Source organism: Musca vetustissima, unplaced genomic scaffold (genome assembly GCF_032173495.1).
Source record: "Musca vetustissima isolate MV318-11 ecotype Yass unplaced genomic scaffold, APGP_CSIRO_Mvet_v1 utg23951, whole genome shotgun sequence".
Classification (NCBI taxonomy): domain Eukaryota; kingdom Metazoa; phylum Arthropoda; class Insecta; order Diptera; family Muscidae; genus Musca; species Musca vetustissima.
Genome location: NW_026882199.1, coordinates 46,099 through 334,456, shown reverse-complemented (window position 1 = coordinate 334,456; position 288,358 = coordinate 46,099). Strand labels below are relative to the sequence as shown.

Below are 288,358 nucleotides of genomic sequence, written 5' to 3'. Positions count from 1 at the left end.
TTTCCTCTAGCCAAATTGTACTATTCAGCTGGTCCATGCTCCTTTCCAACATCTGATCACCAGTCTTGAATAGTTCGGCTTGTAAGTCATCGGCACCTGCTTCTTTATTATTCTTCAGCCGATTGATTGCTATTCTGATTTCATCTTGGCTAGGTGGTATATACTCTATACCGCCATCTATTATTGGTTCTGGGGTATCTTCTTCACCGTTACCATTTGATACCAGAAGTTTTTCAAAATGCTCCTTCCAGATCCTCAGCACGCTGTCTGTATCTGTCACCACGCTTCCTTCTTTACCTCTACAGGAGGATGCGCCTGCATCAAGGTCTTCGGTTTGGTGTTTTACCCTTTGGTAGAATTTTCGAACTTCATTCTGACTCCTGTATTTGTTCTTTCTCCTTTTTTCTGAAAATACGTTTCTCCTCTCTCCTTTTCACCCGATAGTTTTCCATCGCATTACGTGTTACTATTGCCTGCTGGGTTGCCCTATACGCTGCGTTTTTTTATATCAGTAGCATTACGACACTCCTGATTGTACCACGGATTTCTTGATGCTGATGATTGATGCAGGTTTCCGACGTCAAATTTCCGTGTTACATTAGATCGCACCTTTGTTGCTACATTAAGACGGGTGCGAACCTTGGCTGCTACAAGGTAATGGTCCGAATCGATATACGCTCCCCGGATCGATCGGACGTCTAAAACACTGGATGAATGCCTTCCGTCTATCACAACATGATTGATTCGATTTCTCGTTGCTCGATCGGGAGAAATCCAAATGGCCTTGTGTATATCGATATGTTTGAATGTGGTGCTGCTAACTACCATGTTGTTTGCTGTCGCGTAGTCAATCAACCTCATGCCGTTGTCTGGAGGCTGAATTTTCCGACGGTGGGGCCAAAAATATTTTCCCTTCCGATTTTTGCATAAAAATCTCCTAGCAGAATTTTAATGTCATGGCCAGGGCAACGATCATATGCTGTTACTAGGCGCTCGTAAAATATGTTTTTGGTCTGTTTATCTTTATCTTCGGTCGGAGCATGGGCGCCAATGAGACTGATGTTGAAGAACTTCACTTATATACGAATTATAGGAATTCGCTCATCTACTTCAGTGAATCTGGAGACGAGGTCTTTTATTCTCCCGTTAACCATAAATCCGCAGCCAAATTCATGTCTCGTTTCATCGTAGCTATAATACAGGGCGTAATCATCTGATTTACTTACGCCAGTCCCTTTCCATCGCATCTCCTGTAAGGCAATAATATCGGCTTTGTACTTCTTGAGTACATCTACCAAAGCGAACACTGTGCCTGTCCTGTACTACGTGCGCACATTTAAAGTGCAGATTCGCTGATCGTGGTCCTTTATACGTTTGCGGGGGTCGTCAACATTAGGGGGCGTCCTTTTTCTTTGCTTTTTCATGGGTTAGTTGCCCACTCTCGGAAAACCCAAGAAAACCGAGAGTGGCCAACTAACCTAATGTCTCAACCCAATTTTTTTATAGTTCTTATGAGTGAACTCGCGGCATATATTAGAGCACTATTTCATCGGATAATGAAAATAGCTCCCCAGGGTACCGCGGGGAGGTCAATGTCCACAATTGAAATGAAAGAGGGACCAAAATAAGCCTGGGCTTCACCATGTTAAAGCCAATCAGAGCTGTTGCTTGGTATCTAACATCCCCTACGACACCCATGTTGTCAGGGTATTATAGCTTTGTGTTGTCCCATGAGTTTGTAACGCCGCGAAATATTGGTCATAGATCCACCTTCAAGTATACCGTTCGTCATATCTCGACAAGCTGAGTCGATCTAGACATGTGTGTCCGTTCGTCCGTCTGGCGATTATAATTTGTAAACACGATACACAGGCCACAGTTATGGACCAATCTTCACGAAATTTTGCATGTAGGATGGGTTCTGGCCAATGAAGTCCCCTATTGTTTGTGGTAAAGATCGGTTAATATTTAGGAGATGAAATTGACCAAAAACTTTATTTTTTTCTGATTTTCTGGTCGCTCCAGAGTCCTTCAAGGCGTTGATATAAAAAAATTAGGCGTGGATTTTTTTTAAATGTTTCGTCATTGTAATATTCCATTGCTAAATTTAAATTTTTTTCTTCCACAAAATGTCACAAAAAATGGAATTCAAACAATGACAACAAGTGCAATTGCCAGGAAAAGTTTTTTTTTGCATATTTTCTAGAAGACATCATAGTGTTGAGTGTATGTACTGTTGAAAAATACATGCTTTGCATCTTCCATTTACAATTTGCATACTAGCAGGATTCGTTTGCTTGGCTTGTGTGTGTGTCTTTGAAAGCTAAGAAACGGAAGTCATCATGAACTTGTCAAATGGTGAGGTGAACAAACATTTTGAAAAAAAAAAATGAAAGACTTCATATCCCTTAGACGGAACTTCAGTCCTGAGAAAAGAAAAAATAACAAAGGAACCCAGAGGGATTTTCTTCCTATATTGAAATGGTTTTTTCAAATTTTTAGGCAATATATATTTTTGACTCCACCCTAATAAACAGTTTTTTGCGAATACCTTGTTTGATCCCACTCATAAGAAAGCAATCTTGCAATGCATCTTATTTTTTTCTAAAAACAAAAAAATCAAATCATTTTATTCCTTTTCTTGGAAAACCATATCAACAATATATGCGATTTTTTCGGTTCCTTCGCCTCTCTCTCTGTCTGCTTTTGTATATAGAAAACATTTTTTTTAATAAAAGTGTGAAAAACAAATTTTCCAGATTCCCATTTTTATTTGAAACGTGATTTTCTGTCACTGAGTCTGTCTCTCTACTTTATCTTCAGATTGTTAGCTCTGGGGTTCTACGGTTTGTTGTCATTTTAACACAGAGAGAGAGAGAGCGGGCGGGCGAGCGAGAATATTTAAAATATTTAATTTTAAATCTCAACGCCAAAACCAAAAAAAAAAAATAAATTAAAATAACAAAGCATCATCCGTGTGATGTGAAGAAAAGTTACGTGTCTTCTTTCCTGTTATTTGCTGTCACTTTTTTTTTTTTGTTGGTTTGACGACAACAAAAACTAATACCAGTTGCATACTTTTGGGAGTTTAATTTGAATTTTGAAAGTTGTGCATAGTTTGTGGTTGCCGGGGGAAAAATAAATACAGGAGCAAACAAAAATGAAGCATACTTTGGGGGGAGGGTTTGGGTGGGAGGGTAAATTGGATACTTTTTATTTTTTTTCAGGGAGCAACAAAATGTGGATTAAAAAAATAAATGACCACTACTAATATGATGTTTTTATAGGAATCGTTTTTAAAGAACTTCAAACAGGCGTGGTTTTTTTAAAGGATTTTCCAAGGGCATCAAATAGGCGTGGATTTTTAAAAAGTATTTTTCAAATACATCAAATAAGCGTGGATTTTTTTAAACAAATACTTTTAAGCACTTCATATAGGCCGGGATTTTTTAAAAATATTTTTTTCAAGGACTCATACCAGGCTTCAAGAACATCGAATAAGCAAGGATTTTTTTAAAAATATATTTTTAAGGACTTCATATAGGTCGGGATCTTATACAAATATTTTTTCAAGGACTCATACCAGGCCTGGATCCTTAAAGATATATAATTTTTAAAGCCACGCCTTGTGTGGATCCTTGAAAAATCATTCCATAAAAAATCCACGTCTTGTGTAGATCCTTGAAAAAACTTACTTACTTAGCTGGCTTGCTACAGAACGGTTGTTCCATAAGCCGAGCTTAAAAAAAAAATTCAAAGCGCGTCGGTCTTGTGCGCAAATCCACCAATTTCAAAGACCACGTTCCAAGATGTTGTTTTCTACTTGGTCTTTCCATATAATTCGTGGCCTTCCCCTTCTACGGGAACCATCAGTAGGCTCGTTTTTATATGCCTTTTGATCTGGGGCATCCGCACAACATGGCCTAGCCACCGTTGTCGCTGCAGCTCAATACGACTGACTATGTCGATGTCCGCGTATAAATCGTAAAGCTCGTGGTTCATTCGACGCCGATATTCACCGTCAACGCAAATCGGCCCGTAGATCTTTCGGAGAATTTTTCTCTCAAACACTCAAAGAGCTGCCTCATCTGCTTTCGCAAGTACCCATGCTTCTGATCCATATAATAGCAAGGGTAGTATCAGCGTCTTGTAGAGTGTGAGTTTGGTCTGGCGGGAGGTGGCCTTGTTTCTACACTGCTTACTTAGACCATAGTAGAATCTGTTGACCATCACAATCCTTCTCCGAATTTCAAAACTAATGTCATTCGTTTTATTTATGGCGGTACCAATGTATATAAAGTCTTTAACTACCTCGAAGCTGTAGTTCTCAAGTTCCACAGTTGGTCCTAGTCTACTGGACGTCTTGTGCGTTAATACCATCAGCTTTGTCTTCTCGCCGTTTACTGTCAGACCCACTTTGGCAGACTCCTTCGCAATTTGTTCAAAGATGGCAGTTACCGCTCGCATTGTTCGACCCATTATATCGATGTCATCGGCGTAGGCGGGTAACATGTGTTGTTTGGTGTACAGAGTGCCATTTCTCTTCACCTTTGCGTCTCGTATGATCTTTTCCAGCAGGATGTTAAAAAGATCACACGACAAACTATCACCTTGTCTGAATCCTTGTTCGGTATTGAAGGGCTCCGATAGGTCCATGTCTACGTTCGGTAGGAATGCCGAACGTAGACATGGCTTTAAACACCTCTAAACGGATAGGGCTGTCGAATGCGGCTTTATAGTCGCATTGGTATGGTCCTATGATGTCATTGAGACTTCTTGAAAAAACATTCCTTAAAATAGCCACGCCTTGTGTGGATCCTTGAAAAAACATTCCTTAAAATAGCCACGCCTTGTATGGATCCATGAAAAAAATTCCTTAAAAAATCCACGCCTTGTGTGGGTCCTTGAAAAAAATTCCTTAAAAAAATCCACGCCTTGTGTGGATCCATGAAAAAAATTCCTTAAAAAATCCACGCCTTGTGTGGGTCCTTGAAAAAAATTCTTTAAAAAAATCCACGCCTTGTGTGGATCCATGAAAAACATTCTTTAAAAAATCCACGCCTTGTGTGGATCCATGAAAAACATTCCTTAAAAAAGCCACGCCTTGTGCGGATCCTTGAAAAAATATTCTTTAAAAAATCTACGCCTTGTGTGGGTCCTTAAAAAAATATTTTTTAAAAAAATCTTTGCCTTGTGTGAATCTCCTTAAAAATATTCTTTAAAAATTCTACGCCTTGTGTGGATCTCCTTAAAAAAATTCTTTAAAAAATCTACGCCTTGTGTGAATCTCCTTAAAAAAATTCTTTAAAAAATCTACGCCTTGTGTGGGTCCTTGAAAAAATATTCTTTAAAAAATCTACGCCTTGAAAACATATTCTTTAAAAAATCTACGCCTTGTGTGGGTCCTTGAAAAAATATTCTTTAAAAAATCTACGCCTTGTGTGGGTCCTTGAAAAAATATTCTTTAAAAAATCTACGCCTTGTGTGGGTCCTTGAAAAAATATTCTTTAAAAAATCTACGCCTTGTGTGGATCTCCTTAAAAATATTCTTTAAAAAATCTACACCTTGTGTGAATCTCCTTAAAAACATTCTTTAAAAAATCTACACCTTGTGTGAATCTCCTTAAAAACATTCTTTAAAAAATCTACGCCTTGTGTGAATCTCCTTAAAAATATTATTTAAAAAATCTACGCCTTGTGTGGGTCCTTGAAAAAATATTCTTTAAAAAATCTACGCCTTGTGTGGGTCCTTGAAAAAATATTCTTTAAAAAAACCTACGCCTTGTGGGGATCCCTAAAAAATATTTTTTAAAAATATCCCTGAAAATCATATTTACAAAATCCTGACTATATTCGATATATATTTTTTGGACTCCATTGTCCTATATTTCTATAATTGGCTCTTTAGCAATGAATAATGCCGAACGTCATTTATCTCAGAAATTATTTTTGTCGATTTTTTTTGTTTTGTTTGTTTTTGTTTTCGGTTTTCCATTCGAAAACCAAAAATAAAAACCTATTTCATTTTTAATATCTTAAATCATTCCAAATAGGACTTGTGTTGTGTTGTTAAAGCCCCACCACTGCTGCAAAGGACATTCGAAACAAAACGAAACAAATCTACAACAGCTGTTTGTGGACCACTCCGCAACAGACTTAAGAAATGAATTAAATTAGTTGGAAATCCCCTCCCCCGAAAACCAGGGATACCAAGAATTCTCACTGGCTGCCAGCTGTGTCAAAGCAAAGATTTTCCATTCCACCCACTTGAACAGCCATTCGGTTCGGCTCCGTCCAATCCATTGCTCGAAACAAAACTAATGTTGAAAAACCAAGCAAAAAAAAAAATTGTTCCGACTTGGCAGATTTTCTCAATTTTTCTGGATATTGTTGTTGTTTTTTTCTTTCTTTATTTTGTGGCTGTTGTTGGTTTATTTAAAATGGACGGGGTATTGTTTTATTTTTACGAGGATATGACAGACGAAGAAGACGAAGAACTATCAGGAGGTGGTTTTTCGGTCAGAAAACAAATAAACAACAATAACAACAACAACGAAGAGAAAGCCACAATACGGTGTTATGTTGAAATAATGCTGTTATTTCCAGCCATTAGAACAAGCAAAATGCATTTGGCTTAGTGCCCATAGAGAACCCAACGTAACAACAACAGCAGCAGCAAGAGGAGCCTTTGAATCCTGCCATACGTACCCTACTTTATAAACTACTTCAAAATACACAAACAACAACGAAGCCAACTCCACAAAACTAAAAAAGCCAACAAAAGTAAAAACACGAAATAAATAAAAGTGGCAAAGCCGGTGTCCGGCATAGCCAGAAAGTTCGGCTCTTTGGGTGCCACTCCACACACCGACGGAGTGGGTCCCAGGCCGGGAGAAACAAATGGGAAATGCGTCAATAATGGTGCAAAAGCAAAACACAAAAGGCAGCAGTAAAAACAACAACAAATCCAGTACTGTGCAAAAAAAATTGGGCCAGAAGAACAGAACTTTGTTGCCAAGATAGGTTTATGGTTGCCGCAATTGTTGACCAGGTTTTTGTTGTTGTTGCACTACTTTTCTTTGTAAAATGGCGTTACAAAGTAAAAACTAACAGCCACTTATATAAAAACAAATATACTCACATGAACATAGACACACTCACCCATACATATGTATATGGCTTATCCCCAAAGAAAAAAAAAACAAAAAAATAAAAATAAACAAAAACACCAAAGCTAATAACTATCTGCGATATGTCATAATAAATGGCCATTGAAGCCTTAAAGTATACACCAGAATTGTTTTGTTTTCCTCTCTTCCAAAATATCCATTATTTGATTACAAAAGTAAATTGTGGGGAAGGCCATGCCGGGGACTAAAGTAAAAAGCTTATCGTTAAGCTTATTATAACAAAGAACAATAAAAATAAAACAATACTGATATTTTAAAAGCATTTGTATAATATGTATATGTTGCCTACTTTAGGGGGTGCTCTATTTAATATTTTGCTGTAGAATATTTCTTGGCAGAGTAATACATATAACTAATTTGGCATAATTATAAAATATAGTTTAACAATCCACGCCTTGGATCGACCCCTAAAAATATAGTTCAAAAAATCCACGCCTTGGATAGACCCCTAAAAATATAGTTTAAAAAATCCACGCCTTGGATAGACCCCTAAAAATATAGTTTAAAAAATCCACGCCTTGGATAGACCCCTAAAAATATAGTTTAAAAAATCCACGCCTTGGATAGACCCCTAAAAATATAGTTTAAAAAATCCACGCCTTGGATAGACCCCTAAAAATATAGTTTAAAAAATCCACGCCTTGGATAGACCCCTAAAAATATAGTTTAAAAAATCCACGCCTTGGATAGACCCCTAAAAATATAGTTTAAAAAATCCACGCCTTGGATAGACCCCTAAAAATATAGTTTAAAAAATCCACGCCTTGGATAGACCCCTAAAAATATAGTTTAAAAAATCCACGCCTTGGATAGACCCCTAAAAATATAGTTTAAAAAATCCACGCCTTGGATAGACCCCTAAAAATATAGTTCAAAAAATCCACGCCTTGGATAGACCCCTAAAAATATAGTTTAAAAAATCCACGCCTTGGATAGACCCCTAAAAATATAGTTTAAAAAATTCACGCCTTGGATAGACCCTTAAAAACATAGTTTAAAAAATCCACGCCTTGGATAGACCCTTAAAAACATAGTTTAAAAAATCCACGCCTTGGATAGACCCTTAAAAACATAGTTTAAAAAATCCACGCCTTGGATAGACCCTTAAAAACATAGTTTAAAAAATCCACGCCTTGGATAGACCCTTAAAAACATAGTTTAAAAAATCCACGCCTTGGATAGACCCTTAAAAACATAGTTTAAAAAATCCACGCCTTGGATAGACCCTTAAAAACATAGTTTAAAAAATCCACGCCTTGGATAGACCCCTAAAAACATAGTTTAAAAAATCCACGCCTTGGATAGACCCCTAAAAACATAGTTTAAAAAATCCACGCCTTGGATAGACCCCTAAAAACATAGTTTAAAAAATCCACGCCTTGGATAGACCCCTAAAAATATAGTTTAAAAAAATCCACGCCTTGGATAGACCCCTAAAAACATAGTTTAAAAAATCCACGCCTTGGATAGACCCCTAAAAACATAGTTTAAAAAATCCACGCCTTGGATAGACCCCTAAAAATACAGTTTAAAAAATCCACGCCTTGGATAGACCCCTAAAAATATAGTTTAAAAAATCCACGCCTTGGATAGATCCCTAAAAATATAGTTTAAAAAATCCACGCCTTGGATAGACCCCTAAAAACATAGTTTAAAAAATCCACGCCTTGGATAGACCCCTAAAAATACAGTTTAAAAAATCCACGCCTTGGATAGACCCCTAAAAACATAGTTTAAAAAATCCACGCCTTGGATAGACCCCTAAAAACATAGTTTAAAAAATCCACGCCTTGGATAGACCCCTAAAAACATAGTTTAAAAAATCCACGCCTTGGATAGACCCCTAAAAACATAGTTTAAAAAATCCACGCCTTGGATAGACCCCTAAAAACATAGTTTAAAAAATCCACGCCTTGGATAGACCCCTAAAAACATAGTTTAAAAAATCCACGCCTTGGATAGACCCCTAAAAACATAGTTTAAAAAATCCACGCCTTGGATAGACCCCTAAAAACATAGTTTAAAAAATCCACGCCTTGGATAGACCCCTAAAAACATAGTTTAAAAAATCCACGCCTTGGATAGACCCCTAAAAACATAGTTTAAAAAATCCACGCCTTGGATAGACCCCTAAAAACATAGTTTAAAAAATCCACGCCTTGGATAGACCCCTAAAAACATAGTTTAAAAAATCCACGCCTTGGATAGACCCCTAAAAACTAGTCTTTAAAAAATCCACGCCTTGGATAGACCCCTAAAAACATAGTTTAAAAAATCCACGCCTTGGATAGACCCCTAAAAACATAGTTTAAAAAATCCACGCCTTGGATAGACCCCTAAAAACATAGTTTAAAAAATCCACGCCTTATTTAAATAATACACGCCTCTAACAGACCTCTAAAAATATTCTTTAAATAATCCACGCCTCTAACAGACCTCTAAAAATATTCTTTAAATAATCCACGCCTCTAACAGACCTCTAAAAATAGTCTTTAAATAATCCACGCCTCTAACAGACCTCTAAAAATAGTCTTTAAATAATCCACGCCTCTAATAGACCTCTAAAAATATTCTTTAAATAATCCACGCCTCTAACAGACCTCTAAAAATATTCTTTAAATAATCCACGCCTCTAACAGACCTCTAAAAATAGTCTTTAAATAATCCACGCCTCTAATAGACCTCTAAAAATATTCTTTAAATAATCCACGCCTCTAACAGACCTCTAAAAATATTCTTTAAATAATCCACGCCTCTAACAGACCTCTAAAAATATTCTTTAAATAATCCACGCCTCTAACAGACCTCTAAAAATATTCTTTAAATAATCCACGCCTCTAACAGACCTCTAAAAATATTCTTTAAATAATCCACGCCTCTAATAGACCTCTAAAAATATTCTTTAAATAATCCACGCCTCTAACAGACCTCTAAAAATATTCTTTAAATAATCCACGCCTCTAACAGACCTCTAAAAATATTCTTTAAATAATCCACGCCTCTTACAGACTTATAAAAATATTATTTAAATAATCCACGCCTCTAACAGACCTCTAAAAATATTCTTTAAATAATCCACGCCTCTAACAGACCTCTAAAAATATTCTTTAAATAATCCACGCCTCTAACAGACCTCTAAAAATATTCTTTAAATAATCCACGCCTCTAACAGACCTCTAAAAATATTCTTTAAATAATCCACGCCTCTAACAGACCTCTAAAAATATTCTTTAAATAATCCACGCCTCTAACAGACCTCTAAAAATATTCTTTAAATAATCCACGCCTCTAACAGACCTCTAAAAATATTCTTTAAATAATCCACGCCTCTAACAGACCTCTAAAAATATTCTTTAAATAAATTATCTATATCCTGCTGTTTTATATTCTTCTGTCACCCCTGGAAATCCTATGCCCAGTTTCATATATAAATTCGAATTTGAATGTTTGTCTTCTCGTGTTCAGTTTCTACTTCATCGTCTTGTTTAAACCTGTTTTCATGTGAAATGTCAAGTTGTGGAAAACAATTTCAATTTCCCAACTTTGATTCGAAAGGAAAAAGACACTTAAAATATCGTTTTTTGTTTTTTTGTCCTTCGACTCTCTACAGAAGTTATGTCAGAAATCATATTTAAAATGGAGTTTCTCTCAACTTCTGCTCCTGCTGATTTTATGGACTATGGGAAGACAGAGTGCATTTGTGTAGTTGCAGTTATTGCAGTTTTTGTTTGTATTTTGCGCAAATCGTATGCAAAGTTTTATGGAAAGAAAAGCAATTCATGATGTCGTAATTCTATTTTTCTTAGTGATATGTTGAGAAGGGCAGGGTCGGAGGGAAGGGGAATTCGTTTAGGAAAAATAAAAAAAAATTCTTTGAAATAAGTCTTCTATTGAATTAAATGATTTCAAGATGTTTTTTGCAGTTAGGAAAAACATTCAGATGTCTTCTAGAGATAGAGGTGTCATTATATGAGAATACCCTAAGAAGTGCTCATATAGGAGAATACCCTTCAATTGTCCTTAATAGAGGGAAAATTATTCTGAGTTCATAGTTTATAAAATTCATGACCTACTATACCTATCCATGACCTACAATACCTGAAGAAGAACTTACAGATGTCTTCAAGAGATAGAGGTGTCATTATAGAAGAATACCCTTGGAAGTGCTGTTATAGGAGAATACCCTTCACATGTCTTCAATAGAGAGAACATCATTCATAAGACGTAATAAACTTAGAGGTGCTGTTATGGGAGAATACCCTTCAATTGTCTTCAATAGAAAGAAAATTATTATGAGTTCATATCTTAAAATTCCATGACCTACTATAGCTATCCATGACCTACAATACCTGAAGAAGAACGTCCAGATGTCTTCTAGAGATAGAGGTGCCACTATAGAATAATACCCTTGGAAGTGCTGTTATAGGAGAATATCCTTCACATGTCTTCAATAGAGAGAACATCATTCATAAGATAAGATCTTCTAGATATAAAGGTGCCATTATAGGAGCATACCCTTAAAGGGCCTTTATGTGAGAATAAACTTCACGTGTCTGTAGGTTATTCACCATCCCCTCGAAACTAAGACCATGTTGATATTTTAAAAGGCTCTACAATTCCTGATTTATTTCTAAAAAAGAAAAAAACAAATAAAGATTCCAAAACTTATTTTCTCTCCTAAATTCTCAAGTGGATTCCAGAGAACACCACCAAATAGCAAAGTTTTAGTTTTTCCATTTTCCCTTGTTTGTTTAACTTATATATTTTCAACAACAACACAAAGATCTGCACAATAGTATTGAAAACTGTTAAGTTGTTGTCTTTAATGCTGTTATTTGATATGTGATATCAACATCATTATTATATCCAGACTGGCAGACAAACAAGCAGAGTTCGATCTGGGCCCACATTGTTTTGTCACTGGAGAGAGAGGGGGCCGCAGGCTGGCAAACAACATTCAATCATCATTGAAGATGAAAACTTTTAGTGAAGTTTCTATTTCATTGTTAAATTAATTTCTTGTTGTCTAGATTTTCGGATGGAAAATTTTCAATAATTATTCGAATACACAGAAAGTAGATATTAAAGAATATTTTTCAAGGGCCAACAATAGGTGGTCTAGGAACGAGGATTTTTAAGAGAATATTTTTGTCGGGGCTATCAGAGGATATGGATTTTTTTATGAAAATTTTTCCACGGTGTATCAGAGGCGCGGGTTTTTAAAAGAATATTTTTTTCAGGTTCTATCAGCGGCTAGGATTTTAAAGAATATTTCTTTAGGTTCTATCAGAGGCGAGGATTATAAAAAGAATATTTTTCAGGGTATATGCAAGGCGTGGATTTTATAAATAATATTTTTTCAGGGTATATGCAAGGCGTGGATTTTATAAAGAATATTTTTTCAGGGTATATGCAGGCATGGATTTTATAAAGAATATTTTTTCAGGGTATATGCAAGGCGTGCATTTTATAAAGAATATTTTTTTAGGGTATATGCAAGGCGTGGATTTTAGAAAGAATATTTTTTCAGGGTATATGCAAGGCGTGGATTTTATAAAGAATATTTTTTCAGGGTATATGCAAGTCGTGGATTTTATAAAGAATATTTTTTCAGGGTACATGCAAGGCGTGGATTTTATAAAGAATATTTTTTTCAGGGTATATGCAAGGTGTGGATTTTATAAAGAATATTTTTTCAGGGTATATGCAAGGTGTGGATTTTATAAAGAATATTTTTTCAGGATCTGTGCAAGGCGTGGATTTTATAAAGAATATTTTTTCAGGGTATATGCAAGGCGTGGATTTTATAAAGAATATTTTTTCAGGGTATATGCAAGGCGTGGATTTTATAAAGAATATTTCTTCAGGATCTGTGCAAGGCGTGGATTTTATAAAGATTTTTTTTTCAGGATCTGTGCAAGGCGTGGATTTTATAAAGAATATTTTTTCAGGATCTGTGCAAGGCGTGGATTTTATAAAGAATATTTTTTCAGGATCTGTGCAAGGCGTGGATTTTATAAAGAATATTTTTTCAGGATCTGTGCAAGGCGTGGATTTTATAAAGAATATTTTTTCAGGATCTGTGCAAGGCGTGGATTTTATAAAGAATATTTTTTCAGGATCTGTGCAAGGCGTGGATTTTATAAAGAATATTTTTTCAGGATCTGTGCAAGGCGTGGATTTTATAAAGAATATTTTTTTAGGGTATATGCAAGGTGTGGATTTTATAAAGAATATTTTTTCAGGATCTGTGCAAGGCGTGGATTTTATAAAGAATATTTTTTCAGGGTATATGCAAGGCGTGGATTTTATAAAGAATATTTTTTCAGGGTATATGCAAGGTGTGGATTTTATAAAGAATATTTTTCAGGATATATGCAAGGCGTGGATTTTATAAAGAATATTTTTTCAGGATCTGTGCAAGGCGTGGATTTTATAAAGAATATTTTTTCAGGATCTGTGCAAGGCGTGGATTTTATAAAGAATATTTTTTCAGGTTATATGCAAGGCGTGGATTTTATAAAGAATATTTTTTCAGGGTATATGCAAGGCGTGGATTTTATAAAGAATATTTTTTCAGGGTATATGCAAGGCGTGGATTTTATAAAGAATATTTTTTCAAGGTATATAAAATGTTTTTCTCCCAGTGCATACATTTCTATTTTGAAAATCTCCATACATACATATTTGCAAACATTATACATTTTTTGACAACCAAACAAGAGTAGAACTTTCGATTGTAGTAAAAGTTTTGTATTTGTTTTGTGAATTTTGCTATTGGTAGTAGATGTTGATAGGGTGTCGTCTAAAGGTTAAAAACTTCTATCAATGTTTTCCAATTGATATGTAAATTTTTAAGACTACATATATATGCACAAATAACACGACTATTGCCTGTCATAGCAATACATATAAACACAGGATATCATTGCTTAAATGAATGACTTTATAAACAATATGTACAAATATTTTCTATTGCATACTTTTTGGGGTATGCAAAAATTTAAAAAAATGTACTAAATATATGTAATAGAAATTTAACAAGGCTTGGAAAAAATATTCTTTAAAAAATCTACTCCTCATTTAGGCATGAAAAATATTCTTTAAAAAATCCACTTCTTGTGTGGATTCTTGAATAAAAGGCTTGAAAAAATATTCTTTAAAAAAATCCACGGCTTGTATACCCATTGAATTTTTTCGGTAAAGAAGCCACACTCCTCATTTTTAAGATTTTTTTTCAAATCTCCAACCCCTCCCTTTTGCCCTCCCAATACTAATAAAAGAGTTACTGGAAAAGTTGTTACCCAATATAAACACTAATAGACCAAAAAATATATATTCTTTTGCATACATTTTTATTTGAGGACAACGACAATATATCGACATGTTAGCATACTCTTGTCCTCATTGGCAGGCACACAGACGTATACACTCACACATTCTCGTGGGAGCACTCAACCCATTTCATCATCAACCTCAGCTACTTTTGCGGTTGGTGGTGTTTCGTTTTCTGGAACACGCTAAAAATGCATTTTGCAACTAATCTGCATAGTTCAACAACATGTTTTACTTTTCGTTCGGGCGTTTTTTTTCTTTTGGCAACAAAAAGTCCAACAGCAACAAAATGGAAGAAGGAGCACCACGACTCATTTGAATGTGTTGGCGCATCCTGTCATTGCCAGTGTCGTTGAGGAACTTTTTTTTTGCCCTGCCTTAGTCTTAATGTATGCAACGGCACAGTATTCAGCCAGAGTGCCAAGACGAAGAAAAACAACAACATTGAGCATCTGTAAGCATGGCCTTATCTTGGTCTTGCTGTTGCACAGCAACAACTCAACAGGACCTACTACCATGGAGAGGAGCGTAGAAGGACATTTTTGGTGAATACGCAATTTGTGTGAGAGATACAATTTGTTGTGCGAATATTTTTGATGTTACTTAAAGTTGTTGCAATTGTTGTTGCTGCTGTTCTTCTTCTTCTCCTTATTATTATTATTGTTGCTGATAATGTTGTTGTTGCACAGTTTTCATATTACTTTCGCCTTTGGTTCTTGATTTAAGGATGCAAGTTTGTATGTGAACATCCTTGTTGTGCTGCTGCTGCTGTTTATGGCATACATACAAATTGGTTTCACTCAACAACAACACCAACAAGCGCTGTGCATACTTGTAATGCTCGTTATGATGTTGCATACTTTTAGGCGTAGACAAACATACTCCCACCACGAACAAGAAAGGCTCCCCATCTCCAGAAATGAAGAAGAAAAATATGAAGAAAAAACACAATGTTTACAAATTTCAAGGCTTTTGCTAGTAATTTTTTTTCGACACACACACACACACACGTACACACTCAAGAAGCTAAGTCATAGCTTAAATATTTACTTTAGACTTGGATGCTTAATGTAGGCCAACTAAGCAGTGAAGGCATACATGGAGATCATTGTAATAATTAAGAAACTAAAACGGTTATATATTAAAATTTTGTAAGGACCACACAAAAACTAGGCGAATATTTTTTAATAGAGGCTGGTATTTTTTACAGGTTTTATTTTAAGAGACCCAAACAAGGTTTGGATTTTTTAAAGAATATTTTTTCAACACTGGATTTTTTAAAGAATATTTTTTTAACACTTAAAAGAGGCGTGGATTTTTTAAAGAATTTTTTTTTCAATACCTAAAAGAGGCGTGGATTTTTTTACCTACTTACTTAGCTGGCTTGTGACAGAACTTTCGTTCCATAAGCCGAGCTTAGAAATGATTTCCACTCGAATCGGTATTTTACGCAGTTTTTCCAATTTGAAAGACCATTTTCGGCGATGTTGTCTTCGGCTTGAACTTTCCAACGCGTTCTTGGCCTTCCCCTTCTGCGTGAACCATCAGCTGGTTCACTTTTATATGCCTTCTGGGCTCACAACATGACCTAACCAACGTAGTCACTGCAGCTCAATACATCTAACAATGTCAATGTCCAAGAATAGCTGCTACAACTCATGGTTCATTCGACGGCAATATTCACCGTCAACGCAGATCGGCCCATAGATCTTCCGGAGAATTTTTCTCTCAAACACTCCAAGTGCTGCATCATCTGCTTGCGCAAGTACCCATGCTTCAGATCCATATAACAGCACGGGTAGTATCAGCGTCTTGTAAAGTGTGAGTTTGGTCTGGCGGGAAGTGGGGCCTTGCTTTTGAGTTGTTTGCTCAGACCATAGTAACACCGGTTGGCCATCACTATCCTTCTCCGAATTTCAAAACTGATGTCATTCGTTTTATTTATGGCGGTACCAAGGTATATAAAATCTTTGACTACCTCGAAGCTGTAGTTCTCAAGTCACAGTTGGTCCGAGTCACAGTTGGTCCGAGTCTACTGGACGCGTCTTGCGCGTTGATATCATCAGCTTGGTCTTCTCGCCGTTCACTGCCAGACCCACTTTGGCAGACTCCTTCTCAATTTGTTCAAAGGTGGCTGTTACCGCTTGCAATGTTCGACCCATTATGTCGATGTCATCGGCGTAGGGGAGTAGCATATGTTGTTTGGTGTACAGAGTGCAATATCTGTTCACTTTTGCCTTTCGTATGACCTTTTCCAGCAGGATGTTAAAAAGGTCACACGACAAACTATTACCTTGTCTGAATCCTCGTTCGGTATTAAAGGGCTACGAGAGGTCCTTTCCGACTTTAACTGCTAATTTTGTGCCTGTCAAAGTTATCCTGCATATCCGAATTAATTTTGCAGAAATGCCAAACGCAGACATGGCTTTATACACCTCTGAACGGATAGGGCTGTCGAATGTGGATTTATAGTCGACGAATAGGTGGAATGTGTCGTTATGTTTTTCGTGGGTTTTTTCCAGGATTTGGCGCAGAGTGAAAATCTGGTCAATGGTGGATTTGCCAGGTCTGAAGCCACATTGGTCCAATGGTCCAATAATGTCATTAACCATTGGCTTCAGTCGTTCACACAGTACGCTGGATAGCACTTTATATGCGATGGGAAGGATGCTTATTCCTCTATAGTTGGCACATATCGTCTAGTCTCCTTTATTGTGCACGGGATACAGGATGCTGAAGTTCCAATCATTGGGCATGCATTTCTCTAGCCAAATTGTACTAGTCAGCTGGTGCATGCTCCTTACCAGTATCTGACCACCAGTCTTGAATAGTTCGGCTTGTAACCCATTGGCACCTGCTGCTCTATTATTCTTCAACCGATTGATTGATATTCTGACCTCATCTTGGCTAGATGGTATACACTTGATATGCGTGGATTTTTTAAGAATATTTTTTCAACACCTAAAAGAGGCGTGGACTTTTTATACCCTACACAACTATGTTGTCAGGGTATTATAGCTTTGTGCAGTCCCAAGAGTTTGTAACGCCCAACAGCTTTGTGCAGCCCCAAGAGATTGTAACGCCGCGAAATATTGGTCCTAGACCACCTTTAAGTATACCGATCGTCATATCTCGACTAGCTGAGTCGATCTAGACATGTGTGTCCGACCGTCCGTCTGTCCATTATAATTTGTAAACACGATGCAGGCCACAGTTATGGACCAACCTTCACGAAATTTTGCATGTAGAACCGGTTCTGGCCAATGAAGACCCCTATTGTTTTTGGTAAAGATCGGTTAAGATTTAGGGGATGAAATGGAGCAAATACTTAATTCTGGTCGCTCCAGATGGTCCGCAATTATGGCCCAAACATCTCCCTTACATTGAGAAGGGGATCGGACCAAAGAATAACCATACTTGTTTTGATTAAGATCGGTCAATATTTAGCGGGTCAACTTGACCCCGAATTTTGTGTGAAAAATGACAAAATTTGTATTCTATAGAACATAGACCCGGGAAGTTGACAGTATATCCAAGAGGAGTGGTTGATCCTTAAATTGATACCAATTATATTGTCGTATGTACTCGGATGTGGGAGTTACACTCAAATATTTACTGGTACTTACGTATTCAGATATTATTTAGTAACCCATTACCACAGCAGAGGGCGGAAATATAGCACTGATCGCTTTGAAATTTTCCCTGAGGTTCCAGTTATGGTAAAGGACAACGGTGATGTTCAGATAATAATTTATGCGACGCGTTTCGCCGTTGGTTAAGCGGCTCATCAGGCAAATTGGACAATGTGGCTTACAAATGTCTTTACTAGATAAGTTGTATTTATGTCTAATATTGTTGCAAAATTGCATCTACGAATTAAATTCAAACGTGTCAAAGTTCGGACATTTGGCATCACACCAGAACATTCCTTTTCAGAGCAGATTTTTCATGTAGTGGCGGACTTTTTTTCCAATACAGACTACAATATTTTTCTCCAGTGGTATACAACTGCATATTGTGCAACCTTAGGAAGATAAGGATGTGGCTTTGAACGCTAAGGCGCAACAACAACAATCAACAGATGCCATGGGAACCAGTGTTTTTTTTGTTTTTTTTTTTTTCATTTCGAGTCGATCTATAGGCCACAATTATAAAGCCGAACATCACAACGCAACCCACGGTGAAGGGAATATGGATAAGCAATTGGAAGGACTGTACTGAATATTAGTAATATTCGGATGATATGTCAGTGTAAGGAAGAGGAGCTGTTTACCTCTTATCGGACAAGACGGTGCAACTATCATGAAATATATTACCCAGGCTCAGAATAAGAATCTGCAGAAAGTTCAGAGTTCAATGGTAGTTGTGTAGGTATCGTATGGTCGGTCCCGTCCGACTATACTGCTCCGCCCACGCCAATAGGCGTGGATTTTTTAAACATATTTTTTCAGTGAACCCTTGTTCCTTTTTTCAATTTCTTATTGTTGTCAGTCTATGAAGGGTCCAACTTTCCCCCTAACTTTCATTTAGTTCCAAATTAAGTTCCATTTGTGGTTACATTGAGCTTATAATAATGATAAACATAAATCCAAATACACACGTACGCACTCACACTCTTATACACCCACGCACACACACACACACCCTCATAAATCAATTCAACAACGTAACATCACGTACGTTGTAAGTCTAGTTAGGTTCGTTAACATCTATATGTGGCATATTTACAATGATGTTGGTGGCTGGCTGGCTGGCATACTTTCAGGCGCTAACATTAATTTGATTTTTCATTTCTGTTGACTTCTTCATTAACCAAACATCAGCAGCAGCTACCCTGCAACCAACTTAATTATTATTTTTTTTAATTGTTGATATAGTTGGTAGTTTAATTCATTCATTTATTTCATTGTTGTTGGTTTTTTTGTTTTTGTTGTTATTGTATTTTTTAACTGTTTTCAGTTATTTTAATTGTTTTGTTGCTTATTTACAGTTTATTTGCAATTTGTATTTTTTATTATGATTATTTTTTATCATATCTACTGATGATGGTCCATGAATTGGCTGGGTGTCTGTCTGCCACCTTCCAACTGATGTTAATTATTGTTTATGCGTTGCCTTAAAAAACAACTACAATAACTGCTATAATAATAATGTTTAATTTACATTTGTACAATTTTTTATATGCATTCCATTTTTGAAATGCAGCAATAATTGAATAGCGAACATTTTTAATTTGAGGGTAATAAAGGTATAGACGCGTGTATGTTGGTTAAAAGTGTTGCATACTTTTAGGCAGGGATTTTTGAAACATAGTTTTTCATGGAGCTATCATAGGCGTGGATATTTTAAAGAACATTTTTTCAAGGGTCAACACAAGGCGTGGATTTTTTAAAGAATATTTTTTCAAGGGTCAATACAAGGCGTGGATTTTTTAAAGAATATTTTTTCAAGGCTTGGATTTTTTAAAGAATATTTTTTCAAGGGTCATCACACAAGGCGTGGATTTTTTAACGAATATTTTTTCAAGGATCAACACAAGGCGTGGATTTTTTAAAGAATATTTTTTCAAGGATCAACACAAGGCGTGAATTTATTAAAGAATATTTTTTTCAAGGATCAACACAAGTCGTGGATTTTTTAAAGAATATTTTTTCATGGATCAACACAAGGCGTGGATTTTTTAAAGAATATTTTTTCAAGGATCAACAAAAGGCATGGATTTTTTAAATAATATTTTTCAGGGTCCATCCAAGGCGTGGATTTTTTAAAAAATATTTTTCGGGGTCCATCCAAGGCGTGGATTTTTTAAAGAATATTTTTTCAAGGGTCAACACAAGGCGTGGATTTTTTAAAAATAATTTTTTCAGGGTCTATCCAAGGCTTGGATTTTGTTAAAGAATATTTTTTCAAGGGTCTATCCAAGACGTGGATTTTTTAAAGATAATTTTTTCAGGGTCTATCCAAGGCGTGGATTTTTTAAAAAATATTTTTTCAAGGGTCAACACAAGGTGTGGATTTTGTTAAAGAATATTTTTTCAAGGGTCTATCCAAGGCGTGGATTTTTTAAAGATAATTTTTCAGGGGTCAATCCAAGGCGTGTAGTCTTATACCCTTTCACCACACTTTGGTACAGGGTATTATGTCTTTGAGCATATATTAGTAATAGGCAAAAATAATCGATGTAGACCCATGGTTCCTTTTGAGAATATGCATAGAATCACTTTCTGAGTCGATTTATGCATGTCCGTCCGTCTGTCCGTCCATGTATTTTTGTGAAAAAAGTACAGGTTGCATTTATGTTCCGATGAAATTTGGCATAGGTCACTTATTTGGCCCAAGGACGAACCCTATTGAAATTGGGAAAATTGGTTCAGATTTAGATATAGCTCCCATATATATTTTCGTCCGATTTAAGGGAACCCCCCCCCCCATTCTCGATTTTTTATTTTTAAGATTTTAAATGGGCTGGTAAATGAATACCAATGCTTGTTAAGGTTTGTAACTTGGCACATATATATTTGAAGATTTAAAAAGGAAGAAAAATAATTTACCAAAATTTGTTGTTGTTGTTTTGTTGTTGTTTTTGGAGTTCAAAGAAAAGTCCATATTTTCGATGGCGGGCATGATAACTCCTCACTGGAACATCGGAATCCGAAAATTCCAACTGTGTTAGAAAGAGGACATGTCTGGCTCTCGTATGAACTAGGATTATTGACTTCGCACAACAATTAACAAAATGGCGGAACTTTGAAATTTTTTTTATGGAAAATCGCCTATTTTTTACCACAAACTAAGTTAAAAAATAAGGAAGATCTTCACCGATTGGCTTTATCCTAGTTCATACGAGAGCTACACACTCCCAGAGAAACGTGTCAAAATTTGAAACCGATTGGATTATTAGTTTTTGAGTTATCGTGCCCGCCATTCGTTTTGAGAAAAACGCGTTTAAAGTTTGAGAAGTCCTTTAGCCGTCACTTGATGCTGCACAATAAATCGGCTATATCTTCAAGAGTTCTTGAGATTTTCACTTGAAATTTTGTAGGAACATTCTAGAATTAGAGTAGATTCGAATTAAATCAAAAATAAATTTGACACCGAGAATGGGGGGGGTCCCCTTAATGAAAATGGTGCACCAATGTCCCTATATATCTTTCGATTTGCACGAAATTTGGCATAGCGTACTAAATTAAGTCTAGAATGATGTGTGGAAAGTTTCGTGGCAATCGGTTCAGATTTAGATATAGCTCCCATATATATTTGCATCCGATTTAAGGTAATTGATGAACCAACGATCCTATATATCTTTCGATTTACACGAAATTTGGCACAGCGTACTAAATTCCGTCTATAATAATGTGTGCTAAGTTTCATGAAAATCGGTTCAGATTTAGATATAGCTCCCATATATAGATTCGCCCGATTTTAGCTAAATAGTCCACTAAAGTCCCTGGAAATGTTTTGATTGGCTCGAATTTTGGCATAGCGTACTGAATTAAGGCTAGAATGATGTGTGCTAAGTTTCGTTAAAATCGGTTCAGATTTAGATACAGCTCCCATATATATTTTCGTCTTCGTTAAAAGATTCATTGCTAGGCCGATTGACACAATGTACTGAAGTAATATAAATTAGTCTCTGGCAAGTTTCCCTGAAATCGGTACAGATATAGATATATAACAAATAAGCGTCGTCTGTTAGGATACATATGTAGAATATACCCAAAGTGGTGGGAGGGTATCATATAGTCGGCGCAGTCCGATTTTATACTTTCCTTACTGGTTTAAAAAATATTTTTAAGCACTCAAAATTTTATTTATATCTTCTGCCTGTCATTTTTTTTTAATTTGCTGTACTGCAGAATTGTATCACAACTCTACAAGTGATTAAATAATTATGTGTCTACTTATGTTGTTATATTAGCAAAATCTTCTCTATTTTTTTTTCAATTTTTATAGTTTTCATCTTTCCTTTCGTTTTCCTTCCTTTCTCCCCCCCAAATAATAATCTCTTTTCTTGTTCTTAGTTATTTTTCCACTCATTTTTTTTTCAAACTTTAGTTATTAATATTCTTCTTCCGCCTTATGTTTAAAGTTGCTATAACTTTTATTATAGCAACATCAACAAGAAAAAACTATGTTTCCTTCTTCCGAGAGAGAGAGAAAAAAATCTACCACCACCACTTCGACTTGGTTTGAGCAAAAAGTCTTAAATATCCTTAACTTGTTTTCGAAACTATTCCAACACTAAACTGAGTCAACATACCATTCTGTTTCTTTTTCTTGTTATGTGTTTGGTTCTTTTTTCGTTCTTTTCTGGCCGATCATCTACAAATGTAGCCAACCGACCAACTACTGTTACAACAACAGTAACAACTAGGGGGCATAACAAAAAAAGATGTATCCGCCAGTTAGTCGGTTAGGTAAAGCGTAACAACTTCTGTTTTAACGATTTCAAGTGATGTTAATGATAACTTAGTTTAGGTTAGAGAGAAAAAACAACAACAACAAGGATGATTTTTGTAGTTCCTCGTATATATGTATCTTCTCTTATGACCCTAGAAAAGTTTTTGAGAAAAACTACAACCAGTAACAGAATGTAGCTACGAAATAGGCGGCATTACTCTAAGTCGAATCGGCAATTGGTAGCGTGGTGGAGGATTTTTTTCTATAGAAAAAAGAGTCCTCAGGTAGGCCTGAGAAATTTTTTTCTATATAGAAAAAGGAGTCCTCAGGGTGGCCTGAGGATTTTTTTTTCTATAGAAAATAGAGTCCTCAGGGTGGCCTGAGGATTTTTTTTTTATAGAAAAAAGAGTCCTCAGGGAGGCCTGAGGAATTTTTTTCTATAGAAAAAAGAGTCCTCAGGTAGGCCTGAGGAATTTTTTTCTATAGAAAAAAGAGTCCTCAGGGAGGCCGAAGGAATTTTTTTCTATAGAAAAAAGAGTCCTCAGGGAGGCCTGAGGAATTTTTTTCTATAGAAAAAAGAGTCCTCAGGGAGGCCTGAGGAATTTTTTTCTATAGAAAAAAGAGTCCTCAGGGAGGCCTGAGGAATTTTTTTCTATAGAAAAAAGAGTCCTCAGGGAGGCCTGAGGAATTTTTTTCTATAGAAAAAAGAGTCCTCAGGGAGGCCTGAGGAATTTTTTTCTATAGAAAAAAGAGTCCTCAGGGAGGCCTGAGGAATTTTTTTCTATAGAAAAAAGAGTCCTCAGGGAGGCCTGAGGAATTTTTTTCTATAGAAAAAAGAGTCCTCAGGGAGGCCTGAGGAATTTTTTTCTATAGAAAAAAGAGTCCTCAGGGAGGCCTGAGGAATTTTTTTCTATAGAAAAAAGAGTCCTCAGGGAGGCCTGAGGCATTTTTTTCTATAGAAAAAAGAGTCCTCAGGGAGGCCTGAGGAATTTTTTTCTATAGAAAAAAAGGATCCTCAGCGTACTGAGGAATTATTTTCTATAGAAAAAAGAGTCCTCAGCGTACTGAGGAATTTTTTTCGATAGAAAAAAGAGTCCTCAGCGTACTGAGGATTTTTTTCTATAGAAAAAAGAGTCCTCAGCGTACTGAGGAATTTTTTTCTATAGAAAAAAGAGTCCTCAGCGTACTGAGGAATTTTTTTCTATAGAAAAAAGAGTCCTCAGCGTACTGAGGAATTTGTTTCTATAGAAAAAAGAGTCCTCAGCGTACTGAGGAATTTTTTTCTATAGAAAAAAGAGTCCTCAGCGTACTGAGGAATTTTTTTCTATAGAAAAAAGAGTCCTCAGCGTACTGAGGAATTTTTTTCTATAGAAAAGAAGAGTTCCCATGGACGCCTGAGGATTTTTTCTATAGAAAAAAGAGTCCTCAGGGAGGCCTGAGGAATTTTTTTCAATAGAAAAAAGATTCCTCATGGAGGCTTAAAGAATTTTTTTCTATAGAAAAAAAGAGTCCTCAGGGAGGCTTGAGGAATTTTTTTCTATACAAAAAAGAGTCCTCAGGGACGCCTGAGGAATTTTTTTCTATAGAAAAACGAGTCCTCAGGGAGACCTGAGGAATTTTTTTCTATAGAAAAAAGAGTCCTCAGGGAGGAATTTTTTTTCTATAGAAAAAAGAGTCCTCAGGGAGGAATTTTTTTTCTATAGAAAAAAGAGTTCTCAGGGAAGCCTGAGGATTTTTTTTCTATAGAAAAAAGAGTCCTCAGGGTGGCCTGAGGAATTTTTTCTATAGAAAAAAAGAGTCCTCAGGGAGGCCTAAGGAACTTTTTTCAATAAAAAAGAAACGAGTCCTAAGGAAAGGCTGAGGATTTTTTTCTGTAGAAAGAAAAGAGACTCTGGTTGGATCTCCTTTTCCTATATTAAAATGTCACCACCCTTTTGTTGTTGTCTATTGCATCATAACACCCTACAAATCCATTAATATCTATCTACCAATTCACGGTTATTCCTGTCAGATTCCAATTACATTAACAGCCTTCAACTAACTAAACCTCTTGTGTTACGCATTCGATAAAAAAAAAACTTTTTGCATGCTTTACCGTCTTCAGGTCTTCTTCTTTCGTTTGGGAAGGAGCTAACGCAGGCACGCACGTTCGCTTGCTGGTCTGTGTGCCTTGGAACAGAACTTCTAACGAACAAGACTTTAATAATTAATTTTTACAAAGTGTTTCTGGAATGTTACATTGCGTACTTCCTTAACTTAGAAATGAAGGAACGAACACCGTTCATATCTGCTTGGCGCGCACACACACACAGGAAACGGAAGTTATGAAAGAAGCAATTTTTTCTGCACATCACGAGAAAAACAAACTTCAAGGAGGAGGGCAGGGTTGCCAGGAAAATTTGCTTCTAAGGCAATTTTTTCAATAAAAAATACTCTATCCTAGGAAATAGATTTCGATACCCGGGGCTAAAAAAATGCCCAGATCCGCTCTTTCTTTGAGGACTTATTTTTTCCATAGAAAGGAAATCCGGAGACCCATGAAGGAGTCTAGTTTCATTATCCGACCAATTTTTAATTTTGTTTTTTGACATCAGGCAACCCCTCTAAAGCATGTCGAGAGGAAAAAATCTCCTAGTAATGAAACTATAATGCAACATCATCAGAGTTTGTAGAATGAACGAATTGAACACAGAAAAAAAACGACCGGCAATAGATAAAGTTTTTCATGCCTTGGCTTCATTACTGGTCGGGGGGTTTTTTTAGTTGTTGTCTGTTTTGCCTGCGTTTTTTAATCCTCCCCCGAAGTTTGTGTTGATATTTTGGAATTTAGTTGCGCACTTGTTGTCTTCCTTTTTCTTTACTCTACTTTCTTTTATATTTCAAGTACAAATATTCCTTAAGGACGTGAAGAGGAAGACGGAGAGTGGTTATTAAATGACTTTAGTAGTAAAGTAAATAATTATTGGAAAAAGTGTGTTCAGAAAAAAAAATAAAATCCTAGAAATTGAAAGTTTCGAAAATTTGGCGAAAATATATTCCACTGAAATGTAGTAGCTGTTGATGCCTAAAAGTATAACTATGTAATATTTGTTTATCAAAGTTGTTCAAGGATTAGGTAGTTAGCTGGGAATTATGATTGGTGGAAACAAAATTTTAGATTCATTTTGGCAATTGTTACAAAAATATTCTTTAAAAAATCCACGCCTTGTTTGGGTATCTAAAAGAAAATTTAAAAACCCACGCCTAGTTTAGGTCCTTAACACTAGAACGCCGAAGGCAGTCATTTTGACCGCTTTCCAATTTCAAGTACAAAAGCAACTGTGCATTTAATGACACTTTTTTTAAAATATGGTGACTTTTTGTACCTCATACAATTACGTTTATTATAAAAAATTCACTAAATTAAAAAAAAGTGTCATTAAATGCACAGTTGCTTTTGTACTTGAAATTGGAAAGCGGTCAAAATGACTGCCTTAGGCGTTCTAGTGTTAAAAAATATTAATTAACCAGTGAGCGAAGCAGTATAGTCGAACGTATCCGACCATACGATACCCTACACAACTACCACTCAACTCTGACTTTCTGCTGAGTAATATTTCATGATTGTTTCACCCTCTTGTCCGATTAGAGGTCAACAGCTCCTCTTCCTTACACTGACATATTTTCCGAATATTATTAATATTCAGTACAGTCCTTCTAATTACTTATCCATATTCCCTTGCGTTGTGATGTTCGGCTTTATAATTGTGGCCTATAGATCGACTCGAAATGAAAAAAAAAAAACAAAAACCCTGGTTCCCATGGCATCTGTTGATTGTTGTCCTGCACCTTAGCGTTCAAAACCACATCCTTAGCTTCCTAGGGTTGTACAATATGCAGTTGTATACCATTAAAGAAAAAAATATTATAGTATGTATGGAATAAAAATCCGTCACTACAAGAAAAATCTACTCTGAAAAGAAATGTTCTGGTGTGATGCCATATGTCCGAACCTTGACACGTTTGAATTTAATTCGTAGATGCAATTTCGCAACAATATTTGACATAAATACAACATATCAAGTACCGACATTTGTATGCCCAATTTGCCTGACGAGCCACTTAACCAACGGGGAAACGCATCGCATAAATTATTATCTGATTATCGCCGTTGTCCTTGACCATAACTGGAACCTCATGGACATTTTCAAAGCGATCAGCCCTATATTTCCCCCCTCCAGTGTGGTAATGGGTTACTAAATAATATCTGAATACTTAAGAATTTGTAAATATTTGAGTGTAACTCCCACATCCGAGTACATGCGACAATGTAATTGGTATCAATTTAAAGGTGAGCCCCTCCTCTACGATATATTATCAACTTCTCGAATCTATGACCTTCAGGGGCAAATATATACCCCATAGAATAAACATTTTCTAATTTTTCACACAAAAGTCAGGGTCCATTTGACCAGCTAAATATTGACCGAGCTTTATAAAAAAAAGTATGCTTATTCTTTGGTCCGATCCCTCTCTCTATGTAAAAATTCGAGATGTTTGGGCCATAATTGCGGCCTCTGGAGCGCAATTAAGTATTTGGTCCATTTCATCACCTAAATATTAATCGATCTTTACCAAAGACAATAGGGATCTTCATTGGCCAGAACCCATCCTACATGCAACATTTCGTGAACATTGGTCCATAACTGTGGCCTGTAGCGGGTTTACAAATTATAATTGACAGACGGACAGACGGACGGACACACATGTCTAAATCGACTCAGCTAGTTGAGATATGACGATCGGTATACTTGAAGGTGGCTCTAGGACTAATATTTCGCGGCGTAACAAACTCTTGGGACTGCACAAAGCTATTATACGCTGACAACATAGTTGTGTAGGATATAAAAATCTACTCTTCAACAGACCTTAAAAAATAATCTTTGTGGAATCGTTAAAGAACCTTAAACAGACCCTAAAAAATGTTTTTTTTAATCTACTCCTTAAAGACCTCTTAAGAAATTCTCATACTAATATCGATATTTATTGTATAATTTTATTCTCATTAAAAAATTACCATTAAAAACTAATTACCATTTTATTTCTTCTTCTTATCTTTCCAGGTATGTACTTACATGCTCAAGCCGTTGGCCAATTGTTATTTTTCCTCGAACTGTTTGCATTGGTATTTGATGGTATTGTAGATTTTTTGTATCTGTCTGTCTAGTTTGGCAGTGGAAGAAGCTACAGGTTGTCCAGCAATCAGCAGCAATTAATCCCAAAAAAATATGTAATTGTCTACAAAAAAGGATGAGTTATATGAAACCTGACTGACTAACTTAAATAATATTACTCAGAAAATATAACTACCTCCTTCATAATATCCTTGGTTCTTTTTGAGGAGGAACTCTATACCCAGTTTACAACTAATTCTTTTAATATTTAACCCCACATCAATATTAACATTACATTTACATATGTTTTGTTTCCTTATTATCATGTACTCGACAAGAATCTGAAATGATATTCTCGCTTTCTTCTTCATCTTCTTCTTGTTCGTCATCTTGTTAAGAATGATAATCTAAATATTCGTTTAGCAGGCAAACAAACATCAGAATGCGCTAAGCATTCTAAACACTTTTTTTGGGTTTTGTAGGCCAGAAAAAAAAACAAAGGAAACACAGACACACATATGTAAAACTAACAAGGTGACTTGGTATACACAAATACATATGTATATAAATAAAGATACCCAGCAAACCAAAATATAGGAGCGATTAAAAATATCTGAAAAATATTCTTTAAAAAATCCACGCATTTTGGAAGGCCTCGGAAAATATTCTTCAAGAAATCCACGCCTTGGATAGGCCTTGAAAAATATTCTTTAAAATATCCACTCCTTTGGCCTCTGAAAAATATTCTTTAATAAATCCACGCCTCAGTTGGCCCTTGAAAAATATTCTTTAATAAATCCACGCCTCAGTTGGCCCTTGAAAAATATTCTTTAATAAATCCACGCCTCAGTTGGCCCTTGAAAAATATTCTTTAATAAATCCACGCCTCAGTTGGCCCTTGAAAAATATTCTTTAATAAATCCACGCCTCAGTTGGCCCTTGAAAAATATTCTTTAATAAATCCACGCCTCAGTTGGCCCTTGAAAAATATTCTTTAATAAATCCACGCCTCATATGGCCCTTGAAAAATATTCTTTAATAAATCCACGCCTCAGTTGGCCCTTGAAAAATATTCTTTAATAAATCCACGCCTTGAAAAATATTGTTTAATAAATCCACGCCTCAGTTGGCCCTTGAAAAATATTCTTTAATAAATCCACGCCTCAGTTGGCCCTTGAAAAATATTCTTTAATAAATCCACGCCTCAGTTGGCCTCAGTTGGCCCTTGAAAAATATTCTTTAATAAATCCACGCCTCAGTTGGCCCTTGAAAAATATTCTTTAATAAATCCACGCCTCAGTTGGCCCTTGAAAAATATTCTTTAATAAATCCCCGCCTCAGTTGGCCCTTGAAAAATATTTTAATAAATCCACGCCTCAGTTGGCCCTTGAAAAATATTCTTTAATAAATCCACGCCTCAGTTGGCCCTTGAAAAATATTCTTTAATAAATCCACGCCTCAGTTGGCCCTTGAAAAATATTCTTTAATAAATCCACGCCTCAGTTGGCCCTTGAAAAATATTCTTTAATAAATCCACGCCTCAGTTGGCCCTTGAAAAATATTCTTTAATAAATCCACGCCTCAGTTGGCCCTTGAAAAATATTCTTTAATAAATCCACGCCTCAGTTCCACGGCCCTTGAAAAATATTTTTAATAAATCCACGCCTCAGTTGGCCCTTGAAAAATATTCTTTAATAAATCCACGCCTCAGTTGGCCCTTGAAAAATATTCTTTAATAAATCCACGCCTCAGTTGGCCCTTGAAAAATATTCTTTAATAAATCCACGCCTCAGTTGGCCCTTGAAAAATATTCTTTAATAAATCCACGCCTCAGTTGGCCCTTGAAAAATATTCTTTAATAAATCCACGCCTCAGTTGGCCCTTGAAAAATATTCTTTAATAAATCCACGCCTCAGTTGGCCCTTGAAAAATATTCTTTAATAAATCCACGCCTCAGTTGGCCCTTGAAAAATATTCTTTAATAAATCCACGCCTCAGTTGGCCCTTGAAAAATATTCTTTAATAAATCCACGCCTCAGTTGGCCCTTGAAAAATATTTCTTTAATAAATCCACGGGCCCTTGAAAAATATTCTTAAATGCAATAACAATAAAACTATAACCAAATCCTTTCATGAGAAAACAAAACATGAATATGTCTGTTCAATATAAAACAAGGATATTCCAATTCCAATATTAAAAAAAGTTTTGATTATCAAAAAGAAAAGGACATGTATTTTATGTATGTTAGGGCTATATAGAAGAAAATCAAGCAGGTCGATATGGCTTAGATTTAGAAGACGGAGGAATTTTTTACTATAGGAAAAATAATCTTCAGAGAGGTCTGAGGATTTTTGTTCCATAGAAATGAAGATGTCTTCCATAAGGCATTCTAGTGGAAAAAGGGCCCACTATCTATCAATAGATGACTACTGAAAGTCCTTCATCTAAAAATCTCCCATCAATAGAAGACTATCAATAGAAGTAAGTCACAAATATTTTCCCTAATGCTAATATTTGTCCGATATATTTTATAACGTATCTATAGCTGTGCGTCTTCTGAGTATTTTTAAGTGATTCAATAAATTTTGATGAACAGGATGGCTACTTCTAAATCCCTTGGTGGGTGTCTACATATGTTTCCAACATTATGTGTTTTAGTCACGCTATCCTGTCCTTAGCAAGAACTTTCGAAACAGGAAAAACTATCCAATTATTATCGCTATTCTAAACTCCACTCCGTGAATCAGACTCGTCGAAAGAAACATAGACATTCTATGTCTAGTCAATAGGTTACAACAATCAATCCAATCATGTTTTACTAATTTCAATTATATGAACAATCCTAGTTTGCCAACTATATCCGGGCGACTTTGTAATTGTGAAAGAGGGAGAAGAAGAGGGGTTGCTATAAACCTGTCATCAACTCCATGAAAAATGAATGGTTGCTTTTATGGAAAATACACGACACATCTATTAGTAGCAAAGTAGTCAGTGACCTGAGAAATTTTTTTCTATAAACAAATTATTCTCAACGAAAAAAGAGTCCTCAGCGGCCTTAGGATTGTTTCTATAGAGAAAAGAGTCCTCAGCGGACTGAGGAATTTTTTCTGTAGAAAAAAAGATTCCCCAGGAATCTGACCAAATCTCGTTACCTCTGAGAACTTTTTTTTCTATAAAAAAACCGCAGGTCCCTCTGAAGATTCTTTTTTTTTTTTCTATGAAAAAAATCCTCAGCAAACAGCAGTCAAGACCAGTCATTCTTATTTTTAATTTGACTCGTTAAATGATCTGGTAAAATAGTGCGTATACGTGGCGACAATAGTCATACGCCACAAAGTCCCAAGATAAATTAAACAGAAATATTTAACTATCCATACTCTACAGGGTCCCAAGAGAACTGGAACAGAAATAGATTACTATCCAAGTACGTTTTTATGCCAATGGATTTTTTAAGAAAATTTCTATTCTACATTCCTCAGGTTCCTCTGAAGATTTTCTATACAGAAAAAAATCATCAGGTCCCTCTGAGGGTTCACTTTTCTAAAGAAAAAGTTCTCATGTCTCTTGAGGATTAATTTTTTCTACTTCTATAAAACAATAACATTCAAGACCCATTCTTCCCTTTTTTCATTTGACTCATTAAATGATCTGATAATACAGTGCGTATACGTGGCGACAATAGTCATACGCCACAGGGTACCAAGAGAAATTAAACAGAAATAGATTACTATCCAAGTACGTGTTTATGTCAGTGGATTTTTTTTAAAGAATATTTTTGTGAAGGACCCAAACAAGAGGAGGATTTTCTAAACATTTTACATTCCTTAGGTTCCTCTGAAGACTTTTCTATATAGAAAAAAATCATCAGCTAACTCTATGGGTTCTCTTTTCTATATAAAAAGTCCTCTTGTCTCTTAAGGATTTATTTTTTTCTTCTTCTAGAAAACAGCATTCAAATCCCAGTCTTTCCTTTTTGTTATTTGACTTGTTAAGTGATCTGCCTATATAGTGCGTATACGTGGCGACAATAGTCATACGCCACAGGGTCCCAAGAGAAATTAAACAGAAACAGATTAATATTCAATTACGTGTTTATGTCAGTGGATTTTTTAAGAATATTTTTTCAAGGGCCCATACAAGACGTGGGTTTTCTCTGAAGGTTCCTCTGAAGTTTTTTTCTATATAGAAAAAATCATCAGGTCCCTCTGAGGATTCTCTTTTCTGTAGAAAAAAACAACATTCAAAATCCAGTCATTCCTTTTTGTCATTTGATCTGGTAATACAATGCGTATACGTGGCGACAATAGTTATACGTCACATGATACCAAGAGAAATTAAACAGATTACTATCCAAGTACGTGTTTATGTCAGTGGATTTTTTTAAGAATATTTTTTCAAAGGCCCAAACAAGGCTTGGTTTTTTTAAATATTCTTAATTCCTCCGGTCCCTTTTTTCTATAGAAAAAAATCCCCAGGTCCATCTGAGGATACTTTTTTTCTGTAGAAAACCTCTCTGATGATTCTCTTTTCTATAAAAAATCCTCAGGTCCCTCTGGATTTTTTCATTTAGAAAAAAAAAACCTCAGATCAATCTAAAGATTCTTTTTTTATAGAAAAAAAATTCTCAGTCCTCACTTAGGATTCCTTGAAAGTTATTGAAGTCTATTTTCACTACTCATTTCTTAAAGTATTTTCAAAATTAATTGCAACATATTGTAGCAAAATTCAGAGTAGTTTCTTTCCATTGTCGTCTGATTGTTGTTTGTTTCGTTTAAGAATTTTTGATTCCTTTGAAACACATCAATGGTTTTTTTTTGGCAATATATACATCGTTACGCCAATTCAACACGTTCTTGACAAAGGGCAAAGAGTTAGAAGAAAAACGAGGGAAAAGAAAAAACAACAGCAGCCACAAACTATCTTTTGTATCAAAGGAAAGTAGAGCTAGACTTTGACGAAATGAAAGCATCCATAGCAGTTCTTTGATTTGAAGGATTCCATGAAGTCGATTCCACTATATTGTAGTGAGAAGGCGGAGGATATTTGACGTTGTTTTGTCTTCAGAAGAAATCACATATTAATTTCAAAGAATCCTCGAAGCGAAAAAAAATCATAAACCGAACATTACATCAAAGATTATTTTTCTTTAAAAAATAATAATTCTGCGACATGTGTAGCTTGCGAAGTCTTCTTGGAGTTGCAAAAAATGTTGAGAGACATTAAAAAAAGGTACACACTTATTGTTTACAATATGACATATATTAATAATCTGAATAAACAATGTGTGGTGCATACTTTTAGGTGCAAATTTGTCTATACTGTTATATGGGGTTATACAAATATGCAGGATATGATCTGTATTCATATCAGAGGCATTTTTCCCAAGAGACACTTAAAAAATTGCTTCATATATAAAATATATGATTAACCAAAGAGTGATGCATACCTTTAGGCACCAATTGAGTTCGACATTTTAAATTATCTTCTCTATATCTTCATAAAAAACAAATCCCGAAAATATAGGTTAAGTACAAAATTCTGTTTGTTTAAATTTTATTTTTTATCGCTTTAATCGCTATTACTGGTCGGCCTGGAAAAAAAATTATCGCTCCCACTTCTATCATTCCTTAGGCTATTTATCTTCGTAGTCTTCATCTTCCTCAACTTGCATTTTGTTATTAGCTCATAAATTTTAATTATCCTTTAGTAAACTAAACATTTTTCGGCATAATTTGTGGGTTTTGTTTTATAGACATGGTTTTACAGCTGAAATGCTACGCTCGCTGACCTGGTGGTTTTGTGGTAGCTATACGGTCAGCAAGCCAGCCAGTCAGACGGCCACTCCTTAATAGATATTGATGAACTTCGTGTAATACTAATGGCCTAACATGGCGGCTGAGTGGTATTACAAAAGCCATGCATCATTTCCATTGTCCATGGTGGTGCCTCGGCGTCATATCACCACTATGCCATTATCATCACAGCAGGCAACAATTGCCGGAAAAGGATAATGGACTTATTTCGCGAACACCTTTAAAAGAATACATATTTTCTTTAGAGAATAGTTGTGATTTCTATCTTTACTCCATTGTTCAAACTCTATTACCAAAATTGTAAATCCTGCATTATTAAATTTAATAGTTTGTAGTTCGACGGGAGGGAACATAAACACCCCATAAAATATTGCACCGCAAATAGTTTTGTCTCATACTACACCCCACTCCCACTTTTTCCCCATTGGAATAGAGTTAAATGTCGTTTCCCCACCATTTGCAATGGAAATTATAAATCATTGAGCATTAGACGTTCTTGTGGTGGTCACAGAAAACATGGGAACCCACTGCCGCCTATTATTACCAATCGAGCGGGCGTAATTTATATACTTTGAACTATTGATTTATAGGTGCATAGATATGCCATGCTATAAATTTGTTAATTCCCATTTAAGACCCATCTTCGGTATATAATAAAAGACGCCACTTCTAAAATAATAGCAGTCAAGACCATTCAGCCATTTCAATTTAACTCTTTAAATAATTTGGTAATACAGTGCGTATACGTGGCGACAGTAGTCATACGTCACAGGGTCCCAAGAGAAAATAAACACAAAATAGGTTATTATCCAAGGACTTGTTTATGTCAGTGGATTTTTTAACGAATATTTTTCTAGGTCTATCCAAGGCGTGGATTTTTTAAAGAATATTTTTTCAGGGTCTATCCAAGGCGTGGATTTTTTAAAGAATATTTTTTTAGGGTCTATCAAAGGCGTGGATTTTTTAAAGAATATTTTTCTAGGTCTATCCAAGGCGTGGATTTTTTAAAGAATATTTTTTTAGGGTCTATCAAAGGCGTGGATTTTTTAAAAAATCTTTTTCTAGGTCTATCCAAGACGTGGATTTTCTAAAGAATATTTTTTCAGGGTCTATCCAAGGCGTGGATTTTTTTAAAAGAATATTTTTTCAAGGTCTATCCAAGGCGTGGATTTTTTAAAGAATATTTTTTCAGGGTCTATCCAAGGCGTGGATTTATTAAAGAATATTTTTTCAGGGTCTATCCAAGGCGTGGATTTATTAAAGAATATTTTTTCAGGGTCTATCCAAGGCGTGGATTTTTTAAAGAATATTTTTTCAGGGTCTATCCAAAGCGTGGATTTTTTGTAGAAACATTTTCAGGGTCTATCCAAGGCGTGGATTTTTTAAAAAATATTTTTTCAGGGTCTATTCAAGGCGTGGATTTTTTGAAGAAACATTTTCAGGGTCTATCCAAGGCGTGGATGTTTTAAAGAAACATTTTCAGGGTCTATCCAAGGCGTGGATTTTTTAAAGAAACATTTTCAGGGTCTATCCAAGGCGTGGATTTTTTAAAGAATATTTTTTCAGGGTTTATCCATGGCGTGGATTTTTTAAAGAATATTTTTTCAGGGTCTATCCAAGGCGTGGATTTATTAAAGAATATTTTTTCAGGGTCTATCCAAGGCGTGGATTTATTAAAGAATATTTTTTCAGGGTCTATCCAAGGCGTGGATTTATTAAAGAATATTTTTTCAGGGTCTATCCAAGGCGTGGATTTATTAAAGAATATTTTTTCAGGGTCTATCCAAGGCGTGGATTTATTAAAGAATATTTTTTCAGGGTCTATCCAAGGCGTGGATTTTTTAAAGAATATTTTTTCAGGGTCTATCCAAGGCGTGGATTTTTTAAAGAATGTTTTTTCAGGGTCTATCCAAGGCGTGGATTTTTTAAAGAATGTTTTTTCAGGGTCTATCCAAGGCGTGGATTTTTTAAAGAATATTTTTTCAGGGTCTATTCAAGGCGTATTTTTCAGGACCTTCAGGGCTTGGATTTTTAAAAGAATATTTTTTCAGGGTCTATTCAAGGCGTATTTTTCAGGACCTTCAGGGCTTGGATTTTTTAAAGAATATCTTTTTAAGGATCCACACGAAATGTGTATTTGTTAAATGATATTTTTTCTGTTATTATTTTAAATTACCTCTCAAAGCCAAATAAGAGAAAGTAAACCAGCTTCAAACGCTGTCAGAGATCACCTTATCACTCGCCTGGGCCCCTGAGGACAATTATTTTAAAAGGACACTTGAACATAAAGAAAAACATTTTCCTTTGATCTTCATGATTGCAATGACATTATTATTTCTGGCCGTGTAATATTTAACCTTAATGTAAACAATAATACAAAAACACACAACAGCAACAACAACACAAGACTAATAATTAAGGCACAAATTTAAATGTCCTGCTTCTTTTAGATGTAACAGAGACAAGGACAACAACAAGTATTTCTAATCAAAGAAAAGAAAAATAGCCTCAGGTAGGTTATTTATTTTTTTCCTCTCTGTTGGTCGGTTAACAAGTTGTGTGGTGGCTTGGGCCTTTGATGATAGAAAAACGGAGAATCGTATAAGTTCTTGGAATTGAATGTGTGTGTGTGCCTTCAGTGTGAATGTGTGTGTGAGGTCATTAACATTTAATTTTGTTTACATTTCCCCAAAGGGGAATTGAATGTGAATGGAGGTAAGGAAGGAAGAAAATAATCGGAAGAATATTTAGGAAAAGAAAAGATATACCCCTACTCCTTCCATTAGACTTTAAGGGACATCGTAAGGAGCCAATTTATTCCTTGGACCTGTTGTGTCTTAAATGTAATCATTTCCGATGAATATGCTTTATGCTAAAGACATGTACTCAGCCTAGCCAGCCTAACCAAATAGTTCCCTCCCATTCCCCACTCCGTGGACTTGAAAATGTTGAAACTTCATTTCGAGTTAAACATTTAAAGCAACTTCGAGTAGAAAATGCCCAAACTCTATTCCCAAACCCCCCCCCCCAACGATGATGGAGGGCAACGACAACAACTCGAATTACCATTGCCCACTTCAGAGACGATGTAGACAAATTCATAGGCGATATGGGAGGAGGTTATACATGGTCCATAGGCAACCATCGAGGCAGACAGCCAGGCGGAGGGCTTTAAATTTTCTCAAAACTCCAAGTGGAAAATTTTTCCAACAACATCCTACACATCTACATAATTCATGCCCAAAAGGGGTTCGTGTGTGTGTGAGTGTGTTTGAAATTTATGCAGGTTCAGATGTCGTAAAAGTTTTGAACATTCTCACAGCCTTTTAATGGCGCAATGAGGACGACGACAATTCATTTGTATAGTTCCACCAGTGCATGGTTGGTTAAGTGTCTGAGGCCCACACGTGTGAGTGTATTTGTGTGTGGGAGTCCAGTATAAACTACGGTTTCCTACCCTGACAATCCACCTCCATTTCTCCAATTTATAATTCCCGCCTAAGGTGCAAATTTGAAAAGCCTTAACAGGTCATATTGAGGTATTTACAGTTTTCTAATAAACAGTTAAATGAAAATCTCCACATGTGTGAGGGAAATGTGTGTGCGTGTATCTGAGTGTGTGTGTGTGCATGTCTGTGTTTGGAGACAATCTACACCATAAATTCGGTTCAATAAATTGCATTTTTGGTCTTGGGTGGTTATTTGTCAATTTAGCAGACGGTACTGGAAATGACCGCGGATGAGTATGTAAGGGAAGCAGCAGGACAAAACTGGAAGAAGGTGGCGATTTTTTAAAGATTATTTTTCAAGTCCCTAATAAGGCGTGGATTTTTTAAATGATTTTTTCTATGACCTCTAAAAGGCGTGGATTTTTATACCATTCACCACACTGTGGTACAGGGTATTATGTCTTTGTGCATATGTTTGTAACAGGCAAAAGGAATCGAGATAGACCCTTGGTTCCTTTTGAGAATATGCATAGAATTACTTTCTAAGTCGATTTATGCATGTCCGTCCGTCTGTCCGTCCATGTTAAATTGTAAACAAAGTACTGGTCGCATTTATAATCCGAATTGGATGAAATTTGGCACAGCTCAATTATTTGGCCCAAGGACCAACCCTATTAAAATCGGTTCAGATTTAGATATAGCTCCCATATATATTTTCGTCCGATATAATCACAAAAGTCCCTATATATCTTTCGATTTGCACGAAATTTTGCATAACGTACTCAATTGAGCCTACAATGATGCCTGCCAAGTTTCATGAAAATCGGTCCAGTTTTATATATAGCTCCCATAGATAGTTTCGCCCGATTTTAGGTAAATGGTGCACCAATGTCCCTGAAAATCATTAGATTTCCACGAATTTTGGCACAGCGTACTGAATTAAGTGTAGAATAATTGTGTTAAGTTTCGTGAAAATCGGTTCAGATTTAGATATAGCTCCCATATAGTTTCGCCCGATTTTAGGTAAATGGTGCACCAATGTCCCTGAAAATCATTAGATTTGCACGAATTTTGGCATAGCGTACTGAATCAAGTTGACAGTGATGTGTGCTAAATTTCGGGAAAATCGGTTCAGATTTACATATCGCTCCCATATATAGTTTCGCCCGATTTTAGGTAAATGGTGCACCAAAGTCCCTGAAAATCATTAGATTTGCACGAATTTTGACATAACGTACTGAATTAAGTGTAGAATAACGTGTGCTAATTTTCGAGAAAATCGGTTCAGATTTAGATATAGCTCCCTTATATAGTTTCGCCCGATTTTAGGTAACTGGTGTACCAATGTCCCTGAAAATCATTAGATTTCCACGAATTTTGGCATAGCGTACTGAATCATGTTTTGCACGAATTTTGGCATAGCGTACTGAATTAAGTGTAGAATAATTGTGTTAAGTTTCGTGAAAATCGGTTCAGATTTAGATATAGCTTCCATATAGTTTCGCCTGATTTTAGGTAAATGGTGCACCAATGTCCCTGAAAATCATTAGATTTCCACGAATTTTGGCATAGCGTACTGAATCATGTTGACAATGATGTGTGCTAAATTTCGGGAAAATCGGTTCAGATTTACATATCGCTCCCATATATAGTTTCGCCCGATTTTAGGTAAATGGTGCACCAAAGTCCCTGAAAATCATTAGATTTGCACGAATTTTGACATAACGTACTGAATTAAGTGTAGAATAACGTGTGCTAATTTTCGAGAAAATCCGTTCAGATTTAGATATAGCTCTCATATATAGTTTCGTCCGATTCTAAGTAAAAGGGTGCACCAAAGTCCCTCCAAATCTTTTGATTTGAACGAATTTTGGCATAGCGTACTAAATAAGTCTAGAATGATATATGCAAAGTTTCGTGAAATTCGGTTCAGATTTAGATATAGCTTCCATATATATTTTCGTCCCATTTTATGTAAATGCTGCACCAAAGCCCCCTATATCTATCGATTTTGGTATAGCGAACTGAATTACGTCTAGAATGTTGTGTGTAAAGTTTCGTTAAAATCGGATCAGATTTACATGTGTGTGTCAATATACCCAAAGTGGTGAAGGGTATCATATAGTCGGCCCAGTCCGACTTTACTACTCTCCTTATTGGTTTTAAATTTTTTATTATTCAAGTACTACAAGAGGCGTCGATTTTTTTTAATATTTTTTTTCCAAGGACTAATCGAAACACTCTTTTAAAATAGTATATTTTTTAAGGCCTCTAAAAGACGAGGGTTTTTTAAAGATTCCTTTTCAAGACATCTACAAGTCGAGGATTTTTTAAAGATTCTTTTCCAAGGCCTATAAAAGACGAAGGTTTTTTAAAAATTATTTTTCAAGGCCTCTACAAGGCATCATTTAATTTTAAATATTTTTTCAAGTCCTTCACAAGGCGTGGATTTTTTAAGAAGTATGTTTTAAGGATTAAATATTTTAGTTTCAGTACAAAAGTGTTTGGTTAATTAGTTCATATACAAATTCGTTTCCCCCTTAGCTTTATAATTATTACAATAATAACAATAATTATTATTATTATTATTGACTTCTTGTTACACGACTCATTACTGCTGGACCACTGCCACTATTCATTATTGTTTCATTGATTCTCTCGGCCGCTTATTGTTGACGGTGGGCAATTTAATTAAAATAATTTCCATTCTTTAAATGAATAAAAAAAACAGCGAATCCATCCGACCTCTATATATAGAGTTGATAATCTACTTTTATGATTAAATTATTTTAATTAATACTAATTGCAGTCGGATAGTTGCCTTTTTGTTGTGATGATTAAAACATTTTTAGCTGCGGTTGGTCGGACTATCGTTCAGTTGATTTATTGTTGTTTTTTTTTTTATTATTATTGATATTCTGTTTGCAATTGTTGTTGTTATATCGTTTGTGGGAAAAGTGACAAAATTATGAAAAAAAAAATATTTCACACAGATATTCTTAATCCCTGTTGGTGACTGTAACAAAAGTTTTACTTTTATTAAAACTGTTTATTGTTATATTTTTTTTATAAAAAAAAAAAAATAATTTTTTAACAATAAAATAATTTACCCTTTTAATAATTTCAAATTTAATAATATCTACAAAACGGATTAATAATAGTTTCTGTATTAAAAATTCTCGGAAGTTTTTTTTTCAACGGCATTTAGTAGATTAAAATATACATAAGCTGTGTAACAGCTAATTGGATAAAAAATTATCACAGATGACATTCATATTAAATTTATAAAAATATAGCAGTGTAAATGGACAACAAATTAATCCGCAATGGTTAACCACGGGAATGGAAGATAATAGAATTGGAAACAAATTATTTAAAAAATCCGCACTTCTTGTAGTCCTTTGAAACAATATTTCAAAAAAATCCACACCTTTGAAAAAAAATATTAAAAAAATCCACACCTTTGAAAAAATATTAAAACATCCACACCACACCGCAATGGTTAACCACGGGAATGGAAGATAATCGAATTGGAAACAAATTATTTAAAAAATCCACACTTCTTGTAGTCCTTTGAAACAATATTTCAAAAAAATCCACACCTTTAAAACAAATATTAAAAAAAAAATCCCCCACTTCGAAAAAATATTAAAAAAAATCCACGCCTTTGAAAAAATATTTAAAAAGAATCCACGCCTCTTGGAATCCTTTGAAAAAAAAAAAATATTTAAAAAATCCTCGCCTCTTGTAATCCTTTGACAAAAATGTTTAAAAAAATTCACGAGCATTTGTTGCTGAAGAACATTCTTTTGAAAAACTCAAAAAAAAAAAAAACAAATGTTCGCGAATTCTCGGGAGCACTATTAAAAACAACAACAACAAACAAAAATATCATAAACCAGTGAGCGGAGCAGTATAGGCGGACGGGGCCGACCATACGATACCCTACACAACTACCACGAAATCAAACTTTCTGCGGATGTTTTATCCGAGCCTGGGCAATATTTCGTGATATTTGCACCCTCTTGCCCGATTAGAGGTAAACAGCACATCTTCCTTATACTGACATATTTCCGAATATTACGAGTATTCAGTACAGCTATTGTCCAGATTCCTTTCACCGTGGGTTGTGTTGTGATGTTCGGCTTTCATTTGTGGCTTTCATTAAGTTTTCGGTCCACTTCATTCCAAAATTATTATCTGATCATCACCGAAAATTATAGGTGTTGTCCTTGGCCATAACTGGAACCACATGGAAAATTTCAAAGCGATCAGTGCTATATTTCCGCCCTCTAGTGTGGTAATGGGTTACTAAATAATATCTGAATACGTAAGCACCTGTAAATATTAAAGTGTAACTCCCACATCTGAGGACATACGACCTTGAACATACTATCAACTTATCGGGTTTACGTCCTTCAGGGGCAAATATATACGCCATAGAATACAAATTGTGCCATTTTTCACACAAAAGTCAGGGTCCATTTGACCCGCTAAATATTGACCGATCTTTATCAAAACCGGCATGCTTATTCTTTGGCCCAATCCCTTTCTCCATACAAAAATTCGCGGTGTTTGGGCTATAATTGCGGCCTCTGGAGCGAATAGAAAATCCGATAAAAAATTAATATTTGGTCCATTTCATCCCCTAAATATTAACCGATCTTTACCAAAAACAATAGGGGTCTTCATTGGCCAGAACCCAACCTACATGCAAAATTTCGTGAAGATTGGTCCATAACTGTGGTCTGTATTGTGTTTACAAATTGTAATGGACAGACGGACGGACATGTCTAGATCGACTCAGCTAGTCGAGATATGACGATCGGTATACTTAAATGTGGGTCTAGGACCAATATTTCGCGGCGTTACAAACTCTTTTTGGGGCTGCACAAAGCTATAATACCCTGACCACATAGTTGTGTAGGGTATAAAAACAAAAAGGAATCAAAGAAATCATTTAAATTGTTCATGAAAAAATTATTTTAAAAATCCGCGTCTCATGTAGAGCCTTGAAAATAAGTTCTTTAAAACATCCATGTTTTTGTAGCAGCTTTAAGTACTCTTTAAAAAAATCTACGCTTCATGTAGTCCCCCAATTAATTTTTCTCGAAATATGCGTCCTCCGAAAAAAAAATAGTATTTGCATTCATTTACAGTCCATCCTTTTGCAAATATTCCAAGAATTTTGGTCAACTCGGTACTTACATACGAATCAAGTTAACCACAATCTGTCAAATTCTTCGGTAAAAGGTTCATTGCATTTTATTCTCATCAAATTTCATTTAAGAGGAGGGACGGCAGCACACTTTTTCATATCGCTCTGTTCTTGACTCCTGTTTTCTTTTTACAAAATACAAATAAGGAACATGTTTTCGCAAAAAAAGAAAAAAAATACACGCTATCAGATTATTTTTTATGGCAAAGGCGATGGTATGCATGAAGTCAAGAAGTACAAACAAAACGGAATATTCCTGCAAAACCCCCTTCGCAGCACACACACGAAGTAAATGGTTATTTCATGTCCCTTCATGTAGTAATGGAATGTTGTCATCAGCAGCTGAAGATGTGCTGCAATGTTATTCTGAAATTTTTTGGAGTTCCATTTTCACTGAAAATTGGCCAAAAAGAATTTAGAATATATATATGCGTCTCATATATATATTACTTTCATAAAATCAATATCGTCAAATTCTAGAAAATATATTATAATTGGTCCTTCGGCTAAAATGGTACAATTAAATCATGTGTGATGCATACTTTTAGGCGCTGTCCTTGTGTTAGTTTCCATTTTAGAAAATAAGTCTTCAATATCATACGATTACTATTGTAGTTCCTTACTACTATCGCTTAGCAAATGACAAAATTTTAAATTATTCCCAAAAAAAAAAAAATAAAAAAATCGCACTGGCAACCCTTTGCCCGAGATTGCCTATTTGTTCCTGAATGTGACATTATGATGAAAATGATGACGACGACGTAGATTGTGATGATGGTGAGGATGCTTGGAGATTCTGTGATATACAACTACCGCTGCTGTTCCTGACAACCACTGACTCAATTCACTGATGGACTCTCTTGACTCCTCCACATACACACCCTTTGTAGATACTCATCACGAACCCTATGTGTCATATCTTGTTTTTCTCCCCTGTACAAAACAAGTTCATGTGAAGGAGTCACAAAATAGTGTTGATTTTTGTTTTCGTTTTTATCCTTTCCATGTGAGCAAGCCCTTATCTTTGATATTGTGTTTTGACAAATGATATGTCAGAAATTGTGATCCTTTTGACTTTGTTGTTTTTCTTTTTTTCTTCTTCAGTGTATTTTTTTGTATATGAATTTTCGTTGATGACATTTGGCTATTATATATAGATAGGTGATATATAAGGGAGAATATATTTCCTACATACAGAGCTCATTCCGAATGAAAGAGAGGGAACTGAAGACAATATCAATCACAAATTTGTCACAAGAAAAAATGTAATGAAAGTTCACTTCGATTCGATTCGAATCAAAACAAATTGTGACAACAATTTTGTAAATAAGAATCAGCAACTTTGATTTATTATTTTATATATGAGATATTTTTGTAAATATGGGTCATTGGATAATATAAATATATGTTTAATATAGTGAATTCCATTATCACACAATTTTCGGAGAAATTTTGTTCTGGATGAACTATTTTTTCCATGCAACCTACAAAGAAATTCTTCCGTAGTATACACCGCTTTTTGAACTAATTACGGATGTTCAGGGCAATATTTAAAAACTAATAATATTGTTTTGATGTTTTCCTATAAGTATCCTACTAATACCCGAGTTTATTTTTGGACTATATTTTTGTCTTTAATTTTATGAAATAAATTCCACTTCGGAAAAAATTGTTCTTCTTTGCAAACCACCTACATACATTTCTTCTCTAGTACATACACAGGGAAGATGCAACCTTCTAATATAATGGTTTATTTTGATGATCTCCCACAATTACCCTACTCGGCTTTCATTTTATAAAACCAATCAATTTTTAAAGTATATTTTTTGTTATCGAAGCATTTTTTCATACAACCTGCCCTATTTTTTTCTCAGTACACACTTGTCTTTGAGAAAATTCCGAACGTTAAGGACAATATTTGATTACTAATTTAATGAGTCTCCCATACTTACCCTACTCAAAGCAAAATACATTTCTTTACTTTATTTTTGTCTTTCATTTTATAAAAACAATTCATTTACAAATATGTCTTCCCTAGCAAATATCTATTTTTGAAAAGCCTTCTCATATAATAATTTATTTTGATCATATCCCATAATTAACCTACTTATACCTGAGGAGATTTTTTAACTTTATATTTGTATTTACTTTATGAAACCAATCCTTTTCCATTTCTATGCTTCCCTTTTTCTATCTATGAAGCTTACAAACACTTCTTCTCTAATACTCAACTGTTTTCGAGGAACCTTCGAACTTTGTTTTCTAATCTAATGGGTGTGTTTTTGATGATCTCCCATAATTACCCTATTCATACCTCATTTTATTTTTGTCTTTCATTTTAAAATGAAATATTCTTCTTTTTGGAGAAGAATTTTCTGTTAGAGACTTATTTTTTACATAAAACCTACAAAAATACCTTCTCTTAGGACTTTGACCTTCTCTTAAAATTTAATGGGCTTGTTTTGATGATCTCCCATAATTACCCTACTCATACCAGGGGACATTTCCACTCTTTATTTATGCCTTAGAGTTTACAAATCAAACCACAATAAATAATAATAACAAACGTATACCGTACATATAATAGACGATAAAATCAAAAAGAAAATTTAAATAAATGTTTGCTGATATCCCATAACTACCCTATTCATACCTGATGAGATTTCCTAACTTAGTGTTTATCTTTCCTTTATAAAACCTATCCCTTTTCAGAACATATTTTTACTTGTAGCCACAGACTTTTCTATACAACTTGCAAACATTTCTTCCCTAATATACAAATGTTTTTGAAGAAACTTTCGAACTATGATTTCTAATTTGATGGGTTTCTATTGATAATCTCCCTTAAATTACCCTGCTTATATCTGAGAACATTTTCTCATATATTTCTCTCTTGCATTTTATAAAACCAATTCCTTTTCGGAGAACAAATTTTCCACACAACCTACAAAAATACCTTCTCTTCGGATTTTGATTTCTAATTTAATGCGTTTATTTTGATGATCTCCCATAATTACCCTACTCATACCTAGGGGCATTTCCCATTCTTTTTTGTATTTTTTTTTCTTGTATGTGTTTAAGGAAATAATGCATGTATTTCTTACTTCAAATTAGAAGGTTACAAATATAGAATCAGTTTTAAAGATCTAAATAAAACCTTTTAAATTTTGATGGTTGACAATTTCCCATATTTTCCCTACTTAAAGCTGAAATAATTTTTAGTAAAAAAGTTAGTTTGTCGTAAGCAAAAGCTGGCTTAAGAATGTAAGCTTTTTTTGTTAAATGTTCCTTTTTTAGGACCATCCTAATTATCATAATGTCGACAAACTCCAACATATATATTTTTAAGCATTACATGATATATTAAAACGATATATAAAAAAATTAAATTTTCTTCTCCATATTATCTCTTAATGTCATATGTTTAATTTTAACATAATTTAGGCGCCGCCTATATTTTGTCCTATAAACTAATTTTTCTAAATGAATTTTGTCATTTTTTGGGTTATATGTCTTTGCTTATTTACACATCGAAGTGTTAGGTAACTTTACTATTGTGAATTAACAAAACAAATCCACAGGGTAGTTCAACATATAAACAATTTTTATCTGCAAAATATTACTCCGTAAAATATGAAAGGTATATTTGTAGTTGTTGACTTAGCTAAGCTTCTAAAAAAATCGTAAAGTGTTGCCAACACTTACAACATACAGTTCTAAAGTTTACAAGTCTAAAGCTCTTTAGTTCCACAAAGCTTTCATATAGTTATTGGTTAGTAACACCATCTGTTGGAAAGTTCTATAACAAATGCTTTCCCATTGAAGATGTGTTTTGTGGTTTATTTAAATTGTCATTTTTACAACCCCTTCGGTGTGAACATAGCAAAGCTCACATCCAAATATAATAAATATATGGTTCCTTGTTATCGAAGTTTCTGACCCCTTTCGCCATTGGTTATGCGGCTCATCAATTATATTGAACAATATGGTTTTACAAGGGTCGTATATTTTGATAAGTTGAATTTATACCGAAGTTATTGCGAAGTCGCCTCAACGGAATTAAATTCAAATTTGTTAATCTCCAGAAGCAGTCCTAATTTTGTTTTAGCTAATTTTTGTTGTGGCGATGGATTTTTAATTTTTTTTGGATGTGTGTTAATTGTTCAATATGCTAAGTGGTCTTGGCAACATTTGTGTTGCTTTGGGAATCTGGGTTCGAATCCTATCCATGTCGAGCTTGCAAAATTTGTATTTGATGGAGTTTAATTTAAAAACACATTATTTTGTAAAAATTAAAAAATGTCATTTTAGGGTTAATCATTTTTTCATCGAACAGCTTCAGGAAGCTTTGCATTTAAAGCTTATTGTATTTTGTTCAAAAATTCTCTTGTGAGCACATAAAGCTTTTAATTTAATCTCTAAAACTTTTAATCTCTATTTTGTAAAAATTAAAAAATGTCATTTTAGGGTTAATCATTTTTGCATCGAACAGCTTCAGGAAGCTTTGAATTTAAAGCTTATTGTATTTTGTTCAAAAATTCTCTTGTGAGTACATAAAGCTTTTAATTTAATCTCTAAAACAAAACAAATAAAACTTTCAGTGTTGTGCTCCAAATGTTTGTAAAGTTTAAAGCTTTTACCCGAAGTGTTGCCACCTTTGCTGGGTGTCACTTCAATTAGGGAACTTGACTGACATATTATAGGCATGGATAGAAAGGATTTTTTAATTTATTTTGAGTTCTTTTTAGTTTATTCTCAGTTATATCATTGAATGGACGAGAAAATATATAATGAACTATTGGATAAAACGGAACTAGATCAAATAGCAACGACTGTGGAGCAATATGAAAGAAAGAACCCGACCTAGTTTCATCGTTCCTTTTGCAGAGTAGTTCCTTTGAAGTAGTTCGTGTCGCAAACGTCGGTTTTACGTTTTGATATTAAGATCTGGAGTTAAGAAATATTTAACAATAAAATATGTGAATTACAACCACGAATGATTTACGCGGCTTTCTGCAGTTTTTTAATTGTTGGTCCTTCGAAAAACCTTTCCCGTGGTACGATACTCAGTGGAATAAGCAAAGAAATAATTGGAATCAATTGGCTTAGAATACCAAAAACATGCAATAGCAATTTTTAGTAAGAGAGCTCAAGAATGGTTACATGCTCAGATTTTTCCATAGAGTCCTGGGAAAAAAGTCTTGAACAGCAGGAGATTTAATCGAAATGCCCAGGAGTTAAGCGCTATATATACACATTTAACAAGGAGAATACCCTTTCGGGTAGTAGTTCCAATAAGCAATGGGTAAATATTATTAAAGACGAGTAGGAAGAACTGAATCAATTTGCATCCGAGATTAAGGATGAAAACATAAACTCGGGACTGACGCAGATTACTCGAATGTGTGAATCCATGGCATCGAGCGGGATTACCAGGAATTCTATTTTCGAATATTCGAATGCAGGAAAGAAAGTACAGACGATTTTATCAAGACGCCCGGGATTTAAACGCAATATGTACATATTTAACGAAGTGAATATCCTTCCGGACAGTAAATCTACTAAAGGAATGCGTAAATATTATTAAAGACAACTTGGAAGAACTGAAACTACTTGCATCCGAGATTAAGGATGACAAAATAAATTCGGAACTGAATCAGATGACTCGAATATGTGAAACTATTATGAAGGATGTGGACGGCATCAAGCTGGATTATCTGGAATTCTATTTTTAATCTTCGCCAAGAGCTTTAGAATGCCGGAGAGAAAGTACAGACGATTTAATCAAGTCGACCAGGATTAAAACGCCATATGTACATATTTAACGAAGAGGATATCCTTCCGGATAGTAGGTCTACTGAAGGAATGGATAAATATTATTAAAGACAAGTTGGAAGATCTGAAACAACTTGCATCCGAGATTAAGGATGACAAAATAAATTCGAAACTGAATCAGGTTTTTCGAATGTGTGAAACCATTATAAATAAAGTGGAGGGCATGAAGCGGGATCATCTGCAATTCTATTTTCCCATATTCACCAAGAACTCCAGTACGGAATAACTGAAACAACTTGCATCAGAGATTAAGGGCGACAAAATAAATTTGGAACTGAATCAGGTTACTCAAATGTGTGAAACCATTATAAAGGTAGAGGGATAATCTGGACTTATATTTTCTAGTCTTTGCCAAGAACTCCGGAATGTATGATTTTGCATTGGAGGATGTCTACAATGAAGCCGACTATGTAATTAGAAGACACAAGTAATGGTTTGTTTAGCATGTCAATGTAATTAGCCGATGTATCGACTTGAGACATGATTTGTCTAAAAACACATCGTTAATTGTAATGGGGTCTTTGAAGGCATCATATATGGAGCTTAGAATGTTGTTTCCAGAAAATGCAGATATATTCTACAAATTATAATGAAGGTGCTGTCTACTAGGCTAAAATCTTTCATTGAAATTATGGTGCCCCGGCAAGTCCTCGCTTTGAAGGGAATATATTTGCAAGAAGTAAAGATGGAGCTGGAGTTCAATGGTGCTGGTGGATAAAATTTCAGTGATAGAAATACCATGGAAGAATGTGCTCGAAAACGCGTAATTTAGAACTTGAGGGTTATGAAAAACAGGATCACGAAGTAGATCTCCTGAATGAAGAAGAAAATGGTGATGTGTTCCCCATGGAAGCCGGGGATGAAGATTGGTTGGGGTAAAGCAAGGCGATAAATCAATTCCTGTGATGGCGTCAAAAAGTTGTATAATTCCAGAAAGCCTGAGGAGTTAACTAGAAGCGGACAAATGCCTAGAATAACGGCATATCATGGACAAGAGAAGACAGTCGTACATGAAGCGGAAGCAATTGAAGCTGATCTAAAGTATGAAACATAGATTGAACCGAAAGGGAGACAGCATACCTAAAAATGTAGCTAATATTAAGGAAATAAAAGGTATAATGAAAGCCTTAGATTAAGGTGGAGGAGTATTCCTGGAGGCTGTAAAAAATTGGCTGCGAGCAAATAGATATAGAAAAAATTTGGCTTTGAACGCACGCGGACATCAACAGATGCCATGGGAACCAGGGTTCAAATCTCAGACGGGCTCAAGCTGAATTTTTTTAGGTTTGGTTTTATGCCTTATTAAGGCGAAGGATCATTAATGTAAATGTTTGTTTTTTATTAATTCTTTCGAGATGAGCTACATGATCGGAGTTGCAATGAAAAGGAAAGCCAGAGAGATACTACATTCCCACCACGCGTTTCGACGTTGGTTAAGGGGCTCATCAGGCATAATGGGCAGTGTGGCTTACAAATGTCTTTACTTGATAAGTTGTATTTATGTCGACTATTGTTGCGGAATTGCATCTACTAAAGTTCCTATTGCTTAATAGTTCCTATGAATTACTACGTTTCGGAACGTGTGGTGAGACGGGGAGTTGTACCATCATATTTTTTTTAATTTTAAAAGTATGGCAACGTTGTGATTTGCTTAGCACTCCAACTCTTCCTTTCTCTCTCTCTCTCTCTCTCTCTCTCGAAAAAGAAACTTTCTACTTCATTTGCACAATAAATCACTCTTCCAAGGACTTTACTGAGCCAGCACAGCAAAAAGCAATCTTCAATAAAAGCTCAAAGCAAATATTTGTGTTTCAACAAAAAGCTTTTTATTGCTGTGGCATTTTGTTGTGAAAGTCAAGGGAAAGTATGACGATTGCAGCATCCTGTCACACACAAAGACATTCCCATACATTCATGGGCCCTAAAGGACTTGCGTGTTCATTATTTGGCTTCTCTTTTTCACGCTCTCTCTCTCTCTCACTCTCCAATTAAAAAGAAAATATGTCTCATTTGTGTGCATAGATGGCGACCATAATAAAGTTTTACGTAAATTAACGCCGTGTTTGGCATGTTTTTGGTGTCAGTTCCAATTTTTCGTGTCAACTAAAAGGTCGTTGTGTTCGGCTAACTTTAAACGGTTTTCGATTGCACTTTGACTAGGCTCCGCATAGCATCAGTTAGTCAGCGTGGTCGCGGATATTTTTTGTATATCGACAGTGATTTTTGTGTGTGATTGTGTCAAATCAAAAAATATACAACAACAACAAAATCATTGCTCACACACACACAAATGCAGTTATATCTGAAAAGTATCTCGTCATTGTAAACAAGTTTGTGAAAAGGACTTCTTCTAAGGACTTTTCTAAACAAGAAAAAATTCATATATTTATGTTTATGTGTGTGCTATCACCTTTAAGCAATAAAGGTCGGCAGCGGGTGTTTTGAGTGTATTGTGTGTGGCTCTTTCCGTCTGAGAAATCGAAGAGTGAAATCATTTGAAAAAAAGAAGAAAATAAAAACAACAACAACAGTACTTTATATCAGTTTCTTGTGAACCTAAATAAAAGTTAGGTCCATAGAAGATATTCCTTGTGATGATTATATAGATAAAGGATATTTGTGTGAGAATAAGTTACTGCAGTAGTTTTTTATCTTTGGTTAGGTAATTGCTTCTTTAATTATTATTCCGGGAGAAAGGATAATTGGTTGGGCCAACTTAATTAAAATTAAAAAACTAATTATCATTTTTTTTAAAATTATAACATCAACCCCTCTTCTTGCTACTTAAAAAAAAATTATCCCAAAAGTATGCTATATTATTATTGTTGTTATCTCTGTTATGGCTTCCAGCCGCCATTTGTGTTAGTGGTTGCGCTCCTGCTACGGCATTTTACGCACCACCACACACACCCTTAAAGTAAATAATAAAAGGAAATATATTTTATTTTTCATTTCACGTTTCTGTTCTATTTTTCTAGTTTCTGCTTCACAGCCATTATTTCATATTTTGTTTCCCTACTCCACTCTCTCCCCTGTGCCCCCACCCGCCGCACAATGTTGTATGTTTATATATCTATACAGCAGGACCATAGCGGCTTATATATAACAACAACAGCATCATCATCATTGTCGTCCTCGTCGTCGTCATCATCATCCTTATCCTCCTACCATTCATTCAGTAGCAGCTGCTACTGTAACAACAACAAGGACGACAACAACAACAGCACAGTGTTGATCCAAATAGCCAAGTTTCAATTGAGCACGTTGTTCTAGTTTTCATTCCATTTGAAATGCCCTTTGGCCATGTTTTGGGATCTCGTCTCTATGTGTGTGTGCGTGTGTGTCACACACACACAAATATACTAGCTACGTATGGATGGCTATACAGTGCCTATAATTATGCTTCTGTTTTTGTAATCTATCTATGCACAAATCTACCATTCATTCACAAAACAATTAAATTCGCCGGAAAACATTTCAATAACAGCAGCAACAACAACAGCGGATCTGCCTTCAAACATCCGCCGCCTTTCTATGATTGTCAAATTAAATCATATCTATGTGTTTTTTTATATGGCAAAACTAAAAGTGAAAACTAGAGCATTTCACTAGCAATAAATTGTTAGAGAATTATAGAAAAAAACTATTGCATACTTCGTGAGTGAAAAGTAGACCCTTAAAAAATATACTTTAAAAAAATCCACGCCTCATGTAGACTCTCAAAAAATATACTTTAAAAAATCCACGCCTCATGTAGACCCTCAAAAAATATACTTTAAAAAATCCACGCCTCATATAGACCCTCTAAAAACATTCTTTAAAAAATCCACGCCTCATATAGACCCTCTAAAAATATTCTTTAAAAAATCCACGCCTCATATAGACCCTCTAAATCTTTAAAAAATCCACGCCTCATATAGACCCTCTAAATCTTTAAAAAATCCACGCCTCATATAGACCCTCTAAAAATATTCTTTAAAAAATCCACGCCTCATATAGACCCTCTAAAAAAATTCTTTAAAAAATCCACGCCTCATATAGACCCTCTAAAAATATTCTTTAAAAAATCCACGCCTCATATAGACCCTCTAAAAATATTCTTTAAAAAATCCACGCCTCATATAGACCCTCTAAAAATATTCTTTAAAAAATCCACGCCTCATATAGACCCTCTAAAAATATTCTTTAAAAAATCCACGCCTCATATAGACCCTCTAAAAATATTCTTTAAAAAATCCACGCCTCATATAGACCCTCTAAAAATATTCTTTAAAAAATCCACGCCTCATATAGACCCTCTAAAAATATTCTTTAAAAAATCCACGCCTCATATAGACCCTCTAAAAATATTCTTTAAAAAATCCACGCCTCATATAGACCCTCTAAAAATATTCTTTAAAAAATCCACGCCTCATATAGACCCTCTAAAAATATTCTTTAAAAAATCCACGCCTCATATAGACCCTCTAAAAATATTCTTTAAAAAATCCACGCCTCATATAGACCCTCTAAAAATATTCTTTAAAAAATCCACGCCTCATATAGACCCTCTAAAAATATTCTTTAAAAAATCCACGCCTCATATAGACCCTCTAAAAATATTCTTTAAAAAATCCACGCCTCATATAGACCCTCTAAAAATATTCTTTAAAAAATCCACGCCTCATATAGACCCTCTAAAAATATTCTTTAAAAAATCCACGCCTCATATAGACCCTCTAAAAATATTCTTTAAAAAATCCACGCCTCATATAGACCCTCTAAAAATATTCTTTAAAAAATCCACGCCTCATATAGACCCTCTAAAAATATTCTTTAAAAAATCCACGCCTCATATAGACCCTCTAAAAATATTCTTTAAAAAATCCACGCCTCATATAGACCCTCTAAAAATATTCTTTAAAAAATCCACGCCTCATATAGACCCTCTAAAAATATTCTTTAAAAAATCCACGCCTCATATAGACCCTCTAACAATATTCTTTAAAAAATCCACGCTTCATATAGACCCTCTAAAAATATCCTTTAAAAAATCCACCCCTCATATAGACCATCTAAAAATATTCTTAACAAAATCCACGTCTCATATAGACCCTCTAACAATATCCTTTAAAGTATCCACGCCTTTTGTGGACCCCTAAAAATATCCTTTAAAGTATCCACGCCTTTGTGGACCCCTAAAAATATTCTTTGAAGTATCCACGCCTTTTGTGGACCCCTAAAAATATTCTTTAAAGTATCCAAAAAAAAATCCACGCCTTTTGTGGACTCCTGGAATATTCTTTAAAAAATTCACGCCTTTTGTGGACTCCTAAAAATGTTTTTTTTTTTTAAATCCACGCCTTTTGTAGGCTCTTAAAAATATTCTTTAATAAATTCACGCCTTTTGTAGGCTCTTAAAAATAGTCTTTAAAAAATCCACGCCTTTTGTAGGCTTGGGAAAAAATTATTTAAAAAATCCACGCCTTTTGTAGGCTCTCAAAAATAGTCCTTAAAAAATCCACGCCTTTCGTAGGCTCTTAAAAATAGTTTTTAAAAAGTCCACGCCTTTTGTAGGATCTTAAGAAAATTCTTTAAAAAAATCCATGTCTCATGTTGACCCTTAAAAATATTTTTTAAAAATTCTACGTTTCTTTTAGGTCCATAAAAATATTTTTTTGAAAAAATCTTATTCAAAAGCATAATGAACAATTGTAAACCACTGTGCGTATGATTACTGTCAATACTCGTACGCTCTATGGCTATATGGCTTTGCACTGAAGGAATAGTTGAAAATTTCTTATTAATTTGTATATATTCGATTTGAAAATAAAATTCCTAGTAAACCATAAATAGATGGCTACCTTACATGCTCCTTTTGAATAAGTCGAGCAACAAATACCAACTCAAAATAATTCATATTTATTTGCATTAAGGATAGAAATTTTATTTCTTTTTTTTTTGTGCTCTCTTTCAAGGCTTTGCTTTGAATGTTTGCAATTACCATAGTTCTTTTGCATTCGTCCTTTCTTCTGCTGTTATGGAGATGCTCACGCTGACGATGATGACAAATGCGTCATATGTTTCATTTAAGTTTTATACTTTTCCATGGAATAAATAAAGAATTATTAGTATTTTCTTCTTCGTCCTGTATTCATGTTCATCTTCTTTAACTATTTCACTTTTTCGCCTCCTTCTCGTCCTTACCCATAAGTAGAATCCACAAGCAGCAGAATATGCAAATGTAGAAATATCCATGAAATATGCATTCAATTGAAGTTGTTTCTTTGTGTTGCATACTTCTGGGCGGCATTGCATTTTGCCTCCCTTTTCGGTATTTGCAGTTAGTATTATAGTATTTGTTTCTCTTTTTAATTTGTTTGGGTTTCCACAAAATTTGCACAAAGCCTTAAAGTATTTGACAAGAATATATATTCTGAAGAGATTCTGTTTTATTTTTTGTTTTTATATTTTATATGAAAATTGTGTTTAATTCAATGGTAAAGGGAGAAAAGTATGCTCGGAATAATTATCACAATTGGTTATTATGAAAATATGCTGCACTATTTATGCAGCAATAAAAATATTGTACAAAATATTTTATGATATTTATTTGCCGGAAATTGACGATTTCAAGAAGAATTTTTCTTAGGAGTCCCCTTTAAATACTTAAATTAGATATTTTTGCAATTTGTGGCGTATACGTATTGTCAAAACGTATATTTAATGGGGGAAAAAAGTCGATTGAAAATTGTAATAAAAATGTTTGTGTTCCCAGATGATGGGCATTCTTCTGTGTCTGAACCTTATCCCTGTCTTAAAATATGATGATTGTACGTGATGTTAAAAATATTCCGATTTTTTTTACGATTTTACCAAAAATGGACTGATCAGAAGAACTGAAAAGTTTCGTAGGCATTACATTTGATATTTTCCGGGTTTCAATAGACAGAAGTCCTTATTCCCTTATCCTATAACTCATTCTTTCTCAGAATACAATTTTTGAAATTTTAGGTTGTATACGTGTTAATACTCATACGTCCCAATGATCTTTAGATTGTAATGAACATAGATGATGATAAAAAATAATTATTAACATTATTTATGCAAAAAAGTGGTCTCTCATCACTTTGTTATTCTTGTCCATAGGGGTCCATAGATAGAATGCCCTCTTCGTGCCTTCAATATAACAAAGGCTTTATTAAGACGCTTGTCTACAAAGTGAAGGCTCATTTCAGGTTTTATATGATCAGAATATAAGTCTATAATAATAATAGTATTAATAAAAAATAAACCTTCAGGTCTTTCTAACACACAACATCTTCTCCGAATCTTCTAAAGATAAAACATTCTCCTACAAATCGAATACATGTAACAGGACCTACCATAGACCGAAAACCTTTTTAGAACTTTTGTAGATCGACTATTTTCAAAGATCCTCTACAGACCAACAATCTTTGGCGTGCTTTTTATAGACAGAAAATCATTTCTTCTTTTGGAGAAGATTTTTTTCAGGTCTAGTTTGGAAGCTTTAAATTCTTGCACAAATAGAATAACATTCACCTAATTTACAGACCTGCTTCAGGACTTCTTCTATAACTTTTATTTGTATCCTTAAGAAATATTCTTTACAACATCCACGCCTTGTTTTGATCCATGAAATCTCTGATCCCTGAAAAAATATTCTTTGAAATTCCAAGCCTTGTTTTGATCCATGAAATCTCTGATCCCTGAAAAAATATTCTTTGAAATTCCAAGCCTTGTTTTGATCCTTGAAAAAGTATTCTTTACAACATCCACGCCTTGTTTTGACCCCTGAAAAAATATTCTTTGAAATTCCAAGCCTTGTTTTGATCCTTGAAAAAGTATTCTTTACAACATCCACGCCTTGTTTTGGTCCATGAAACACCTGATCCCTTAAAAAAATATATTCTTTGAAGCCTAGTTTTTATCCATGAAAAAGTATTCTTTGAAAATCCACGCCTTGTTTTAATCCTTGAAAAATCGTTTTTTAAAACAATCCCCACCTTAAAAGACTACGAGAAATTTTTCTTTAAAAAATATACGCTCTGATTGTCCCTGAAAAAGAATCGTAAACAAATCGCAACCACTATGCTTATGATTACTGTCAATAGTCATACGCTCTATAGCTTTGAAAAGAAGAATTCGATCATTTTTATATATTTTTATATGTTCCGAATAATCTTTAATTCTATAAGAAATATTCCATTTATTTTTTAGATTTTTAGTTAAAGGACTTTTATAGATCAAAGATTTTCTACTTTACAGACCAACGATCATTGACGTGCCTTTTATAGACAGAACATCATTTCATCTTTTGGAGAAGATATTTTTCAGGTCTCGTTTGGACAGAAGACTTTAAATTCGTTCACAAATAGAAAACCGTATTCACCTAATTTACAGACCTTCCTCAGATATCCTTCTACAACCTTTACAGGTCTTCTATAGATATTCTTTAGAACCTACCTAAGGGTCTTGAGTCCTTGGCATTATGAAAAATTTATCGAAAATCCACTTTATGAAAGTATTCCAAAATGAAACTAAGCGTATAGACAAACATGGATTGTACTATCGATTCAATATGAATAACTTTCTTCAAGTTCTCCATAAGCAGAGGACATACTTGAGGATATCACTAAAGCGACGAATCTCTGCAGATCTTATAAACAGAAAACGTTTACAAGATCTTCTACATATCCCTTTCGGAGTATCTATAACGAAAACGCTAACTAAATGCCCTTATTAATCTGATGAATATTTTTAGTTTGTGTCGTATACGTGTTGTCAATATGTATACGTCCCAATAAACTGAACTTTTATTGGACTTAAATATTGATTGAAATTTGTGTTATAGATGATGTTTCTTAGAGGACGTTTATAAACAGCAGTTTTTTCTTCATGTTCTCCATAGGCCGAATACCTTTTTAGGACTTCTTTAAACATACGAATATCCGCAGATGTTAAAAACAGAACATTTTACCAGATCTTCTATAGATCCCTTTCGGATTTTCTATAGCCAAAACGTCTAGTCAAGGGCCTTATTAATCTGATGCATATTTCTAGTTTGTGTCGTATACGTGTTGTCAATACGTATACGTCCCAATAAACTGTAATCATAATGAACTTTAATATTGTTTGAAAATTCGTGTTATATACGACGTTTGTTAAAATCTACAGTTAATTTGGACTAACGATTTTCTTTGATCTATAGTAGACAAAGAAATAATAAAATAAAAAAATGCATGCGTTTATAAGGACTAAACGTCCTGAAAGGCAGATTTTCTTCTTCAAGTTATTCATAAGGACTTCTTTAAACAGGCGAACCTCCGCAGATCTTATAAGAAGGAAACTTTCAGCAGATCTTCTACAGATACCTCTCGCAGTATCTATAACGAAAATGCCTACAAGGGTCTTATTAATAATCTGATGGATATTTTTAGTATGTGTCGTATACGTGTTGTCAATACATATACGTCCCAATGAACTGCAATCATAATGAATTTAAAACTTGATTGAAAATTTGTGTTATATAAGACGATTGTACAAATCTACAGTTAATTTGAACAAACGTATTTTCTTCGATATATAGTGTTTAAGGAGTCTATAAACTGCAGATTTTTCTTCAAGTTTTCTATAGGCGATATACCTTCTTAAGGACTTCATTAAACATACGAATATACACCGATCATATTAACAAAATTTTTTTACGAGATCTACTACAGATCAACTACAGTTTCAATAGCTAAACGCCTACTCCAGGGCTTCATTAAACGGATGGATATTTTTAGATTGTGTCGCATACGTGTTGTCAATACGTATACGTCCCAGTGAAATGAACTTAAATGTTGTTTGAAAATTCGTGCTATATACGACGTTTGTTAAAATCTACAGTTAATTTGGACACACGTATCTTCTTCGATCTATAGTGGACTAAGACAAATTAAATAAAGATTCCCTGCGTTTTATAAGGAAGTCCATAAATAATAGATGTTTCTAGAAGTTTTCCATAGGCACAATACTTTGTTGAGGACTTCTTTAAACAGATGAAATTACGCCGATCTAATAGACAGACAACTTTTAGCAGATATTCTCTAGATCCCTTTTGGGGTTTCTGGTAGTCAAAATGTCTACTCAAAAGCCTTTTTAATCTGATGGATATTTTAGTATGTGTCGTATACATGTTGTCAATACGTATACGTCCCAATGAACAGCAATCAAAATTAACTTAAAAATCAATTGAAAATTTGTGTTATATATAAGACAATTGTAAAAATCTACAGTTAATTTGGACAAACATATTTTCTTCGATATATATTGGATTAAGACAGATAAAATAAAGATTTCATGCGTTTCACAAGGACGTCTATAAATATCAGGTTTTGTAGACCATGATGACTTCTTTAAACATACGAACGCCGAAAATTTTTAGCATATCTTCTACTGATCTCTTTGAAAATTTCTATAACCAAAACGCCTTCTCAAGGACTTCAATAATCTGATGGATATTTTTAGTATGTGTCGTATACGTGTTGTCAAACATCATATGAACTTAAATATTGTTTGAATAAATTGGAAATACAGATTTGACCATATTCGACGGACCCATGTTAAAAAAAAATCAAAGAAAAAAATAAAACTCTGGCGGTTGGCAATGTTAATCATTTAATTTGTTCCAAGAAGATTTGTTTACATCAATTTTTGAATATGATATCTCTGCAATGGCCGCCTCTGGCGTTGATGACGTATTGTGCCTTTTTTGCTGCATTTTCCATAGTATTTGCCAACATTTCGGCCGTAATAGCGTCTATTTATTCACGAATGTTGTCCTTGAGCTCTTCTACGGTCCTTGGCTTGTTAACGTAAACCTTTGACTTCAAATATCCCCACAAGAAGAAGTTAGGCGGCGTCAAATCGGGCGAACGCGGTGGCCAGTCCAAATCACCACTTTTCGACATCAAACGGCCCGGAAACAAATTCTTCAGAAAATCGATTGTTATGCGACTTGTGTGCGGTGGAGCGCCGTCTTGTTGAAACCAGAACTGCCACATACGCTTTCGACAAATAATTGGCATCACAATATTGGTCATCATGTCGCGATAACGCTCCTGATTGATGGTAACAGCATGGCCATTTTCATTTTGGAAGAAAAACGGCCCAATGACCGTTTTCGCATTAATGCCGTACCAAACTGTGACTTTTTCGTCATAAAGAGGCACTTCTTGAATCTCCTGAGGATTTTCAGTGGCGTAAAAACGGCAATTTTGCTTATTTACGGTCCCATTCAATGTGAAATGGTCTTCATCGGACATGATAATTTTGTTCCAAAATTGCTCGTCATCTTTGGCCATTTCGATGACTCTTTGGGCCCAGACGAGGCTTGACCACAGGCGTCAATTGAATTTTGTACGGGAACAAAGGCAAATCAATGCGAATAATCCGTTGTAAAGTAGACCGAGCCATGCCCAACTGCTTATAACGGCGTTTTTGGGATGTTCCTGGGGGCCTCTCAACACTGGCTCATACGGCAGCGATATTCTAGGCCAATCGCCTTCGTCGACTTTTATATGGCCTCTTCGGATTAGAAAGAGCCTTACCAGGGGACCTGATCAATACGGATCAATTTCTGAAGAAAAAAAGTAATGCTCACCTGGTAATTTTTATACCCTACACAACTATGTTGTCAGGGTATTATAGCTTTGTGCAGCCCCAAAAGTTTGTTTAATATAAATTTCAACTATTTCGCGTGGCGTGTATTGGTTCATGGTAAAAATCTGCTTGGATTTGTCATTAAGCGATGTGACATCTCTGTCAAAAGTTATGGCGTTGCCAGATGGGTCCGTCGAATATGGGCAACCCTGTATTAGGCCACATCCTATTTATATTGGAAATTTGTATTTAATATATTTTTATTCCTTTCATTTCTCATTTCAGGTAAGAAGAAAAAAAATCCTAATTCCTATTCTTTATACATTTTTTGTAAGTATGACCAGGAATTTAGCAAAGTTTCTACATAATACCATAATAATTTCATTTGCCACAAAAAATGACAATTTCAATGTTTATAATCCCATTTTATTTTAGAGATTTATTTCACAATTGTCCTCTCAATCCTCTTATAATGCAATAAAAACAATATTCAAATGACTTTTTAATAGCAATGACCTAAAATGGCAAACCCAAGAGCTTAAAAATCTATTCATAAGTATTGGGTTTTAATTTTGTGTTTGCCTGTCTGTCGGTTTTTGTTATTTTTAATTTGCCTACAAAATTTCAATGGTCCATTATTCTGAAATTAAAATTGTTTTATTTGCTGCCTGGTTTTTCCAAAAAAGTGTTAATTGCATTTTTTCCGGTCTTATTGTTATTGGGTTATCACCAGGTTATTCCAACCACATCAGCATTAAATTAGATTTATTTTATTGTATTTATTTTTACGGTTATGACCAAAATTGAAAAAAAAACAACAAAACAAACGCCTAAATGTATGCCAATGCTATTTTAATTTCGTTATCACAATGTAAACTAATTGAAAAATTATTTTTTCATTCGCCAAACAAATTGCCATGGTAATAACATCATGGACAAAAACAACAACTACAATTAGAATACAACAACACATTTTATGGCTTTCATTTCAATAATACTCTAATCTGTTAAAATGTTTTAAAATAATACCCCTAAACAAAAAATTTAAATATTATTTATTGGATTTTATCAAATAATCTCATTTAATTACCCTGAAAGTATGCAGCACAAAAGTGTGTGAGCCTAGACAAATACCAACAACAACACGAATAATTTGAAATTTTAATGATAATCAAATTTGCTGTATTATTATTTATATGTATAGACAAAGACATTTTCTTTATCGTAATTTTGGCCATTTAAGAGCCTTAAAGTATGCAATAAAAAATTCGTGTTCGTTTTGGACAAACATATTTCCTTCGATCTATAGTGGACTAAGGTAGTTTAAATAAAGATTTCATGCATTTTATAAGGACGTCCATAAACAATAGATTTATAAAATCATGGACACACGATTTTCTTCGATCAATAGTGGACTAAGGCAATTTAAACAATGATTTCATGCATTTTATAAGGACATCCATCAATAACAGATTTTTCTTCAAGTTTTTCATAGGCAGAATACTTTGAGGACTTCATAAAACAGACGAACCCCTGACGATCTTATAAACAGGAAACTCCTAGCAGATCTTCTACAAATCGCTTTCTATAGGTAAAACACCTACTTAAGGGCTTCATAAATCGAATGGATATTTCTAGTTTGTATCGTATACGTGTTGTCAATACGTATACAAACTGCAATCTCCTTAGGCATAATATCTCCTTGAAGATTTCTTTAAACATACCAAGCAACGCCAATCTTTTACCAGATCTCCTGCGTATTCTACAAATCGCTTTCTATAGGTAAAACACCTACTTAAGGGCTTCATTCAGATCTCCTGCGTATTCTACAAATCGCTTTCTATAGGTAAAACACCTACTTAAGGGCTTCATTAATCTAATGGATATTTCTAGTTTGTATCGTATACGTGTTGTCAATACGTATACGGCCCAATAAACTGTAATCATAGGACTATATAACAGCAGCTATTCTTCAAGTTCTCCTTAGGCATAATACCATCTTGAGGATTTCTTTAAACATAAACAAACAACGCCAATCTTTTACCAGATCTCCTGCATATCCCTTCCGAAGTATCTATCATGGAAATGCCTACTCACGAGCCTAATTAATCTGATGACTATTTTTAGTATGTGTCGTATACGTGTTGTCAGTACGCATACGGCCCAATAAACAACAATCATAATGAGCTTAAATATTTATAGAAACTTTGTATTGTACACCATGTTTGTTAAAATCTACAGTTATTTTTGACGCACATATTTTCTTCGACCTATAGTGAACTAAGACATATTGAATAATGACTTCATAAGGACGTCTATAAACAGTCGATTTTTTCATTTTGTCCATCGGCAGAATATTTTCATAGGGACTTCTTTAAACAGGTGAAATTATGCCGATCGGAGTTTCAATAGCTAAAACGCCTGCTTAAGGGCTTTAATAATCTGAGGGATAATTCTAGTTGGTGTCGTATACGTGTTGTCAATACGTATACGGCCCAATAAACGGCAATCATAATGAACTTAAAGTGATTGATAGAAAAGTAAAGTATGCAATAAAAATTTTGAAAATTATGTGAAAGGTCGTCTGGAAAGTTATTTTACGGAATATTTTGTCCACAGAAGAGAGTTTTATTTATAGAGAATTTTCCAAAAAAAAAAAAAAAAAAAAAAAAAAAAATATTATAAAATATGTAACTTTTCACCGCAGGGGAACTGATTGCCCCATTAGGTAATCAGTTCAGGAGACACCATCACAATTTTTTCTATAGAAAAAAGTAATCCTCAGGGGACCAGAACACAATTTTTCCCATGGAGAAAAGACATCCTCAGGGGACCTGATCAATACGGATCAATTTCTGAAGAAAAAAAGTAATGTCACCTGGAAATGTTTTTATATATACAAAAAGTCATCCTCAGGGGACCTGATTATATTTTGTTATAGTCATTCTCAGGAAAGCTGATCACATTTTTCCTATAGGAAAAAGTCATTCTCAGGGGACCAGATCACAATTGTTTTCCATAGAAAAGAAATCTCCTCAGTATGACTCACAACATTTTTTTCTATAGAAAAAATTTATCGTCAGGGTACCTGATCAGAATTTTTTTAAGAAAAAAATATCATCGTTATCAAAATTTAGCAAAAATTTATCATTCACAATTACTAATTATTTATAATGTGATACCTAAGGATATGCTATAAATTTGAGGGATACAGGAACTTCAAAAACAAAAATAAATAAATCTATTACTAATATGTAGACTATTACTAATATGTAGACTTGGCTATCAGGCTCCTAAAAATAGGCACAAAATTCTCAACTTTTTATAGTTTTAAAGATTTTTAGTATCCCCTGAAAATATGCTACAAATTGCCTGATATATTCATATATTTTGGCTCCTAAGAATATGCAAACCTTTGATAATATTTTGTTGCATATTTTTAGGAGCTGGTAGCAACCACAGCAGCTGACACTCGAAATCAAGTATTATCGAAATTTACTTCAAGTATTTATTTATTTAGTTTTAATTTCTTTTTTGGAAGTCATCGTCAGGGGATCTGATCATAATTTTTTTTATATAGAAAAAAAGACGTTCGCAGGTGACCAGATGATTTTCTGTTATACAAAAAAGTCTCCTCAACCAAACAATTGATGGAAAATAAAAATCCTCTTTGACAGCCTTTGGAAAATAATAGTGCATACTTTAAGCTGTATTTTGTACAAATGTATTGCATACTTTATGGCATTAGTTATCATAGAGACATATTTGAAAATGAGTTTCTTAACATCAAAAATGTAGGCAATAGTTTATTAAATAAATTAAACAATTTAAGCCTAAACATATGCAATGCAATTAACACATGTTCAAGCAGAAGATTTACCAAATAACCATTTGGATTAAATTGGATAAATTTTTAAAATTCCCAAAAAATAATTATATATTTTAGTAATGCTTATCACCTGGTCATTGGGAATCCATGTTTAATTATTAACCATAAAATCGGCTTGTATATCGTTTTTTTTTTCAAAAAATATTTCCATATTCAAATTATTGTGCAGTTGGGCAAATCCCCTATCTCCAGTCAGCCATCCAGCTACCAAGTTAATCTTAATTTAAACAAATGAACAGACACAAATGATGTGTAATAAATGTAATGCCCAAAAGTATACAACATAAAAACCGAATATAAAATGTTCATTGGGAATGTTGTCTTGTCCGGATCATGGTGGATGGTTTACGAAGGACACAACACAATGTGTGTGTATGATTTCCATATATACTACATGAAAAAAAAAACATTTACAACAACAAAAATACAATAAAATGTAAATTATAAATAACAACAAGAGAGAGAAAAAGACCTGCAACATGCTAAATGTTTATTACTCATAGGACTTACAAATTATTTACAATTGAGGATTTCTTTTTTTGGAAAATGAACGGCTATCCCGCCAGTCACCTCTCTCTCTCTTTCTCTCAGTGAATAAATAAATGCCCGAAAAATTTAGTATTTCATAATTTTCTTTGGCAACTGAGTTGAGGATTTGTTGGTTTTGGCAGCAAATGGAATACCGTGGCTCAAAGAAATGTAATTTTGAAAACCAAAAACTTAGAAAAACATTTAATAAACATTTATTATTTACAGTTGCTATGCATTTCTAGTTCGATGCCTAAAAATAGGCTAAAAATTTGGGAGATACATGAGATCCAAAAATGTATATTTAAAAAAATAAAATAAAAAAGCTAGAAGTCAATTAAAAAAGTATTTTTAATCATGTGTCTCATTTTTATTCTCTAGCAATTTTTTGATATCAGACTCCTAAAAATAGGCAACAATTTTGTTTACATTTTTTTTAATACTTTTAAGATTTATTGTAACCCCCGCAAATTTCGGAACTATTGTTACCCCTACAAATATACATCGTTTTTGCTATGTATTTTTTATTTCGATGCCTAAAAATATGCTTCAAGTTTGGGAAATACGCGATATGCAAAAATGAATATATGAAAAAGCAAAAAATGGAATCTAGAAGAAAATTAAAGAAAATATTTGGAATTGAAGGTCTCATTTTTAATTTCTAGCAATTTTTTGTTATCTAACTCCTAAAAGTAGGCAACAAATTATTCATAAGTTATTGCATATATTTAAAATACGCTGTAACCCCCCTGAAAATATGCCACAAATTTCGGAACTATTGTTACCCCTACAAATATGCAAAAAAAAATTAAATATTTCGTTGCATATTTTTGGGAGCCAAATAACAACAAACTATTAGCAGAAAAAAACTCGAAATCTATTATTTTCAAAATTTACTTCAAGTATTAAAAATCAAAATCTTAGAAAGAAATTTAGTAAAAATCTCTCAATCCCAGTTGAGTTCGGTGCCTAAGAATATGCTATTAATTCGAGGGATAAAGGAAATTCAAAAAATAAAAACAAAATAAATCCTAAAATTAAATTTTGAAAATAATTCAATTCAATAGTCTTATTGCCAAGCTATCAGGCTTCTAAAAATAGGCAACAAATTATTCACAAGTTATTGCATATATTTAAGATTCGCTGTAACCCTCCTGAAAATATGCTACAAATATTGGAACTATTGTTACCCCTACAAATATGCAAAAAAATTTTTTTTTTAATATTTTGTTCAATATTTTTGAGAGCCAAATAACAACAGAATATTAGCATAAAAAACTCTAAATCTATTATATTCAAAATTTATACCAAGGATTAAAAATCAAAATCTTAGAAGGAAATATAGTAAAAAATCTATCATTCACAGTTGTTATTTATTACTTATTCGATGCCTAAAAATATTCTATAAATTTGAGGGATAAAGGAAATTCAAAAATATTAAGAAAAAAAACTTTAAAAGAATATTTCGAAAATAATTCAATTCCATAGTCTTATTACCAAGCTGTCGCATTTTCTTTGCTAGCAGGCTGCAAAAAATATGCAACAGATTATTTACAATTGTCTGCATGTTTATTTAAGATGCATAATATCCTGCTATGAATTAAGAAAATACTGTTACTCCTAAAAATACGCAAGACCTTTGTGAATATTTTGTTGCATATTTTTAGGAGCCCGATAGCAAAAATAGCTACATATGGCACTCGCAATCAATTATTTTCAAAGATTGAAACCCAAAATCTTAGAAAGAAATTTAGCAAACATCTATCAATCACAGTTACTATTTATTTCTAATTCGATACCTAAAAATATGCTACAAATTTAAGGGATAAAGGAAATCGAAAATAATTCAATTCCATAGTCTTAATACCAAGCTGTCGCATTTTCTTTGCTATCAGCTCCTAAAAGTATGCCAAAAATTATTTACAATTTGCTGCATACTTATTTAAGATGTATAGTATCCCCTGGAAATATGCTACAAATTGCTTGAAAATATGCTACGTATTAAGGAAATATTGTTACTCCTAAAAATATGCAAGACCTTTGTGAATATTTTGTTGCATATTTTTAGGAGCCCGATAGAAAAAAATAACTACAGATTGCACTCACAATCAATTTTTTTTCGAAATTAATTTCCAGTTTGATGCCTAAAAACATGCTACAAATTTGAGGGATAAAGGAAATTCAAAAATATATGCTTAAAAAATCCTAAAAGTAAATTTTGAAAGTATTTCAATTCAATAACGTTATTGCTATCAGAATTTTCTTTGCTATTAGGCTCCTAAAAATATGCAACAAATTCACAATTTTTCATAATTTTAAAATTCATAATATCCCCTGAAAATATGCTACAAATTGCTTGAAAGTATGCTACAAATTACCTAAAGTATTAAGGTTACTCCTAAAAATATACAAGACCTTTGTTGAAAATTTGTTGCATAATTTTAGGATCCTGTTAGCTACTATAGTTACAGATGACACTCGAAATCAATTATTTTCGAAATCCACTTCTAGAATTCATTTTGGGAATTTTTATTTCCTTTCTTTGTAGTCACCATCTCTCCCAAAATGTGTAGCATATTTTCAGGCATAGCATAACAAATAAATAGCAGCTGATTAATCACAATGCTCTGAAGACAAAATTTAATCGTTAAAAAAATGTTATATATATTTCAGTTTTCTTGTCTGGCTATTAATGGCAAGCTATTTTTTGTGCCACCAGACGCCTAAAAATATGCAATTGCCCAGGAATATTCATTCTACTGCCAAAAGTTATGTTTAACTAAATGCGATTTTATTTATTTATTTTTTTTTTTGTGAATTTTGTTTTTTCATACTAACAAAAATATTTACATATTTAAATGATAGATGAGCCGAATGACCAACGACCATAGAGGCCGCTGATAAAACCCAAAATGATTCAGACGGGGGGTAGCATAATGTACTGCACTGAATTTTTGCTGCAGCATAGTATCTTTGACTGTGACTAATTTGATTGGTTGTGAGGCATAGCAGCTCCTCAGCTATGCGGCGGTTAGCATATTGCGATGATATAAGAAATTGAATTTCCGTTAAATTTATGGTTACGTCAGCTCAAAGGCGCCACTGCCGATGCAGTGTATGCAGTAAAAGGCGTTGGTTATGGCAAATAAACCCAGACAACCAGCCATGATAGTAGTAGTATCGTTAAGAAATTTTGTGGTTAGGTTTTGTTGTGTAAAAACCGGGATGGGAGAGAAAAGGAGAGGGGTAATACAAGAAGATACGAGAATGATGAGGAAAAATTAGTTGGTTTTACATCATTAGATGTGTGACGATGATATGCATGAATATACTCCTTAAAGTATGCAATATTTTCTATTAAGATTTTAATTAGATATCCTCAATTTGATATATCATTGATAGAAATCGTATATATATATATATATATATATATATATCGATTTTATATAAATAAATACAGTTTAAACATTTAATCGATAATGAGGAAAATCATTGATATTTATAGGAAGATTCTTTTTTTATGGAAAAATTGTCATGTCCCCTGAGGTGAACCTTTTTTTCTGTAAACAAATTCGTCATTCTGTAAAAATTTGCCTGAGAAAGATTCTTTTTTTTTATAAAAAAAATCGTCAGGACCTACTTTTTTCTATAAAACAATCTTCAGGTCCGCTGAGGAAGCCTTTTTTTCTATAGTCAGGCAGACTTTTTTTCTACATGTATTAAAATATCTTTTTTATAGAAACATTTCGTCATGACAGCCTAAAGAAGATTATTTTTTCTAAAGAGAAAAATCGTCAGGACCGTCTGAGGAAGATTCTTTTTTCTGTAGAAAAAATTCTTCAGAGCCGAAAGATTTTTTTTATAGAAAAAAATTAGCCATGACTTGAGAAATACTTTTTTATAGAAAAACCGCAAGTGTTTTTTTTCTGAACTTTGTTTCTATAGAATAAAGGAAGATTTTCTTCTATAGAAAAAATCCGTCAGGTCGCCTTTGGAAAGCTTTTATAGAAAAAATTTGTTAAGTCCCCTGAAGAAGATTCTTCTTTCTATATAGAACAAAAATCGTCAGGTTCCCTTCGGAAGGCTTTTTTTATAGAAGGAAAAAGAATAAGGATCCCAAAGAAGATTACACAGGTCCTGAGGAATATTCTTTTTTTCTAAACAACAATATTCGTTAATACCTCAGGAAGTCCTTTTTTCTATAGAAAAAATCGTCAGAAACTGAGAAAGGTTTCTTCCCTTGGATTTTTTATTTTTGTACAGAAATACGCTGAAAAATTGTCAGGAAGGTTTTTTTATAGAAGAAAGAAAAAAGAATAAGGATCCTGAAGAAGATTAAATCGGTCCTGATGACCGATCGTCATATCTCGACTATCTGAGTCGATCTAGACATGTGTGTCCATTATAATTTGTAAACTCGATACAGGCCACAGTTATGGACCAGTCTTCACGAAATTTCGCATGTTGGGCGGGTTCTGGCCAATGAAGACACCCCTATTGTTTTTGGTAAATATCGGTTAATATTTAGGGGATGAAATGGATCCAAAACTTAATTTTTCTATGATTTTCTTGTCGCTCCAGAAGCCGCAATTATCTCCCAAACATCGCGAATTTTTACACGGATAAGGAGATCGGGCCAAAGAAAAAACATGCCTGTTTTGATAAAAATCAGTCAATATTTAGCGGGTCAAATAGACCCTGACTTTTGTGTGAAAATTTTCAAAATTTTTATTCTGGGGCGTATATACATGCTCTTGAAGGACATATACCCGAGAAGTATATTGTATAGCCAAGAGGAGTTGTTGACCTTCAAATTGATACTAATACCAAAATACCACATCTGGATGTGGGAGTTACTCTCAAGTATTTACAGGTACTTACGTATTCAGATATTATTTAGTAACCCCCTTACCACACTAGAGGGCGGAAATATAGCGCTGATCGCTTTGAAATTTTCCATGAGGTTCGAGTTATGGTTAAGGGCAACGGTGATGATCAGATAATTTATGCGACGCGTTTCGCCGTAGGTTAAGTGGCTCATCAGGCATATTGGACTATGTGGCTTACAATTGTCGGTACTTGATATGTTGTATTTATGTCGAATGTTGTTGCGAAATTGGATCTAAGAATTAATTTCAACCGTGTCAAGGTTCGGACATTTGGCATCACACCAGAACATTCCCTTTCAGAGCAGATTTTTCTTGTGGTGACGGATTTTTTTTTTCCATACAGACTACAATATTTTTTTCTTCAATGGTATACAACTGCATATTGTACAACCCTAGGAAGCTAAAGAGGTGGCTAGGGCGCAGGACAACAATCAATAGATGACATGGGAACCAGTGTTTTTTTTATTTCTAGTCGATCTATAGGCCGCAATTATAAAGCCGAACATCACAACACAACCCACGGTTAAGGGAATATGGATAAGTAATTAGAAGGACTGTACAGAATATGAATGAAGAGAAGCTGTTGACCTCTAATCGGACAAGAGGGTGCAACTATCATGAAATATTACCCAGGCTCGGAATAAAAATCTGCTGAAAATTAGAGTTCAGTGGTAGTTGTGTAGGGTATCGTATGGTCGGCCCCGTCTGACTATACTGCTCCGCTCACTGGTTTTAAAAATACTGTTTCAAGCCTAAAAATAGGCCTCGATTTTTTTAAATATAGCTTCAAGCCTAAAAATAGGCCTCGATTTTTTTAAAAATATTGTTTCAAGCCTAAAAATAGGCCTTGATATTTTGTTTAAATATTTTTCCAAGCCTAAAAAGAAGCTGATTTTTTAATATTCTGTTTTTTATGAAATATAGAGTATAGGGCAACTGAACCGCACAATCAAGATCCAATCTCCTTTCTGCTAAAAAATACGTATAAGAAATAGTATTTTCTTTTCGCTTATATTTTTTTTTTATAAATTTATGTAAATGACATAAAAAATATATTGCCTATAACTAGGCAACACAATAAATTTTCAATTTTCTTCTACAAAAAAATTGACACAAAATACCCATTCCTCAAACAACCTTTTCACAAACTTAATTGTAGATCAACATGGCTTAAATGGAAATATTTTATGAGTCCAACCTTTTTAAAATAACAAAAAAAAAAAAACAAAAACTCGAAACTTAGGTATCATCATCAAAAAAGACAAAGTATTTACAAAGGGCAAAAACAACAAAACAGCACAAAAAATTGATACAAAGTCAAATAGTCCTGAATGACAAAGAATAACTACAAAAATAATTTTATATATCCTTCCGGGCTTAACGAGAGACGGAGAGAGAGAGAGATAGCGACTTCGGCAACTGAGGATAAAACTAGGTAATACAAATTACTGCAGTTGTCGTTTTATCGCTTTCCGCTTGCCAATGATGATGAGGACGATGGCGATGACAACGCTGATGATAGCTGACATCGCTTGGCGTGCCGTGCCGTGGCATCACAAGCCAAGCATCAAAGTATGGCGTGAATTGTTCTTTGTTTCGTTTGAAATGTGAGAAAAAAAAACGAAAGTATCACATAAAAAGCACGAATAGAAAAACTTTATAAGAAATTTATGTGTTTGCCTTCAAAAAGAAAAAAAATAAAAAGTAGGTCGTAAAAATCTCTCCCTTTCGATGTGCCAAAAACTTATCCCCTAAAGTAGGCAACAAAAATATGTAAATTTCTACAACAACAAAAACGAAAGTGACAAACATTTTGGTAACATTTGTTGATTTTACCGTATATCCTCCTAACACACTTACATTCACACATGTACACATCCCTGCTATGGATTTGTAAAGGTGTATTTGTCGTAACCTAAAAATGTAGGCAAAAATCTATGAATATTCTATAGTTAAGTCATAAAATAGAAAATATGCTTTTGAACACACATAGGCACACACACAACACCACACATTTTCACAAAAGATATGGGTCAAATGGGAACTAAACAGTTCGGTGAACAAGCAGCTTTCAGGAAAATAAAATGAAAAAGTAATTTTCTAAAAATTTACAAAGTAACAGCTCCTTAAAATATGCTATAAATTTGGTATTTTTATGGGTAGTCCGTCCGGCCATCAACAACAGGAAAAATTTGAATTGACAAAGAAATGATTTAAATATGAAAGGAAAATTGTGTGCATTCTATCAGCAGAAGAGACTCCGGAGGTCATCTATGTATGGTAGACTGTCAGGAGAACCTTAGAAAATTCCTGACAATTTGTACTTCCGTAGAGACTCGAGGATTTTCTAATATAATTTTTAAAAACTCCAAGCCCTTAAAAAATAACTTTCAAAATATCCACGCCTAAAGTTAGGCCTCACAAAAAATATCCACGCCTAAAATTAGGCCTCATAAAAATATCCACGCCTAAAATTAGGCCTCATAAAAATATCCACGCCTAAAATTAGGCCTCATAAAAATATTTAAAAAAATATATATCCACGCCTAAAATTAAGCCTCATAAAATTATGTAAAAAAATATCCACGCCCTTTAACTAGGCTTGAAAAAATATTTTTAAAATATCCACGACCCAAACTAGGATTGAAAAACTATTTAAAAAGCAATGCGCGGAGCAGTATAGTCGGACGGGGCCGACTATATGAAACCCCACACAACTTCCACGACGATCTAACTTTGTATGGTTCTATATTCTGATCTTAGGTAATATTTGCACTCTCTTGACCTTCACCGTGGACTGTGGTGTTATGTTCGGCTTTCAATTGTGGCCTATAGATCGACTCGAAAAACAAAAAATCAAAAAATTAGGTTTTCGGTCCACTTAATCCCAATATTATTATCTGATCATCACCGAAAATTACAGGCGTTGTCCTTGGCCATTACTGGATCCCCATGGACAATTTCAAAGCGAACAGCGCTATATTTTCGACCTCTAGGGTGGTGATTGGTTACTAAATAATATTTGAATACGTAAGCACCTGCAAATATTTAAGTGTAACTCCCACATCCGAGTACATACGACAATGTAATTGGTATCAAATTGAAGGCCAACCACTCCTCTTGGATATATTTTCAACTTCTTGGGTCTATGTCCTCCAGGGTTAAATATATACGCTATAGAGTAAAAATTTTTAAATTTTTGACACAAAAGTCGTATCAATTTGAAGGCCAACCACTCTTCTTGGATATATTTTCAACTTCTCGGCTCCATGTCCTTCAGGAGTAAATATATACGCTAAAGAATACAAATTTTGTAATATTTCACACAAAAGTCGGGGTCCATTTGACCCGCTAAATATTGACCGATCTTAATCAAAACAGGCATGCTCATTCTTTGGCCCGATCTCCTACTCCATGTAAAATTTCACGATGTTCGGGCCATACTTGCGGCCTCTAGAGCAACCAGAAAATCCGATAAAAATTAAGTATTTGGGTCCATTTCATCCCCTAGATATTAACCGATATTTACCAATAACAATAGAGGTTGGCCAGAACCCATCCTACAGGCAAAATTTCGTGAAGATTGGTCCATAACTGTGGCCTTTATCGTGTTTACAAATTATAATAGACAGACGGACGGACGGACACAGATGTCTAGATCGACTCAGCTAGTCGAGGTATGACGATCGGTTGGTCTAGGACCAATATTTCCCAGCGTTACAAACTCTTGGGGCTGCACAAAGCTATAATACCCTGACAACATAGTTGTGTAGGGTATAAAAATCCACGCCTAAAATTAGTTCTCATAAAAATAGTTAAAGCAAAACCATGCCTGTAACTAGGCTTGAAAAAAAATATTTTAAATAATGTCCACGCCTAATATTAGGCCTCATAAAAATAATTTTTAAAAAATATCCACGCCTGAAATTAGGCCTCATAAAAATAATTTTTAAAAAATATCCACGTCTGAAATTCGACCTCAAAAAAATAATTTTTTAAAAAATATCCACGCCTGAAATTAGGCCTCATAAAAATAATTTTTAAAAAATATCCACGCCTAAAATTAGGCCTCATAAAAATAATTTTTAAAAAATATCCACTCCTGAAGTTAGGCCTCATAAAAATAATTTTTTAAAAATATCCACGTCTGAAATTAGGCCTCATAAAAATAATTTTTAAAAAATATCCACGCCTAAAATTAGGCCTCATAAGAATATTTTTTTAAAAATATCCACGCCTAATATTAGGCCTCATAAAAATAATTTTTAAAAAATATCCACGCTTTATGTTAGGTTTGAAAAAATCTTTTTAAAAATCCACGCCTATAACTAGACTTGAAAAAGTCTTTTTAAAAATCCACGCCTATAACTAGACTTGAAAAAGTCTTTTTAAAAATCCACGCCTATAACTAGGCTTTAAGAAATCTTTTTAAAGAAGCCACGCCTATGACTAGGCTTGAAAAAATATGTTTAAAACCCTACCCCTAGAATACGGCTTGAAAACTTATTTTTAAACAAACCCAACCTATAAAGAGTCATGAGCAAATCTATTTTCAAAAAATGCAACGCCTATATATAGATTTCACATAATTTAAGAAAAGTCTACGCCCATAATTAGGCAATAATATACTCTTATAAACCCGAGCCTATAAATATGCTCGATAAAATATTTGTATAAAAATCCACGCCAATAATTGTGTCTGAAAATTATTTTCATAGAAATCCGGACCTTTGAAAAATATTTTTGTGTAAGTATAGATACACACAGACACTTGCAAATAAATCCACGACTTTAAGTATGCTTTACATTTTTGAAAAATATGTGTATTGTAATAAATTTAATAATCTACGTGCAATACCGTGGCTGGTATCTACTGTAACAGAATTTCATATGTTCCCTAAGAAGTTCTGCAACTAGTTCTCAAAATAATCATAACCCAAACTCGAAAGTGTTCATCCATAACAACATATGTGAACGATGTTGTCGTACGAACTAAAATTGCAAAAAAGGAATATCTTTTTGATGGTGCGAAGAAGGAAGAGTTGAAGAGTTGAGTCGATATTGCGACATAGTCGCAATATTCATGTAAACACCATAATGCTGCTACTGATGATGATAAGGACAATGATGGTGGTGTTTGGGGGAGAAGAGCGGCGGGGGTATTCTTGTAAGTCAAATATAATTTGCGTAAGCACGTTGCTCTTCTTCTTGTTCGTCATCATCATCATCTGCACTTAAGTATGTTTACATACTTTACACCCGCTTAGAGGAACACAAGGGTGGCATAATATGCCAATATGTGTGTATAAATGAGCTATCTATATGTGAGTGAGTGTGTGTGTGAGTATTTTTTCGAGAGATATGTATTTATGATAATAATGTCACGACCTGTGTTTGTCTTTAGATCATCGTTCACCTGTCTTCGAATTCATATTCGGCTAAAAATTTACATTTGTCTGATGGAGGGAGCGCAGCTAGTTTCTTATCAAAACTACCTTGGAATCCTGTACCATTGATGAGACGCTGATGATGATGAGGTTGATAAGAAAAGTTTGTGGCAATGGGCACGAACGCAAACAACTTGAAAATATCACTACGACTGTTGTTGTCAGGTTTTGCCAATATTATTTTTTTATTTTTTTTTGTGTATTATTTTTTGTGGGGGTGTACAAAAAAGTTTTATTGGAAAAATTCCTCTTGCGAAACTTTGCATAATGAGAAAATGTGTTACACGACAACCAAAGCGTTAAACAAGTGTTTTCTTCCTCATAAGTTGCTTCTTTTCTTGAGGTTTTTCGGAGGGGTTCCTTTAGTTATTAGAGAACTTTTTGAGAAAGTTACACAGTAGCAATATTGGGGAACGAAAACATATTTTCCTCAAGTGTTGAATGAAATAATGAAAAAAACTAAATGAAATGAAAAATAAATTAGTAAAATTGTTTGTTTGGGAACAATATTATTAGGCACCTAATATGATTAATATATTGGGCAGGATCTTTTAATAAAGAAACAAAAATCCTTTGTAACTCAGGATGATGATTTTCACACCTAGTTATAGACGTGGATTTATAAAAAAATAATAGTTTTGACGTTTTTATACCCTCCACCATAGTATGGAGGGTATATTAGTTTTGTTTTTTCTTTTGTAACGCATCGAAATACTCATTTCCGGCCCTATTCTATGACGATTTAAGCATGCCTGTCTGTACGTCTGTCTGTTGTAATCACTCTAGCGTCTAAAGGAATTAAGATAGCTCGCCGCACAGAGTCGTCTTTTGTCTGCAGGCAGGTCAAGTTCGATGATGGGCTACATGGTCCACGTTTAGGCATAGCTCCCATATAAGGGTACCTCCCAATTTTCGGTATTTTGAAGTTCTTCAGCGCGTTTTCAACTGAATTCGCTGCAATTGCCTTATGTTGAGGGGTTTTGATCGTATTTTTCTACCGACTTCGCTGAAATTTGGTACTTTGAGTTCTTATTGGGTAGCAAATCTCTCTACTAAAAATTATAAATATAGGTCCATATTTTCGGATAGCCCCCACATAAGGGTACCCCCAATTTTCGGTATTTTGGGGTTCTTGGGCGCGTTTTATACCTGAATTCGCTGAAATTTTTACGTTGGGTTCTTATTGGGTACCAAATTGCTCCACTAAAAATTATAAATATGGGTCCATATTTTCGGATAGCCCTCATATAAGGGTACCCCCAATTTTGCGGTATGTTTAGGGGTTTTGATCGCATTTTTCTACCGAATTCGCTAAAATTTGGTACTTCGAGTTCTTATTGGGTAGCAAATCTCTCTACTAAAAATTATAAATATAGGCCCATTTTTTCGGATAGCCCCCCACATAAGGCTACCCCCAATTTTCGGTATTTTGGGGTTCTTGGGCGCGTTTTATACCTGAATTCGCTGAAACATTTTACGTTGGGTTCTTATTGGGTACCAAATTGCTCCACTAAAAATTATAAATATAGGTCCATTTTTTCGGATAGCCCCCACATAAGGGTACCCCCAATTTTTGGTATCTTGGGGTTCCTGGGCACGTTTTATACCTGAATTCGCTGAAATTTTGTACATTGGATTCTTATTGGGTACCAAATTACTCCATTAAAAATTATAAATATAAGTCCACTTTTTCTGGTAGACCCCATATAACGGTACCCCCAAATTTTCGGTATTTTGGGGATTCTGATCGTATTTCTCGACCGAATTGACTGTAATTTAGTACTTCGAGTTCTTATTGGGTAGCAAATCTCCACTTAAAATTATAAATATAGGTTCATTTTTTCGCGTAGCTCCCATATAAGGGTACTCCCCAATTTTCAGTATTTTGGGTTTGTTTAACGCATTTTTCAACCAAATTCTTTGTAATTTGTTTTTTTTTGTGTAGTCGCATATGGTAGCAAACCTCCCTCCCAAAATTTAGTCCCCATATAACCCCCTTTTTTATATTAAAATACTTATCGATTTTTTGTTCCGCATTTTGTGTTGGGTTCTAAGACTCTCTTGTAATCATTTCATCTGCGGAAGATACGAAAAAAAAACTAGAACATAAAGTTCGATAATTTACCTTATATATATATTCATGTATATAAACTGTAACCCGCATTTAGCCCTACCCCTATGTGGAAGGTACCAGAAGGATTGGACCAATATTCCCCATGTTAGGTACACTTTGTGATATGTTCCCTATATTTTTATTTCAGGTACCTGTCAGTATATATGTGGTGGAGGGTATCCAAAGTTCGGCCCGGCCGAACTTAACGTTTTTTGACTTGTTTACTTTATTTTTGGGCGTGTATTTTTTCAAAAATATTTTATCAGACGTAAATATAGGCGTGGATTTTTTAAAAAAATATTTTATCAGACCTAAATATAGGCGTGGATTTTTTAAAAAATATATATTTTCAGGCCTACATAATTTTACGGCATATTTTTTTTTATTTTTTATATCTCAAACATGTTCCCTAGCTTACTTTACAATAACAAATCCCTTAAAATGAAATCAAAAATGGGAATCATACCAACACCCCAACGCCAATGTTATGTTTCACGCTTATTAGATTACCCTTAACGAGCAAATAAAACAACGAACGAAATTTTTATTATCTATGTGTGTATGTCGTAAAAATTTCAAAAATCCTTACAAAAAACAATGGAGCTGTAAAAGAAACCCAAAAGTAAAAGTAAAAAATGTTTTACAAGGTAATAAAAAGAAAAACGAAAAAAAAACATACAAATCAAATGAATATAACAAACGAGAAAACCAATATTGTACCTAAAAATTTCATTAAATGACTCCTCGTCCTTCTCCTCATCCTGTCCCCTGGTACGTGCCATCAAAAAAAATTCTAATAAAATGTTTATTTTTTTTAACAAATTTGTAATTCAGGGAATTTTTTCCATCGTGTTAACCATAATAATAAATTATAGAATTTTATGGGTGTTCTCTTGTTTTTATTTTGTATTTATTTCCAACATAATAAGTGTTAATTTGTATTTACATAACTGTTTGTTTTTGTATTTTTAATAATAAATTTGATGTTCGTGGAAAGAAAATCCAATATTTTATTTTTTAAAATTATTTTTTAAGGCATATTTATAGGCGTGGATTTTTAATGTTAATTTAAGGCATATTTTTAGGCGTGGATTTTTAAAATAACTTTTTTGAGGCATATTTATAGGCGTGGATTTTTTAAATTAACTTTTTTGAGGCATATTTATAGGCGTGGATTCTTTAAATAACTTTTTGAGGCATATTTATAGGCGTGGATTTTTTAAATAACTGTTTTGAGGCATATTTATAGGCGTGGATTTTTTAAATAACTTTTTTGAGACATATTTATAGGCGTGGATTTTTTAAATAACTTTTTTGGATTTTTTAAAACGAATTTCTGAGGCATAAATATAGGCGTGGATTTTTTAAAACGAATTTCTGAGGCATAAATATAGGCGTGGATTTTTTAAAACGAATTTCTGAGGCATAAATATAGGCGTGGATTTTTTAAAACGAATTTCTGAGGCATAAATATAGGCGTGGATTTTTTAAAACGAATTTCTGAGGCATAAATATAGGCGTGGATTTTTTAAAACGAATTTCTGAGGCATAAATATAGGCGTGGATTTTTTAAAACGATTTTCTGAGGCATAAATATAGGCGTGGATTTTTTAAAACGAATTTCTGAGGCATAAATATAGGCGTGGATTTTTTAAAACGAATTTCTGAGGCATAAATATAGGCGTGGATTTTTTAAAACGAATTTCTGAGGCGTGGATTTTTTAAAATGAATTTCTGAGGCGTGGATTTTTTAAAACGAATTTCTGAGGCGTGGATTTTTTAAAACGAATTTCTGAGGCGTGGATTTTTTAAAACGAATTTCTGAGGCGTGGATTTTTTAAAACGAATTTCTGAGGCGTGGATTTTTTAAAACGAATTTCTGAGGCGTGGATTTTTTACACAAATTTTGGAGGCATATTTATAGGCGTGGATTTTTTAACACAAATTTTTGAAGCATATTTATAGGCGTGGATTTTTAAATAACTTTTTTGAGGCATATTTATAGGCGTGGATTTTTTAAATAACTTTTCTGGGGCATATTTATAGGTGTGGATATTTTAAATAACTTTGCTGGGGTATATTTATAGGCGTGAAGCGTACTTATAGTCGAAATTTGTTTAATTATTTTTTGAAGCGTGCTTATAGTCACCGATTTTTATAGAATATATCTTCGGACCTAACTATAGTTAAATTGCTGTTATCACCCCCTATCCACCCTCCTCATTATAAATCTGCACTTATTTATATATGTGTGTGTGTTCATGTAAATATTTGACATGGCTGCCAACACAGTTTTAACATTTCTACTATTATGTATGCCATGACTTTGATTGTTATTGATGTTCTAGTCATGCTCAATAGTAGTTGCACAAGTATCGTAACCTCCCTCCCATTTGATGAATATTCCTACTAGCTATAATAAGTATACATATGTATGTGTTTGTGTACATTTTACTTCCGCATTGATAAATGTTTGAATCTTCGGTGCCTACGTATTAGTTAACATGGTGTATTATCATTGCATTTTCATGCACAAATACATATGTGTGTGTGTGAGCGTTTAGCAGCCTCATATTTTACTGCCAAACATACCTCCCCCTTCGGAAAACATGTGCAAAAGACTTTGAAAATGAGAACAGCATGGCATTGCTTTGCATTCATCCGTAGCATTTACTCTTACACACACATGCAGCTAGGCATACATTAATTTAAATGTGGCCTAGAAAACTTCCTCTCCCCATTTGCACCCAAACAGACACACACACACACAGAATTTTACTCTATTTCATCTGGATGTGGCGAACGCCCCCTTATGTTCTTCTCAAATCACATTTCATTCCCGTATACAAAGTTTTATGCACATTTTACCTTTTCGAGTTCCTTGAAATGCTTTGCAACGATATGTCATCATTATATGTCAGGATGCTGCAGATGCATATTCCACATTCAAGATGAAATATCCAAATAAATGGTCGTCGTCGTTGTTGTTCTTGTGGGTGGCATGCCTTTATGAAATTCTAATGGGAATATTATTATACAAGTCTGGCAGGAAAAGTGATGCTTCACATATGTTCTGTGGAAATAAGAGCAACTTCTATAACCGATCACAACCTTATGGTGGCCATACCCATTATTTGTTCCCAATACGTTCGTATTTGAACATCTACAACTGCAGAGCAACGCAATATCTTATTATAAATTCTGAAATTCTTCCAATATTTATTATTTTCTTTCGTTCCGATCCTTTAACCCTTTTTTGCAGTTCAATACATTGTGTCTTTGCACGACCACCCATATTCCGTCGGGTATGTATAAATCTCATCGCATTAAAATACAGACCTTTGAATAACAAATGAAGGTTGACGAATTTAATGGATTTTCCGATGACATTATGTACCTGGAGAATACTTACATGCTTGCATATACATAACACAGCATGTCATTTCATGACATTTACACACATGCCTGAAATCTTAAAATTTATGAATGGCGAAACATAATAAAAATTCATGATTTAAAAAGAATAGATAGAAAACATTCAAGAGAACCTAAATATATTGAAGATCTTGAACATTAGGGTTAAAAAATACACACCTATAAGTATACATGAAAAATATATTTAAAAAGAAATCTAAGTTAAAAATTCACGCCTATAGATAGGCTCCAAGGATCTTCTTAGAAAAATCCCTGTCTATAAATTGGCTCAAAAAATGATTTGAAAAATCTACGCCTAAAAGTAGGCTCAAAAATGTGCTTTGAAAAATCCACGCCTTTAAGTAGGCTCCAAGGATCTTCTTAGAAAAATTCCTGTCTATAGATAGACTCCAAGTATCTTCTTAGAAAAATCCCTGTCTATAAATTGGCTCAAAAAATGATTTGAAAAATCTACGCCTAAAAATAGGCCTTTAAGTAGGCTCAAAGAATGTGCTTTGAAAAACCCCACGCCTTTAAGTAGGCTCAAAGAATGTGCTTTGAAAAATCTACGCCTAAAAGTAGCCTCAAAATGTCCTTTGAAAACCGCCACGCCTTTAAGTAGTCTCAAAGAATGTGCTTTGAAAAAACCACGCCTAAATGTAGGCTCAAAAAAATACGCTTTGATAAATCCACGCCTATAAAAAGGCTCCACAAATAGTCATTAACAGGCTCCAAAATTTTTCTTTTAAAAATTCACGGCTCCCAAAATAATCTATGGAAAATCCTGGCCTATATATATGTCTCCCATGCCTATAAATCAGCTCCAAAAATATTCTTTGAAAACTCCACGCCTATAAGTAGGCAACAAAAATATGCTTCGAAAAAACCACGTCTACAAATAGGCTCAAAAAAAATGCTGTGGAAAATCTATGCCTACAAATAAACTAAACGAATATTATTTAAAAAATCCCGCCAAGCCTCTAAATAGGGTCCAAAAATATTCTTTGAAAAATCCGCGCCTATAAATAGACTCAAAAAATAATCTATGGAAAATCCTGGCCTATAAATGTCTCCCAAGCCTATAATCGGCTCCAAAAATATTCTTTGAAAAATCCACGCTTATAAGTAGACAACAAAAATGTGCTTCCTAAAAACCACGCCTACAAATAGGCTCCAAAAATATTCTGTGAAAAATCGATGCCTAAAAAAATAGACTAAACGAATATTAGTTAAAAAATCCCGCCACGCCTCTAAATAGGGTCCAAAAATATTCTTTGAAAAATCCGCGCCTATAAATAGACTCAAAAAATATTTGTTTACAAATCCCATGATGTTAAATAGGCCCCAAAAATATTCTTTGAAAAATGTAAGCAAATAAGCTCCAAAAATGTTTTTTAAAAGGCCACGCTCATAAATAGGCCCCAAAAATGTTCTTTGAAAAATTGAAGCCTTTAAGTAGATTCTAAAATTATTCTTTGAAAAATCCACGCCTATAAATAGACTCCAAAAATATTCTTTGAAAAATCTACGCATATAAGCAGGCTGCAAAAGTTTTCATTGAAAAATACTTGCCTATAAATAGACTCAAAAAAAGCTGTTATAAAAAAAAATGCATGCCTACAAATAAGCTAGAAAAATGTGCTTTATAAAAGCCAAGCTTATATTTTTTGAAAATCTACGCCTACAAATATGCTCCAAAATCTTTTTTTTTTTGAAAAATCCACGGCTATAAGTAAGCTCAAAAAAAATCTATGAAAACTCTGAGCCTATAAGTAGGCTCCTAAAATATTCTTTGAAAAATCCATGCCTAAAAATAGGCTTCAAAAGTTTTTCTTTTAAAAATCCCTGCCTATATGTAAACTCCACAAATATGCTTTTAAACATCCATGACTAAAAATAGGCTCCAAGAAATTAGGCTTTTTTTCAAACCTGTGCCGATAAGTAGGTTCCAAAAATATGTTTTGAAAAATCGTCGCCTATAAATATTCTTCACAGATATTCGTTGAAAGTTCATGCCGATAAATAGGATAAAAAATGTTAGTTGAATCCACGGCTATAAATAGGCTACAAAAATATTTTTATATAAACACAACGCCTACAAATATGCTTCAAAATATTTTTATATTTTCACGACCATAAATAATTAAAAACAAAATTATGTTCGAAACATATTTTTCAAAATCCACGACTATTATATTGAAAAATATTTATTTAAAACAAAACACGCCTATAATTATGCTTAAAAAATATTTTTTATTGAAATCTACCCCCATAAGCAGGCTTGGAAATTATTTTATTTAAGTCCAGTCTATAAATATGTTTGAAAAATATATAAGTAGACTTGAAAATTATTTAAAGTTAATCGACGCCTATAAGTAGACTTGCAAAATATTAAAAAAATAATTCACGCCTATAAGTAGACTTGAAAAATATTAAAAAAAAATAATTCAGGCCTATAAGTATGCTTGAAAATTATTTTGAAATTAATCCACTCGTATAAGTAGACATGAAAAATATTTTTGAAATAATTCATGTCTATAAGTAGGCTTGAAAATTATTTTTAAATTCATCCACGCCAATAAGCAGCCTTGAAGATTATTCTTAAATTAATCCACACCAATAAGCAGACTTGAAAATTATTTTTTTTAATTTATTCACGCCTATAAGTAGGCTTGAATATTATTTTTAAGCCTATAAGTAAACTTGACAATTATTTTTTTTTTAAATCCATGCCTACAAGTGTACTTGAAAAAATTACACCTGAAGAATATTTAAAAAAAAAACCAAGCCTATATAAATGCTTCAAAAATATTTAATAAAAAAACTTTTTCAAGGACCACAGATCCCTTAGACCACTTCACACCTCTATCACTTGTTATGTAATCTTCTATAACTGAAGTCTGAAAATTAAATTATAATTACATTTTGCCCTTCTGGCGTTGTTTGTCTGATTCAAAGGTTAAAAGCCTACAAAAAAATATTCGAGAAAAAAAATCTACGAAAATCTGCCCTAAAAGTTTATTAACATTACCAAACCATATTTGCCTCAAAGAAACAACTGAAGAAAAACTACGACTACGAAGAAAAAAGAAAAACAACTAAAGAAGACATTGGTTTTCTCTACGAAATGATGACTGGCAGGATTGCGGTTATGTTGCCGTTCTTTTATCGTACCGTTGTTGTTGTTGCTGCTGTTGTTTGATGTCTTCCATTTCAATCCTTTTGTCATGTCAACTGCTGGCACCCAGCTCAGCTCAAAGAAAACATAACAGCAGACAGTCGAACAAAAAAGTACTGCAATGGCATAACAACAGCAAGAAGAAGAAAGCAAGTAAATGGAATGAAAAACAATATTCAGGTGTAATGTGGTCATGTATGTCTGCTTGTCTGCGAGTGTATGTGTGAGGTCCTGTTTGTTAGTTAGATTCTATGAAAAGCTAACGGTTATTCACACCTTAAAGTTATTTTCGTTGTGTGTAAATTGTGTCTTTTTTTTCTATCTTTCTATGCGAATCCTTTATACCCATTTGGCTTTTGTAATGGTTTAAGTGTTGTTGCTGTTCTTCTTCTTCGTTTTCAGTGTTCAAATAGCAGAATTTTTGAAACGTCTTTTTTACTGAAGGTGTATTCTCTGCTTCAGTTTTTTTAATCTACCTACCAAGTACACAAAGAAAAATATACTTTATGGTTATTACAGGTTGGCATGAGAGGATCGGAATAGAAGTACTCGACACGAGGTGAATGTAAAACAGTTCGGGGAAAATTCTCCGAGCAGGTCTTAAATAGGTGTGGAATTTAAAAAAAAAAATTAAAACAAATTTTTTTAAGCATCCAACTAAGGCGTGGATTTTTAAAAATATTTTTCAAGGCCTATATAAGGCGTGGATTTTTTTTAAAAATATTTTTCAAGGCCTATATAAGGCGTGGATTTTTCAAAAATATTATTTCCCCGCCTTCTTAAACCACACTCAACAAAAAAAAAAAGATACACACTTCAACAGCCACCACAATAAACCTGCCACATTTCCTAAACTCTATACTGCATTATGTCTTCAGTGATGGTGTTTGTCGTTGTTGTCAGTCAGTCAGTTTGTCGGTGCAAAGAATCCAACGTTACAGTTCATTTCCATGTCTAGCAAAATTATGTTAACTTTGGCTGCTGCTCCAGCTCCGCATAATGCCACAACTACAAATGTTTGAGCAAACAAACACAGTACTTACACTAACACACACCGACACACACACTGACACACAGCAAATATACAAAAGTTTAGAAAAATTTACTTTAATACGGTTTGGTGTCATGAATGACAGAAGTTTGCATACAAGGCTACCAGCCAACCAGGCAACCATTCTAACGTAATCCTCTGCCTCAGGTCCCCCGCTCTCGAACATTCTTGTGCTCAACATTCGAACATGTACGTGAACAATCAACAACTGCAACAACAACAAAAAAGTAACATCATTTGTTGCCTAGCCTCTTCAAGGTTCTTAAAAAATATTATTTAAAAAATCCACACCTTTTGAAGCTCTTTCGAAATTCAATTCGAAAATTCACTCCTTTTGAAGGTCCTTAGACAATATCCTTTAAAAAATCCATTCCTTTTGAAGGTCCTACGAAAATATTCCTAAAAAAATCCACTACTTTTGAAGGTCCTTAGACAATATCCTTTAAAAAATCCACTACTTTTGAAGGTCCTATAGCTTTGAAGGTCCTTGAAAAATATTATTTAAAAAAATCCACGCCTTGGATAGGCCTTGAAAAATATTCTTTAAACAATCCACGCCTTTGATAGGCCTTGAAAAATATTCTTTAATAAATCCACGCCTCAGATGGCCCTTGAAAAATATTCTTTAAGAAATCCACGCCTTTGATAGGCCTCTGAAAAATATTCTTTAAGAAATCCACGCCTTTGATAGGCCTCTGAAAAATATTCTTTAAGAAATCCACGCCTTTGATAGGCCTCTGAAAAATATTCTTTAAGAAATCCACGCCTTTGATAGGCCTCTGAAAAATATTCTTTAAGAAATCCACGCCTTAGATTCTTTAAGAAATCCACGCCTTAGATGGAAGTGCTCTGAAAAATATTCTTTAAGAAATCCACGCCTTTGATAGGCCTCTGAAAAATATTCTTTAAGAAATCCACGCCTTTGATAGGCCTCTGAAAAATATTCTTTAATAAATCCACGCCTTTGATAGGCCTCTGAAAAATATTCGACCTTGAAAAATATTCTTTAATAAATCCACGCCTCAGATGGACCTTGAAAAATATTCTTTAAGAAATCCACGCCTCAGTTGGACCTTGAAAAATATTCTTTAAACAATCCACGCCTTGGATAGATCTTGAAAAATATTCTTTAGACAACCTACGCCTTGGCTAGACCTTGAAAAATATTCTTTAAAGAATTCACGCCCATGAAAGGCCTTGAAAAATATTCTTTAAAGAATGGCATTTGAAAGATATAACAAAAACTTTCGGCTATTCATGTTCCTTCTCGTGTGTAAAAATTTCTAAAGATAATGTTGTTTGTGTTATCAGTCTGCCAGTCAGTCAGACAGCTTGCCATCCTGCTTGACTGTCTATCTTATTTGTTGATGTTAGTTGTACCGAATCGGCTTCATGTGGAGAATGCTATTTTAGAAAATGTTGTTACCACCATTGCCTACGCTTAGGCTGGTTTCGTTCGTATCCCCTTTGATAAAATGCCAAAAAACGTGGCAGTATTTTTTGGCAGCCACGATGTTGTAATGCGGTTTTTCTTCTTTTCATTCATGTTCTGTCATGTTTACAAAATAGAAATGACCAAAAGAAGAAAAAACAATAACATTTATATACTTACTATAGGTTAATTTACAAGGCAAATTGTGTGCCTAAAAGTATGCTCTTAAATTATGCAGAATAATTGAAAATCATCCGTAAAGTAGGCAATGCAAATGTTAAATTATTTTTATTGGTTTGGTGGCTGGATAGTAGGTGATATATGGGACTGCGGGGAAATTTAATTGTTTTAGACCGGTATTGCGATTTTTTTTTATTTTTATAAATATCTACATTAATTTTAAATATTGTTTGGACTTATATAGCCTATTTCGAGTCGGATATTGACGATAGCAAAATAGTAGGTGATTTATGGAACTGTAGTAAAAATTAATGATTAATTCATTTTTTATTATTTTTAAAAATGTATGACTTGCCGGTTATAGCATAAATCTGATATGAAATTTCAGTACCACCCATTTGAACTGCCATTTGTATATTGATTTCATTTCTGGGCAGAAAAAACAATTTGTCACAAAAACTTTTCACCCAATGACCCTCTCTCTCTCCCTCTTTCCGTTGATAACAACTCTATCTGCATTTTATAGCCGCAGTCCCTCTTCAATGGATTTCATCGCAGTCCATTATGCTGATAAAAACTAAGTATTTTTATTTATGGCCACTTATTTATTTCATATCCATTAAGAATATTAAAAAAAATCTACAAGAATGCTCAGGATAGTAAATAAGAAGAAGATGGAACAAAAATACACCAACAACTAATACTAAATATATAGTCATTGAGAAGAGAGAACAGGTAACAACGTCTTTGACATAAACAATTTAATACTCCAATGAGATACGATTGCCAGGCAGGATAAAATACGACAATAAATGAACGTGATGGAGGTATTGGAACTAATGATGATGATTACCCACCGGATTCGCCAACAACAAACTTATGGTACCGGCAAACCGAAAGAAATATTTGGTTGTTTGCTATTCGTCTTAAAAAGTCATTTGTATGACAGTGAACATTAATAAATTACGAAAATCGGCCTCGCAAACGTGATTGGCATGTTCTCGTTAACCTTAATATATAATTTAAATGTAAGGGTCACACAATGACTAAAGGTGTTACAAAATATAACTTTTTTTTCGGGCACCATTACATGCTTGGATATTTAAAGAATGTTTTGTAAGGAGCTGCAAAAATGGGTGGATTTTTTAAGAATATTTTTCCAGGACCTATAAAAGGCATGGATTTATTAAGGAATATTTTTCCAGGTCCTATGCAAGAAGTGGATTTATTATTTTTCAGGTCTATACAAGGCGTGGATTTATTAACGAAGATTTTTCCAGGTCCCATACAAGGTGTGAATTTCATAGCGAATATTTTTCAAGGTTCCATACAAGGCGTGGATTCATTAACGAAGATTTTTCAAGGTTCCATACAAGGCGTGGATTTAATAGCGAAGGCTTTCCAGGGCCAACAGAAGCGTGAATTATTTTTTATATGGTTTCAACATTAGCACAGACGTAGATTTTCCAACGAAGATAGTTCAAGTTTTGTATGGAATATTTATTTCAAGGATCTTTACATTCGCGTCTCCTTTAAAAACCTGAAAAGCTATCCTTAATTAACACTATTTTTTATCTTGGTAATGCAGTGCGTATACATAGTGACAATAGTTATACGCCACATGGTACCAAATAAAAATAACAAAGAGAAATACTGTTATTAAATAAAGCATAGATTTGTTAAAGATAATTTTTTCACAGAACAAAACTAAAGTGCATTTTTAGGAAAAAATTGCATGGTCTATCAGAGGAGGATATTTTTAAAGAAAAATTTTTCATGGTCTATCAGAGGAGGGTTTTATTTAAAGAGCATGGTCTATCAGATGCGTGAAATAAAGAATGAAGAATATTTTGCAAGGGTCTACAAAAGGAGAGTATTTTTTAAAGAATAATTTTTCAGGGTATATCAGAGGCGTGGTCATCTATCACAGGTGTAGAGATTTTAAATATATTTTGTCAAGGGTCGACAAGGGGTGTGAATTTTTAAAGAATATTTTTCAGGCAACATTAGGGGCATGTATTTATACCCTACATAACTATGTTGTCAGGGTATTATAGCATTGTGCAGCCCCAAGAGTTTGTAACGCCGCGAAATATTGGTCCTAGACCCTCCTTTAAGTATACCGGTCGTCATATCTCGACTAGCTGAGTCGATCTATACATGTGTGTCCATCCGTCTGTCCATTATAATCTGTAAACACGATACAGGCCACAGTTATGGACCAGTCTTCACGAAATTGTGCATGTATAACGGATTCTGGCCAATGAAGACTCCTATTGATTTTGGTAAATATCGGTTAATATTTAGGGATGAAATGAATCAGAAACTTTATTTTTGTATGATTTTCTGGTCGCTCCAGAGGCCGCAATTATGTCCCATACATCCCGAATTTTTACATGGAGAAGGAGATCGGGCCAAAGAATAAAAATGCCTGTTTTGATAAAGATCGGTCAATTATTGCGTGAAAATTTTTAAAAATTTTATTCTGGGGCGTATATACTTGCTGTTTCCAATGAAGACCCCTATTGTTTTTGGTAAATATCGGTTAATATTTAGTAGATGATATGGATCAAAAACTTTATTTTTGTATGATTTTCTGGTCGCTCCAGATGCCGCAATTATGTCCCAAACATTGCGATTTTTTACATGGAGAAGGAGATCGGGCCAAAAAATAAACATGCATGTCTTGATAAAGATCGATCAATATATTGCGTGAAAATTTTCAAAAATTTTATTCTGGGTCGTATTTACTTGCTCCTGAAGGACATACACCCGAGAAGTTGAAGTTGTTGACCTTCAAATTGATACCAAGTATATTGTCGTATGTACTCGAATGTGGGAGTTACACTCAAATATTTACAGGGGCTTACGTATTCAGATATTATTTAGTAACCCATTACCACACACTAGAGGGCGGAAATATAGCGCTGATCGCTTTGAAATTGTCCATGAGGTTTCAGTTATGGTCAAGGACAACGTTGATGATCAGATAATAATTTATGCGACGCGTTTCGGCGTTGATTAAGCGGCTCATCAGGCATATTGGGCAATGTGGCTTACAAATGTCGGTACTTGATAAGTTGTATTTATGTCGACTATTTTTCCTAAATTGCATCTACAAATTAAATTCAACCATGTCAAGGTTCGGACATTTGGCATCACACCAGAACATTCCTTTTCAGAGCAGATTTTTCTTGTAGTGACGGACTTTTTTTCCCATACAGACTACAATATTTTTTTCTTCGATGGTATACAACTGCATATTGTGCAACCTTAGGAAGATAAGGAGGTGGCTTTGAACGATAAGGCGCCGGACAACAATCAACAGATGCCATGGTCACAATTATAAAGCCGAACATCACAACACAACCCACCGTTAAGGAAATATGGATAAGTAATTAGAAGCACTGTATTGAATATGAAGGAAGGAGGAGCTGTTGACCTCTAATCGGACATGAGGGTGCAACAATCATGAAATATTACCCAGGCTCGGAATAAACATCTGCTGAAAGTTAGAGTTCAGGGGTTGTTGTGTAGGGTATCGTATGGTCGGCCCCGTCCAACTATTCTGCTCCGCTCACTGGTTTAGAATATGTATTTTAAAGGAATATTTTTTCAAGGGTCTATGAGAAGAGTGGACTTTTTAAATAATATTTTTTATGGACCTTAACAAGGCGTATATTATTTTTAAAGAATATTTTACAAGCACCTAAACCAAAAGTAGATTTTTGAAGAATATTTTTTCAATGGCTATCAGATGGGTGGGGATTTAAAGAATATTTTTCTTTATGGTCTGAGTGGGGGATTAATGAATATTTTTTAGGAGTGGACTTAAAAAAAATGTTTTACAATAGTAGTCGATTTTTGAAGAATATTTTTTCAAGGGTCTACAAGAGTAGGGTATTTTTTAAAGAATATTTTTAATACTTCTTCAGGGTCTATCAGAGTCGTAGGGAATTTTTAAAGAATATGTTTCAGAATCTATCAGCGGCGTGGGAATTTTAAGAATATTTTTTTAAGGGTCCATCATAAGAGTGGGATTTTAAGTATATTTTGAATATTTTTCTGTCTGTATCAAAGGCATAGATTTTTTAAATAATATTTTTAAGCAACCACATAAGACCTGGATATCTGAAAGATAATTTTTTAAAGTCTAAAAGAGGTCTAGATTTTCTAAAGAATATTTTTTCAAGGTCTTAGATAGTCATAGATGTTTTTAAGAATATATTTTTAAAGAATAGATTTTTAAAGAATATAGATAGATTATTTAAAAAATATTTTTAAGCAACCACACAAGGCCTGGATTTCTGAAGGATAATTTTTTAAAGTCTAAAAGAGATCTAGATTTTCTAAAGAATATTATTTCAAAGTCTTATATAGTCATAGATTTTTTAAGGATAGATTTAAATGGCTGAAAGAGGTCGGGTTTTTTTATAGAATATTTTCAAGGACCCATCGAAAGCCTGGATTTTCTAACTATTATGGTTTTAAGGTCTATAAAAGTCCTGGATAAAAACCTAGATTATTTAAAGGATATTTTTCAATGTCTAAAATAGCCGTAAAATTTTAGAGAATATTTTTTCAGTGACCAATTAAGGCGTAGATTTTTTAAATATTATTTTTTCAGGGGCCAGTTTAGGCGTAAATTTGTTAAAGAATATTTTTTCAAGGACCAGTTTAGGAATAGAATATTTTTTCAAGGCCTTAATGAGGCCTAGATTTTTTGGAGATTTTTTTTTTTTTTTTTGCTAGGCATGAAATAAAATGTGTACCCTTTCAAAAAGGCTTGAATTTTTTAAATAATTTTTTTTTTCACAAACTATCTCAAGCTTTATTATTTTGTATATTTAAAATTCCCTTCCTTCTTGAAAAGTATTTGTTTTTTATTATAAATGGTTTTCCACATTTTGTGACATAAAAAAAATTATTGCTGGCTTATGTTAAGGCCCATAAAAATTGTTTTGAATTTATATTGACTAGGTTTATGTGTCATTATCACAACGACGACAACAACAACAAAAACACTAATTACACTTCAAAAACATCCAACGACTTTTACGACAAAGCAAATTTCAATATCATGAACATAAAAAAAGTTTTTTTTTTTCTCTGCTTTCCGCTCTCCTCTTATTGGTCTATAAAAATTTTCAGCAGCCAACAATCTACTACTTAAATTCATAAAAGCATTGCCGCATTTTAGGCGTTCGTTTAGTTGTTGTTTTTATTGTTTTTGTAGATGCTATGTTTTTCTCCAACAATTACTGTTTGATTTTTGTGTGTGTGGTTGTGTGTAAGGATGCTAATTTAAATCTGTGAACATTGTCAGTGTAGGAATGAAGGAAAATGTAACCAAAAAATGTATGGCATTTTACGATACAGTAAGCTCCAGATATAGGAAATTTCAATAGAAAAAAAATGTTCGGTAATGTGGAATTGATTGCTGGAAATTGTAGTTTTTTAATTTTTTTTTCGAAAATTCATTTACTTGGAAATAACCGTTCTTTCGTTGTGGAGCATCCTGTCAATCTCATTATTCACAATTTCAGTATTGTCATCATCGTCATCATCAATGGCAATATTTAGCAGCACACACACACGCTACTACATTTTCATAGTCATATGTGTTATTCATACACTAGCATATACATATGTATGTAAATGGCATATGTACATACATATGTATGTACTCGTATGTGGAGGAACATATTTTAACATACCCATGTCTATTTGAGCATTTATTTGTAATTTGTGCCATTGGTTTCAGTAAAGAATTCCCCAGTGAATATATAGATATGCATGTATGTGTGTTTGTATTTACATATACATATGTAAATGGGTTTTTGCGTGTGAAAATAATTGTGTAATTTTTAGCTCGTTATAGGCTCAATCTTTTTTCCTTTAAACTATCATCATACCCTTTTGCAAATACTGGCATTCGAAATATGAGACATTTCACACAAGGCGTGGCTTTTTTAAAGAATATTTTTTCAAGGCCTACCACAAGGCGTGGATTTTTTAAGGAATATTTTTTTCAAGGCCTACCACAAGTCGTGGATTTTTTAAAGAATATTTTTTCAAGGCCTACCACAAGGCGTGGATTTTTTAAAGAATATTTTTTCAGGGCCTACCACAAGGCGTGGATATTTTAAAGAATATTTTTTCAAGGCCTACCACAAGGCGTGGATTTTTTAAAGAATATTTTTTCAAGGCCTACCACAAGGCGTGGATTTTTTAAAGAATATTTTTTCAAGTATCTTAGGAGCCTATCCGAGGCAAGGATTTTTTAAAAAAATATTTTTTCAAGGATCTTCAGAGTCTATCCAAGGCGTGGATTTTTAAAAAATAATTTTTTCAAGGATCTTCAGAATCTATCCAAGGCGTGGATTTTTTTAAAAATATTTTTTCAAGGATCTTTAAAGTCTATCCAAGGCGTGGATTTTTTAAAAAATATTTTTGTCAAGGCCTACCACAAGGCGTGGATTTTTAAAGAATATTCTTTCAAGCTCAAATAGAGGCGGGGATTTTCAGAATCGATCCGAGGCGTGGATTTTCAGAATTGATCCGAGGCGTGGATTTTCAGAATCTATCCAAGGCGTGGATTTAAAAAAATATTTTTTCAAGGATTTTCAGAATCTATCCAAGGCGTGGATTAAAAAAATATATATTTTTCAATGATTTTCAGAATCTATCCAAGGCGTGGATTTAAAAAAAAATATTTTTTCTAGGATCTTCAGATTCTAACACAGGCGTGGATTTCTTCAAGTATCTTCAGAGTCTATCCAAGGCGTGGATTTTTTAAAGAATATTTTTTCAAGGCCTACCACAAGGCGTGGATTTTTTAAAGAATATTTTTTCAAGGCCTACCACAAGGCGTGGATTTTTTAAAGAATATTTTTTCAAGGCCTACCACAAGGCGTGGATTTTTTAAAGAATATTTTTTCAAGGCCTACCACAAGGCGTGGATTTTTTAAAGAATATTTTTTCAAGGCCTACCACAAGCCGTGGATTTTTTAAAGAATATTTTTTCAAGGCCTACCACAAGCCGTGGATTTTTTAAAGAATATTTTTTCAAGGCCTATACAAGTCTTGGATTTTTTAAAGAATAATTGTTAAGGCCTATAAAATGTGTAGATTTTTTAAAGAAAATCTTTTCAAGGCCTACCACAAGGCGTGGATTTTTTAAAGAATATTTTTTCAAGGCCTACCACAAGCCGTGGATTTTTTAAAGAATATTTTTTCAAGGCCTACCACAAGGCGTGGATTTTTTAAAGAATATTTTTTCAAGGCCTACCACAAGGCGTGGATTTTTTAAAGAATATTTTTTCAAGGCCTACCACAAGGCGTGGATTTTTTAAAGAATATGTTTTCAAGCTCAAAAAGAGGCGTGGATTTTCAGAATCTATCCAAGGCGTGGATTTTCAGAATCTATCCAAGGCGTGGATTTTCAGAATCTATCCAAGGCGTGGATTTTCAGAATCTATCCAAGGCGTGGATTTTCAGAATCTATCCAAGGCGTGGATTTTCAGAATCTATCCAAGGCGTGGATTTTCAGAATCTATCCAAGGCGTTGATTTTTTAAAATTTTTTTCAAGTATCTTCAGAGTCTATCCAAGGCGTGGATTTAAAAAAAATAGTTCTCAAGGATCCAAGGCGTGGATTTTTTAATTTTTTTTCAATGATCTTTAGAGTCTATCCAAGGCGTGGATTTTTTTAAACTTTTTTTCCAGGATCTTCAGAGTCTATCCAAGGCGTGGATTTTTCAAAATTTTTTTCCAGGATCTTCAGAGTTTATCCAAGGCGTGGATTTTTTAAAAAATATTTTTTCAAGGATCTTCAGAGTCTATCCAAGGCGTGGATTTTAAAAATATATTTTTTTTCAAGGATCTTCAGAGTCTATCCAAGGAGTGGATTTTTTATTTTTTTTTTTTCAAGGATCTTCCGAGTCTATCCAAGGCATGGAATTTTTAAATTTTTTTTCCAGGATCTTCAGAGTCTATCCAAGGCATGGAATTTTTAATTTTTTTTCCAGGATCTTCAGAGTCTATCCAAGGCAAGAATTTTTATAAAAAATTTTTTTCAGTCTATCCAAGGCCAGAGTTTTTATAAAAAATATTTTTCAGTGTCTATCCAAGGCTTGATCAGTTGTGAGGAAATTTCCTCTGGAAATATCCCCTATATATTTTTCACCCATTTAGTTTTATTGACATATGCATACATGAATCTGTGTCCCAATACACACACACATATGTTTCTTATGTGTATGCATTAGTGTGTGTGCCTTTGTAAACGTTGGCATAATTGTGAATTTTATGTACCATTTGTATTTCTTTATGTCAATATGTTTGTTAGTCGTTTGCTGTTCTTCACCCCTCCCTGTCCTCGATGTGCCTCTCTCTCTTTATATTGTTGAAATATAAATACATCCTTTTTTGACACACTTCAACATTATAGACCTAAACGTCATTATCATCGGCAATTCAAATGGCATTGATGATCATTACGCCTCGAATATCCTTGCCAAAGGACCATTGGTGTGTTTTTGTTACTCTGCATCTATTGATTGTTGTGATGTTCGACAATGTATGCCAATTTTCAAATAAATGTATATATGTGAGTGTGTGTGTAAAGGACAATTGTGTATATATTCCAGTTTATATCTCAATTCTCTATTCATAACAATTTTTTTCTAGGGGTAGGGGAGGGAGATTGATAAATAAAATTAAAACAAATACCAGTATCCAAATGTTTTGGGTATTTGTTATTTCGTAGAGCAAAAAAAAGGCCACTCAAAGAGATTTGTAAATATTTACCCTCAAAAAATTCTAAATCGGTTTTTAGTGTTCTAATCATTATTTTGAAATGATGCCATTTGTTTTGTTTATTTATTTCTACACATAGTGTCTCAATTGTGGGTTTATTGGGGTTTATCCTTTTAAAGCCGTATAGCAAATTGGTATAGCATATGTTTAGGCGCATTCATTTCTGTTTATTATTTGTAGTGGCATTTCTCTTATATCCATCACGTCCCATTAAAATTTAATTAAAAATTCTATTTCTTTATTTTCAGAATTCTCTTAAGCCCTCGCCAGCCTCAACATTATCATCTAGTCAATCGCCACGAGATGAAATATACATTGATGATGAAGGTCTTGATGGTTCAGGACATGGTGGGGTAAGTGGTTACATTATGAAATAAATATTTAGAAACGTGGATATTTCACATTAATTTCTCGATGTCGTCCTTTCTATTTCGTACAATGGATAAATGGATTAAAATGTATATTAAACACATCCACACACATATGAATTTATATTAAGCGCATACATACACATCGCCTTGTGCATGTGTGCATATGTTTGTATATTTAAAATATTTTTTGCGTTGTGTTATTTATGGTGGGCCATCTACGTGATTGTGTCACCTGAAAAAACTCCTTTGAGCCCCTCCCCAAGTATTTTTAGGGGATTAGGGATTTGTATGGCCAGGATACGCACAACTCATACATCATGTGTCACATGTACAGTCAGTGCTGTACTTCTGTCACATGTTTAAAAAATGTGTTGTACAGTTGTTGTTTTTTTATTTTATTTATGTGGATTCCGCGGATATTAGGGCGAGGTGGGCCCTAATATTCCTCAGGCTCTAAGGACATAGAAAAATAATTCCTGCGACCAAAAAAAAAAAAATCCTCAGCCACACAGGATTGATTTTTTTCTATAGAAAAACTTATTCTATAGAAAATCTTATTCGCTGAAGACTTTTTTTTTGTGTTCAATAGAAAAAATCCTCAGTCGCTGAGGTCTGATTTTTTCTACATAAAAAATTCCTGAAATTCATTTTTTCTATAGAAAAAATACCTCAGAATACCCCAAAACTAAGGTTGTTTTTTTTTCTAAAGGAATAAATCCTCAGTCATTGACGACTTATTTTTTCTATAGAAAAAAATAACCTCAGAACTGAGGTTGGATTTTTTCTATAGAAAAGGCAGAAGGCAGATTTTTTCTATAAAAAAAATCTGGGGGAAACATTCTCTGACAGTCACTAATTATACCCTTCACCATACTGTGATACAGGGTATTATGTCTTTGTGTATAACCTCAGAACTGAGGTTGAGATTTTTTTCTGTAGAAAAAAATAACCTCAGAATTGAGGTTGAGATTTTTTTCTATAGAAAAAAATAACCTCAGAACTGAGGTTGAGATTTTTTTCTATAGAAAAAAATAACCTCAGAACTGAGGTTGAGATTTTTTTCTATAGAAAAAAATAACCTCAGAACTGAGGTTGAGATTTTTTTCTATAGAAAAAAATAACCTCAGAACTGAGGTTGAGATTTTTTTCTATAGAAAAAAATAACCTCAGAACTGAGGTTGAGATTTTTTTCTATAGAAAAAAATAACCTCAGAACTGAGGTTGAGATTTTTTTCTATAGAAAAAAATAACCTCAGAACTGAGGTTGAGATTTTTTTCTATAGAAAAAAATAACCTCAGAACTGAGGTTGAGATTTTTTCTATAGAAAAAAATAACCTCAGAATTGAGGTTGAGATTTTTTTCTATAGAAAAAAATAACCTGAAAACTGAGGTTGAGATTTTTTTCTATAGAAAATAATAACCTCAGAACTGAGGTTATTTTTGTCAGTACTCACTGTCTCAGGATTATTTTCTATGGGAAAAAATTTGGGGGAAACATTCTCAGACAGTCACTAATTATACCCTTCAACCCACTGTGGTACAGGGTATTAAGTCTTTGTGCATATGTTTGTAACAGGGAAAAGAAATCGAGATAGACCCATGGTTCCTTTCGAGAATATACATAGAATTACTTTCTGAGTCGATTTATGCATGTCCCTCTGTCCGTCCGTCTGTCCATGTTAAATTGTAAACAAAGTACAGGTCGCAGTTTTTATTCGAATTGAATTAAATTTGGCACAGCTCATTTATTTGGCCCAAGGACGAACCCTATTGAATTTGGGAAAAATCGGTTCAGATTTAGATATAGCTCCCATATATAGTTTCGTCCGATTTAAGGTAAATGAGGCACCAAAGTCCCTATATATCTTTCGATTTGCACGATATTTGGCCTAGAGTACCGAATTAGGTCCAGAATGATGTATGCTAAGTTTTGTGAAAATCGGTTCAGATTTCGATATAGCGGTTCCGATTTAGGGTAAATGGGGCACCAAAGTCCGTATATATCCTTCGATTTGAACGTAATTTGGCATGAGTACCGAATTAGGTCCAGAATTTGTATGCAAAGTTTCGTGAAAATCGGTTCAGATTTAGATATAGCTCCCATATATACTTTCGTCCGATTTTATGTAAATGGTGCACCAAAGTCCCTATATATCCTTCGATTTGCATGAAATTTGGCATAGACTACCGAATTAGGTCCAGAATGATGTATGCTAAGTTTCGTGATAATCGGTTCCGATTTAGATATAGCTTCCATATATATTTTCGTCCGATTTTATGTAAATGGTGCACCAAAGTCCCTATATATCTTTCGATTTGCACAAAATTTGGCACAGCGTACTTAATTGAATCCAGAATTATGTGTGCTAAGTTTCGTGAAAATCGATTCAGATTTAGATATAGCTTCCATATATATTTTCGTCCGATTTTATGTAAATGGTGCACCAAAGTTCTTATATATCTTCCGATTTGTACGAAATTCAGCACAGCGCACTTAATGGGTCTGGAATGATGTACGCTAAGTTTCGTGAAAATCGGTTCTGATTTAGATATAGCTCCCATATATATTTTCATCCGATTTAAGGTAAATGGGGCATCAAAGTCCGTATATATCCTTCGATTTGTACGAAATTTGCCACAGCGCACTTAATTGGGTCTAGAATGGTGAGTGCTAAGTTTCGTTAATATCGGTTCAGATTTAGATATAGTTCCCATATATATTCGTCGTCCGATTTTATGTAAATGGTGGACCAAAATCCCTATATATCTTTCGATTTGCACAAAATTTGGCACAGCGCACTAAATTGGGTCAAGAATGGTGTGTGCTAAGTTTCGTGAAAATCGATTCAGATTTAGATATAGCTTCCATATATATTTTCGTCCGTTTTTATGTAAATGGTGCACCAAAGTCCCTATATATCTTTCGATTTGCACAAAATTTGGCACAGCGCACTTAATTGGGTCTAGAATGGTGTGTGCTAAGTTTCGTGATAATCGGTTCAGATTTAGATATAGCTCCCAAATATATAGTTTCGTCCGATTTTATATAAATGGTGCACCAATGTCCTTATATACCTTTCGATTAGCACGAAATTTGCCACAGAGCAATTAATTGAGTCTGGAATGATGTGCGCTAAGTTTCAAAAAAAAATCGGTTCAAAGTTAGATATAGCTCCCATATATATTAATTTGCAAGTCATTGATTTTTTTTTTTTTTAATCTATGACATGGAAGATCATGGAAGTGCATGAAACTTTTTTTTAATCCAGGCATTGAAAGGCCTTGGTAGCCCTTGATTTTTTTTTTAAAAAAACCACGCCTTTAAAAAAAATTATTTTTTTTTAAGTTCTGAGTTACTTTTCCATAATGTGAACTAATTTGTTTCCATTGCGGAGAATTTTTTTCTAAAGGACTTAGAACTTACTTAGACTTCTCACTTCTCATTTAAAAATTTTCCCATTCCTACTACCCTAATATTCGAATCCCTGCAAGTGATTTATGCTTGAGCAACCTGCCCATTAAAAACAAACAACACACATATATACATCGGTCTATCCATATAACCCGATTTATGAAATCTCAGTAAAATGTCATGTGATATGAATAACAAAAATTATTTTTTGTCTTCTACTTTTTTAACGATAATCCAAAAAAATGTTTTTTTTTCTCTAGTTATGATTTAGGTTACTATGACTCTCAACGTCGCTTATGAAGGTAATCCATTTAACTGGAAAACTGAGATTTGATCCTAGATGACAGTTGTCATTGTCGTCGTTATTATTGCTACTGTTGTGTCACATGGTTTATATGTAACATTTAGATGTTGCGGATTATCTTCCCATATCAGATTAAAAATAAAAACCAACAACAACAATTTACAAGGAATGGAGATCGCACACAGAGTGGTGGTGTCCAGTTGTCAGCCATGATGGTGTTGGTTGTCATGGCACATAAAGCAGATGTTAGAAGCTAACAATTTAATTATTGCGGATTATTTTAGGCAATACTTTTTTGCTGTTGTTGTGTGTGGACAATTTTTTTTCAAATCCACGCCTTTGGTAAACCCTGATTTTTTTTTAATCCGCACCTTTGGTAATCCTCAATTTTTTTTACTCCATGCCTTTGGTAGTCCTTGAAAAAATATTTTTTAAATATTCAAGCTTTTTTTATTCCTTGAAACAATATTTTTTTAAACTATCCACGCCTTTGGTAGTTCTTGAAAAAAAAAAAATTGAAAAATAGGCCCCGTTTTCCGTTCCTCTCTTGTCTTTTTTTCAAACAAATCTTACCAACAAAAGTTCCCCCACGACAAACAACCAAGAGATTACACAAAAATTTGAAATTAATTACAAATTTTATAGATGTTGACATGGAAACTCCACATGCCAGCCAAGTAATCTTCTTCAAATACCGGTAAAAACTTATTTTTATGTCTTTGACTTATTACAGATACCTGCATCTTCTTCTTCGCCGGCACTCTATGGCTTCGCATCACATCCTTAGTAGATAGAAATAGGAGGTGGAGGGGGATGTGTAGACTTTGTGACAATGTGACATCAATGGAAGGAAGGAAGGACTTTCTTCTCTGTCGGTTTGTTTGAAGTTGAGTTGACAGGTCTCTTAGAAGATGCTGCCACTGGCTTATATGATTGTTTTTCTTCTTCTTCCTAGTTTTTTCATCCACACCAACTTTCTGTCTTAGATTTTTTCTTTTTGGATTTCTTTGAACTTTTTCGCCGCTCTTTGTCTCCAGCTCTCCCATGGGAGATTGTTCGGTGAGGTTGTAAAGAATTTAACCTTATTTGCCACTTGGTTAATTTGTTGCGTCCAATAAAGGAATGCAGGAGGAGAAGGGAAGAGGGAGGGGTGGGTCGAATGTAATCCAATGAGCAATATATTATCTTCTATCAAAGAAATAAAAACCAAAGCAAATGAAAAAAACTTTTCTCTGCAAAGAATTTTCCAAAACTGTCATCATTGAATTCCAGTGGTAGGTATTGACTTCGTTTCGTTTAACTTAAACCCCAAGTCAGAATGGATTTTTAAAAATATTTCTTTCAAGGATCTACACAAGGTGTGGATTTTTTTAAAATATTTTTTTCAAGGATCTACACAAGGCGTGGATTTTTTAAAAATATTTTTTTCATGGATTTGGATTTTTTAAAAATATTTTTTTCATGGATTTGGATTTTGTAAAAAAGTCTTTTTTCAAGGATCTACACAAGGCGTGGATTTTTCTTAAATATTTTTTTTTTTTCTACACATTGCGCGGGTTTTTTAAAAAAAATATTTTTTTAAAGGATTTACACAAGGAGTGGATTTTTTAAAAATATTTTTTAAGGATCTACACAAGGCGTGGATTTTTTAAAAATATTTTTTTCAAGGATCTACACAAGGCGTGGATTTTTTAAAAATATTTTTTTTCAAAGATCCACACAAGGCGTGGATTTTTTAAAAATATTTTTTTCAAAGATCTACACAAGGTGTGGATTTTTTAAAAATATTTTTTTCAAGGATCTACACAAATCGTTGATTTTTTAAAAATATGTTTTTCAAGGATCTACACAAGGCGTGGATTTTTTTTTTTTAAATATTTTTTTCAACGATCTACACAAGGCGTGGATTTTTTAAAAATATTTTTTTCAAGCATCTACACAAGGCGTGGATTTTTTACAAATATTTTTTTCAAGGATCTACACAAGGCGTGGATTTTTTAAAGAATATTTTTTCAAGGATCTACACTAGGCGTGGTTTTTTTCTAAATATTTTTTTCAAGGATTTAAACAAGGCGTGGATTTTATTAAATATTTTTTTTCAAGGATCTACACTAGGCGTGGATTTTTTAAATATTTTTTTTTTCAAGGATCTACACAAGGCGTGGATTTTTTAAAAATATTTTTTTCAAGGATCTACACAAGGAGTGGATTTTTTAAAAAAATATTTTTTTCAAAGATCTACACAAGGAGTGGATTTTTTAAAAAAATATTTTTTCAAGGATCTACACAAGGCGTGGACTTTTTAAAAATATTTTTTTAAGGATCTACACAAGGCGTGGTTTTTTTCTAAATATTTTTTTCAAGGATCTACACAAGGCGTGGTTTTTTTCTAAATATGTTTTTCAAGGATCTACACAAGGCGTGGCTTTTTTAAAAATATTTTTTTCAAGGATCTACACGTGGATTTTTTAAAAATATTTTTTTCAAGGATCTATACAAGGCGTGGATTTATTAAAAATATTTTTTCAAGGATCTACACAAGGCGTGGATTTATTAAAAATATTTTTTTCAAGGATCTACACAAGTCGTGGATTTTTTAAAATTATTTTTTTCAAGGATCTACACAAGGCGTGGATTTTTTAAAAATATTTTTTTCAAGGATCTACACAAGGCGTGGATTTTTTAAAAATATTTTTTTCAAGGATCTACACAAGGCGTGGATTTGTAAAATATTTTTTTCAAGGATCTACACAAGGCGTGGATTTGTAAAATATTTTTTTCAAGGATCTACACAAGGCGTGGATTTTTTAAAAATATTTTTTCAAGGATCTACACAAGGCGTAGATTTTTTAAAAATATGTTTTTTTTTTCAAGGATCTACACAAGGCGTGGATTTTTTAAAAATATTTTTTTTCAAGGATCTACACAAGGCGTGGATTTTTTAAAAATATGTTTTTTTCAAGGATCTACACAAGGCGTGGATTTTTTAAAGAATGTTTTTTCAAGGCCTACCACAAGGTGTGGATTTTTTAAAAATATTTTTTTCAAGGATCTACACAAGGCGTGGATTTTTTAAAAATATTTTTTTCAAGGATCTACACAAGGCGTGGATTTTTTTAAATATTTTTTTAAGGATCTACACAAGGCGTGGATTTTTTAAAGAATATTTTTTCAAGGCCTACCACAAGGTGTGGATTTTTTAAAAATATTTTTTTCAAGGATCTACACAAGGCGTGGATTTTTTAAAAATATTTTTTTTAAGGATCTACACAAGGCGTGGATTTTTTTAAATATTTTTTTAAGGATCTACACAAGGCGTGGACTTTTCTTAAATATTTTTTTAAGGATCTACACAAGGCGTGGACTTTTCTTAAATATTTTTTTTAAGGATCTACACAAGGCGCTGGTTTTTTAAAAAAATATTTTTTTCAAGGATCTACACAAGGCGTGGATTTTTTTGAAAAATATTTTTTCAAGGATCTACACAAGGCGTAGTTTTTTATACCCCACACAACTATGTTGTCAGGATATTATAGCTTTGTACAGCCCCAAGAGTTTGTAACGCCGCGAAATATTGGTCCTAGACCCACCTTTAAGTATACCGATCGTCATATCTCGACTGGCTGAGTCGATGTAGGCATGTGTGTCCGTCCGTCTGTCCATTTTAATTTGTAAACACGATACAGGCCACCGTTATGGTCCAATCTTCACGAAATTTTGAATGTTGGATGGGTTCTGGCCAATGAAGACCCCTATTGTTTTTGCTAAAGATCGGTTAATATTTAGGGGATGAAATGGACCAAATACCATTTTTCAGTTTTTATGGTCGCAATTATGTCCCGAACATTGTGAAATTTTACATGGAGTAGTGGATCGGCCCAAAGAATAAGGATGTCTGTTTTGATAATGATTGGTCAATATTTAGCGGGTCAAATGGACCCTGACTTTTGTGTGGGTTATTAAGTAACCCATTACCACACTAGGTCGGAAATATAGCGCTGATCGCTTTGAAATTTTCTATGAGATTCCAGTTGTGGTCAAGGACAACGCCTATAATTGTCGGTGATGATCAGATAATAATTTTGGGATAAAGTGGACCGACAAGTCTATCTATAGGCCGCAATTATAAGCCGAACATCACCACACAACTCTCGGTGAATGGAATCTGGACAAGTAATTAGAAGGACTGTACTGAATATTAATAATATGCGGAATATATGACAGTGTCAGGAAGAGGTAATGTTGACCTCTAATCTGGCAAGCAGGTGCAAATATCAAGAAATATTGCCCAGTCTCGGAATAAACATCCGCAGAAAGTTAGAGTTTCGTAATAGTTGTGTAGGGTATCGTTGGAAGAGGTGATGTTGACCTTTAATCGGTGCAAATATCACGAAATATTGTCCAGGCTCGGAATAAACATCCGCAGAATGTTAGAGTTCCGTGGTAGTTGTGTAGGGTATCGTATGGTCGGCCGACTATACTGCTCTGCTCACTAGTTTAAAAATATTTTTTCCAGGATCTGCACCAGGCGTGGATTTTCTAAAAATGTGTATTTCAAGGAACATATGGATCTGCAATGTTTTTTTTTTAACATGCCGACCACTGTATGTTCATGTCCTTTTTTTGCCTTTTCAATTCCCAGTTGGTGTCAATGCTGGCTGGCATTTTTAATAAAATTATGCTCCTCTATCTGCATTTAACAAGCCATGATGATGTTACAAAAAAAAAACGTCAAAGACAAGATGACGAGCAAACCAAACAAGAAACGAGCGGAAAGAAGAAGAAGAAAAACTGCTGTGGAAAAACTATAAAAAAAGTCATGTTAATTTCCAGTTGAAAACCACATTATTTCCCTTGTGTTGATGCAGCAACACACACACACTTACATACTTTGCTGTCTTTGGTTGTGTGAATAGATAACAGAAAATGGGGTCTCCCATACGGAAATGTAAGTGGTGCTATGGTATAGGAATGTGGCCGTAAATGGTTGTAAGACAGTTTCCGTTTCCTCATGTTTGCAGCGGGAGCGGGAAAACTACTGGAAGATAGAAGTTTTTTTTTAATTTTTGCTACACAACTATTTTTCTCCAAACATGTCTGTAGACCTCCGAGGAATTGTGCATGCGAACCAAAAAAAACGATATATAACTAAAATAGACTTGCAGCCATACTTTCCACACCATGGCACAATAACACACAAACACACACACTTTGCGAAAAAAAAAATTAAAAAAAAAACTGCAAAGCTTTTGGGAATCAGCTAAAGGGGGTAGCTGTTTCGAGGGTCCTACACACACACTTCAATTTGCACTAAACTTTGTTGTTGGTTTTAACGAAAGCAAGAAATCATGTTGAAAACCTCTTGTTGTACTTTTTTTGGGGACGGAAATTTACACACACACACACACTACCACAAAAAAATTGTTTTCCCTCCCTTTTACAAAAATTCAGTTGCCAACCTAGAGATATTTTTCTCTCGTTTAACTTTTTTCATTAAATTTATTTACAATTTCAGTTTTGTTTATCCTCCACAGACACAGGAGAACCAAAATTGGAGGGGAATTTTTTTGTTCGATATGCATGCCACCCCTCAACAAAATTTTGTTGAAAACTTCAGTTATTTATTTTTTTGTTGCTATCGTTGTTGTTGCCTAACAAGAAATACCACATTCTTCATTTGAATTTCCTGCTTGGCTCAAAGAGTGGTAACTGGATTTCCATATGCGTATTTGCACATCCACTCCGCTCCATTTCTTATCCAGTTACAACAACTGTATCACCAATGTTACAATTTATTGAAAAGTAATTTCCTGAGCAACATATATTTTTTCTTGGTTTTCTGCGATGTTGTTTGCATACTTTTAGGCATAAAAAAATTAACATTTTATTGGGTATATTTGAAAATATGTTGCCAGGGGGTTTTGTGATGGGGGGAGTTCGTTATGAATAAAAAAGCATATTGTGGTCAATTGAAACTGCTCAGTAATTGAGGAATACGAAGTTATAGAGACCTCAGTTCTCAGTTTTGTCTAGGTACTTAAAAAGGATAGGTCCTTAAAAAAAAGTAAAAAAAAACATTCCTCGCCTTGTCTACTTACTAACTTGTGACATTACTTTCGTTCCATAAGCCGAGCTTAGAAAAGATTTCTGGATTGTAACAGAACTTTCGTTCCATAACCCGAGCTTAGAAAAGATTTTTGGCTTGTGGCAGAACTTTCGTTCCATAAGCCGAGCTTAGAAAAGATATCCAGGCGCATTTGTCTTTTGCGCAGTTTTTCCAATTTGAAAGACTATTTTCGGCGATATTGTCTTCTACTTGATCTTTCCAACGTATTATTGGCCTTCCCCTTCTGCGTGAACCATCAGCTGGTTTGCTTTTATATACCTTCTGGGCTGGGGCATCTTCATCCATTCTCACAACATGATCTAGCCAAAGTAGTCGCCGCAGCTCAATACGTCTAACAATGTCAATGTCCGAGAATAGCTGGTACAACTCATTGTGACAGAACTTTCGTTCCATAAGTCGTGTTTAGGAAAGATTTTCAGGCGCATCGGTCTTTTGCGCAATTTTTCCAATTTGAAAGACCATTTTCGGCAATGTTGTCTTCTACTTGATCTTTCCATCGTATTCTTCGCCTTCCTCTTCTGCGTGAACCATCAGCTGGTTCGCTTTTATATGCCTTCTGGGCTGGGGCATCTACATCCATTCTCACAACATGATCTAGCCAAAGTAGTCGCTGCAGCTCAATACGTCTAACAATGTCGATGTCCGAGAATAGCTGGTACTACTCATGGTTCATTAGATGGCGATATTCACCGTAAACGCTGATCGGCCCTTTCGGAGAATTTTTTCTCAAACACTCAAGAGCTGCCTCATCTGCTTGTGTAAGTACCCATGCTTCAGATGCGTATATCAGCATCTTGTAGAGTGTGAGTTTGGTCTGGCGGGAGGTGGCCTTGCTTTTGAGTTGTTTGCTCAGACCATAGTGGCATCTGTTGACCATCACTATTCTTCTATCCTTCTCCGAACTTCGGAACTGATGTCATTGGTTTTATTTATGGCGGTACCAAGATATATAAAATCTTTGACTACCTCGAAGCTGTAGTTCTCAAGTTCCACAGTTGGTCCGAGTCTACTGGACGTCTTGCGCGTTGATACCATCAGCTTGGTCTTCTCGTCGTTTTTTGCCAGACCCACTTTGGCAGATTCCTTCTTAATTTGTTCAAAGGTGGCTGTTACCACTCTCAATGTCGATGTCATCGGCGTAGGCGACTAACATAGGCTGTTTGGTGTACAGAGTGCTATTTCTGTTCACTTTTGCCTCTCGTATGACATTTTCCAGCAGGATGTTCAAAAGGTCACACGACAAACTATCACCTTGTCTGAATCCTTGTTCGGTATTAAAGGGCTCCGAAAGGTCCTTTCCGACTTTAACTGTTGATCTTGTGCCTGTTAAAGTTATCCTGCATAGCCAAAGGTCCTCAAAAAAAATATTTTTTTTTAAAAATTCACGCCTTGTCTAGGTCCTTGGTTTTCTATAAAACTAAAAAACAATTTCGTATCCCAATCCTATATGTCTCCCGCAGTGAAGTTTATAGAGAAAAACATATTTCCCGTCACTGGGAAATATTCAGAGAAATGTGAAAATCCATTAACACATCCATCTGTTTCGTATAACGTTGCCTAAAAGTATGCACCACACATGTTCATCTGAACATAAACGTGTGACTTCGATGGCTGAAATATTTTTGATAGTTGGAAACTGTTTCAAAAACAAGGTGTCAACTTCAAATCCTAAAAGTATGCTTCACATTCTGCCAATGATTATTGAAACTGTGAATTTAAATATTTCAATAGAAGACACCTCTATGTTTCAATTTTATTTCCGAGTAGAATGCTTAAATATGTTCCATGGGTAAAAATGGAACCTTTTTTATTTTATATCAGCAATTTAAATGTGTATAGGGTGTGTTCAGAGGCTTGAAGAAGCCTTCCAATATAAAAGTTGTTGAATGACTTGTAATGACGCATTTAATTTTGCCTAAAAGTATGCACCACACACGTTCATCTGAACATAAACGAAGTTTGATTTCGATGGCTGAAATATTTTTGATAGTTGGAAACTGTTTCAAAAACAAGGTGTTCACTTCAAATCCTAAAAGTATGCATCACATTCTGCCAAGGATTATTGAAACGGTAAATTTTGAGTGATAAGTCGTGAAGTGATTATGTCAAATATTTTAATTGAAGACACCGTTCTATTTCATTTTTATTTCCGATTGGAATTCTTAAGCATGCTCCATGGGTGAAGCTGAACAGCAGCAATTTAAATGTGTGTAAGGTGTGTTCAGAGGCTTAAAGAAGCCTTCCAATATAAAAGTTTTTGAATGACTTGTAATAACTCATTTAATTTTGCCTAAAAGTATGCAGCACACATATTCCTGGGTATACTTGGAAAGCTGACAGTCTCCCAAAAATTAAACAAAAGTAGCTAAAGACTTGAAAATTTTTTTTAATTTTTTTTAGTGTATGGCCTGCAGTGACTCATTTAATTTTGCCTAAAAGTATGCAGCACACATATTAACGGGGATACTTAGACAGCTGATAGTCTTCTAAAATTAGACAAAGGTATCTAAAGACTTAAGAAAAGTTGTTGATTTTAATTATTAATTTTGGCACATTCATGAATCATAAAATTTAATTTTGATAAAAAATAGTCCAGGGCTATGTAGTTCCAAGCCATTAAATGACAATTTTTCTGTAAAATAGTTCTTGACAAAACCTTTCAAAACTGTAAACGTACAATTTTTTCACATTCTTCAAATATACAAAATTACGTATAGATACATTTCGACATACCGACATGACACAAATTAAACTCTCCATTGTTACATAGCTACGTGCCCAGAATTGTGATATGTGTGTGTCGCACATTTTTTTCTATGGAACAGTATTCGCCACATGACTTTGCCACGAACAAACCCAAGTTTTGAATATTGTCAACTGTGGCCCAAACAGGCGTTATGCCATCTCTCCCCCCTTACCGCAGAATTTTGTGGTAGTGGTGGTGTTAGTATACCGATATAGGCTTCTATTTGTCTATGGTAACACACACATTCAGTGTATTTTATTTTTTTATGTTAGCTTATGGTCGGTTGAGTGCGTATTTATTCAAATATGTGTGTAGGTTTTTATGTGTGTGTGTGTGTGCCTATGTGTTTGTATTTAAACGCATTTTTGTGGTACACTTCTATTTATGACCAGATGAATCCTTCATCATATATCTATGGTTGTGTGTGTGTGTAAAATGTGGTTATTTGTCACCATGGCGGTTTATATTCCATCCTTTTCCTCACTAACACATATACCAGGATATAATGTATATATGTATATGCGTATGAATGGTTGGTAAATGCCTGTGTGTGTGTTTTTTGGGAGGGGGTTTGAAACCTCCTCTGGTGCAAATTACCAAACCACCAAACAGAAGAGACCTTTTATAGTACAGCCATATAGGACATGTGTCTGTGGGTATGTGTGTTTCTGTGCAAAGTTGATTGCATGAATTTTTGCAGAAACAAAAAATACTGGATATAGGTCTGCAGGAACTATTGCCGCCACTTGCCAAATGATGGCATAGTTTAGATTCGAATCAAGTATATTTTTTATTACGATTTTATTTCGAGTCTCTCGGTCCATAATAAATATGCCAATTAATGGCCATAACTTTTGCTGAAGCTTATATGTGTGGTGCATACTTTTAGGCAGTTGATGGGGGTGACCAAACATTTCATATTTTTATTAATTTGCTATTAATTTTCCCTAAGGAGTATTTTTGATGTATATTTTATATCGATTCTAGAAATACAAGTTTTCTTTTAAGATATATCCTCTTAATGAAATTAATTTGGTGCATACTTTTAGGCAACAAAAGATTAACACTAAAAGAAATTGATATTTGGAAGCACAGTTTGGAACATGATTTCCTTTTTTATGTATTTTCATGGAAATTTCAAAGTATTATATCTCAACAATTATGTGTAGTGCATACTTTTAGGGAAAAACCATGTGATATGTTTTAAAATATTATTTTTTTTTCATTTCTCCCTCATAATTTTGCCACAACCATCCCATTTTTGAATTGAAGTGACAGTCTGACAGTGACAGTGACAAAAGAGGTGTTAAATTTCACAACAGCAATGTGAGATAACTGGAAACTATCAAAAACATATTCAAATCCCGTTATGTGGTATTTCAATCGAACATGAATTGAAACTGCAAAATATTCGAAATCATCAGTCTGTGATTGATTCAAACTGTTTCGAAAAACCTATAACAAACTGTGAAGCATACTTTTCGGTTATGCAATTCAAATCGATATTTGAAACAATTTTCAACGAACGTATATTTTTGTCCCCACCTCAGTCAAACGTTAATGTCAAACCGAACATGTGCGATGCATACTTTTAGGCAATGCTAAAGGCAACATGTGTGGAAGTGTTATTGATTTTTCACATCGTTGTATATTTCACATAAGGCCGTCCGTCTATATTGCTCCGCTCATTGGTTTAAAATATATTTTTTGATTACCTACACAAGGCGGGGATTTTTAAAAGCTTGCATTTGGGGAAAATTCTTTGGGCCCTTGAAAAATAATTTTTAAAAATCCACGTCTATTCTAGGCCTTGAAAACTATAATTTTTTTAATCAAAGCCTATTATAGGTTTTGAAAAATATTTTTTAAAAATCCACGTCTATTCTAGGCCTTGAAAACTATTTTTTTTTCATCCAAGCCTATTATATGTCTTGAAAAATATTTTTTTAAAAATCCACGCCTATTTTAGGCCTTACCAAATATTTTTTTAAAAATCCACGCCTTGTGTAGGTAATCAACAAATATATTTTAAATCAATAAGCGGAGCAGTATAGTCGGACGGGGCCGACCATACGATACCCTACACAACTCCCACGGAACTGTAATTTTCTGCGGATTTATATTCTGGGCTATATTTCGTGATACAGGTCAACAACACCACTTCCTTACTCTGACATATTTTCCGAATATTACTAATATTCAGTACAGTCCTTCTAATTACTTGTCCATATTCCCTTCATCGTGGGTTGTGTTGTGATGTTCGGCTTATAATTGTGGCCTATAGATCAACTCGAAAAAAAAAAACAAAAAATTAAGTTCTCGGTCCACTTCATCCCAAAATTATAATCTGATCATCACCGAAAATTATAGTCCTTGACCATAGCTGTAACCTCATGGGTATATAAATCAGACTTCTGAGAATTGAGGTCTGTAATATTTTTTATAGATGAAAAAAAATGCTCGATGGGTTCTGAAAACAGATATCTATGCGAATTCTGGAACTGGTATCTTGCAATATTTTTTTCTAATGAAAAAATTTCATTATTTTTTCCTATTCAATTTGGGAAATTTGATTATTCCACACATGGTGCATACTTTTAGGAGCTTGTGGTAATTACCAACAATTAAGTGCATAGAGAATCCTCCCCATATTTTCTTTCCTTTTTCTCTTTACTTCCACACTAATTTATATATTTCAGGTAATATTTGTGTAATTAGTTTCCCTCTATATTTGTTATTGGTTTCTGCCCCCTTCTCCCAAAAGGCGTGATGTCACTTTGATAATATGCTTTTTTTGTCACATCACATGTGTACGCACGCACCCTAAATTTTGCGAAGTTACGACGTGCAGTACCCTCTTGAGTATATCCTATTATTTTAGCCTTCGTTTTAGTTTCGTTGTGTTCCCCTTTTTTCCATTTCGTTGTTGTTGTAGTTCTTGTCTATTTTGCTCCCCTCTCCCCTTTATTTTGTGGGGCGTTGGCTTTTAACCAAGCTACCTGTTAGTTTTTTTTTTTTTTTGAGAAGTGACAAAGTGTGTTGTTGTGTATGTAGTTTTTTTCTTTTTTCCTGGAGTGACAGATACGTACGTATGTGACATAGTTGGTCCTCTGTGACCATGTTGTGATGTTCTAACATCAGTTTGGTTTAGTTGTCAGTGTCTGTCGGTTAGCTTTTTTCTGCTGTGATGTGTCGGGAGTTGTTTTTACTCTTCCCTTTTGGGGAAAAGGGAAATAATTTTCTTTTTCCAGAGAATAATTGCAAATGTAATGCAGTCTCTTGTTTTTTTCTTCTTAATTTTGTATTTGAAGTTTTTGTTTCTGTATTTACATCAAAGTCTATGGTCATTCCCAAGATCATAGACCTGTTTTCTTTTGGCTTTCATTATGTGGTCCTATATAATTTGTTGCCGACGATTCGTATGGGGTCGTGATGGGGGCTATGGGATTTGGGATTCTGTTATATTGGTTTCTAAAATATAAATGAATTTTTGTTCTATATGAGTTGGAAATAAAATCGCCTTTGCAGAACAAACTATTATCTTTTTAAGGGGTGAAAACAATCATTATTACCATCTAAGCAACTTTTCCGTTTCAAAAAAAAAAATGTTTTTTGAAAACCTACAGAAGCGTAGATTTTTTGAAGCGTAGATTTATTAAAAACATGCTATTTCAAAGCCTACATAAGGCGTAGATTTTTACACCCTATACAAATATTTCGTCAGGGTATTATAGCTTTGTGCAGTCCCAAGAGTTTGTAACGCCGCAAAATATTGGTCATAGAATCAACTTTAAGTATACCGATCGTCATATGTCGACTAGATAAGTCGATTTAGACATGTGTGTATGTCCGTCCATCTGTCCATTATAATTTGTAAACACGATACAGGCCACAGTTATGGACCAATCTTCACGAAATTTGCATGTAGGATGGGTTCGGGCCAATGAAGACCCCTATTGTTTTTGGGAAATATCGGTTAATATTTAGGGGATGAAATTGACCAAAAAATTTATTTCTATCGGATTTTCTGGTCGCATCAAAGGCTGCAATTATGTCCCAAACATCGCGAATTTTTACATGGAGAAGGGAATCGGGCTAAAGAATATGCATGCCTGTTTTGATAAGGATTGATGAATATTTAGCGGATCAAATAGGCCCTGACTTTTGTGTGAAATCTTACAAAATTAGTATACGCCATAGAGTATAATATATTTACGCCTGAAGGACCTAGACCCAAAAACTTGATAGGAGGAGTGGTTGAGCTTCAAATTGATACCAATTATATTGTATGTACTCGGATGTGGGAGTTACACTCAAATTTTTGCAGGTGCTTACGTATTCGGATTTTATTTAGTAACCCATTACCACACTATAGGGCGTAAATATAGCACTGATCGCTTTGAAATTTTCCATGAGATTCCAGTTATGGTCAAGGACAGTTATGGGATGAAGTGGACCGAAAACTTAATATTTTGTGTTTTTTTTTTCGATTCGATCTATAGGCTACAATTGAAAGCCCAACATCACAACATAACCCACGGTAAAGGGAATCTGGACAATTATAGCCCTCCTCTAATGAATATAAGAATTTGTTGACATATAGTCTATGAAGAGGGTGCAAATATCGCCAAATATTGTCCAAGCTCAGAATATAGAACCGCAGAAAGTTAGATTTTCGTGGAAGTTGTGTTGTGCTCCTCTGCTCACTGGTTTGAGGTCTATGGAAGGTGTAGATGCCTAGATTATATTTTTTTTTTTTTTGAAAATATTTGTTCGTGGTCTAAAGGGATATATGGAAGGTTTAGATGCCTAGATTTTTTTAAAATATTTGTTCATGGTCTAGAGAGATCCATAGAATTTTAAAGACTAATTGAAGGCTTAGAATTTGTTGAAAATATTTTTTCATGGCCGTAAATTAAACAAAAAAAATATTTCTTGGAGTCTTTGGAAGACGTCTTTAAGAAGGCGTTTTTTCAAAATTGTTCAGGGTCTATGGGAGGGTTAGAATTAAAAAAAATATATATAATATTTTTTAAAGACCTTGGATGGCATAAATTTTTAAAGAATATTTTTTTTTTGAGGCCTTCTGAAGGCGTAGAGTTTTAAGGAATATTTGTTCAGGATCATTTTTCAGGTTCTTTGCAAAGGCGTAGATTCCTCAGTCTTTTGAAGTCGTAGATTGAAAAAAAAATCTCGGACTTTGGAAGGCCTAGATTTTTAAATAATATTTTTCAGGGTCTATGGAAGACCTAGGTTTTTAAATAAGCATACATTTGCGAATGCGTAGATTTAAAAAAATCTTGGTCTTTGGGCCTACATTTTTTAAAATATTTTTTCAAAGTCTACATAAGTCATAGATTTTTTAATTATACTTTCAAGGTTGCGGGGAAAGTGGTTGCGGGTTGCGGGAAAATATATTTTCAAGGACAGTTCGAATCGTAGATTTTTTTCCAGGCTTCATTGGAGGCGCAATTTGTTTAATACTTGAATGCTTAAATAAAATTAAAATCTTAAATAAAATTTTTCCGGACTATTGAACGCCCAGTTTTCTTTACTTTTCCAAAGTTTAAAAAAATATTGAATGCATAGGCTTTTTAAAAATTTTTTTTGATCGACTAAAAAAAACATAGATTTTAAAAAATATTTTTTCCTTTAATTCTTTTTTTATTTTTCAGTTTTTTTTTCAAACTAATTTGTAACTTAAATAATTTTGTTTGGTTGTCTTTGTTTCTTCTTCCTCTTTGAGCCACCAATCACAAACAGAGCTTTGCCCAAAGCAAATCAAAATGCAATCCGACAAAGCGAACTGAAATGCCAGAAATATAAGTTTTAATTAACTCTATTTTTTCCATGGGGATATTTGAGTTTTATTTCAACATTTAAATAAATTCTGGATGTAGAACAGAAAATGTTTAAGAAATATAAATGGAAATAATTAAAAAAACAAAAAACTAAAATCTACGATAATTAAAAACCAAATCTTTTAAGGGCCATAAAAATTATTTTTGGTGCCGAAGGAATTTTTAGAAAATATTTTTTTATAGAATTTTTCAGCATCAAGGCTCACATATGTAGTAGAAAACCAGTGAGCGGAGCAGTATAGTTGGACGGAGCCGACCATATGGTACCCTACACAACTACCACGGAACTCCAACTTTCTGCGGATGTTTATTCCGCGCCTTAGCAATTTTTTGTGATATTTGCACCCTCTTGCCCGATTAGAGGTCAACAGCACCTCTTCCTTACACTAACATATATTCCGATTATTACTAATATTCAGTACAGCCCTTTTTCGGTCCACTACATCCCAAAATTATTATCTGATCATCACAGAAATTTATAGGCGTTGTCCTTAACCATAACTGGAAACTCATGGAAAATTTCAAAGCGCTCAGTGCTATATTTCCGCCCTCTAGTGTAAGCGCCTGTAAATATTTAAGTGTATCTCCCACATCCGAGTACATACGGCAATATAATTGGTGTCAATTTAAAAGCCAACCACTCCTCTTGGATATACTATCAACTTCTCGGGTCTATGTCCTGCAGGAGTAAATATATACGCTATAGAATACAAATTTTGAAAATTTTCACACAAAAGTGAGGGTCCATTTGACTCACTAAATATTGACCGATCTTTATCAAAACAGGCATGCTTATTCATTGGCCCGAACCCCTTCTCCATGCAAAAGTTCGTGGTGTTTGTGCCATATTTGCGGCTTCTGAAGTGTCCAGAAATACGGACAAAAATAAAGTTTTTGGTCCAGTTCATCACAATAGGGGTCTTCATTGACCAGAACCCATCCTACATGCAAAATTTCGTGAAGATTGGTCCATATCTGTGGCCTGTATCGTGTTTATAAATTATAATGGACAGACGGACACACATGTCTAGATCGACTCAGCTAGTAGATATATGAGATCGGTATATTTAAAGGTGGGTCTAGGACCAATATTTCGCGGCGTTACAAATTCTTGGGGCTGCACAAAGCTATAATACCCTGACAATATAGTTGTGTAGGGTATAAATGTTGTAGAAATATTTTTGCCCATCGAACACTTTATGAGAAATATTGTCTATCGGTATTCAGGTATTAATTGAAGTATCCAATAGCCCATTTAACCCATCACTTTTTTTTAAATATACACAATTAAATTATTCTAACCATTATGTATTAATTTATTCTAAATTAATTGTATTTGATTTTATTGTAAAACTTTTGAGTGTCTATTACACATAACCTCTATTCGAAGAGAAATTGTTTATTCAACACTCCTTTGCTTAGGGTGGAGGAGGAGGACGACGATAAGCAAACTCAAATTCCATTGTAAATTGGCAAATATTCCCTTGAATAATCGAATTTGTTACTTTTAATTTATTTAATCAATACCCATCTCCTCCACATTTCCCGCAACCTCTTTTCATTCGATTTATTCACTCTCATTGCAAAATATTTACACATTGAGATGAAAAGTATATATATCGATGTATTTGATTTGCTTTCAATTTAGATTAGAGGTAATGTGATTGATTACTGCAGGCTGAGTATAAAAGTATTTTAATTAGAATCAATCAACATTTAATTAGAAAATGAAAACAGAAAGTGATAAAGATTTAAAGGAAAAAAAGTGGTAGATATAAAAATTTTTCGATTTTTTTCAGGACAATTAGTGGTTTAAATATATATACCCTACACAACTATGTTTGCAGGGTGTTATAGCTTTGTGCAGCCCCATGAGTTTGTAAAGCCGCGAAACATTGGTCCTAGACCCACCTTTAAGTATACCGATCGTCATATATCGACTAGCTGAGTCGATCTAGACATATGTGTCCGTCCGTCCGTCTGTCCATTATAATTTATAATCACGATACATGCCATAGTTATGGACCAATCATCACGAAGTTTTGCATTTTGCAATGAAGACCCCTATTGTTTTTGGTAAAGATCGGTTAATATTTAGGGGATGAAATGGACCAAATACTTAATTTTTTGGATACTTCAATTAATACTTGAATACCAATAGACAATGTTTCTCATAAAGTTTTCGATGGGCAAAAATATTTCTACAGTATTTATACCCTACACAACTATTTTGTCAGGGTATTATAGCTTTGTGCAGCCCCAAGAGTTTGTAATTTTTAAATAAATTTTGCTGATCGATTTAGACATATGTGTCCGTCCGTCTGTCCATTATAATTTGTAAACACGATACAGGCCACAGTTATGGACCAATCATCACCAAATTTTGCATGTATGATATTGTTTTTGATAAAGATCGGTTACTATATAGGGGATGAAATGGACCAAATACTTAATTTTTGTCGGTTTTTCTGGTCCCTCCAGGTGCCGAAATTATGGCCCAAACTTCGTGAATTTTTACATGGAGAAGGAGATCGGGCCAAAGAATAAGCATGCCTGTTTTTATAAAGATCGGTCAATATTTAGCGGGTCAAATGAACCCTGACTGTTGCGTGAAAAATTAAAAAAAAAAAAATTGCATTCTATAGCGTATAGATTTACCCGTGAAGGACATTGACCCGAGAAGTTGATAGTATATCCAAAGGAGTGGATGACCTTTAAATTGATACCAATTATATTGTCGTATGTACTCGGGTGTGGGAGTTACACTTAAATATTTTCATTTGCTTACGTATTCGTATATTATTCAGTAACCCATTACCACACTAGAGGGCGAAAATATGGCGCTGAAATTTTCCATGAGGATCCAGTTATGATCAATGACAACGCCTATAATTTTCGGTGATAATCAGATAAAAATATTGGGATTAAGTGGACCGAAAACTTAATTTGTTGCGTCTTTCGAGTCGATCTATAAGCCACAATTGAAAGCCGAACATCACAACACAGCCCACGATGAAGATAGTCTGGACAAGTAATTAGAAGGGCTGTATTGAATACTAGTAATATTTGTTGACCTCTGGTCGGTCAAGAGGGTGCAAATACCGCGAAATATTGCCCAAGCTCAGAATAGAGAACCACAGAAAGTTATATTTTCGTGGAAGTTGTGTTGGGTATCATATGGTCGGCCCCGTCCGACTACACTGCTCCGCACACTGGTTTTCTTCCTATTTTTATACCACGAATTGCGTTTTAATTAGCAGCACACTGTACCTCATTACAACATACCTATGTGAGTTCATCACAGCTGAAATTGCCTATTTTGCTGCTGCAATTTTCATCATTTTTACGACCTCGTTTCCTTTTGTTGTTATTCTGTGACCCATATTTCCACAAAAAAGCAAAGAGAAAAAAATTCTCAAAACTAAGTGCTAGAATAATTGACTGGCTCCATAAATTTTATGGTAACAAAAGATGCGAGCTTCCATTTTTTTCTTTTCTTTTTTGTTTTTGTAATAACAGCTTTTCTATTTGTCAAACGAAATCCATTCATTGGCTGTGAAGTTATTATCTTGTGGTAACCTCTTTTTCCATTCAATGGCAAAAGCAACAACAGCAAACACCACAAGCGATCCCTTCTGGAAAAAAAATAATCAAGGGAGGGAGGGAGAAGAAGATGAGCAACAGAGGGAGGAAAATCATTATAACTGTCTTATCCCGCTATTCACAGTCATCTTTTTGCCATATCGACATTCTCTTCGCACAAAAACAAGGGGTTGTTGTCCTTAAGGAAGGCAAGCAAGGCAGCTTCCAAAGCAAAGAAACTCGCACACACACACAGACTCACACACCAATTACCCAGTAAGATTTTTCTCATTCGTTCCCTTTCACTTGTTTTGTATGGCGGAAGAGCGAGCGGTACTATTCTACGTCTATCTTTTTGCGTAAATAATGAAAGAAAAACTTATAGCATAGCTCCCTTCGGTGCTACGAAGGCTTTGAGTAAATTATCCCAACACATAAAGCTTCATCATTTTTTAAAAGGACCTCCATCACCAATACCACCAAACAATTTATTTTTTTTTACCAAAGGGGAGTAGAAACGAAGTGTTTTCTTTTTGTTTATAAAAGAATTGACTATGCGTTGCTATCTTTTGAGACTCTGGCCTGTGTAAACTGCAAATGACACTTGTCTTTTTGCGTATTTTATAGAGTTGATGAGAAGGAGTATGGCCAAGGAGAGAATAAAGGATTGAAAAATGAACAAATAAATTAATTGTTTTCCCCTACTTTCCATATACGGAAGAAGATAAGAGAACAATAGGTCACACACACACACACAAAAGATTTATGTTTTGAATTTTGTATGTAAAAAAACTACAACACCCATTATGTGTTTCCTTTCAATACGCATAGAACACGTATGCATATCCAAAAAAAAAAAAACTACTCCTTGATAGTCCTTGCAAAAAGGTTTTTTAGCCCTTGAAAAAATGTTTTTCATAAAATCTACGACTTGATTTTTCTTGATCATAGTTGTGCAGGGTATAAAAATCTATTCCTTGAAAAAATGTTTTTGTTTTAGTTTTCTCCTTGAAAAAATATTTTTTCAAAAATCTACTCCTCGAAATTTGTTTTCAAAAACCTACATATTGAAACCAAAATCTACATATTTAACCAAGCTAAGCCTTGATTTTTCTTAAAAAAAAATTAAGTCTACTCTTGGCAGTCTTTGCAAAAATAGTTTACAAATTCTACGTATCCAACAGTCTTCAAAGAAAACAATTTATAACCAGTGAGCGAAGCAGTATAGTCGGACGGGGCCGGCCTTATGATACCCTACACAACTTCCACTAAAATCTAAATTTCTGTGGTTCCGTGCTGTGAGCTTGGACAATATTTCGCGATATTTGCACCTTCTTGACCGACTAGAGGTCAACATATATTACGTGTATCCAGTACAGCCCTTCCAATTACTTGTTCAGATGCCCTTCACCGTGGGTTGTTTTTCAATTTTGGCCTATAGATTGGCTCGAAAAAAACACAAAAATAAATTTTCGGTCCACTTCATCCCAAAATTATTATCTGGTCATCACGGAAAATTATATGCGTTGTCCTTGACCATACCGATTCGGCTTTCAATTTTGGCCTATAGATTGGCTCGAAAAAACACAAAAACACAAAAATAAATTTTCGGTCCACTTCATAAAATTTTGGTACACAAAATTATTATCTGATCATCACCGAAAATTATAAGCGTTGTCCTTGACCATACGTGGATCCTCATGGAAAATTTCAAAGCGATTAGCACTATATTTCCGCCCTCTAGTGCGGTAATGGGTTATTAAAATAATATCTGTGGACGTAAGCACCTGTAAACAGTTAAGTGTAACTTCCACATCCGAGTACATGCGACAATATAATTGGTATTAATTTAAAGGACAACCACTCCTCTTGCATATACTATCAACTTATCGGGTCTATGTCCTTTAGGGGTAAAACTATTCGCTATAGAATACAATATCATTATAATTTTTCACACAAAAGTCAGGGTCCATTTGACCAGTTAAATATTGACCGATCTTTATCAAAACAGTCATGCTTATTATGGCCCAATACATTATTCCATGTAACAATTCGATGTTTGGACCATAATTGCGGCCTGTGGAACGATCAGGAAAACCAACAAAAATTAAGTGTTTGGTACATTTCATCCCCTAAATATTAGCCGATCTTTACCAAAAACACTAGGGGGTCTTCATTGGTCAGAACCCATCCTACATGCAAAATTTCGTGAAGATTGGTCCATAACTGTGGCCTATATCGTGTTTACAATTTATAATGGACAGACGGACGGACACACATGTCTGGATCGACTCAGCTATTCGAGATATGAGGATCGGTATACTTAAAGGTGGGTCTAGGACCAATATTTCGCGGCGTTACAAACTCTTGGGGCTGCACAAAGCTATAATACCCTGACAACATTGTTGTGTAGGGTATAATAATACTTTAAAAAATCTACTCCTAGAAACAATTTTTTTCAAAAATCAACTTCTTGATAGGATATGTTTAAATAAATCCTCTCCTTGAGTCCTGGTCAAAATTAATTAAAAAAAAACTATGCCATGATTTTCCTTAAAAAAATATTTTTAAGGAATCTACGGCTTTGATAGTCTTTGACAAAATATTATTTAGAAATCTGCGACTTGATATCTTTTAATTTTTTTAATCAACGCCTTGGTATAATTTTTTTAAATCTATGCCTTGATAGTCCTTGAAAATTATTTTAAAAAATCGATGTCTTATAAAAAAATTGTAAAACTGTTTCAAATATAATCGAAAAATGCTATGACTTCAAAGAGTTTTATATTCTAAGGTCTTAATGGTCCCTAAAAATATATTTTAAAATAAGATGTACGCCTCTTTAAACCCTTGAAATATATATATATATATATATATATAACCAGTAAGGAAAGTTCAAAAGTCGGACGGGCTGTTTATTACTGATACCCTTCACCACTTTGGGTAGATACAAGAGATGCTCATATGAACAATATCCTGTAGATAGCATAGACATATCGACTTTGGAGGACCATTGAAATTGAATCGGAGTTCCACTTATATAAAATCTGACAAAACTATATATGGGAGTTATACCTAAATCTGAACCGATTTCAACAAAACTTTGCATACATCAATCTAAAACTAATACAGTACTCTGCGTAAAATGTTGTCTCAATCGGACCAATATTGGGAATTTGGTTCACTATTTACCTAAAATCGGGCGAAACTATATATGGAAGTTATATCTAAATCTGAACCGATTCCAATAAAACTTGGCATATATCAATCTAGATTTAATTCAGTACTCTGTGCAAATATTTGTCTCAATCGGACCAATATTGGATGTTTGGTGCACTAATTACTAAAAATCGGACGAAACTATATATGGGAGCTATATCTAAATCTGAACCGATTTTTTTTCAATTTTAATAGGGTTCGTCCTTGAGCCAAATAAGTGAGATGTGCCAAATTTCAAATCGGATCATAAATACGACCTGTACTTTGTTCACAAAATGGACGGACGAACGGACGGCCCGACGGACATGCATATATCGACTTAGAAAGTGATTCTATGCATATTCTCAAATAGAACCATGGGTCGTCTATCTCGATTACTTTTGCCTGTTACAAATATATGCACAAATACATAATACCCTATACCACAGTGTGGTGAGAGGGTATAAAAATGTTATGCCTCTCAAATCATTGAAAAAATAAAAGTTGATCGCAAGAGCGTATACGTATTGACAACAATTATACTCACCATAGTACCCATTTAAAAAATTTGTTTTTAATTTAAAAAATCCATTAACATAATTAATATCAACATTTATATTAATTATGTTAATGTTTTCCTTTTTTTAAAATCGGTGACTTCTTCTAAAAATATACAAATATTTCTCTACAATTGCCCTTGCATACATATTCATGATCTTGTTTGAAAACTTATTTTTTAAAAAATCTACGCATTGATAGCCTTTGAAAAAAATAAATATTTTTAAAATGTCGATTTTTAAAAAAACAAATATTTATATTTTAACAATATTTTTTTCAAAGGCTTTGAGACGGATATATTTCAGATTTTTAGATTTGATATTAGATTCGATACGAAATATTAGAGACATCGATTTTTACAAAATGGACAATTTTTTAATGGACCATTTGATTTTAAGGGAATATTAAAAAAATTATTTATATTTTTAATTTTTTTGGAAGAATTAAATTTATTAAATTTTGTATTTTAAATGTATTTAAATTTAAATTAAAGATATCCGAATATTTTATTTAAATATATATATTTTCAATGCATTTGCATGCTCATAAACAGGAAATTATTTATGTAAATACTTGTGTGTATTTTTATAAACAAAATACAAAAGTAAATTAATATTTAAATATGTAATCACTCAGCCATGAAAGAATATACAGTGGAACATATATTTCCTTAACCAATTTTTTAACTTAAAAACAAATATTTTTTAACAAAGGAAAATAATTCTGTAGCGCGTATGCATATGGAACTATCCCTAGTTCAAGTTACATATTTAAACTTTAGTAATTTAGCCTGCGAAGGTAAAAATTTCTTTAATGTCAGGAAGTATTCAATTTTTTATTTTTAAAAATCATGTCTCTGACAAGTGTTTATCTCATAGAAAAATTGACTCTTGAGACCAATCCGTATCCAGGGTCTGTATTTTAGAGATTTGATTTTTCTTTACAAATAAATATGTTTTCCTTAATTTCGAATCCTTGGTCTGTTATAACCCCGTCAACCTGTATTCTTTTTTTTTTTCAATTTAATAACACTCATACACTTTGACTGACAGCTGTTTTAAATGCTAAAAAGTTTTTTTTATTTTTTTTAATACCCGACAGCTTCGATGTGTGTGAACAAAAAACGTGCACACACACACACATATACATATATAATGGGAGTCGGACAGACAGACAGACAGACAAAGTAATTCGATGGTTTTTTAATACATTTAATTACAATAAATGCCCGATAACACAATGAACAATTAAAATGGACATATTGCAAATGCTGTTGCCCGGAGGCGGATCGATGTAGTCATAAATATTAAATTAATGGGGCGTATGTAATGAGAGGAGCGGAAGTGAACATGAGGAGGGATGTAATTATTCCGCAGCATATTTTCAGAATAATTGTTTGACAGGAAGTGAATTTGGTGGTTTTTTCCAAGGAATCTGAGAATATCTCCAGGGGCCGTATTATAAGATTAAAAAAAAAAATAAATAAATAATTTAACAAAATATTTCCTGTAAAAAAAATTATTAATTAAAAAATAAAAAAGAAAAAAATTACTTAATAATTCAATCATATTTCTATATTGAAGATATTGATAACACAAGGGCGTATACGTAACGTCAACACTTATACGCACCGGGTACTAAAAGTGGCGTGGATTTTTTAAAAAAATGTTTTTTCAAGCACTAAAAGAGTCGAGGATTTTTTTAACGAGACGCTAAGGAGGCGTGGACTTTTTAAAGAATATGTTTTCAGTCATAAAAGAGGCAAGGATTTCTTAAGGCATATTTTTCAGGCACTAAAGAGACGTGGATTTTTCAAAGAACATTTTTTCAGGCTGTGGCAAAATTATAAATTCAAATAAAAATTAATTATTAAAAATTCAATCATATTTGGATATTTATAGAACAAGAGCGTATACCATAAGTTTGTAACGCCACGTAATATTGATTCTAGACCCACCTTTCAGTATCGTCGATGTCGATCGTCATTTCTCGACTAGCAGAGTCGATCTAGACGTGCGTGTCCGTCCGTCTGTCCATTATAATTTGTAAACACGATACAGGCCACAGTTATAGACCAATCTTCACGAAATGTTGCATGTAGGATGGGTTCGCCCAATGAAGACCCCTATTGTTTTTGGTAAAGATCGGTTAATATTAAGAGGATGAAATGGACATATACTAAATTTTTGTCTGATTTTCTGGTCGCTCCAGAGACCGCAATTATGGCCCACACCAACACGAATTTTCCATGAAGAAGGGGATTGAATAAGCATGCCTGTTTTGATAAAGGGACCAAAGAATAAGCATGCCGAACATCACAACACAACCCACGGAGAAGAGAATCTGGACATGTAATTAGAGGGGCTGTACTGATTATTAGTAACATTTGTTGACTTGGAATATTCCCCAATCTCAGAATATAAAACCACAGAAAGTTAGATTTTCATGGAAGTTGTGTGGAGTATCGTATGGTCGGCCCCGCCCGACTATACTGCTCCGCTCACTGGTTAAGAATATTTTTTCAGTCACAAAAGAGACGTAGATTTTTTACAGATTTTTTTCAGCCACAAAAGAGGCATGGATTTTTTAATGATATTTTTACAGGCGCTAAAAGAGGCCTGGATTTGTTAAAGAATATTTTTTCAGGCATTAAAAGAGGAGAGGATTTTTGATGCATATTTTTTTAGCCACAAAAGAAGCGTGGATTTTTTAAAGAATATTTTTCAGGCTGTGGCAAAAATAATTAAAAATGCAATCATATTTGAATATTGATAACACGGAGCGTATACATAACGACAACAGTTATACGCCCCGGGTTACCCATGCAAAATTATTTAAAATCATTCAAATTTTACTATTTATGATTTTAATATTTTTATTTATAGGAATCATGTTAATATCCTTCCACCTTCCTCACTCTCTTCCATTATCCTTCACCCCGCCACCATTAATATAATAATTTATAACATTAATGAGATTCGTAGCACCTCAAGTCAAGTTGCAAACATTTTTATGACAGCTAAATCATTACCTACCAACACCATACCTAAATCTCCTTTTAACCACAAGTCCTTGTGTGAATAACAAATCGACCACCCATTTGTGTGTTGTTTTTGTTCTCCACGGTGTTTGTAAATATTCAAAGAATATTCACTCGAAGTTATATTATTGCCCGTCAGAAACCATAAATATGTCATTTCCGATTATTTATAAAATAAAATTGACATAATAAAATATGGAAAATGTATATTGAATATGAAAAAACTATGTGGGTTACCCCGTCGCCAGCACCCTTTCCCTCTTCTTTTTTTATCCCGATTGCTTTGTAATGCCATTAATACTATTGAGTACAAAATGTATGTGTATGGGTATATATTATAATAAAAGTAACACCTATACCGTTGAACATGTTATGTGCTCGTGTGTGCGCGTTATTTACGCCATGTAATATCGGAATACTATTGGGAGACATTAATACCATTTACTAGGTTCTGGAATTGCAATTTATAAATGCATCAAATATCAATTTCAATTCTGTTTTTCCATAAGTTAAAAAGTAAAAATGGTAGATATATATTTCTATTTTTTTTTTTCAGGCACTAAAGAGGAGTGGATTTTTGTAAAGAATATTTTTTCAGGCACTATTTTGCAAAGCCTACCACAAGGTGTGGATTTTTTAAAGAATATTTTTTCAAGGCCTACCACAAGGCATGGATTTTTTAAAGAATATTTTTTCGGGGACTAAATGGGGTGTGGATTTTTTATAGAATATTTTTTCAAGGCCTACCACTATGCGTGGATTTTTTATAGAATATATTTTTCAAGGCCTACCACTAGGCGTGGATTTATTATAGAATATTTTTTCAAGGCCGACCACAAGGCGTGGATTTTTTAAAGAATATTTTTTCAAGGCCTACCACAAGGCGTGGATTTTTTAAAGAATATTTTTTCAAGGGTCAACACAAGGCGTGGATTTTTAAAGAATATTTTTCAAGGATCAACACAAGGCGTGGATTTTTTAAAGAATATTTTTTCAAGGGTCAACACAAGGCGTGGGTTTTTTAAAGAATATTTTTTCAAGGATCAACACAAGGCGTGGATTTTTTAAAGAATATTTTTTCAAAGATCAACACAAGGCGTGGATTTTTTAAAAAATATTTTTTCAAGGATCAACACAAGGCGTGGATTTTTTAAAAAATATTTTTTCAAGGATCAACACAAGGCGTGGATTTTTTAAAAAATATTTTTTCAAGGATCAACACAAGGCGTGGATTTTTTAAATAATATTTTTTCAAGGACCAAAAAAGTGTTTATTTTTAAAGAATATTTTTTCAAGGACCAAAAAAAGTGTTCATTTTTAAATAATATTTTTTCAAGCACCAAAAAAGTGTTCATTTTTTAAATAATATTTTTTCGAGGACCAAAAAAGTGTTCATTTTTTTAAATAATATTTTTTCAAGGACCAAAAAAAGTGTTCATTTTTTAAATAATATTTTTTCAAGGACCAAAAAAAGTGTTCATTTTTTTAAATAATATTTTTTCAAGGACCAAAAAAGTGTTCATTTTTTAAATAATATTTTTTCGAGGACCAAAAAAGTGTTCATTGTTTTAAATAATATTTTTTCAAGGACCAAAAAAGTGTTTATTTTTTAATTTAGATTTTTTTCAAGGACCAAAAAATGCGTGGTATTTCACCACGCCACCGTTGACGATCCTTGAAAAATATTCTTTAACAAATCGACGCCTTTTTTGATCTTTGAAAAAACATTCTCTAAAAAATCGACGCCTTTTTGGTCCTTTCTTGGTCCTTGAAACAAATCTAAAAAACCACGCCTTTTTTGGTCCTTGAAAAAAATCTAAAAGACCACGCCTTTTTTGGTCATTAAAAAATATTCTATAAAAAATCCACGCTATTTTACCATATATTCTGATATACCTTAACCATGTCAAGGAAACATTTCCTCTTCCCACAATAACTAAACCAAAATGCCAAAAACTTGTACTCCCTGGGTTTTTGTTCCATTAACTTTATCAATGTTTCCGTTTTCCTGTTCCAGAGTTTTGTTTTCTACCCTTGAGAGAGAGAGATTTTCAGTGCTTTCAAGTACAAACTAATTTTTTGGTTTTTCCAGAACATTTTCTTTATTTGTCACATTGTCACTTGAGCTTTGTCCATGTGTATGTGTGTGTGTCTGTTTGTTTGTTTGTCACTGTGTGCAATAAAATTTATTTACGCAACCCATAGTAGAAAACATGAGTGCAAGAACGTGCGTGCGAGCGTGCCTGCCTCATAACATTGTCGACAACAATCACGTCCAACTTCTTTGGAAAACAAATTTCTTTTCTTGGACTGGTTTCCCCCCAGTTTGTGTGGTGTTTTTATTTTCCGGTGGCCCAGGCAAGGGAAAATTTTTTTACCACACAATAGACCATTTTGCAGGGAGAGTTGGTGGTTTCTTCGTGCATTTCTACGATTTGTTAATGTCAAAGAAGAAGAAGAAGCCGTAGCAGTGGGTTTGGTTGTAAAGTACTGCTCAATTGTTTCTTCTACTGTGTTCTACCTTCATCTATGATAAAAAATTCTAGGCACCATCTACCCAGCCATAAGTTCGAGAGAGGCAGCGGGTCTTGAAGTCACTTTTTTTGCATAAATTTATGTTTGCAAAAAAAAATCACAAAAATTATTGCAAATGGTTTTGTTGGTAGTTTTGCCATTATTCTTTGTTATTTGTTTCTCTTTTGCGAACCAGTTTTGTAAGACAAATAACAAATTTCCCCACGACGTTATTTTTTGTGTTCTGAGTTCTGTGCAATTGTTTTGTGCGGTTGGTTCTACTTGGCCAGGAACTGCGTAAATGTGAATTCTTATTCAATTGCTGTTTCCAAAAGGGAAGTGTTTTAACGTTAATGGTGTTGTTGTTGGTTTTTCTTCTCCTCTTCTTCTCCATCACCGTCATCATCATCACCATCTTCTCCTGATGGCATGATGTTTTCACGCAAATATTTCTGTGTGAGTGTATGTGCGAATATTCTCTGGGTGATATCGTTAAATGGATGTTTTTTGTTTGTATGCCAGGAAAAATATTAACATTAACGGCTAAAAGAGATTTATATGAAGGGTAACGTTTGGCAAAAACCTGTTTTCTTCTCAATGGCCTTAATGTGGTTTTGAATACGATTTTGTTTTGAAAGCCCAAGATATTTGGGTTAAATGGATGGGATACATTTTGTTTTGTGGGTCGTCGTTTAAGGCGAATGTAAATGACTACTAACCTTGATGGTAAAAAGGATATGATATCTGTTTCGGGCCCACAAATACTGTTAAATCATTAAGCATTTGTTCTACAGAACAAATGTGAATTTTCTTTTTTCTATAAAAAAAATATTCTTTAAATAATCCACGCCTCTTAGAGTCCTTGTAAAAATATTCTTTGAGTAATCCACGACTCATAGAATCCTTGGAAAATATTCTTTAAATAATCCACGCCACATAGAGTCCTTGGAAAAATATTCTTTAAATAATCCACGCCTCATAGAGTCCTTGGAAAAATATTCTTTAAATAATCCACGCCTCATAGAGTCCTTGGAAAAATATTCTTTAAATAATCCACGCCTCTTAGAGTCCTTGGAAAAATATTCTTTAAATAATCCACGCCTCATAGAGTCCTTGGAAAAATATTCTTTAAATAATCCACGCCTCATAGAGTCCTTGGAAAAATATTCTTTAAATAATCCACGCCTCATAGAGTCCTTGGAAAAATATTCTTTAAATAATCCACGCCTCATAGAGTTCTTGGAAAAATATTCTTTAAATAATCCACGCCTCATAGAGTCCTTGGAAAAATATTCTTTAAATAATCCACGCCTCATAGAGTCCTTGGAAAAATATTCTTTAAATAATCCACGCCTCATAGAGTCCTTGGAAAAATATTCTTTAAATAATCCACGCCTCATAGAGTCCTTGGAAAAATATTCTTTAAATAATCCACGCCTCATAGAGTCCTTGGAAAGATATTCTTTAAATAATCCACGCCTCATAGAGTCCTTGGAAAAAGATTCTTTGACTAATCCCCGCCTCATAGAGTCCTTGGAAAAATATTCTTTAAATAATCCACGCCTCTTAGAGCCCTTATACAAATATTCTTTGAATAATCCACTCCTCTTATACTCCTTGGAAAAATATTCTTTAAATAATCCACGCCTCATAGAGTCCTTGGAAAAATATTCTTTAAATAATCCACGCCTCATAGAGTCCTTGGAAAAATATTCTTTAAATAATCCACGCCTCATAGAGTCCTTGGAAAAATATTATTTAAATAATCCACGCCTCATAGAGTCCTTGGAAAAATATTCTTTAAATAATCCACGCCTCATAGAGTCCTTGGAAAAATATTCTTTAAATAATCCACGCCTCATAGAGTCCTTGGAAAAATATTCTTTGAATAATCCACGCCTCTTAGAGTCCTTGTACAAATATTCTTTAAAAAATCCACGCCTCTTAGAGTCCTTGTACAAATATTCTTTAAAAAATCCACGCCTCTCAAAGTCCCTGAAAAAATATTCTTTAAAAATTCACGTCTTGGATAGACCCTGAAAAAATATTCTTTGAATAATCCACGTCTTGGATAGACCCTGAAAAAATATTATTTTAAAAAATCAACGCCTTGGATAGGCCCTAAAAATATTATTTAAAAACTCCACGCCAATTCCAGTCTCTGGAAAAATATTCCAAGAGCTGCCTCATCTGCATGCGTAAGTACCCATGCTTCAGATCCATATAACAGCATGGGTAGTATCAGCGTCTTGTAGAGTGTGAGTTTGGCCTTGCTTCGGAGATGTTTGCTCAGAACATAGTAGCATCGGTTGGCCATCACTATCCTTCTCCGAACTTCAAAACTGGTGTCATTCGTTTTGTATATAAGCTATACAAGGTATTTAAAATCTTTGACTACCTCGAAGCTGTAGTTCTCAAGTTCCACAGTTGGTCCGAGTCTACTGGGCGTCTCGCGCGTTGATACCATCAGCTTGGTCTTCTCTTTATAGTCGACGAATAGATGTAATGTGTCGATGTGGGGTTTTTTCCAGGATTTGGCGGAGAGTGAAAATCTGGTCAATGGTGGATTTGCCGGTCCGAAGCCACATTGGCATGGTCCAATAATGTCATTGACCATTGGTTTCAGTCGTTCACACAGTACTCTGGATAGCACTTTATATGCGATGGGAAGGAGACATATTCCTCTATAGTTGGCACATGTCGTCTTGTCTACTTTTTTGTGCACGGGACACATTGTGGTGGTTCTTGTGGTTCTAATCTTTGGGCATGTTTTCCTCTAGCCAAATTGTACTAATCAGCTGGTGCATGCTCCTTACCAGCATCTGGCCACCAGTCTTGAATAGTTTGGCTTGTAACCCATCGGCTCGTGCTGCTTTATTGTTCTTCAGCCGATTAATTGCTATTCTGACCTCATCTTGGCTAGGTGGTATACACTCTATATCGTCATCTATTATAGGTTCTTGGGTATCCACTTCACTGCAGCTATTTGATACTAGAAGTTTTTCAAAATCCTCCTTCCAGATCCTCAGCACGCTGTCTGTATCTGTCACCAATTTTCCTTCTTTATCTCTACAGGAGGATGAGCCTGCACCAAAGCCTTTGGTTTGGTGTTTTACCCGTTGGTAGAATTTTCAGACTTCATTTTTCTTTTTTCTTGCTCTTTTTTCTCCTCTCTCCTTTTCTCCACGCCTTGGATAGACCCTGAAAAAATATTCTTTTAAAAAATCCACGCCTCTTCTAGTATCTGGAAAAATATTCTTTAACAAATCCCTGTCTCAAATAGCCCTAGATAAAATAATCTTTATAAAATCGATGGCTAAAGTACGTATGAAGCCAATGTAGCGTATGATAAACGTACCACATGTATACGCACCAATGTAAATATTTACATTTTAAATTCTTCTCTTCTCAAATTAAATTGAATTTCGATTTTTGAAAAACCTCATTGTGGTTTAATTGGCCAAAAACATAAGTTTGCAAACATCAAATTTTCAAATTAATTAAAATACATATGTAAGAAAATAATTAAAACAATATACCAAACAAATACTACAATATCTTAAGACATGTTCTGATAATTAAAGTAAACTTGAGTAAACATTTATTAAATATTAAAATATACAATTTGTGTAATTGAACAATGTATTATCCCATCGTATTAAATGCGTAAATGAATAAATAATTTAAATTAATTCAAAAAACACAAAAGGTAATTGATTGAAGAACAAAAAGTACACACATACAGAAATTCCTTGCATTGTTAATTATAAAAAAAAGAAATCTCAATCACACATTTATTTTTCCCCCCTTCTTCAAATATCCTTGAAATGAAGAGGAAGCACAATTTAATATTCCACACACATACACCAGGCCATCGAAAATGTTTGCAAAGTGGTGTGTGTGGTGTGGTGTGTAATGTTTACATTAATATAATTTAGGCACTCAACTGGAAACTGACATAGATTTTTTATTGAAAAGTTTGCCGTTTTGTTTTATTATTTCTCTTTTTTTTGTATTAGATGTGGCACAGTTTCTTTTTTTTTTAATTACAAAGTTTGAGCGTATACGTACACTGTGTGTAACTCATACGCTCCAAATGCTCCTGAACATATGCTATAGAAAATCAATTTTTTTCTATGACAGGTTGTGGTAGAACATCAATGACTTTGTGACCCACATTTTAATTAAAATAACGATATTTGCCATCATACCTCAATTTTGGTAATTACATATTGAAATTTTGGAAATGGAGTTGTCCTTTCAATTTTCTAACGATATTTTGTTCGGTCAAATTGAGTGTGGATTTGTTAAAGAACCATTGTGAGCCTACATTTATTTTCATTAAAGAGTATTTTTGCGGAACCATCTCAACTATGGATTTTAAAAGAATAGTTTTTTTAAACACCATCTTAAGCGATTTTTTCTGTAATATAGGACACATATTATAAATGAAAATATTTACCTTGATGCGTATACGTGTTGTCGTCTATCATACGCCACCTTGAATTCATACATAGATGTTTTAATAATGTGAATTTTTTAACGATTCTCACTACGAGAATTTTTAAATTTTCAAAGACCAAAATTCAGTGTTCATTTTTTAAAGAATATATTCAAGACCAAATCAAGAAGTGGATTTTCAATGGTATATTTTTTAAGGTCCTAAACAAAGCGTGTATTTGTTAAAGAATATTTTTTCAGGGACCTATACAAGGCGTGTATTTTTAAGGAATATTTTTTCAATCATCTCCAAGATTTTGATTTTTTATAGAATATTTTTCAAGCAAGCATCACCAAGGTGTTGTTTTTTAAAGAATATTTCTGAAGGCCTAAAAGAGACGTTAATTTTATAACAAATATTTTTTGAAAGCCTAAAAATAGACGTGGATTTAATAACGATTTAATAACGACTTTTCTGAAGGCCTAAAGAGGAGTTGATTTTTATAAAAAATATTTTTGAAGGTCTAAAAGAGGCGTGGATTTTTGAAAGAATATTTTTTCAAGGCGTGGATTTTTGAAAGAATATTTTTTCAAGGCGTGGATTTTTGAAAGTATATATTTTTGAAAAAATATTTTCTGAAGGCGTGCATTTTTGAAAGAATATTTTTTCGAGGCGTGGTTTTTTGAAAGAATATTTTTGCTAGGCCTAAATGAGGTTTGAATTTTTTCAAGAATATTTTTGAAGGCCTAAAAGGGGTTTGGAATTTTTAAGGTCTAAAAGATGCGTGGATTTTTTAAAGGACATTTTTCAGGGTCTAGAATAGGCGTGAATTTATTTAAAGAACTTTTTTAAGGGTTTAGAATGGGCGCGGATTTATAAAAGAATATTTTTTCAAGGCCTCAGACAAGGCGTGGATTTATTAAAGAATATTTTTTCAAGGCCTCAGACAAGGCGTGGATTTTTTAAAGAATATTTTTTTCAAGGCCTCAGACAAGGCGACAGACAAGGCGAGGATTTATTAAAGAATAGTTTTTCAAGGCCTCTGACAAGGCGTGGATTTATTAAAGAATATTTTTTCAAGGCCTCAGACAAGGCGTGGATTTTTTAAAGAATATTTTTTTCAAGGCCTCAGACAAGGCGACAGACAAGGCGAGGATTTATTAAAGAATAGTTTTTCAAGGCCTCTGACAAGGCGTGGATTTATTAAAGAATATTTTTTCAAGGCCTTAGACAAGGTGTGGATTTATTAACAAATATTTTTTCAAGGCCTCAGACAAGGCGTGGATTTATTAAAGAATATTTTTTCAGCGCCTCAGACAAGGCGTGGATTTATTAAAGAATATTTTTTCAAGGGCTTCAGACAAGGCGTGGATTTATTAAAGAATAGTTTTTCAAGGCCTCTGACAAGGCGTGGATTTATTAAAGAATAGTATTTCAAGGCCTCAGACAAGGCGTGGATTTATTAAAGAATATTTTTTCAAGGGCTTCAGACAAGGCGTGGATTTATTAAAGAATAGTTTTTCAAGGCCTCAGGACTAACCAAGGCGTGGATTTATTAAAGAATAGTATTTCAAGGCCTCAGACAAGGCGTGGATTTATTAAAGAATATTTTTTCAAGGCCTCAGACAAGGCGTGGATTTATTAAAGAATATTTTTTCAAGGCCTCAGACAAGGCGTGGATTTATTAAAGAATATTTTTCAAGGACCTATAAAGAGCGTGAGTATTTCAAAGAATATTTTTCAAGGACCTATAAAGAGCGTGAGTATTTCAAAAAATAGTTTTCAAGGACCTATAAAAGGCGTGAATATTTTTTCAAGGACCTTTAAAAGGCGTGAATATTTTTTCAAGGACCTATTTTTTCAGGGACCTACAATAAGGCGTGGATTTTTGAAAGAATATTTTTTCAAGGACCTATAAAAGGCGTGAATATTTTACAGAATATTTTTTTCAAGGACCTATAAAAGGCGTGAATATTTGAAAGAATATTTGTTCAAGGACCTATAAAAGGAGTGAATATTTTTTCAAGGGCCTATAAAAGGCGTAAATATTTTAAAGAATATTTTTTTTAAGGACATATAAAAGGCGAGACTATTTTAAAGAATTTTTTTCAAGGACCTATAAAAGGCGTGAATTTTTTAAAGAATATTTTTTCCAGGACCTGTACAAGGTTTTTTTTTATTTACCATAATTGCATACCCTATTCATTGTAATTTAGAGTTCCTGTCATTTAAATTCAAAACATTAAACATAAATGCCATTCTGTTGTCATTTAACAAAAACAACTTCCACTGGCCATCGTATGCCTGAATTTTTACGAAAAAAAATAGAAATGCTGCACAAAAAAAAGGAGGCGAACATTTCACTTTGCTGCCAAAATTCAATGAACTTTTTGGCATACCTCTCTCTCGGCATACGTAAAGGACCATAAAACTTCATTAACCCAATTTATGTACATTTGTACACAATGTTGTTGTATTTACTCTTGTTGTTGTTTTTTTTATTTCTTGTGTGTGTATTATTTCATGTCCAACGAAACAGTCCAGTACACACGGATTGGCATGGCTTTTATCGTGGTAAAATACAATTTGGTCAGAACGCGAACAAGCCACAGCAACAGCAAAACCAACAAAAACAACCAAATGTAAAAAAATAGCCAACAAAACGAATGGGTTATGAACTCGCTATCTTTGTTATGGCAGACACACACACAATCATATATATATTGGCCATAAAGAGAATCGTTTGTGCGAGTGTGTGCTGATGCGTTCATTTGTAATGGTCCAAAGGATAGTCGTGCTGTATGTTTTTTAACAAAATGCTATGTTGTTGTTTTGGTTATTTTTACTTTATAATAATAAGAATATTAAATCATTTTATCAACGTATTTGTTGTGGTGTTGTTTGTGTCCGACCGTGTGTGTGTGTGTGTGGCTTCGTAGATAAATTGCCAACACAGAAACTTTTGATGTTTTGTAAATAAACACAGATTTATTTGTATCCCGAAATGGGGTGATGGTGGTGGGGAAGGAAAGGTATTTGTGGTGGAATAATTTTGTTGAATTGTAAAATATGAAATCTAATAATTTAATTTTTAACTGTGTGAAATTTAATAGTCAGTTTCCAAAAAAGGACAACAGAAAAGAGTTTACAGAGGTGCGTATACATGCTGACAGTACTCATACGTTCCAGATAACCTATTATAATATTACAGATTATTTAGATTTTTTTTTTCAAATCTTACAGTAGTTTTTCCTAGTCTTACAAAAGGCGTGGATTCTTTAAGTAATTTTTTCCTAGTCTTACAAAAGGCTTGGATTCTTTAAATAATTTTTTCCTAGCCTTACAAAAGGCGTGGCTTCTTTAAATAATTTTTTCCTAGTCTTAAAAAAGGCGTGGATTCTTTAAATATTTTTTTCCTAGCCTTACGCAACGCTTGGCTTCTTTAAATAAATTTTTCCTAGTCTTACAAAAGGCGTGGATTCTTTAAATAATTTTTTCCTAGACTTACGCAACGCGTGGAATTTTTAAATAATTTTTTCCAAATGATACAGAAGTTGACAAGGTGTCTGAATATCGAATGATATATGCCAGATTTTGGGGCGAATGATATTTGTCATCAATTATACGACAAGGTGTCTAAATATCCATATTTGGGGTATGATGTACGTCAACATGTATACGACCAAGAGTCTTCGAACAAAATTGAGACATATTATGATATGGAGATATGTGACTTTCGTGTATACAGTTGTACGTATACATATTGACATACGTCACAGATCACCTATTAAAATATTGGCTAATATTTTATATTTTTTTTAAAAGACTATGGGGTAGCTTTTAAAGAATAAATCTCAAGCACCAAAATAGGCGTAGGTTCCAAGTCATACAGAAGGCTTGGATCTTTGAAAATTTTTTCTTTAGGCGGGGATTTTTTTTCCAAAAGGCGTGATTTTTTAAATAATTTTTTCCAAATGATACAGAAGTCGACAAGGTGTCTGAATATCGAAAGATATATGTCCGATGTTGGGACGAATGATATATGTCATTAATTATACGACACGGTGTCTAAATATCCATATTTGGGGTTTGATGTACGTCAACACGTATACGACCAAGGGTCTTCGAACAAAATTGAGACATATTATGATATGGAGATATGTGACTTTCAGATTAAACTACATCAACGTAAATATTTTCTTAACTAAGAGTGATGGTGCGTATGAGTTACGTCGCAACGTATACGACCTGAAGATTCGAAGTTATAATTTTAAATTCATCGTAAAAAATCCATTACTTGTCATGTAATACATATTTTTTTTCGAAAACTTTAATTCCGAAATTCGACAAACTGTTTTCTCTACTATACAGTGGTTCGTATACATATTGGCAGCACTCATACATCACAGTTCACCTATTAAAATATTGGCTAATATTTTATATTTTTTTAGGAGACGAGGCGTATTTTTTAAAGAAAAAATATCAAGCACCAAAAAAGGCGTTAATTCCAAGTCAAGGAATTTTTTAAAAATCCTAGGCTAGGATTTTAAAATAATTCTTCCCAGTCTTATAGAAGGCGGGAATTTTTTTAAATAATTTTTTCCAATTTTTTTTAAAAACTTTTTCCAAGTCGTACAGAACCTCTGGATTTTTTTAATAATTTTTTCCAAGTCGTACAGAACCCCTGGATTTTTTAAATAATTTTTTCCAAACGATACAGATGTCCACAAGGTGTCTGAATATCGAAAGATTGTCAGAGGTTGGGAGAATGATATATTTAATTAATTATACGACACGGTGTCTGAATATCCATATTTGGGGTTAGATGTATATGGAGATATGTAACTTAACTAAGAGTGAAGGTGCGTATGACTTACGTCACAACGTATACGACCTGAAAACTTTAAATTATAATTTTAAATTCATCCTGAAAAATCCATTACTTGCCATGTAATACATATTTTTGTTCGATAACTTTAATACCTAAATTCGACAATCTGTTTTTTCTACTATTTTTGAGTTTGTAATTCACAAACGTGTAATACTAACATATTTATTATTGTCATTATGTTAAATATTTTATAATAGAGAAAACCGGCTATATGGTTATATTGAAGCTTTGTGGCGACACTCGTGCTGCTGCTGCTTCTTCTGCATTCATGCAATTTTTAACCAAGCATCCCCGTTAAGTTCAGGCTTTGCAAACTCCCACTTTAATTATCATTTACCTCATCCGCATGATTTCATCATTATGACGATCATTGGGAGAGGGCATTGGTATGCAGCAGCTGTAGCCACTTCAGGGCAATATGGTTGGTTGCAGTAAATTGTTTTGTAAATAATTTATAAACATTTCGAATAGTAAATGCAAACGGGGCCCAGCCACCAACTATCCAACCAGCCAGCCAGCAATATTGTCCTGAATAGTTGATGTATGGATGAATGCAGGATTTCGATTTTATTTTTGTTGGCTAGTTGCTGGGGTTGTGTGTGATGTAAGCCTGTGGAGTTGGTTGTTTGGTTGGGTAGGGAGCTGTTGCCCATTAAAAGTTTTTTTATCATACTGTCGCCTGAATGCCGTAACTAAATGTGTGGTAACTTTTCAAAGAGGATTTGTTGGTTATGGTTTGATTTGCATAATATTTTACTTGCCACAAATATTTGGTCAGTACCCTTCCACATTCCCCTCTTTCTACATCCTCCTCTCAGAGTTTATTTTACGATGTGATGGATGTGGCTGATGTCTAGCTAATTCGCTTACAATGTATGGGGGAGAAGCAGTGAAGCGGCACTTAGGCTTTTCAATTGTTGGGCTCTTACTCAATTCCCATATCCATATATAAGTTAATGTTTGAATATTTGCTATGCATTTTTAAGAGATTAAGAATTCCATTCACATGCTGTCATTCTGAGTCATTGATGTTATCAATAATTGACATAATTGTAGAAGGAAATAATACAAAAATGTGATCTAAAGGGGTTTTTGAAAAGGAAGGAAGGAGGGGAATTTTATTTAATTTAGATTTATTTAAGTTGATTAAATTTAACCTGAAAGTCACATAACTCCATATTATAAAATGTCTCAATTTGATTCGAAGACCCATGGACGTATACGTGTTGACGTACATCATACGCCGTATATGGATATTCAGACACCTTGTCGTATAATTGATGACATATATCATTCGCCACAATCTTTGACAAATTTCATTTCAAGACTTTGAAAAAATTATTTGAAAAAATCCACGCCTTCTTTGCAAGACTTGGAAAAAATTATTTGAAAAAATCCACGCCTTCTTTGTAAGACTTGGAAAAAATTATTTGAAAAAATCCACGCCTTCTTTGTAAGACTTGGAAAAAATTATTTGAAAAAATCCACGCCTTCGTTATAAGACTTGAAAACCAGTGAGCGGAGCAGTATAGTCGGACGGGGCCGACGATATGATACCCTACACAACTTCCACGAAAATCTAACTTTCTGTGATTCTATATTCTGAGCTTGGGCAATATTTCGCGATTTTTTGCACACTCTTGACCGATTAGAGGTCAACCAATATTACTAATATTCAGTACAACCCTTCTAATTTATTTCCCTTCACCGTGGGTTGTGTTCGGCTTTCTATTAAGTTCTCGGTCCAGTTCATCCAATATAGGCGTTGTCCTTGACCATACATGGATCCTCATGGAAAATATCAAAGCGATCAGAGCTATATTTCCGCCCTCTAGTGTGGTAACCTACGATAATGCAATTCGTATTAATTTAAAGGTAAACCACTCCTCTTGGATATACTATCAACTTTTCGGGTCTATGTCCTTCGCGAGAAATATATTCGCCATAGAATACAAATTTTGTAATTTTTCACAGAAAAGTCAGGGTCCATTTGACCGCTAAATATTGACCGATCTTTATCAAAACAGGCATGCTCATTCTTTGGCCCAATACCCTACTCGACAAAAATTTAGTATTTGGTCCATTTCATCCCCTAAATATTAACCGATCTTTACCCAAAATCTTCATTGGCCAGAACCCATCCTATATGCAAAATTTCGTGAAGATTGGTCCATAGCTGTGGCCTGTATCGTGTTTACAAATTATAATAGACAGATGGACGGACGGACACACATGTCTAGATCAACTCAGCTAGTCGAAATATCACGATCGATATACTTGAAGGTGGGTCTAGGACCAATATTTCGCGGCGTTACAAACTCTTGGGGCTGCATAAACCTATAATACCCTGACAACATAGTTGTGTAGGGTATACAAATTATTTAAAAAATCCACGCCTTCTTTGCAAGACTTGGAAAAAATTATTTGAAAAAATCCACACCTTCTTTGTAAGACTTTGTAAAAATCCTCGCCTTGTAGAGGTCTAGGAAAAAATTATTTGAAAAAATCCATGCCTTGTAGAGGTCATGGAAAACTTATTTCAGAACTTTTGTTTATTTGAGATTCCCTTTTTTAAAATAAATATTGGATTTTGTGGTTAAGAAAATTCCATTAAAATTTATTTCCCAAAACTTTTTTCCACACACACACTCTGTTTATTTATCATCATCACCCACGGAGATTTCATCGATATCAGTCCAATCCAATCCAATAAATACATTTAAAATAATTTACCAAAAGTATTGAGTAAATATTTGTCCTGGTGATGATGATGATGAAAATCATTGGTTGGCAGTTTGGTGGTATTGGGTGATGGAAATGTGGATGATGATAAAAATTGGGTGCGGTTTTAATGTTTTTTTCCTACTCGCTGTTGTTGTTGTTGTTTTTGGTTTCCAATTGGATAAACTCTGTTCTGTGGTTTTTCTATTAGGCAAGTGTTTTTTCCCCGACATCCTGCCTTCCATTACGTATATATATTTTGTGGTTCTCTCTCTTCGGATTATTTGCGGCAAAAAAAAATATTTTCTGTTTCGATTATTTGTGGTTCTTGTTTTTTCTTGTCTATTTTCATCGGTTTGTCAAGTAAGGATAATTGAAATATTTTTTTTTTAACTCGGTTCTCTATCTCGACTCTTCTGTACACTTTTCCACCATTTTAATTTATTTTTTTTCGTGATTTTGTTTTTCTTGTTTCGAAGTGAAGTAAAGTTTATCTAAATACACAAAATAAATAGCCAAACTTTTTCCTGTCTCTTGTTTTCCAACCAAAGAAAAAATAGGAATTTGTCTTTAGTTGATTTTTCTGTAATTTGAGTTTTAATTTGAAAAGGGTTATGGAGGAAGTCCTTTTTGGCATATTTAAGGACCTATGTAGCTTATTAAAAGTTTCTGGCAAATCCTTTCAACAACCATTTATTCTATCATCAAACTGAAAGTTTTTTCTTCGGATTTTTTTTTCTAATTTGTGAACTTCAGTTTGAGTTGGGACAATGTTGTTGAGAATTGGTAAATGTTTCCGGAACATCCTTTCTATAAAAACAAATAATATATACTTTTGCATCATTAAATAATTTTGGATTTAAATGAGAAAAAAATTTAGAAGAACATACAGGACATTTCAAGCGAAAATTATATATCAGGTAAATGGGGACCATTAGTCCTAATAATAGGCATTTTTATAAAATGTCCTGTTGTCTTTGAGGTCATATTGCGAAGCACTTGGCTAGCATAATTTTTAGAGCCTCTATAATCCACCTACAATATTTCTGACACCCTCTTGTCCTTCTCCTTGTTTCTCCTTTTTTCTCAATCTATTATAATCTCCTTAAATTTTAGAAACCATCCTACTACCCTTCAATCGAATTTTCCATGAAAATGAAATTAAATACAAAATCTCTTTATCATTTTCCTGTTTTATTCAAACCGACAAACCTCAAAGCATAATTATATCGTGATTAGTGGGTATTTTCTTTTACACTTGACGAAAAATAATTTTCCAGAAAAAATGCTCAACCCCTTCTACGGAGGAATTACCATAATTTTTAAATTATTTCAAAATAATTATTTTTCCCCATAATGACATGAAAGGGATGCTCTGGTCATCAACGGGGAAGAGCAGAAAATTAAGTGTCAAATTGGAAAGGGGCATGTTTATTGGTGGATTTTCATAAATCAGAAGTGAGAATGGCAGATATTGCTGTACTTGACAGGGGGTGGTATGGGGGATATCTTAATTATGAAATCGAAAAATTAAATTGAAATATTTTTAAATAATTTTTACAAGGCGTGGATTTTTTGAATAATTTTTTTCCATGACCTATACAAGGTCATTGTGCTTCTACACCATTGTCCCGATAATAGTATATAAGCACAATGGCAAAGAATTGCCTTTGCAGCAAAAGCAACACCAAGAAACCCATGTCAGAATAACAATTAATCGGCTGAAGAATAATAAAGCAGCAGGAACCGATGGGTTACCAGCCGAACTGTTCAAGACTGGTGGTCAGATGCTGGTCAGGAGCATGTACCAGCTGATCTCAACATCCTGTGTCCCGTGCACAAAAACGGAGACAAGACGATCTGTGCCGACTATAGAGGAATAAGTCTCCTTCCCATCGCATACAAAATGAGATATCCAGTGTGCTGTGTGAACGATTGAAGCCAATGGTCAATGACATTATTGGACCATACCAATGCGGCTTCAGACCTGGCAAATCAACCATTGAACAGATTTTCATTCACGAAAAACACATCGACACATACCACCTATTCGTCGACTATAAAGCCGCATTCAACAGCCCTATCTGTTCAGAGGTGTTTAAAGCCATGTATACGTTCGGCATTTCTGCAAAATTAATACGGCTATGCAGGATAACTTTAAGTGACACAAGGTCAGCAATTAAAGTCTGAAAGGACATATGGGATCCCTTCGATACCGAACGAGGATTCAGACACGGTGGCAGTTTGCCGTGTGAACTTTTTTAAACATCCTGCTGGAAAAGGTCATACGAGACGCAAAGGTGAACAGAAATGGCACTCTGTACACCAAACAACACATGTTACTCGCCCACGCCGATGACATCGATATAATGGGTCGAACATTGAGAGCGGCAACAGCTACCTTTGAACAAATTGAGAAGGAGTCTGCCAAAGTGGGTCTGGCAGTAAACGGCGAGAAGACCAAGCTGATGGTATCAACGGGCAAAACGTCCAGTAGACTTGGACCAACTGTGGAACTTGAGAACTACAGCTTCGAGGTAGTTAAAGATTCTATATACCTTGGTATCGCCATAAATAAAACGAATGACATCAGTTTGTGATAAGCAACATATGATACTATAGTCTAAGTAAGCAGTTTAGAAACAAAACAACCTCCCGCCAGACCAAACTCATACTTTACAAGACGCTGATACTACCCGTGCTGTTATATGGATCTGAAGCATGGGTACTTGCGCAAGCAGATGAGGCAGTTTTGGGGTGTTTGAAAGAAAAATTCTCCGATAGATCTACGGACCGATCTGCGTCGATGGTGAATATAGGCGTCGAATGAACCACGAGCTCTACAATTTATACGCGGACATCGACATTGTCGTATTGAGCTGCAGCGACTACGATGGCTAGGCCATGTTTTGCGAATGAATGAGAATGCCCCAGCTCAAAAAGCATATAAAAGCGAGCCTACTGATGGTTCCCGTAGAAGGGAAAGGCCACGAATCCGATGGAAAGACCAAGTAGAAGGCAACATCTTGCAACGTGGCCTTTCAAATTGGAGGAGATGCGCACAAGACCGACACGCTTGGAAATATTTTTTAACCTCGGCTTATGGAACAACCGTTCTGTAACGTTCTGGATTTTTTAAATAATTTTTTTCCATGACCTCTACAAGGCGTGGATTTTTAAAATAATTTTTTCCATGACCTCTACAAGGCGTGGATTTTTAAAATAATTTTTTTCCATGACCTCTACAAGGCGTGGATTTTTAAAATAATTTTTTTCCATGACCTCTACAAGGCGTGGATTTTTAAAATAATTTTTTCCATGACCTCCACAAGGTGTGGATTTTTTAAATAATTTTTTCCATGACCTCTACAAGGCGTGGATTTTTTAAATAATTTTTTCCATGACCTCTACAAGGCGTGGATTTTTTAAATAATTTTTTCCATGACCTCTACAAGGCGTGGATTTTTTAAATAATTTTTTCCATGACCTCTACAAGGCGTGGATTTTTAAAATATTTTATTCCGTGACCTCTACAAGGCGTGGATTTTTAAAAGAATTTTTTTCATGACCTCTACAAGGCGTGGATTTTTAAAAGCATTTTTTCCATGACCTCTACAAGGCGTGGATTTTTAAAAGATTTTTTTCCATGACCTCTACAAGGCGTGGATTTTTAAAAGATTTTTTTCCATGACCTCTACAAGGCGTGGATTTTTAACAGAATTTTTTCCATGACCTCTACAAGGCGTGGATTTTTAAAAGAATTTTTTCCATGACCTCTACAAGGCGTGGATTTTTAAAAGAATTTTTTCCATGACCTCTACAAGGCGTGGATTTTTAAAAGAATTTTTTCCATGACCTCTACAAGGCGTGGATTTTTAAAAGAATTTTTTCCATGACCTCTACAAGGCGTGGATTTTTAAAAGAATTTTTTCCATGACCTCTACAAGGCGTGGATTTTTTTAATAATTTTTTCCATGACCTCTACAAGGCGTGGATTTTTAAAAGAATTTTTTCCATGACCTCTACAAGGCGTGGATTTTTAAAATAAATTTTTCCATGACCTCTACAAGGCGTGGATTTTTAAAATCATTTTTTCCATGACCTCTACAAGGCGTGGATTTTTTAAATAAATTTTTCCATGACCTCTACAAGGCGTGGATTTTTAAAATATTTTATTCCGTGACCTCTACAAGGCGTGGATTTTTAAAAGAATTTTTTTCATGACCTCTACAAGGCGTGGATTTTTAAAAGCATTTTTTCCATGACCTCTACAAGGCGTGGATTTTTAAAAGATTTTTTTCCATGACCTCTACAAGGCGTGGATTTTTAAAAGATTTTTTTCCATGACCTCTACAAGGCGTGGATTTTTAACAGAATTTTTTCCATGACCTCTACAAGGCGTGGATTTTTAAAAGAATTTTTTCCATGACCTCTACAAGGCGTGGATTTTTAAAAGAATTTTTTCCATGACCTCTACAAGGCGTGGATTTTTAAAAGAATTTTTTCCATGACCTCTACAAGGCGTGGATTTTTAAAAGAATTTTTTCCATGACCTCTACAAGGCGTGGATTTTTTTAATAATTTTTTCCATGACCTCTACAAGGCGTGGATTTTTAAAAGAATTTTTTCCATGACCTCTACAAGGCGTGGATTTTTAAAATAAATTTTTCCATGACCTCTACAAGGCGTGGATTTTTAAAATCATTTTTTCCATGACCTCTACAAGGCGTGGATTTTTTAAATAAATTTTTCCATGACCTCTACAAGGCGTGGATTTTTAAAATAAATTTTTCCATGACCTCTACAAGGCGTGGATTTTTTAAATAATTTTTTTCCATGACCTCTACAAGGCGTGGATTTTTTAAATAATTTTTTCCATGACCTCTACAAGGCGAGGATTTTTAAAATCATTTTTTCCATGACCTCTACAAGGCGTGGATTTTTAAAATCATTTCTTCCATGACCTCTACAAGGCGTGGATTTTTAAAATCATTTTTTCCATGACCTCTACAAGGCGTGGATTTTTTAAATAATTTTTTCCATGACCTCTACAAGGCGTGGATTTTTTAAATAATTTTTTCCATGACCTCTACAAGGCGTGGATTCTGAAAATAAATTTTTCCATGACCTCTACAAGGCGTGAATTTTTAAAATAATTTTTTTCCTAGTCTTACTGTTTAAAATTAAAATTATATCTTTGTTATTTAAGGAACAACAAATTACTGTTGCCTACATTTAGGCTTAATTTATATTCATTCTTTTATTTACCTTCCACAAACATTTCTAATCAATACAACAATTTTCCTTTACAATTACCAAGTTGTCTTATACAATATAAAATATGTAACCATAAAAAGAACAACAACAGCAGCAGCAACAACAACAACAATTATTATTATTATTTGCAAATTGAGTGGGCACTTTTGAATAACCAATAAAAATAAATCTTAAAGTTGTTGAACAAGTACAAGAATAACAATAAATAACAGCAACAACTTAAACATAAAGTCCAGCAATTAAATACAGATACACTGGCATCAATACAAAGACATTTTCAAACACACACACATACACACAGAATTTATGTCAATTTTTGTGTATGCAACTCTAAAAATTGTCATTCACAAAAAAGCAAAAAAAGAAAAACAACAACAATAACTAAAATTTATGCAAGCAAGACAAATACGTATGTTAATTTGTTTGTGTGTGTATGTGTTTCAGCATGTGTGTTAAATAAACATATACGTGGTACCTTACTTACTAGCAAAAATCCTCAATACACACACATATGCACACATACAACCCCAGTATACCTGCCACACTCTACTTTTTGAGCTAGTCTCTTATATCAACACACAGCAAAAACAACAGCATCAAAAAATGGGAACAATAAAGTTTTATGCTTCATACGAGTACTGCTGCATACTTTTAGGCGTCGTTTTTTTAGATTTTCTCCACTTTTTGTTTCGGCAAACAAAAGCCCCACCATAACAAACAATTCCAAGGCATCAGGTATAAACTAAAGCAAAACAATGGCAGCAGCAGTAGCAGCAACAACAACAACGTTAGCTTAGTAATAGACACAATTGTTTTTACCTTAACCCCAATTGTTATGCTCTTGTTTTCTTTTGTTCTTTATTATCCAACCCTCTGTGTCCTATACACATTATACGTTATGGTCCCATTGTTATATGCTTCCTTTTGTTTTTGCTGTGTGTGTTTTGCTTAGCTTCTAGATTCCGAAGATTTGAAAAACAAAAATGAAATATAAAGCAAGGAAATGCAAAAGAATAACATCATGAAGCCATTATACTCCTGGGCCAATAATGGTCGATTTTTATTGGGGTAGATGATAAGGCGTAAATTTATTTCCAAAGCCTATATAAGGAGTGGGGGTGGCGTAGGAGATGATAGATACCAAGCAACGGCTCTGATTGGCTTTAACATGGCGAAGTCCAGGTTTATCCCTAGGTCCCTCTTTCATCTCAATTGCGCAGTGTCAACTGGGGTAGCTATTTTCATCACCCGTTGAAATAGTGAGCTAATATGTTCCGCGAGTTCGCCCCTAAGAACTATAAAAAATGGATTGAGGCGTCGGGTTAGTTGCCCACACTCGGAAAACCCCTCCTACTATGAAAAAAGCAAAGCAAACCCCCCTAATGTTGACGACACCCGCAAACATATAAAGGACCACGATCTGCGAATCTGCACTTTGAATGTGCGCACGTTGTACAGAACAGGCGCAGTTTTCGCTTTGGCGGATGTACTTAAGGAGTACAAAACCGATATTATTGCTTTACAGGAAATGCGAGGCGTAAGTAAATTAGACGATTACGCCATATATTATAGCTGCCATGAAACAAGACATGAATTTGGCTGCGGATTTATGATTAAAAGGTGAATAAAAGACCTCGTCTCCAGATTCACTCCAGTAGATGAGCGAATTGCTATAATCCGCATAAAAGCGAAGTTATTCTACATCAGTCTCATTTGCGCGCCCATGCTCCGACCGAAGATAAATATGAACAGACCAAAGACATATTTTACGAACGCCTGGAAACAGCACATGACCGCTGCCCAGGCCATGACAATAAAATTCTGCAAGGAGATTTTAATGCAATTCGCTTTGGCGGATGTACTTAAGGATTACAAAACCGATATTATTGCCTAGCAGGAAACGCGATGGGAAAGGGACAGGCGTAAGTAAATCAGGCGATTACCCGCTGTATTATAGCTGCCATGAAACGAGACATGAATTTGGCTGCGGATTTATGGTTAACATGGGAATAAAAGACCTCGTCTTCTGATTCACTCTAGTAGATGAGCGAATTTCTATAATCCGTATAAAAACGAAATTATTCAACATCAGTCTCATTTGCGCGCCCATGCTCCAACCGAAGATAAATATGAACAGACCAAAGACATATTTTTCGAACGCCTGGAAACAGCACATGACCGCTGCCCAGGCCATGACATTTAAATTCCGGTAGGAGATTTTAATGCAAAAATCGGTAGCGAAAATATCTTTGGCCCCACCGTCGGAAAATCAGCCTTCATGATGAAACATCCGACAACGGCATGAGGTTGCTTGACTTCGCGTTAGCAAAAAACATGATAGTTAGCAGCACCAGATTCAAGCATCTAGATATACACAAGGCCATTTGGATTTCTCCCGATCAAGCAACGAGAAATCAAATTGATCATGTTGTAATAGACAGAAGGCATTCATCAAGTGTATTAGACGTTCGATCGATCCGAGGAGCGAAAATCAATTCGGACCACTACCTTGTAGCAGCCAAGGTACGCACCCGTCTTAATGTAGCAGCAAAAGTGTGATCTAACACAACACGGAAACTCGACGTCGAAAAGCTGCAAACACAACAGGTAGCCGAGGCCTACTCCGCTCAACTAACCCACCAGCTTGACGGAAGTACGTCTTGTTCCGATAACAGTATAGAAGAACAATGGCTAAGAATTGTCCACTTCCTACAAACTGCACCAAAGCAACACTTGGATACCAAAAACCACCATCAAGAAACGCGTTGTACTATCAGGAGTGTCGTAATGGTAGTTAGGCGAAAAACGCAGCGTATAGGGCAACCCTGTAGAAAGTAGCAACACTTAATGCGACTTAAGAATTATCGGGAGAAAAGGAGAGAGGAGAAAAGTATATTCTTAAAAAAAAAGAAGAAAGAACAAGAGAAACGTGAGTCTGAGCAAATAGAGATGTACAGGAATCAGAATGAAGTCCGGAAATTTTACCAAGGAGTAAAACACCAAACCAAAGGTTTTGGTGCAGGCACATCCTCCTGATGAAGAAGGAAACCTGGTGATAGATACAGACAGCGTGTTGAGGATGTGGACGGAGCATTTTGAAAATCTTCTGGTATTAAATAGTGGCGGTGAAGAAGATACCCCAGAACCAATAAGAGATGATGGTATAAAGTGTATACCACCTAGCCAAGATGATGTCATAAAATCTATTAATCGGCTCAAGAACAATAAAGCAGCAGGAGCCGACAGGTTACCAGCCGAACTATTCAAGACTGGTGGTCAGTTGTTGGTCAGGAGCATGCACCAGCTGATTAGTACAAATTGGCTAGAGGAATGCATACCCAATTATTGGAACCTCAGCATCCTGTATCCCATGCACAAAGAAAGAGACATGACGATATGTGCCAACTATAGAGGATTTAGCCTTCTTCCCATCGCATATAAAGTGTGCTGTGTGAACGATTTACGCCAATGGTCAATGACATTATTGGACCATACCAATGTGGCTTCAAACCTGGCAAATCCACCATTGGCCAAATTTTCACTCTGCGCCAAATCCTGGAAAAGACCCACGAAAAACACATCGACACATACCACCTATTCGTCGACTATAAAGCCGTATTCGACAGCCCTATCCGTCCTATACAAGGCGTAAATTTTTTTAATAATTTTTTTTCAATGACCTATACAAGCTGTGGATTTTTTCAAATAATGTTTACCAAGGTGTATACAAGGCGTGAATTTTTTTTAAATATTTTTTTCAATGACCTATACAAGCCGTGGATTTTTCAAATAACTTTTCCAAGGGCTTTAAAGTGTTCTGAGGATATACACATATCAAAACATAAGCCATTAGAATAATAACAATTCACAAATATTGTCCCCCCGTACACAGTACACCTTCTCTGGTGCAAATGGCATCGAACCGTGATAATATTTGTTTGTGTGAGTTTGCAGTTGTTTTTTTTTTTCAAATTCTTCCCTGGACTAATGACAATCTAACATTGCATGCACTTAGCAGCCACATGTGTTGTGGATCCTACCTACCTAACAACCTACCCACATGCTGCATATCGGTTTGGCATTCTGGTGTGATGTTCCTGGTGCGCGAAATGGTCACGTACATTTACATGGCGTTAAATCGTCTAAACCGGAAATGTGTTTCACGCCATTTGAACATGTTCTACGACAACAACAACAACCATTAACGAACAGCAATGAGAATGGCTCAACGGGAGAATGGCAGTGGCATAAAAAATGCGATGTTAAAAACGCGTATAATCACTTTTCTCAATTGATTTTTTTTATTATTGCTATGCAGCAATTCCCAACTTGAAATACACACACACCCACTCACACCCGTTTAATGTGTGTGTGTGTGTGTGTGTTTGAGTGAATAAAATCATGTTTTATGGTTGGTACTTTTAGGCTTAAAGGAATGCTGTTGAATTTTAATATGCATTTTCCTGGTATTTGCATATAAGCCTTTTACGACTTTCTCTCTCTGCCTCCATCGCTTAAAATTTTCTTGATATTTAAATTTAGGAATTTTGGGTGGCCTTATATATTCTTGCTAAACATGTAGGAAATTTAATTTTATTTGATATTTGTTTCTATTAAAAAAAATACCACCACATTCAGAATTTAGTCATGACGTCCCATATGAGGTCATGTTAGCTCTAAGGCAAAAATACAATAACAATTCGTTATAGTCTTGTTACCAATTGTGTCTTTTATTGTCATCTATATACAGTTTTTTTTTTAATTGCCACAAATAACAACAACACATTGTTTTTATAGTCCACTTTTAACAACCTTCAATTATTCTGCTTTTTTTTTTGTTTTCTATGACTCCATTCTTTGTTCCTGCCACAGCTGAATGTGCAACGCTTCGTGGTATCCTTAATGGATTCTGTTCGCAACATTAGCTTTGGCCCCTAGTGTGAATTTGAAATAATTGGATGACAGTGGGAATAGAGGACGGGGATTACATTTTTTTCCACAGATTTTAAAAGAAATCAAGGAGGCACACAGGGTGCGGTTTTGTAAAAATATTTTTTAAGGATTCATTCAATGCGTGTGTTTCTAAATTTTTTTTTTGGATTTTTGAAATATTTTTTTTAATTTTTACAGAAGTCGTGGATTTCTTAAATATTTTTCCAAGTCTTACAGAAGGTGTAGATTTTTAAAGACGTGGATTTCTTAAATCTTTTTTTCCAAGTCTTATAGAAGGCGTGGATTTTTAAAGGGGTGGACTTTTTAAATATTTTTTCCCAAATCTTGCAGAAGACGTGGACTTTTTAAATCTTTTTTTCCAAGTCTTACAGAAGGCGTGGATTTTTTAAATATTTTTTCCAAGTTTTTAAATATTTTTTCCAAGTCTTACAAAAGGCGTGGTTTTTTTTATATATATATTTTTTAATATTTTTTCCAAGTCTTACAGAAGGCGTGGATTTTTAAAGGCATGGAATTTTTAAATATTTTTTTACAAGTCTTACAGAAGGCGTGGAATTTTTAAATAATTTTTTTATACCCTGCACATCTATGTTGTCAGGGCATTATTGCTTTGTGCAGCCCCAGGAGTTTGTAACGCCGCGAAATATTGGTCCTGGACCCACCTTTAAGTATACCGATCGTCATATCTCGACTAGCTGAGTCGATCTAGACATGTGTGTCCGTCAGTCCGTTTGTCCATTATAATTTGTAAACACGATACAGGCCACATTTATGGACCAATCTTCATTTATGGACCAATTTTGCATGTAGAATGAGTTCTGACCAATAAACAACCCTATTGTTTTTGGTAAAGATCCGTTAATATTAAGGAGATGAAATGGACAAAAAAGCTTTATTTTTGTCTGATTTTCTTATCGCTCCAGAGGCTGCAATTATGGCCCGAACATGGCGAATTTTCACATGAAGAAGTGGGTCGGGCCAAGGAATAAGCATGCCTGTTTTGATACAGATCGGTCAATATTTAGCGGGTCAAATGGACCTGACTTTTTTATGAAAAATCGCAAAATTTATCTTCTATGGCGTACATATTTACTCTTGAAGGACATAGACCCTAGAAGCCGAAGCCGATATCCAAGAGGAGTGGTTGATCTTTAAATTGATACCAATTATATTGCCGTATGTACTCGGATGTGGGAATTACACTTAAATATTTACAGGTGCTTACGTTTTCAGATATTATTCAGACACCCATTACCACACTAGATGGCGGAAGTATAGTGCTGATCGCTTTGACATTTTCCATTAGGATCCATTTATGGTCAAGGACAACGCCTATAATTTTCGGTGATGATCAGATAACAATTTTGGGATGAAATGGACCGAAAATTTTATTTTTTTGTTAATTTTTTTCGAGTCGATCTATAAGCCACAATTGAAAGCCTAACATCACAGCACAAACCACGGTTAAAGGAAACTGGACAAGTAATTAAAAGGGCTGTACTCAATATTAGTAATATTCGGAAAATATGTCAGTGTAAGGTAGAGGTGGTGTTGACCTCTTATCGGACAAGAAGATGCAACTATCACGACATATTGCCCAGTCTCGGAATACAAATCCGCACAAAGTTAGAGTTCCATGGTAGTTGTGTAGAGTATCGTATGGTCGGCCCCGTCCGTCTATACTGCTCCGCTCACTGGTTTTTACATAATTTTGACTTAACTCTAGTTTAGTAAAAACGATCAGATTTTTCTGAAAAAATTTCCAGAGGTAGGTATTTCTACCCTAATTATGGGGATATTTTTTTCTTTGGGAAGTACCCGGTTACACGGTTATTTGACCCGGAAGTACGGGTACCCGGTTATATCCGGTTCTACGGATCCGGTTAATATAAAATGTTTTCCATTGAGTGATAATATGATGGGGTTGCAGTCAAAATACAGTCAACCAATAGGGTATCGTATGGTCGGCCCCGTTCACTGGCTTTTAAATAATTTTGGCTTAACTCTAGTTTAGTAAAAACGATCAGATTTTTCCGAAAAATTTTTCCAGAGGTAGGTATTTCTATCCTAAATATGGGGATATCTTTTTTTTCTTGGGGGACGTACCGGGTTATTTGACCCGGAAGTTCGGGTACGGGTACCCGGTTATATCCGGTTCTACGGATCCGGTTAATATAAAATGAGTATCATATTAAAGCTTTCCATTGAGTGGTAATATGATGGGGTTTACCATCAAAATTCAGTCAACACAATTGGGTTTTGGTCTCCGATTTTTGTTTTTTTTTTTTTTTTGAAAAACTCTCTCGGGTCCATTATAGTCCCTCTGCAATCAAAATACCCCAGCACCAATAAGAGATGATGGTATAGAGTGTGTACCACCTAGCCAAGATGAGGTCATAAAATCAATTAATCGGCTCAAGAACAAAAAAGCAGCAGGAGCCGACGGCTTACCAGCCTATCTATTCAAGCCTGGTGGTTAGATATTGGTCAGGAACAGCTGATTAGTTCAATTTGGCTAGAGGAATGTATGCCCAATGATTGGAACCTCAGCATCCTTGGGTCCATTATAGCCCCTCTGCAATGAAATGATAAACCACAATTTGCCCTTTCCAAAATGGTGCGATAAAACAAGGAAATCGGTGTTGATATCTGTCCATAGCAGAAAGTCCTAAATCCCCACCCGAAGGCCGGTCACCCAAAAAACTATTATATTTAACAAGAGATTCTGTCGAGTAGCCAATGTTGTTATCGGTCCATAGAAGAAAGTGTTAAATACCCGGACGAAGGCCCGCTACACCAAAAACCTATTCTATTTAACAAGAGATTCTGTAGCGTAGCCGTATTGGTATTGGGCGGCAACAAAGATGACGAAGATGATTTCGGAGAAATTGATGTGGATGCTGGACGAACTATTGAACATGGCTGTAGCAACAACAACAAAAACGATGATGATGACGATCTCGATGAAGATAACGAGGACGACAAGACGGAGAATGATTATGATGATGCCATCAACACCAAAGAGGATGAGGATGACAATAGCCCCATTTACACTGATATTACCAATCCCACCGCCGATACCGATTCATCATCTTCATCAGCCACCTCCACCTCAACCTCGACCACCACCGGTAAACGACATCAGTGTGTTTCCTTTCTTTTTTTTATTTTTACTTTAGCCGAAGTTGGTATCTCTCCATTGAAGAAAGTGTTAAATCCCCGGCCGAAGGTCGGCTACACAAAAAATATTCTCTTTAAAAGTAGTTTCTGTCGCGTAAACGGTGTTGGTGTCTGTCCATAGTAGAAAGTCCGAAATCTCCGCCCGAAGGCCAGTCACCCAAAAAACTATTCTATTTAACAAGAGATTCTGTCGCGTAGCCGGTGTTGGTATCTGCCCATAAGAGAAAGTCTTAAATCCCCGGAAGAAGGCAGGCTACACAAAAAAATATTCTCTTTAAAAGGAGTTTCTGTCGCGTAGCCCGTGTATGTATCTGTCCATAGGTAAAAGTTTTAAAATCTCGACCGAAGGCCGGCCAGCAAACAAAAACCATGCTATGGAGATTCTGACCATAAAAGGAGATTCTGTCATTTAGAAAGATTTTCCTTGAGATAACCCCATCGCTATTTTTATAACATTTAAAATGATACGGATTTTATATTAAGAGGATCTTTAGAATCGGATATAACCGGGTATTTTTAAAAATAATTTTTTCCAGGATTTCTACTAGGCGTGGATTTTTCAAATAATTTTTTCCAAAGGCGAGGATTTTCCGAATCTTACAGATGTATTAACTGAAGTTGTAAATTAAAAAAAAATATTTTTTTCAAGAATTAATTAAAGTTGGAATTCAAAAAAAAAATATTTTTTCAAGTAATAATTGAAGTTTGAAATAAAAAAAATATTTTTTCAAGTATTAATTTAAGTTGGAAATTTAAAAAAAAAATATTTTTTCCAATGGATTGTATTAAAAAATATATTTTTTCATTTCATTTTTTCAAAGGATTGTATATTTAAAAAATATTTTTCAAGCATTTTCCAAATTGCGAGGATTTTTCAAATAATATTCCTTTAGGAATTTAGCAAAGGTTTCGATGTTTTAAAGAATATTCTTCTAAATAACCAGAAAACTCCACTGTATTGCCTGTGTAATTGTAACACACACACTCCTCTAATTGTTATCGGGCTATATGACCTCTGGTTGTTAGCTAGATTAAAATTGTATTACACACACACAATTGTGCATGTATGTGTATGTGTGTGAATGTGTTTGTTCTAACCATACTCTAGCCTTAAGATTTACGAGGTAATTAACACCATATTCCGGCACTTCCGACCATGTTATGTTAACATTTGCCGGATATGACTGTAATAACCTCCATATGGAATACTCGGTTACAACTTAATTTGAGTAGAAATAAGAGCATTTTTTTTTTTTTTGAAATTAAATTTTTAATTGTCTATTCTCTTTTTTGTTGTTACAGCCACACGATGATTTAGAGAAAGATCACGATTTCTCTGGTTCTGGCTTTGGTCCCGATGACGAGGATTCCGACAGCGATTATCATCATCATTCGCATACGCACAACACACAAACGGGTAAATCAAATATAAATAAGCAAATCGATGACAACGATTTCATAACCACAAGTAGAAATAACCAAAATCAGAATAGTCATCATCAAACATCCAGTGGCACGAACATTGGTAGCGGCATTACAAATACAGGCATCATTGGTAGCTCAGCCGGTGGTAGCTCAGGTGGTTCTTCATCGACCGGGCTCAATACGATTGGTAATAAAAACTTTGTCGCTCATTTGTGTAACTTTTTTTTTTTTTTTTGGTTTTCCTTTGCAAGCGGCAATTTTTTCTTCCACTATTTTTCCTTTTTTTGTATTATATAATACATATATATAAAATTTTCTACTACTTCTTCACACTACTACTACTACTATTTTTTCTATGTTAAATTTTGGTACTACTCTAAAAAAATTATTATATTTTGGCCTAAATGTGTTTTAGCCCTGATTATTTTATTGCAATATTTTTTTTCATTTATTTTTGTTTTAAAATTTTATTTTTATTTTATTTTTTCATTTTCTCATCTCTTTTTTTTTCTCATCTGTATAAACAATAATACTCTCTCATATCATGAAATTTATTATTTTTAAATTATTTACTCATCAAATCGAATCAATCATTCATTAGAAACAAATAATCATAATAAACAATTTAATTCCTCTATTTCATTGTTTAATCCCATTATGACCAACACCACCACCACCACCATCACTACCATCATTGCCACCCCTGCCACCATCATTCCCATTACCACACAAAAATCAAATATACTAACCACAATTCCAATAACAACAACAACAATCGCAACTATTGATAACATAACCACACCCTCCTCGGTGACCTCAATGACACAAAACAACAACACTGCCACTACCACCACCCCCACTAACACCCACAATCTATCACACAACAATACAACAAACCAAAACAACAACAACAACACTACCCATATTATTCCCTTTTCCTTACCAGCCACCACCTCAACGACAACCACCAGCACCTCCTCCGCAACAATTGGCAAAGTTAATCCACCATCGACGACAACAACAATCCATCATCACAGCGATGGCGACGACTTCGATCTCGATGAAGACGACGAAGATGAGGAAGGTCCTCTGCTACATCACAGCGGTGATGGCGGTCTCATTGACAGCAATGTCGATGATGACGATGATCATACCGGTGACGATGATGATGATGGCGATGTTATCCATCGTCATGACCTCTATCCCAGCCACCACGACCATTTGGATAAGGTATCGAAACCCGTGGATGAACGTAAACCAGTATTGGGCGGCAACAAAGATGACGAAGATGATTTCGGAGAAATTGATGTGGATGCTGGACAAACTATTGAACATGGCCGTAGCAACAACAACAACGATGATGATGACGATCTCGACGAAGATAACGAGGACGACAAGACGGAGGATGATTATGATGATGCCATCAACACCAAGGAGGATGAGGATGACAATAGCCCCATTTACACTGATATTACCGATCCCACCGCCGATACCGATTCATCATCTTCATCAGCCACCTCCACCTCAACCTCGACCACCACCGATAAACGACGTCAGTGTATTTCCTTTCTTTTTTTATTATTACTTTATTACAACTATTATTATCCATATATGGTTTGCTTTTGTTATTGTCCTTTTCTTGTTTTGTTTGTTGTCTATTTTTCTTTGGTTTTATGTTCTGTTATGTCGTTTTTCTTTGTAGTCCTAGCTTTGTTGCTTTCCTTTTGCATTTTTTTGTTATCCTTTTTATATTGGCTTTGTATATTTGCAACCATTATTTTTTTGTATTTTTTTATTTTGGATCAAAAATGGAATTCAAGGACCTAAATATCTTTCTAGGACCTATAGAAGACGTGAATTTGTTTAAGAATATTTTCAGGGACCTAAATATCTTTCTAAGAACTATAGAAGGCGTGAATTGTTTAAGAGTATTTTTAAGAACCTGTAGGAGGCGTGAATTTTTTAAAGAATATTTTCAAGGATCTATATATTTCAAGGACCTATAAAAGGCGTGGATTTGTTAAAGAATGTTTTTCAAGGACCTATAGAAGGCGTGGATTTGTTAAAGAATAGTTTTTAAGAACCTATAGAAGGCGTGGCAGAATAGTTTTCAAGGACCTATAGAAGGCGTGGGAGTATAGTTTTTAAGGACCTATATTTTTCAAGGACCTATAGAAGGCTTGGAAGAATGGTTTTCAAGCACCTATAGAAGGCATGGAAGAATAGTTTTCAGGGACCTAAAGAAGGCGTGGATTTCTTAAAGAATATTTTTTTAGGTCTATACAAGGCGTGGATTTTTCAAAGAATATTTTTTTAGGTCTATACAAGGCATGGGATTTTTTAAAGAATATTTTCAAGGACCTATAAAAGGCGTGGATTTTTTAAAGAATATTTTCAAGTGCCTATAAAAGGCGTGGATTTTTTAAAGAATATTTTCAAGGACCTATAAAAGGCGTGGATTTTTTAAAGAATATCTTTCAAGAACCTTTACAAGGCGTAGATTGTTTAAAGAATATTTTTAAGCACCCAGACAAGGCGTAGATTTTTTAAAGAATATTTTCAAGGGCCCAGACAAGGCGTAGATTTTTTAAAGAATATTTTTAAAGCACCCAGACAAGGCGTAGATTTTTTAAAGAATATTTTTAAAGCACCCAGACAAGGCGTAGATTTTTTAAAGAATATTTTCAGGGGCCCAGACGAGGCGTAGATTTTTTAAAGAATATTTTTAAAGCACCCAGACAAGGCGTAGATTTTTTAAAGAATATTTTTAAAGGTCCCAGACACAGGCGTGGATTTTTTAAAGAATATCTTTGAAGGACCTATAAAAGGCGTGGATTATTTAAAGAATATCTTTCAAGGACCTATAAAAGGCGTAGATTTTTAAAGAATATCTTTCAAGGACCTATAAAAGGCGTAGATTTTTTAAAGAATATTTTCAAGGGCCCAGACAAGGCGTAGATTTTTTAAAGAATATTTTCAAGGGCCCAGACAAGGCGTAGATTTTTAAAATATTTTTTTTCAGTGGCCCAGACAAGGCGTAGATTTTTTAAAGAATATTTTTAAGCACCCAGACAAGGCGTAGATTTTTTAAAGAATATTTTCAAGGGCCCAGACAAGGCGTAGATTTTTTAAAGAATATTTTCAAGGGCCCAGACAAGGCGTAGATTTTTTAAAGAATATTTTCAAGGGCCCAGACAAGGCGTAGCTTTTTTAAAGAATATTATCAAGGGCCCAGACAAGGCGTAGATTTTTTAAAGAATATATTTCAAGGACCTATAAAAGGCGTGGATTTTTTTAAAGAATATCTTTCAAGGACCTATAAAAGGCGTGGATTTTTTTAAAGAATATCTTTCAAGGACCTACAAAAGGCGTGGATTTTTAAAAAAAAATGTTTTTAAGCTCCCAGACAAGGCATAGATTTAAAAAAAATGTTTTTAAGCTCCCAGACAAGGCATAGATTTAAAAAAAATGTTTTTAAGCTCCCAGACAAGGCATAGATTTAAAAAAAATGTTTTTAAGCTCCCAGACAAGGCGTAGATTTTTAAAAGAATTTTTTCAAGCACCCATACAAAGCATAGGTTTTGAAAATAATTTTTTAAGCACCCAGACAAGCCGTAGATTTTTTAAAGAAATTTTTCAAGCACCCAGACAAGGCGTAAATTTTTTAAGGAATATTTTTAAGCACCCAGATAAGGCGTAGATTTTTAAAAGAATTTTTTTAAGCACCCAGACAAGGCATAGATTTTTAAAATAATTTTTTTAAGCACCCAGACCGAGACTTTTTGAAAATCCATTTTTTACTCCTTTACCAGAAGCAATAATTTTTTAAAAATGCAATCTAAAATCCTATCCTCATGTTTTACAAAATATGTTTCCAAATACAGAAATATGTGCCAAATGATGTATACATATTTTTTTCATGGCTTTTCTTCAACTATTAAAAATTGCTATCCTTCGAATTCCATTTTTATCCGAAATATTTATTTATTTTATATATATTATTGTTTCCTAGTTCTGTTTGTTTTGTTATGTTTTTGTATTTGTTTTTTTTTCCTTAGCATCTTTCATTGGCATGTTACACTTTATTATTAGATTATTTTTTTGTAGAAAAAATATTTTTTATTTATTTTCTTGTATTCCCCACAAATTTTATTTCCTTCTTTATTTATTAAAAAAAAGATACCTTAATTGTCATTTCTAAGTTTTAAATTTCATAAACCCTTTCTAGTGAGAAGGAGACACTGAAAAAAAAAAACGAAAAGCACCCACTGTTTTTCCAACAACGAAGAAAAACTATTTCTCCTTTTTATAATTAACATTTTACTTATTATTTATCTAATTAACCCAGAAAAGAAAATACTAGGCAAAAAACCCCCACTCTAAATTATATTCTGTTTTTTTCCAAGGCCCCAAACACACTGCCTTAATGTATACTCTGAAGAAAGAAATAAACGAAGAAAACACTTTAAACATGACCCTTAAAAAAATTGCACACATACATTTACACTCTCAACACACAATTATTTTTTTTTTGACATACTCTTGTATATACTCTTGATTATCATACTCTCTAGTGTCTCATACCCTCTCGTACTTGTTCATTTTCATTATTTTCTTCTGTTCGACATAATTCACTTGTCTAGTGAATTCATTATAACCACAACAACCAGTCACCCACCACCCAACCAGTCACCCATCTTCATATCTACATATACACACGTATATGTATATATCATATATATAATTGTATGTAATTGTGTATATACATGCATTTCATGTTCATGTTCATTACCACCAAAAAGATAATTCATTCATTCGTCCATTGAAAACTAGTCAGTCGGTTGGTCTGTCTGCCAACCAGTCATTCATTCATTCATCCATCTATTCAACCATCCGTTTTCTTTGTGTTCTGTGTGTTTTTTGTATCTTCCTTCTTTCATTCATTTATGCCAAGAAACAACGACAATTCATTTCATCATTGTTTTATTCGAAAAAAAATAAAACAAAAACAATAAGAAGAGAATTTTTCATGTTCATTACATTTTGTCGATTGTTTTATTATTATTATATCAGTGTTCGTTCATCTATATATCGCTACAGTGGAACATGGTTATAAGGACCTTGGTGAAAGTCTCAATTTTAGGGCGGATTTTTTTCCTCCCTTCTGTGAGAAATTATAGCATTTTAACGGCAAATAAAAATTACATTTTTCAAATTTATCCTTATAGCCATGTTCCACTGTATGTCCTTTTAGTGTTTCACATCCTTTTACCGCATTTACATTAATTGTTACTCTCCTTTATTATTAATAATATTGTTATTTTGCTTGTGGTCGGTTTATTCTGATAACGTCCATTTTGCTAATTAATATTTAACCAATATTTGTTGTAGAACTAATTTTATGTGTGTGTGTATGTATTAGTAAATTTGTTGTTATGAATGTTTATAAACTTATATTGACAATTTAATATTATTAATTAAGGAAATAGTTTTTAAATTTCGGAAATTTTGTATGACAAAATTTTATTTTCAGCAAACACTTGTATTCTATGCAAAGAATTCCCTGTAGAGGACCCATATAGGCTCCTCTATGTAAGGCCATATAAAGATTTTTTAAGAATATTTTACAGGACCCACACAAGGTGGAGATATTTTAAAGATTTTTTAAGGCCCCACACAAGGCGTAGATTTTTTAAAGAATATTTTTTCAAGGACCCACACAAGGCGTAGATTTTTTAAAGAATATTTTTTCAAGGACTCACACAAGGCGTAGATTTTTTAAAGAATATTTTTTCAAGGACTCACACAAGGCGTAGATTTTTTAAAGAATATTTTTTCAAGGGCAAGGCGTAGATTTTTTAAAGAATATTTTTTCAAGGGCAAGGCGTAGATTTTTTAAAGAATATTTTTTGAAGGGCAAGGCGTAGATTTTTTAAAGAATATTTTTTCAAGGGCAAGGCGTAGATTTTTTAAAGAATATTTTTCAAGGACAAGGCGTAGATTTTTTAAAAGAATATTTTTCAAGGACAAGGCGTAGATTTTTTAAAAGAATATTTTTCAAGGACAAGGCGTAGATTTTTTAAAAGAATATTTTTTCAACGACTCACACAAGGCGTAGATTTTTTAAAGAGTATTTTTTCAAGGACTCACACAAGGCGTAGATTTTTTAAAGAGTATTTTTTCAAGGACTCACACAAGGCGTAGATTTTTTAAAGAATATTTTTTCAAGGACTCACACAAGGCGTAGATTTTTTAAAAGAATATTTTTTCAAGGATTCACACAAGGCGTAGATTTTTTAAAGAATATTTTTTCAAGGACTCACACAAGGCGTAGATTTTTTAAAAGAATATTTTTTCAAGGATTCACACAAGGCGTAGATTTTTAAAAAAAATATTTTTTCAAGGACTCACACAAGGCGTAGATTTTTTAAAGAATATTTAAAGATTATTTTTTCAAGGACCCACACAAGGCGAAGATTTTTTAAAGAATATTTTTTCAAGGACTCACACAAGGCGTAGATTTTTTTAAAGAATATTTTTTCAAGGATCCACACAAGGAGTAGCTTTCTCAGAAGAATATTTTTTCAAGGATCCACACAAGGAGTAGCTTTCTCAGAAGAATATTTTTTCAAGGATCCACACAAGGAGTAGCTTTCTCAGAAGAATATTTTTTCAAGGATCCACACAATGAGTAGCTTTCTCAGAAGAATATTTTTCAATGAACCTGCTGAAGATATCATGTCTACACGAAGCCTACAAAATGCCTATAAGATCTTTGTTATACCCTACACAACTATGTCGTCAGGGTATTATTGCTTTGTGCAGCCCCAAGAGTTTGTAACGCCGTGAAATATTGGTCATAGACCCACCTTTAAGTATACCGATCTTCATATCTCGACTCAGCTAGTCTAGACATGTGGTCCATCCGTCCATCTGTCCATTATAATTTGTAAACACGATACAAGCCACAGTTATGGACCAATCTTCACGAAATTTAGCATGTAAGATAGGTTCTACCCAATAAAGACCCCTATTGGTAAATATCGGTTAAGATTATCCCCGAAATTGACAAATACTTAATTTTTGTCGGTTTTTCTGGTCGCTCCAAAAGCCGCAATTGTGGCCCAAACATCTCAAATTTGTACATGGAGAATGGGATCAGGCCAAAGAATAAGCATGCCTGTTTTGATAAAGATCGGTCAATATTTCGCGGGTCAAATGGGCACTGACTTTTGTGTGAAAAAATGACAAAAAAATGAAAATGAAGGACATAGACCCGAGAAGTTGATAGTATATCCAAGAGGAGTGGTTGATATTAACATTGATACCAATTATATTGTCGTATGTACTCGGGGTGAGTATTTAATATTTCTTAATATTTAGGGGTGCTTAAGTATTCATATATTATTTAGTAACCCATTACCACAATGGAGAGCGAAAATATAGCGCTGATCTATTTGAAATGTTCCATGAGGTTCCAGTTATGTTCAAGGACAACGCCTATAATTTCCGGTGATGATCAGATAATAATTTTGGGATGAAGTGGACCGAAAACTTAATTTTTTATGTTTTTTTCGAGTCGATCTATAGGCCACAATTGACAGCCGAACATCACAACACAACCCACGGTGAAGGGAATCGGCACAAGTAATTAGAAGTGCTGTACTGAACATTAGTAATATTTGTTGACCTCTAGTTGGTCAAGAGGGTGCAAATATCGCGAAATATCGACCAAGCTCAAAATATAGAATCACACAAAGTAACATTTTCGTGGAAGTTATGTAGGGTATCATATGGTCGGCCCCGTCCGGCTATACTGCTACGCTCACTGGCACTTTTATGTAAGAACGTGAATAGAAGGGGACTACAAAATATTGGCCAACAAAAATAATGATTTTTTTTAAATTGAAGTATTTCTGGACCTGTTATCCCTGCCTTCTATTTATTGCAACTACTTTCTTTAATTATATTTTAAACACTGGTTATTTTTCCAGTCTCCCCCTCCCTCCTTCCTCCCTGCCCTAACAAATATTTATGGAATTTTAATCAATATTATTATTGTTGTAAACATTTTGCACAAAATTATATTCGAATATTCGAGACAATGTTTATCCAATATCAATACAATATTTTAATTGCATAATTTTCGAGCATACTTGTTGTTGTTGTTTGTGTTTACAAAATGTTAACAACAAAAACAAATTTCATTTTGCATATTTTAAGGGCGATATACAATATTGTTCCAAAAAATAAAACAGCAATACAAGTAATGTATGTATACACAATGATGTATGTATGTACGCACATATGTGCATTTGGCAGATTATAATTATTTTTGGGATAATTTTAACCCAAAAATCGGACAGCCAGGTACACCAGGGCCAGTGGGAACTCAAAATGCAAAAAAATATATATATTTGTAGTATTTAATATATAAAACAATTTTATTGTATTTTTATAAATTAAAAAAATCAATTTTTTTTTAATTTAAAAAAGAATTTTTCAAATTTTGAAAAAAATCAATTTTAAGTTTTTTTTCAAATTCTACTAGATTTAATGGGTTAAGAAAAACTAATTTAACACATGTTTCGTTTAATTTATTATTACATCGTAACAAGTGCTCTTAAATTGTGTGAGTGTTTGTTTTGTGTGTGTGTGTCTACATGTATTTGTTAGATACCTTGTTAGCTATATATGTGTATCCGTGATGGATGATATCTAATTAATATTCTATTTAACTACACCACACCACCTCCCAATCAATCCTGAAATTATATTTACAATATCAGGTGAGTAGTTGTTGTTGTATTTGATTAATATTTGCATAATTTTAGACAAAAATTTAATTAGTCTTTTTGACAAATTTGATGTTTCGAAGATTGTATACGACAAGAAGTTGACAGAATTAACAAATTATATGCCTACATTTAGGCGTGGATTTTTTAAAAAATAATTTTTTGTTGCCTACCTTTAGGCGTGGATTTTTTAAAAATAATTTTTTGTTGCCTTCTCTTAGGCGTGGATTTTTAAAAATAATTTTGATGTTGCCAAACCTTAGGCGTGGATTTTTAAAAATAATTTTGATGTTGCCATACCTTAGGCGTGGATTTTTAAAAATAAATTTTTTGTTGCTTAAAAATAAATTTTTTGTTGCCTACCCTTAGCCGTGGATTTTTATAAATAAATTTTTTGTTGCCTACTCTTAGGCGTGGATTTTTAAAAATAATTTTTATGTTGCCAAACCATAGGCGTGGATTTTTAAAAATTATTTTTTTTTGTTGCCTACCCTTAGGCGTGGATTTTTAAAAATAAATTTTTTGTTGCCTACCCTTAGCCGTGGATTTTTATAAATAAATTTTTTGTTGCCTACCGTTAGGCGTGGATTTTTTATGAATAATATTTTTGTTGCCTACCGTTAGGCGTGGATTTTTTATGAATAATATTTTTGTTGCCTACCGTTAGGCGTGGATTTTTTAAGAATAATCTTTATGTTGCCAACCCTTAGGCGTGAATTTTTAAGAATAATATTTTTGTTGCCTACTCTTAGGCGTGGATTTTTTATGAATAACTTTTATGTTGCCAAACCTTAGACGTGGATTTTTTAAGAATATTTTTTGTTGCCTACCCTTAGGCGTGGATTTTTAAAAGTTATTTTTGTTGTCTCTATATGTTCAATCTATAGGAGTCCTGAAGAGGTTTTCCTGTCTATATAAGGCCAAAAGAAGATTATATACTTGCATAGGACCCAATGAAAATATTCTATAAGAGAAAGATAAAAAGATGAACTTTCCAAGAAGGATTTCTTCTTTGTCTTTGTAGAAGACCTTTATCACGTCTTATCTCTATATTAGACCTGAAAAAAATATTCTGACTTTGACTTTCATAAAGCCTGAGTAATGCTTGTGTCTCTATGAAAGTCAAAGAAATAATTTAGCTTCTGGTAACGCCCAAAAGTATACACCAAAAAAATGAAAAATTATTCAGTTCCACTTCCAACAAGATAACTATTTGTTTAGATTTGGAAAATTAGCTTAATGTTTTAACTAGGTATTGCAAATCTTAGTAGAATTATATCAAAAAAAAATGAACGCCTAAAAGTATACACCACAATATGTTTTTTTTCGATTTTCTCATGTTTTAACGCCTTGAACGCCTAAAAGTATACACCACAATATGTTTTTTTCAAGTTTCTCACGCTTTAATGGATATTTATTCTGCGAATATATGCGATTCTCAATTTTATAAGCCTTGTTGCTGCCTACATATTAAAGTGTAACTGGTGTAAAGGATACGTTCCCCTAAAAGTATGCATTAGTATTTAATAAGGTGATATGGAAAACAACTGCGATTAAAAAAAAATGATTTTTGCAGGTTGTGTAACAGAGCAAATATACATGAAAACTATCTAAATTTGTCATACTATATAAATGACATATGAGTGCCTAAAAGTATGCAAAAAGTTGAGAAAATTGTAAAGATTTGAAGGATAGGGAAAACAGCTGCGATTAAAAAAATGATTTTTGCAGGTTCTGCAACAGAGCAAATATACATGAAAACTATCTAAATTTATCACTCTATAAATGACATATGAGTACGTAAAAGTATGCAAAAATTGAGAAAATTTAAATATTTGAAACTGTAGGCAACAGTCCTTCCTTTGACATGAACCAAAATCAAAAATTTCAATCCCAAAAACCTCTTTTTTCTATTCTGTGAACTCATGACACTTTTTCCAAAAACCAATGGGTATCGTAAACAAGAAAATACAAAAACTACTTCAAACATGTCAAAGTGTGGGGGGGAGGTGAATTTTTGTAAATTCTTACTAAAGAAAAATTTGTTTCTTCATATTCAAAACCCCCTTTTGGTTGTGGAAGTAACAAAATAAAACTTTTTCAAAACGAAACAAGTTTTGCTATGGGAAATTCAAATCCTCACAGATAATGCGAAAGTCTATGGAAGTTTTTTGGACAAAGATTTATTGCCATACTTTTGGAAATATTTTCTACTTATATGAAACTTAGATACCCCCAGCTCAAAGTAGGGTCTAAAGGGGGAAGACGATGGCATAGAAGTTTAAGTAGAATACAGCAATAAATGAATGGAAAAAAAATGACAATACAAAAGTTTCGGAAAAATATTACTTCACATGAAAAACGCCCAACAAGGAAGATCGATGTATGGTTAAAAAATTTTAGCCCAATTTTCCGTAAGGTGTCGTTTTCTCCATGGCATAGTACTCATATAAAGGTGCCAATTGATTTTAGGTGTATTAAACCAACGGTTTTTTGATTTTAGGTATATTAAACCAACGATACCCTACACAACTACCACGAAACTCTTACTTTCTGCGGATGTTTAATCCGAACCTGGGCAAAATTTCATGGTATTTGCACCCTCTTGTCCAATTGGAGGTCAACAGCACCTCTTCCTTCACTGACATATTTTCCGAATAATATTCAGTCCAGCCCTTCTACTTACGTGGCCAGATTCTCTTCACCGTGGGTTATGTTGTGATGTTCGACTTATAATTGTAGCCTATAGATCCAATCGAAAACAAAAACAAACAAAAATCCAGTGAGCGGAGCAGTATAGTCGGACGGGGCCGACCTTACGATACCCTACACAACTACGACGGAGTTCTAACTTTCTAAAAAAGTTTATTCCGAGCCTGGAAAATATTTCGTGACATTTGCACCCTCTTGCCCGATTAGAGTTCAACAGCACATCTTCCATACACTGACATATTTTACGAATATTACTAATATTCAGTACAGCCCTTCTTATTACTTGTCCAGATTGACTTCAGCGTGCGTTGTATGGTGATGATCGGCTTATAACTGTGACCTATATATCGATTCGAAAAATTGCAAAAAAAATAAGTTTTCGGTCCACTTCATTCCAATATTATTAGCTGATCATCACCGAAAATTATAGGCGTTGTCCTTGACCATAACTGGAACCTCATGGAACATTTCAAATCGATCAACGACCTCTAGTGTGGTAATGGTTTATTAAATAAGCACCTGTAAATATTTACGTGTAATTCCCACATCCGAGTACACACGACAATATTATTGGTATCAAGTAAAAGGTCAACTAGTCCTCTTGGATATACAAACAACTTCTCTGGTCTATTTCCTTCAAGAGTAAATATATACGCTATAGAATACAAATATTGTAATTTTTCACACAAAAGTCAGGGTCCATTTGACTCGCTAAATATTTACCGATCTTTATCAAAACAGGCATGCTTATTCTTTGGCCCAATACCCTTCTTCATGTAAAAATTCGAGATATCTGGGCCATAATTGCGGCCTCTGGAGCGACCAGAAAAACCGACAAAAATTAAGTATTTGGTCCATTTCATCCCCTAAATATTAACCGATATTTACCAAAAACAATACAGGTCTTCATTGGCCTGAACCCATCCGACATGCAAAATGTCGTGAAATTGCTCCATAACTGTGGCCTGTATCGTGTTTACAAATTATAATGGACAGACGGACGGACGGACACACATGTCTAGATCGACTCAGCTAATCGAGATATGACGATCGGTATACTTAAAGGTGGGTCTAGGACCAATATTTCGCGGCGTTACAAACTCTTGGGGCTGCAGAAAGCTATAGTTTTTCGTATTATAGTGCATACTTTTAGGAGTTCCCATAATTCATATTAGTATTTGAAATGTGCGAGCTATTAGTTTTCGAATTCAGGTGCATACTTTTTGGCTTCGTATTATTTATATTTTTTATTAATAAATTTCATATTATAGTGCATACTTTTAGGAAGGCAATTTTGAACAGTTTTATTATATTATCGGCTAATCTGAAAATTTTGACTATGCATATACACTTAATCGAAAAAAAGAATATGTTGTTGTAGCCTCTCGAAATTTTGTGCAGCATAATTTTAGGTATTCATGTATAAATTCTCATTAGCACTATTCAAAAGTGGGCTAACACAAATCGAATTATCGTACACTAGTGTGGTAAACAAGCCCTCGAATAGCACACACAAGCATTTTAAAATTTGCGTACATATTTTTTAACGCCAATAAAAATTCGCATTGAATTTCGGCAATTTAGGTTTGACAAATTTTAAAGTATTTGAAATAAATTACGAAGCAAGTGTGATCAACGAATTCGAAAATATAAAAAAATGAATTTTAATTCCCAAAAAGTAGGTGCATACTTTTTGGAGCTAATAATACCGAAAATATGTTATCCAGAGCAAGTCATATAAACCAATTTTAGTGTATACTTTTAGGTGTTGATGCTAATTTAAATATCATGGTCTAAACTCTATGAATAATGGGATGATTTTTCCCACCCCAAATCGAACGACTCGAATGATTATACCAATTTTAAATAGATTATTTTTATAGATACTTTAATAATAATTTTGTGGTGTGCATACTTTTAGGCGTAAATCTAAATAATATCAAATGTTTCTACACAAAGCAGTTGGATTAACACGAAATAGATAAACCACACGACATAAATATGTTTAAAAATATTTGGTAGAAATTTGACAAAGGCCAGATAAATCCATAGAAAATTTTGTAGCATAATTTTAGGAGTTAAAATTCAATTACGAGATAACCATAGAAAATAATACAACTTTTTGTGGATATAAATACACATTCGTTATACAATATTGATTATTGCAAGCAAGCCCAACCTATACACATTCAATCGGAAACCACATTAACAGTCGATGGCGCCCTATCAAACAAAAAAACCAATAATTAAATCAGGATAACATTGAATTTCCCATCCAAATGAAAATAAACAAACAACAGCAAGCAGCTCAAAATGAAAAATAAACTTTGGATCCAATTGGAAACAAAAAAAAAAATAAAATTAAAGCTCTTCAAAGGGAGACCAACATTATTTTCAATGGTTACCTGCGATATCGAACACTGTGGAAAAAAATCAGCCCAAATTTTCTCAGAAAGCGTACATCCTTTAAAGAGATTACAACATCCAATGTTTTTGATCCTGGCGGGTTTTCAGTTTTTATCAGCTGCATCATCGTCATCATCTTTGGTAACGAGCCTCTTTCGTAGTTCCGCATAACAAATTACCACATACAAAAAATATATACACTCGCATCCTTTGCGTAACTTATATACCCTCAATATATGTATGTATATGGAAGGAAGGAATTGAGAGATGTTCCAACATCATGCATATATGGCATATCATCAATATGAACACGCACAATCATGCTTTTATATAAGTGTGTATGATTTTTCTTGTTTCTTCTCGATGGCTTAATTGACTTAGTGTGAGTTGAGGATTTCTGTTCGTTTTTTTTTCTTCTTTCTTTTCCTGCTGCAGATTAACAGCATGCGATGGGTGCGAATGGGAGTTTTTATTCTTTAAATATTCATGCCTTTGAATTTTTTTAAAGTCAAAGTCATGGATTTTTTAAAGAATAATTTTTCAGGGACCTAACCAAGGCCTTGATTCTTTAAAGAATTGATTCTTTAAATAATATTTTTTCAAGGCCTAACCAAGGCTTGGATTTGTTAAAGAATATTTTTTCAAGGTCCATCCAAGGCGTGGATTTTTTAAAGAATATTTTTTCAAAGTCCATCCAAGGCGTGGATTTGTTAAAGAATATTTTTTCAAGGCCTAACCAAGGCGTGGATTTTTTAAAGAATATTTTTTCAAGGCCTAACCAAGGCGTGGATTTTTTAAAGAATATTTTTTCAAGGCCTAACCAAGGCGTGGATTTTTTAAAGAATATTTTTTCAAGGCCTAACCAAGGCGTGGATTCTTTAAAGAATATTTTTTCAAGGTCTAACCAAGGCGTGGATTTTTTAAAGAATATTTTTTCAAGGCCTAACCAAGGCGTGGATTCTTTAAAGAATATTTTTTCAAGGCCTAACCAAGGCGTGGATTTTTTAAAGAATATTTTTTCAAGGCCTAACCAAGGCGTGGATTTTTTAAAGAATATTTTTTCAAGGCCTAACCAAGGCGTGGATTTTTTAAGGAATATTTTTTTAAGGCCTAGCCAAGGCGTGGATTTTTTAAAGAATATTTTTTCAAGTCCTAACTGAAGGCTTGGATTTATAAAGAATATTTTTTCAAGGCCTAACCAAGGCGTGGATTTTTTAAAGAATATTTTTTCAAGGCCTAACCAAGGCGTGGATTTTTTAAAGAATATTTTTTCAAGGCCTAACCAAGGCGTGGATTTTTTAAAGAATATTTATTCAAGGCCTAACCAAGGCGTGGATGTTATAGCATATTTTTTTCAAGGCCTAACCAAGGCGTGGATTTTTTAAAGAATATTTTTTCAAGGCCTATAAATATAAGGCGTGGATTTTTTAAAGAATATTTTTTCAAGGTCCATCCAAGGCGAGGATTTTTATAAGAATATTTTTTAAAGGCCTAACCAAGGCCTGGATTTTTTAAAGAACATCTTTTCAAGGTCCATAGAAGACGTGGATGTTTTAAAGAATATTTTTTCAAGGTCCATAGAAGACGTGGATTTTTTAAAGAATATTTTTTCAAGGTCCATAGAAGACGTGGATTTTTTAAAGAATATTTTTTCAAGGTCTAACCAAGGCGTGGATTTTTTAAAGAATATTTTTTCAAGGTCCATAAAAGACGTGGATGTTTTAAAGAATATTTTTTCAAGCTCCATAGAAGGCGTGCATGCTTTAAAGAATATTTGTTCAAGGCCTAACCAAGGTGTAGATTTTTTATAGAATATTTCTTCAAGGCCGAACCAAGACGTGAATTCCTTAAAGAATATTTTTGAAGGCCTAAGCAAGGCTTGGATTTTTTAAGGAATATTTTTGAAGGCCTAAGCAATGCTTGGATTTTTTAAGGAATATTTTTTCAAGCATTAGAAGAGGCGTAGATTTATAGAGAATAGTTTTTCTATGCCTAACTAAGGAGTAGATTTATAGAGAATATTTTTCAAGCCTTGGAAGAGGTCTGAATTTTTTAAGAATATTTGTTCAAGCCCTAGAAGAGATGTGAATTTTTTAAAGAATATTTTTTTTTTTCAATCTATAGTCATTAGAATAGTCTTCTATAGCCCTAAGGTTTAATAGAACAAAAAGCAAAACTCAGTTCTATGGCTATCAACAGCAATAAAATCTCCTCTTAAATGATTATCCCTAAAAGTATGCAATGCTATTACAATCAAAAAGCCAAAAACAACAACAACAATTTGAGAAATGGTCCACCAATACATTGCATGGTTTTCCAAATAACCTCGGCATGTTACCTTTTCTCTTTAGAATTGCCGAACATTCAAATGATGGCATGGCAGCAGGGTATTTGTAAAATCAGTTTTTTTTTGCTCCGGCACAGCATATTTGCTAGAATTTATTGGAAAGCTTTCAAAGATCCAATAAAAATGCCCCTGACTTTTTTTGGTCAAAAACGTACCGACCAACACAACAATGTGGAGGGGTGGGGAAATGCAGAAAGGTATTTCTGGTATGAAATTGGAAAAAATGCTTCGTTTGCTATTTGTTGTTGTTCGAGGGCACAAGCGAGAGAGTTTAAGTGATTATGGCATGGAAGGCAGGCACTTTGGATACCTAGCTTTAGGCCGGATTGAGCTCAGAAAAAAAAAAGAAAACAAAACAAATGGACGATCAACTTAATACATCGAGGAATTTGCTATTGGCAAACAAACAATCAACAAAGTATCCTTCATACCATCCTCCTACTCCTCCTATGCGAAATAGCAATGGCATTGAGTTTAATTGCATTGATATTGAAGCAAGCAACAACAACAACAAAACCTTGGCAACAACAACTACACAAAAAAATCAACGATTTGTTTATTTTGCTGTTTTGTTTGTTTAAGCGATGGAGGGTTGCAGCCACCCGCAAAAGTATGCAATGAAATTTAGGATTTTTCTTGTTTTTCGAAGCGTATTAACAACTGTTAACCTTGATTGATGTTTAAAAAAAACAACAACAACAACAATGGAGAACTGGAGTTGAAAGTTGTTGTTCTCCCACCTTTAATGATTTGTGTTTGAGGTTATTGAAAATTAAGAGGCAACAAAGAAAAAACAAATCATAAGTACCCTTGGCAGAATTTTCTGGCCTTGATTAATTATGGATTGGATATTAGTGAAAAAAGGAATATTTTTTCAAGGCTCATCTGCGGGTTGGCTTTTTTAAAGAAGGTTTTATTTCCAAGGCCTATCTAAGGCATGGATTTTTTAAAGAATTTTTTATCAAGGTTCGTGTAAGATTTTGTTTTTTTTTAAAGAATATTTTTTCTAGGCTCATCTAAGGATTGACTTTTTATACCCTACACAACTATGTTGTCAGGGTATTATAGCTTTGTGCAGCCCCAAGAGTTTGTAACAACGCGAAATATTGGTTCTCCCACCTTTAATGATTTGTGTTTGAGGTTATTGAAAATTAAGAGGCAACAAAGAAAAAACAAATCATAAGTACCCTTGGCAGAATTTTCTGGCCTTGATTAATTATGGATTGGATATTAGTGAAAAAATAATATTTTTTCAAGGCTCATCTACGGGTTGGCTTTTTTAAAGAAGTTTTTTTTCAAGGCCTATCTAAGGTATGGATTTTTTAAAGAATATTTTTTAAAGGTTCATGTAAGATTTAGCTTTTTATACCCTACACAACTATGTTGTCAAGGTATTATAGTTTTGTGCAGCCCCAAGAGTTTGTAAGGCCGCGAAATATTGCTCCTAGACCCACCTTTAAGTATACCGATCGTCATATCTCGACTAGCTGAGTCGATCTAGTCATGTGTGTCCGTCCGTCTGTCCATTCTAATTTGTAAACACGATACAGGCCACAGTTATGAACCAATCTTCACGAAATTTTGCATGTAAGTTGGGTTCTGGCCAATGAAGAGCCCTATTGGTACAGATCGGTTAATATTTAGGGGATGAAATGGACCAAATACTTAATTTTTGTAGGTTTTTCTGGTCGCTCCAGAGACCGCAATTAAGGCCCAAACACCGTGAATTTTTGCATGGAGAACGGGATCGGGCCAAAGAATAAGCATGCCTGTTTTGATAAAGATCGGTTAGGGAGGGAGGGTCAAATGGACCCTGACTTTTATGTGAATAATGAAAAAATTTTATTCTATAGCGTATATATTTACTCCTGAAAGACATAGAGCCGAGCAGTTGATAATATATCTAAGAGGAGTGGTTGGCCTTTAAATTGATAAATGGGATTTACGCGAAATATTGGTCCTAGACCCAACTTTAAGTATACCGATGGTCATATCTCGACTAGCGGAGTCGATCTAGTCATGTGTGTCCGTCCGTCCATTATAATTTGTAAACACGATACAGGCCACTGTTATGGACCAATCTTCACGAAATTTTGCATGTAGGATGGGTTCGGCTCAATGAAGACCCCTATTGTTTTTGGTAAAGATCGGTTAATATTTAGGGGATGAAATGGACCAAATACTGAAATTTTTTCGGTTTTTCTTGTCGCTCCAGAGGTCGCAATTATAGCCCAAATATCTCGAATTTTTACATGGAGAAAGGGATTGGGCCAGAGAATAAGCATGCCTGTTTCGATAAAGATCGGTTAATATTTAGAGTGTCAAATGGACCCTGACTTTTGTGTGAATAATGAAAAAATTGTATTCTATAGCGTATATATTTACTCCTGAAGGACATAGAGTCGAGAAGTTGATAGTACATCCAAGAGGAGTGGTTGGCCTTTAAATTGATACCAATTCTATAGACGTATGTACTCGGATGTGGGAGTTACACTTAAATATTTACAGGTGCTTATGTATTCAGATATTATTTCGTAACCCATTACCACACTAGAGGGCGGAAATATAGCGCTGAACGCTTTGAAATGTTTCATGAGGTTCCAGTTAGGGTCAAGTACAATGCCTATAATTTTCGGTGATGATCAGATAATAATTTTGGGATGAAGGTGACCGAACACTTATTTATTTTTTTTTTTTTTTTTGTCGATCTATAGGCCACATTGAAAGCCGAACAACACAACCCACGGTGAAGGGAATCTGAACAACGGATTAGAAGTGATGTATTGAATATTACTAATATTTGTTGAGCTCTAGTCGGTCAAGAGAGTAAAAATATCGCGAAATATTGCCCAAGCTCAGAATATAAAACCACAAAGTTAGATTTTCGTGGAAGTTGTATAGTGTATCATATGGTCGGCCCCGTCCGACTCAATGGTTTAAAGAATATTTTTGAGAACCTCAGGAAGGTATGGGGCCTATCTCAAAATCTGAACTGATTTTCACGAAACTTAACACACATCATTCTAGCCAAAAATATTAAATAATATTTTTAAGGACTTTAGCTATATTGGAGTCTACTTTTAGGGTTTAACAAAAATTGATTGTTTATTTTGTTTTTAACCCCTAAAAGTAGGCTCCATAATAGCCAAGCCTATTAACCCTACACATTGATGTCATTTATATGTATGTCATCTCTTCTGTTTTGATTAATGTTTTCCGCTACTTCTTTGTCAATCATATCCCTCTATTACACTGCTCCGCTCAATGGTTTAAAGAATATTTTTGAGGACCTCAGGAAGGTATGGGGCCTATCTCAAAATCTGAACTGATTTTCACGAAACTTAACACACATCATTCTAGCCAAAAATATTAAAGAATATTTTTAAGGACTTTAGCTATATTGGAGTCTACTTTTAGGGGTTAACAAAAATGGATTGTTTATTTTTGTTAACCAATTTTGACACCAATATAGCCAAGCCTATTAACCCCCCTACAGATAGATGTCATTCATATGTATGTCATCTCTTTTGTTTTTATTTATGTTTTCCGCTACTTCTTTGTCATCCATATCCCTCTTATTTTCTCTTCGTTTTCGGTGTTGTCAATGATGACAAAACTGACGCTGATTCCTATACAGTTGATGTTGTTGATGCCGATGTTGCTGTTGATGATGGTGACATCCACGACGACGATGATGATGACAATCATCAGTTACTGTCACGTATCCTTTGATACCAACAAAAATCCCATCATTTTTATATACTCACAAAGAGCAATGGGGTTTTACTTCTTCATATATTTCCTTGTTCCGGGGTTTTTTGTTGTTGTTGTTGCCTTTTGCCTTCTTAATGTATATCAATCAGAGACCATATGCTGTCTGATGGCATTGAATGAACATGGTCTTCTGGATGGATGGATGGATGGATGAGAAAGATCGTATGGATTTAATGAATTATCATTAAACATGATGTGCGACATAAGAGTGGAGAAGTCAGTTGGGGTTTTTTCCAAGCCATTCGTTAGTTAACAACCAGAATGTCTTTTATGTGTGAGTGTGTGAGTTCGTTTTGGGTATTAATGTGAAAGCCCTATAACAGCTTGCCATAAGTATATTAGATTCAAGAATGACCTTGGAATCCTAATAGCATATCTCAGAGAAATAGAATGGATTTTAGTGGTCTTATGCTGGAAGGAGCTGGTGAAGCATATTCACGCCTTGTATTGGTTTTTTATAAATACCCTTCTTTTGTAGGCCTTAAAAAACACCACTTTTGTAGGTCTTCAAAAACATTCTTTACAGAATCCAGACGTTTTATAAGCCTTCAAAAATATTCTTTATAGATCTCTGCCTTGGATAGACATTAAAAAATTGTTTTCTTCAAAAATTCTTTAAAACCCCCATATATTTGTTCGATTTATAAAAATTACTTTAAAACACCATATCTCTGTTCGATATAAAAAATATTCTTTAATAAATACACGCCTTTTGTAGGCATTAAAAAATAGTCTTTATAAAATCCACACCCCTTGCAGACATTGAAAAAAATATTCTTTAAAAAATCCACGACTTGGATAGACTTAGGGAAAATATTCTTTAAAAATCCACAACATGTTGGGCCCTCAAAAAATATTCTTCAAAAAAAAAAAAAAAAAAAAAAAACAAGCCATGTAATATTGAATATTGAAAAATATTCTTTAAAAAATCCATGCCTGGGATAATCTTTGAAAAAATGTAATTTTAAAAATCTACGTCCCTTGCAGGCGTTGAAAAAATATTATTTTAACCAGTAAGGAAAGTAGTAAAGTCGGACCCTTCACCACTTTGGGTATATTCTACATATGTATCCTAACAGTCGTCGCGTTTTTGTTATATATCTATATCGGAACCGATTTCAGGGAAACTTGTCAGAGACTAATTTTTATTACTTCAGTACGTTGTGTCAATCAGCCTAGCTATGAATCTTTTTACGAATTAAGTCATTCTAGACTTAATTCCGTACGCTATGCTAAAATTCGTGCACATGAAAAGATGTTCAGGGACTTTGGTGCACCATTTACCTAAAATCGGGCGAAACTATATATGGGAGCTATATCTCAATCTGAATCCCATTTTCATGAAACTTAGCACACATTATTATATACGCAATTCATTACGCTATGAAAAATTTCGTGCAAATCGACAGATATATAGGGCTTTGGCGCACCATTTACCTAAAATCGGGCGAAACTATATATGGGAGCTATATCTAAATCTAAACCGATTTTCAGGAAACTTAACACATATCATTCTAGATCTAATTTATTACGCTGTGCCAAATTTCGTGGAAATCGAAATATATATAGGGAATTTGGTGTACCATTTACATTAAATCGGACGAAAATATATATGGGAGCTATATCTAAAACTGAACCGATTTTCATGAAACTTAACACACATCATTATAGACCTAATTCATTACGCTGTGCCAAATTTCGTGGAAATCGAAAGATATATAGGGAATTTGGTGTACCATTTACATTAAATCGGACGAAAATATATATGGGAGCTATATATAAATCTGATCCGATTTTCAGGAAACTTAACACACATCATTCTAGACCTAATTCATTACGCTGTGCCAAATTTCGTGCAAATCGAAAGATATATAGGGACTTTGGTACACCATTTACATTAAATCGGACAAAAATATATATAGGAGCTATATCTAAATCTGAACCGATTTTCACGAAACTTTGCACACATCATTCTAGACTTAATTCAGTAAGCTATGCCAAAATTCTTGCAAATCGAAAGATATATAGGGGCTTTGGTGCACCATTTACATTAAATCGGACGAAACTATATATGAGAGCTATATAAAAATCTGAACCGATTTTTACGAAACTCAGCACACATCATTCTAGGCCTAATTCATTACGCTGTGTCAAATTTCGTGGAAATCGATAGATATATAAGGACTTTGGTGCACCATTTACATTAAATCGGACGAAAATATATATGGAAGCTATATCTGAAGCTGAACCGATTTTCTCAATTTCAATAGGGTTCGTCCTTGGGCCAAATAAGGGAACTGTGCCAAATTTCATCCAAATCGGATCATAAATGCGACCTGTACTTTGTTAACAAAAATACACGGACGGACCGACATACGTAAATCGACTCAGAAAGTGATTCTATGCATATTATCAAATAGGACCATGGATCTATATCGATTATTTTTGCCTATTGCAAACATATGCACAAAGACATAATACCCTGTGCCACAGTGTGGTGAAGGGTATAAAAATCAAGGCCATTTGTAGGCATTGAAAAAATATTCTTTAAAAAATCCACGACTAGACTTTGGGAAAATATTCTTTAAAAATCCACACCATGTTGAGGCCCTAAAAAAATATTCTTTAAAAAGTCACGACTTGTAGGAACTTTCAAAAAATTCTTTAAAAATCCACGCCAACATATTTTTATTTAAAAAATCCATGCCTTGATGCGTCCTCAAACAATTCTTTAGAAATCCACGCCACAATATTTCTTTAAAAAATCCAAGGATATTCCATTAGCATCGGAGGACACATCCATGCCTGATGCGTCCTCAAAAAATTCTTTAAAAATCCACGCCATAATATTTTTTAAATAATCCATGCCTGATGCGTCCTCAAAAAATTCTTTAAATTTTTTTTTTTTAAATCTATGCCTGATGCGTCCTCAAAAAATTCTTTAAAAATCCACGCCTTGTAGAGTCCACAAACAATGTTTTTTAAAAATTTAAAAATCCATGTCTTCTAGAAAATCATCTTTAAAAAACCCATGCCTAGTTTGAGTCTTGAAAAAATATTCTTTAAAAAACCCATGCCTTCCCCTCAAAAAAATATATAATAAAATCCAAGTCTTTTATCGGTCTTTCTAAAAGTATTCTTTAAAAAATCCACGCCTAGCCCTCAAAAAAATATTCTTTAAAAATCCACCGATTGTTTAGTGGTTTTTCGTTCACAAAAAAATATTCCTTAAAAAATTCACGGCTTGTCATCAAAAAATATTCTTGGTGATGAGGCCTTAAATCATTTTTTTAAATACATACCCCGTTTCGGTCCTCGAAAATCTGTACATCTTACTTATGCCCTCAAAAAATGCTCTTCTGAAAATTTCTGCAATAATTCAATTAGCAATTCATGGTTAAATTAAAATGTTTGCAAATATTTACCATTTTATTATTCCATGAAACCGCCACGAACCCCAACTACAACACAAAAAGGATACCTTTTAAATCTCTCACAAAACACAGCAGCAAAATTTCGAAACCAGAACAACAACAACAGCAACAACAACGATAATACTTAAAGCACAAGTACATTGTTGTTAATCTTCTTGTTGTTTGTCTCCTTGTGTCGTTCTTCTTGGAATTTATGTTTCTATATTCACAACAAAATATATATATCCCTCTATCTTTTGTTCCAAAACTGAAATCCAGGAGGAAATAATTCCTCCAGTTTTATAGAGATATAAATTGGAATAAAATATTTCTTTTCTTGGAATTGAAAAACGAAAAAACTCGATGAAAATAGAAAGAAATTGGATAGGGAGCAGAATAGCTGGAAGTACTACAAAAACAAGTTTCTTCAGCAAATAACATTGAATCAATCATGACATTCGAGGTTCTTCTATGCCATGGGGCGACACTCGAATCGAATGAAAATTTATGGCTTACAAAATACAATATGTTCGAGAGAAATACGAAGAATCTTCGATGTTATTAAACTTCACCGAACCATATATACATAAACACTTTTGGGGGGGAGGTGTTGGATGAAAATTGAAAAAAAGAATGATATTTATTATTGGCATATCCAATTGAAAATAAAGACATACAAATGTTATGCAGTTATTTGGAATTGTTATTGAGACAAAGAGAAGATTATCAAGTGTTAACAAAAAGGGGAACATATTAATATATATACATTTTCCAAGAAATATATAGTACTTAACAATAAGTCATCAGCAGATGATAGAAGATCAAAAAGATTTTTTTGTAACGAAAATGAAACAGAAATGGTTTTTAAAGAAGATCAAAATTATTTTCTTATAGAAGACCAAGAGGATCTTTTTTTAGAAGTCCAATACGATTTTCTCACTCTAGAATAAGAAAAAGCTTATTTAAAAAGACCAAGAAAATATTCCCATCGAATACCCTATGAATTATTTTAAATCCATCTAAATTTAACGCCTCATATTATTCCTTGGAAAATAGACTTAAAAAAATACTTCTAAAGAACAACAAAGCACTACCGGTCCTATATCATTCGGACCCATTCGGACGAAACGAATATTTGTAAACAATATTCAAGTTCTATCTATTTAGGAATGTTTTTTTAGACCAGCCTACCCTATTACCCTATTAATTTTTTAAATCCATCTAAGAAAATACCTTTTTTTACAAATTTAACGCCTAATATTGTTCCTTGAAAAATAGACTTGAAAAAAAAAAAAATACTTTTAAAGAACAACAAAGCCCTACCGGTCCTATATCATTCGGACTCATTCGGACGAAATTTTTAAGCAATATGCAAGTTCTATCTATTTAGGAATGTTTTTAAGACCAGCCTCATAAAAATATATTAAAAATCTAGTGAGCGGAGTCATTGACCATACCTGGATCTTCATGGAAAATTTCACAGCGATCAGTGCTCTATTTCAGCCTTCTAGTTTGGTAATGGGTTACTAAATAATATTTGAATACTTAAGCACATATAAATATTTAAATGGAACTCCCACATCCCAGTACAATATAATTGGTATCAATTTAAAGGTCAAACACTCCTCTTGGCTATACTATCAACTTCTCGGGTCTACGTTCTTCGGGGGTAAATATATTCGCTATAGAATACAAATCTTGTAATTTTTCACACAAAAGTCAGGGTCCATTTGACCCGATAAATATTGGCCGATCATTATGAAAACAGGTATGCTTATTCTTTGGCCCGATTCCCTCCTCCTTGTAAAAATTCCCGATTTTCGGGCCATAATTGCGGCCCCTGGAGCAACCAGAAAAACCGAAAAAAAATTAAGTATTTGGTCCATTTTATCTCCTAAATATTAACCGATCTTTACCAAAAACAATTGGATCTTTATTGGCCAGAACTAATCCTACATGCAAAATTTCGTGAATATTGGTCCATAATTAGGGCTTGTTTACAAATTATAATAGACAGACAGGCGAACGGACACACATGTCTACATCGACTCAGCTAGTCGATGTTTATAAAAAATTTCCATTATCGAAGATCGTCTGGTCCCTAAAATAAGATTTAAAAAAAATCCGCACTGTATCGTGTTTAGAAATGATAATGGACAGCCGGACGGACGGACACATATGTCTAGATCGACTCACCTAGTCGAGATATGACGATCGGTATACTTGAAGGTGGGTCTTGGACCAATATTTCGTGGCGTTACAAACTCTTGGGGCTGCACAAAACTATAATACCCTGACAACATAGTTGTGTAGGGTATACAAATCCAAGTTTCCAATTTTTTTTTATTTAAAACCTCACCTCCGCTCTTGGCACAAGAAATTAATAATGCCAAACTTAACGGTCCTTAAAAATGTTTATAAAAAATATTACATTATCGAAGGTCGTCTCGTCCCTAAAATAAGATTTAAAAAAAATCCGCACTGTATCGTGTTTAGAAATGATAATGGACAGCCGGACGGACACACATGTCTAGATCGACTCAGCTAGTCGAGATATGACGATCGGTATACTAGAAGGTGGGTCTATGACCAATATTTCGCGGTGTTACAAACTCTTGTGGCTACACAAAGCTATAATACCCTGACAACATAGTTGTGTAGGGTATAAAAATCCACGTTTCCTAAATTTATTATTTAAAACCCCATATCCGATGCTCTTGGCATAAAAAAATAATAATTTCCAAGCTTAATGGTCCTTATTCCATTATCAAAGATCGACTGTTCCCTAAAATACGATTAAAAAAATCCACTCTCTATTGTTTAAAAATCGTTAAAAAAAAATCTAGGCAGTATTTGTTTAAAAAAAAAATAGAACCTTAAAAAATATTCCATACTCCACAGGATCTTGAAAACTATATTGCCAACCTCATAGGCCCTTAAGAAATTAGGCTTAACTCTAGTTTAGTAACAACGATCCGATTTTTCTGAATTTTTTTCAGAGGTCGGTATTTTTACCCCATTTATGGGGATATCTTTTTTTCTTGGGGAACGTACCCGGTTACTCGTTTATTTGACCCGGAAGTTCGGGTACGGGTATCCGGTTATATCCGGTTTTACGGATCCGGTAAATACAAAATGGGTATCATTTTAAAGGTTATATTGATTGGTAATATGATGGGGTTATCTCAAACCGTTTTGGTGCTATAGTCAAGAAACTGGGTGTGGACCCCGATTTTATTGAAAAAACCCCATAAAAGTCGAATATTGGGACCACAATTTGCCCTTTTCAAAATTGTGCGACATGTGGCTGTATCTGTTGCGGATCAAAATATATGGGCCTTAGAACCCTATAAAAACAAGGAAAATCTTTCTACATGACAGAACTGGAGAGGGACTATAATGGACTCAAGTTCGACTTTTAGGGTGTTTTTAAATAAAATTGGGCCCAAAACCCAGTTTTTTGACTGTATCTCCAAAACTGTTTGAGATAATAATATCACCACTCAATGGAAAGATATTTTTATAACATTTTTAAAATGATACCTATTTTATTTTAAGTGATTATTTATACTCTTTCGAGTCGAGCTTGATGATCTAAGTTTTGCAATGAAAAGGAAAGCCAGGAGAAGAACCTACGCACCCACCATTATGCGACGCGTTTCGCCGTTGGTTAAGCGGCTCATCAGGCATATTGGGCTATGTGGCTTTGCAAATGTCGTACGTTGATACCTTGTATTTATTCCGCCCTGATGCGAAACTTGCATATGCGAATTAAATTCAAATTTGTCAAAGTTCGACATTTGTCTTCATTCTAGGAACAGTCCTTTTCAAAGCAGATTTTTGTTGTAGCGATGGATAATTAATCCACACACCTACAATTGCTTCCATGGTATACACATGTTTTTGCGCAACCGTTTTGGAAGTGTGTTGATGGCTCAGAACGTTAAGTGGTCTTGACAACATTTGTGTTGCTCCGAGGACCTAGATTCGAGCCCTAGCCGTGATCGGCTGAAATTAATTTTTGTTATTTGAATTTTGCCTTGTAAGGGCAGTGATCATTTGAAAGTAAAAAAAGATACCTATTTTATATAAACCGGATCTGTAGAACCGGATATAACCGGTTCTACGGACCTGGAAGTTCGGGTACGGGTACCCGGTTATATCCGGTTCTACGGATCCGGTTAATATAAAATAATTAGGGTAAAAATACTAACCTCTGGAAAAAAAATTTCTGAAAAATCCGTTTCTACGGATCCGATTAATATAAAATAATTAGGGTAAAAATACCAATCTCTGGAAAAAATTTCAGAAAAATCTGTTAGTTTTTTTATTAAACTAGAATTGTTCCAAAAATTATTTTCTAAAAAATCCACACGCTTGGTTATTCCACAAAAAATTAAGCACTAATAGTTCTCTATTAAATATTCAATAAAAAATAGATATTTGAGTTTGTTGAGAAACAATTTTTAAAAATTCTCAAAATATTTTTTTTTTCCTTACCCAAGGGACCCTTGAAAAGTTATTCTTTTTAAAAATCTATGTTCTCAAGATTCTTGAAAAACATTCTTTTAAAAAATCTACGTTCCACGGGTCGTTCAAAATAATATATTTTTAGAAAATCTACACCTCCACAGGTCCACGAAAAAAAATATTCTTTAAAAAATCTATTTTCTAATGGTCCCAGAAAAAATATTCTTAAAAAAATCTACGCTCTTAAGATCCATCCAAGAAAATACTCTCTTCAGTTACTTAAAAAAAATAATCTTTAAAAATTTCAAATGGCAAGAAATATTTTTTTGGAGCAAACAATTTTTTTTGCAATGTCCCTGTCCTCATCATTTTTTGACATACCCATTCAATATCTTAAATCAATTATTGGACAATAGAATTTGAGTTTTCTAAAAAAAAAGAAAAAAACGAGGAAGAAAAATACCCTGACAAAAAGAAATCTAAGCATCAACAAATATCTTACTTAAGTTTTCCAAACAGAGAACTTTATCATTTTGCTTTGTTTGTTCGTTTTTCTTTTTTATCGTTATCCTTAAGGATATAAGGACACCAAAAAATATGATGCTGAAAGCATTACAACACAATGTTGTGCTATACGTATTGGTTCCTTTTTTGTCTTCTCCAAGTCCTCCGCCCAAAAAATGAGGGGGTACCATTTATTTGAGTTCCCTATTATCATTGTTATATGACAATAGTTTCGTCATACTTCGTTTGCAAAGAGAGATTTTGACCATTTGCTGTAGCGCTTTTTTCCTTTGAGTCCTTTTTTCTACGAAATATGAACATTTTTTATTTCTGGGTCCTTATTTCTTTTCGTTTCATATTCTTTTATTTGTTTATGTTGTCGTCGTTTTTTTAGTTATTTGTCAGGAGAACTTGCTCGAGTTGTTTTCCTTTTTTATTCTCTCTCTCCCCGTTATGTGTGTGCGTAAGCTAGTGTTCTTCAGTGTTTATGTGGAAATAAACTATCATCATTATTTATGCTGAATGAGCATATGGCCTTAATGTCCTAACAAGCTTATATTTATCTTGCATTCAGTTTGTTAGTCATTTTATTTCATTTGTTGGTGATTTTTTTCCTTTCGCTTCGTTTCATTTCATCTTTGCTAGCCTCTTCAATTTGCTGGCTTGCAGCATTTTTTTAGTTGAGGATTTTTTTATATTAAAATCAAGATTTATTTAAATTGAACAATAATTCTTCGGTAGTTGAAATGAAAAAAAAAATAGGGTAATAACAATTTAGAAAAAAACAAAATGTTGCCTACTTTTAGGTAAAATTATTGGAATGTGAAACTGTGTTATTATTGGTCAGCTCCACTGACCCTTAGAGATTAGCTCGACTGATCATTACAAATAAAATTGTAATATATATTTAAAAACCAGCGAGCGGAGCAGTATAGTCGGACGTGGCCGACCATATGATACCCTACACAACATCCATGAAAAATAACTTTCTGCGGTTCTATATTCTGATCAATATTTCGCGATATTTGTACCCTCTTGGCCGACTAGAGGTCAACAAATATTACTAATTTTCAGTACAGCCCTTCTAATTACTTGTCCAGATTCCCTTTACTGTGGATTGCCTTGTGATGTTCGGATTTCAACCTATAAATCGACTCGAATAAAACACAACAAATTAAGTTTTCGGTCCACTTCATCCCAATATTATTATTTGATCATCACCGAAAATTATAGGCGTTGTCCTTGACCATACCTGGATCCTCATGGAAAATTTCCAATCTATCAGCGCTATATTTCCGCCCTATAGTGTGTGTAATGGGTTACTAAATAATATCTGAATATTAACGAACATGTAAATATTTAAGTGTAACTCCCAGATCCGAGTACATACGACAATAAAATTGGTATCAACCACTCTTCATCGATTTACTATCAACTTCTCGGGTCTGTGTTCTTCAGGAGTGAATATATAGAAAAGAATACAAATTGTGTAATATTTCACACAAAAGTCAGGGTCCATTTGAACCGCTAAATATTGACCGATTTTTATCAAAAGTGCCATGGTTATTCTTTGGCCCAATCCCCTTCTCCATGTTAAAAATTGTGATGTTTGGGCCATAATTGCGGCCTCTGGAGCGACCAGAAAACCGAAAAAACTAAGTATTTGGTCCATTTCATCCCCTTAATATTAACCGATCTTTACTAAAAACAAGGTCTTCATTGGGCCGAACCCATCCTATATGCAAAATTTCGTGAAGATTGGTCCATAACTGTGGCCTGTGTCGTGTTTACAAATTATAATGGACAGACGAACGGACGGAAGTACACACATGTCTAGATCGACTCAGCTAGTTGAGATATGACGATCGGTATACTTAAAGGTGGGTCTAGGACCAATATTTCGCGGCATTACAAACTCTTGGGGCTGCACAAAGCTATAATACCCTGACCAAATAGTTGTGTAGGGTATAAAAATAAATAAATTACGCTCCACAGGTCTCCAAAAAAATATTCCTTTCTATGCTCAAATGGTCCCTGAAAAAATATTCTTTAAAAATCTACACTCTACTTGTTCTCGAAAAAAATTTTATTTTACATATTTTCTTTAAAAACTTTACGCTTAAAGGTCCTTGAAAAATATTCTTAAAAAATCTGCACCAAAAAATTTTTCTTTACAAAATCTACGCTCCAAAGGTTCCCGAAAACAATTTTAGTTTAATTATAGAAATAGGTTCGACATATCCTTGACAAAATATCGTTCTAGTACATCTACGCTGAGTGCTCCCAAAAAAATATTCTTTAAAAAATTTACTCTCTTCAGATCTTTGGAAAAATATTCTTTAAAAAATCTACGCTCTTCAGTTCCTTGGAAAAATATTCTTTAAAAAATCTACGCTCTTCAGATTCTTGAAAAAAATATTCTTTAAAAAATCTATGCTCTTCTGATTCTAGAAAAAATATTCTTTAAAAAATCTACGCTCTTCAGATTCTTGAAAAAATATTCTTTAAAAAATCTTCTCTCTTCAGATCCTTGAAAAATGTTCTTTAAAAAATCTACGCTCTTCAGATTCTTGAAAAAATATTCTTTAAAAAATCTTCTCTCTTCAGATCCTTGAAAAATATTCTTTAAAAAATCTACGCTCTTCAGTTCCTTGGAAAAATATTCTTTAAAAAATCTACGCTCTTCAGATTCTTGAAAAAATATTCTTTAAAAAATCTATGCTCTTCTGATTCTAGAAAAAATATTCTTTAAAAAATCTACGCTCTTCAGATTCTTGAAAAAATATTCTTTAAAAAATCTTCTCTCTTCAGATCCTTGAAAAATATTCTTTAAAAAATCTACGCTCTTCAGATCCTTGAAATAATATTCTTTAAAAAATCTACGCTCTTCAGATCCTTGAAAAATATTCTTTAAAAAATCTATGCTCTTCTGATTCTAGAAAAAATATTCTTTAAAAAATCTACGCTCTTCAGATTCTTGAAAAAATATTCTTTAAAAAATCTTCTCTCTTCAGATCCTCAAAAAATATTCTTTAAAAATCTACGCTCTTCAGATCCTTGAAAAATATTCTTTAAAATATTCTTTAAAAAATCTGCGCTCTTCAGATCCTTGAAAAATATTCTTTAAAATATTCTTTAAAAAATCTACGCTCTTCGGATCCTTGAAAAATATTCTTTAAAAAATCTACGCTCTTCGGATCTTTGAAAAAATATTCTTTAAAAATCTACGCTCATCAGATCCTTGAAAAAATATTCTTTAAAACATCTACGCTCTTCAGATACTTGAAAAAAATATTCTTTAAAAAATCTACGCTCCTCAAATTATATTCTTTTACAAAAATCTACACTCAAGTGGTCCCAAAAAGTTTCTTTTTTCTCGTTGTCAAAAAATTGTTTGATTTAATTCGAATCTACTCTAATTCTAGAATGTCCCTAAAAAATTGCAAGTAAAAATCTCAAGAACTCTTGAAGATATAACCGATTTATTGCGTCAGCATCAAGTGACGGTAGGAGTGATTCTCAAACTTTAAACGCGAATGGCGGGCACGATAACTCAGAAACTAATAACCCAATCGGTTCCAAATTTTGACACGTTCCTCTGGGAGTGTTAACTCTCGTATGAACTAGGATAAAGCCAAGTTTGTGGTAAAAAAAAATTTCCCAAAAAATTTTTCAAAGTTCCGCCATTTTGTTAATTGTTGTGCGATGTCAATATTCCTAGTTCATACGAGAGCCAGACATTTACTTTTTCTAACACCGTTGGAATTTTCGGATTCCGATGTTCCAGTGAGGAGTTATCATGCCCGCCATCAAAAATAAGGACTTTTCTTTGATCACAAAAAAACAACAAAAATGTTTGTAAATTATTTTTCTTCCTTTTTAAATCTTCAAATATATTCTGGTAATCATTTACCAGCCCATTTAAAATCTTAAAAATAAAAAATCGAGAATGGAGGGGTTCCCTTAAATCTTAGTTCTTCAGATCCTTAACAAATATTCTTTAAAAAAAAACAAGCGCGACAGGTCCTTAAAAAATGATCTCAACAAAATCGACCGTTATCAGATTCTTAAAAAATATTTTTTTAATCTACGTTCTTAAAATAAATAAAAAATTACAAATTTTCTACAATTCCATAGTACTGGCTGACTTATAACTTCTATTAAACCATTAAAGCGGGTAACTTTCATAAAACTTCGATCCATTAGGATATGAACAACAACAAATTCCAAACTCCAGCAACAACAACAACATTGTTTATTAAACTATAAAATATTTGCTTGAACTTTGGCCAGTAATGGTGACCAAGACCAAGACTACATACCTATTTTTCTCTATACAACAACAAAAATCGAACAACCAACAACAACAAAACTTAGTTAATAAACAGTTTTACAACTCGTTAACATCAATTATGAAATATAAAGAAGTCATTATTTCCATTTTTTTTTCAAAACAGTTCTAAAAGGTTTACTACTTTGTCTGCTATAGAAAAGAGCTGCTTAATGGTTTAGTCAGGAAATCATTCAAGCATGACATTTTTTCTCGTCCAGCATCGTCATCCCCAGTGACCGGCCATTAGGAAGTTTCATGGGGATTTGAAACTTCAAATATATGTATATACGTACAATTAAGGATAATACGCAAACACACACATATGTTTGTAGACTAAATCTACTACATGTAAATCACATGAATTAATAACAACTAAATATGTTGCCTACTTTTTGGCTTTGTCAACAGCAATAATATACTATAATATACTTTTAGGCTAATGACTATCATCCCGATGATGATTTCAATTGCGAAAATTCTCATTCAATATTTACAAAAGAATACACATTTCAATAACGACATAGACAGAGAGAGTTCTATGGAACTCTGGGAATAATGACAAAATCTTCTTCTATGGAAATTTTTGTAAATGTCAGACTTTTGGCTGCTAATGGTGTTTACCTGTGCATACGCATGTGTATATATGTGTTTGTGTATATATTTATTCATTTGCATATATTTCCTCTTAATCGTATGACAATAATCGCCTTATCAGTTTCTGTTAAATATATATATGTATGTGTGTATGTGTACGTGTGTTTAGTATTCTATATAATTAAGAGCACTTAATGGAGATTTATACCCTAAAAGGCACACAAGTCAAAATGTTGTTTAGATTGAATTTTGCTTAAGGGGAAAATTGCAACTACACACACAAACACATTTGATTTGAACTCAGATTATGTTTTCTATAAATGAAATATTTTTTTTATGGTAAAAAAAAGGTAAAAAGTAAAGAATATTTTTGTAAGAACTGTACAAGCGTCATTTTTGAAAGAGAGATTTCTAGGAGAGTATATATATATGGGCTGACCACATGATACCCTACACAACTTCCACGAAAATCTAATTTCATGTGGTCCTATATTCTGAGATTGGAAAATAATCACCGTGGTTTGTGATGATCGATTTGTGGCCTATAGATCGACTCAAAAAAAAACACAAAAAATTAAGTTTTCGGTCCACTTCATCCCAATATTATTATCTGACTATTGTCGAAAATTATAGGCGTTGTCTTGACCATACATGGATTCTCTTGCAAGTTTCAAAGCGATCAGCGCTATATTTTCAACCTCCAGGGTTACTAAATAATATCTGAATACGTAAGCACCTGTAAATATTTGAGTGTAACTCCCACTCCCCGAGTACATAAGACAATATAATTGGTATCAATACAAAGGTCAACCACTCCTCTTGGATATACTATCAACTTCTCGGCTCTATGTCCTTCAGGAGTAAATATGTAGTTGGTCCATTTCATCCTAATATTATTATCTGAACATCACCGTTGTCCTTGACCATAACTGAAACCTCACGAAACATTTCAAAGCGATCAGTGCTATATTTCCGCCCTCCAGTATGGTAATAATATCTGACTACGTAAGCACCTGCAAATATTTAAGTGTAACTCCCACATCCGAGTACATACGACAATATAATTTAATTGGTATCAATTTAAAGGCGAACCACTTCTCTTGGTTATACTATCAACTTCTCGGATCTGTGTTCTTCTGGGGTAATGATATACGCTATAGAATACAAATTTTGTAATTTTTCACACAAAAGTCAGGGTCCATTTGACCCGCTAAATATTGACCGATCATTACCCCAAAAAGGCGGTCTTATTCTTTGGCCTGGTCCCCTTCTCTATACGCGATGTTTGGACCATAATTGCGGCCTTTGGAGCGACCAGAAAAACCGACAAAAATTAAGTAGTTAATCTATTTCATCCCCTAAATACTAACCGATCATTACCCAAAACCATAGGTGTCTTCATTGGGCCGAACTCATTCTACATGCAAGATTTCGTGAAGATTAGTACATAACAGTGACCTGTGTCGATAGTATTCAGATATTATTTAATAGACCAGAACCACACTAGAGGGCGAAATATATCGCTGATCGCTTTGACATGTTCCATGAGATTCCAGATATGGCCAAGGACAACGCCTATAATTTTCGGCGATGATCAGATAATTTTGGGATGATTTTTTGTGTTTTTTTGAGTCGATCTATAGGCCACAATTGAAAGCCACATCCCACGTTGAAGGGAATATAGACAATTAATTAGAAGGGCTGTACTGAATATTGGTAATATTCGGAAAATATGTCAGTGCTGTTGACCTCTAATCGGGCAAGAGGGTGCAACTATCACGAAATATTACCCAGGCTCGGAATAAAAATTCGTAAAAAAATATAGTTCTGTGGTAGTTGTGTAGGGTATAGTATGGTCAGCCCCGTCCGACTATACGTAATTATAGTTAAAAAAAATCCTCCATTTATAACTTAAAAAATCCACATTAAAAATCCACATCGGCCGGGCCGAACTTTGGATACCCTCCACCATAGATATACTGACAGGTACTAGAAATGAAAATATAGGGAACATACCAAAATGTGGATCTATACCGACATTTCTATAAAGGATAATTATACACTATGGCTATAATGGATAATTAGACACTGTGGCTAATCGAAATATTGGTTCTAGACCCCATGTTTTTTTGGACCAAATCCGTTTCAAAAAAAATTTAAATTTCATCAAAACTTTGTCCATCTTATTATTTCTTGCAATTCCTTCAGAAGATAGCGTGATTACAACAGACGGACGGACATGGCTAGATCGCCTTAGAATTTTACCCTGATCAAGAATTAATATACTTTATAGGGTCGGAAATGAATATTTCGATGATTTACAAACGGAATGACAAAATTAATATACCCTCCATACTATGGTGGAGGGTATAAAAATCTCCAAAATATAACTAAGGAATACTTATCTAAAAAAGGCCTCTTCAAAAGTCTTCTTTTTTGTTGAATTTTAATTTTTATAAATATTTGTTTAGAGCATGACTATGTTTTATGAACTTGATTTATATTTATACATACAGTCAAACATGGCTACAACGACCAACATTTTTTTTAATTTTATTATATCAAAAAAGTATATCATTAATAATACACATTTCTCTTTTATTGCCTTGGTGTGGTTCGTTCTAACCTTGTTTGTTCGTCTATTGCTGTAATTTATGACTATGTAATTTATTTATATGCGTATTCGTATTTGTATATATATCTATATATATATATATGTGTGTGTACATTTAAATTTTTAGCTTTGTTTTGATATTATTATTAGCTAGAATGTGGATTTTATATTCTTTTGTTTTATTTTATATTTTAGTCTTTTGTTTTCTTTTTCAATTTTATTATTTATTTTATTTTTTTATTATTTGTTCTCCATAATCATCCACCCCCCGCTCTCCACCCACCCGCATTTCCTTTGCCATACTAATTGTTCTCAGTTCTTGTATAATAATTACTGACTCAATAGTAGCCATTTATATTCAATATGAAATTATACATTTTTTTCCATTTAAAAATAAAACAATAATATTAAATATTTTTTTCTATTCTCTCTTCTTTGTTTTGGTTTTTTTGTGTGCTTGCTCTCGATATTGTCATTGTCGACACGTATTCTTCTACGGCAACAACAGCTGGTGGCATTAATACTCAAGGAGGCACCAACATCCACGATTTGGATACGAACAGCATCAACAGTCTGCAACCGGAGACTAAAGTAATTGAACAGACAACCGGCAACGAGGTTCTAATCATGAATGCCAACGATGACGATAGAACGGCGAGTTTCTTCGCCCAACCGGGAATTTTGGCGGGTGAGTAGGAAAGAAAAAAACCAAAAACAAAATATTATGAGGTGCTTATTTGGTAACCTTATGAATCACAGAACAAAAAATCGATTAAAACCTAATAATGAAATCTTAACAACATACGAAATTCGATCAAATCACAACAACACCACCATAGAAGTGATAATAACCGTAGATCCGCATACAGATCAGACATACATGGGTTCTAAAACATAACTTCATAAAACTTCCTGTCTTGAGTGTCGGCTTTTTTCAAGTCGGAAAACCCCAACGATGACTCCTACCCCATTTGCGATGGGGATTCAAATAGTCGATTGACAGGGAAGAGATGTATTTCTCCTCGATTTTTAAGGTCATCGAACAGTCGCTTCACTTTGAAATTATAATTTTAAAGAATACTTAACCTAAAATTTCTCGCAAGGGCCTCCTCTCTTCTCCATATTAACAGATTAGCATTTGTGTTTACATGTCAAGAATTTTAATTTATATGTCAAGCAAATATTTGCTTAGTTTGACCAAACATTTTGTGGCAGTGAGATACGCACGCTATTCTCTTTTTCAAATATGAGTGGTGTGTGTTATTGTGTTGACTGACTGGATTAGTAATGCCCATAAGGCGGTTTTTCGTCGCAACAAAGATGATTAAAAAAAATTGAAAATAAATTTTCACTTTTTCACAGACCTATCATCGATTTTTTTAAATCTACCCGACGGGTGGATTTAAAAAAAAAATATTTTTTCAAAGTCTATACAAGGCGTGTATTTGAAAAAAAATAAATTTTCAGGGTCTATTCATGACGCAGATTTTTAAAAGAACATTTTTTGAAGGTTAACACCTAAAACAGGCGTGGATTTATTAAATAATGTTATTTTTTTTAAGACATAAAAAGGTGCGGATCTTTATACCCTACACAACTATGTTGTCAGGGTATTATAGTTTTATGCAGCCCCAAGATTTTGTATCGCCGCGAAATATTGCTCCTAGACCCACCTTTAAGTATACCGATCGTTATATCTCGACTAGCTGAGTCCATCTAGACATGTGTGTCCATCCGTCCGTCCGTCCATCATAATTTGAAAACACGATACAGGTCAGTTATTGACCAATCTTCCCGAAATTTTGCATGTAGGATCGATTCCGGCCAATGAAGACCCCTATTGTTTATTTTGGTAAATATCCGTTAATATTTAGAGGATGAAATGGACCAAAAACTTTATTTTTGTCTGGTTTTCTGGCCGCTTTAGCGACCACAATTATAGCCCCAACATCGCTAATTTTTACATGGAATAGGGGATCGGGCCAAAGAAAAAGCAAGTCCGTTTTAATAAAGATCGGTCAATATTTAGCGGGTTAAATTGACCCTGACTTTTGTGTGAAAAAACGACAACATTTGTATCCTATAGTGTATAGATTTACCCCTGAAGGACATAGACCCGAGAAGTTGACAGTATAGCAAAGAGGAGTGGTTGACCTTTAAATTAATACCAATTACATTGTCGTAGGTACGCGGATGTGGGAGTTACACTTAAATATTTACAGGTGCTTACGTATTCAGATATAATTTAGTAACCCATCGCTCATCGCTTTGAAATTTTCCATGAGAATCCAGATAATGGCAAGAATAACGCCTATAATTTTCGGTGATGATCAGATTATAATATTGGGATGAAGTGGACCGAAAACTCAATTTTTTTTCGAGTCGATCTAAAGACCACCATTGAAAGTCGAACATCACAAAACAACCCACCGTGAAGGGAATCTGAACAAATAATTAGAAGGATTGTACTGAATAGTAATTATTTGTTGACATCTAGTGGGTCAAGAGGATGCAAACCAAGCTCAGAATGTAGTACCACAAAAAGTTAGATGTTCATGGAAGTTGTGTAGGGTATCATAGGGCCGACCATATGATACTGCTCACTGGTTAGAAATTATTTTTCAAAGCTCGGATTTTTTTAAAAATTATTTTTCAAAGTCTGGATTTAAAAAAAAAAAAGTCATTCTCAGGTCCCTGAGGATGATTTTTTTCTATAGAGTCAGGCCTGTACTCTTTAAAAAAAATCCAGTTGTGGATTTTTTTAAATATTTTTTCAAGGCCTGGATTTTTTGAATACATAGAAAACCATTAAGAAAAGTAGTAAAGTCGGACTGGGCCCACTATATGATACCCTTCACCACTTTGGACATATTCTACATATGTATCCTAACAGACATCGCCTTTTCGAAGGAATACTAATTTTAGTACCTTGTGTAATTCAATTTTCATTAAATAGGACGAAACTATATATGGGAGCTATAACTAAATCTGAACCGATTTTCACGAAATTTAACACACGGCATTTAAGACTCAATTCAGTACACTATGCGAAATTTCGTGCAAATCGAAAGTTATATAGGGACTCTGGTGCATCATTTTCGTAAAATCGGACATACTTATATACGGGAGCTATATATAAATCTGAACCGAATATTACGAAATTTAGCACACATCATTCTGGACCTAATTCAGTACCCTATGCCAAATTTCGTTCAAATCGAATGCTATATATGACTTTGGTGCACCATTTTCGTAAAATCGGACATAATTATATACGGAAGCTATATCTAAATCTGAACCGATTTTCACGAAACTGCACTATGCTAAATTTCTTGCAAATCGCAAGATATATAGGGACTTTGGTGCATCATTTTCGTAAAATCGGACATACTTATATACGGGAGCTATATATAAATCTGAACCGATTATTACGAAACTTGGCACACATCATTCTGGACCTAATTCAGTACCCTATGACAAATTTTGTGGAAATCGAAAGATATATAGGGACTTTGATAGACCATTTACATAAAATCGGACGAAAATATATATCTATATCTGGACCGATTCTCACGAAACTTATCACACATCAGTCTCGACCCAATTAAGTAGCCTATGCCAAATTTCGTGGAAATCGAAAGATATATAGGGACTTTGGTGCACCATTTACATAAAATCGAACGAAAATATATATGGGAGCTATATCTATATCTGGACCGATTTTAACGAAACTTAACACACGTCATTCAAGACTCAATTCAATACACTATACAAAGTTTCCTGCAAATCGAAAGTTATATAGGGACTTTGCGGCATCATTTACATAAAATCGGATGAAACTATATACGGGATCTATATCTAAAATCTGAACCAAATTTCACGAAACTTATCACACATCATTCTGGACCTGATTCAGTACCAAATTTCGTGCAAATCGAAAGATATATAGCGACATTGGTGCCCTATTTACCTTAATATGGTAGCTATATCTAAATCTGACCCGATATTCTTCAATTTCAATAGGATTCGTCCTTGGGCCAAAACAGTGGCTTGTGCCAAATTTCATCCAAATCGGATCATAAATGCGACCTCTACTTTGTTTACAATTTAACATCTACAGATGGACATGCATAAAACGACTCAGCAAGTGATTCTGTGCATATTCCCAAAAGGAACCATGGGTTTATATCGTTTCCTTTTATCTGTTACAAACATATGCACAAAGACATAATACCCTGTACCACAGTGTGGTGAATGGTAAACCAAATCCTCTAGTCACTGAGAATGACTTCTATAGAAAAAAAATACCTTAGGTTCCTGAGGTCCCAAATTTTCTCATTCATGAGGTCCTTGAGGAGGACTTTTTTCTATTTCCTCAGGTCTTTTTTCTATGTGGATGATTTTTTGTCTATAGAAAAAATTCCTTAGGGTGACTTTTTTCTATAGAAAAGAATTCCTCAGGTCCCTGAGCATGACATTTTGTCTATAGAAAAAATTCCTCAGGATGACTTTTTTTCTATAGAAAAGAATTCCTAAGGTTCCTGAGGATGACTCTTTTCCAAAGGAAAAAATTCCTCAGGTCCCTGAGCATGTCTTTTTTTTGGATTTCCTCAGATCTCTGTGGATGACTTTTTTCTATAGAAAAAATTCCTCAGGTCCCTGAGCATGTCTTTTTTTCTATAGAAAATATTCCTTAGATCTCTTTTTTCTATAGAAAAAATTGATCAGGTCCCTGAAAATGACATTTTTCTATAGAAAAAATTCCTCAGCTCCCAGAGGATGGCTTTTTTCTATAGATAAAAAAATCCTCATTTCCCCGAGGATGACTTTTTTTCTATAGAAAATAGTTCCTCAGGTCCTTAGGAAGATTTCTATAGAAAAAAATCCTCAGGTCCCTGAGCATGACTTTTTTCTATAGAAAAAAATTTCCTCAGTTTCTGAGGGTTTTTACGTTTTTTGATTTTCTTTCCGAGTTGTTAACACTGTTCGCACTGATCTCATGTGTGCTGTTGATACTAAAATAAAATAATAATTAGCTGTGACTTAATTTCTGTGTGGTTCCGAACGACATTTTTATGACTCACACTTTAGTCGTTGAAGAATTTCCAAAATAAATCTCAGTCGTTGAGACCGAGAGAGGGAGAGTTCACTTTGCCAAATATGAACCTTTTATGATGGATGTTGGTGTTTGACAAGTTCTAATACCGTGGGAGAGTGGGAGGGGAGTGAGTGGGAGAGAGAGGGAATGTAAACATCGTACAGATATTTTTAACTTTAGGAGAATTTGTTGGGATTTCTCAGTTACGTTTGATCAAAGTAAGAGGAAAGATAACGAGAGCTGTGCGAGATTTAAGAATTGTTTTGGAACCGAAATGAGTATGTGAGAATTAATTTAAGAATTTTTATATATAAATAATTATTTATATTTTTAATTAAATTTTTTATTGTATTTTGATATTAATTCGTTCTTTTTTCTTGTTTTGATTTTAGCGGTTATTGGCGGAGCTGTTGTGGGTCTATTGTGTGCCATTCTGGTGGTCATGTTCATTGTCTATCGCATGAGAAAAAAGGATGAGGGTTCCTATGCCTTGGATGAGCCAAAACGATCACCTGCTATGAATTCCTATGCGAAAAATGCAACAAATCGAGAATTTTTTGCCTGAGAAAATGAACGGCGTTTTTAAAGAATAAAAAACCAACAACCACAAATAAAACAATAACAACCTTTTTTATGGAATAATAAATTTAAAATAAAACAACAACAAAGTGGAAAGCAGCAGCAAAACAACATCACCTTTATTTGTATTTAAAAAAAAAACAACAACAAAAACAAATGGAAAAAATAACTACAACAACAACTGATAAATAGGCATTTTTTTATAAAACAAAAAGTACTGCAAACTTGAATTGAAGAACAACAACAACAAATACAACAATTTTGAAATGAAAAACTGAATATAGAAATTAAATCAAAGTTATATATATATATAGGAAAAATAATTCTATATATAAATGTGGAATCATCTCCATACTCAATTCATTAAAAAATCCACTGATACACCTTTTGCAAAAAAAATGTCTGCATTTTCCCCCCACATTTGGTTCAAAATTCCATAAAAAAATCGAAAAAAAAATCTGACAATTTATTCACGAAACAAAGTCTAATTACACTAACAACAACAACAACAACAAACAAAACAACCAATACATATGTAATTGTAAACAATAATTATTCTTATAAACAAAAAAAAATATTATTAATAATATTATTAAACATTCTTCTTTTTTTATTATTAAATTTCTCATATATAAATATTATTACAAAAAAATTAATTTTTTTTCTACTATTTTTTTTTCTTTAATTTAACAAAAAAAACATACACTCGAAAAAAAAACAATTAATTGAAACTCATCAACAAAATGAAAAAAAAACTAATTAATGAATGAGAGAAAAAAATATTATTATTTAAGTATAACAAAAAGAGAAATTAAACAAAGCGATAACAAAAATTAAAAAAAAATCATTACAAATAATATTAAATAAATGTAATATTTAGTGTAATTCGTATATATACAAAGGACAAAAAAAAAACAAGAAGAAAAAATAACATTGAAAAAAAAACACAAAAAAACATTAAAAAAAATAAATAAATAAACAACAAAAAGTATTTTAAGCTGAATCATGTGAAGAGGAAAAAAATTAAAAACAAAAGAAATAAATAATTAACAAAAAAAACAGTAAATTAAAAAAATAACTATTAGTTCTTAACTTGAAAAAAATAAAACATTAAAAAAAACTTTTTTTTTCAAAAAAAAATTAAAAAAAAATCAAGTACTAATACAATAACAGTAACAATGAACATATGATTGAAAAGCGAATGAATAGAAAAAAAAAAAAACACAAATATTTGGATGCTAAATTTTTGTTCAGTTCCATTAATTTTTGATATAAAAATTTTCTATTACAAAACAAAAATTCGAAAATAAATTAGAAACCTCTTTACTTTTTTGCTATAAAATTTTCATCATTTTAATATTTTTTTGAAAAATAAAAATCATAAAAAATAAATAAATAAAAACCTATAAAAACAACATGAATTAGAGTAATTATTTTTCATAAAAGAAAAATTTATTTTTTTCTCTCTCACTGTGCTATTGGAGTTAGGTGATTTTTGCAAAGTAACGTATTGTGGGAATAATATCTTTAAAAGGGTAGTATTACAAAAAAATATTGAATTAAAATAAATATAATGAAAATGAAAAAATAAAGGACAGGGTATAGATTATTCCTCTGCTCTTTAGAATTTTTTTTTCAAAAATAACTACACCATTTCTATGTGTGAAAAAATAATTTTCTAATTTTTCTCTTTGGAGTCATTCAAATGAACCAATAAAATCATAAATGTGTGTAGTATGTTTTAGACATTTTTGGGACACATGCTGGCCCTATGACACCATTTCCATGAGGGCAGAATTTTTGAAAAAAAAAATACAATTTAAAAAAATAATATTTTTTTATAAATTTCTAATATTGATAGAAAATGTGCACGATATATCATTTAAAAACCATTTTTTATTCCCAAATTTTCCCCCATGGTGTTCTTCAAATGTCCCATATAAAAACATTGATAGATTTTTAAATTAGATATTTTTTGAATAATTTGCTGGGTACATTCTGACCCCTTTTGACACTATTTCATAAATAGCTACACCGTTGCCGTTGTGTAATAAAAAATATTTTTCTAATTTTTTCTTTACGATCATTTCCAAATGATCCAGTAAAATTATAACATTGTGTTGTGTGTTGCCTTTTGGCTGTATTTTGTTTGCTTTAAAAATAATTTTGTTTTATATTCCAAAACATCTACACCATATCCATGTGGACAAAAAAAATATTTTTTTTTCAATTTTTCCTCCATGGAGTTCTTCAAATGCCCCCCAATTAAGATCATAAATTTATATATTTTTTGAATATTTTGTAGGGGCATATTCTGACCCATTTTGACACTATTTCAGAAATAGTTACACCGTTTCCGTGGTGTGATAAAAATATATATTTTTTTAATTTTCCCTTTAAAATCTTTCAAATGACCCGATAAAATCATTAAATTGTGAGTTGCCTTTGGAATAGGTTTTGTTTGAACACATTCTGGTCCCATGACACCATTTCCATAATGGGCAAACATTTTGAAAAAATAATTTTAATATTTTTTTTTATAATATGAAATTTTGAATACATCTTTCTAACATTCATAGAAAATTTTCACAATCTGTTCTTTAAAAGTCGTTTTTTTATATTCCCAAACTTCTACACCATTTCCATGTGTACAAAAAAATTTTTCAATTTTTCCGCCCATGGAGTTCTTCAAGTGCCCCCTAATTAAAATCATAAAATTTGATATCTTTTGAATATTTTGTTGGAACCTTTTGAAACCTTTGAAATTACTTTTAGAAAAATAATAACATTCCATGTATGAAATAATATTTTGTTTACCTTTTTATAAAAATATGAACAACTGTATTTTTTTTTTGAAATTTTTTAAGACACAATCTGGTCCCATGACACCATCCCACGACACTATGTTGGCAAAATTTTTGGAAAAAAAATTTATTGTAATGTTGAAAAAATATATATTATTATTTTACTAATTTGTAACATTGATAGACAGTTTAAACTAGATGTTTTTTTTTTAAAAAAATCCTTGTTTTATATTCCTAAAAAACTACAAAATCTGTTCAAAAAAATATTTTTCAATTGTTTCCCCCTTGTAACCCTTCATATGCCCACAAAAAAATTAGATATCTTTTGAATATTTTGTTGGTCAAATTCTGAACCCTTTAAAAATAAATTTTGAAAAATTTAATTTTTTTGAATGAAATTCATAATTTTTTAATAAAAATTTTGAGTTTCTACAAAAATTGTAAATTTTTCAACAATAAAAAGCCATACCATTTTCATATATTTATATTTTTAAATATTTACACCGTTTCCATGTGAGCAAAAAAAAATATTCCTTACAAAAAATTTATAATTTTAGTATTTTAAATTTTTAATCAATATTTTTTGTAAACTGTTTAAATGTTTAAAATTTTTAAGGGTAATTTTAATACATTTACAGTAATGAATTAATTAATTACCTTTTTTTAAATTATTCTAAGAAACATTTGAATCAATTAGTTAAAAAAATCTCAAAGGATTTTTTTTTCATTTGTAAAGGGTGAATAATTTTTTAAGGGTAATTTCTTTTTTTTCTTAATTTGAAATCGTTAAATAATTATGAAAATACAGAATAATTTAATTTTTAATTAATTTAACTTTTGTAAAATTATTATTTTTCACACATAACCTCAAAATATATACTCACACCCACTACTCTTGCAAAAATCACCAAACTTCCAATAACCAAAAACAACAACTATAAACCATGACAAGCCACCCCCACTAATTAAGCCGAAAGCCAATAATTAAAACTTCTTTGTTGCAATATTTTTGAAAAAGTACCCACACATAATCAAAACATCCTTAACATGCGCCTTTTTTTAAACATATAAATAATTCTTACAGCTAATATTTTATATATAATTTTCCATTGTAATTAAAATAAATTTTGTGTTTTTTGTGCTTTTTTTTAAAAAACAAATCAAAATAATTTTAAATTTAAGCTAATTTACAATTAAAAAACAACAGCTATATAACAACAACAAAAAATGGCAGCTATTAAAACCATCTCAAAAAAAAACACATAACACTGGCATCTTACCGAACTCGTTTTTTTCTACTTTAAATTGTTATAATAATTAATAATGGAAGGAAGAAGAAGAAAAATAAATATTATTTAAAAAATATTTTTTCTTCTTTAAAAAAATAAAACATATGTTTATGTTGTTGATTTAAATGAAATAAAAATAATAATATTTACTTTCTTATAGCCAAATATGTTTTGCTTTGTTAAAACTAATATTTAATAAAAAAAACAAATCAGCAACATTTAACAACAACAACAACATGAAATGCCATACTAAACAAAATAATAATAATCTTAAAATACTTTTTTATATTGTATTAAAATAAAACAAACATATTATTATATATATGAATATAATTTAAGTTATGTTTAGACCAGAAAATTGTTTTGTAAAGAAGAAGAAAAAAAATGAAAAAAAAATTCAATTTCATGACAACTGAAAAATAATTTGTCCAACAATACTTTACTTTTAACAAAATTTGTATTATTTTTTTGCTATGTAAAAAATGGTCAATTACAAAAAATTAATAACAAAAAAAATGTTTTCTATATTTCCAAATATCAAATAATTGACCATTTTGAAAAAAAAATCCATATAATCCCATACTACTACTAATCTTACTTACTCACATATATTTTGTATTTACTCTCCCCCTTTATTTTTTATTATGAACAATTAACCTTTATATATACAAAAACAACTTATGTATTTTTTTTTATATATAATAAAAATTACTTACCATTTTTTTCTTATTACCACAACCATATATATATACCAATGTTATTAATCTCCTCTAACTCCTTAGCTAAAAAAAACAACAAAACACCATTGTATGATTTTCCACTAAATATACAGCTCTCTAAACATACATAAAAACAATATACACATACTCTACTCTCCACTAAATTCAATAATATTTTTTTTAAATTTTTTTTAAATTCTTGTAAAATTGTCTTCTTTATTTTTGATCCATAGATCCATCCCCTTTTTCTAAATTTTTTTAATTTTTTTAATAATTCGATTTTTTTTTATTTATTTTTTAATAATTCGAAATGACAAAAACATGCAAAAATTCACACCCGACAGTTTGTATGAATGTACTGAATTAAAAAAATAATAATAATTGGTTTTAATTTGCTATATAAAAAAATATTATTATTATTATTAAAGTGAAAGTAAAAAAATAATAAAATAAGAAACAAAAAGGAAAACGACGGATGGAAACTATATAAATAAATATATAGGAAAAACTCTACAAAAAAAAAACAGTAAAATTTATGAATAAAACAAAAAAATAAAAAACTAAAAATAAAACAACAGGTGTTTTTATTTTAAGGATAGAATAATACGATAAAACCTTCTCTGGTAACAAATTTTGTGATAGTTCCCCTGAAAAATATTCTCTAAAAAAATCCAAGCCTAAAATTATGCAGAAAATTATGTGATAGACCGTCAATAATTTTTTAAACCCCAAAATATTTTCAGAAATATATTTGGAAAAATCTAAAACCAAAAATTTCATCTAAAAAAATACAACAAAAAAATAACGTCAAAACAAAATGCGAATACTTTTATTAAAACAAACATTTTTGTTCTTAAAAAAAATATATTCAAAAAAAAATTACAGACTGTAGTGAAGACCACATTTCCACCTTTCATATGACACCCATATCATGAAAATATCTTTAATAGGTCAAAAGTTACAAACAATCTAAAATTTACCAGATTTTTTGGCAACTCCGGCCATGAGCCATCATCAGCGCCATCTATTGATGGGCATGATTTAAATATGCAAAGACGGAAATTTAATGTTATTTTCTTTTTGCCACAACCTACACTGTAGTGAAGACCACATTACCACCTTTCATATGATACCCATATCATGAAAATATCTTCAATAGGTCAAAAGTTATAAACAATCTAAAATTTAGCAGATTTTTTGCATCTTGGCAACCCCGGCCATGGGCTATCATCAGCGCCATCTATTGATGGGCATGATTTAAATATGCAAATACGACAATTTAATGTTATTTTCTTTTTGCCACAATCTTATAAAAACTATTTTCAAATTACAGGCAATTCGGTTGGAAAACGTGTCCAAAATCCCCAGAATACCGAATATTGGACGTAACGTTATATAGGGGCTACCCTGAAACTTGGATCAATATTAATAATTTTTGGTACGGACATGTGCTACATAATGAGAACCCAAAATACCAAGTTAAAGCCAATTCGGTTGGAAAACGTGTGCAAAATTCCCAAAATATCGAATATCGAGAGGTAGCGTTATATGGGGGCTACCCTGAAACTTGGGTCCATATTAATAAATTTTGGTACGGAGATGTGCTACATAATGGGAACCCAAAATTCCAAGTTGCAGCCAATTCGGTTGGAAAACTTGTTCAAAATCCCTAAAATATCGAATATTGAGGGGTAGCATTATATGGGGGCTACCCCGAAACATGGGTCAATTTTAATAATTTTTGGTACAGAGATGTGCTACACAATGAGAACCCAAAATACCAAATTCCAGCGAAATCGGTTGGAAAACATGCCCAAAATCTCCAAAATACCGAATATTGAGGGGTAGCGTTATATGGGGGCTACCCTGAAACTTGGACCAATATTAATAATTTTTGGTAGGGATATGTGTAATTCAATGAGAACCCAAAATACCAAATTAGAGGCAATTCGGTTGAAAAACTTGTTTAAAATCGTCAGAATACCGAATATTGGGGAGTTCCGTTACATGGGGGCTACCCTGAAACATTGGTCAATGTTAATAATTTTTGGTACAGAGATGTGCTACACCAGGAGAACCCAAAATAACAAATTCCAGCGAAATCGGTTGGAAAACATGTCCAAAATCCCTAGAATACCGAATATTGGGAGGTACCGTTATATCGAGGCTACCCTGAAACATGGGTTAATTTTAATCATTTTTGACATGGAGATGTGTTACACAATGATAACTCAAAATACCAAATTCCAGCGAAATCGGTTGGAAAACATGCCCAAAATCCCCAGAATACCGAATATTGTGAGGTACTGTTATAAGGGAGCTACCCTGAAACTTGGACCAATATTAATCATTTTTGGTATGAATATGTGTAATTCAATGAGAACCCAAAATACCAAATTACAGCCAATTCGATTGAAAAACGTGTCAAAAAGCCCCAAAATACCGACTATTGGGAGGTACGGTTATATGGGGGCCACGCCAAAACGTGGACCGATATATGCCATTTGCAATACCAAACATCCTAGAAGTCCTAATAATGTCTGTGCAAAATTTCAGAGCTTTATCTTAAATATTGTGATCTCTATCGGGGTTTCAACAGAAGGACGGACATGCCATAAAATTTTATTCAGTTCAAAAATAAATATACTTTGTGGGGTCTACGCTGAATATTTCGAGATGTTGCAAACGGAATGACAAATTTATGCACCTCTTGGAGGAGGTTATAGAAAAAATCAGTCGATATTCTAAATATCTTCGAACTTTCACATAATGTTATTTTTCTTATATATAACATCAGTTTATATATGTATTGTCATTATGGAATAAAACTTTACATTTCCCTCTAAGCATCTGTGCAAAATTCATGAAAATCGGTTAAGTAGTTGCCGAGTTATTTGCATTTGAAGTTAACGATGTTCCGAAACATACTTGCTGTTCGCTGCTGGGCGCCTATTACCTGAAAATGAAAAATCACACAAAAATGGATTTTTAAAAAAGGGCAAATTTTTCTTTCATAATGTGGTGGCTGCTGGTTTGTAACGAAAATTATAGCATACTTTTAGGCCGAGCACAGTCTGTGTGAAGTTCGATGTTTAAATTAAAAGAGGTGATTGTTTTTTAGGCACAAAATTAATGTAACACAACTTGAAAAAAATATGAAATTAAAATCCATTGATTATAGAGCTTGATTTTTTACAATTTATTGAATAATTATTTAATATTTATAAAAACGTATACAAAAAAATTACAATATATATTTAAATCGTATAATAAAGCTATACACCATTAATGACATGAAGTGAATGCAATTACATTTACATATTTACATTTGTTAAATCCGAAAAAAATGTATGTACATAACATTTTTACAATTTCGATTTTCGGGCATTTTCCTGCATAAAGGGTTTCAAATATTTGCCAAAGAAATCGGGTACTGGTTTCTTGTTCAGCGGATGTTTGAGAGCAGCCTCAAACAACCGTTCATAGACATTACCATCATAGGAGCCCAATGCTGAACTCAATACTTTGTCGTGAAAATCAAAACCATCGGTAATGGCCACCGCATCGGGACGCAATCGCTTGAGTACCTCCTCCAAACGAACTTGCAGTGCGGAAATTTCATTTTCACTAACAGGCACGAACTGCAAAGAAAAATTACATTATTTTAATGGGGATCTTGAAAAAGTTAGCAATTTTTTACTTACTCTCAAAATATCACCCAGATGACGGAAGAAGGTCTGAATCAAATGCAGCTCCAAGAGATTTTCCAAGACCTTTTGAAATTCTGGGGAACGTTCGTGCTTTGTGGTTCCATTGGTAACCTCTTCATAGAAATTCGAGGCCACATAGACACGGCCATGTAATTCAGCGGCCTTTGTCAGCTCCAAGCCGGTATTGTTAACGGCCACAGGTTGGCTTTGGCCCTCCTTCAAGCGGGCGGAATAACTTCTGTAGGCAACACGGGTGGCACTAAAATTTATAATAGTTTTTTTATTACTATCAGAATCTCAAGTGCGGATTTTTGAAGAAACATTTTTAGAGGACCCAAGCAAGGGGTAGATTTATAAAGAATACTGGAATACTTTTTCAAGGCCTATCCAAGGCGTGGATTTTTTAAAGAATACTTTTTCAAGGCCTATCCAAGGCGTGGATTTTTTAAAGAATACTTTTTCAAGGCCTATCCAAGGCGTGGATTTTTTAAAGAATACTTTTTCAAGGCCTATCCAAGGCGTGGATTTTTTAAAGAATACTTTTTCAAGGCCTATCCAAGGCGTGGATTTTTTAAAGAATACTTTTTCAAGGCCTATCCAAGGCGTGGATTTTTTAAAGAATACTTTTTCAAGGCCTATCCAAGGCGTGGATTTTTTAAAGAATACTTTTTCAAGGCCTATCCAAGGCGTGGATTTTTTAAAGAATACTTTTTCAAGGCCTATCCAAGGCGTGGATTTTTTAAAGAATACTTTTTCAAGGCCTATCCAAGGCGTGGATTTTTTAAAGAATACTTTTTCAAGGCCTATCCAAGGCGTGGATTTTTTAAAGAATACTTTTTCAAGGCCTATCCAAGGCGTGGATTTTTTAAAGAATACTTTTTCAAGGCCTATCCAAGTCGTGGACTTTTTAAAGAATACTTTTTGAAGGGGTATCCAAGGCCTGGATTTGTCTAAGGCGTGGATTTTTTAAAGAATACTTTTTCAAGGTCTATCCAAGGCGTGGATTTTTTAAAGAATACTTTTTCAAGGCCTATCCATGGCGTGGATTTTTTAAAGAACACTTTTTCAAGCCCTATCCATGTCGTGGATTTTTTAATGAATACTTTTTCAAGGCCTATCCATGGCGTGGATTTTTTAAATAATACTTTTTCAAGGCCTATCCAAGTCGTGGACTTTTTAAAGAATACTTTTTGAAGGGGTATCCAAGGCCTGGATTTGTCTAAGGCGTGGATTTTTTAAAGAATATTTTTTCAAGGGGTATCCAAGGCCTGGATTTGTCTAAGGCGTGGATTTTTTAAAGAATATTTTTTCATGGGGTGTCCAAGGCCTGGATTTGTCTAAGGCGTGGATTTTTTAAAGAATAGTTTTTCATGGGGTGTCCAAGGCCTGGTTTTGTCTAAGGCGTGGATTTTTTAAAGAATAGTTTTTCATGGGGTGTCCAAGGCCTGGATTTGTCTAAGGCGTGGATTTTTTAAAGAATATTATTTCATGGGGTATCCAAGACCTGGATTTGTATAAGGCGTGGATTTTTTAAAGAATATTATTTCATGGTGTATCCAAGGCTTGGATTTGTCTAAGGCGTGGTTTTTTTAAAGAATATTATTTCATGGGGTATCAAAGGCCTGGATTTGTATAAGGCGTGGATTTTTTAAAGAATATTTTTTCAAGGGGTATCCAAGGCCTGGATTTGTCTAAGGCGTGGATTTTTTAAAGAATATTTTTTCATGGGGTGTCCAAGGCCTGGATTTGTCTAAGGCGTGGATTTTTTAAAGAATAGTTTTTCATGGGGTGTCCAAGGCCTGGATTTGTCTAAGGCGTGGATTTTTTAAAGAATATTATTTCATGGGGTATCCAAGGCCTGGATTTGTATAAGGCGTGGATTTTTTATAGAATATTATTTCATGGTGTATCCAAGGCTTGGATTTGTCTAAGGCGTGGATTTTTAAAAGAATATTATTTCATGGGGTATCAAAGGCCTGGATTTGTATAAGGCGTGGATTTTTTAAAGAATATTTTTTCAAGGTGTATCCAAGGCCCGGATTTGTCTAAGGCGTGGATTTTTTTAAAGAATATTTTTTCAAGGTGTATCCAAGGCGTGGTTTTGTCTAAGGCGTGGATTTTTTTAAAGAATATTTTTTCAAGGTGTATCCAAGGCGTGGTTTTGTCTAAGGCGTGGATTTTTTTAAAGAATATTTTTTCAAGTGGTATCCATGGCCTGAATTTTTTAAAGAATAATTTTTCAAGAGATATCCAAGGCCTGGATTTTTTAAATAATATTTTTTCAAGGCCTGGATTTATCCAAGGCGACGCTTTTTAAGGCCCAAAATAAGGCGTTGATTTTTAAATAATATTTTTTCAAGGCCTGGATTTATCCAAGGCGACGCTTTTTAAGGCCCAAAATAAGGCGTTGATTTTTAAATAATATTTTTTCAAGGCCTGGATTTATCCAAGGCGACGCTTTTTAAGGCCCAAAATAAGGCGTTGATTTTTAAAGAATATTTTTTCAAAGTCCAAAACGGGACGTGGCTTTTTTGAAGAATATTTTTTGAAAGTCCAAAACGAGACGTTGCTTTTTCGTAGAATATTTTTTCAAAGTCCAAAAGAAGGCGTGGATTATTTAAAGAATATCTTTTCAAAGTCTAAAACAAGGCGTGGATTTTTCGAATAATGTTTTTTACTTACCCCACACAAGCAAACTGCAATGCCTTCACCAAACAATCCCAGGTGCCAGTCCACTGAGGGAAATGTGCTGCCTTGGTGCATTCCGAAAAGTAAGCCATGGTGGGCATTAGCTGTTTACCCTCCAAAACATCAGCCCAAACTTTCATAAGGATTTTTCCCACTTGCAAATACAGTACGGAGTTTTCACCCTCATAGGTGCAGGCAGCTGTGGACATAGCAAAAATATTACCCAAATTGGCCGCTGTCAAATAACCATGACCACCACAACCCTGACGCAAACGTTCAATGCCATATGTTGAGTCATAAGAACATGACACCTTAAGGATGCAAGCCAAAGCATGTAGTTCGGGAAGACGTGAGAAATCTTTGCGATTAATTGCCTGTGCGGTTTCATTGTACATGAAATGTAAATTGCCAGCGGCCAAGCGATAGGCAATTGCGGTGGCAATTTCCGGAATTACTTTCATTTGCTGTGTCATATGTTCCAAGACTTTGGGTTCGGGTTGACTGAAAAGAAGAAAATTTTCGTTAATATTTAAAAATTAAAAAGATTCGAATTTCTACTTACCCCTCCTCAATGGGACTTTGACGTCTTACCACGGAGTACCTAGTCACAATGGTGGCAGCCTGAGCCAACATCAAGGCATTACCAATGGCAACCATACAGCGTACATATACCATGGGGAAATACGAGAGCTGTGAAACAGGACTCTTAATAAAGGTGCCATCCGGCAGAACCTGTTGATTTTTCATCAACATATTTGTGCGGGGCACACGATAATTCTTCAAACCCAAGAAACCATTGTTGACACCATTCATACCCAATTTTTTGCCAATTTCACCAACATGCACACCCGGCAATGGCATATAGGTCTCTTCGTCACGCACCTGCACCACAAACATTTGTATACCCTTGGGCTCGTTGTCGATATACAATTGGGCAACAAAAATGCAATAGTTACAGGTTTGACCCACTGTCAAATGAAACAAAAAAAAAATAAATCAAAAAAGAAAATAAAACCAAAAAAATTTTGTTTCTTACATCCTCCTGGCCACCATTTATACGCTGTCAAAGTGGGTGTATTCAACACAAATTCCTCGGTTTTGCGATCATAATCAGCCCGTGATTCCAAACCACGCAAGAATGTACCATGACCCAATTCCGTTTGGGCATAAGTGCCAATAATTTCACAATTATCTGCACGACGACCAAATTTCTCATATTGTTCTGGAGTACCTTGACCCCGCAGAGCACGGGTAAACATGACAAGATGAACGGCCAAGGGATTGCCAGCAGGCATTAAAGCAGTACCAATTGGACCGCCCATTAGGGTTCTGAATAAGACATAAAAAATAATATATTAGGCATTTTAGGTGTGAGAAGTTATCGAAAAACTTACGGATAAACTTCCGAACCACCTGGATGCAAACGTTCCTGTATAGCTCTCAATTTATTGGTGGCCTTGACGGCATGCTTAACAGCCATCGAGGCCATTTCTTCATACGAAGCAAATTCATGATCCAGAGGATCGTCCAAGTCATTGTACAACTCCTCTTCTGCAAAAAAGGAAAAGAGAATGAAATTAATATTTTTCAAAGAAAGGAATAGGGACAAAAATATGTATTTTTTAAAATTTCTTTCCTTTGGGGGCCTTAAAAAATATTCCTAAAACCCATGCATTTGTGGGTCTATGAAAAAATATCCCAGTAGAAAGTGTCTTGCAGACAACATTAACGAATCGTGTAAGACAATGGCAATTCCTTGAAGACATTAGTTGACGAAATTTTCACACAAGTGTCGTAGCATTCATGCACGACAACTTGAGCGACAGGGTAAGCGATATTGTCGTTGAAGACAACTTCGGCGACTAAACTCCCTATTTTCGTTAAGGACGTTTGAACAGTCGTTGATGACAAATACCAATTATCATTAATTGTCATCAAAAAATCCACGCCTTGTGTAGACTCTGAAAAATGTTCTTTAGAAAATCCACGCCTTGTATTGACGCTGAAAAATATCCTGTGATAAATCCAAGCCTTGTATAGACCCTGAAAAATATCCTGTGATAAATCCACGTCTTGTATAGACCCTGAAAAAATATTTTTTAAAAAATCCACGCCTTGTATAGACCCTGAAAAATATTTTTTTAAAAAAATCTGTCATTATCAGGATTAATATCGATATTAGGATGATGACAAGGCTATATTATAAAAAATAATAATGAAATATATTAAAAACGATTCTAGGTACAATTTAAAGTGTAGGCCAGTTATAAGGCCCAGTCTGGTGTTGTTAAAAGTCCAAACAAACAAGTGTTTCTTATCTCATTATTAAATAAATAATACTTTCTATATTTTTTGCAATCTTATCGCATTGCCCCCCTACGGTATTTTTTGAAATACTAAACAATTTGATAAAAGAAATGAACTTGATCGTTCTGCAATTTCATTGCACGTAGACATCTTATATTTTTAGATGTATGGACATTTTTTGCCACAATATATATATATATAGGGGCCTAGCGTTTTATGGGGCTATAATTTGGGTCAATATTAATAGTACATTCAATTCGATTGGTAAAACGTGGCCAAAATCGACTGAATACCGAATATTTGGTGGTACCGGTTTATGGAAGCTATCCTGAAACTTGGATCAACATTAATCATTTTGTGCCATTGTGCCATTCTATGAGAACCCAAAATATCAAATTACAGCTAATTCGGTTGGAAAACGTGTCCAAAATCCTTAAAATATCGAATATTAAGGGGTACTGTTATATGGGGGGCTACCCTGAAATTTAGGTCAATATTCATAATTTTTGTTACGGAGATGTGCTACACAATGATAACCAAAAATACAAATATTACAGTCAATTCGGTTAAAAACCCTGACCATGATCCCCAAAATAACGAAAATTGGGGGTACAGTTATATGGGGGCCAAAGCAAAACGTGGACCGATAAATCTCATTTGCAATTCTAAGCATGTCTTACACAATGTCTGTGTAAGAGTTCTATCTCAAAAATTGCGATCCCTATAGTGATTTTAACAGATTGACATAGACTTTTTCTGATCAGGAATATATAGTTTATGGGGCCTCCGGTGAATAATTCGAGATGTTACAAACGGACTGACAAATTTAATATACAATCTACCTTATGTTGTAGGGTGGAAAAAGTTACGCTTCGGTGACTACTGTTTCTTGGAAAAATAGTTGTTAAAAATTCAAGTTTCGGGATCTATTATTGATTGGAAAATACTTTTGATCTGCTCTATATCATCGACTGATTGCCTTAGTTGACGTTATCTCAGTCCAACAAAATGTTCGGTTGAAATGGTTGGTTGTACCCGCTGACAGATGTAAATCATTGAGCATAAAAGCGGAAATCCATTAGTTGCAATTACGGCCCCAAATTCGAATCGAAACAGAAGGAAAAATTAGATTGGGGAAAAAGAAATCATTTTTTTTTTTTTTTGTAAATGTTTTAAAACAGTTATGGTCGATTTTTAGCTCCTGGACGATGATACGACTGCCGGTCAACTTCGATCATTTCTACGATCGACATTTTCGACAACCGACCTGTGCGAGATGCATCTTTAACATCAAAAATTCCTGAACGGAATCTACGAATCCATAATAGCACATAATTGGCTGTTATAGTATCGGAACCATGAACACCATTCACAATTTTAGCCACTTGGCTTGCATACAATGTACCGAATATTCTGTTTCTTCACTTCCATTTTTAACACCCTGTAACTCAAACTGAATGCACCAAACAAAAAACAGCAAAACAATTTTTTTTACTTCACCTTTCCAACGCACATAAATCTGAAATTGTTTGATCGATACTTTACAATATATACCCATCAGTAAAGCCATCTGCTAAAAAAAAATAATGGATTTTCCCCCAACCAAAACAAATATTAATGTAAAATGCTCATCGATAATACAAGTATTGATCTAAATTTTATTTACGCCTTTTCAACAGACATACCTTCTGTTATTAATTTGTAGTGTTTCGATTTAAAATTCCCCCCATCTACTATCAGGCACACTTCACAAATTTAGACTCTGAACTTTAATTTATTGGAAACTATGTCTTTTATTTTATTTTGAAATAAACCCCAAGATATTGTCAATTCATTCCCCACAAAAAATGTAAACAAATAAAATAGTCTCTCCATATCAGCAGAGATGTCCCCCACAATCAAGAGGTCAGTTACACGAAGAGATAACAGAAAAGACTCTCATGCTCACTATGTTGCTCTTATGCAAAAGAAAAATATTCACACTCTCTCTTATTAATTAATTATGAATGTTTTTTGGTTTTTATATTTTATTTGTATTGTTTTTTACACGTTTTTATTATACCAGTTGCTGTTGTTGTGTTGCCTTTGTTTTATTTCATCACTAACCCACTTACCAATCATTCGTTTCATATCAACAATTTCCTTGCGTCCCCAAAAGAACGCAGCCATTTCATCCGAATTGAAGCTGGCATTTTTACGTTCAATTGCCAGATCGGGATTTACGGTTTTGGGTATTTCGATTTTATTCATTTTCTTTTAGTTTTCGATTTCGATTATTGTAATTTTCTTAATTAAATATTGCAAAAAAAATTAATTATTTTTTCACACACACAATCACTTGATGTTTACACTCAACCCGTTCGATCGATCTGCCTCCAGTTGCGATCACTGTTCGCGTACGACTAACAGGTTTCATTGCTAAATATTTACATTTCAGCTTTAAGAGAGTCAACCAAGGAATGGTTACTCTTTGTTTTAAACAAAATAAACAAAAAAAAGCTTTTGATAGGCCAAATCAGCTGTTGATAAGAGAAAAAATTGCTGGCTAGCTATTTATTTATTTTATTGTAAATTAAACAAAAACAATTAATATTAGCGGGGTAAAAGGGGGAAATGCAAGTTTTCAAGGGCCCGTACGCTAAACAGAACCTTATAATGTAGCCTTTAAAATCTACTATTTGACTCGCATTTTAATCTCTAACAACATCTCAATTCGCTCTACCGATTTACAATAAAACAATAATCGGCTTATTGAAAGCCCATAGTCCAAATTTTCTATCTTAGTTTGAAGTTTGGCTTTCATTTTTGGCCAAGAGGAGGGGCAAAGTCCGAATCAACATTTGGGGTAGCATAGTTGGACTTGACCTTTGTTCGATCTTTGTTAATGGAAATAAAAACTATGACAGCGTATCGGAAATATTGAATAAAACATTAAAAAAAATCCTAAAAAATTTGAAAAAATAATCTTTAAAAAAATCCACGCCTTGGATAGACTTGAAAAAATAATCTTTAAAAAAATCCACGCCTTGGATAGACTTGAAAAAATAATCTTTAAAAAAATCCACGCCTTGGATAGACTTGAAAAAATAATCTTTAAAAAAATCCACGCCTTGGATAGACTTGAAAAAATAATCTTTAAAAAAATCCACGCCTTGGATAGACTTGAAAAAATAATCTTTAAAAAAATCCACGCCTTGGATAGGCCTTGAAAAAGTATTCTTTAAAAAATCCACGCCTTGGATAGGCCTTGAAAAAGTATTCTTTAAAAAATCCACGCCTTGGATAGGCCTTGAAAAAGTATTCTTTAAAAAATCCACGCATTGGATAGGCCTTGAAAAAGTATTCTTTAAAAAATCCACGCCTTGGATAGGCCTTGAAAAAATAATCTTTAAAAAAATCCACGCCTTGGATAGACTTGAAAAAATAATCTTTAAAAAAAAATAATCTTTAAAAAAAATAATCTTTAAAAAAATCCACGCCTTGGATAGACTTGAAAAAATAATCTTTAAAAAAATCCACGCCTTGGATAGACTTGAAAAAATAATCTTTAAAAAAAATCCACGCCTTGGATAGACTTGAAAAAATAATCTTTAAAAAAATCCACGCCTTGGATTGACTTGAAAAAATAATCTTTAAAAAAATCCACGCCTTGGATTGACTTGAAAAAATAATCTTTAAAAAAATCCACGCCTTGGATAGACTTGAACAAATAATCTTTAACAAATCCACGCTTTGGATAGACTTGAAAAAATATTCTTTAAAAAAATCCACGCCTTGTTTTGGCCCCTGGAATAAAATATTCTTGAAAAAATCCACGTCTTGTTTTGGCCCCTGGAATAAATTTTACTTTAAAAAATCCACGCCCTGTTTTGGCCCTAAAAAAATATTCTTTAAAAAATTCACGCCTCTTTTAGGTGTTGAAAAAATATTCTTTACAAAAAAATCCACGTTTATTTGTCTTCAAAATTGTTTACAATTTAGCTTTCCTGGCATTGACAGCATTTTCCTTCATGAAAGGCTTCAAATGAGTTTCGAAAAAATCAGGAACCGCTTTCCTATTCAAGGGATGCTTAAGAGCAGCCTCAAACAAACGTTCATAAACATTTCCATCATAGCAGCCCAATGCGGAGCTTAAAATTTTATCGGGAAAATCAAATGCATCCGTTATGGCCACAACATCGGGACGTAATTTTTTCAAGACCTCCTCAAGTCGAGTCTGCAGAGAGGATATTTCTTCTTCTGATATTTGAATAAACTGCGAAAAGGAGAAATATTAAAAATTTGAAAATAATTCCAATGGAGCACTTCGTCTTACCCTTAAAATATCTCCCAAATGCCGGAAGAATATTTGTAGCAAATGTAATTCCAACATATTCTCCAAGACCCTCTGAAATTGTGGTGATCGTTGTGAATGCTTTGGATTTTTCACCACCTCTTGATAAAAATTATCGGCCACATAGGCTCGACCATGTAATTCCGCAGCCTTGGTTAATTCCAAACCGCTATGGTTAACGGCAGCTGTTTGACTTTGACAAGATTGCAGGTGGGTGTTGTAGCTATGGAATGCTAGGCGTATGGCTCTGTGGTATAAAATGAAGAGATTAGAATTTGAAGTTTTTCTTAAAAATTTCATAGGCTCCATGGTCGAACTTACCCCACACAGGAATATTGTATGGCCCTCAGCAAACATTCCCAAGTCCCCGACCACCGAGGGAAATTTGCAATCTTGGCACACTCTCCAATATAAGCCATTGTCGGACTCAATGGCTTCCCCGCCAAAACTTGTGACCAATTTTTCATCAAGATTTTTCCCACTTGCAAATATAGCACGGAATTTTCACCCTCATAGGTACAGGCCGGAGCAGCCAAGGCGAAAATATTACCCAAATTCCCAGCCGTCAAATAACCATGACCACCACAAGCCTGACGAAGACGTTCAATACCAAATGTCGAATCATAAGAGGTGGCGACTTTGAGAATACAAGCCAAGGCATGTAGTTCGGGGAGTCGGGAGAAGTCCTTACGATAAACAGCCTCCGAAGTTTCATTGTACATAGTTTGCAAATTTCGGGCGGCCAGGCGATATACCACAGCGTTCACTATCTCTTGAATGACTTTCATCTGTTGCGTCAAATGTTCGAGAATTTTTGGTTCTGGGTGCCTGAAATAGGGACACAAAAAATTTAAACCTTAATAGACGATCTGAAGGGAGTCTTTCATAGACGAGCTGTGAAGGGAGTATTCCATAGACGAGTTGTGAAGGGAGTCTTTCATAGACGAGCTGTGAAGGGCGTCTTTCATAGACGAGCTGAAGGGCGTCTTTCATAGACCAGCTGTGAAGGGAGTCTTTCATAGACCAGCTGTGAAGGGAGTCTTTCATAGACGATCTGAAGGGAGTATTTCATAGACGATCTGAAGGCAGTCTTTCATACACGATATGAAGGGAGTCTTTCATAGACCAGCTGTGAAGGGAGTCTTTCATAGACGATATGAAGGTAGTCTTTCATAGACGAGCTGAAGGGAGTCTTTCATAGACGAGCTGTGAAGGGAGTCTTTCATGGACGAGCTGTGAAGGGAGTCTTTCATACACGAGCTGAACGGAGTCTTTCATAGACGAGCTGAAGGGAGTCTTTCATAGACGAGCTGAAGGAGTCTTTCACAGACGAGCTGTGAAGGGAGCCTTTAATAGACGAGCTGTGAAGGGAGCCTTTCATAGACGAGCTGTGAAGGGAGTCCTTCATAGACGAGCTGTGAAGGGATTCCTTCATAGACGAGCTGTGAAGGGATTCCTTCAAAGACGAGCTGAAGGGAGTCTTTCATAGACGAGCTGTGAAGGGAGTCTTTCATAGACGAGCTGTGAAGGGAGTCTTTCATAGACGAGCTGTGAAGGGAGTCTTTCATAGACGAGCTGTGAAGGGAGTCTTTCATAGACGAGCTGTGAAGGGAGTCTTTCATAGACGAGCTGTGAAGGGAGTCTTTCATAGACGATATGAAGGGAGTCTTTTCATAGACGAGCTGAAGGGAGTCTTTTCATAGACGAGCTGAAGGGAGTCTTTCATAGACGAGCTGAAGACAGTCTTTCATACAAGTTATGAAGGAAGTCTTATATAGACGAGCTGTGAATGGAGACTTTCATAGTCGAGCTGTGAAGGGAGTCTTACATAGACAAGCTGTGAAGGGGGTCTTTCACAGACGAGCTGTGAAGGGAGTCTTTCACAGACGAGCTGTGAAGGGAGTCTTTCACAGACGAGCTTTGAAGGGAGTCTTTCATAGACGAGCTGTGAAGGGAGTCTTTCATAGACGAGCTGTGAAGGGGGTCTTTCATAGACGAGCTGTGAAGGGAGTCTTTCATAGACGAGCTGTGAAGGGAGTCTTTCATAGACGAGCTGTGAAGGGAGTCTTTCATAGACGAGCTGTGAAGGGAGTCTTTCATAGACGATATGAAGGGAGTCTTTTCATAGACGAGCTGAAGGGAGTCTTTCATAGACGAGCTGAAGGCAGTCTTTCATAGACGAGCTGAAGACAGTCTTTCATACAAGTTATGAAGGAAGTCTTATATAGACGAGCTGTGAAGGGAGTCTTTCATAGACGAGCTGTGAAGGGAGTCTTTCATAGACGAGCTGTGAAGGGAGTCTTTCACAGACGAGCTGTGAAGGGAGTCTTTCACAGACGAGCTTTGAAGGGAGTCTTTCATAGACGAGCTGTGAAGGGAGTCTTTCGTAGAGGAGTTGTGAAGGGAATCTTTTATAGGCGAGCTGTGAAGGGAGTTTTTCATAGACGAGCTGTGAAGGGAGTCTTTCATAGACGAGCGGTGAAGGGAGTCTTTCATAGACGAGCTGTGAAGGGAGTCTTTCATAGACGAGTTGTGAAGGGAGTCTTTCATAGACGAGTTGTGAAGGGAGTCTTTCATAGACGAGCTGAAGGGAGTCCTTCATAGACTGATCTGATGGGAGTCTTTCGTGGAAGAACAAAAGAAATAATGTGTAAACTTACCCCTCCTCAATGGGACTCTGACGCCGAATGACAGAATACCGCGTAACAATAGTCGCAGCCTGGGCCAAATAATTAGCATTTTGACGGGCAACCATGCAGCGTACAAATACCATAGGGAAATATGAAACTTGTGAGACGGGGCTCTTAATGAATGTACCATCCAGCAGAACTTGTTGATGTCTCATCAGCATATTTAGGCGAGGAACACGATAATTCTTCAGACCCAAGAAACCATTGTTGACACCATTCAAACCCATTTTCTTGCCAATTTCTCCCACATGGACTCCCCGCAAAGGCGCATGAGTTTCTTCATCACGTATTTGAACCACAAACATGCCCAGACCCTTGGACTCGCCGTCAATATATAGCTGGGCCACAAAAATGCAATAGTTACAGGTTTGACCCACTAGAAAAAATGAGAGGTTATCCAAATCTTATTTATTTGTCGTGTAAAAGAAGACTTACATCCTCCTGGCCACCATTTATATGCCGTCAGTGTGGGTGTATTCAAAATAAACTCCTCTCTTTGGCGATCATAATCGGCCCTTGCCTCCAGACCTCTCAGATAGGTGCCATGACCCAACTCCGTTTGAGCAAAAGTGCCAATAATTTCATTATTATCAGCCCGCCTGCCAAATTTCTCATATTGTTCATCGGTACCCTGCTCCTTGAGGGCACGGGTGAACATGAGAATGTGAACACTCAAGGGGTTGCCACTGGGTATTAGGGCCGTAATGGCCTCATCACCCATTAGGGCTCTGCAAAATATCAATAAGAATTGTATTTGAACCATTAATATGTATTCACTTACGGATAAATATCGGAGCCACCAGGATTATAACGATCCTGCAGCTCTTTTAATTTCTTGGCCGCAGCTATGGCATGCCTTACAGACATTGTTGCCACATCTTTATAGGAGGCAAATTCAACATCCAATGGATCATCCACAAGTTCACAGGCCTCCTTTTCTGTAAATTATCAGAAAATGCACTTAATATACAGATTTCGGAAATTCTTTAGAGTTCAGTTCGACAAGTCTGAAGTTTGATTTTAATGTTTTTTTAAGTCTTTTTTTATATAGTAATAAAAAAGATAGAATTAATTATAATTTTTAACCGCAAAAACAATATTGGACCCCTAATATGTATTATTGTTGTATTATAGAAATATTAGAAATCCGCAAAATTGATAACCTGGAGTAAAAAATATTTGGGTGAACATTTGGACAGGTATTGATAAGGTTTAAGATTATTGAAGCAATAATTGTCATGTTTTTTACAAAATTTTCAAATCTTTATAGTCGAACTGAAGGTAGACTTTATAGACGAGCTAAGGGTCAGAGATTCTTTATAGGCAACCAGAAGGTCATCGAGTTTTTTAGATGAGCTGGGAGAGGTCTTTACAGGTGAGCGTCTTTATATACAACCAGAAGCTAACCGAGTTTTTATAGACGAGATGGGAGAGTTTTTACAGGTAAACTAACGGGAGTCTCTATAGACGAGGAGACGGGTGTTTTAATAAATTAGCCGAAGGGTATATTTATACAAGAGTTAAAAGGAGTTTTTATAGACGCGGTAAAGGGATAATCAAAGCCGAGCCTATCCGAGTTTTTATAGAGCAGAAGAGCTGAAAGTCTATATAGATTAGCTAAAGTTTATCGTGTTTTTACAGACGACCTAAATGGAGACTTTACAGACGAGCAAAAAAAATGTTCATAGACGAACTAAAGAAGATTTTCATAGGCGACCTAAAAGACAATAGGTGAACTAAAGAGAGAATTTATAGATGGGCTGAAAGGAGTCCGTATAAAATCGCTTCCCAAGTTATTTATGATGTCTGCAGTCATGGTTTGTTCCCAGCAACATCTCAACCCATCTTTCCATATTTGTGGATGTCATCAGGCTTCAGGTTACCCTTCAATTGGTGGGAAAATGGGCCAAAGCATCGGAAAATTGTAAAATCATTGGTGACTATGCTCAATCCGAATTGACCCTTTTATAGACGAGCAAAAAAAGTCTTTCATAGACGAACTAAAGGGAGATTTTCATAGGCGACCTAAAATACAATAGGCGAACTAAAGAGAGCATTTATAGATGGGCTGAAAGGAGTCCGTATAAAATCGCTTCCCAAGTTATTTATGATGTCTGCAGTCATGGTTTGTTCCCAGTCAACAGCAACATATCAACCCACCTTTCCATTATTGTGGATGTCATCAGGCTTCAGGTTATCCTTCAACTGGTGGAGAAATGGACCAAAGCATCGGAAAATTGTAAAATCATTGGTAACTATGATCAAACCGAATTGACCCTCAAATTAACGAGGATTAAGACGAGGATAGATTATGATCCAAAAAAACACAGGTTAGGAGGATGTAAGTTTCGAGGGTTTTCTTCCAGTGGGTCACACTACCAATCATTCCATTTTGGTGGCTCAGCTGTCCATTAACGGCGAACACAGGGGCATAAAAATGTTCATTGTTCAGGTGCGTGACTTGGAGACCCACATGCCAATGCCTGGTGTGGATATTGGTGAAATTGGTAAAAAAAAATCGGTATGACCGCTGTGAATCAGGGTGTCTTGGGCCTGAGGAATGTTCGCATACCTCGTGAAAATGTGCTTAAAATGCCAAAGTTATGCCAGTTGGTACATTTATTGAAAGTCTTGTTTCGAGCTATCCTATATGAAAATCGTCAATACACGGTGTTTGATTGTTAATATGGATGACTCCTATTTATTGGAGGATGCCATAGGTTATTCAGCTGTGAGGAGGCAAAGTTCATTCCATAATCCGAAGTACGTGGAGGATTTTTTAACAAGAGAAGGATTTAATAATCAAACGTTTGTTTTTTCCTTTCCAGTGATCCTGAACCCCCCAATTATGTACCCCGAAATTGCCACCGGCATTGCCTATCACCTATCGGCCGAGCACATGTGGGAATTGTATCATCGAACTGTGAATGAAATCAATAATGTCCAATATTCTTGTCATACTAATATGCCCTGTCTTGTGCCCTCAAGGCCCTATGAACCACTGATGCCTGTTTTGGTATTGAACTCTTGCGTCTATCATGTGGTCGTCATGGCATTATGGCTTTTTCCAATATTGGTAAGATTTATGGTAATGCAGAGGCGGTCTACACCTATGAAGGTGAAAATACTGTGCTCCTGCTGCAAATTGCCCCTTCCTGGTGAAAACATGATCATATTTGATTTAAGTTAAACATATATTACCCAGTTATGTTATTTGCGGAATGGACAGGAAACGAATTCGTTCCCCAAATGATATTATAGCTGGGAATGTATTGTAGAGGCTTTGAAATATGATTAAAAAATATGTTTCAGGGCGGTTTGTATTTATAGAACCAGTGAGCTGAGCAGTATAGTCGGACGGAGTCGTTCATACAATACCCTACACAACTGCCACGGAACTGTAACTTTCTGCGGATGTTTATTTCAATCATGGGCAATATGTCCGATTAGAGGTCAACAACACCCCTTCCTTACACTGATATATTTTCGGAATATTACTAATATTTGTTCAATTTCTTGTTCAGATTCCCTTCACCGTGGGTTGGGTTTTGATGTTCGGCTTTCATTGTGGCCTATAGATCGACTCGAGAAAAAACACAAAAAATAGGTTTTTGGTCCACTACATCCCAAATTATTATCTGATTATCACCGAAAATTATAGGCGTTGTCCTTGACCATAACTGGAATCTCATGATCGACTCAGCCAGTCGAGATATGACGATCGGTATACTTAACGGTGCGTCTAGAACCAATATTTCGTTACAAATACCCTGACAACATAGTTGTATAGGGTATAAAAATATGGGCTTTTTCTTGTGCTTCAAAAAATATTTTATTTTTAATGTTTAAAAATCCTCACCTATTATAATGTTTTTAAAAATATTCTTATGCTTCACAAAATATTTTTATAAATATCGACGCTACTTCTTATTGTTCAAAAAATATTTTTTTAGAAAATTTACGCCTATTGTAAGCCTATTTAAAAAATTCTATGACTAAAATATACGACTCTTTTTATGCTTTTAAAAATATTTTTAAAAAAATCTACGCCTTTTCTTACGCTTATTAAAAAATTTTGAAAAATATATATTTTTATTTTTTTGTGTAACTTATATATCATTCTTTCCTTTGAAATATATTTTTCATTTTGTTTGTATAACTTACCTATTATCCTTTTTCTTTCCAATTTCTCTTTGCAGCCATATAGCCAAATTGACATTTCCTCTGAACTGAAAGTGGCATTTTTACGCTCAATGGCAATATCAGGATTAACTGTCTTTGGTATTTCAAAATTTTCCATATTTTCTCTTCGAGGTGTTTAAAATAATACTTGTTTGCTGACAACTGAAATATTGTTTGAAAAAAATTCGATTGTTTTTGGCAATATGAAAGAAGTGACTGTTATTATTTTGTCACGAAAGCTTTAGGTCACTTAGCCAAAAAAACAAACGGCAATTGTACGTACATACGTATATAATATATATCAGTTAATATATATTAAAGTTATTTTCATGCAACACTGCAAAAAATCGATAAGGAGAGTTATTTGCATTCGCTGCACAGTGTTTTCAAGAAATTTAAAATGCAATCGATTCAAAAAGTAAATATATAGATTACAGTAATTATATGTAATTACTGCATATACATAACATATATCTATACTAATAAAAGAGTGATTGGCTGACTGACTGACTAATTTAACGATTCATCAACGCCCAGACGAAACGGTCCAAATGTGACAGATAAGGCTGGGTTTTTGGAAATTCGTACTAAAACGGTACGAAAAAATTTAACGATTCATCAACGCCCAGACGAAACGTCTGAAGCTAGAATCTTGAAATTTTGGGTGAGGGTCACCCTTGGTCCACAGATAAGGCTGGGTTTTTGGAAATTCGTACTAGAACGGTACGAAAAGTACTAAATGTGATAACATTTGTATTTGGCGAACCGGGGGAGCTAGAACTCTGAAATTTGGTTTGGTGGTCGTTGATTGAGTATAGGATAGATAGAGTGTAGGATAGATGTCAGGATTCAGTTTACGAAAATAATACTTATGGGTACTAAACCGATAGAGCTAGAATCATGAAATTTTGATTTAGGATCACTGTGGAGGTGTAGGATTGGGGTATGTAGAAGGGTTTGAAATTGGTACTACTATGTACTAAATTTAGTACGTTTTGATTTTTTTGGGTGAACCGAAAAAGTTGGAATCTTGAACTTTTGATTTATGAACACTGTGGAGGTGTAGGATTGAGGTATGTAGGAAGATTTGGAAATTGGTACTACTATGTACTAAATTTAGTACAATTTGAATTGTGGGTGAACCGATAGAGTTGGAATCCTGAAACTTGAATTTAGTATCATTGTGGGGGTGTTGGATTGGGGTATGTAGGAAATTTTGGAAATTGGTACTACTGTTTACTAAATTTGGTACAATTTGAATTGTGGGTAAACCGATAGAGTTCGAATCCTCAAATTTTGATTTAGGATCACTGTGGAGGTGTAGAATTGGGGTATGTAGGAAGTTTTGGAAATTCGTACTACTGTGTACTAAATTTGGTACAATTTTAATTGTGAGTGAAACGATATAGTTGGAATCCTGAAACTTGAATTTAGGATCACTATGGGGGTGTAGGTTTGTGGTAAGAAGGAGGTTTTAGAAATTCGTACTACTGTGTACTAAATTTGGTACAATTTAAATTGTGGGTGAACCGATAGAGTTTGAATCCTGAAACTTGGATTTAGGATCAGTGTGGGGGTAGGATTGGGGTATGTAGAATGTTTTGGAAATTGGTACTACTGTGTACTAAATTTGTTCCATTTTGAATTGTGGGTGAACTGATAGAGTTTGAATTCTGAAAAATGGATTTAGGATCACTGTGGGGGTGTTGGTTTGGGTTAAGTTGGTAGTTTTTGAAATTCATACTACTGTGTACTAAGTTTGGTACAATTTTTATTGTGGGTGAACCGATAGAGTTTGAATCCTGAAACATGGATTTAGGGTCATTGTGGGGTGTTGGTTTGGGTTAAGTAGGAAGTTTTGGAAATTCATACTACTGTGTACTAAATTTGGTACAATTTGAATTGTGGGTGAACCTATGGTGTAGGTTTGGGTTAAGTAGGATGTTTTGGAAATTCTACTACTAAATTCGGTAAAATTTCAATTGTGGGTGAATTAATAGAGTTGGAATCCTGAAATTTGAATTTGGAATCATGGGTTGAGGAGGGTAATTTTTTAAAATTTGGATTTGGGCGAATCTTTAGAACTCGAATCAGGAAATTTGGTACTTAATGGTACTCAAATTTAATTTATGGTTGATATCTAAAAATAAAGTAATATGTTAATATATTATTAAATATATCCTACATTCTAACGAAGTTGCGGGCATATGCTAGTATATATAGTAGATAATACCTCCATATATATATATATATATAATAATAATAAATAATAAATAATATGACCTTGTTTTTATTTAAACATGTTTTTAATTATTTTGTCATCGTGTTTATAAACTATTAACATATTAAATTATGCAACAACAATTGCTGTTTTTTTCACATTAAAATTATTTAAATAGCATTATTTATTTAATTTACAAATTATTTTACAATTTTCATTAAATAAACATAAAAACAAATAGTCAATACAATACATATATGTGAATGTACACACCCATAACAATTTAACTACTCAGTACATTTCTCTACATTTTCGATTTCATCAATGGTTTCAAATGCTTCTCGAATGAATCTTGTACGGGTTTCTGATTCATTGGACTCATTTTGGCAGCTTCGAAAATACGCTCATAAACATTACCATCATGGGCACCCAAAACCGAATTGAGAACACCATCGGGGAAATCAAAACCATCGGTAATAGCAATAGCTTCAGGACGTAATTTTTTCAATGCAGCCTCTAAACGATTTTGCAGGGATTTTACATCGCTCTCCGTTAAGGGGATAAAACGTAAAATATCATTCATATGACGCAAGGCGGTATGGACCAAGTACAGCTCGACCAATTGTTCCAAAACGGCTTTGGTGGGTTTCGACAGATTGGCAGTTTTAGGACCGGTGATTTGTTGCCAGAATATTTCGGCGACAAATTGACGACCATGGAGCTGGAAGGGGATTAGAAGCGAAACAAATTAATTAGGTGTTCAATAAAATATTAAAAAAATATATATTTTTTAAATCTACGCCTATTTGTATGCTTCAAAAATTGTTTTTTTTTAATCTATCAGTAAGGCCTCAAAAAATTTCAAAAACCAGTGACCGGATCAGTATAGACTGACTGGCCGACCATATGAAACCCTACACAACTTCTACCAACCTCTAATTTTTGTGGTTCTATACTCTGAGCCTGGGTAAAATTTCGAGATATTTGCACTCTCTTGGCCGATTATAGGTCAACAGCTCCACGTTCTAATCCTGGCAAATTTTCCAAATCTTTTTTTCCGGGTGTGAATATTTCTCCCATAAAATAAAAATGTGGTCACTTTAGGTTGTGGTTGATTTGACCCTTGGAATATTGACCGATCATCATCTAAACAGCCGTTCAAAATAATTGTTCAGATCCCCTTCACCGTGTATAATATCTGATGTTCTGCATAAAATAAGGGTCTCTAGAGCGACTATAAAATCTGACAAAAATAAAGATTTCGGTTTATTGCACCCTAAGCACCATCTCAACATCACCGAAAATGTAGGCATTGTCATTGGCCATAACCGGAATTTTTCAAAGCGATCAGCGCGACATTTCTGACCTCTGACATAGACACCTTCAAATGTTTACGTATAAACATTTGTACCATATAATTGGTATCTGTTTAAAGGTCAACCACGCCTCACGGATATACTATCAGCATCTCGGATCTATGTCCTTAAGGAGTAAATATATTCGCCATAGAATACAAAATTTGTCATTTGCCACACAAAAGTCAGGGTCCATTTGACCCGCTAAATATTGAACGATAGTTATGAAAACAGTTATGTTTATTCTTTGGCCTAATCCCCTTCTCCATGTAAAATTTCGCGATGTTTGGGCCATAATTGTGGCTTCTGGAGCGACCAGAAAATCAGTCAAAAATTAAATATTTGGTCCCTTTCATCCCCTAAATATCAACCGATCTTTACCAAAAATAGGGGTCTTCACTGGCCAGAACCCATTCTACATGCAAAATTTCGTCAAGATTGGTCCATAACTGTGGCCTGTATCGTGTTTACAAAATATAATGGACAGACGGACGGACACATCTTTACCAAAAACAATAGGGGTCTTCATTGGCCAGAACCCATTCTACATGCAAATTTTGGTGAAGATTGGTCCATAACTGTGGCCTGTATCGTGTTTACAAAAATAATGGACAGACTTACGGACAGACACACATGTCTAGATCGACTCAGCTAGTCAAGATATGACGATCGGTATACTTAAAGTTAGGTCTAGGACCAATATATTGCGGTTATGTTTATTCTTTGGCCTGATCCCCTTCTCCATGTAAAATTTCGCGATGTTTGGGCCATATTTGTGGCCTCTGGAGCGACCGGAAAATCAGTAAAAAGTAAGTATTTGGTCCATTTCATTCCCTAAATATCAACCGATCTTTACCAAAAACCATAGGGGTCTTCATTGGCCAGAACCCATTCTACATGCAAAATTTCGTGAAGATTGGTCCATAACTGTGGCCTATATCGTGTTTACAAAAAATAATGGACAGACGGACGAACGGACGGACACACATGTCTAGATCGAATCAGCTAGTCACGATATGACGATCGGTATACTTAAAGGTGGGTCTAGGACCAATATATCGCGGCGTTACAAACCCTGGGGCTGCACATAGTTGTGTAGGGTATAAAAATCTACGCCTATTGTAAGACTCGAAAAGGCTTCCACAAAATATTTTTTTTAAACATACCTCAGCTGCCTGCAGCAATTCAATACTACTATTATTAAATGCCTCGGGTTGTGTTTGTCCAGCCATCATTCTCTCCGAGAAGCTTTCAAAAGCTATGCGAGTTTTACTGCAAACAAAAAATATTTCAAATAATTTTTTGAAATCTTCCAATTCCAATGCCATCAAACTTACTGGGCAGCGGTATATTTCAAAGCCTCTACAATACATTGCCAGCTATCATTCCATTTGGGGAACGAATCCTTCTCCTGGCCTTTGCGCAAATATTCTACACTGGGTAACATTTTTTTACCCTCAATCAAATATGACCATGATTTCACCAGGAAACGGGCAATTTGTAGCAGGAGTACGGTGTTTTCACCTTCATAGGTGTAGGCCGCCACGGCATTACCATAAATATTACCAATATTGGCAACAGCCATGAAACCATGACCACCACATGAAAGACGCAAGCGTTCAATACCAGCACAGGCATCTGTCGTACATAGGGCCTTAAGGGCACACGACAGGGCATGCATTTCAGGAAGGCGAGAATATTGGCCATTGTTGATTTCATCCACAGTTTGATGATACAATTCCCACATGTGTTCGGCCGATAGGTGATAGGCAATGCCGGTGGCAATTTCGGGGAACAGTTTCAATTGTTGGGCCACATGATCCATAATTTGGGGTTCAGGGTCACTGGGAAGAACAAAAATTAATTATTCTTGTGGATCCTTAAAAATATAATCAACTTACTTTGGATTAATGGGACTTTGTCTCCTCACAGCCGAATAACGTGTGGCAATTGTGGCAGCCTCCAATAAATACGAAGCATCCAGATTAACAATCAAACATCTTGTATACACCATTGTCATATAGGACAGCTTCGATACAGGACTTTCAATAAATGTACCATCTGGCATAACTTTGGCATTTTTCATAAGCATATTTTCACGAGGTATGCGAACATTCTTCAAACCCAAGAAACCCTGATTTACAGCAGCCATACCAACTTTTTTACCAATCTCTCCAATATCTACACCAGGCATTGGCATGTGGGTCTCCAAGTCACGCACCTGCACAATGAACATTTGTATGCCCTTGTGTTCGCCGTTAATGTAAAGCTGAGCCACCACATTGGCATGATTGGCAGTGTGACCCACTGGAATAGACAAAAAAATAACTCCTCAATTAAAAATTCAAAAATTCCCCTTCCCTCTAAACTTACATCCACCAGGCCACCACTTGTAGGCCTGCAAACAGGGTGTGTTCAAAACAAACTCCTGTGTTTTGGGATCATAATCGGCCCTCGTTTGAATACCCCTGACATTGGTGCCGTGGGCCAATTCCGTTTGAGCATAGGTACCAATGATGTTACAGTTCTCAGCTGCCTTGGCCCATTTCTCTACCTGCTCCGGGGTACCCTGACCCTTGATGACATCCACAAACATTGTAATGTGTGTTGAGACGGGGCTATTGGCTGGGAACAAACCATGACTGCAGACATCATATAGGCCCTTGCTGAAATGACAGGGTAGATATTATAGACCCTCATAGAACCAGCTATTAGAAATATGTTTCAATACTCACGGCCATATATCATTGCCTCCAGGATTTCTTTCCTTTTGTAATTTCTTTAATTTTTTGGCAGCAATTGCTACTTGTTCCACAGCACGATTATAGACACCCTCGTGATCGAGATATTCATGTTTCAAGCCATAACCCTTTTCAAGGTCCTTGAAAAGTACGTGTTCTGAAATTGGAACAAAATGAATTGAGGAAATATTTTTAAAAAAATCTACCCCTAAAAATATGTTTAAAAAATCTACACCTATTCTTATGCTACAAAAGTCGATGACTATTGTATATTATTAATATTTTTACAAAATTTATGCCAATTTTAAGGCTTGAAAAAATATATCTTCATCACATCTATAGGTCATATTTTACGACTCCCATAAATACTCCTTTCAGCTCTTCTACGAAAAGACTCCCATCAGTTTTCTTATCTACCTTCCAACCACACCCACACATTGAAACCGCACAAAATCGTCTAATCATTGATTAAATATATATATTTGTTTGATAGTTTTCTTGTTAAATATGATAATCTTCTGATAAATACTGACCCTTGTATTCGTCTCTTGTATTATCAATCCGAAGTACAAACGTGACGTGTAAAAACACTTTTTTAACCCAGACATTTTTTTTATCAAATTCTCCACCTGTTCTAGACCAAAAAAACAACGAAACCAAAATGTTACTATGAAAATTTATTATCAGATAACAACAAAATCGCATGTTCGAAATTAATGTCAGTTCGGTTATATGTGTGTTGGTAAGGTATTAACTCTAAAAATCCACAAGTGCAACTAAAATTAAAAGTAAAAACAACAATTTTTTGTACAAAAATAATGCACTTCATATCGACGGTATAAAAAATTGAGTCATTAGAAAAAAAATTAATATGATTGAGGGACTCAAATCGAAATCTTTCCCAAATAGGCTAATGGGTGTCTTTCATAGACGAGTTAAATGGCGTCTTTCATAGACGTGCTGAAGGTGGTCTTTCATAGACAAGGGGAGTGGGTTTTTTCATAGACGTGCAGAAGGGGGCCTTTCAGATATTAACTGAAGGAGGTCTTACATAGACGAAGTGAAGGAGGTTATAAATAGACGAGCTGAAGGGAATCTTTTATAGACGAGTAGAATGCAATAAAATGGAATGCGAGCTGTAGGGATTCTTTGTAGATAGGCTGAACGGAGTCTTACATGGACGAGGTGAAGCAGAGTGTCATTGTAGACGAATTATAGGCCAGCCAAATGAATTCTGAAATAGAGGAGCTGAAGTGAGCCTTTCACAGAAGCTGGGAACCTTTCATTGCCATTCATAGACCAGATGATGCAGGAAGTCCTTCATAGAGAAGCTGAAGTAAAATGCGTTTTTCGTACTATTTCAGAAGGTATTTTATTTAGAGAAGGGTTCCGTAATGCTTTCTGTCTTTTGAAGAACTTCAAAAGGCATTTTGCGTCCTTTAGATGACCTTCTAGCTACAGAAGAGCTTCGTGAGGTCTTCTATTAATGGTAGGGTTACAGAATGTCTTTGGTATATAAAAAAGCTTCAGCGGGCTTCCTGTCTATAGACGAATTTCGGTCTACAGAAGAGCTTCAGAGGGTCAGCTATCTAGGGAAGATCTTGAGAAGGCCTTCGGTCAATAGAAGAGCTCCAGAAGCTCTTCAATCTATGGAAGGGCTACAGAATGTTTTCGGTCTATAGGAGAGTTTCACAGGGTATGTTGTCTATAAAAGAGCTTAGTATTTGTCTAACGAAGACTTTTAGAAGGTCTTCTGTCTGTAGAAGATCATCTGAGGTTCATATAATAGACCCTCTGATTCAGAAGTTCTGTTATTTATAGAAAAGCATATCCATCGATCTCTTCTATAGAAGAGATTCATTGTAGCGAACTTACTGAGATATATAGGTGTAGATTTTTTAAAGAATATTTTTCTGAAGAATCTTTTCTATGGGAACTTCCTTTGAAATAGTCTTGAATTTTTATAGATTTTTTCAGTGAATTTCCTCTGGCTCAGGCGTGAATTTTTATAAATTTTTTTTTTCAGTGAACTTTCTCTGAGATTGGCGTGAATTTTTATAGATTTTTTTTAGTGAACTTACTCTGAGATTGGCGTGGATTTTTTAAAGGTTTTTTTTTGAAGTATTTCCTGACCTATAGGCATGGGTTTTTAATGAATATTTTTCTCAGAAACTTATTGGTCTACAGACGTGAATTTTTTAAAGAATTTTTCTGAAGTATATCCTGACCTATAGGCGTGGATTTTTAAAGAAAATTTTTCTCAGGAACTTATATAGATTTTTTTCAGAGAACTTCCCCTGAGATAGGCGTGGATTTTTTAAAGATTTTTTTGAAGTACTTCCTGACCTATAGGCGTGGATTTTTAAAGATTTTTTCCAGAGCTCAGAAAGACCTATAGGCGTGGATTTTTAAAGATTTTTTTGAAGTGCCTCCTGACCTATAGGCGTGAATTTTTAAAGAAAAATTTTCTCAGGAACTTTAAAGAATTTTTCTGAAGTACTTCTTGGCCTATAGGCGTGGATTTTTAAAGAATATATTTTTTTTTTTACTTCCTCAGAAATAGGTGAGGATTTTTTGAACTTTTTTGCCTTCAGGCGTGGATTTTTAAAGAATATTTTTCTGGAGAACTTCATAAGGTTCAGGCGTGGATTTTTAAAGAAAACTTTTCTGAAGAACTTTCAGAGCTATAGGGGTGAGTTAAAAAAAAAACTTCAAGCCTTAGTCTTGGATTTTCAAGAATTCCCTCAAATATAGGCGTAAGTTTTTAAAGAATATTTTTCCGAAGAACTTCAAGAGCTATATGCCTCACTACTGAGAAAACAATGCCTCATTACCGAGGTCATATTTATTATAGAAAAAATGCCACATAACAAAGGTAAGATTTTTTGCTATAAAAAAATGTCTCATTACTGAAGCCAGATCTTTTTATAAAAAAAATTGCCTCATTACTGAGGCCAGATTTTGTTCTATAGGCAAAAATTGACTCATTACTGAGGTCAGATTTTATTTCTATAGAAAAAATCAGACATTTTTCATCTCTCCTTTGAAAAACTCCCTTCAGCTATGGACTAGCTTCAGCTAGTATATGAGAGACTTTCTGACCTCAGGTTGTCTATGAAAGACTCTCTGACGTCCTGATTTGTGATCTGCTATGAAAGAGCGTACATTTTTAAAGAATACTTCTCTTCAAGAGCTATATGCGTGAATTTTTAATTTTTAATTTCTACAAATATCGGGTTTTTCTTGCTTTCAACCCACTGTGTCTACACTACACGTGTCTATTCTCTTAGTTCACAAAGAAGATTGAGTATCTTTTAGTCTGTTTTTGACGAATTTATTATTGCTCTTGAACATAATTCTCACCAATTGCGAACTCATCTCATTTATCTCATAAATACACTACTACGACATTGTCTATGTCTCAATGAAATCGTAAACAAAAACAATAACAGAGAAACTATTAACAAAGAAGTGACCTTTACACCATCAACATCAACTTCTTCACAGCTCAGCTAACAGAAGAGATACGGCTATACAGGTGGACTTGTTATCTCAAACACTATTTCTTTTATATTTTTTGTTTTTGTAATTATCCTGTTATAAAGTTCAAATAGTTTTTAAATTCAAATAAATAATTTTTAATAAAAAGAAATCACTTCATTTATTTACCAATTTCACGTTTATTTTTTAATTTATCGGCACCACCATGGAACCACTGGGCCAACTCTTCACTGTTACAGCTGGCATTTTGACGTTCTTTGACAATATCGGGATTTGGAGTTGAGGGTACGATCGAAGTCATTTTGTTGTTACTTTTTTGTTATTTATTGATAGCAATGTAATAAATGTTTGCACTTGTACTTTGTGGAGGGAATTTATTTCGAAAATTGTTTGATTAATACACACGCACACACACACAGCAACACAATCCGCCCGGCACAAGACGACCAACCACTCTTTGAAACCGTGTTGTCACAACCGTCTCAATTTTTCAACTAAATTGTAGATTCATTGAGGCAAAAACTTTTATACCACCTAAAGAGTAAAACGATGTCAAATTTTATAAAAGCTTTTCAGAGAGGGAGAGAGAGTGTGAAATATAAAAATCGAAGACAGTGGTGAAAAGATAAGGCGATGGAGGTAATATAATCATTGGAGGTAAAATAAAAATACTTTTTATTTTATGTTTGATAGAATAGAACAGAAGACCTCTAGAACCTAGTCCGGAGATCTGGAAGTAGTCCTTGTAATTGAGCTGGAGGAGGTTATTATGGAAGAGCTGGAGATAGTCTTTATAAACGAGCTGAAGGGAGTCTTTATAGACAAACTGGAGATGATATTTACAGACGAGCTGGTGGGAGTTTTTTTATAAACGATCAGGATGGAGTCTTTGTAGATGAGCTGGAGGCAGTCTCTGAAGATGAGCTGGAAAGAGTCTTTATAAACGAGCTGCAGGGAGTCTTTACAGACGAGCTACAGGGAGTCTTTAAAGACGACCTACAGGGAGTCTTTCATAGACGAGCTGTGAAGGGAGTCTTTCATAGACGAGCTGAAGGGAGTCTTTCATAGACGAGCTGTGAAGGGAGTCTTTCATAGACGAGCTGTGAAGGGAGTCTTTCATAGACGAGCTGTGAAGGGAGTCTTTCATAGACGAGCTGTGAAGGGAGTCTTTCATAGACGAGCTGTGAAGGGAGTCTTTCATAGACGAGCTGTGAAGGGAGTCTTTCATAGACGAGCTGAAGGGAGTCTTTCATAGACGAGCTGTGAAGGGAGTCTTTCATAGACGAGCTGTGAAGGGAGTCTTTCATAGACGAGCTGAAGGGAGTCTTTCATAGACGAGCTGTGAAGGGAGTCTTTCATAGACGAGCTGTGAAGGGAGTCTTTCATAGACGAGCTGTGAAGGGAGTCTTTCATAGACGAGCTGAAGGGAGGCTTTCATAGACGAGCTGAAGGGAGGCTTTCATAGACGAGCTGAAGGGAGTCTTTCATAGATGAGCTGAAGGGAGGCTTTCATAGACGAGCTGAAGGGAGTCTTTCATAGACGAGCTGAAGGGAGTCTTTCATAGACGAGCTGAAGGGAGTCTTTATAGACAAGCTGGGAGGATTATTTATAGATGAGCTGGAGGGAGTCTTTATAAACGTGCTGTAAAGTGTCTTTATAGACCAGATGGAGGAAGATTTTATAGACGAACCTAAAGAGATATTTATAGTCGAACCTAAGATGGACTTTGTAGTTGAGACGGAAATAGATAGAAAAGAGTCTTTATAGAGGACTTCAGAATTTTTTCTGCCCACAGAATACCGGTTCGAGAAGAGCATCAGAAGGTGTTCTGTCAATAGAAGAGCTTAAGAAGTGCTGATATGTATAGAAAAGATTCAGAAGGCCTTCTCCCAATAGAAGAGCTTCAGAAGGTCTTCTATCCACAGAAGAGGTTTTAAAGAATATTTTTCTCACGATGTATTTTTCCGCCCGAGACGTGAATTATAAAATAATATTTTTTCAAGAATTTCTCGAGCAAAAGGCTTGGATTTTTAAAGAATATTTTTCTCAAGCACTTCCTCAACAATAGGCGTGGATTTTTAAAGGATATTTTTCTCAAGAACTTCCTCAACAATAGGCGTGGAATTTTAAAGAATATTTTTCTCAAGAACTTCCTCAACAATAGGCGTGGATTTTTAAAGAATATTTTTCTCAAGAACTTCCTCAACAATAGGCGTGGATTTTTAAAGGATATTTTTCTCAAGAACTTCCTCAACAATAGGCGTGGATTTTTAAAGAATATTTTTCTCAAGAACTTCCTCAACAATAGGCGTGGATTTTTAAAGAATATTTTTCTCAAGAACTTCCTATTTTCTCAGGAACGTGGATTTTTAAAGAATATTTTTCTCAAAACATCCTCAACAATAGGCGTGGATTTTTAAAGAATATTTTTCTCAAGAACTTCCTCAACAATAGGCGTGGATTTTTAAAGAATATTTTTCTCAAGAACTTCCTGAGTCTCAGGCGTGGATTTTTAAAGAATATTTTTCTCAAGAACTTCCTCAACAATAGGCGTGGATTTTTAAAGAATATTTTTCTCAAGAACTTCCTCAACAATAGGCGTGGATTTTTAAAGAATATTTTTCTCAAGAACTTCCTGAGTCTCAGGCGTGGATTTTTAAAGAATATTTTTCTCAATAACTTCCTTAGCATCAGACGAGGATTTTTAATGAATATTTTTCTCAATAACTTCCTTAGCCTCAGACGAATATTTTTAACTTCCTGAGCCTCTGGAGAATATTTTTCTCAAAAACTTCCTCTGAAATAGGCGTGGCTTTTTAAAGAATATTTCTTAAGAATTTCCTGAGTCTCAGGCGAAGATTTTTCTCAAGAACTTCCAGTGCGTCAGGCGAATATTCTTTTCAAGAAATTCCTGTGTCTCAGGCGTGGATTTTTTCGAACTTTTTTCGTATTTCATCAGTCATATTTTTTTTATTAAAAATCACTTAGAAAAAATAAATAAAGCTTTACAAATTTGATTTCATAAAAGGCAGCATATGACTATGGAACACCTCCGGCACAGGCTTCTTGTTCAACGGACTCAGTTTTGCCTCGGCAAAGATGCGTTCATAAACATTGCCATCATACGAGCCCAATGTGGAGCATAAATTTTGATCATGATGATCAAAACCATCACAAATGGCCACAGCATTTGGTCGTATTTTTCGAAGTACATTTTCCAATCGTGTTTGTAGATCACGCAGCTCAGCATCGGTAATTGTTATGGCCTGCGAAGGAAACTTTCTTAATTTTGAAAAACAATTTACAATGCGGGGTTTACCTACCCTCAAAACTTCATTCATATATTGCTGGACATTGGTAAGTAAAAATAGCTCCAATAAATTTCCCAGGACTTCATTAAATTCCGGTTTACGTGTTTGAGCTTTGGGACCGGTGACCTCCTCCAAAAATGTGCCGGTGACAAAACAAATGCCATGTAGCTACAGGGGAGAGGGAATTTAAATTTGGAATTTTGACATATTTTAGAGGAAAACATACCTCAGCCGCTTGTGTCAATTCAATACCGGTATTATTGTTGGCCTCTCCGGGAGATTGTCCAGCCTTCAGGCGAGCCTCAAGATTTTCATAGGCCAAACGGGTTTTACTGGAAATAAAAAAACAATTTTCAATATTTTTGCATACTATAGAGAAAGTTTATAATGACGGAATCCAAAAGTCCGAAAAAAGTTCTGCTATTTTGTTGCATCGTTTCTAAGCAACTTCAACTGTCTTCTAACCACTACTTACTTAGCCGAAGTAAATTGTAGAATCTCGATTAAATTCTCCCATGATCCCGTCCATTTGGGTGAATACTTCTGCCTAAAAGCTTCCTGCAAGTACGTGACACTGGGTAGCACCGGCTTGCCCGCCACGGCCTGCTTATAAGATTTCATCAGGAAACGGGCAACTTGTAAAAGTAAAACTGTATTTTCTCCCTCATATGTACACGAAGCGGTGGCATCCGAATATAAATAACCTAAATTAGAAGAGGCCAAATAGCCGTGACCACCACAGGCCAAACGTAAAGTTTCCGTCCCCGCCATCGCCGTTTTCGAACATAAAACTTTCATGGCACACGAGAGAACGTGAATCTCTGGTAAACTGGCGAATTCACCTTGTTGAATTTCTTCGGAAGTTTTTTGGTACATCTGAAACAGTTTTTCCGATGCCAATTTATAGGCAATACAATTAGCTATTTCGGGAAATAGCTTCTTTTGTTGCGTGACATGATCGATGATTTGGGGTTCGGGGTCCCTTGGGATAGAAAATATATTTTTAAACTTATAAAAATCTTTAAAAAAATTAAACATACTTCGGATTAATGGGACTTTGTCTCCTGACAGCCGAATACCTTGTGGCAATAGTGGCCGATTTCGATAGCACCAACGAAATATTATTCACAATAAAACAGCGAGCAAATACCATCGTAAAATAGGTCAAAACCGATGCAGGACTCTCTTCAAAGGTACCATCCCGATGAACCTTTGCATTTCGCATTAACATATTCGTGCGCGGAATGCGTACATTTTTCAAACCCAAATATCCGTTGTTGACCCCAGCAAAACCCATTCTCTTGCCAATATCCCCAATATCAATACCCGGCAGGGGCATATGGGTTTTCTCATCACGCAAAGGAACCAAAAACATGGCCACACCTTTACAGCTGCCATCGATATAGAGATTGGCCACCACAATGCAAAAATTAGCCGATTGGCCCACTGTAACATGAAAATAAATTTAATCTTTAAGGAAAACCCATGTTGGTCACCAAAAAATACTTACATCCTCCTGGCCACCACTTATACGATGATATGGTTGGAGTATTCAATATAAATTCATCGGTTTCACGATTAAAATCCGCCCGAGTCTCCAATCCTTTCAGATAGGTACCATGCCCCAATTCCGTTTGAGCGTAGGCTCCTCCAATTCTTAGTTCTTGTGCAGCTTTACCAAATTTCTCAAACTGCTCATCGGTACCCTGTTTTCGAATACAATCGACGACCATGGCAAAGTGTACAGCAAAGGGATTTCCGGCGGGAATGGCACCCCATACAATAGGATTGATCATCATTGTTCTAAAAATTTCAGGAAATTAATACATACATGGTGCTTATAAAAAGCTTCAAAGGTAAATGAAAATTTTTTCTCTTATGTCATGTAAAATACCTAAATTGAAGCTAGTTCATTGCTAGAAGATGAACCTACGTCACAGCATGGACCTATATTGACAATTTTGTTCACTCGGGGTATTAAACCCGAAATATTAAGTTACAGTCGTTTCGGTTGAAATGTGGCTATCATATTGAGAATATCGACGTTGATTGGAATATACGGCTAAAATCTCCAAAATACTGAAAATAGGAAAGTAATTTTATCGCCAGGTCCATCAAAATACCGAAAAAGGGATTGTGAGACATTAATTGGGTGACTGTACGGGAAATTGTATGGTAAAATATGTATTACCTAATAAGATTCCGGATTTTAGAACGAAGCCACTTTGATTGGAAAATTCGGCAAGGAACTTCAACAGTTCATAAGCAGTGAGCGGAGCAGTATAGTCGGACAGAGCCGACCATATGATACCCTACACAACTACCACGAAAATATAACTTTCTGCGGTTGTATATTCTGAGCCTGACAATATTTCGCTATATTTGCACCCTCTTGGCCGATAATAGGTCAACAGATTCTCTTTCTATCCTTGACATATTTTCCAAATAGTGTTTTCTCGAGGTGAGTATTTACATCATAAAATAAAAAGTTGGTCACAAATTTAAAAAAATCCCAAAAAAGTCTGTGACTTCTACGTCGCTCTACGAAGAAGATTTTTTACAGGTTGCAATTTTCAAATATTTCTTCACAGCTTAGAATTTAAGGTCAGTTTTAAAAGCTTTCATAATTAGAATATTTTCAGGTATCCCTACGAAAATGAAATATACTTACGGCCAAATATCATCACCACCCGGATTAAGTTCCTCCTGTAATTTTCGCAATTTTTTCGCCAGTCTTAGGAAATCATGTATGGTGGTGGTGTATATATCTTCGTGGGATAAATCTTGAAATCTTTTCGAATTCTCATCCATGTCATCGTAAATATAGGACTCTACAATAGAAAATTCAAAATGTTATAAAAATTCCTAGCATACCACCTCTACATCGTTAGCGGATAACCCTCAGCCTTATGGCTAATGAGGGTATATACTCTTTGATACGGTGAAAATGTGCCACATCGAAATATTGGTTTTTCTTTGGACCAAATCCGTTGCAGAAAATTTGGAGTCGATTTACACATGTCCGTCCGTCAGTTGTCCGCCTGTCTGTCTGGCTGGTGCCCAGTATAACTCTCGAAGGGAATAACCGATTTTATCAAAACTTTGCACTTCTTGATATTTCTTCCAAACTTAGTTTATGTTCGAATATCGGTCCACTCCCTCTGGTACCTCGCCCATAAAATGATCAAAATTGTGCTAAAAAAATAATTTTATAATAACATGCAAACGGACTTTCCGATTTTAACGAAACTTTGTACAACTTATCATCTTTACCAAGCCTAGATCAAGTTTGAAGATGGGACCCATTGATCCACTCCTTCTGGTACCTCCCCAAAAAAAGGTCAACATTTTTAATATTTATAAATCCAATATCAGGCGAATTGAATGTCCGATTTTAACCAAACTTTTCACAACCTATTATCTGAACCAAGAATTGATCAAATTTGAAAATGAGACCCAGTGATCCAGTCCTTCTGGTACCTCTCTCACGAAGGGTCAACATTTTCAATATTTATAAATCCAATATCAGGCCCATTCGCATGGTATTGGATTTATAAATATTGAAAATTTCTAGTTAGGACCAAGCTTTGCACAACCTGTTATATTTACCAGGTGTAAATCATGTCCGAAAATGGGACCCATTGGTCAACTTCTTCTGGTACCTCCCACACAAATACACAACCTGTTATATTTACCAAGTGTAAGTCAAGTCCGAAGATGGGACCCATTGGTCAACTCCTTCTGGTACCTCCCACACAAATGGACAACACTTTCAATATTTATAAATCCAATATTAGGCGAATGGAATGTTCGATTTGAACAAAATTTTGCACAACCTACGAGTATTATCTTTACCATGCCTAGATCAAGTCCGAAGGCCCGTCTGTCCTGTCCTCTGGTACATCCTACAAAAAGGGTCAATATTATATATTTGATCAACATAAAATCCGAAACATCTACTCCGCAAATCATAGGGTGAGGGTATATACCTGTCGGCAACACCGACGGACATTTTTTTACATGTTGCAAAATCCTCATTGTCGGTATTTTAGTATATCTTCGACATAAAGATCCAGCCCATTATTCATTATATCGGAAGTCGCTGCAGTATAATATATTTCTAATGGGTTTGTGAAAATACATTTTAAATTTTATAGATGGCAGCCAGTTAAAATAGATGATTGTCCTTTAAAAAAGAGAACGTATGGTCACCTTAACGATAGATGTATTCCGTTGTATCCGAGCTACTCTTTACATAAATATTTATCTGAAAGAACCTTCAAAATATTGAAAATCGGATAGAACCGACATATGGTGGCAATGCACTAAACGAAGATCTTCATCGATTTTTTGGTTGGGACCATATTGTAGAACCTTTTTTCTGCAGAGATCCCATATAAAGATGACACCCCACTCTTTTATTGTATTTTTAAGAACATATATACATTATGGGTCTACCAATTTAATATATAACTTATGATGGAGGGTATAGAAATCAGTAGCATATTCCTGCAATAGTGCCTTGAGTTTATATATTCGACTGTAAGTTAGTTTAATATTAAAACAGTGTAGCTTATTATCGCAGATCATTATTTTACCCCCATGAGTATTAAATTGTTCTAAAAATGTTTGATCGCAAAATACAATGAAATCTTATCGAAACTATAATGATTATCCGTGAGAAACACTAAACCAATTGGATTTTTATTCGTCTGTTTACCGAGCTTTTAATAAAATGTATAAAAATTTGCCACAAACAATTAATAAAATAATAATTCCTCACATATTTCTTAATTTTAGATTTTATTGCAAGAATTACAGTCTCACACAAATGTTGGTATGTTTCAAATTATTGCATTCATTTTGTCAGATTTTCTACATACAGTTTCGGCATTTTTACTAATTTTCATTAACAGTTTTTAAAAATCTGTATTTGTGATATTTTGATCAAAATGATTTCCTAATATCGGTTAAATATATTTTGAAAAATGAGTATTTCAGAATCTCGTTAATGTTCTTGTATTGATAAAATAAATTATAAAATATATCAAAAATTAATTTACCTATGTAACGTTTAAATTTCAATTTCTCTTTGCCGCCACACCACCACACGGCAAAATCTTCCGTATCAAATGTCGCCGCATTTCGTTCTTTTTGTAAATCTGGATTGATCGTTTTCGGAATAGAAATACCATTTGTTGACATTTTTTCTTTCGTTCGTTCTTTCTACTATTCACCACAAAACATTCGAACACAAACTAAATGCAAAATATTTAGGAGAAAGTCCAAATAGGCTTCCATTCCATGTTACGGTATGACTGCTCTTTGCTCCGTAAGAAAGCTTCCTCATTATCTCACATGTGTATAGTTTTTGTTGTTGTTGTTGTTTTTTTATATAAAAAATATAAATATATAAAATGTGTTTCATTGTACTTATCGTTAAGTGTTTTTGATAATGACATGTATATTTTTACGTCATAGACGCGTAATGTTATCAAAGAACAGCTGATCGGTAGTGTGTTTTAAAGAGAGGGTGAAAATTATGTTTTTAAGAGAGAGACTTAATGTTTTAAGTGATCTTAACATAAAACACATAACATTGTACTGGATTTAGTAAATCTAGTGGGTTTCAAATGCCAATTCCATTGAACATGTGCCAAATACATTTCCACAGACACGGTTAACTCTACAAAAAGGTATAATGTTTTAATCAGTGAAGCCTGCATCGTTTAAACTAAACTCTTCTACAAACATGGGTCCTGACCTTTGTCAATATCAAAAATGTTCCGCCAAGTCTTTTTTACAGCAACGATATTTTTTCCTTCAAGAACCTGAATTTCAAATTACAGGCTGTTCAGTTAGTCCAGCAATGTATAAACTATGATACCTAGAAATATCCCGCCAATCCCTACCAATGTTTTACATTTCAATTTATTAGATGATCATCTGTGGAACCAAAGGCATGGTTTGTCTTCAAAAGTTGCTTTAGTTAGTAATCGAATTAATATTCATTATTCATAATCTACCGATCCCTATTACTCCCTAACATTCCTTTTGCCGAATTTACCAAACGTGCTCTATTATATTCATGTGCGGGCTTGGCGGGCGATATAATAAAGCAGTAAATCTCTGACCAATGATTACTAAAATTTAAAATATCGATCGATGGTTTCAGATTTTCTTCTAGAATAGTTTTTTTGAGGTTCCGATACATATTTTCCCTCTATAAACACTAACTTTCTTATATTCAAGTGCAAGCTTTACTTACCTATCTGGCTTGTGACAGAACATTTGTTCCATAAAACGAGATTAAAAAAAATTTCCAGGCGCGTCGGTTTTTTCGAAATAGGCTGGCTTTGATATGCCTTTTGTGCTGGGGCATCCTCATCCATTCTCACAACACCTGACTATATCTATGCCCAATAATAGATCATACAGCTCATGGTTTATTCGACAACGATATTCACCTTCAACGCAGATCGGTGCTCCGAGAGCTGCCTCGACTGCTTGCGCAAGTACCCATGTTTCAGATCCATGTAACTGCACGGGTAGTATCAGCGTCTTGAAGAGTGTGTGTTTGGTCTGGCGAGAGTTAGCCTTATTTTTGAATTACTTACTCAGACCATAGTAGCATCTATTGGCCTAATGTTGGCATTCTCTGAATTTCAAAACTGATGTCAATAATAGTATTTATGGCGGTACTACATTGAAGCTGTAGTTTTCAAGTTCCACAGTTGGACCGAGTCTACTGGACGTCTTGCGCGTTGATACCATCAGCTTGGTCTTCTCGAGATTTACTGCCAGTCCCAATTTGGCCGACTCCTACTCAATTCGTACAAAGGTGACTGTTACCGCTCATAATGTTCGACCCATTATGTCGATGTTACACGGCGTAGGCGAGTGAACATATGTTATTTTGTGTACAGAGTGGCATTTTCGTTCACATTTGCATCTCGTATGACCTTTTCCAGCAGGATGTTAAAAATGTCACGCGATAAACTGTCACCTTGTCAGAGTCCTCGTTCGGTATTAAAGGGCTCCGAGAGGTCCTTTCCGACTTTCACTGCTGAACTTGTGCCACTTAAAGATATCCTCCATAGCCGTATTAATTTTGCAGGGATGTCAAACGCAGACATGACTTTAAACACCTCTGAGCGGATTGGGCTGCGGCTTTGAAGTCGACGAAAAGGTGAAATATGTCGATGTATTTTTCGTGGGTCTTTTCCAGGATTTGGTGAAGTGTGAAAATCTTGTCTATAGTGGATTTGCCAGGTCTAAAGCCGCATTGATAAGATTCAATAATATCACTGACAATTGGCTTCAGTCGTTCACACAACTGCTAGAAAGCACTTTATATGCGATGGGAAGGAGACTAATTCCACTATAGTTGGCACATATCGTCTTGTCTCCTTTTTTGTGCACGGGACACTCTATGCTGAGGTTCCAATAATTGGGCATGTATTCCTCTAGCCAAATTGTACTAATCAATTGTTGCATATCCTGATCAGCGTCTGACCACCGGTATTGAATAGCTCGGCTGGTAATCCATCGGTACCTGCTGTTTTATTATTCTTCAGCCGACTAAGTGATATTCTGACCTCATCTTGACTAGGTCAATCTATATCGTCATTTCTAATTAGTCCTGGGGGTAACTTCTTCAACGTTACTATTTGATAGCAGAAGCTTTGCAAAATGCTCCTTTCAAATCCTCAACACGCTGTATGTACCTGTCACCAGGTTTCCTTTTTCATCCCTACATGTGGATGTGTCTGCACCTAAGCCGTCGGTTTGGTGTTTTACTCGTTGGTAAAATTTCCGGACTTCATTCTGACTCCTGTACATCTCGATTTGCTCACGATCAAGTTTTTCTTGTTTTTCTTCTTTCTTTTGGAAATACGTTTCTCCCCTCCCCTTTTCTCCCGATAACTCTGGTGTTTTTTTTTTATCAAATTCTCATCGAAGTTTACTATTTTTCGCTAATAAGTGTTTTATTTTTGCGGGTTTCGACTGTGGATCCCATTATCATTTATAGTTATTTGTATGGTTCGTGGCTGTACAACTGTTCCCGACCTTATTTCAAGATTTTAGGGTAGCTTTATGGTATTATCTTTCGGATTTTTACCCACTTCATTCAGAATGAAACTAACGTCTCTTCGATTAAAATTCGTTGGGCGCCAAGTGCGCAGTTTGTTTTCGGTACTACCAGTTTAATTGTAGTTATTAATTATAATATGAATTGTTGATATGCAAAAAATTAATAACTTTGCTATTTCCCATAACGATTTTTTTGAGAACCTCAAAGGCTGCCATGATATGGGTGTAGTCAGTTTGTCTCCAAAAAATTCTCGATTTATAACGTCTTCAAACACTGTGCATTGATAGCAATAACAATATATCTGCTAAGTCATTGTTATATTGACCGATTTTTATCTATGAAATTTGGAAAATAAATAATGCAGTACTCACAGATTAAGAGCAATTGGAACTCTCTTAAAAATATATTTTTGATGTTAAAACAAAAATGAACATTAATGAAAAAAATTTTTTTAGTGAATTTATTCTCCATTTTACAATTTTATAAATATTAAAAAATTAAATAAAATAAACCATATGTTTACAAACAATTTTTTAAGAGAAATGGTTGGAATAAATCATATGTTTACAAATGAGCGAGACTGATCTGATCTTGCGATCGCAAGAGAGTTCGTCACGTATCTTGAAAAGCTCCATTGTCTTATCAACTAACAGCTAAGATAATGGTAAATCTTACACGACAAATGTAGCCTGGTGGCGATCAAAGAGCAATTTTTGTTTTTGTATGAACGCAACGGAACGCAGCACTTTAACATAGCACTTCGTGGTTAGTTTGTCTTCAGAAGTCGGAATAGTTAGACGCGTGCCAGTATTTAATCGGAAAAACGAAATAAAGAAATGAGTCTAATACCGAAAACTGTTAATCCCGATTTACAAAAGGAACGTCAAAAAGCTTCTTTCAATGTTGAAGATTTTGCTTTGTGGTATCATGGCGGTGAAGAGAAATTAAAATTCAAGAGATATTTAGGTGAGTGGCAGTGATCGGTAATGTTTTGATTTGGGTTTATTGGGAGAGAGAGAGAGTGAGAGATGTAAAAGTGTTTTATTGAGCTATCAACCAGTACTCTGTGAATGAGATGTCACCTAAATAACACAAGCTGTTTATTTTTGTAAACAAAAATATTTTATTGGAGTTATCTTTACGATACTTGAACGCCAAGGGGTAATATATGAAGAAAAAATTGTTATTACTTTTATTTGAAAAAATAAAGCTATAGATACAGATTTTGTAACTAAATACTTAAGTTGTAAATGAAACTACTTTAACAAAAGACAAACCAAAACTACATTTCAATAAATCTAAGCTTCAAAAAATTTAGAATCATTCGACAAGACAAATTATGGACCGTATTTATCGCCTACATACACGTTAGTTATAAACATTTAACTCTTATGGACAATTATGCCTCGAGGAAATAAAAAAGGGTGATTAGGTAAATATATTTGACATCGTGTTCTTGATTTATCGATTATATTCTTAAAAAACCTTATGTTTTGGATCTACAGTTCCGATTAGAATCAGTGACACAAGCAATTTCTCCTATGGATAGATGGTAACTACGGCTACGCGACCGAATCTCCTTTTAATTAGAAAAGTGTTTGTGGGTAGCCGACCTTCGGCCGGGGATTTAAGACTTTCTCCTATGGACAGGTGGCAGCTCCGGCTACGCGATCGCATCTCCTTTTAATTTGAATAGTGTTTTAAATTGATACCCACATTGCCTCAGTAAATGTTAAAAACCGTGAGAAAATATAAGGGTCCCAACGGAACTTTGGAGGCCTATATCTCCGGAGCCCAATATAAAAGAAAAAAATATATTAACAAAAACTTTTTTTAATAAAAAATAATGTATCCATATTAATTATAATATCTGAGTTATGTGAACGTAATCTGATACATGTTGAGTATATTTTGAATTAAAAAAAAAATTTTTTTGTTTCTTCATCCGTTCAAAAATTTAGTGCCACCTAGCTAAATCCAAAAGTAGACAACGCAATATCTTACAGAATCTAAAATACTTTAGATCGTGCTTCTTGTGACAATAAACCGAAAATTTATAAAGAAAATCGAATATCGACTGTAGATTTCTTCATGATCAAAATTCGACTTCGATATTTAGATTTTTTTAACATGGTACAATAATACAAGGTGGGGTATATTTTTATAACAACTGAAAGAATACACCTCTAACTTGCGGAATGTTGAGGCAGCATTTAAATCCGACTTAAGCGCCGAGGTACATAAAAGTAATGTATTGTCTTGTCTTTAGAAGAAGACTATAGAGGTGAATAAGTGGAAATTTTCGAAAGGTTAATGCAGTCATAAAATTTATGTGTGTGCAATGACAATAAAGAATTTGACAGAAGTCCTCACTCATTTTGTAATGTAAACAAATGGACACACTGATATGTAGGAACAAGTCAACCCTGAATGTGAACTGTGAGAATTGGTAGCCATTGTGTGTCTATGATTTGGATAAGTTAGATTAGTTTAAGTAGTTCTTAAGGCAAAATGTTTTACAATAAAATCAGAATCGAAATAACATCCAAAAGAATTGAGATGGGTCGTAAGCGCCTGCAGTTAGGTCTGATTCGAAGATAACCTATATCGAGTTTTTATTGTAAAGAAACTATAAATAGCTTCTGGAGAGAATATCCCAACAGTTTGGCTATTTTGCAAAAACAAAATAGTTTTCCTTGATTTGTATACCCTACACAACTATGTTGTCAGGGTATTATAACTTTGTGTAGCCCCAAGAGTTTGTACCGCCGCAAAATATTGGTCCTCGACCCACCTTCGTCATATCTCGACTAGCTGAGTCGATCTAGACATGTGTGTCCGCCCGTCTGTCCATTATAATTTGTAAACACTATACAGGCCACAGTTATGGACCAATCTTCACGAAATTTTGCGTGTAAGATGGGTTCTGCCGAATTTAATTTTGGATCTATTACTATTTTTCAGAAATTTTTAAAAACATATTGTTTTTTTATTAGTGAATTTTTATTTTAATATTTTTCAAGACATGGATTTTTATAGGCCTTTTGAATTAAACATTTTTTCTACAGATTTCCTTAAAATTTCAATGATTTTTCAGATATTTGTATACCCTTCGCCACACTGTGGTACAGGGTATTATGTCTTTGTGAATATGTTTGTAACAGGCATGGTTCCTTTTGAGAATATGCATAGAACCTCTTTCTGAGTCGATTTACGTATGTCCGTTCGTCCGTCCATGTATTTTTGTGAACAAAGTACAGTTCGCATTTATTATCCGATTTGGATGAAATTTGGCATAGGTCACTTATTTGGCCCAAGGACGAACCCTATTGAAATTGGGAAAAATCAGTTCAGATTTCGATATAGCTCCCATATATATTTTCGTCCGATTTAATGTAAATGGTGCACCAAAGTCCCTATATATCTTTCGATTTGCACGAAATTTGGCACAGCGTAATGAATTAGATCTATAATGATGTATGTTAAGTTTCCTGAAAATCGGTTCAGATTTAGATATAGATTCTATATCTGACCAAATGAAAAATTTAGTATCGGTTGCAGAATGACATGTTTATGGATCCAATTTCATGTTACTGGTTCTTTTAAAAATGCAACGCGTGTTAGGATTCATCTGTTGAATATACCCAAAGTGGTGAAGGGTGTCATATAGTCGGCCCCGTCCGACTTTACTACTTTCCTTACTGGTTTTTTAATGTTTTTCAAGGTCTTAAATCAAAGATTTGGACGATAAACGTAATAACTTTCAAGATTGGTCACACGAAGACATTTTCGCTGATGCTGTAAAGAATGGCATTGAATTGGCTAAAAAATTGCGAAAATTACAGGAGGAAGTAAATCCTGGCGGAAATGATATCTGGCCGTAAGTAAAAATATCTATACATATAGGAGAACGTAATTCACATATCTAGCAAGGCAAAGCTATCGGCATCCACTTTTACGGGACTTTTTTCCTTTATCCTCTTTCAGCGCCCTCTATGGTTGCCCGGAAACATGGGGTGCCATACCCTCGGGAAATCCATTCTCGGTGCATTTTGCCATGATGGTGGGTTGTATTCGTCAACAGGGTACCGATGAACAATACGAAAAATTCGGTAAACGTGCTGAGAATTTCGAAATAACTGGAGCCTATGCTCAAACGGAGTTAGGACATGGAACATTTTTGAGAGGCCTGGAAACCCGGGCTGATTTCGATCGTAAAACCGATGAATTTGTTTTGAATACACCAACAATTACTGCCTACAAATGGTGGCCAGGAGGATGTAAGCACCTTCAGATTTCATAGTGAAAATTTTATTGAAAAATCCCTTCTCTTTCCAGTGGGTCATGCAGCCAACTATTGTGTGGTGGTGGCCAATCTCTATATCGACAATGAGCCCAAAGGTGTGGCCATGTTTATGGTGCAATTGCGCGATGAAAAAACCCACATGCCTTTGCCCGGCATCGATGTGGGTGATATTGGTAAGAAAATGGGTTTTGCTGGTGTCAATAACGGCTATTTGGGTTTAAAGAATGTACGCATTCCGCGCACGAATATGTTAATGCGTCATTCACAGGTTTTGCCCGATGGCACATATGTTAAAAGTCCTGCCTCCGTTTTGGCCTATTTCACCATGGTCTTTGTTCGTTGTTTGATTGTGCGCAACAATTCGACCATGTTGTCAATGGCTGCCACCATTGCAACACGTTATTCCGCGGTACGACGACAAAGTCCCATTAATCCCAAGTAAGTGGAAGTATAGTTTTTTTTCGGAAAATTTTGTATAATTGTTTTTATTCCTTTTTCAGAGAACCTGAACCACAAATTATTGATCATGTTACCCAACAAATGAAGCTGTTCCCCGAAATTGCCACCGCCATTGCCTATAGGCTGTCATCGAACAAACTGTGGCAGCTGTATGATCAGACTGCTGAGGATATTAAACGTGGAGAATTTGGCCGTCTTCCGGAAATGCACGCCTTGGCCTGTTCGTTGAAGGCTTTGTGTTCCCGAGATTCCGCAAATGGTGTAGAACGTTTGCGTTTGGCCTGTGGTGGTCATGGTTATTTGGCTTCGGCAAATTTGGCCAATCTATATTCCGCTGCCACAGCTGCTTGTACTTATGAAGGGGAGAATACTGTATTGCTGTTGCAAGTTGGTAGATTCCTGATGAAATCTTGCCGCATGTTAATGGCCGGTAAGCCCTTGGTGCCAACAATTTCCTATTTGGAAGATGCCATTAAAGTTAATGGTCTTGAGCGTTGGACTGGTTCCTGGCAAAATATTCTACAGGCTTTACAAATTGCCACGGCACAGTAAGTTAGGCGGGGTGGAGCAATGCGGAATGATGGTTTTAATTTTCGATTTTTCTATTTCAGTAAAATTCGCATCACTTTTGAAAATCTAACTGCTCGCCTTAAGGCCGGACAAACCGAGGCTGAAGCTGCCAACAATACTGGTATTGAATATACACAAGCTGCTGAGGTAAATTGCGAACAAAAATGCCTTTCGAGTTCCTGAGAATTTTTCTGAGGATCGAGCTGAAGCTCAGGGAGTCTTTATAGACGAGCTGAAGCTCAGGGAGTCTTTATAGACGAGCTGAAGCTCAGGGAGTCTTTATAGACGAGCTGAAGCTCAGGGAGTCTTTATAGACGAGCTGAAGCTCAGGGAGTCTTTATAGACGAGCTGAAGCTCAGGGAGTCTTTATAGACGAGCTGAAGCTCAGGGAGTCTTTATAGACGAGCTGAAGCTCAGGGAGTCTTTATAGACGAGCTGAAGCTCTGGGAATCTTTATAGATGAGCTGAAGGGAGTCTCTTAGACGAGCTGAAGGGAGTTTTTATAGATGATCCGAAGGCCTTCTTTGTAGACGTTTTGAAGTCTTTAGGCGAGCTGAAGGGAGTCCTAATAAACGAGCTGAAGCTCAGGAGTCTTCATAGACGAGCGGAAGTTCAGGAAGTATTTTTATATGAGCTGAAGTTCTGGGAGTCTTTGTAGAAGAGCTGAAAGGAGTCGTTTTAGACGAACAGAGGGAGGCTTTATAGATGTGTTGGGAGGCGAGTTTAAGAATGTTTTTGTAGAAAATCTGAAGGTAGTTTTTGTAGACGATCTTCAGTCAGAGAAGTCAGGAATAAATCCGAAGGCCGTCTTTGTGGATGTTTTGAAGTCTTTAGGCGAGCTGAAGGGAGTCCTTATAAACGAGCTGAAGCTCAGGAGTCTTCATAGACGAGCTGAAGTTCAGGAAGTATTTTTATATGAGCTGGAGCTCTGGGAGTCTTTGTAGAAGAGCTGAAAGGAGTCGTTTTAGATGAACAGAAGGGAGGCTTTATAGATGTGTTAGGAGTCGAGTTTAAGAATGTTTTTGTAGAAAATCTGAAGGTAGTTTTTGTAGACGATCTTCAGTCAGAGAAGTCAGGAATAAATCTTTTGAAGAACTAACAATTACTCTCAGGCCTAGAGGACTGAAGTATCCTCAGTCTATAGGAAAATATAGCCAATTCATGTTGCTTGATTTTTTCTATACAAAAAAGTAAAATCAGTTTATCCGACTTAATTTTTCAATAGAAAAAATCACCGCAATTGAAAAGTCTTTTTTCTGAAGAAAGATGAGTGGTCTTCATCTACTGAGGCTAATTTTTTTTATATAAAAAAGTAACCTAATTTTTTTTTCTTTAGAAAAAGGGAATGATGTTAGATTTTTTATTCAAAAAATATATCTAAGAAACTTTTTTCTACAGAAAAAAATCGAACCCCAGAAGCCGGATATATTTTTTATTATTATTTCCTCTCCCCGCCTTTTAGTTACACGGCACCTGTTTTGTTGCTGCCACCTTCTTGGAAGAAGTAACTGGTTCCAATGCAAGGACCAGAAGTCCAGCACTTAATAAAGTTTTGGAAAACCTCTTGGAATTGTTTTTGGTTAATACTGCTCTAAAGAATATGCATGAGATTTTGAGAGTAAGTTCAAAAAATAATTTTCCAAATTCATATTTCTCAATTCATATATTTTTCTCCACTCAGGTTGCCAACATTACCGCTAGCGAGCTGAATGCCTTGCAAACCCGTTTAGAGGATGCCCTTAAGGCTTTACGCCCTGATGCTGTGGCTATTTGTGATGGTTTTGATTATCATGATCGGAATTTAAAGTCCACACTGGGTTCCTATGATGGCAATGTCTATGAACGAATCTTTGAAGAGGCCAAAAAGAGTCAATTGAACAAGAAACCTGTACCGGACGTTTTCTACAGCCACTTGCAACCGTTTATGCAATCGAAAATGTAACGGAATTTGATATAGGAATTCATGGTTCTACTTGTAAATAATTTGTATTGTTTAATTTTTAAATACTGAAGAATACATAAATAACCTCTGAGATAATACATAAATAACCTTTGATATAGGAATTCATGGTTCTACTTGTAAATAATTTGTATTGTTTAATTTTTAAATACTGAAGAATACATAAATAACCTCAGAGATTTTATTAAATCGCAAAAAAATACAATTGATAAATTATGGCTTATTGGAAAAACTGTAAGAAATGTCGTAGATTATAGATATTATTGAATATATTTTTAGTTGTACTGAAATTCCTCAGGCCAAAATCAGCATTATATGACGAATTTGTATAATTTTGGTATACTTGTGGCCTCTGATTATGCATACTGACTTACATTGATGAAGTCATCTTGATGATTCTATTAGTTTTCTGTTAATATGAAGAAGAACCTCCGTAGAGCTTCTCGCCACATATACGGACATCTATGGAGCTACTCACTGTATATAAGAACCACTATAGAGCTCCTCACCATCTATATGAACTTCTATAGAGCTCCTCACCATCTATAGGAACGTCTATAGATCCTCCTTACCACCTATACAGACCTCTATTGAGCTCCTCACCACCTATACGGACCTCTATAGAGCTCCTTACAACCTATACGGACCTCTATAGAGCTCCTTACAACCTATAAGGACCTCTATAGAGCTCCTTACAACCTATACGGACCTCTATAGAGCTCCTTACCACCTATAAGGACCTCTATAGGGCTCCTTACCACCTATACAGACCTCTATAGGGCTCCTTACCACCTATACAGACCTCTATAGAGCTCCTTACCACCTATAAGGACCATTATAGAGTTCCTTACCACCTATACGGACCTCTATAGAGTTCTTCTCCCCATATGCGGACCTCTTTTAATATCTTGTAGTTATATTAAGTTTGTACTATCATCCTCCTGGCCAAAATTTAGTCTGTAATTGTTGGGGTATTTTGCACAATCTAATCATGTTTTGCGATCAAAATCAACCCTTGTTTGTAAGCTTCATAAAAATGTTCCATACTTTATTTAACATATTTAACAACAAATTATTTATAAGAAATAAACAAATGCAGAAAAATCTACTTCTATGTCCCGGTTTACAAAAAATCGGCTAAATACATTACAAATTAGATTTCATAAATGGTTTCAAATGGGTGTGAAAAACTTTCGGGACAGGTTCTTTGTTCAGCGAACTATTTTTAGCTTCCTCAAAAATGCGCTCATAAACATTGCCATCGAAACAGCCCAATGTCGATAATAGATTACGATCGGGAAAATCAAAACCATCACAAATGGCCACAGCATTGGGGCGCAACACCTTCAAAGATTCCTCCAAGCGGGTTTGCAGAGAACGTAAATCGTCATCGGAAATGTCAACCACCTAAAATAGAAAATTGTTATTTAATAGATTATATATAAAAAATTGACCTTAACATACCCGGAATATATTATTCATATTGTCCAAGGCCATCTTCACCAAATATAATTCCAAAATATTTTCCAGTACCTTGTTCAGGGCTGGTGATCTAGTTTTGGCATTAATTCCAGTGACTTCTTGCAAAAAGTTAGAGGCAATAAAACATCGACCATATAACTGAAAATTCGGGAGATATTTTTTATATGACACCCAAATAAAATATTAAAAAAATACTCGAATAATACCTCTGCAGCTTGAGTCAATTCAATGCCGGTATTGTTGGCAGCTTCACCTTGTGTTTGACCAGCCTGCATGCGAGCGGATATATTCTCTAATGCCAATCGCGTTTTGCTGTATACAATAAAGAAAAATAAAAACAGAAACAATATTGAAAAATAACAGGAAATAAAACGAAGTTCCGAACCCCAAGTAATATTTTTATGACCTGGGGATATTTATCAGTGCAAAATATCAATCACTCCTTACTTTGCCGCTGCACATTGTAAAGCTTCAACAATATTCTCCCATGATCCCGACCATTTTTCCAATTTCATTTTTCCCAAATAATCCGCTGTCGGAGCCAAAGGCTGACCCGCCATTGCTTGCTGAGCAGATTTCATTAGAAATCGACCAACTTGCAACAGAAGCACGGTATTCTCTCCCTCATAGGTACAACCAGCCGTAGCTGTGGAATATAAATTGCTCATATTCGATGAAGCCAAATAACCGTGACCTCCACAGGCTAAACGTAAACGTTCTATACCCGCTGCTGAATCGGATGTACATAGAACTTTCATGGCACATGATAAGGCATGTATTTCCCCCAAGCCATCATATTTTCCCTGTTTTATATCCGCTTCCGTTTGATGATAGAGTTGACGTAATTTCAATGCGGCCAAACGATCAGCTATACAGGTGGCAATTTCGGGGAATAATTTCATTTGCTGAGTTACATAGTCCATAATTTTTACTTCGGGTTCTCTAAAAAAAAGAAAGGTGAATTAAATAATTTAATAAAAAAAAGTATACATATGTATAAGTAAGTATCGGAGAGGTGGTGTGTATAATTACCCTAGTATACTAAACATTAAGAAATACTAAAAAAATATGGACTACGCCATCTATAGGCAACTTTATAGAGCTCCTTTCCACCTATACGGACCTCTATAGAGCTCCTCATCATCTATACGGACCTCTATAGACCTCCTCACCACCTATACGGACCTCTATAGAGCTCCTCACCACCTATACGGACCCCTATAGAGCTCCTCACCACCTATACGGACCTCTATAGAGCTCCTCTCCACCTATACAGACCTCTATAGAGCTCCTCACTACCTATACGGATCTCTATAGAGCTCCTCACCACCTATACGGGCCTCTATAGAGCTCCTCACCACCTATACGGACCTCTATAGAGCTCCTCACCACCTATACGGACCTCTATAGAGCGACTCACCATATACAAAAACCTCTATATAACCCCTCGCCATCTATAGGAACCTCTATAGAGCTCCTCATCATCTATACGGACCTCTATAGAGCTCCTCACCACCTATACGGACCTTTATAGAGCTCCTCACCACCTATACGGACCTTTATAGAGCTCCTCACCACCTATACGGACCTTTATAGAGCTCCTCACCACCTATACGGACCTTTATAGAGCTCCTCACCACCTATACGGACCTCTATAGAGCTCCTCACCACCTATAAGGATCCTCACCATCTATACGGACCTCTATAGAGCTCCTCACCACCTATACGGACCTTTATAGAGCTCCTCACCACCTATACGGACCTCTATAGAGCTCCTCACCACCTATACGGACCTCTATAGAGCTCCTCACCACCTATACGGACCTCACCATCTATACGGACCACTATAGAGCTCCTCACCATCTATACGGACCTCTATAGAGCTCCTCACCATCTATACGGACCTCTATAGAGCTCCTCACCACCTATACGGACCTCTATACAGCTCCTCACCACCTATACGGACCTCTATAGAGCTCCTCCTCACCTATACGGACCTCTATAGAGCTCCTCACCATCTATACGGACCTCTATAGAGCTCCTCACCACCTATACGGACCTCTATAGAGGTCCTCACCACCTATACGGACCTCTATAGAGCTCCTCACCACCTATACGGACCTCTATTGAGCTCCTCACCACCTATACGGACCTCTATAGAGCTCCTCGCCACATGTCCCTCTTTGTTCCTCTTATGGACCAATTACACAAATATAACAATTTTTTACCCTCTCGTTGTTTTGGATTTCATAGCACAAAACCCCACTTACTTTGGATTAATGGATCCCTGACGCCTTACAGCCGAATAACGTGTTGCTATTGTCGTGCCTATGGCCAGCATTGTTGTATTATTTGCCGATATCCAACAACGTCCAAATACCATAGAAAAATATCCCAATGCTGCTGCTGGACTTTGAACAAATGTTCCATCGGGTAAAACTTGGGCGTGACGCATCAACATATTTGTGCGAGGTATACGAACATCTTTCATGCCCAAATAACCATTGTTGACACCATAGAATCCAAGCTTTTTGCCAACATCACCCACATCAATACCCGGCAGGGGCTGATGAGTCTCTTCATCACGCAGAGGAACCATAAAAAAGGCAACACCTTTGGGTTTATTGTCAATATAGAGATTAGCCATGACAAGGCTATAATTTGCCGAGTGGCCCACTGAAATTGGAAAAAGGATTACATTATTTTTCCTCTTTGAATCATATCAAATTCAGATGTACTTACATCCTCCTGGCCAAAATTTATAGGCCGTAATTGTTGGAGTATTTAGCACAAATTCATCCGTTTTGGGATCAAAATCTGCCCTGGTTTGCAGACCTCTCAAGTATGTTCCATGCCCCAATTCCGTTTGTGAAAATGCAGCACAAATTTCTAAATTCTCAGCACGTTTACCAAACTTTTCAAATTGTTCATCGGTACCCTGATTACGTATGGCATCGACGAGCATTGAAAAATGCACAGTGAATGGATTGCCACCAGGCATGGCACCCCACAATTCGGGGCCACTAAATAAACCGCTGTGAAGAGAAGATTATAAAAAGGGGTTTAAATAAACTAATAAAAGACAGAAGGAAAGGAAGAAAGTGGGATGGACCGACTATTAAGTAGACCACACCACTGCTTATAATCAAGATGCGCTCCTCAGCCAGAAAGACGTAGCATCAGCTATATAAACCCGAATTTATATATGGGAGCCTTATGGAATTGACTTCGAGACTTGTATGAAATGGGATGGATTTTTATATGAGAGCAGCATATAAATCTCAACCGAATTAAATCAAGTTTGACATTATAAACAAAATGCAGTACACTAGGTAAATTTTCGTACTATTGGTTCAATCAGTTTTGAAATTCGGAGAAGTATAGTTTTGGCCAACAGATGCTACTATGGTCTAAGTAAGCAGTTTATAAACAAGGCCACCTCCCGCCAGCCCAACTCACACTCTACAAGACGCTGATACTAGCAGATAAGGCAGCTCTTGGACTGTTTAAGAGAAATTTCTCCGAAAGATCTATGGGCCGATCAGCGTTGATGGTGAATATCGCAGTCGAATGAACTAAAGGTTGTTCCATCTACTCTCGGACATCGGCATTGTCAGACGTATCGAGCTGCAGCGAACACGTTGGCAAGGTCATGTTGTGGGAATGGAACCTATTGATGGCTCACGCAGAAGGGGAAGGCCACGAATTAGATTAAAGATCAAGTAGAAGAGAACATTTCGAAATATGCACGCAAGACCGACGAGCCTGAAAATCTTTTTTAAGCTCGTGGAAAGCTTAAGCTTATGGAAAGAAAGTTCTGTCACAAGCCAGCTATGTAAGTAAGTAAATACAGGTCGCATTTATGATCCGATTTGGATGAAATTTGGCACATGTCACTTATTTGGCCCAAGAATAACCCCTAATTAAATTAGAGAAAATCGGTTCAGATTTAGATATAGCTCCTATATATAATTTCGTCCGATTTAGGTAAATGGTGCACCAAATTCCTAATATTGGTCCAATTGAGACAAAATTTTGCAGAGAGTACTGAATTAGGTCTAAATTGATATATGCCAAGTTTTGTTAAAATCGGTTCAAATTTGGATATAGCTCCCATATATTGGATATAGCTCCCATAATGCCAATATTTGCCCGATTAAGACAAACTTTTACACAGATTACTGAAGTAGGTCCAGGTTAATGTATGCGAAGTTTTCTTGGAATCGGTTCAGATTTAGGTATAGCTCCCATATATAGATTCGTCCGATTTTAAGAAAAAGCGTCCTGAATATACCTCAGGACGAAGGGTATAATATAGTCGGCCCCGTCCAACGTTTGAGCATTCCTTAGTGGTTTTTATTCGACTTGTTATAAACCCTGAGCCTCAGTATGGTTGCAAATTATAAATATTCTACTAACGGCCATATATCCTTTCCTCCGGGATTTATTTCTTTTTGTAATTTACGCAATTTCCAAGCCAATTTGAGAGCATCTTCCATTGCTACTGCATAGATTTCTTCATGTGAGAGACTTTGTATACTGGATACAGTTTTACTTTCATCGATATCGGCAAATACAGATGATTCTGAAAGGATAAGAAATTTTAAACATTAGAATATTGGTTCCGATAGTCCTAGGATCGTCATAGATCAATGAATTGTAATGACACAAGTTTCCTCCGGTTGCTGGTTGAGCTCACGGAGGCCAGGGTCTTTTACAGAAATTTGTAATCTTGTGACTGAGAGAGTAACAACACAGATTGTTTGGGTTTTAATCAAAACTTTGGTTTATTGCTGGGTTTTCGGGGAGTTACAATTGTATATTATTGTATGTAGAGTTATTCTTTATTTAAATAAATACGTCCTTGTCTTGGCGTTGTGGGAGACCTGGATAAGTTCTCAAGTCCGAGATGAGAGCTCCGGAGACCTTGATAAGTACTCCATTGTTTCTGGCCGAATCCTTCATTGTTTCTGCTCGAGTCCTTTGTGGGTGACCTGGATAAGTACTCCCCCCTGTTAGCCCTGTTACTATGTGCAACTACGTATGGGGTTGTTTCCAAACTACTTTGAATACCGAGTTAATTCGTGGTCTTAACGGGTTAAATACACCGCGCCCAAGAGCTACGGACACTTCAAGGGGTTCTCAGAGGGTTAACTTTAACGGGCCCAAGAGTTGCGGACACTTCTAGGGTTCATAGAGCGTTAAATCCGACGGACCATAGAGTTACGGACACTTCAAGGGGTTCGTAGAGGGTTAATTCCGACGGACCAAGGAGTTACGGACACTGCAAGGGGTTCCTAGCGGTGTAAATTCCAACGGGCCCAAGAGTTACGGACACTTCAAGGGTTCTTAGAGGGTTAATTCCGACGGACCCAAGAGCTACGGACACTTCAAGGGGTTCTTAGAGGGTTAAATTCCAACAGCCCCAAGAGTTACGGACAGTTCAAGGGTTCCAGAGGGGTTGATTCCGGCGGACCCAAGAGTTACGGACACTTCAAGGGGTTCTCTGAGGGTTAACTTCAACGGGCCCAAGAGTTACGGACACTTCAAGGGTTCTGAGAGGGTTAAATTCCAACGGGCCCAAGAGTTACGGACACTTCAAGGGTTCCAGACGGGTTAATTCCGGCGTACCCAAGAGTTGTGGACACTTCAAGGGGTTCTTAGAGGGTTAAATTCCAACAGTCCCAAGAGTTACGAACACTTCAAGGGTTTTGAATGGGTTAATTCCGGCGGACGCGAGAGTTACGGACACTTCGTGGGTTCTGAATGGGTTAATTCCGATGGGCCCAAGAGTTACGAACACTTCAAGGGTTTTAAATGGGTTAATTCCGGCGGACCCAAGAGCTACGGACACTTCAAGGGTTTTTACACGGCGCGAGTTAATACTGACGGACCCGAGAGTTACAAACACTTCAAGGGTTCTATCGCGAAGGGACCAAAGAGCTACGGACACTTCTTATTAAATCATCGCCGTTAATGTTTTACCAGTTTTTATTAATAAAACAAGTTAAAGCTGTGGCAAGTTCGGTGGTACCGAGCATTTTTGTACCCCTCCACCACGAAGTGGTTATTCCAAATACGTAAAATTGGTTATTGTTGTAGCAGTTTATATGGATATAGTTTTCCTGTTTAAATTCAATCTGGTTCTGTCTCCAAGTTAAGAAATGCAGCTACTTCCACTGGCTGCAACCACAGCTCCGAGGACGGCATTCCTCAGAGCAAATGAGCAAACTTTTTGCGAAGACTTTTTTACCCAACAAGAACCTGTAATGTCATGATAACGGTTCAAAAATGCACATTCAACTTTAAATTACCTAAAGTGGGCCAGGATCATGAACCTATATTGAATATTTTTGATATATGATTCCGGAATATATAGCCACTCCTGCTGGAAAATGCATCTAAGCACTTCAAATAACCTAAAATGGTGCCGTACCTTTTTATAAAGCATGGAACTATATTGAATATTTTCTGATGTAAGATATAGTCATTCCAATTAGAAAATGCGAATGTAAAACAAGGACTCATATTGAATTTCGTTTAAAAAAAATTCAAATAGAACCATCAACATATCTATAATGGGACGGGACTATATACAGAAAGCTATATCGAATCATAAACCTATATTAAAAATTATCTATAAAAATATGTTTTTTATTCTACAATAAACCGATATTTTAAATAACAGCCCCTTCGATTCAAAAATGCGCCTAGAACCATGAAAATATATAAAATACGGTAGGATATTTATATGGGAGCTATGTTACAACCTCATTCTCATCCTCCATATAATTTTCAGTTTATAAAAAATTCATCAATGTTGTAAAATTTACTGTATTTTAAAGTCGTCTCTACCACCCACATTTTTTAAAATTTCATTGTTTAAAAAAGAGAGATCAAAGTACAAATATTTTTTTGTTTTCAAAATCAACATTCTCTTTTCAATTCAAGACTTTATCTCTCTCGTTCTCTAACTTACCCACATATCTCTTTCGTTTCAATTTCTCTTCGCCGCCATGCCACCAAATTGCAAAATCTTCAACATTAAATGTTGCCCGTTGCCGTTCCTCTTGAATATCGGGATTTATTGTTTTTGGAATAATACTGTTGTTGTTGCTGCTGCTGCCACTTGTTGCCATTGCTCGCCGTTGAATTACTGTCAAGTTGCGTTTCTATAAACGTTACAAGAAGAAAAATGAAAAAGATTAGATTTATAATCGATCTAATGAGGCCGAATACCTACAGCCAATTGAAATACTATTCTGGGTAAACGCATTCTAAATAAAAACCGATATGAATGAATGAAAATACGACGCGATGTTATGAGCGCGTAGACCACAACGAAGCAAATGACGACAACTGTTTATGTTGCTAAAAAAGAGCAGGTGCCCCACTCAATCATTGATTCCAAAAATCATACAAAGCTTTTTTGTCTCCCCAAATTACAGTGGTTATCTCAAAAAAATATAGCTATGTATGATAACAGAACCTTCAGTGGATTCAAAAAACAGACACAGTGTTTCGAAATGAACAACATATACAATAAAATACATCGATTATTTAAGGGCAAGGCGTGAATTAAATAAAAAAATATTTTAAAGGTCCCAAACAATGCATTGATTTTTAAAGAATATTTATTATAATGTTCCAAACAATCCGTGGAATTGAAATAAATGGGCCTGGAATTTCAAAAACTATTTTTAAGGGCCCAAACAGGACTTGGATTTATGAACGATTTTTTAAAAATATTTTTTGAAGACCAAAATCAAGGGTTTTTCAAGGACCCAAACAAGGCGACGATTTAAAAAAAAAATATTTTAATGAAAAAAATTTTAATTAAAAAAATTGTTAAAGGTTCCAAACAAGCCATAGTTTAAAAAAAAATTAGCGTGGATTAAAAAAATATATTTTTAAGGACCCAAACAAGTGTTGAATTTTTTAAGAATATTTGTTAAATACCCAAACAAGTCTTGGATTAAAAATAAAAATATTTGAGGACCAAAAACGAAGCCTGTTTATATATACCCTTCACCACACTGTGGTACAGGGTATTATGTCTTTGTACATATGTTTGTAACAGGCAAGAAGAAACATGATGGTTCCTTTTGAGAATATGCATAGAATCACTTTCTAAATCGATTAATGTATGTCCGTCCGACGGTCCATGTTAAATTGTAAACAAACAAAAATTTGGCATAGGTCACTTATTAGGCCCAAGGACGAACCCTATTGAAATTGGGAAAAATCAATTCAGATTTAGATATAGCTTCCATATATATTTTCGTCCGATTTAACGTAAATGATACACCAAAGTCCCTATATATCTTTCGATTTGCACGAAATTTGGCACAGCGTAATTAATTAGGTCTAGAATGATATGTGTTAAGTTTCATGAAAATCCAATTTAGAATACCCAAAATTGCGGTGGACTTTCTAATATTTTCTGAAGGCACAAAACAAAGGCTGAAGTTATTTGATTTTTTTTCTTTTTTTTTGAAATCCCAAAATATGGGTTCATTTTTTTTTTAAATTGGTTTTTTTGCAGGCCCAAACAAGGCATGGATTTTTTTAACGAATATTTTTTGAAGCCCAAAACAAGGCGTGGATTTTTTTAAAGGTCCTTGTAGGGCGTAGAGTTTTTAATGAATATTTCATACAGATTCTTGCAGGGCGTAGTGATTTTAATTAATATTTCATATAGGTCCTTGCAGGACGTAGAGTTTATTTAATGAATATTTCATATAGATCCTTGCAGGGTGTCGAATTTTTGATAAATATTGCATATAGAACCTTTCAGGTGTATACTTTTTAATGATTATATCATATAGGATCATGCAGGTGCGTATAATAATCCTTCGGATATAATTTTCAAATAGGTCCATGTTTTGACATTGCCTCCATATAAAGGTACAGCCCCGCTTAAGGTAATTTGATGGTCATTTTCCAACCTATGTTTCTTTAATTAAGTATTTCGAATTCCTAGTGGATAAAAAACTACTTCAAATTGTCAGTATAGATCCATATTTTAATATTGGGGCCTTTAAACCATTCCATTCTTCACTATTTTTATGGACCCAGGCACAATTTTCCATCGAAATTGCTGTAATTTGCATTCCAGTTTGTTGGTAATTTAAAAAATCTGTTGGCAGAACATTTTGAATGAACTATGTATGCCCCCATATATAGAGATCCCGCCCAAACCTAAGTAGATATAATTCGGTATTCAAGGTGCTTGCTGGGTACAAAACTTTTCCGCAGGCGGTTTTCAATATATGTATGTGGTTAGGTTTTGATATAGGCCCACATATCAACGTTCCGCCCTATCATCGTCATTTTCCATCCTAAATGTATGTAAATGTATAAACAACTAGTACACAATTCAGACCGAATGACCACCTCACAGCGGAGAGTAGAAAAAGTTCGGCTCGTCCAACCGTTTTTATTGTTCATTAAAAAAAAAACAACGAAAAAGAAAACCTACGTTTTTACTTATTATTATTTTGTAGGTGTCAGACAATCCCGACCGATTTTAGGCTCGTTAAATATCCACTTTATGGAGGAGAGTAGAAAATCTTCTATAAGTTCTGACTGTCTCGAACTTACACACTTTTTCACTTTCTCTAATTTTTCAGCTGTTCAATATGGATCCTTTGTCATGCATTTTAAAATTTGGCAACCCTACAAAATGTCCAACTCCTTTGCCATTTGTCATGTCAGCTGTTTGTGCCATATGTCCAGTCAACTTGTGGAGCCTTGTATAGCAATTTCTAATCGGGATCGCTCAAACATTTGTGGGTAAGATACATTTACAATTCCTTTCTTATACTCTTTATGGCCAATTGGGAATAACATTTTGAGATAATTGTACTAAAGATTTCATAGCTGTTTGATCGGAACCTCAAAACCCTACTGTTAAATGCTCCTAACTAACTCCATACGATGTTTGGGGCATAGAAATAATAAGGTATTAAAATAATATTCCTAAAACATTAAAAAAACGCGTCAAATATTGTTTAAAAGCTTTTTTCCTATTTGCAAATTTCTTTGTTCGGGAAACCATCGGTCGGTCGGTCTGTCATCAGATAACAAGAAAAAAAACAAAACACAAACAACTGATTATCGTTCTATTCTTTTGTGGCATTTGGTCGGATTTTTATGGTCCCACTCTTTGATATTTATTCTTAACACAGCCACACCGGTAAAATCAAAAGTGACACCCATACATTCAACCCAACCCGAACCCCCATTACTGGATAAAAATTTTCTCTGTTTATTTTTGTTGGTCTTTTATTCTTCTTCTGTTTTGCAGCAGTAAGAGAAATTGAAAAATAGAAACATTGGAGAATAGAGATAATAATGAGTGCCAACAACAACACCGACAGCGGCGGTCACGGCAATAACCGATGGAATAAATTTAGATTTTTAACTCAAACCCTGTTCATTCTTCTATTAGCCATGTCGGAATTGAAAACAACAGCTGAGGCGGCTGCCTATTGTACCAAAGATGATCGTTGTGTCGAACCATTTAAGAATTTGGCCCGCTATGACCATTATCGTATCTATAATGTGGAACTGGACACGGAGGAGCATGTTGAGCTGTTCAAGAAATTGGAAGAACAAAGTGATAGTTTGACATTCATTGGACATGCTCGTGAGGTGGGACAAAAATTGTCCATACTGGTAGCTGCTCACAAAGTGGCTGATATGGCCGATTTATTGGAACACTACAAGGTTAAACATCGTATTTTGGTAAGTTGGCAGAAGGGGGGTTGGGAAATGTCGACTTAATTTGTTCTTCTTCTGGGTACCCATACATTCAGAGATGAATGTCCATTTTTTAATTCACTGGAACAATATGGATATTTGTGAGAGTGTTTAGGCCTTTGTGTTTCAATCATTGCGTAGAACACATCTACACGACTGAATCTCCATTTAAATAAAATACTTTTTATTGGTGGCAATATCAGCTCTGCGACTGAATCTGCTTTTAAAAATAAAATATTTTGAGGGTGGCGAGTCTTCTACCAAGGATTTAAGACTGTACCCTATAGACAGATGCCTACACCGAACATTAGAAACTCATATTCTTGGTAATTACAGAGTTAATCTTTATCAGGATCTTAATAACTTCAAGGTGATGCCCATATTGGCAAATTTAATTTTAAAAGGAAAGTCAAGGGTCAAAACTGAACTTTGGGTCCATATCCCTAAAAGTATGTGTGAAAGACGTTAGAATGTCTTCTGTGTATGTAAGGTCCTTAGTAGTCTAGTGTGTGTGAAGACCTGTGGAAGGTCTTCTGTGTATAGAAAACCTTTAGAAGAAGGAATACCACTAGAAGGTAGTCTATATATAGATGTTACCCGACAGAATCTACTTTTAAGTAAAATACATTCGATGGCAAGTCTTCACGCAGGACAGATGCCAATATCGGCTACGCAACTGAATCTCCTTTTAAATTGAAAATATTTTGTAGGTGGCCAGTCTTCTATCGAGGATATAAAACTTTGTCCTATATACAGATGCCAAAATCGGTTATACCGAACTTTAGAAATCCCTTTTCTCAGTATTTATGAAGATATAATCGCGATTTTGAGAGCTTCAAAATGATACCCAGATTGCCATATTTAATTTTAAATCGAAATGCAAGTTCATTTCATAACGGAACTTTGAGGTTCATATCCCTAAAAAATGGGCTTCAGTGGTAAAAATAATTCAGGAACGGACCTTAAACTTGCCATAAATCTAATATTTTGCTAAGGTGGATTATGTTTTTGTTTTTCTTTTCAGACCTACAACTTCCAGAAGAAAATCGATAAAAATTACGCCTCTGTTCTGCCTGTGGGTACAGATCTTTCGAAATTCGATTGGTATCATTATTTCCATTTGGAAACAATTTACGAATGGTTAGAATCACTTGCCAAAAAATACCCAAATGTTGTCAGCATTTTGGATATTGGCACCAGCACCCAGGGTGTACCCATTAAGGGTGTCAAAATATCCCATAAACCGGGCAACAAAGCCATTTTCATTGAAGCCGGAATTCATGCACGCGAATGGATTGCACCAGCCGCTGCCACTTATCTCATAAATCAATTGTTAACCTCCACAGATGACTCAATTAAATCTTTGGCCCAGAACTATAATTGGATCATCTTACCCAGCATTAACCCGGATGGCTATAAATACACTTTCGAACATGATCGTATGTGGCGTAAAAATCGTCAACTTTTTGGTACCGCCCGTGGTGTTGATCTCAATCGTAATTACCCAGATCATTGGAATTCCACCGGCAGCAGTAGTGATCCAACACGTTATGATTTTGCCGGACCCTCGGCGGGCTCGGAAGTGGAAACGCAACGTATCATCAAATTCATTGAAGAGAATGTCGAAAAGGAACAAATTAAAGCCTATTTGGCTTTACATTCCTATTCACAAATGATCATGTTCCCGTATGGTTATACCAAGGATCGCGTGGAGAATTATGATGATCTTAAGGAGTTGGGACAAAAGGCCACGGAATCAATTAAATCGCTGACAGGCCGTGATTATGTTAGTGGCAGTATAATTGAAACGATTTATCCCTCAAGTGGTGGAAGCATGGATTGGGCTTATGCTGAGCATAAAATACCAATTGCCTATACATTTGAGTTGCGTGGCCCACCCGATAGCCAGGATATGTTTATACTGCCGGCAGAGGAAATTCTACCAACATCTCAAGAAGCATTTGCTGCCATTAAGACCATTATTGAAGGTGCAGAAGCCAAGGGTTATTTTAAATAATTTTTGTATGCCATTTTTTATTTTTGCGAGAAAAATCTCGATTTTCTAATTTTTTTTACTGATAAACTAGATGTGTGTAATCTCATATATTTTTTTATATATATTGTTATATTATTCTCAAATAAAACGAAAAGATAACTGCATTGATATACAAAAAAATTTTATGTCATTTTATAGTAGTTCCGTAAGGTAAACAAAATAGATATCAAAGCGTCTGGTGAGGAAATCTGTTGTTATTAATTGATGTCATCTGTTTTTCAGCGCCGTTGTAATGTGATTCCTTGGTGAAAGCCGCGGATCAAATATTGCATTTATTTGTACTTGACAATCTGAAAGCAAAAAAACGGAATTAAAGATAAATCGAAATTATATGGAATTTTGGGTTCGGCCTTACCATTTTCCATTAGAAACAGCATACGATCATAGAGTATAACACTTTCAATGAGCGGGGCAAAAAATAAACGCAATGTATAAAATATCACAATATTTTTCCAATTTAATAGATCCGTTTGAGTTATGCTAGTATTCAGGTCGCACAGTGGTATTGTGGCACAGGGTAAATCTTTGACTGCTTTATAGAAATAACTGGGAAAAAGCAAATGGTGTTTAAATAGTCAATAAATAGACAATATCGGTCTACTCAATGAAGCCTTTCCGGAACCCTCCAGAATGACTTCATTGTGTAGACCCTTGCCATTATATCCTCAGAATGTCTTCAGCACAAAGAAAGTCTTTTAAGGGTCATCTAAAAGTACAGGCTTTCTGGAGCCATCAATACCTTCTGTAGACATTCTATATACAGAAGTTATTCTTGAGGTGCATCTATACACAAAACACCTTCTAAAAGTCTTTTATGCAGAGTACTATATTCAGACTTGTTATAGATAGAAAAGCCCCTAGATGTCTTCATACAGTCTTTTTTGCAGAGAATACTATCTTCAGATTTTTTTATAGACAGAAAACCCCATAGAGATCTTCGTACAGAGTACAGACCTTTTAGGCTGAAAAGGCCTCCTAGAGTTCTACTATGCTCAGAATATCTTGTAGAGGTTTTTTATGATCAGACAGGTCTTCAATAAATAGAAGACCTCCTAGTGGCATTCCTCCTTCCAGAGTTTTCTATACACAGAAGTCATTAAGGTCACATAGAGGACCTTCTACAGGTATTTCATACACAAAAGGCTTTCCAGAGATCTTGAATACACATATCGTCTACAGGTCTAGAAGGTATTCTGTGTATAGAAGACCTTCCTTGCTTGCTCTTCTTCAGATTCCGACCACTGATCGATCCACTCCAAGCTTTAGCACCAACCGCTTCACCTTTGTCGCAAGGCGTAGAATCGAGGTTTGAGACAGAGCCCTCTACACGTTGATCACCCTTATGGATGACAGTTTGTGTCGGGATTTTCTCAGTAGCTTCGAGCTAGGCTTGGGATCAGAAGTCAGCTTCGAACCCTTGTCAGAGACAGTGGGCTTCGACGATTCCACTATTTCACTCGATTCAGTGGACTCCTTGGAGATTTTTGATCGAGGACTTAGATGCGGGAGGAAGATCCATTCAATTTGGAGCTCACGAATACTTTCGAACTTTCTTACGAATCTCATCTCTCGTCTCGCCCCACGAATTTGCGAAAATACGAAACAGCTTCCTAGTGTAGTGTTTCGCATCAGATACTTCTTGGGCATTTCTAACCTTTGAGCAGCTGTCCTTTGCTGGGCTCTCGATAGATTCCCCATCGTCGGCAAGTGCCGACACAGGACCTGTTGGAGTCAGAATTTAAGTCGGTCGGTCGTAAACCATGTGTAGACTTGGGCGGAATCATCGTGGTGTCCAGCTCATCATCCGTCAGAGTGAGATTTGGTAGCAGTTCCTCCGGAAGCGTATCTCCACGTTGCTCTTCCGGTACAAGTCTGTTTATTTAGCCGAAGATTTCTCTACTCTGCTCCTCTAAACTATCGCGGATAGCCTTAAGGGTCCCGTATAGGTCGTCCCCTCCCAGAACAACAGTCTTGTCCATCAATCTTGATTTGCTCGTTTGCCAATTGAATTGCCGGTTCGTCAACGTTATTCGGGTTTGAAATTAATGCGCTTGTAACAGATAAAGCTGCAGGTGCCAAGGTTTCCACGAAGTGCAGAGAAAAGTTGACCTAGGTCAGTTTCTCCCTGCACATCACGGAGACCCCTTTCCATCCGTCACCGGAAAGACGTGCCTAGTAGGAGATTCCCAAATTCCCTAGATGCTTTTTACACATAGAAATCCTACTAGAGGTTCTCTATATACAAAAGATTTTTTGTGGTTCTCTAGACATAGAATACCTTTTTGATCTTTTAAGGTCTTCTATGTCCAGAAGGTCTTTTAGAAATATGAAAACTATTCGTAGGTCATACATCCTAAGAAGATCTCCAAAGCCTACTTTTTGTCCACAGAAGTTCTTTCAGATCTTCAAAATTTCTTCCGAAGCTAGTCTGTAGTTAGAATTTTGCTTAATATATTTTTTAAATCACATTCACTCACTCCGCAAACTGCATATCCGGAACATGCTTGACACTACTCAAACGTGTATGCCTCAGCTCAGGATAGTGTTTAATAATAATTCGTTCCGTTGCCGCTCTAAACGAATGGACTTTCAGGTACTCATAATCTTTCAACGACAAACGTTCATGATATAATTCAATGGCATGACAGGATATTTCTCGGGCTTCATAACTTAACTTTGAACGTGAATTATTCGCACGTAAATAATTACTTAGCGGGTAGCCATAATCTCCACCATTGCAACATTCCGAACTTGTTAATTTCATATAACAACAACCGACAAAATTTAGAAATTTCGCTTGTCGACATTTTAGAAACATACGCATCAGTATTGCACCCAAATCACCACATGGATGTAGACCGATAATACCAAAGGTGTAGTTTTTATCATTTTCCAACTTCATATTTTTCTCTATGGTATGGAGAAATTCTTCCGAACTCATATCTGCTGTTAGACGGAGATCAACATGTTCGGGTTTTTGACTGGGTATATCGGGAACATATTTGCGTTTTAATTTCTCCATATTATCATCCATTTCATAGGCTTGTGCATTTAGCTTGGTTTGCATTTCCAAACAGCATACTTTAATATTGAAAGCGTAACCTAAATTTCTTGCCAAATGTCCCAAACCGGCACCAAAGTCTACAACAAAATCGACGGGATTTTCTTGGCATATATGTTTGCACAGCGAGGCCATAGATTCTAGTTCATGGCGTTTCTTGGGTTTAACACCCTTAATGAATATGTGTTTGAGTTTGGGATGATCCAGGAGAGTACTTCGGGGCAGTGATTCCTGAAAAGAAAAAAAATAAATTTTAAAAACTCATTCTTATCTTCGAAATACAGTCGAAATCGTTTATAAAGTAAATCATGGGAAGTATTAAATAAGGGGCATATTGGGACTTTTGGATGCCGTTCTTATATCAGAGATGCTGTCATAAACAAATTCGATTGTAAACCCTTCGATTTCTCTTACCCTACACTTCTGCTTTCGATCTATGCATAGCTCTTTAAATGCTTGCTTTAAGGCCAATATGGATAGTGGCCAAACCCTACTCGTTGTGGTGGATTTTGTACTATCGGTATTTAGGAGATAGCATAACTCTTCCGGTGGTAGGTCCTCAAAATATGTACGCCATGCTTTTGGTAATTTTCCCCAATGATCATCGACATAGAAATCCTATAAAATCATGCATATTTTTAATAATTGGGATTGACAATATATCATTGGTACTTACCAGAATATAGGAGTCTATTAGCCAGTCATATTTTCTAATTATTTGAAGACATTTATCTAATTTAGTTTTTAATGTGGCCTGTGTTTCCATTGTTTACACTTGTTCACGTTTATGTTCTCCAGCGCCTTTCAACAGTTCAGATCAGCTGTTCTTTGTTTATATTTAACAGCTGTTGCTTTAACAGGTGTTTTTTGTTTTGGCGCAAAAACAGTGATGGGCAATGTTGGTATTAGTACTAAATTCCAAATATCTTTATACTATAAATGTATCCTACTTTATTGAGAATACTTCGAAACGTCTTCCAAAAACACAAGCCCCAAACTACTGAAGATCTTCTGTGTACATAGGACTATCCAAAACAATTGAAGACATAAAATTAGTTACGCGCAGCCGATCAAGAGCTACCAACGCAGCAACTACGTGGGTGCAACATTACCCGGAATTCTTACTCCGGATTCTACTGGCCCGAGCCGGAATCGAAAAAATTCCCGGACGATGGTTAGATTTAGTTTGTCATAGCCACATCGATGATAGGACAATATCGGTAGGATACAACAGATGCTGATAATGGGTACATTTTATGACTTGTTCCGAAGCAGAGTAACACCTACAGTCTTCAAAATTGTGATGAATGCAACGAATTAAGATAGCATCGTACGAAATATGGTGGAGGAGGCTTAGCATTTATATTACGTCATTCTGTTCAGTGAAGACATATCTAGATTGACTCTAGTGACCCACGCATAGAATATATGGGAGTACCGTAGCCGTAATTTCATTGATGTTGAACCACCTTCCTATTAGCATATCCATCACTTCATATCCTCTGAACGCCGTACTTTCCTTGACCACAGGAAAGTCAATTGGCAAGAGTTCAATGTTCGGTTGCAGAAGGAATTTCCGGGGCAATTTCAATGCAGCCGCTAGCTGTATAGCTGCTGTTCGAATAGCCGAATTAAGACATAATCGGTATCGGATCGTCGCTCTCGAACCCAGAAAGGACGGATGATCGGGTTATGTGCGTGTTATTTTAATCGGAAATTCATAGAACATAACAATAGTGACAGAATGGGTGTATTCCAACAGATGTGGTTGTAATTTTGCATTCTGTGTTAATCCCATATTTTTGTATAATCTTCATAACACGGCACCACCCAACATCACCACCGTTCATATTTGGATATAGCTCCCATATACATTTTCATTCGATTCCATGCCTATAATACGATTGAATGAAGTTGATTCAGGAATAGTAGAGTCCACCAAAGATGATACAATTTTTAGATCGTAATTAGCAATAGTTTTGTAAGATTTTCTCAATGGACCATAGGTCTCGGCTTAGCATTAGTTTAGTAGAAACAATGAGATTTTCTTGAAATTTGTTCCACAGGTAGGCATTGTTACACAAATTATTATTATTATTATTTTTTTTTTTTTATTTTGGTAGTGTTGCCAATTCTCAGCTGTGTTGGTCGGTTACCCGCAGTAACGGCACCACCCAACATCACCACCGTTCATATTTGGATATAGCTCCCATATACATTTTCATCCGATTCCATGCCTATAATACGATTGAATGAAGTTGATTCAGGAATAGTAGAGTCCACCAAAGATGATACAATTTTTAGATCGTAATTAGCAATATTTTTTGTAAGATTTTCTCAATGGACCATAGGTCTCGGCTTAGCATTAGTTTAGTAGAAACAATGAGATTTTCTTGAAATTTGTTCCACAGGTAGGCATTGTTACACTAATTATTATTATTTTTTTATTTTGGTAGTGTTGCCAATTCTCAGCTGTGTTGGTCGGTTACCCGCAGTAACCCATGGTACAATTATAAAAGGTAACAGCAAATCCCAGCTGATTCGAATCCAACGTAATACTAGTGTCAATATAAATTTGACAAATTATGTTTTTAAAAATCACCCAACAGGAAAATTGGGAACGCATACAATTTGAAATTGTTCTTTATTAATGTGCTCCCGTATTCAATTTACTCAATCTGCCTGCTGGGAAAGTTTGAGGAAACAAATCTTTCTTGAAGGAATTACTCGCTATTCCCAGCATTGTCATATGTGTTACACACATATATGGCAATGGCTCAATTAAAGGAAAGATGTGGAAGCGATAGAAATATAAATTTGATAGATTTTCATTCATGTTTTTCAATTTTTATTTTGAGGATTCGAAAATATTCCATTTTCAAAATAAAAATAATTTGATGATAATTTGTATGTTTGTTTACATTTTTCTGTCAAATGAGTTGACACTAGTATAACTTACAACAATAAATTTCCATGTGGTTGTTGTATCGTTTTTTGTACAACAACACTTGCTGTTACCTTTTATTATTATACCATGGCAGTAACCATACACCACCACTAACGTGTTTATTGATAATTTACACTAATTAAGGAGATATATTTAGGGGACGTACTGGGATATTCGGGTATGGGTACCCGAAGCCGGTGTTAGTATCTGTCCACAGGATATTTAGGCTAAAAATATCTCCCTCTGGATAAATATGAAACCCTGCAAATACATAGAAAATCTTTTTTATTTCGCGAAGTGGGTATGTGTCCATAGGAGATATCCCCATAATTAGGGTGAAAAAATATCTCCATAGTTAGGAAAAAATACCTACCTTTGGATATAATGTCAGAAAAATCTGATCTTTTTTACTAAATTAGAGTTCTGCCTAAGCCTCTGAGTGTAGTGACCGCTAAACAAATCGTCTGCTGCCCTTACTATCCGACCTTTACAGGCTTTGTTCAAGATTTTTATATATGTTTGACTAATTTCATGTTTGACCACGCCGTTTTATTATTCAAGCAACAAAAAATTCTCTCCTATAGAAAAAGTAGACGGCGTCAAAAGCCTCTTTCGCGGCTTCATACTCTTCAAACAGCTGTTGTGTAATATTTACTTTTTGTTTTTGTTCTTTGTTTTTATTCTGTTCTTTTGTCGAGATATGGCTTAAAGACAAATCGTAATATTTATAATTTATTAATTCGTGTAAAATCTGAAATAAATGATTAAGTTTCTAATAAAATTGTGTGAGCTTTATAAATTACACTCTCTCTTTCATTACATATACATTAGAGAGAGAGAGCAAGTATGTGCACAAAGCGGAGAGAGAAAGAAAGAGAAAATGTGTTTACCCATCGACCCTCAGTTACGGTAGCGTATATGGCCGAGCATGCCTGCATTAGAGAGAGAACACAAAGCGGAGAGCTGTGAATTGACGTGATTGCGAGTTGTTGTTTTTTGTTGTGATAAGATCAATGAATATAAATGGTGACAATTGGAGCAGTTCATAAACAAATATAACCAAATATATTCCGGAATTTGTGGTGATAAGCGTAGTGGCGGACCCCCCTTCACTCACTCCTACTGTTCAGCTGGTTGTTATCAAAATACATACATATGTATATACACCAGTTGTTGAATGTGTGAATTCCATCCAGTCAAAGGTCTCCGCTGCTGCGGCCAGCTACTACTGTAATTACGACGTTGGACTTCTGTTCGAATGAGAATTGTTTCTTAACTTGATGCCACAAAGCTCTGTTGTGTTCAGTTTAGATTGTATTTGGGCATACAACAAGTTAGACAGCTTTACCGGTTAACTTGTTTTGCTTTTGAAAACATTATTGGCATCTGGACATTGGCGTTACGATCAGTCGAAACGACAAAACAGGCAAAAACAAGATTTTTTGAATGGTTATTGCACATCATATTAATTCTAGAGTTTGTGTGTGACTGGCGGAGTGTACTAAGAGACTGTGGTGTGTGCGCGCGAGTGTATATCTTACTGGGTGTAAATATTGTGAAAACGAAATTGTGAAACTGCATCTATCGTATACTAATAATTCCACAACAACAACAAAAATCTAAAATAATCATTAACAGATACAAAACAACGATAATGAGTGCTAAAATTAATCCCGACTTACAAAAAGAACGCAATACCGCCACATTTGTGCCCAAGGAATTCACAGTTTGGTGGAAGGGTGGCCAAAAGAAATATGAACAGTTACTACAATTGGGTAAATATTTTAATTTTTTACTTATTTCAAATCAGTTAATTTTTGTATTCTTTATTATACATTTTGTATATTCTCCTGCAATTATTCCGATTCTAATTTCCTTTGTTTAAAATTCAAACATACTCGTTATTATTTTAAATAATAATTGTAGTAGTATTGTCCACTAATGTGTACTTGACCGAAATTTTTATGGATTTGTTTATTATTATTCATCGATAGAGATTTATTTTGCATTAAGCAGTTTTTGTTTTTTCAAAAACGCTCTCGAAGCAATTGTAAATAGTTTTTTTTGTACAGAATCAAGTGTTTGTTGTTAAGTTATTTTGCTGATGGGGAGATAATTGCAAGTGACTGGCATTTTTTATCTTTGTAAAATAATTGGCAATATAAACCGGAAGGCCAGTTGAAAACAAAAAACTAGGGCCAATGATAAGTGAATTTTTTCGAAGTTCATTGTCTGCATTTAGGGGAAGGGGTACATAAAAGTCATGGTCCAATAAAATATATGAATATGGGTTTAAAAAATGCTTTGTTGCATGCACCTCAAAGTATTGTTTCATATACAGGGAGTCATTGATTCGAAAGGTTTTGAGGCACATAAGGCCAATTTTGCCTTTTGATGACATACTTTTTCACTTTTCTAAAAGGATATAAGTGGGTTACATTTGTGGTTTAAACAAAATTTAATTGAATAAAAATTCCTTGGTTTCAAAATAAAAAAAAACTGTGTTTTTTTTTTAATGTGGATTGCACGTCAGTATTTAAAGATCTTCTTATTTCTAAACCGCTTCGAAGAAAGACAATTACCCCTTCCGGTTATTTTCACATGTCATTTATTTGTTATTTAAAATATTTTTAAAAAGTTCAAATGTAACGTGTTTTATTAAATTAATGACTTTACAATTTGATGTTTAAATTTAATTAAAAAAACTTTTAAAATCTTGGATAGATAATTGTGGGCAAATTTAAAACATTTAAAGAGTTTTTAAATAATACGATATTCATGAAATAAATCCATGTTTTCTTAAAGGTCCCCAAAAAACTCATTTGGTAATTCAATTCTTAAAGGTCGCCAAAAATATTAACTAAATAAATCCACGTTTCTTAAAGGTTATTTTTAAATAAACCCACATGGTCAAAATATTATTAAATGTTATTTAAAATATTTTTAAAAAGTTCAAAAATAGTAACGTGTTTTATTGCTGTAATGACTTTACAATTTGATGTTTAAATTTAATTAAAAAATCTTTTAAAATCCTGGATAGATAATTGTGGGCAAATTTAAAACCTTTAAAGTTTTTTTAAATAATACGATATTCATGAAATAAATCCAAGTTTCTTAAAGGTCCCCAAAAAAACTCATTTGGTAATTCAATTCTTAAAGGTCGCCAAAAATATTAACTAAATAAATCCACGTTTCTTAAAGGTATCTAAAATATTCCATTAATGAATTCACACTTCTTAAAGGTCCCTAAATGATTCATTTAAATAAATCCACGTTTCATAAAGGCCCAAAAAATATTCCTTAAATGAACCACGTTGTTTATAGGTCCAAAGTATTCGTTAAATAAATCCACTCTTAATTAAGTTCCCTAAAATATTCATTAAATAACTCCACGAATCTTAAAGGTCCCCAAAATATACATTAAATAAATCCACGCTTCTGAAAGGTTTCCAAAATATTCGTTAAATAAATCAACGTTTCTTAAAGGTCTCCAAAATATCTATTTAACAAATCCATGCCTTTTGTAGGTCCCTAAAATATGCATTAAATAATTCCACACTTCTTAAGGGTTCCCAAAAATATTCATTAAATAATTCCATACTTCTTAAGGGTCCCCAAAATATTCATTAAATAATTCCACTCTTTTTAAGGGTCCCCAAAATATTCATTAAATAAATCCACACTGCTTAAGGGTCCCCAAAATATGCATTAAATAAATCCACACTTCTTAAGGGTCCCAAAATATTCATTAAATAAATCCACACTGATTAAGGGTCCCCAAAATATTCATTAAATAAATCCACTATTCTTAAAAGCCCTCAAAATATTAATTAAATAAAGCCACGCCTCTCAAATGTCCCCAAAATATTAATTAAATAAACCCACACCTCTTAAACGATCCCAAAATATTCATTAAATAAACCCACACCTCTTAAACGATCCCAAAATATTCATTAAATAAACCTAACCTCTTAAACGATCACAAAATATTCATTAAATACGCCTCTTAAAGGTCCCCATAATATTCGTTAAATAAATCCAAGCTTCATAAAGGTTCTCAAAATATCTATTAAATAAATCCATGTATTTTGTAGGTCCTCAAAATATTCCTTAAATAAATTGAAAACTAGTCGTTAAGAAATCCTCGCCTTTTTTTTTGGTCCTTAAAAAATATTCTTTACGAAATCCTCGCCTTGATTTGATACTCAAAAAATATTCTTTAAAATTTCCGCGCTTTGTTTTGGTCCTTGAAAAATATTTTTTAATGAATCCACGCTTTGTTTTGGACCTTGAAAATATTCTTTAAGAAATCCATGCCTTGTATAGGTCCCTGAAAATTATTCTTTAAAAAATCTACGCCTTGTATAGGTCCTTGAAAATATTCTTTAATGAATCCACGCCTTGTTTTGGCCCTTGAAAATATTCTCTAAGAAATCCACGTCCTGTTTTGGTCTTTACAAAAATATTTTTTTAAAAATTCAGTACTTTCTTTGGTCCATGCCATTTTTTTTAAATACACTCATTGTCCTTGAAAAATCTACTTTAAAAATCAACGCCTTTTGTAGATCTATAAAAAATAGTCCTTGTCTAAGTTCTACAAAATTTTTCATTAAAAAATCCACGCCATGTTTTAATCATCGAAAAATATTCTTTAAGAAATCCACGCCTCAGGGCTTGAAAATTTCCTTAAAAATGCACGCCTTGTCTAAAGACTTAACAAAATATTCTTAAAAAGTTCACGCCATATCCGAAGATTTAAAAAAATTTTCTTTAATAAAAACCCACTTCTTCTTTAAAAAAAATATTAACTGACAATAAAAAATCCACAGCCTAATGTGCATTCCAAAAATAGTTTAAAAAATCTACGTCTTAATGAGAATTCAAAACGTATTTTAAAAAATCCAAGTTTCGCTCATTGACGCCTTGTTTTAGGACTTAAAAAATATTCTTTAAAATGAAAATTGTCTCATCTGACTTCGATCATTTTATTATCGCTTATTTTTATGTTTTTTTATTGAAAATTGATAATTTCTCAAACGTGATTTCAACAATTAGCTTGTAATCATTGCAAAGTTCAAAAACAACAGTTGCAGCAATGCAAACTGGTATACGTGCAAATTTAAAAATTAACCAATTATGAAAACAAAATATATTTTTCATTCTTTGTTCCCATAAACAGGAACATTGTGCAGAACTCACTAATCGCAAAAAAGTCGAAATATTTGTTTTGATTAAACGATAAAACTATCAATGAAACACTCTAGAAGGGGGCTTATAGAAATTTAGCCTAATCTTATCTGATAACATGAATGGGTTAAGTGGCACCCAATCACCCCACGACGTGATGGTGTTGGTGTACTACAACAACATGATTAAGCGTTCAATTTCTATTTTTATAATAAGGCAATTTGCAAATGTAAAATAAAAACGGTTTATCAGCCGGGGTACAAGAAAAAAACTACCCCACGTAATATTCTTACACGTTAGATGCTTGAGATTATATTCCACTATATACAAATACTTTTCAATTAATTCCACAAACATCCATTGATAAGCTTATAAATCTTCGTTGCAAAGATAATCGTTATCATCGAAATCAAACTATACCCCTGGGGTAAAGTTTAAAAATCAAGTGGCTAATCTTTTTTGCTGTTGTTGTTGCTGTTCTTGTAGACCAAACGCTAATGACATGCAAAACTTTTGTTTGTTTCTAATTATTCAAATAGAAATGGCTAACAGAAAATAAAAGCCAAGAATTTCATAATATATTCATATAAATGTACATATTTATTGTTTGTTTGAATATTATGATGAGAAAAAGATGAAACTTGTTCATAAATTGCATCCGACGTAGCAATGAGTCAACAGATTTATTCCCACTTAGCAGCATTTTTTAATGTCTGGCTAACATAGTCCACTAACTACACAAACCCCTTCTCCCGCACATAACAATAGAACCAAACGTCCATGTATAGACTAAAACATCGTATTTAGTAGTTATTCTGTCTTTATTAGCCCTTGTTTCTGTTTAGACCTGTCTGTTTGTGAGCTCTTGTTTTACCTTGTATTTAAGCCTGTACATAGTTTAATTACTCCACATTTTATTGTTGTTGTTGTTGTTGTTAATAATTCTAAATGTACTATTAAAGTGGAATGTTTTGATTTTGATTTTAACGATTCCCAGTTAGATAACGAAAGGTCATTTGACAATGACATTTACTTTTTGTGAGGGCTTCTTGTGAAATTACAAGACTCGAAAAGCCCGACCAAGACAATTCTGTAATGACTTCATTAAACAAAACAGTAATGTATTGTAAAATTTAGATTAGGTTTATTTAAAATAAAATAAGTACTGGGAATTTATTCATACACTATTAAGCCAGAATTTTTGTAAGGATATTTTTTTTAATCTAAAACGTAGGTCCTTTTAAAAAGAAACTACAACAACAACTAATTCGATTATCACATTTTTCTACTTGCAGAGGATATATTCCTTAACGATCCCGAATTGAAAGATGATCTCCCAATTTCTTATATGTCACACAAGGAGCTGTACGAACATGCCGTGCGTAAATCTGTACGAATTGCCGAGAAGATTCGGGAAATCCGCGACAGTGGCGAAGATAATGTTGAGGTCTATAAGTAAGTCAAATAACCCATAAAAATAGGAGTCTTTGAATTCGTCTTTAATTATATATTTTTTCTCTTTTCAGCGCTCTTCTAGGTGGTTCCCTTGGTACTGCTCTGCTCAAAGAAGGCAATCCCATGGCATTGCATTTTGTTATGTTCGTGCCCACGATTATGGGGCAAGGTACCATGGATCAACAAGTTGAATGGCTACCCAAGGCTTGGGATTGTTCCATTATTGGTACATATGCTCAAACAGAATTGGGTCATGGTACATTTTTGCGTGGCCTCGAGACACGGGCCGATTATGATGAAAAGACACAGGAGTTTGTACTGAATTCACCTACTCTAACTTCATACAAATGGTGGCCTGGAGGATGTAAGTAATTTTCAAAATTAGTATTCTTTTAAAAAAATAATTCTTATTTTTATATTCCTTTTTAGTGGGTCACACCGCCAATTATGCTGTGGTCGTGGCACAACTCTTTACGAAGGGCCAATTCCGTGGTCTGGCACCATTCATTGTACAAGTACGTGACGAGGAAACCCACATGCCAATGCCGGGTATCGATATCGGCGAAATCGGCTCCAAATTGAGTATGAAATCGGTGAATCAAGGTTATTTGGGTTTCAAAAATGTACGCATTCCCCTCAATAATATGTTGATGAAAAATCAACAGGTCTTACCCGATGGCACCTATGTACCACCCAAAAATTCCGTTCTCACTTATGGTACAATGATGTTTGTACGTGTTGCCTTGGTACGTGATGCTGCCATGGCATTGGCTAAGGCGTCAACAATTGCCTGTCGTTATTCAGCTGTACGTCGTCAGAGTCCCATTGATCCCAAAGAACGTGAACCACAAATTATGGATCACACCACCCAGCAATTGAAAGTATTTCCCATAATTGCCAAGGCTATTGTCTTCAAGGCAAATGGTGAAAATATTTGGAATATGTACAACACAATTACCGCCGAGGTGGAGAAGGGTGCCTTGGATCGTTTGCCAGAAATGCATGCTTTGTCATGTTGTCTAAAGGCTATTGTTAGTTCAGATGCTGCTGCCGGTGTTGAGACGTGTCGTTTGGCCTGTGGTGGTCACGGCTTTATGGATAGTTCTAATTTCCCCACATTATATGGTATGGCCACAGCCGTGTGTACTTATGAAGGTGAAAATACTGTAATGTTGTTGCAAACCGCTCGTTATTTGGTTAAGGTATATGGTCAGGCATTGAATGGTGTTAAATTGGTGCCAACCGTAGCCTATATTAATGAAGCTATTAAAACGAAAAAGTTTAATAGCTTTGATGGTTCTCTTGAGTCGATTGTCCGGGCATTCCAATTTGTGGCAGCAAAGTAAGTTGAAAAGAGAAGTAATCTTTTGTCATATAAAATAATGAAAATGTTTGGATCTGTCAATTTTTTCTTTATCACAGCAAGGTGCGTATTGCCTATGAGCGTATGGAACAACGTCGCAAGCAAGGTTATGGTCCAGAAGTAACTGCCAATATGTGTGGCATTGAACTTACCCAAGCAGCTGATGTGAGTATTAAAAAATTGTCACTAAATCATCATTAACAAATGGCCTTCAAAGTACATGGCTGTGCCTCCTTGAAAGAAATTCTTTAAAATATCCATCCTAAAAAAATCTCTATTTATTGGTTCTTGAAAAAATATTTTTAAAATATTCAACAACTCCTGGTCCTTAAATATATTTTTTAGAAATAGCTAATCTGCTGTCCATTTAATTTTTTTTTAGAAAAATTCAACCTCTGTCCTTTTAAAAAATATATATTTTTTAGAAGAATCCAACTTGGTAGTCCTGGAAAAAATATTCTTTAAAAATCCACGCCTTGTGTGCATCCTTGAAAAAATATTCTTTAAAAAATCCTCGCCTTCTTTTGGTCCTTCAAAAAATAATCTTAAAAAATCCACGCCTTCTTTAAAAAATCCTCGCCTGTTTTGGTCCTTCAAAAAATATTCTTTAAAAAATCCACGCCTAGTGTCCTTGAAAAAATATTCCTTCAAAATCCTTCAAAAAATCCAAGCCATGTGTGGATCCTTCAGAAAATATTCTTTAAAAAATTTACGCCATCTTTAAAAAATCCTCGCCTTCTTTTGGCCCATCAAAAATTTTAATTTAAAAAATCTACCCCTTATTTTGATCCTTGAAAAAAATATTCTTGTCTTACAAAATTTTTGTACTAAAAATTATTGTTTTTTTTCGTGTCTTACAGCTCCATGGTCGTGCTTTCTTGGCCTCTTCTGCCCTCTATGAATTGACCAAGCTATCTTCACAAGTTTCCAAGGCCTTGGCTGATGTCTTAATGGTCATTTTGGAATTGTACTTAGTTGATGCTTGCCTTAACCGCCTTGGTGATTTCTTGAGAGTAAGTAAACCTGTCAATTTTATTAGGTATTGAATTTTAATATCCACTTTTCTTTCTCTCCCCCAAATTAGTTCATTGATCTGACCGACACGGATGTCAGCAATTTGGAATTACGTTTACAAAACTGCCTTAAACGTCTCCGTCCCAATGCCGTTGCCATGGTTGATGCTTTCGGTATTCACGATCGTATTTTGGACTCCGCATTGGGTGTCTACGATGGCAATGTATATGAACGGATCTTTGAAGAAGCCAAGAAGAGTCCGTTGAATCAGGAACCCGTCAATCAATCATTCCACAAGTACTTGAAACCATTTATGAAGGCAAAAATGTAAAGGGTTCCAGTACTAAAAAATGTGATCATTATTATTGTACATAGTATTATGTATACGCATGTGTGTGTAATTAGTGTAAATAATTGTTAATTTTGTTAAAAATAAAATGGTTGTTTTATATGTTTTTTATAAATAAATAAAAAATAAAATTTTATAATATGAAAAAAATAAAACTTCTTTGATTTCTTAGCTTAAATGCATATATTTAATATAGACTTTTTTATTTGTTCATAATTTATAATAGGATTCAAATAGAATTAAATTGTTTTCAAATTAACATAAAAAATTGGAATTTATACATAATTTATTTACAAATGTATAGAGATCGTTAGTTTAGTTTTCGTAAAAAAACGGAATTATTTAAAATCATTGTTGTAAAAAAGTTCAAAGGAGGAATGTGTGATCATAGTCTTTTTTGTTGTTGGCCTTTAACAGGAAGTGGTGATGTATATTAAACTCTCTCCATTTCATTTATAGTTGGTCCTTAGCAGTAGATAAATTCATTTGTTCTGATTTCGAGCAATAGCAATAATTTTTTTTACGAATTGGATAAAAGATTTAAATTAAAATTAAATGTATATTTCCATATTTCTTTTGTTCGTTATATTCATCATCATATTTTTTGCTATACATCGTACGGGATTGTTTTTTGGTTTGTGGTTCCATATTTTTGTTTTTTTTTTCTAATTCTAAGCAAATTGTGCACTACTAAGGCTATTTGTTTGTGTCTCCGATTCATCCTCATCGCTGTCGTTTTGATCGAGTTTTTCAAACCCACTTCGTTTGTTACGTTCCATCAGTAGACCGCCCAGTTTGAAGCCATCCGGTTTGGCGGGAAAATCCCAGGCGTGACGACGATTATTGCTGCCAAAGGGCATGCAACCTGAAAGGAAAGAACAAAGCATGTTTTTTTTTGAATATTCAGATTTTTAAAAAATATCCATGCTTATCGCTGTAACATCCTTTCAAATGTGTTCAAAACTATTCCAAAAAACTTTTAAAAATATTCAAATAAATTCTCAAACAAATAAAATATTAAAACTAAAATTTGATTATACACGCCTGTAATAGACCCACAAAAATGTCCTTGAAAAAATCCATGTCTGTAATAGACCCTCAAAAATGTCCTTGAAAAAATCCACGTCTGTAATAGACCTTGGAAAATGTTCTTTAAAAAATCCACGCCTATAAGAGACCCTCGAAAATGTTCCTTACGCCTATAACCCTCAAAAATGTCCTTGAAAAAATCCACGCCTATAATAGACGCCTATAACCCTCAAAAATGTCCTTTAAAAATCCACGCCTATAAAAGCCCCTCAAAAATGTTCTTTGAAAAATCCACGCCTATAATAGACGCCTAAAACCCCTATAATAGACGCCTATAACCCTCAAAAATGTCCTTTAAAAATCCACGCCTATAAAAGCCCCTCAAAAATGTTCTTTGAAAAATCCACACCTATAATAGACCCTCAAAAATGTCCTTTAAAAAATCCACGCCTATAAAAGCCCCTCAAAAATGTTCTTTGAAAAATCCACACCTATAATAGACCCTCAAAAATGTCCTTTAAAAAATCCACGCCTACAATAGACCCTCAAAAATGTCCTTTAAAAAATCCCCGCCTATAATAGACCCTCAAAAATGTCCTTTAAAAATCCACGCCTATAATAGACCCTTAACATTTTTTATAAATTTCACGCTCACTTAAAAAATCATTAACAAATCTACGCCTGTAATAGGCCCTTAAAAATCGTTATGAATTTCACGCTGACTTAAAAAAAGGCTCATTAAAAAATTCACGCCTATAAACCCTCAAAAATATCATTTAAAAAAGCCACATTTATATTTTTTAACAATTCACGCATTCTAAAAATATTCTAAATAAATGACAAATATTTTAAAATAAATGGATGAATGTTGTCGGGACAATACACACAGGACGAACATGCAAACAATAAACAAATGAAACAAAAACAATAACATAATGTTGAAAATTAAACATTTATTTTTAAAAATATAAAAAAAGTAGATGCCAATATGTGTTTTTGATAAATTACAAAACAAAAAAAGGTAAATAAAATAAATTTGAAATGTTTTCAATAATTACAAAATATATGTATATGTAAATATAATTTAAATTATAGGTAGGTACATACATGTATAAATTAAAAATGATCATAAACTATGGAAGTAGTAGTACAGTGACTCACAAATAAATCGATGCATTTATTGAACAGAAGGTAAGCAAAGGCATGCAAGCATTTTTCAGTCTGTGGTAACGCTTCTGTGAGAATATCATCACAACGGAACAAAAAAGAACAAGAACGGAATGACTATTGGAATTAAAACAAATACAACTGTAACATGATGAAGCAAACTAGATTGGTAAATTAAACTTACAAAGAAAAAAGGACATACAAAAAAGTATATAAAGCTTTTTAAAATACACACATTATGATGAACGTACAAATTAAAAAAAATACGAATAGATTTTTTTTGATTAAGTAGCAGCCTTATTAAATCAAAGAAGGAAAAAATTATAATCACAAAAAATTAAACATTTAAACATCATTAGTAATGACAATGATAAAAATGATGCATGATAATATTGTTGTTGTCGATATATCTAAGGCAAATCTTCGGAAACATTTTGTGCAGAGGCTACCAATTTACGATAGACCAATTCACTGGGCTGACCCACACTTAAACCACCCGCATTACCTCTTCGACGCCTTCTGGCTATCAGCAATGCCATGGCAAATGTTAGAAAAGCAAAGAGTAACATCAGGGAGGCCACCAATATAGCTGTGGCTCCAGGTTTATGATGTCCCGTCGACGCCGAAGAATCATCATCTGTCGCCATCATCACGGCCATGCCACCATCAGCAGTCAGACCAGCTGCTACTGTTAAATTTCCAGATGCCTGAATTTTAACATCTGCACCTTCAATGTTTGCTCGAGGTTTGGCGGCTGATAATGATATTGATTTGACCAGCGATTTATGTAAGAATTTGTGTATACGTGTTGGATGTAATTCGGCAACATATATTTCATTGCCATCCACGGTGACGGCGACATCATGTGGATTGGAAAATTCCAAGTTATTAGGTCCAAATTTTCCCAGAACTTTTGTTGTCTTGAAATCCATAATATAGCCACGTACTTCATTGTATTGTTCTGTTTTAACGCCAAATTCAGCGGTGGGACCATTTACAACAACAAATTGTCCTCCTAGAGAGATAAATGAAAAATGTGTATTAAAATATTTATTATTATTTATTTTTATTCTACAAAAATCCACGCTTATGCCTAGGAAGTTTCTTTAAAAAATACTCTCTAAAAATCCACGCTTATATCAGGGAAGTTTCCTTCAAAAATATTCTTTAAAAATCCTAGGGAGTTTATGCCTAGGGAGTTTCCTAAAAAAAATACTCTTTAAAAATCCACGCTTATATCAGGGAAGTTTCCTTCAAAAATATTCTTTAAAAATCCATGCTTATGCCTAGGAAGTTTGCTTAAAAAATACTCTTTAAAAATCCACGCTTATGCCTAGGAAGTTTCCTTAAAAAATACTCTTTAAAAATCCTTGCTTATGCCAGGATGTTTTCTTCAAAAATATTCTTTAAAAATCCACGCCTATCGCCAGGATGTTTTCTTCAAAAATATTCTTTAAAAATCCACGCCTATCGCCAGGATGTTTGCTTCAAAAATATTCTTTAAAAATCCATGCCTCTCGCCAGGATGTTTACTTCAAAAATATTCTTTAAAAATTCACGCTTATGCCTGGGAAGTTTCCTTAAAAATGCACGCTTATTCCAGGGAACTTTCCTTCAAAAATATACCTTAAAAATCCACGCTTATGCCTGGGAAGTTTTCTTCAAAAATATTCTTTAAATATCCACGCTTATCGCCAGAATGTTTCCTTCAAAAATATTCTTTAAAAATCCACGCTTATCGCCAGGATGTTTTCTTCAAAAATTTCCTTTAGAACTCCACGCTTTTGACTGGGAAGTTTCCTTCAAAAATATCCTTTAAAAATCCACGCTTATGGCTAGGATGTTTCCTTCAAAAATATTCCTTAAAAATTCATGCTTTTTCCTAGGAAGCTACCTTCAAAAATATCCTTTAAAAACACGTTATGGCTAGAGAAGTTTCCTTCAAAAATATTCCTTAAAAATTCAAGCTTTTTCCTGGGAAGCTACCTTCAAAAATATCCTTAAAAATCCACGTTTAGGCCTGGGAAGTTTCGTTCAAAAATATCCTTTAAAAGTCTACGCTGTGTATGTCTGGGAAGTTTCTTTCAAAAATATCCCTTAAAAATCCTCGCTTTTGCCTGGGAAATTTCCTTCAAAAAATATTCCTTAAAAATCTACGCTTATGCCTGGGAAGTTTCCTTTAAAAATATCCCTTAAAAATCCATGCTTATGCCTGAGAAGTTTCCTTTAAAAATCCACGCTTTGGCTATGAAATTCCCTTCAAAATTATTATTTACAATACATCCTTGATCCTCTAATATCACTTTTGAAAATGTATGATTCTTGCTCTTATTCTTCTCTAAATTTATTAAAATATAATTCCTATTATTTAATTTGAAAAAAAATGTAATTTAACTCACCTTGAGCTGGTGTATAATCCATGCTAAACAAACGATCACCAATCAATTGTGAATGATATTGCGAATGGAATGTACCATTGGACCAGAAGAAACATTGAATACGGCCATTTTCACGATCAGCTGTACACACTAGCTCTTGTTCGGGCACCAACGTTAGGGCATGTGGTATGGCAAAGAAATATTGTGGTGCTACATCATATGATTTACCGGAAAATGCATTTTGTCCCCATGACAATATACGTTGGCCATCTTTTGAATATTTTATAATGCGGGCATTACAATAACCATCTGCGACAAAGAAATCACCATTTTCCAAAACGGCCACTGAAGTGGGTTTACAAAAGGTGGTTTTGTTTGATCCCGGAGTAAATGCTTGACCCAATTTCATGAGTGGTTTATCATCCGAGCCACGTGGACCAAATTTAAAGACCTGATGTAAAGCAACATCGGTTACCCAGACATTATCTTCGTGATCGATGGTAAGGCCATGGGGCATGTAGAATCTAAAAAAAAATATGGGAGTTGAATTAAATAATTTCTATTTATTTAAATTTAGATTTACTCACAAATTTTTACCCCATTCATAGGCCAAATTTCCAGTTTCTCTATCCAGTGCCAAGACCGTGCTATCACGTATGGGTCCTTTATTGCGATGGCGAAATACATTGCCATTTGTAAATGTATCTTGATCCCAAACACGATCACACCGATGAAACATTACAACATTACCGGCCTTATCAAAACTTACAGCTGTTACCGAACCCAATTTGACATCCAATTTTGGCCATGATGGTTGATAAACATAGGCTGTTATTGTAAGGGGGAAATAAAAAGATTAGAAAAATATTATAAAAAAAAAACTAATCAGAAACATATGTGACGGAAATCAAGGTGATGCCATTGGTCTCAATATTTTTCTATTAAGGAATATTTATCCCAAATATTTCATTTCTTTTCAATACACAAATTATAGCATCATCTGATTTACCTTCACATACTCGTTTCAAAATTTAATATATAAAAATAATCGGCATCATTTTAATCACATTCTGACATCACAATCAACGTAATACTACAATACGACTTACTTATATTTAATTTATTAATTTCTTGCTGGACATTGATCTTTGGTTTATCCGGCCATAAACTGGTATCGGTTGCGGAAATGCTGGCACTGTTTAGACCCGCTGCATTACTGCCACCACCGCCCTGCATAATTTGTAGAAAACGTTTATCATTGTTTAGTAATTGATCCTCGGCTACTATCGGGTAATAGCGTTGCAGATTTATTTTCTATAAAAAACAAATGATTATCAAATATATACAAACATTTAATATATAAACAAAAATAAAAAAATAAATATATTATTAAGGTATCAAATTTTTATTATTGTAAATTAAATATCATGAAATGCAAATCGACCAATACTTTGGACATTTTCGAATGATTGAGAGTTGTTTGCGGAGCTTCAGTGAACGGAGGGCAAAGGAATATTAGTATCAGATGCGTGAATTTTTAAACGGAATATCAGTCCGAAAGACGTTGATTTTTATTAATATTTTTCAAAGGAACATCAGATCGATATTCGTTGATTTTTGAGAACATTTTTGAAGGGAATATCAGAGCCCTAAGGCGTGGATTTTTAAGAACTTTTTTGAAAGGAATATCAGAAGCCTAAGGCGTGGATTTTTTAAGATTTTTTTTAAAGGAATATCAGTGCCCTAAGGCGTGGATTTTTTTAGAATATTTTTGGAAGGAATATCAGTGCTTTAAGGCGTGAATTTTTTAAGAATATTTTTGGAAGGAATATCAGTGCCCTCAGGCGTGGATTTTTTAAGAATATTTTTGGAAGGAATATCAGTGCTCTAAGGAGTGGATTTTTTAAGAATATTTTTGGAAGGAATATCAATGCCCTAAGGAGTGGCATTTTTAAGAATATTTTTCGAAGGAATATCAATGCCTGAAGGAGTGGCATTTTGAAGAATATTTTTGGAAGGAATATCAGTGCCCTCAGGCGTGGATTTTTTAAGAATATTTTTGGAAGAAATATCAGTGCTCTAAGGAGTGGATTTATTAAGAATATTTTTGGAAGGAATATCAATGCCCTAAGGAGTGGAATTTTTAAGAATATTTTTGGAAGGAATATCAATGCCCTAAGTCGTAGCTTTAAAAAAATCAATGGTGTGTCAGAGCCCTAGGCATGTATATTTTCCATAGTATTTTTTGTAAAAGGAACATCCGAACCAAGGCATGGCTTTTTATGAAATGTTTTTAAAGGGTTATTAGACCGAACGGCATAGATTTTTTAAGAAAAATTTTCTTAGGGACATCAGACGGAAAGGCGTAAATTTTTTATATTTTTCAAAGGAACTTCAAGCCGATCACCGATACCGATATTTTGTGATTTAAATCCTCTTCAAATATATAAATCGTACGGTTGTCAAAGACATAGGACAACCAGTTTGGTATGTGAATATGCAAAATTTTATGAAATAGTTATGGTCCGAACTGGTAATTTGGATACTGGTAATTTGCATATTTCAATCCTAAAGTATTTACTCGTCTTCTGATAGATTATCTTCTGACTATTTTGAGAATAGCACCAGATTCTTTAATAAAAGTGTTTCTGATCCTTTATAAAAATACATTCCAGCCTTTTCTGAGTTGATACCTTGATCAAAAACACAAATACTTTGTGGTCATCTATGATAGACCTTCTTGATTTCTATTAGGTTGTCCCATAAGTTTCTTTCGCGCCACGCTATGAATGAATCTGACTGACTATGCTTATATAAACATGCATGCTTATCTCTTAGCCCTTTATGGCATCGGCTTCAGTCGTCCCAGAGCTCTTTTAAAGTACGTTTTTTTGGTGACAAAGCCTCTTTTAAAATTGTTTCTGCTCCGTTCAATATGGCATTTACGGTATGTTATGCTTCATTGCTTTAAAAAAGGCAATAGTGCGAAGAACACTGCAGACGAGATTTGCACCGTTTACAGGAGTGGTACTACGACGGTTAGGACCGTCCGCAATTTGTTTAAAAAATTTAGAGCCGTCAATTTTGATTTGCAAAAGGAAGACCACAGCTGTCGCCCAATAACGACCGATGCGGATCTTATCAAGACTGTGCTCGCTGAAAATCCGCGAGATAGTGGATTACACTAACTTTCCTAAGACAACGGCACATAGGCATTTCATCAAGATGGGATATGAAATCGATATGAAAAGGGAAGAAACTTATGGGACAACCTAATATAAGAAGCCACATTAGAAGAGTTATCTGAAAAGTCTTGTGAATAATATCCAATAATTATAAAAATTTCCACAAAAATTCTCAAACCCACCTCGTTCCAAATTTGCTATAGGAACATTTCATATGATATACAATATCTGAGAGATAACAAAAAAAGTACGAAAAAACACGGCCATAATAAATGACGTTACAGAAGAGGGCATAAACAAAAGATAAACAAATCGTAAACGAAGACGGACAACAAAAATAAATAAATAAAAACCAAAGTGATGTATGTTTTTGTTTATATGTATACAACACTACACTACAGGCGACTGAAACCACCTCGCTGAGATGTGGATGTAAAACAGCTTGCAAACATATGTTAGCAAGGCATACGACAGGGAAATGCAAAATTGATCATGGCTTCGTATAACTTCAAAATTAATTCATTAATCCATTTTATCCAAACGAACCTCCCAAAAAAAACCTTATTAATGACTGGCTCCACCACAACTCCCAAACTCTCTTGCACGCACACACTCTGTTTATATACATAAAAAAACATATGTACGCACGTAACGTACATACACACAAACAAACATACAAAACATAAGTTGGTTGTTGTCCGTTTGACTTACCTCATCTGTTGCTCTGGTTGTTGGCACAATTGTCGTCAGGGTAAAGAGCAGCAACAACGTTTGGGCCAAATATAGTACTGCTGGTGCTCCATATAATGACCGTGATGATGACGACGATGGAGTTAAGCTTAACAACATTTTTATTTTTCTGTATGTCCCCGCTGAGCGCTACGTATGTGGTTTTGCGCTGTGCCTGTGTGTGTTTTCCTTTCTTTATTAATTTTTTTAATTCTTTTAGATGTGGCTGTTTTTTATTGTTGCTGCTGCTTTGAATATTCTTTTGTTTGGAAACTATTGTTTGTGTGTGGAATATTTCGAAGGGAATGTTGTATTTCTTTTTGTTGAATATTCAATATTCGCTAATGCCACTAATGCAATAACATTTATTGTTTTCTATTTTATTTTTATTAAACACTATTATTTTAATTCTTTTATATGAACTTATTTACTATACACTCTCTTTTTGCTACACATCGTCTAATTTGTTTCGGAGAATTTGCTAAAATTAAAATTCAGCAGCATTATCCCCTCCTTGAATTTACTTACTGAAGAAAAATTGAAAAACGTTCCACCTGCTAACGAATGGAAGGAGAGAACAAAATGGTCGATAAAAATGAACTCAAAGTGGTATAAACGAAAGTTTACGAATGAGGTGAGATGGAGACAAAGTGGGGTTTTACACTGTTGGTCATGGACATTGATCATGAGAGTTTATTCTCTCTCTCATTGGTAAATTTGAAATAGAGTAATCAGTAAATTATATGACTTTTATGTGGTGCTTACTTGTCGATATATGGGACTGTGAAGTTCAGAAAATGTATATGCTCATTTATGGACCGGTAAAGGTAAAATTGTTATGGCTAATGCAAAGCCAATAGCCTAAAAAATAGCAACCGGTCGTTTCGTCTTTGAATACTAGCCAAACCCAAAGGAAGTTGTTCGTGGAAGAAGCTGATCGAAAAGAGGAAAATTATCGAACGGCTAAATTCTGAGTGGTACACAATTGGTCCGTTCAGCGTGACCGTTGTGCCACTAAAGTATCAATTTTGATACTTTTTTCGGCCTTGACACTCTTGTGCCACGTTTTTATTTTGATACCAGCCACTTTTTTTAAAATTTGGGCAACTTCTTCCTATATTTTGCCACTTTGTATTAAAATGCTGGTACACGAAGATATTTATTAAGGAAATATTCAAGTGGACCGTTTTTCAATTGGTGTTATTGAAATTGTTTATTAGAATTTTTACATCTTGTGGTACAGGGAATTGTTATTGCGCATGTGATGACATGCGGAAAGTATTTTTGTAACCCAAATGAAGGTAACATTAATTATCCGAATAGGATGCAATTTAGTAAGTTTCATTTGTTTAGCCTATCCAAATTGTTGAGGATCGGTTAACATATAGGTATAGCTCCCGTATAAAATTCCACTTTTTCCCAATTGATGCGACATTTTTCATTGGGTATCGAATAGAGTCTACAATGACTTTTCATGGGAAACAGGCTTGGGATGAGAATAATGTGAATTTTGTTAAAATCGTCTCAAATATTGAAATATTTGAACAGAAGACTTAGCTTTTGTCCGATTTTAAAATTTGTAAGTACCGTCCATATATAATTTTATCAGATTCCATGTTAAACGGCATTTACATTAGAACTTTTAGGATTTATTTGACATATATGCAAAGGAATTGACAATTAAAACCCACTGGGTTAACGAAATCCGGTTAAATGTAAACGTACTATT

At 34.5% G+C, this 288,358-nt stretch overlaps 11 protein-coding genes across 11 annotated transcripts; 4 read left to right on the top strand and 7 right to left on the bottom strand.

Moving 5' to 3' along the window:
• The first annotated feature begins 49,141 nt into the window (after nt 1–49,141).
• Nucleotides 49,142–195,268, top strand: LOC133328412 (syndecan-like). Its single transcript, XM_061536982.1, has 6 exons — nt 49,142–49,269; nt 95,228–95,333; nt 153,460–153,769; nt 154,184–155,134; nt 190,053–190,232; nt 195,035–195,268. The coding sequence occupies exons 1-6, from the start codon at nt 49,142–49,144 to the stop codon at nt 195,205–195,207; spliced, it is 1,848 nt and encodes a 615-aa protein (XP_061392966.1). The 3' UTR covers nt 195,208–195,268.
• An 8,130-nt stretch (nt 195,269–203,398) lies between these two features.
• Nucleotides 203,399–210,996, bottom strand: LOC133328411 (probable peroxisomal acyl-coenzyme A oxidase 1). The gene is made up of 7 exons (XM_061536981.1): nt 210,853–210,996; nt 207,826–207,982; nt 207,468–207,760; nt 206,994–207,399; nt 206,426–206,932; nt 203,738–204,002; nt 203,399–203,674 (listed from the first exon to the last, which is right to left on the bottom strand). The coding sequence occupies exons 1-7, from the start codon at nt 210,986–210,988 to the stop codon at nt 203,399–203,401; spliced, it is 2,040 nt and encodes a 679-aa protein (XP_061392965.1). The 5' UTR covers nt 210,989–210,996.
• A 1,712-nt stretch (nt 210,997–212,708) lies between these two features.
• On the bottom strand, nt 212,709–220,061 carry LOC133328410 (probable peroxisomal acyl-coenzyme A oxidase 1). The gene is made up of 7 exons (XM_061536980.1): nt 219,926–220,061; nt 216,543–216,699; nt 216,197–216,489; nt 215,732–216,137; nt 213,393–213,899; nt 213,054–213,318; nt 212,709–212,993 (listed from the first exon to the last, which is right to left on the bottom strand). The coding sequence occupies exons 1-7, from the start codon at nt 220,059–220,061 to the stop codon at nt 212,709–212,711; spliced, it is 2,049 nt and encodes a 682-aa protein (XP_061392964.1).
• Nucleotides 220,062–222,468: 2,407 nt separating this feature from the next.
• LOC133328413 (probable peroxisomal acyl-coenzyme A oxidase 1) lies at nt 222,469–230,062 on the bottom strand. Its single transcript, XM_061536983.1, has 7 exons — nt 229,930–230,062; nt 226,255–226,417; nt 225,893–226,185; nt 225,421–225,826; nt 224,857–225,363; nt 224,686–224,791; nt 222,469–222,885 (listed from the first exon to the last, which is right to left on the bottom strand). Exons 1-7 carry the CDS (start codon nt 230,060–230,062, stop codon nt 222,469–222,471), a joined length of 2,025 nt encoding a protein of 674 aa, XP_061392967.1.
• A 2,705-nt stretch (nt 230,063–232,767) lies between these two features.
• On the bottom strand, nt 232,768–238,278 carry LOC133328417 (probable peroxisomal acyl-coenzyme A oxidase 1). The gene is made up of 8 exons (XM_061536987.1): nt 238,137–238,278; nt 235,745–235,904; nt 234,584–234,876; nt 234,114–234,519; nt 233,549–234,055; nt 233,300–233,405; nt 233,086–233,241; nt 232,768–233,028 (listed from the first exon to the last, which is right to left on the bottom strand). Exons 1-8 carry the CDS (start codon nt 238,276–238,278, stop codon nt 232,768–232,770), a joined length of 2,031 nt encoding a protein of 676 aa, XP_061392971.1.
• Nucleotides 238,279–242,004: 3,726 nt separating this feature from the next.
• On the top strand, nt 242,005–248,445 carry LOC133328414 (probable peroxisomal acyl-coenzyme A oxidase 1). Its single transcript, XM_061536984.1, is given in 8 exon segments — nt 242,005–242,138; nt 244,893–245,048; nt 245,156–245,448; nt 245,507–245,912; nt 245,975–246,481; nt 246,545–246,650; nt 247,966–248,121; nt 248,185–248,445. Coding segments are annotated over 8 exon segments (2,019 nt in total).
• A 1,164-nt stretch (nt 248,446–249,609) lies between these two features.
• Nucleotides 249,610–257,221, bottom strand: LOC133328409 (probable peroxisomal acyl-coenzyme A oxidase 1). Its single transcript, XM_061536979.1, has 9 exons — nt 257,189–257,221; nt 256,925–257,117; nt 254,365–254,530; nt 252,688–252,980; nt 252,216–252,621; nt 250,393–250,887; nt 250,152–250,257; nt 249,928–250,083; nt 249,610–249,870 (listed from the first exon to the last, which is right to left on the bottom strand). The coding sequence occupies exons 1-9, from the start codon at nt 257,219–257,221 to the stop codon at nt 249,610–249,612; spliced, it is 2,109 nt and encodes a 702-aa protein (XP_061392963.1).
• A 3,128-nt stretch (nt 257,222–260,349) lies between these two features.
• On the top strand, nt 260,350–262,729 carry LOC133328416 (zinc carboxypeptidase). The gene is made up of 2 exons (XM_061536986.1): nt 260,350–260,694; nt 261,734–262,729. The coding sequence occupies exons 1-2, from the start codon at nt 260,401–260,403 to the stop codon at nt 262,724–262,726; spliced, it is 1,287 nt and encodes a 428-aa protein (XP_061392970.1). The 5' UTR covers nt 260,350–260,400; the 3' UTR covers nt 262,727–262,729.
• A 237-nt stretch (nt 262,730–262,966) lies between these two features.
• On the bottom strand, nt 262,967–266,592 carry LOC133328408 (methyltransferase-like protein 25B). The gene is made up of 5 exons (XM_061536978.1): nt 266,503–266,592; nt 266,241–266,444; nt 265,243–266,057; nt 263,121–263,311; nt 262,967–263,055 (listed from the first exon to the last, which is right to left on the bottom strand). The coding sequence occupies exons 1-5, from the start codon at nt 266,590–266,592 to the stop codon at nt 262,973–262,975; spliced, it is 1,383 nt and encodes a 460-aa protein (XP_061392962.1). The 3' UTR covers nt 262,967–262,972.
• A 3,794-nt stretch (nt 266,593–270,386) lies between these two features.
• LOC133328415 (probable peroxisomal acyl-coenzyme A oxidase 1) lies at nt 270,387–278,123 on the top strand. Its single transcript, XM_061536985.1, has 7 exons — nt 270,387–270,548; nt 275,256–275,415; nt 275,487–275,779; nt 275,845–276,757; nt 276,838–276,943; nt 277,639–277,791; nt 277,863–278,123. Exons 1-7 carry the CDS (start codon nt 270,428–270,430, stop codon nt 278,121–278,123), a joined length of 2,007 nt encoding a protein of 668 aa, XP_061392969.1. The 5' UTR covers nt 270,387–270,427.
• A 681-nt stretch (nt 278,124–278,804) lies between these two features.
• On the bottom strand, nt 278,805–286,749 carry LOC133328407 (peptidyl-alpha-hydroxyglycine alpha-amidating lyase 1). The gene is made up of 6 exons (XM_061536977.1): nt 286,612–286,749; nt 283,825–284,029; nt 283,303–283,543; nt 282,737–283,239; nt 280,843–281,352; nt 278,805–279,006 (listed from the first exon to the last, which is right to left on the bottom strand). Exons 1-6 carry the CDS (start codon nt 286,747–286,749, stop codon nt 278,813–278,815), a joined length of 1,791 nt encoding a protein of 596 aa, XP_061392961.1. The 3' UTR covers nt 278,805–278,812.
• Nucleotides 286,750–288,358: the final 1,609 nt, after the last annotated feature.

What these genes read in the sequence shown, in the direction of transcription:
- LOC133328412 (XM_061536982.1), top strand. Translation starts at nt 49,142, where the DNA reads ATGTGCTCGAAAACGCGTAATTTAGAACTTGAGGGTTATGAAAAACAG. An exon ending in GGGGATGAAGATTGGTTGGG is followed by an intron (nt 49,270 to 95,227) that starts GTAAAGCAAGGC and finishes TCTTTATTTTCA; the next exon opens with GAATTCTCTTAAGCCCTCGC. An exon ending in CCAACCGGGAATTTTGGCGG is followed by an intron (nt 190,233 to 195,034) that starts GTGAGTAGGAAA and finishes TTTTGATTTTAG; the next exon opens with CGGTTATTGGCGGAGCTGTT.
- LOC133328411 (XM_061536981.1), bottom strand. Translation starts at nt 210,988, where the DNA reads ATGAATAAAATCGAAATACCCAAAACCGTAAATCCCGATCTGGCAATT. An exon ending in GGTGGTTCGGAAGTTTATCC is followed by an intron (nt 207,761 to 207,825) that starts GTAAGTTTTTCG and finishes TGTCTTATTCAG; the next exon opens with AACCCTAATGGGCGGTCCAA. An exon ending in ATCTGGGTGATATTTTGAGA is followed by an intron (nt 203,675 to 203,737) that starts GTAAGTAAAAAA and finishes TTTTCTTTGCAG; the next exon opens with TTCGTGCCTGTTAGTGAAAA.
- LOC133328410 (XM_061536980.1), bottom strand. Translation starts at nt 220,061, where the DNA reads ATGGAAAATTTTGAAATACCAAAGACAGTTAATCCTGATATTGCCATT. An exon ending in GGAAAGAAAAAGGATAATAG is followed by an intron (nt 216,700 to 219,925) that starts GTAAGTTATACA and finishes GATAATTTACAG; the next exon opens with AAAAGGAGGCCTGTGAACTT. An exon ending in TAAATGGTGGCCAGGAGGAT is followed by an intron (nt 216,138 to 216,196) that starts GTAAGTCTTCTT and finishes CATTTTTTCTAG; the next exon opens with TGGGTCAAACCTGTAACTAT.
- LOC133328413 (XM_061536983.1), bottom strand. Translation starts at nt 230,062, where the DNA reads ATGACTTCGATCGTACCCTCAACTCCAAATCCCGATATTGTCAAAGAA. An exon ending in GGAGGCAATGATATATGGCC is followed by an intron (nt 226,186 to 226,254) that starts GTGAGTATTGAA and finishes CTGTCATTTCAG; the next exon opens with CAAGGGCCTATATGATGTCT. An exon ending in TTGAAATATACCGCTGCCCA is followed by an intron (nt 224,792 to 224,856) that starts GTAAGTTTGATG and finishes TTTTGTTTGCAG; the next exon opens with TAAAACTCGCATAGCTTTTG.
- LOC133328417 (XM_061536987.1), bottom strand. Translation starts at nt 238,278, where the DNA reads ATGTCAACAAATGGTATTTCTATTCCGAAAACGATCAATCCAGATTTA. An exon ending in CAAAGTCCCATTAATCCGAA is followed by an intron (nt 234,056 to 234,113) that starts GTATGTTTAATT and finishes TTCTATCCCAAG; the next exon opens with GGACCCCGAACCCCAAATCA. An exon ending in ATATGAATGAAGTTTTGAGG is followed by an intron (nt 233,029 to 233,085) that starts GTAGGTAAACCC and finishes TTTCCTTCGCAG; the next exon opens with GCCATAACAATTACCGATGC.
- LOC133328409 (XM_061536979.1), bottom strand. Translation starts at nt 257,221, where the DNA reads ATGCGTTTACCCAGAATAGTATTTCAATTGGCT. An exon ending in GAATAGTATTTCAATTGGCT is followed by an intron (nt 257,118 to 257,188) that starts GTAGGTATTCGG and finishes TAACGTTTATAG; the next exon opens with AAACGCAACTTGACAGTAAT. An exon ending in CAGGGATCCATTAATCCAAA is followed by an intron (nt 250,888 to 252,215) that starts GTAAGTGGGGTT and finishes TCTTTTTTTTAG; the next exon opens with AGAACCCGAAGTAAAAATTA.
- LOC133328416 (XM_061536986.1), top strand. Translation starts at nt 260,401, where the DNA reads ATGTCGGAATTGAAAACAACAGCTGAGGCGGCTGCCTATTGTACCAAA. An exon ending in AGGTTAAACATCGTATTTTG is followed by an intron (nt 260,695 to 261,733) that starts GTAAGTTGGCAG and finishes TTTTCTTTTCAG; the next exon opens with ACCTACAACTTCCAGAAGAA.
- LOC133328408 (XM_061536978.1), bottom strand. Translation starts at nt 266,592, where the DNA reads ATGGAAACACAGGCCACATTAAAAACTAAATTAGATAAATGTCTTCAA. An exon ending in ATCGAAAGCAGAAGTGTAGG is followed by an intron (nt 266,058 to 266,240) that starts GTAAGAGAAATC and finishes TTTTCTTTTCAG; the next exon opens with GAATCACTGCCCCGAAGTAC. An exon ending in GCTGTTTCTAATGGAAAATG is followed by an intron (nt 263,056 to 263,120) that starts GTAAGGCCGAAC and finishes TTTTGCTTTCAG; the next exon opens with ATTGTCAAGTACAAATAAAT.
- LOC133328415 (XM_061536985.1), top strand. Translation starts at nt 270,428, where the DNA reads ATGAGTGCTAAAATTAATCCCGACTTACAAAAAGAACGCAATACCGCC. An exon ending in GATAATGTTGAGGTCTATAA is followed by an intron (nt 275,416 to 275,486) that starts GTAAGTCAAATA and finishes TTCTCTTTTCAG; the next exon opens with CGCTCTTCTAGGTGGTTCCC. An exon ending in GCCTTGGTGATTTCTTGAGA is followed by an intron (nt 277,792 to 277,862) that starts GTAAGTAAACCT and finishes CCCCCAAATTAG; the next exon opens with TTCATTGATCTGACCGACAC.
- LOC133328407 (XM_061536977.1), bottom strand. Translation starts at nt 286,749, where the DNA reads ATGTTGTTAAGCTTAACTCCATCGTCGTCATCATCACGGTCATTATAT. An exon ending in TATGAATGGGGTAAAAATTT is followed by an intron (nt 283,240 to 283,302) that starts GTGAGTAAATCT and finishes ATTTTTTTTTAG; the next exon opens with ATTCTACATGCCCCATGGCC. An exon ending in GGATTATACACCAGCTCAAG is followed by an intron (nt 281,353 to 282,736) that starts GTGAGTTAAATT and finishes TTATCTCTCTAG; the next exon opens with GAGGACAATTTGTTGTTGTA.